The sequence below is a fragment of the Emys orbicularis genome, chromosome 22, assembly GCF_028017835.1.
Source record: "Emys orbicularis isolate rEmyOrb1 chromosome 22, rEmyOrb1.hap1, whole genome shotgun sequence".
NCBI classification, from domain to species: domain Eukaryota; kingdom Metazoa; phylum Chordata; order Testudines; family Emydidae; genus Emys; species Emys orbicularis.
Genome location: NC_088704.1, coordinates 15,936,330 through 16,153,489, shown reverse-complemented (window position 1 = coordinate 16,153,489; position 217,160 = coordinate 15,936,330). Strand labels below are relative to the sequence as shown.

Below are 217,160 nucleotides of genomic sequence, written 5' to 3'. Positions count from 1 at the left end.
CAAAACAGGGCTTGAGCAGAGCACACGCTTTGTGCTGGCCCACTACACAGGAGTGAGTATCACCCAAGCTGCGCAAGGGACATTGCTATGTATCCTGTCAGCTTCACTGAACCCCTTCCGCCCAGAGCCCCAGCAAAGGATGCTTCAACAGGGAGTAGAGTGGGGAGCAGACGTGTCATTCCCCTTGCCTGCTGGCACTCAGTCAGGGTCCCCTGTTAGCACCATTATATGCTGTGTCTAGATCTGCCACTGACCAGTGTCATCTCAACACGGAAGTGTAGCCTAGTGGTTAGAACAGTGTCGGAGAGTCAGATACACTCCTGGGTTCTGCTCCCAGCTCTGGGAAGGGTGCATGGTCTCTTGATTAGAGAAGGGGCTGACGGGTTCTATTCCTGTCACTGACAGACTGTATGGGTGGGCAAGTAATGTCAATGCAGTGCCTCAGTTTCCCCATTTGTAAAATGGAGATTATGCTCATTCCCAGCTCACAGCTGTGCTATTTGGGAAGCATGAGCTCCTCGGTAGAGAAGGGCAATATAGTGGTAATACTAATAAAAAATACAAGCTGGAAACACCAAGCTAAAGGGAGTCAGGCTTCACAGAGCTGTACACAATGGATTTGCAGCAGCATTTAGGTAAAATATATGATGTGAGTCTGCAGCCTTTATTCACAGAGGTATTCATGCAAGTAGTTCTATTAAGTTCAATGGAACAGCTCCTGTGAATAAGCACTACTCTACAGAGCAGAGCCTCAGCTGGGGTAAATTGTAATAGCAACTCAGTGGACTTCAGTGGAGCTTATAACAGTTTTACCAGCTGAGGATCCGCCTAAAGGTTGCAGAATCAGGCCCATAACGACCGCTCCGCTCTCAAACCAGCATCCATTTTAACTAGGGCTGTGGATTAATCTCCGTTAACTCACGCGATTAACCAAAAAATTAACTGCGATTAAAAAGAATTAATCGCACTGTTAAACAATAGAATACCAACTGAAATGTATTAAATATTTTGGATGTTTTTCTACACTTTCAAATATATTGATTTCTGTGACAACACAGAATACAAAGTGTACAGTGCTCACTTTATATTACTATTTTTTATTACAAATATTTGCCCTGTAAAAATGATAAACAAAATAAATAGTATTTTTCAATTCACCTCATACAAGTGCTGTAGTGCAATCTCTGTGTCGTGAAAGTGCAACTTACAAATGTAGATTTTTTTTGTTACATGACTGCACTCAAAACAAAATGTAAAACTTTAGAGCCTACAAGTCCACTCAGTCCTACATCTTGTTCAGCTAATTGCTAAGAGAAACACGTTTGTTTACATTTACAGGAGATAATGCTGACTGCTTCTTATTTACAATGTCACCTGAAAGTGAGAACAGGCGTTTGCATGGCATTGTTGTAGCCGGCGTTGCAAGGTATTTACGTGCCAGATAGGCTAAACATTCATATGCCCCTTCGTGCTTTGGCCACCATTCCAGAGGACATGCTGATGATGCTTGTTAAAAAAATAATGCATTAATTAAATTTGTGACAGAACTCCTTGGGGGAGAATTGTGTGTCTCCTGTTCTGTTTTACCTGCGTTCTGCCATATATTTCATGTTATAGCAGTCTCGGATGATAACCCAGCACATGTTCATTTTAAGAACACTTTCACTGCAGATTTGACAAAAGGCAAAGAAGTTACCCATGTGAGATTTCTGAGGATAGCTACAGCACTCGACCCAAGGTTTAAGAAGCTGAAGTGCCTTCCAAAATCTGAGAGGGACGAGGTGTGGAGAATACTTTCAGAAGTCTTAAAAGAGCAACATTCCGATGCGGAAACTACAGAACCCAAACCACCAAAAAAGAAAATCAACCTTCTGCTGGTGGCATCTGACTCAGATGACGAAAATGAACATGCGTCAGTCCGCACTGCTTTGGATTGTTATTGAACAGAACCCGTCATCAGCATGGATGCATGTCCTCTGGAATGGTGGTTGAAGCATGAAGGGACATATGAATCTTTAGCGCATCTTGCATGTAAATATCTTGCGATGCCAGCTACAACAGTGCCATGTGAATGCCGTTGTCACTTTCAGGTAACATTGTAAACAAGACGTGGGCAGCAGTATCTCCCGCAAATTGTAACCAAACTTGTTTGTCTGAGCTGAAGTAGGACTGAGCGGGCTTGTAGGTTCTAAAGTTTTACATTGTTTTATTTTTGAATGCAGATATTTTTTGTACATAATTCTACATTTGTAAGTTCAACTTTCATTATAAAGAGATTGCACTACAGTACTTGTATTAGGTTAATTGAAATATACTATTTCTTTTGTTTTTTACAGTGCAAATATTTGTAATAAAAAATAAATATAAAGTGAGCACTGTACACTTTGTATTCTGTGTTGTAACTGAAATCAGTATATTTGAAAATGTAGAAAATGAATATTTAAATAAATGGTATTCTATTAACAGTGCGATTAATTGCGATTAATTTTTTTAATTGCTTGACAGCCCTAATTTTAACATTACTTCAAAGCACATTTCTTTTTGTTCTAAGTGTCTCCAGAAATGAATGGCTGCTCCATTAACCCATTACATCACATATCTATTTTCCATAGTGATGCCTTCTGGTCAGGGTTACACAGATCAGCTATGATCTCCTCTGCTAGGCTCCCTAATGAATTAATCAAGGCTGAGGTTCTGTCATTTAGGCAATAGAACTTAATTACCAATATCCTCCTTTCTCCATGGAATGTAGGCCCTGCAATCCCTTCTAATTAGTGCAAACACATTTAGCACCTATTTTCAATTTAATATCTGTATAAGGATTACCATAGATTAACATACTATCAGATACAGCACTGCATGTATCACAATCCCCAATCACATGAGAGCAGCATTAGGGCTACCTATACTTCTGTTACCTTCCTCATAATAAACCCACAAAGCAAGGCAATTCATAGTTAAGGTACAAGCCTCAAAGCAGTGCTGCGGGCACAGTTGGCTGACATTAAAGAGACAGCCTGCAGTGCCAGTTTATGGAGGTGAAATCCTTAATTGCAAAGACCCAGATTGGTAGTAGGCTTATCCTTCTGTTTATATGTAGCATCGTTCTTCTGTGAACATCCTTGCATGTTTGGAATGGTGGTGGCATAGATGATCTTTTTCTTTTTTTAAAAAGTGTAATCGCTATAAATACAGAAAAGCCATCAGCAGAATATGCCATTGCGTTATTTAATTGCATCACTATGACATTGGAAAATATCTTATGAAACAAAATGTAATACACATGATCAGCTAAAGATTTTAACTTTTGTCCAATGGATAAAGGCACAGGGCTGAGAAACAGGAGACCTGGTTCCTATTCCTGTCTTTGCCATGGTGTGATTTTTTGGGAACATTACTTTTATTTTCAATGCCTCAATTTTCCCATCTGTTAAGTGGACATAATGATGCTTACCTGCCATTGTAAACATAATACTACTACTACCTAGATCTTGTCATCCATAGAGCTCAAAGTGTTTTACAAAGGAGGTCAGTATTGTTATCTCCATTTTACAGATGGGGGAAAGTGAGGCACAGAGAATCAAAATGATTTCCCCCAAAATCACACCTTGGCAGAGACAGGAATAGAATGCAGGTCTCCTGAGTTCCTGTCTATTGCTCTATCCACTAGGCCAGACTGCTGCTTTGCATATGACTGATGAGAATTCATAGAACACATAAGTGTTGTTATTATTTACTTTATGGGCATGATAATACCTCTGAGTTGGGCTTTTTACTTTGTTTCACTTGCAAGAGCAAGTAGTCCAATTTAGGGCTAACTCCTAACTCAGATGGGGCCTAATCCAATTCCCATTAAAATCAGATTAGTATGTCAAAACACCCCAATTCTTCAAACACCCAAACCTGAGTGTAACTTTACACAGGTAAGCAGCCTCGCAGAAAAGTTATTCATATGCATAAGAGTTTGTAGGATCAGGTGCTAAAGCAGCAATGCTTATAAATGTTGTTAGTCTTTAGTCACGTGAGTATTCCTGTTTATGTCAGTGAGGATACTCATGGGAGTAACAGACTATTTATATAAGTAAGGATTTGCAGAAAAAGGCTGTTTAGTTTTAGAATAATTTTTGGGGCGGGAGGGAGGGAAGCCAAGACCAAATTCTCAGCTGGTGTAAATTCTCCAGTGCTACGACAGTCTAGCTAAGAATCAGGCCCCAAGTAATGGATCCTGACTGCAGATCTGGGCCCAAAATCCCAGTTGAAATCAACAGAGGCATTTCAAGCAGGACTGGGTTAATAACATTTTAAACTTTCATTAAAAAAAAAAGATTGCTTCTGTGCCACCACTTGTTCATAATAAATAACTGTGGATAAAACTATAAGAAGATGGTGGTAATAAATATTAAATGCTAGTGTTCATTGTCCTCATGTTTTTGTTATTTTGTTTTTATTACACCTATTTCTAAAGTGCCAAACACTGGAATAACTAGGTGTATAATTAATGCACTAAAAACAGATGTAAAAATCACAGCCTGGGTCAGTAGTAACCAAGGACAGTATGTAGGAGAAATAAAACCACTTAAAATCCATTGCCCACCTATACATAACTGAGATTAGAGTTTTTAATGGACAAATCTGCCCAACTTTCAACTATTCTGGTAGCATCTGGACTCTGTTATAATGAAACTGATGAATCTCACTTTTAGAAAGGGGCCCCCAACAGCCCCGACCCCCACTCTCAACACTGGACGCACCAAAGACAATTTTTAAAATGTAAAAAGTCTTGATTTGTCTTATAACTTTCTGTGAGCTCTTAGCAATCATGCAATGTACAATGATCATGTTACATCAATCAGACCTTTGCTTACAGTACAAAAACAACAAGGAGTCCGGTGGCACCTTAAAGACTAACAGATTTATTTGGGCATAAGCTTTCGTGGGTAAATAACTCACTTCTTCAATGCTTACAGTACAGAATTCCTCCTCTGACCAATGCAGTCCTAGAGGCCTGTTAGAAACATGAGCATTGTCTAGAGTTAGGTTTTCACTGCAGTGTTTGCATACAGAACTGGGACTGAATTCCCTCCAGTTTTTGGTTTGGCCCATTACTGAGATAAAGTCTATTCATGAAGTTTTGATCTGGATCCAAATTTACCCAGCCCTTTGGGTCTTTTGGCTCTTGTTTTTTGGTTCAAGCCCACATTGTCTGTGATTCATTTGTTTATACTGTATAGGGAGATTTATACCTAAAAAAATGTAATTGTTTTAAAAATTTGAAATCAGGGTAATGTGACATGATGTGACAATGACGCAATCGGTACCGTTCGTTGCTTTGCTGTGTAGAAAAGGCTCCCCATGCTTCTGCTGTCTGTGCTGCTTAACTGGGGGAGGATAAAGATTAAGCACACCCCATTTATTCCAGTTTATCCATGCCAGATTAAATTAACTTGATCTGTGAAAAATTTCATCCATTCATATAGCCTCATGGGGCTGATTCTGCTCTCACGTTGGCTTTACGCCTGTGTAATTCCATTGATGTCATTGGAGTTAGTCCGGATTTACACCAGGATGGCCGAGAGCAGCATCAAACCCATAGAATTTTTTAAATGAGAGACTAGTTAGTAATTCTGAGCATCGTCCTGCTACCGTTGGCATCGGTAGTGCAGAAGTGGACCTTGTATACTGTACAGGGCCTGGCATATTTTATTGTGCAGATGAATAGTGGCAACTATATACGCAGATTGCTAGTTACATGTCCAGCTAGTCATTTAACCACCCTGTTACCATGATTACATGAACTGAGGGGTGATCATTGCATGAGCAAGTCTGCAAACACATCCCCTTTTCAAAAGGCAACCACAGTTTTCTGAAAATCTGGCCCTGCTTATTTTGAACCAGGAAACAGAAACCGTGTGGGAAAGTGTGGGTGGGCAGCAAGACATGTCTTGGGGGGGGGAGGGATAGCTCAGTGGTTTGAGCATTGGCCTGCTAAACCCAGGGTTGTGAGCTCAATCCTTGAGGGGGCCATTTAGGGAACTGGGGTAAAAATCTGTCTGGGGATTGGTCCTGCTTTGGACTAGATGACCTCCTGAGGTCCCTTCCAACACTGATATTCTATGATTCTCCTCAAACCCCCACCCCTCACTGTCCAGAAATAACAAATACATTAAACATGCCCTGGGCCATTCAATTCACATTTTCATTCCCCTGCAGCATTTTGAGAAGAGAAGGAAAACGCTAACCTGCCATAAACACAAAGGGGAAGAGTCTGATCTCAGTTATGCTGGTGTAAATCAGGAGTAACTCCACAGACGTGAATTAACAAGGAGGCTGATTATTTGATATTGACATGGCAGCCATGTCCTGGTTCCCCACTAGGGATCTATGGGCTGTTGTATTTGAGGGCTGACGAGGGGAGGAAAGTGGGGACAATGGTACTTGGGTCCAGAGCTCAGGAGGTCCCACAAACGGTCACACTGCTGTCTAGAGAAGCAGTGGGGCTCCAGGGGCCCCGCATTTCTCTGGAGGGGTCTGATTACAGCTCTCTCTGAAGCATGGGGTTCAGGCCGCTATCCAAGACATTGGACCAGTGGTGTCATCCATCAAGACAGTTGTTGTCAACCTGTGGTCTGTGAACTCCTGGGGGTCCGCAGACTATGCCTAAGGGGTCTGCGAAAAGGTTGTCATTACCACAGAACAATGGTTTTCAACCTGGGGTCCACGGACTCCCGGGGGTCCGCAGACTGTGCCTACGATTTCCAAAGGGGTCCGCATCTCCATTCGAAATTTTCTAGGGGGTCTGCAAATGAGAAAAGGTTGAGAACCACTGCACTGGGGCAGTTTTCTGGTGGTCCTGTACAGACAGACAGTCCCTGGCTGGATGCCTTTGCCGACTCTAAGAAGCCAAGTGGCATAGGAGCACCGGGAGGCAGAGGGATGCGATCAAGAGGCGAGGCCAGGGCGCAGCGCTCCCATGGGCTCAGCGTGCGCCCCAAAGGCTGTAGGATGTGGGTGGAGGGAGCGATGCGGAGGTAGCGTTGCCAGCCCTCCAGGATTGTCCTGGAGTCTCCAGGAAGGAAAGATTCATCTTTAAGTAAAGATTATGTCATGTGATGAAACCTCCAGGAATACGTCCAACCAAAACTGGCGACCCTGTGCGGAGGCTGGGGGAGGAAAGCTCGCAGCGGAGCAGTTTGGCGACGCTCCCTGAGCAGTGACAGGCCAGCAGGGCTGGAGCTGCCTAGCTCCCTCCTTCCCCAGCCAGTGACAGGCGAGTCCAGAGAAAGGAGCCTGCATGTGCCTGTTCGTGGCTCCACTCAGCCACTGGACTGCAGCGGAGGGGAGGAAACCGGGGGCCCCTGCCGCGCAGGGGGAAGGAAGCCAGGGGGCACAGCGGCTGGAAGGTGGATCCAGTGTGTTGGGGGGGTTGTTTTTCCTTGCGGGAGATGAACTTTCTCAATTAAAAGTGCCCGGAGCTGAGCTGTGAAAATGACGGTGGAATTTGAGGAGTGCATCAAGGATTCGCCCCGGTTCCGGTAAGGGATCACCCCCCGTGTGTGTGTGTATGGGGGGGAAGGTGATGGATGTAGGCTGACCAGATGTCCCGATTTTATAGGGACAGTCCCGATTTTTGGGTCGTTTTCTTATATAGGCTCCTATAACCCCCCGTCACGATTTTTCACATTTGCTGTCGAGTCACCCTAGATGGATGGAGGGGAGAGGAACAGCCCTCGACCCTGCTGGGCTCCGTCTCCAGCCGCTAGGTGCATGCAGATGCCAGGCACACACATGCTGCCCCACCTGGCCAAGCCATCATGGAAGGGCAGAAATGAGAGATGGGAAAAGAACCCATTGGATCATCCGTAGAATCGCCAGTGCTCCTGCAGAAACACTGCAAAGAGGATGGGGGGGGGGCGGGGGGAATAGGGTCCTGTCATTCATAGTCCCTGATTTCCACCCTGATAAGGACCGTGTGTTTCCCTCGGACTGCATCCTGCCTTGGCACAGCCCCTGCAAATGAGCAGCCGGCGGAGGAGAGGGGAGATGAGGCGCGGAAAGGCTGCCAGAGGGGCGCCGCAAAGCTCCGCTCTTTCTAATCGCATTAGGGGGAGAGGGGGCGAAAGTGGCCTGTGTAATCCGGGAAGGGTGTGTGCGTGTCTGGGTATCTGCACATGGAGGGGGAGAAGGGGCAAGACTCGAGCGCGAGGCAGATTGTTGGCTTCATTGTCAGGATGGTGCCTTCTGGGTTAGAGCATGGGAGGCTGGGGGCAGAGGTGCCGGAATAATTGTTCTGGTGGGGGGTTGTAAACCCTGTATATGACAGAAACCACTTCAAACCAGGGGGTGCAGCCGCACCTCCAGCACTGCTAGTTCCAGCACTATGGCTGGGGGGTGGGGATGAGAAAGCCCTAAGGGATGCAGGGATGCCAGCGTGCCTCGGGACCCCAGTCCCCTCTGCATGCCCTGCAGATCAGTGTCAGCTGCATTGTGATCAAAGGCAAGGCAGGGCTCTGATTCCTTGTGGCTAGATGTTGCCTTGTGATCATCCACCCGCCAACGATACAGACAAGTTCTGTGATTGACCACAGGCTAAATCCAGGCAGAGAGACCCTAACCGAGGCTGGATTGAAGTCTTGGGCCATGGAAATCCAGTTTTGTCAGACAAAGAACCGCTCGCATGATTAGCCTTGTAACTCCCATGGGAGGTAATTAATCAGAGTTCAGACCCAAAACCAAAAACGTTTCCGTTCATTTTTTTCTTAATGATTTTTTGTTTTTACTGTCAAGGTCATCTGCTCTGTGTGTCTGAGAGAGAGAAGGGGGTGGGAGGTTACAAAGAGAAGGCACATAAAGGATTCAATTACTATAACTCTATTCCGAGCTTTGATCCAGACAGTTCACAATTGATAAATGATTCTGTCAATCAAAAGAAAAAATAAGAAGTCAGCCCTTCTCCCCAAGGTTCTGGAAGGACGTGAAAGTAAGCGGCAGTATTTATACTAACAGAATCCAACCGAACAATCTGCAATAGGGAGCCCCATTTAATCAGGCAACGGCTGGGCTGATGGATGAGATTTTTCAATTAGTTATAAGCTTTGCCCCCAGGTCTCGGTGATAAATGGCCAAATACTATTGGCATGGCAGGTTTAGGCTCTGAATTACATGGCGATGACTTTTGTTCTGTACATTCTGCCCTGTTCATTTTGCTTCCCAGTGCTGTTAAAAATCTTCAGCTCCCTCCTGCATGCATCATTCAAAGAAAGGCTCAAAGCCGCAGCTGGTGTAAATTGGTGTCAGTGGAGCAATGCAGATGTATCTCTGCTGAGGATCTATCCTAATGACATGGAATAATTTTCTATACTATCAAATTCATTCCCTTTGGGGATTCTTACAAGGAATCCCAGGCTCTCAGAACAAAAGACTCCATCCTAGTCCTACTGTAATTCAATCAGGCTATTGTACAAATGCAAGAAGCTGGGGAAAGGATTCCAGGGTTATGGATGCTGATGCCCCATTGCACCAGAAGCTTGCTATCCTGGATAGATGCTGTAATAGAAAGATCAGACCCTCCAAGGCTAATAACCTTCTGCTGCTTCTCATACTGTACTTCAGTGCTGACAGAAGCCAGGAAAGACAATAGACGGCGAAAATGTGATGGGTGGGACACTAGTGCAGAAATAAGCCTGCAAATAGCAAGGTTCTCAAGGGGTTAGGATGGACAGTCACTGTAGTTGCTTCTCAGTTATCCCATTCTGCAAGGGCTTTTTGTTTATTAAAATGAGTGTTTCCCTTTAAATGCATTTTAAAAAAACCCAGTGGAATGTGCGATTCATTAGAATGGCTGCAATAGTCCATTGGTGTGGATGCTCAGAATGCCTGTGTTTGTATGTGTAAATGTATATAGGGGGGTGTGTGTGAATTTCCCTGTGTCTGTGGTGTGCTTGTGTTCAAGGGGATTACAAAGCGGTTTCTTCCCCCCCCCCCCCCCCCCAATACAGTTTAAATGTAGCTGAGAGTTTAGGCCCCGTTCTCAGTTGTTCCAAACCCTGTTACTAACATGCAATGTCAGGTCATACAGTGTAATAGTCTGAGCCAATGTGAGATGACGGGGCAGCGCTGTTCCCTCCCCCGCTTTGCATTTGACTCTCAGAAGTTTTTCCAGCAGCTAGAAGCGCGGAAAGGTTTTGCAGAGTGTGTGGGAGACTTGTTCCTCACACCTGAACGTACCTAGCATCAAACAATCAACCCCAGCGGACTCCCCCCTCTCCCCCTTCATCGGGTCCCATTGTGCTGCAGAGCCTGCGAACTGTTCCATGGCATCTTTCCAGGGCAGTGACTTCATGGGCCAGATGTCTTGTTCCACATGGCAGTGACCCTTTCCAGCGTGACGTCAAACTTGATTGATGTGTTTATTTATTTATTTAGCATGTAGCGTGCGTGGGCTGTCGGCCAGGTTTCTTAGTATGCAGGCAGCATCCTTGCTGCCCGCTCTCCTCTGTCTGTAAAAACAAAATGGCTCTCAGAATACCCTGCTGGACCTTTATCAAGAGCCAGTGGTTTAAGCATGGAATTACGAAGTCTTTTCCCACATGGCTGGATGCAGTCTGCTTGTTGCAGTGAGAAGGTGAGAGAGAGATGGTCGAAGAGGGAAGGGAGCTGTGGCAGTTCCAGAAGGGAATAACTGACGGATGTAAACTTCTAGTCACCCTTAGTAAATCAAAAGGACAGTGACATACTCAAGCTTGGGGTAAAAAGAAACAAACCCTCTCGAAACCCAGTTAGGGTTTACACTATAGTCCCTGCTTGACACTTTTCCTCCTCCTTCCATCTATCTAACCAGGTCCTTAGATTACTAGTATGCGTTATTTGTATTACAATAGTGCCCAATGAGGATCAGGGCCCCATTATGCTAGGCACTTCACCAACACATCCTAAGAAACAGCTCCTGTGCCAAAGGGCTTACAGTCCAAATAGACAAGGGGTGGGCAAAAACTAGGCTTATTATTTCCATTTTACAGAGAGGGAAACAGAGATTACGTGACTTGCCCAAGGTCACACAGGGGCTCTGTGGCAGAGAGAGGAATTTAACACAGATTTCCTGTCTCCCACTCCAGTGTCTGAACCAAACGACCATCATTCTGTTCCTATTGGACACCATCACCACAGTATCTGAGTGTTAACCCCATAAGCACTTTTCTGCTCCCCAGTTCTGTTGACAATTGTACTCTATTTTATAACTGGTTTATGGCCCTCAACACTGATCCCTAAATCATTGCAAATCTTTTTCACGGTCATACATGAGGGGAAGAAACAACAGCTGCTTGGAAGATCTATGTATGCGGAACAGACCCTCATCATGAGGCATCCTATAATAAGGCTTCTAACAATACACTGCTTCTAGCCTCCTTTGGCAATCAAATCCAATTATACTTCACAATGCTCCACACCACCAACTCAATGCAACATTCGTCCGGCACCTCACGCTTGATAGGGACCATCTGCTGAGAGGAAAATCCTTTTTTTTTTTTTGCTGCTTTTTCCCCACTTAAATATGTACAGATCTATAGATTGGTGGGTAAACCTTGTTCCTGTTATGCATCTTGTGGAGACATGCACAGTCTCAAGTTCCAGTAAACAAACATAATTACCTTGAAAGACCAGTTTTTAGAGCATTTGCATGCAATCCCCAATAGATACTAATGCTTTCATCTATCTGGCATGCAGAGCCTTTTATTGCTTAACTAATACCTTCGCCTGTGAAATACAGGAAGAGATTTCTGACTTGTTACTGTCAATAATGGAACCTCAAAAGGAAATGGGGCCCGGGTTGAGATTATATGAATGAAGGCCCCATTACCTCCCTCATCCATGCGGATTTATAAAGTAACCATCTCAGATCAGTTCTGTCCTTGCTGTGACTCAGCGGGTTCACATCTCAGGGGCAGATCTGGCCCCTTTTTTAGGATTGATACCCACAGATCTATTGCCAAATCTTGAGGCTCATACCAAGTCTTTATTCAGGCAAGACTCCCGCTAGAGTATTAAGGGCCAGATTCTGCCACTCTTACTCATGCTGAGTAGTACCTTACTCTGGGAGCAATCCCATCCAGGTCAATGGGGCTACTTGCTGAGCCAGGTGCTATTCAGTGTGAATAAAGGTGTCAAAGTATGGCCTTAATTTTGGGAGGCCCAGAGAAGAACCAAGGGGCAGGATCACTCCTTCCTGGGGCAAAAACCCATGAGGGGTCAGGGAAGGAAAGAACCACAAGGCATCTAAGGCTCCCTGATGGAGGCTTCCTGTAGTTTCTAGCCACGGGGTCAGGGTTTGCCCCTTGTAGACTAGGCTGTGGGACGGTGAGAATCTGCTGGAGGTGTCGTGCTTCCTCGGCAGCTCTGGACATTGGGTGCTCACATGGTACACATTGGAGTCCTGCTGACAGGTAATTCCTCTGACTACAGTTACCCCAGAGACCCCCTAAAAAGAGAATCTCACCCCCAGGGAATAGGCACCCACTCCTCCCCAAACCTACCCAGTCCCTGGACCAGCACTGGGGAGAAAGGGAAAACAAATTCCATGAAGGCAGCAGTGCTCTCTTTCAGGACAGGATACACAAGACCCACATGCCATGCCATGCACACAGATCCGAGGAACGCCATTCCCCACCTCCCTGAAGCTTTGCAATCCCATGGCAGGCTTTGCAGGTGTGGCTTCTAAACCAACGCATTCCCCAGAGTAGCGCTGTCATCAGGCAGTGGCACTGGGGCACAAGCTAAAGTGTTTCCTTTGGTGGTATACAGCTACGGTTGGGTGTTATTGCTGATCTCTTTAGAAAAAAGGACTCATCCGTCTCACTCCAACTCCATGCAAATACAGGAGAAACACCACCGTTATTGCAAAAAGTACCTGATAGGTTGTTCCAAACAAAGGAGAGTTAAAATCAATCAGTCAAAAGATGCTGTCAGATATTTCAGTCTTGGGCAAGTGCACTGATCATTTTCAGCTCCCGCTGTAACAAGCTATTTCAGATTAATGGCTGGTCTACACCTGGGTCTTTTTGTACCAGAGCACACTGGTTTAAACTGCACTTACACTTATCTCGCTTATTGTTGTAATTTACTAAATTAAACCAGTTTGGAGTAAGTGGGATAAGTATAGATTAAATCGATTTAAGTGTGCCCATGTTAGGAGTTTGCACTGGTATAAATGGTGCAGCCTTTAACTCAAGATATGATTTTTACCCAGTTTAGTTAAACCGTCGCAAAAACCTGCATGGACGCTCTTATTTCAGTTTAAATTGACTTAGTTTAAACTGAGTCGTTGAAACCAAAATAAGAGGGGCCACAAAGCGGGTTTGAAACCTGCTTAACTCAAGCAGTTCAAATGTGCATGTAGACAAGACCTGCATTGACTTGAAATTAATTGAGTTACACCAGTGCAAGGTTTCATATACAGACAAGCCCTCCGATGGCACAACGACCTCATGCTTGCAAAGAGATCCAACCGCATAGAGCTCAATGCGGAATCGGGGCATAATTTGTAAAGTTTTCATTATTGGCTGGCGTATTCGCAGGAAGGAGGAGATTTCATCACACAAGCAGCATGAGGCTATCTGTCTATCATTGCATTTCTAAAGCAGTGATCCCCTTAGCATGTACATGGACAAAGGGGAAGCCAAGGTCCAATCCTATGGCTGCTGCAGGTGCTGAACTCTCAGCAGAAATGATTAAAATCTAAAATATCACAGTATCAGCTACAGAAATTCTCTTTCCTCCCAACTTTCAGGAGACTCGACTTTTCCCTTTCCACCCATCAGGCCAGAAAGCCTATGTAAATAGCATGGCCAGTCAGTCAATAAATGTCTGTTGGACCAAATTCCAGAGTCAACAGCCTTCCTTGGGGAGCAGCACGCATTTCAAATCCAGGGATTGTAACTTGAGTGCCCCAGGTGATCTCAACTGCTGGGATAAGGTACAGAGAGGTGGGTCTCTGGTAGCCAGACCATGAACCCAAACCATGTAGCTTAAAGCCAGCACTTTGAAACTTCATTACTAAATTAACTGGCAGCTGGTGCAGTGGCTGGGGCACGGGCGAGTGCGCCCCCTCTGGGAAGCCCAGCCTCCTTAGCGGGGCATCCCGCACTAGCTGAGTTTCCGCACAGTCTTTGGTGTTTATGGTGTCGTGGAGGACAAAAGTACTCTACAGGCTCAAGCAATCGCTGCAAACCTTTGAGAGGCTCCTTTCAAGGCAATGAGCTTCGCAGCGCATCGGGAGCAGTGTTGCGTCTGACCCTTGTGTTCTCGTGTTGATGCCTGGGCAGGACTCTCGTTCCCCTAATGGGAATTGTGTATGTGCATGGCGAGTCTGCAGTGACTGCTTCAGGATCTGAACTACTTTTGCCATGTAAGAGACAATCCTGGGCTTTAGGTAGCCCTGACTTCTAGGTATGTATCAATGCTTGTTACTGTATCTATAGGTTATAGGTTATGGGATAGATTCTGCCCCCAAATACATACACCTATTTCTTAACAAGTTCAGTGAGCATGCCAGGCATATAGAATTTGGCCCTACATAAGTATGAGATGAAGTATTGTCCAGTGCTTAGGGCACTAATCTGGGACTTGGGAGAACCCTGCCCCAGCACAGGCTTCCTGTGTGACCATGGGGAACTCATGGAACCTCTCCGTGCCTCAGTTTCCCCTCTGTACATTGGGGATATTAGCACTGCCCTGCCTCACAGGGGCATTGTGCTGATAAATACATTAAAGATTGTTGTGGACTCATACTATGGGACCGTATAAGTACCATAGATAGCATGTATACTTGATGTTTCCAGGGGGTTAGTGGAAGCCCCAGGGTGATAATTCCTGTGGATTGGGGCTCTGTTGCACCTTGGAGGCGCAGTCCAGCAGCCTCATGACTCGCAACCTTAGAGAGAGTTTTTCTAGGAGATCTTTTACAAATGAGTCAGAATCAGACTAACCTGGGTCATAAAATTCAGGCCTGGATCTGGCCTTTACCAGTGTTGTTCTAGGGCCTGGGGAATCTGGATCCAGCATTCATGTTTGGGTCCATCTCTAGTCAAAATGGTGTATTCTCCCTCCACCTGCCACCTTCGAGGGCAGCTACAATGTTTGTGCTGGTTATGTGATGCGTGGAACGTAAATGTAACATCACCACCCTCAGGGTTTCCTCTCCAAGGGAGGTGGATTCGCAGCTCAGCTGTTCCCATGGCAGGTGAATTGTATTCACAATAGATCAGACTGGGACTCTCATCTGATGCAGTCAGGTGGTCCCCGCCCCCCATTGGGCTGCCATAGAAGGTGGCACATGGGGGTAGCATTCGTTTCTGCTGAGGTTCACTATCCTCAGAGCTGCCATTTGCATCCTGCAATGCACTGGAAAAGCAAAGGCCTTCAGTCTATATTATCATGGGCCAGATCCTGAGGTCCTTATTCAGTGTTTACTCAAGCAAAATCCCATTGACATTAGAGTGAGGACTGGGTGAAAACTCAGCAGGGAGCTTTGGATTTGGCCCTACAAATGGAGATTCACCCTGAGTACTCTGTAAGCTGTTCCCTCTGTAGGTCCCTGAAATTTTAAGTGCCCAAACATGCTAGACCTAAGGGTTTGGGACCTGTATAACCTAAGAACCCCATGATCCATCCCAACACTCCAGATCCACATGGGGAGCTTCTGTTCCCAGTTCCTGAGCTTAAACGCTCTAGGCCTGGGAACAGGGCATTTGCCATGCAAGGTCTTTAACTATGAAACTCACTGCTTCTCACAGGAGCCTGCGCTTGTGGGTTTAATGTTGCCTGTGTACCACACCATTAATTGTGGTATTTCCTAACTTCGGAACATTTGACTTTGCAATCTGAATCATGTTCTTTTAATGTAAAGTGTTTGTGTGCAATAGCACATACGTTGATGGAGACATCAGCTAGGTTTAAAGTGTGAACTGGACTTAATTCTAGGGTGTTGCCTTCTGGATCAGCTTGTTAGCTGGAGCTGGGTGGTTTTGTTTTTAGTAGCTGTCCCTCTCAGTTATATCTTTCTGTGGGTTGGGATGTACGTGGTGAATTTAATTGATCACTTGGGCTATGTAGCAAGCGAAGACAAAGTCTCTCGTGGCAGGGATATTCTTCTCTCCTTAGTTTTCCCTGGAACCAAGTCCCACCAGATGGTGTAATGTACGTGCAAGGAGGGAGCCGCACAGTTTGAATGATTTCACAGGAGGAGGTTTTATAAAGCACAAGCTTTGGCTATTGCCTGCTGAGGGCGTGAGGCTGGGTTGCTTTCCCAGAAAGCCAGAGACTGACAGAGCTGGGAACTGTCAACTTTGTTTTATGGGGTGGCCAAAAGCCACAGAGCAAGCAAAGATCAGGATGGGGGCTAGTTTGCAAGTAGCCAATTTCCTAACTGCAACAAGGAAACGTAAGTAGGTTGCAAGTTTGAAGATGGAGGTTGCTAAAAGGAAAAAAAAAAAGAACAGTAAAAACCAGAGCTGATGAGGTTAATCAGACCCAGAGGTGATGAGTTTGGGAGGCTCTGAAGTTAACTTATCTCTGCTATTGAAACCATGTGTGTTTCAGTGATCCCTCTTTAGAGGCTGCTACATGGCTTGATAATTACACTTTACACATTATCCTGGCACCACGCAAGGGCGCCGAGTTCCAGTCTTTGTCCCTCGAAGGACTGCAGAAAGCCAAGTGTGTACAGAGAGCAACAGTTCAATGAAACGTCATTTTGCAGAACATCACTCATGCGTAGCTTGGGCTCCTTCTTGCTCCCACTGAACTCAGAGCCTCTTTGTAGCCCAATGGGCTTTGTGGGGTTAAATAACACTGTGGGTCTGACGCTGCTGTCAGTCACACCAGCGAAAGGCTGGAATAATTCCCTGGAAGCTAGTGGAGTGCCAGAGGCTGATTCCAGCCAGTGGTTCCAGTGACGTAGCTGCCGTTAAGCTGGGCACTTGACGCAGTTTGGTGCTGTTGGCAGGGCAGTTTGGGTTTGCAGAATCATCGCAGGGCAAAGAACCGAAGCTCTGCCTCCTCTGGGTGAGCACCGAGCACGGCTCCCAGCAGGGGGCTGGCTAAACTCCACGGGGGCTGCTATTCGTGCTGGTCGGTGAAGCGCCAACAGCCCAGGCCGCGTTCTAGGGTGAGCCACACCAGCAACGAGTTGAGGCGGCCCAGTCTCTCCACCTTGGAAAGCAGACGAAAAGCGCCGGCGCTGTAACGCGGCTGCAGCTGCTGGAGCTCAAGATGGGTGTTAATGGGGTAGCTGGTGAACCCAAAGGAGGGGCTGGGTTGTTGGGGATGCAAGGACAGCGTCAAGGCTGAGAGGTGTCATCAGAGCTACAAGCTGAACATTGGGTCCCGGCGACGTGGGCTTTATTAAACACACGGCCCAATCGCTGCTTGCTACGGCATGACCGGCCTCCCCTGCTCTCAAGAGGTGGAATAGCAAAGGGGGAGGGGGACTGTTACAAGGCCAGGACGGTGAACCTGTGCAGGGGCAGTGTCTGCCCATGCCATGCCTGGCTCTATAGCCGATGCTAGCTCTCTGTCTTCTACACCCTGGCGTTCACCCATTTTCCTTAATAATAAATAATATCTGTCTTTCCTTTTCCTTCACACGTGCCTGCTCCCCCAAACCAATGAAAAGGGAGTGACAATTTTCTGGAGCCCTACAGTTTTACTAAAAAGTGCCCTTTAAACGCTGGTTTCGCAACGCTACGACATGTCAGCTGTTGAATTCTTTTTATGAAGAAGGGAGGCTGGCGGAACCATCGGTTTTCTCGTTCCCGGGCGCTGCCTGTGCTTAGACCTCCAGGCTGCAGCTGCCTTTGTGGGGCTGAAATGTGATTATTCTGCGGCTGGGTGGGTAATGTTAAGGGGCTGGATATCGGAGACAAAGAAACAAGGACTCAGAAACTTCACTGAGCTTCAAGAGGAGAAAAAGCAACAGGGGTGTGTTTCAGGGAGAGGCCCAGGGTGCTTGATTCCTTGCTGGTTTTTGCTGCATCCCTGGTGCTATATTCAGAGTCTGATTGTCATCAGCCCTGTCACTGAGCGGTTTGTTGCATACTCAGTGGCGGTTGGCTCCTGGTGCGGTTAATGTGGTTTCCCTGGTGTCTGAGGTTGGGTTCCTCTCTTTGCAAGGCTTGTTTGAAATACGGGGTGGGTGGGAGGGGTGTTCTTGCTAGACTACAATGGTCAAATGCAGCCATCTGCTACCGCATTCTAGCCCGCTCACTGCAGTAGAGTTGCCCTGGAGTAACAGAGAGCAGAATTTGGTCCTTTACACCCAAAGTGATCTGCAGTTCCCAACTTTGGGGAGGGCATAAACCACCACCAATGTAATGGACAGAGGGCTTGGCTTGCCAGCCCCCTTCTAACCAGTCCTTCCCCCACTGTGGAGCAGTGCAGCTTGCCTGGTTCCAAACTGGTCTATCCATTGCACGGCCGGGAGTTGGGGCGGCAAAGCTCCATGGCAGGGGAGGGCACGTGTGACTGACTGGGCAGCTGTAGTGCACCAGGACCCAGCGCAGAGAGCTGGATTGCAGCCCTTAGCCGCAGCCCCGAGCCAAGATGCACCCCCCCAGGGCAAGCTTGGGGATGGATTGTGCAAGCTGCAATAGCCAAAGGGGCAATGCAGGCTGCCTCCCTCTCTGTGGGCCACATAGGGGTATGCCTTCACCTCGCCTCTGGTCCCTTTCTGGTGATTTGGGGGCACATGAACGGAGAGAACAAGGGTAGTGATGGCCCCTGAGGTCTACAAGGAGGGTGGGGGCAGGCTCCCTTTTCCTCAGTGCATCCCATCCAAACAGAAGGCTGGAGTGGCCCTGGGTCCAGACCGGGCTGTCCACAACAGCAGCCACCCCACCCGTCACAAACCAGTGAGGGGAAAGCACCTGGGTAGATGCTGCACCCAACGTGAGCTGCTCGGGAGAGGAAATCACGGCTGCTCTTCCTGTCCGGACTGAGGAGAAGAGGGGTGTGAACGCCGATGTCCCTGTGCTCCCAGTGTTGGACTCAGCATGTGGTCTGTTATAGGGTTACACGCCCGTTGGCTTCCACTCACTGTAGTTTTTACATGGGCTGAGAATTGAGGTGAAAGTGGATCTGGCCCCAATTCACAGTGACCGTGCCTCTGAGCAGGTGGCTGCCAGGGCAGAGAAGAGGGGAAACTGCAGGACTTCCGAGTGGTAACCTCCCATGCTCCTGCAAGAGCCGATTGCTCCTCGGAGCCGCTGTCCCCGAAAGGAGGCAGGATCATTGTTCCTACCTCGACCTCCTGGCCAAATGTTCCCTTCTGCTGGCGTAGCAAGTTCTGACGTACGGGGGAGCTTTTGTTTGCTGTAAAGCTGCCGAGTCCCCTTTTATCTTTTCCCTGGTTGTCTCCTCCAGCCTCCTATTTCATGCTGGAAGGAAGAGGTTTTGATTTGTTTTTAGTGCAGGGAGAAGGACCTGGGGGAAATAATTGAAAGGGGCTGTGCTCTAGGGAGTTCCACCGGAAACGGGACAACATGGGCTCATGCAGCCGGTTTCTGTAGCCCAGGCACCACAACTACCACCCACACCCTTGTTGACAGTCTCAGCAGCGGGCCCACACTGCACGGAGTCTCAGCTCCAGAGGTGGGTCATATCCGCTCCAAGCTGAGCCTCATTAGAGGGTTATCTCATCCCTACTTCCGGCCATGACACTCAAGTCCAAGCCAGAACTCAGGGGGAAGTTTGGGTGTTGACACTAGACAGCACAGTATGTTAACCAGCCAGAGAGAACAAGAGGGTGTGTCACTTGAGTCCTGCCTCTTCTTAACTGCAAGAGATGCTAGCTGGGGAAGCGTACTCTGCTGCTGTGTCTAATCTGGGGGTAAGTGGAGACCTATGACCATCTGTCTGGCATATTTAACCAGCACTTAATTTACTAAGGGGGGGACACACCCATACACCCTCCCCTCGGACCCCCCCACTAATCACTCTAGTATAGTTAATGGATGGTGTGTAGAATGAGAGCAAGGAACAGCTAAGAGGCAAAGCTGGGATAATACAGTATATTTATTACAATGGATTAAAGGAGTGATGTCAGAATTCATGGGTGGCACCATCCCAGAGTGAAATGCTCATTCATTCCCCAAATAAGCATCGAACGACACAGTCTAAACAGATTATATAATAGAGTGAGATAATCCCCTCCCAGCATACACACAGTCTGCCACATCGTACTAGTGCGTGACTTGATAGTTTCTAATAAAAAATATGGTAATTATCACTCATGGAAACAGCATGTGCCTATGTGCAGGAGACTGGGCGATCCCAGCTCTCTGTGTGTACGCATATAGGAGAGTAGTTCTTCTAGCTCTGTGTGGAGTTTCTGAAAACAAAGACAAGACAGCTGTAGGTAGGTATGTGTGAGTGTACACAGCCCCATGATATATACATACTGGTACAAACAGACTGTAGTGTCTTTCAACATCCAGCATCCATAGAGTGTAGACACATGTACTGAAAAATAGGCAGGTGTAGTAGGAAATATTGGCAGCACTGACTGTAGGAAGGTACCCGATAGAAACTGACGATCAGGCTGAAAATACATTTCACTGCCTGTGGACATTTTATGTGCAGGTGTTCTTTGTAAAATTAAGATTATATTACATGTCCGGTATAATTTCTCTACGCACCTGGAGAGCTGCTGTGATCACTTCTTTGCCTCTAGGGCACAGGTAAAACCTTAAGCTGTTCACACACACACGTCCTGCTTTGGGGCCCCTTTATAGCCCTGTGCTCTACAGTGCTACTTTTTTTAAAGCCCAACCCCTTTCCGCGGCCCTAGCTCTGCTGGGGTAGCACAGCCCTGTGTGTAATTGCTTTAGCAGAAACCAGCCATCTAAGCATGTCGGAGTTGTTCCAGCATCAGTGAACCAGAGCTCTTTCCCACAGCTTGCTCTCTGTCTGCCAACATTGCCCCTCTTTGTCCGCCCTGTTAAACCCTCTTTTGGCAGGAAGTACGGGTTTGTCCCTGCACTGTGACCCAGCCGGAGGATGCAGGAAACAACCTATGTGATAGCCCTGAGAGAGCAGGAGGCCCCCAGTCTCCCCTCCTTGCCACTTCCCCCCGGTTCTCCTTGCACTGCCTGAGTGCTAGAAGTTTGGAGGGGGCTTCAAGAGTTGAAGAGAAGGGGGTTGCATCTGTGTTTTGGGGAAGAGGCATCAAACAGATTCAGGGAAAGGCCTCTGCTTTAACTATTCAAAGCTTCCGACAAACAGGTCTGCTAGAGCAAGCTAGGGCTCACATCCCCAGCCAATTCTCTTAGTGGAGTGCTGGTCCCAGCTGCTGGAAATGTTAAGAAATAGAAGGAGGATCAAACAAGCATCTAGCTTGTACCAACTGCTACTCAAGACTGGTTCCATATATCTGGGATATTGTTCAAAGTAGCTCGATGGATGCAGGAATCCTTACTCATTGATCTAATAGAAGTTTTGCCTGGGTAAGGCTAGAGTAAAAACCTTGGTAAGGATTTGACTCTGGGTGATTTGTGGGGCAGCCAGTTGTCCTGATATTTAAGAAGAACAATGTCATTTGAAGACACTAATCTCTCAAGGGCTATCCTTCATAAAGGTAATAGAGTTGATGTAATATACTTAGACATCTGTAAGTTGTTTGACTTAGTACCGCATGACATTTAGATTAAAAACTGGAATGATATAAAGTTAATGGCACACATGGAATGGATTAAAACCTGGCTAACTGATAGGTCTTCACAATGTAAATGTAGAATTGTCAGCTAGAGGGGTCTGTTTCCAGTGGGTCCCGTAGGGATCGGTTCTTGGCCCTACACTATTTAGCGTCTTTATCAATTACCTGGAAGAAAATATATAATCACTGATAAAGTTTGCAGATGACAGGAAAAGGGGGGGAGTGGCAAATAGTGAAGACGACAGGTTACAGATTCAGAGCGATCTAGATTGCTCGGTAAACTGGGTGCCAGCAAACAATGCATCTAGAACCAAAGAATGTAGGCCATACTTATAGGATGGAGGGCTATCTTGGGAAGCAGTGACACTGAAGATTTAGGGGTGTGGTGGATAGTCAACTGAACAGCAACTCCCAGTGTGATACTGGCCAAGACACAATGTGATCCTGGGATGCATAAATGGGAGAATCCCAAGTAAGAGCACAGAGGTTATTGGGCACTGTGATACCAGTGCTGGAATCCTGTGTCCAGTTCTGGTGCCTACAATTCCAGAAGGATGTTGATAAATTGGAGAGGGTTCAGAGAAGAGCCCTGAGACTAAATAAAGGATTAGAAAACACCTGCCTTATAAATGATAGACTCAAGGAGTTCTGTTTATTTGGTTTAACAAAAAAGGTTAAGGGGTGACTTGATTACAGTTTGTAAATACCTGTAAGGGGGAACAGGTATTTAATAGTGGTCTCTTCAATTTAGCAGAGAAATGGCTGGAAGTTGAAGCTAGACAAATAGATTAAAAAAAATTACATCTTATTGCCAAACAGTGAGTGATTAACCATTGGAACAATTTACCCAGGGCCCCAGTGGATTCTCCATCACGGACCATTTTTAATCAAGAAGGGTTTTTTTTTTTTTCTAAAAGTTCTGCTCTAAGGATTGTTTTGTGGAAGTTCTCTGGCCTGTGCTCTGCAGGAAGTCAGACGACATGATCACAATGGTCCCTTCTGTCCTTAGACTATGAACAACAATGATAGCAAGATGTCCATTTCGTGGATGGACGCAAGTGTAAGGTCTCGACTGTGCAGATGGCCTTTGGGAACATATGTACTACAGCAAGCTTAGGACCTGATCCAAAGTCAATGGGAAGATTGTCGGGGTCTGGCTCAGGCCCTTATTTGTTAGAGGGAAAGGGATTTGGACTGCCTGGCTGCAGAACGCAGGAGCTTTCCCTTCTAGATCACCAAGACGCACAAACAACTACACACCCAAGCCTGTGTGTTATCTCCAGGCTGCAACAGGCCCACAATCCCCCAAGACCATTGCCTACTACTTAGCATATGTTCATTAGCCCAAAGGGAGGAGGTAGACGGAGAGACCGGACAAGGCCCAAAGAACAAAGGATCTGCCTCTTGCCATGGGAATGTTGTTCCCAGGCATTTCCCCCCCCCCCCCCCCAACATGCATGGCATGGGTCCACAGCACCCCTTCCCCCCCCCCCCCCCGAGCGACACTGGAAAAGGACAGCACATCAGAGCGCTATAAGCCCTCAACCCAGCCCGAGGAGAAAAGCACAAGCTAGAATCTGGCAGAGAGAAGTGGGGGGAGGGATGGGAAATGGAAGTTGGGTTAAACAAATAAACTGGGGAAGCAGCAGTGAAACGCCAGCCTGGCTCTGGCCTGATGGAGATAGGAATGGAGGAAGTGCCCTGTGAGAAGGGTCCCGACCTCTCCCCACTGCTGAGGGAGCAGAGTTTGGAGTTCAACCGCCCCCAGCCCTCCCGCACCTGCAAACCACTGAGGGGGCTGCTCCGAACCCAGCTCGGAGACAGGGCGCAGGTGACGGCCACTTCAGGAGGAACGCGGGCAACTAGCCAAGTTCCAGTAGCCAAATGGGAAGCGAGAGAGGGCGGAGTATCAATGAGCCCCTCGGAATTGAGCCCTGTGGTTGTGACCCTTGACTGCAGGCACAAAGTTCTTCTTCGCATGCCGAGGCCTTACCACTACAATGCCGGCTTTATTCCCCTGTGCCTGGGAAGCGCCTGGGCCACATCCTCTGGCATAGAAAACCCATTCATTTTCACGTCAGCCAGCCTTCGTCCAAACTTCCTGCCCCGGGATTTCCTGGATGGTTTTATTGTCTGGCCCGGCTTGGGAGCTTAAGCCCACGTCTGCCCCCATTTCATAAGGCAGGCCGTCCCCTTCCCTGAGCAAGGCCCAGGTACATAAATGTTCAGAGTTGGAGTGTAACAAACTGGCTTTGAGTGATGCTGCCTGTTAGCGGATGGCCCCACAACTAGGGTGAGGGGTCATTTACTGGTACCAGCCAGAGTGATGTCCTTTAGCCGGATGGGTAGAGATGCGAGTTTCTGAAGCCGAAGGATGGCGGTTCTAATCCTGGCTCCCTGCCTGTACCCGAGAGCGACGTTCACCAAGCAGCTTGTGCCTAGCATGTCATCTGAAGCCCAGGGCTTGGGTACAAGGGCAGGAATTGCTGAGTGCTGTTTTGCATTTCCCTCACTCAGTCACATCACAGAGCCAGGGCTTTGGGGACCTGGGGAAAAGCACAGAACTAGACAATGGGAAGTAGCGAGCTTCCCTACTCAGTAGCCCTGTGAGAGTTAAAATAAAAAAAATCAGATGGTTGGTGTCCGGCTGCCAGGGCAATCAGCGTCTCCCCCTCCTCTGCAACAAGCTCATCTGTGTTTCACCTAGTAGGCGATCGCCCATCCTCCCTTCAGTGGCAGCCGTGGAGCTATCAGAAGATGCGGCTGCAGCCTGTTGGAAAGGGCCCTGTGCATTACTCTGTCGTGTTGCTAGAGCTTTGAGAGCATCATTCCCAGGGGGTTAGTCGGCCCGTCTCCTGCCGCAGAGGGCGAGACGGGGGCTGTGCTTAGCAGCCAGCAACGCAGGACCAGCCTTTCACAAAGAGACAAACGGAGCAGAGAGGCTGGGCGGGCAGCGCTGTCAGAGAGATTGGGGCAGCTTGGCGCAAGGCTTTTGTTAAATCCATTCTGCTTTTCAAAGAAGGGCCGTCTAGCCTCCTCCGAGGAGAGGCACGACCAGGGAGCATTTCCTGCTGGAGCTCCGTGAACAGAGTCTGCTATTTTCATGGATCCAAATGTTCCCTGTACTTCCTGTGATCCACATGCCACGGCACAAGCCTCTGTGCACGAGACCCGGGGCGTGAAACAGATTCTGTAGAGAACTAGGACCAGTTGGGCCAGTTGCACTCTCCAAGCTAAATTGAAGTGTAAAGAATAAAGAAACCGCCCCAGTGGTGGGGAGAATGCACAGAGAGGCCTTACGACAAACTCCTGCTGATGGGAATCGATGGGCCTGTCTGTGGGTATGTTTCGGCTGGCCCCAGTGAGATCATTGCTGTGGAATTTGTCAGAGGGATGAGCTAGCGCCAAGGGCTTGAATTAGGCAGGTTCATTCTCTCACTTCCTGCTCTATGGGGGTTCCCCTAGTTAGGCCTGGCTCAGCAAAAAGGAACAGCCAGAAACGATATTTGCACATGGGGAAAAAGCCATCCTTGTATCTGTCTCCACATCATGGGCAGCTTCAAGGAGCTTCTACCAGACTCCTCCTCAGGCATAGGGAGGGTGTGGCCACCACAACTGCCTCTTCACACTGAACCGGCTTCACCTTATGACTGGTGTCTGGGGATTTCTCCTTCCAGCGGTCAGCACCTGGGGGCAAGAGGCATAGGCCATCCTTAAGCTAAGCAGCAGCAGTCTCAGGTTGCCTTAGTTCCATGAACTGCACTGGATTAGGCTGCCAGAACTGGAAAGTACTCGGCTACCCTTGTGAGTACAAACCCGCCCTGTAGATTTCAGACTCTAGAGCTGCTGACCTGCCTTGTAATCTTTTCCTAGGAGATTGGAGGACAGGACCTGGTGCACATTAACAACAGGGATGAACAGCATTAGATGTTAACCACATAGTTGCAACGCTGCGCTGTTTAACAGCATTGCAACGGTGCACAAGGATTTTAGGACAGAAGTACAGGAGAATATTGCCTCCAACTGGGAGCATCTGAGGGTGGTATATATGTAATTACCAGAAATGGAAACTGGCAGCTCTGCAGCAGAGGCTGCTAGGTCGGTGCTGGAAGTGTTTGGATCTTGCTAGTGATTTTTTGGCTCTCAACCCATTTGGGACCTAAATAGAGTTATAGCACCTAGAACTCTAGTAGTGAGCAGTTAGTTCAGTAACCTGCGGTGCCAGCCAGCGCTCCTCTCTCTTTGTCTATCCCCTGCCGCTGTACCGATTTATCAGCATCAGTGCTCTCAGCTGGCCTTTGAAGGGCGCAGTGAGAGAAATCAGGCACCAGCATGCTAGCAGATAGAGGACTTCTAAGTTAATTGAAGGCAGGACAAGATCAATGTTGAACAAGAGTGACACCCTTGCTGCTTCGGTGAGCAGAGAAGCCTTTCTGGGGATAGCTCCCCCCTCCTGCGCAAAGCTAACCTGGATAAAAGCTATGACCATGACTGCACACACACGAGCCAATTGAACATCAGAGCTCTTGAAGGCACTCGGTGGATTTCTGCAACAGAAGCACACGGTAATGGAGATTTCACCAGTAATTTACATTGGCATCCGGATACTGCTCATCGGACACCACTGAAAGGTCTGCTGACCTGGACTGGACTTCAACCAGTAGCCTCGCAGGGAAGAGTGCTCTCTATTTTATTACCAGTCCCCCAAGTTTAATTTGTCAAATGGGCCATTCTCTCCCCCACACAAGCTGGTTTTTAGGGAAATCAGAGGATTAAAGCGACCATGGCATTGTTGAGCATCTTTCTTTTTCTTTCAAGCTCTCGGAAGCTGCTTGTATTCGGAGGGAGAAGGGGGAAATGGGTTGGGTTTATTGTGCCAGAAGCTGCAGCGAGTTTCGTCCCAGAGTCAGGAAGATGAGTGGACAAAACTAAAGTGACTCAGAATCCTCCTCGACAGGGTTTCCTCTTCGCTTTGTGTAGGTGTTGTGATCTGCAGCTTGGTCAGGGTTTGAAGGCGAGACCCCCAGCTGTTAGAAAGGATGCTAGTCTAGCTCCACCGGAGTTTGGCTGGGGGTAGGGATGGAAAGATGAAGCGGGGAGGGGGAAGAGAGAGGGGGGGAGAAGAGAGGAGGGGGAACACACACACACACACACACACACACACACACACACACACCAAGAGATCAAACTTTCATCTTTAAGCTTCTAAAGATAAGACCTGCGTTTTCAAACTTGTAGCAGTAGGAATCGCAACAAGCCAGGATTTATCTACATAATAATGCTCCACATTTACATTCCCAAAGCACTTTACAAAACATCAGTGAGTTAGGGGCTAACTGTAGAAGGCAATTAACGTGTCCTCAATGCCCACTGACTATAGTGAGAGCTGAGGATGCTCATTGCCCCTCAGAACCAGCCCAGCAATCCTCACCCTAACCCTGGGAGGTAGGTAGGAGAGTGTTTTCATCCCTATTTTACTAGCTGAGGTCAAGTGAAATGGTGAAAGGGGCAGGGCTCGGCACGGAGCCCCAGGCACAAGCCCAGACCTTGCTGTCTCTCTGTAAAGAGTTGGCTGGTTGGTTCAGGGTGAAAGATTTGGCTACAGGATACAAGCAGCAGTGACCCTCTCCCCAGGTCAAATGCCCCTTTCTTATCGGAGCTCATAGGATGCTCAAGTTGGATTGAACTCCCTCTGCATTTTAGAGCCTCTCCAGACAGGGGTTTCTGCTCAAGGGGAAAAACATCCCTTCCCATTTCAAGGTACCTGAGCATCTCTTTCAGCACTTGGTAGTGTCTAATGCACACAGATGAACAGTGCTAAAGAACCCAGCCCTCTCCGCTTGCTGGGTGGTTTTAGGTCACTTGGATTCATTTGCATGCACTATCGTTGCTGATTTGAGACTAACAAGACATTTTACAGGCCTCCAGCCAGTTCTGCTGGCCCCTTTATGACTTGAGGCCAGTTTCAGCTTCCTGCCTTTCCGCCAGACCCTCTCAATCTGCAGTAACAGGTGCAAGGAGTTTCCTGAAGCAGAGTATACATGATTCAGCTACCTTCATTCCAACAGTCTGGTTACCATTGGGATAGGAGTCTCCTCTCTAGGCTACTGGCTCTAATCAAGCCCAGGTGGATTGTGATCAAAAGCGGCTGCCACCTGACGTCAGTCTGGTGACCTGGGTGGGGTGAGATGAGGCAGGCCTAGTCCAGATTCTAGGGGATGGGGATCCACATGACAACAGCACCATCACTACTGGCTCTATGGAGCTCTCAGAAGGTAGGCTCAGGATTGAATGGATGGAGTAATTCAGGCTCTTCCTTCTGCTGTCACAGTTGGGCTTTAGCAGTGAAATAAGCGCTGGGCAGTGGACTAGAACTTATTAGATTAGAAGTTGACACCCGTGGTGCTCTCTGTAAGGGGCTGTGGAGGGGAAGGGGGTGTTTCTCATGTAACTGCCATCTGATAAATGCTCAAGACCATCAGGCAAGCACTTGCCCATTAGCTGCAAGTGGAGCATTTCTTGTTGGCCAGGACAGGCGGAGCGGAGCAGAGATGATAGAGATCACCAGGCCAGCTAGTGAGCAGAAGGAATTGCTACACCAACAGGCCACACCCACTCCACTTATTCACCCATGTGCTGGAATCAAAGGGAAGCGGCTTCCCTCCTAGGCTCTCAGACAATGAGATTTTTTTTTCAGGTCAATAAATAGATACCTAAAAATAACTGTTAATCACTCCAGCCCTTGCACCACTGTTCACAAGCTATGTGAGCTCTCTGCAATTTTCCTCCGAGAAAGCACTGCTGAGACCTTGAGGCACATTTAAAGAGCCTGCAGTCCCCAGCAAGAGGAGAACTTCTTGCTTCCAGAGATGTGAGTGTTTGCCATGTTTCTGGGTTTACGGTGTGCTCCCAGGTTCTGCATGGCTTAGATTTGGGATAGCAATCCCGAAGGACTTGTTCCGGCCATTCTAGAGCAGCATTACTTCTTTCGCATGGTAGCAGCACGCTATAGGTCTTAAAAAAAATTGTGGGCAAATTTTTAGTCCTCTAAGAAGGAAGATTCTGGCCAGAGCATGGACTGAAGTAGTGTGTGCCTGGCAGCCCGGATATTGGTCTTGGCCCTCCCCTAGCTCTGCGAATATGCCACATTATTAGCTTGAGCAGCCCCCACTGATCTAGTCACTCTGGGCTCCTGCTGGTGCCACAGGGAAGTGTTTTGGAATGGCCCATTGAGGCTTGGGGGAGGCCAACCACTAAACCAATTTTTGCTTGAGTTTTTAAAAAAAAAAAAAAAAAAAAAAAGGCAGAATTTGAGCCCATGTTTCCAGAGGTGAGAGGCAGGTGAAATGACCCTCTAAAGCAGGGGTTCTCAAATTGGGGGTCAGGACCCCTTAGGGGGTCATGAGGTTATTACATGGGGGGGTCCGCGAGCTGCCAGCCTCCACTGCAAACCCTGCTTTGCCTCCAGCATTTATAATAGTGTTAAATATATATATAAAAAAGTGTTTTTAATTTATATGTGAAAGGGGTCACCAGTACAGAAGTTTGAGAGCCACTGGTCTAAAGTCTGGTTAGCCAGTCTATTTGCTTATCTTATTCATGCAGTAGCTTCCCAAAATATATCTATCTATCAGGTCAAGTGCTGCTCTTGCCCAGCCTTCAGAGTGAGACATACGCTCACCCTTCGAAAGCAGGAAGGGTCACGTGGCTTGGAGGAGGAAGCCTCCTGAGAAGTTGAGTGATTAAGTTGCCCCAGTCACAGATGCACTAGACCCTCGTTTGTTCCCTTTGGGATGGAGGCTGAGAGTCAAGCTGCTCTTCTTCCGTCTCCAACCCCTTTGACTGTTCCCGTAATGAGTAGGTTCTGTTAGGTGGGCAGGCATTTCATCTGAGCGCCTCCCAAGGGGCTTGTGTGCACAGGTAATCCACAAATTAATTGCTACAGGCAAATACCGTGGTTAGGTTTTTAAGGAAGCTTGATCATTTTCTGACCGACACATCTGAGTATTCAGACTGATGCAAGGCCAGTCTGACGACTCTTCTCTTCCCCCCCTCCCCCCCACTCCCACCCTCCTGTGTCAAGTTACACAACTAGCTGGTTGCATTCGGAGGACGGTGGGCTACCAGCCCTGGTGGAGCCAGGCTAGGATAAACCCTACGAAGCAAGTTCAGGTATTTTACTGAATGCTGCAAAAGCCTTTACATGCTTTGAATGCGAGGAGGAGTGTAAGTCTGGCAGAAATGGTCAGTGATTGTGTGCATGACACATGTCACGCATGCGTCACGTGGGTGTGGGTGTGCATAAGAGTGAATGCATGAGAGGGCATGTGTTCAATGAGTGAGTAGGCATATGAGAAAATGTATATGCATGCGAGTGGCTGGCTGGTTCCTGGGGGAAGATGCCATTTTTAAACCACTGAAAATGCTGTTTTAATGTCAGCTGAATGTTAAATACCATGCTGCAAGAAAAGAGTTATTCAGGATGCTTCAGGTTTTCCCACCCTAAACACACACGCGTCTCCTCTCTGGAGGGCTATAAAGCGAACTGCCACGTCAGTGCACGTGTCCCAAGGATGTGCCCGTATACACAGGAACCTGTTTATGTGCAAAGCATTGTGGGCATTTTCACACCAGCTGAAGCTGCACAGAGAGTTGCTGCAGGGTTTCTTCACCTGTGGAAATATTTACTGGCAGGCCTGTGTTTTGGGGTTGGTTACCTAGATACAGTTTGACAAAAGTGGTGGCTAAGCAGAACACCAGGCACAGCAAAAGTGCTCGAACACATGAGAACCAGAGGAGGCAAAGGGATACATTTCCCTAGCAATGAATCCCAAGAAGCAGCGATGCTATTAAGGGGAAAAGGCACAAGTGTCACAATACTTATCTGATCAGTGCATCAAAGGAAAAGGAAGAACAGGGAGCACACAGGTGGTAGATGCTTTGCTACTTATCGATAATGGTATTTTGCCCTTCTATAGCATCTTGCATCCAAGATCTGACAACTCTACAGACACTCATTAGCCTTCGCAACAACATGCTGGGAGATAATGAAGTACTATTATCCCCATTTTAAGATGAGGAAAGACAGATTATGGGCCTAATTCTTCAATACTTTCGTTAAGTAGTACATCATGTGAGTAGTATCATTGACATCAATGAGCCAATGTATGTTCTAGTCAATGCGAGTATAGGTTGCAGAATTAGGCTGTTTGTGACATGCCTCCGGTCATACAGAGCTAAGACTAAATTTCAGTTCTACCCACTTCAATACCCTCTGTTCTAAAATGACCACACTCCCTGTCAGAGCCAGGAACAGAGAGCCCAGGGGACCTGCCTTCAAGCCATCTGTTCTAGCTACTAGATGAAGATCCACCTCACCAATGAAGGATTATGGCTGACGATGCTCCTATGTAGCATTGCCTCTCTATGTCCAGAATAGGGAGTTAAAACATCCAAGAAGAGACAGCCCTCTTTGGATCAGTTCTTGGTTTTCCAAGAGGTCCAGTGTATGTTGAGAAAGGATTTGGGGAGGGTTTCATCCATTCCACGTTAACTTTCAGCCAGGCAAGATGTAGCCAGTGAATGCAAATAATTCTTTACCTGCATACCGACTCCATGTATGCAGAGGTGGACAAAAAGCATTGATGCATTTTGCTTCAAAAATCAAAATTAGGCCTGTTTTCCAGGCTAAAATTGAACTATTCCTTTACAAGAGTTTTATCAGTGTGGAAATGTGCAAACTGTCAGGAAGTTACTGCGCTCACAAGATTTTCTACAACAGATGTGAAATTTCAAGGCAGGAAAACAGAAGACAAAAAATGTTCCTAAAACAACATTAAAAGCCTTAAGTCAGAGCTTATTAACTCCACGTTCCCAGAGATTGTGGACAATGTTTATCTCCGCTGGTGTGTGGAATCTAACTGGGGAAAGTGCCATGGTTCTTGGGTGGCTGGAATGGAGGCAGGGGTAGTACCTCTTTCTAGCCTTTGAGACTCACTTCACCTATTACATTCAGGAGCTGGAAAATACAAAAACCAGATTCCCAGTTGAGGTTCATCTCCCCAGATTCCCATGTGCTGCAATATGTGGCTATTGAGATTTGGGAAGTGATCTTCAGCTGCCTTATGGGATGTTCTGCCATTCTTGCTAACCCCTAGCATCCCACGAAGGAGCAATTGTATAGAGCACTGTTTATTGTCCATCCTCAGGGGGAGATCCCTAACAACACTTTGCACTTGAGTAATCAAAATACCTAGGGTCCAAAGAATTAAGAAGAAAGCTATACCTTCCCATAAAGCTGTTTTAATACACCTTTAGCCCTGACCTGCAGCACCTCTTTCTAGTTCAGTACTAGGCCCTCCCCTGACTTCTTTCAATGCACTTCAATCCTGACCTGTACAAAAAACCCCCAAACCCTCCTGTATTTCAGATATAGGCTACTCCAAGGCTTTAGCGATGCACCTCAACCCTGACTTGAAGCACACCCTGTTATTGCAGTCCTATGCCTCCTACTGAGCTCTGCCAGCGCACCTCAGTCTCCTGTGATTCCAGTCCTGGATCTCACCCAATAGCTCTTTCCTTCCAACTCTCTCTCTCTCTCAATTTACATCATGGGAGGGGGAAGGGAAGCCATGTGGCTTTTCAGTGTATGACTAATAGCATCATCGGACTTCCACCTAACTGAAGAGCTCAGTGCACAGATAGGTTTCGTGACTCAGAAGAAGGCGGATTTCTCAACTCTAAGGATCCTAGGAATTCTCTGAAGAGAAGAGTCCCCAGCTCTGCCTTTAATTCATATTTAATAATCCAACTATTTGTGTTCAAAGCCTATGCACACCTTGATTGAGCCTATGACTGTTACTTTGATGGGCACATCCAAAATGCCTCAAGACAAATAGATGGGAAAGGCAGAATGCTCACCATCCTGAGGAGGACTTCCAACTTTCTCTTAAACTGTTTCAGCCACCTGTGGGCTCTTAAAGATACCCACAAGTTACTGAGCTTGGTGCAGGACCTCCTGGGTGAATTTCTACAGATTAGGTTACGCAGGAGGTCAGACTAGGTGATCACAATGATCCCATCTAGCTTTAAGCTACATGAACTGATTAAATCTACTTCTTGTGAAGTGGGGTTGGGGGATGATTACACTCTTGAACGTACAGGTAAATTGTGCATTAGCGTGCACACACACACACAAAGTGGAAATGCATCCCTGGCTGAGGAGTTAGAATCAGGGAATAGATAGGAGGTTTGGGAAGAGGAAAGGTTGCCAGGACGCTCTTCCCCTGCCCAAGAGCGACTAGTGATTTTTGGTTGCCCAACTTGAGATCCCTTTTAAAGAGGCTCAAATTTCAGAGGGCAGGTGCTCAGCACTGGCTGAAATCCAGGGGTCTCAGTTTAGGCACTGAGAAAAATTACTAGTCCTTTTTAGAAAGCTTGGCCTTCATCCGTGACCCTTAGAACATAAGGACGGTCATACTGGGTCAGACCAAAGGTCCATCTAGCCCAGTATCCTGTCTGCCGACAGTGGCCAATGCCAGGTGCCCCAGAGGGAATGAACAGAACAGGGAATCATCAAGTGATCCATCCTCTGTCGCCCATTCCCAGCTTCCGGCAAACAGAGGCTAGGGACACCATCCCTGCCCATCCTGGCTACTAGCCATTGATGGACCTAGCTTGCATGATGCTTACAGCAGAATTGGAGGTCTCTTGGGGAAGTTGAAGCTAAAGATGGTTGGATTTCACATGGAGAGGTACATGGGCTAGGCCATGGGGATCTTGAACCCTCTGTGACAGCTATAGCTGGTTTGTGCCTCGATCCTTATTAAAGCAAGATGTGATTGTGGGTTTAGCAGCAAATTGGATTGGGTCACCCAGATCTAAGCTTCTTGCTTTTAATCACCCCCATCCTGGCTGCCATTAAGGTTCCTCCCCCTTTGAAATTATTATTTCCTGTATTCCCCAGGACACAAATCTGATGAAGTGCAGGCTGAGGCAATGCCTCGTGGGACGGGATGCCTGGTTCAAGTTTCTGGAGGGCTTTTAACCCATTAATTCCTGGATAGCTTTGGAGGTGCCTCATGCCCTCGCTGTGGCGTGTCATACCAGCCTGACAACGCACAACAATGGCCTAACTATGCGCGAGGTCAGTGCCTTGTTCTGATCTCACTGACGCTGATGAGAGTCTGGAGTGACCCCAGAGAGGCCATCAGACTTGTGGTTGGTACAGAGACCTGCAGATTTGGATTTATACTGAGTAATGACCCAAGTGGCGCCCCCATCCAACCGCCCACTACCACCAAAGGAAGATCACTCTCACCCACAAGCCAAGAAGATCTTGATGAAAAGGGAATAAATACAGTCCATGGATAAATATGGAGAGCCTTCATAAAGGACTCCCTCGCCCTCCAAAACTATAATCCCTTGTGCCCTCTACCACTCTTATTCGCAGCAGTACTGTTGTATACGCCTTCCTGAAACTCTCCATACAGAGATAATGTAGTCTACATGCCACAGTGGTTTGTGGCATTAAGTTGGCCATGGCTTCAGTCATCGGTGTAGGAAGACTATATTGTTCCAATGGGGGGGGGGGTCGTCTCATCTTTTCCCCAATTAAAATACAATAGCCTATTACAGCAACAATCCAAAACAAAATAATCACCCTCTGCTTCTGCCCTTTTAGATTGGAACACACCGACCCTGCCTCAAACATATTATAGGTCAGTGCCGTGCCTAGCACATACTGGATGCTACTGTAATATAGGCACACAGCCGACTGGGGGTTAATTACACCATTATCACAGCTTTTTCCCCTTCCAAGAGTTGCCACCAGGACATTTGTTGGAGCTGCATGTAGGCAGTAGTGATGTGTTGGTTAGTGTTCCCCTCCCTAAGCCCCATTTTCAATGTTAAATTATTTCCAGGAACAGGAAATTGAATAAAAATCAGAGCTGACGTATTTGGTTCTCTTCTCCATTTGTTAATGAGGGTACTGTCCAGTCTAATTTTTAAGTGTTCCAAGTGATGAGCTTCCATTAGGAAACAGTTCCACAGCCGAAAGTTGCCACTAGATGTCACACAGCTGTCTCTGGCAGGGAGCACGGCAGGTATTTCAGACTGATTGCCGTTTAGAAGGCCAGAAAGCAGCATGCAGGAGGTTCTGATTGCTTGGTCACTTAAGGCTTCCCCCGACACATTGACATGCGGGACACCCTTGTAATGAACATGGCATTGCAGCAAAATCAAACTCCCCTCACCTCTGCTCCCTGTGCAGCTTCCAATCTGGTTTGTTTCCCTTTCTGACGCAGCGTCTGTCAGTCTGTATTTTCTCATATAGATGATGCAGTCTCTCAGTTGGTGCTAAGAATGCTAAGTGTTCTCTCGCTGGATACAGCAAGCGGCACCATTACCGAGTCACCAGCGCTGTGTTGCAGTAGCATTGTCCATCAGCATGGAATCGGTGGGCAAGAACTGTCTACATGTGGGGTGTGGTGGGAAAAAATGTTTCACCCCTCAATACTAGCAGGTGATTGACAGATTGTACTCCCATATGGCCCACGAGGGCTATACTGACCAGGTTGCTATGGCTACCATCAGTAAATGCTGGGGATGGTTTTTTAGTTTTTAAAAAATTTCAGAGTTGGGGGAATTTTTTTTTTTTTTTTTTTTAAGAAAAAATTCAAAGAGGGAGGGATTGTGTGTTTAACCAGCTCCGTTTGCTCTTTATATTATGGTAGCACTGTTGTGGTAGGTGCTGTACGGAGGTAGACATATGCCTTGCCCTGAAGAGCGGACAGTATAAGGAGTCAGAGTTCCTCATTGTCTATTCCAACGGGGCTGCACTTGGAGCAGGTCCCAGGCATGCATAGGGGAGGCAGAGCCAGGAGGACAAGGGCAGTTTTATTCCACTTGTGCAGCTCCTCAAATTCAGCACGGGTCAGGGGGTTAGCCCCTTTTGTAAGTTACAGCAGCCTTGTACCAAGCTGCTTGTGGAGGTGTTGGGTCATTCCAGTAGCCAGGACTAGCCAGAGCAGAGACGTTCTAGTCACACGTCCTACTCAGGGGCACGCTGGGTTGAGAGGGGCAGATCCACTGGATGTACATTCCCATTACGCTGGCAGAGCAGCACAAAGGAGCTATCAGGGGACCTCAGAATTGGGCCCAGCGAATCTTAGGAGACAATTGATGAGAAGGTCACTGACTCCCAAGGTTTTTCACATGCTACTATTCGCTAGGCCTCTTCAGCGTCTCTTTCCTCAAGCAGTTGGGCTTCTTCCAAGGAAGAATCACTACATGCTTGAGAAGGCTCTTGCCAGAACCAGGTCAGACTTTGGAGACCGAGTCTACAGCAAATAAGGCCTGTGCCACACAGCGGTATTTCCCAAACGGCAGAGCTCTGCCGTGGATTGCCAAGCTTGGGAAGTCTGCAGCAATGCAGAACATCCCACCATTAGACAAGCATTTCCTTTCAAATGAAACCCTCCCCTCATGGTGGTGAGCGGCAGCGGAATGGAGACAGGGGTCGCTGGGGGGTGGGGAAGCGGATGAGAGCAGCGAGGATGGGGTGGCAGGATGCAGATGTGACCGCCTGCTCAGCTGCGCATTAGGAGGAGAGGGCTAAAAGGATTGACCGTCCCCTCCCCCTGCACATAAGCTACTCCGAGGGATCTTAGGAACAGACTCTTACACACGTGTCACTTACATCAGCATCAAACAAGGCAAGGCAAGCGGTGACAGCCTGCCACATGCTTCACTTGTCCTGCGCTTAAAGAGTCCCTAGAGCTGTGACATCCTACAGAAGCCCTTCAGAGCTACAGACTCCTGTCTGAGGGGTGATTTGAATCCACGTACCAGTAGCTAAGCAAAAGGCACTAGAGAAATTACACTGGGGGCATTTATGCCCCTACATAGAAGTGCAAAGTTTAATTACCTCCAGCACCTTCCATCCAAGGCTCTGAAAGTGCAGGGCATTCATCTGCCGAGTTTCATCCCTGCCTGGCTAGTGTTATTAACCCCTCTTTACAGATGGGGAATCGAAAGCCCAGGTGGAGTGGATCAATGACTTGATCGTGGCCACACAACTGGTTTGTGGCAGACATGGAATGAGAACCCAGGAGTCCTGTCCTCCAGCTTGCCACAGCCAGGAATAGATGCCTGATCTGACACCAAGTCTACTGCTCTAAACACCAGACAGTATTTCTCCAACCTCAGTACTAACATGGAGCCTACTCAGTCACCCAACACTGTGGACCTGTTCATAAAGGGTTGTATTGAGGTGCAAGAAGCCATTAGCTAACGAGCACTGGGATTGTGGTGAGGTAGAGGGCAATGAGTGATGTACTGCGGTCCTTATCTGCATCCAAATACACAAGCTTCTACCTAGTCATATCTGACTGTGTGAGGTGTTGATGTAGTTGACTCGGGAGACACCACCAGGATATTGCAATCTAGATGTTCTTCCCACTGTTGATGTAAAAACAACCCTCCCCCCAAAACAAAACAAAACAAAAACAAACAAAAAAATTCATCATCACTTTCATCCACCCTTTTGAAAGCCTCCAAATGCCACCCAGAAGTTGACAGCAGGCTGCCTCTAATGGTTTTTAGCTGCAGGATCTCCAAGTTCCCTTCTGGTGGTCCATCTAAGCCTGGCCCACCTGGGAAAACTATCCCAAACCCTGCCTTGGAGCAACCCAGGTGTGCAGGATGCTGGCTGTGCAATCCAGTGAGACTTCTGTGCAGGATACATAGCTCAGCTTGTTGGCTACCTACACTTGCATGGCGGGAGAAGGGAGCTAGAACTGAAAAATCTGGTGATGTGCTGAAGTGTTTGAGTAAATGTTGGGTCTCAAATAGAGAAAAAAATCAATCTTTTGAGGGAGCTTTTGAGCCAGCAAACTACGGAAAAACAAGAGGCAGAGGGAGCACATAACCCAGAATAGTTTGTTTGCTGGCAGTACTTACATTTGCGGAAGATCATCTGCCTTCCTAGCCCAGTTGCTCCACAGACTCCCGCAGCGTGCTCGCCATCTTGTGCTGCCGACACCACAGGGCCTTTGCCCTGTCACAACTTCGTCAGCTTGTCTCCAAGATAAACTGTAAAGATATTTTACCCAAGATGAGAAATAAGGCTTATTCCTTTACCCTGCAGCAGACATGGAGACTCAGCAAACACCCCAACTAGCACTGCTCTTGCCACACTGCTGAGCAGATGGTGTGCTTCCCCAGAGGTGGCTGCAGTGTAATGAAGAGCGAGAGCCCATGTGGCTCAGAAGAGTGTTAGGAGATTAATTAATATTTGAAAAACATGTTGAGATCCTCAGATGAGGAGAATAGTGCAAAGTATTTTTAGTTATGTGAATCATGTTATCTGTGGCTTTAAGACTCACTTCACATTCTCTTTTAAAGAAGTTCTCCAATTATTTAAACAACAAAACTCAGCTCTGGGTTTGAGCTGGAGATTTCCATAAAGAACACACAACAGGAGATCAGCAGGACTCCAAGAGATAGAGTATGTGATTTAGTAAAAAAAAAAAAAAAGGGAGAGAGCACAGCATGCATGTCTCCCTCTAACAGGCTGCAACAATCTGAGAACAGAGTGGTGGATGTCTGTACATAACATCATAGAAATATAGGGCTGGAAGGGACCTCGAGAGGTCATCTGGTCCATACTCCCCTCCCCATTAAGGCAGGATTAAGTATACCTGGGAAGTTTAAAGAAAATTTGATCACTTCCTTTGTTAGTCAGCATGGAAGTGATCAGAGGAGCATGGAATTAGCATGACCTTCATCATAAGTAAATTATAACCTGGCCAAACTAAACATCACCCCATCATATATTGGCCAGAATCATGATTCATCGCTCAACAATGCAGGTCCATGCTGTGTTCAGATTGCTGGAGGAAACACTTCAACCCAAGCAATAGCCAGCTCAGGCAATAGAAGGAAAATAAAGCAGGTATTAGAACCACAAAATGCCAGGGCTACTAGCCAGGCATTTTACATCCAATTACCTGGCTGCAGACCAGGCTGACTGCGTCAAGTTTGCAGAGCTGTCGTGATCTCTTTGCAAAATGAAGCCAAACCAAACAATTTCCAGGGCAGCTCAAATTCTAGCAACATACAAGCTAGAGATGTCAAGGACTGCATTGTTTTGTGATGTTTTAGAAGGGGTCATTGCTGACTCAGCAGTGCCGGAGGACACAAGGAAAGTACAACAGCACCAGCACAGTTCCCCCCACCCTACCCTTGTGTGCCAACAGGAGCAGATTCCTCAGATGGTGAGCCCACCTAGTGCTTTACTGCCCTAGCTGCTAGCAAACCAGCCCTATGAGGGAAGGATCTGGGTAGCAGGTCAGCATGTGGCTTATGCCCTTTAGCCAGGTCAGATGAGCCAAAGCCAGGTGCAGAAGAAACCTCTCCAGATTTGTGGACAAGGGCAACTAGTAGGCTGAAAGCAACCAGTTCCAAACCCCTCAAAGGTTATTCCTACCAGCTCTTTCCAGATAACACTGGTCCCAGGGTCTGTCCCCCATGAGAGAAAACAGCTTGCTGTGTCCCTCCCCTTTTTTATGGTCCCTGGATTTCCTCCCTAATGGGGCCATTAGCTACAGCTGAGCCCAGCCTGCATTCCACTCCTCCCCCAGCTGGGTCCCCTGGCAAACTCTGCAGTGAGGGTAGACACCTGTGGTAGGTGTTTTTTTAACTCTTGCCCTGCCAAACACAAACTGGGGGTTTTATGCTCCCCTTTAGAGAGCCAGTAGGGGGGAAGATTTTGTGAGCAGATCCATCTCTTAGCTTCCCCTGCCCCATCTCCCTGGAGCTGCTCTCAGCCTGGATGTAGACACTATTTAGGTCTGATCCCTGTAGAAATGCAGCCAGTTTTGACAGGTTCTCTGATCCCTTCCCTTTCCCCCTGGCCCTAGGCTGAATGAAACTCACAGCGCTGCCCATCAGTTTCCAGTTCTCTCTGGATGTTATTATTTTATTTGGATTTATGGTTTCCTGTGGGACGGGGAGGAATGTAAAGCAGCAGCAGCAGCATTCCTGCTTTGTCACTTGTCGAGAAGAAGAGGAAACAAAGGTACCATTAGCAGAAGCAAGACTGGATTGTAATAGATGTTTGCAGGCTGGCCAAGAAATGTTAGGAAAGAGCAGAGCTGCTCTGTGGCTTTACACTGGGGATCTTCAACCTTGCAGCGCTGCGTGAAGGGCCCAGAGCCACAGCGAAACAGGGCAGCCTCCCAACTCAGCCACCTCACGCACGGTTCCACACGCACCTTTTCAGTCTCAAGTGACTTTTATTTTAACCGAAAGAAAAACCACAAAATCAAGAAGGAACCACAGTAAAGTCTCGGTGAGAGAGCGCAGCGGGCGTGTCCCTTCTGAAACAGGCTGCAGCAGCTCAGAGAACAAAATGGCCACTGGTCTCACCACAGGAGGAAAGTGCTTAGAAAAGTAAAGATGCAGGATGTAGAAAACAAAGGCACCCCAGTCTGATAGCCTCGACGGCAGGGCGTTTTATAGCCTTTGCTAATTAACTTTACTTACTGCAGGGGCTCTGAGTTCTAATTATAGAAGAGCAGAGCATGGGGCACCAGACCAGGAGTCAGAAGGTCTGTTCCCAGGTTAGCCACTCACTTGCTGGGTGCAGGGCCGGCTCTAACTTTTTTGCTGCCCCAGGCAAAAAAGAAGAGCGCCGCCCCGCCGTAACACCCCCCTGCGAGCGCCGCCGAAATCCCCGCCCCCCCAGCGCCGCGCCGCCCGAAGCCCCGCCCCCTCCAAGTGCCGCGCCGCCCGAAGCCCCGCCCCTCCAAGCGCCGCGCCGCCCGAAGCCCCGCCCCCCTCCGAGCACCATGCCGCCCGAAGCCCCACCCCCCCAAGCACCGCCCGAAGCCCCCGCCCCCCCTCCGAGCACCGCGCCGCCCGAGGCCCCGCCCCCCCTCCGAGCACCACACCGCCTGAAGCCCCCGCCCTCCCTCTGAGTGCCGCCCGAAGCCCCCGCCCCCCCTCCGAGCACCACGCCGCCCAAAGCCCCTGCCCCCCTCTGAGCACCACGCCGCCCGAAGCCCCGCCCTCCCTCCGAGCACCACGCCGCCCGAAGCCCCGCCACCCCTCCGAGCACCACGCCGCCCGAAGCCCCGCCCCCCCAGCACCACGCTGCCCGAAGCCCCGGCCCCCCCTCCGAGCGCCACGCCGCCGAATCAAAAATAAATAAATAAATAAATAAAAAATCGAGCGCCGCCCTGCCCCAAGGTGCTGCCCCAAGCACGTGCTTGGTCGGCTGGTGCCTGGAGCCGGCCCTGGCTGGGTGATCTTGACTGAATCACTTCCTCTGTCTGTGCCTCTATCTCCCATTGTGTCTATTTAGAATCTAAATTCTTTGGGGCACAGACTAGGTGTCTGTCTGCACAGCACCATGGGGCTCTGATCTCCTTTGAGGTCTCTACCAAATACAAATCACAACAGTAATTTTTTCTTCTTTTGTTCCTCTTTAACTTTGGGAAACCAGCTTATTTTTTTGTCCTGGATGTGTCACATATAGAGATATATTGTAAAAACTTAAATCACGGCTCAAACCAGTATAGGAAAAACATAGCCCGTGGCTTGATGAGTCATGCAAAGATATTAATAACCACACACAAAGGAGATAATTAACGCATAGGCAGTGCTCCTAATTAAATGCTTCATCCTCGTTCATGTGAGCGCGGGTGTGAAATCCTTCTCTTCCGCTTGCCAGTTCTTATTATGGGAATCAGTAGCATTTGACTAACCTGTAGCGCAGATGGGGCTTCAAACTAGTGCCAATTCATAAGCAAGAGCTGCAGTTTAAATACAGCTGGGTGGGAACAGTATCTTCCATTTTAAAGGAAATTCCACAGTTTTGAAATGTTTCCGTTTTCAAAACAGAATGAAAACCAAAAATAAATAAATAAATAAATAAAAAATGTGGACAGTTCCCATGAAATGAAATAAAAAAAATGATCATTTTGTGTGGATCGAAATGTTCCACATGGATAAAATAAAAATGTTGTGCTCCGATTTTGACCTTTTTAAAATGTTATGTTATATTATATAATATAAAGTTTAAAAAAACCCATCAAAAGTTATTTCAAAATGGAAAAAGAAATTGTCCATTCCAAAGCGGTCGAAAAGGAACACTCCGTTCTGTTTGTTTTTTCCTAAATGATTTTGTTGTTGTTGAAATTGTCACATTTCCACAAAGTGTTTTGCTTTTGACGAGTCGACAGTTTTTGACGGCAAAACGTTCCTTCGGAAAATTCCTGACCAGCTCTAGGTTGAATAGAGAAGCTTATGAAATCAGTGTTAACCCAGAGCAAGCTGCAATGCAGCGAGTGAGATGCTGGCAGTGCAAGGACTGCGTAGGCAAACACAGCAGCCTTTGAGGTGTAATCACTCTTGCTCAGCCTTGGGCAGGAGAACCTGTTTCCCGGGGTTGGGGGGGGGAGAGGGCTAGAAGGGGAGAATGGGGGTTGTCAGGACACATCCGTTATTCCCAATGCTTTCCAAAAGTTGCCATGGGCCCTTCTGACTTGGTACCCCCATCTTTGCAGTAGATGAGCCTCACACACATTAATGAAGTTCTCCTCACAATCCCTTGGGAAGTAGGGAAGAATTATTAGCCCCATTTTACTAGCACAGAGGGCCAGATTTTGAAAGGTATTTAGATACCCAATGAGGCAGAGAGGGGGCCTGGTATTCAAAAGCACCTCGGGACCTATCTCCCATTGAAATCAAAGGGAGTTAGGCACTTTTGAAAATCCCACTGGGCACCTATCTCCATCTTTAGGTGCCCTAACTACTTTTAAGAACCTGGCCCAGGGAGATGACTGAGATTTACAAAAGGTCCTAAGGCTGTTAGGCACCCAACTTCTATTGAATTCCAAGGGGAGGTGGGTACCTAACTCCCTTAGACCTCCTTTGAAAATCCCAGCCTGAGCAGCTTGCCTAGAGCAGGGCCAGGAATTGAACCCAGACTTCCAGCATCCCAGTGACTTAACCCCTAGCCCATCTTTAACCACCTCCTTCTCCTCTGCTTGGACCACACCAAGGGCCCTTGGCTGAATCTCTCATCTGAAGGACAGCTCCTCCCGTCATACTGGGTCACAATGTCAGTAGTGGGGTAATCATCAATCGAAGCCATGACTCTTCAGCACAGGGGTGAGAATGCTACCAGCTGGATTGCTCTTCTATGACCTATATTATATTGGGCTTTAATAAGTGCTAGATGCTGAAGAGGGTAATGTCTTTATTATTATTATTATTATTATTATTATTATTATTAATTAAAAAACAATTAAATGAAAGAATCCAAAAATAGCTAGTAGGCCTGTCTCAAACCTACCCAGCCCTAAAATTCACATGGAAAGCTTTACATTCCAGCCTTATCTTACCCATCTGTTGCAACACAAATAACACACACTATAGGAATATGTATCCTAGTTATGTTGATGACTGGTTCTCTGGGAACATGTAGTTAGGCCCAATAGGCAAACACACACTTCATGGACATCACAAATCGATAAGCACTGAATGTATCTTGGCTTCTGTATGTGTCCATCAGAGCCTTAGCATGCAACATAGCGCGGTTGGTTAGAGTTTGAAAAGTAAAACAAACCGAATGGGACTGCTTTCAAAGTAGAGCGTGAAAACTTCCCCTCTTCCCTCTACATGCAAACTCCCACCAGCTTTGGCTATAGTAATTAGTTCCCAGGCCAGTTTCGGCCTGTGTTTACAACACTGTGAAACCTCGGGGAAGCCTCTGGGCTCAGGTTGGGTGTAAACGAAGGGAGAGACTGTAGCCCGACTGGCGGGGGTGGATGTCAATGTCCTGAAAGGAAACCAGAACTCTCACAAAGACCAATCTAATGCAGTCACGAGTCGGTTCGTGGTTTTTCCTTGTGAATCAGATAAGAGTAAAAGAGTGGGAGGGGAAGAGAGAGAGAGGACATTGAGAACCCAGCCTTACTCCAGCCCCCTCCTGGAGAAGACATTTGTTTCTCCTGGCAAGAGGAAGAAACCTTTCCAGACGTCCTCTGAGAACAACTCGGTAATTGAAGTAAAGAGGCTGAATGCTTGTTTCTTTACATTTCTGAAGAAAAATAACTGTTATTTTACCACAAAGGAAACTTTCTTTTTCTTTTTTGGCTTCAAGCATTCAGGTTGAGTCAGGTGCTTTGGATTTAATAGTGTAGGTTGTTGTCCTCGGGGGGCTGGTATCGAAAATAGGAATACACGTGTGTATGTGGTTGTGTGTCTATGCACGAGAGCTGGTCAGGAGGTTTTCGGTGAAACAGGTTTGCCATTCAAAAATGACGATTCATCGAAACTGAAATTCATCACAGGATGAATTTCTTGACTTGAAAAAAATGTTGAAAAAAAGTTTGGAAAACTTTGAAAATTCCCATTCTGACATTATTAAACAACATTTTGGTTTTCTGGTTCAAGCTGACCTTTCATTTAGAAATTCAGGCCAATTATAGTATAATGTTTTTTTTAAAATGGTCACAAGTGAAACAAAACATTTCAGTTGACCCGAACAGGAATTTTTTCCCCGAACATCTTCAAGATTTTGACTTTTTGTTGCACTTCAGGAGAGGAAAATTTTTATGGAACAGGAAAACATTTTCCTACTCAGCCCTAGTGTGTACATGTGCGTGTGTGTACCTTGTCTGATGATCAATGGCACCCAAATAATTTGCCTGCTTCCTCCTGTTCAATCGTATTTGCTTGGAGCTGGTGCTTTCTGTGTTTTTAGGTTACATGGCAGGTACTAACAGGCCTTCCCCTGTCTAAGCCTATTGGGCCTAACTACATGTTCCCAGAGAACCAGTCATCAACATAACTAGGATACATATTCCTATAGTGTGTATTATTTGTGTTGCAACAGCTGGTGCATTCATAATGTGCATACACGAGGTAACACTCCTTGTACTTCCCATGGTATCCCCAGATATATGATGCCAAGTAGAGCCATGGGCAATGAGGCTCTGTGACCATCTGCATGGGGGCACAGAGACTAGGCATACAGAACACATTCCTGTAGGCAGCCTTCCTTCACACTTCCTTCACACTTCCCTTAGATGTCACTTGATTGCAATGAACCCAGTAGATATTAATAGCGGCAAAGGAATCCTATGGAAAGGTAGGATAGGCTAACAAGAGACAACCAGAGCTGGAAGGCAGGGAGTGGGATAGAGACCAACTACACTGAGTGGCCTTGGGCATGTCCCATAACCTCTCCGGGCTGAACTGATGTCACTGCCCCCTCCATGTCCCAGGGTGGGCTGGTGGTGGGATCCCACAACAGAAAGAAGACACAGGTGCAGTCAGCAGTGGGCTGTTCAACAAGGAAAAGAATGTCACAGACAGCTCCCCGAGTCCAGTCCGGTGACCCCATAGGTGCAGGATGCAGCTTCCCATCCGCATGCTCCCTTCTGCCTAATTCTCCCCTTCAGCGCCTGTGTATGGCAAGAGGGAGGATGAGATGAGGTTAACCCTTTGTCCACCAGGGACCAGCTAGTGGCTCTGTAACACTCTGTGCCTGATTCTCCTCTCACACCGCTTTTACACCAATGTAACCGCATTGACTTCAGTGGAGTCCCTCCGGTTTGCACTGGCGTAAGTGGATGGAGAATACGCCTCCCTCGGGCTATCCCTCAACAACACTAACTTTCCTGCCTCCCAGGGGCATCAGGATGATTTATTAAGTCTGCAGAGTGCTTGGGAGATCCAGTGCCCCAGGGCTGTACTGGCATCACTGGGTCCAGAAAGCGCTAAAGGCGTGCCAAGTACGTACTGTTTACCACCCTGTAAGTGCTGGGAGCAAAAACATCTCTCCACCTCCTGCCCGGGGATTCCAACCTAATTCCTCATTCCTCACACTACCTCTCCAGGCTGGACTCTCCTGCTTGCGGGAGCCAGATCTATTGGCACTCAGAAGTGATTTTTTTCCCCATGCAAGGGACTGAATTTTGCCGTATTTCTATGAAGGGTGTTGGCTGTGAGCCGTCATTAGGTGCCAGCTTGGGTCACGGCCAGGGAATACCATGCCCTGTTATGGAGTATGCATTGCACCCATGGTGAGATCTCACGCTGGTCTGATCATTCTGAGTGGAGAAGGCTGATCTCAGTGCGGGGGCGGCGGGGGAGGGGCGATGGGGCTGTAGGCTGAGCATGATCTGGAAACGGGGCAGGGCCAACACACAAAGTCTCATATCAGTGGTTAAAAAAAAGGTTTAGGAAAGGCGGGATTGGATTGGAGCCGCTGGAGAGCTAGCTTCAGTACAGTGTATAAGTACCTTCGCAGGGAGAAAATACCAGGGACTAAAAGGCTCTTTAATGTAGTAGAGTAAGCAGAAGAACCAATGGCTGGAAGCTGAAGGCAGGCAAATTCAGATTAAAAATAAGGCAGCGAGGGCGATTAACCACCGGAACAAGCTACCGAGGGAAGTGGTGGAGTCTCTCTCTCTCTCGATGTTTCTAATGCAGGCTGGCAGCCTTTCTGGAAGATGCTGGAACCAAACACAAGTTACTGGGCTCAACACAGAGACAACTGGGTGAAATGTAATGGCTTGTGTTATACTGGAGATCAGACTAGACAATCCAATGCTCCCTTCTGGCCTTAACACCTCTGACTCTATGGCTCCATCGTGTATTAACCGAAGGGTCCATTAGCATTGCACAGTGGGGTTAGATTCATCTCAGCAGATTCATAGATAAATCATAGACTTTAAGGTCAGAAGGGACCATTATGATCATCTAGTCTGACCTCCTGCACAACGCAGGCCACAGAATCTCACCCACCCACTCCTGTATCAAACCCCTAATCTATGTCTGAGCTATTGAAATTCTCAAATCGTGGTTTAAAGACTTCAAGGTGCAGAGAATCCTCCAGCAAGTGACCCGTGCCCCACGCTGCAGAGGAAGGTGAAAAAACCCCAGGGCCTCTGACAGGAAGCTGGTCAAGGGATATGAAGCAAAGATAGCTGAGAACCACATACTGCCTATTACCTTGTTATTTGCTGCGGGGCTTATTTTAAACAATGAGCTTTGTCTAAACCTTTCATTGGGATTATTTTGGGTGCCTTGCTAATTAGGGGATTAGCCAATCACAGTGGTAGACTACCTCACTGGCTTTGTCCATGGGACATCTCTCTTTGTGCGGCTGGGGGGGGAGGGGGTTCGGTGGGCTGGGCCTCTGCTTTGATACCGGCAACTACATTTCATGCCCATTGAACTGTGGGGACTGATGATTCTGGCCTGCGTCAGACTGGGAGGCAGGGGGGCACTCCCTAAGGGTCCCCTCTCCCTTTCGTGAGTGGCTACAGCCAAAGCCCACTGAAGTCAATGGGAGGCTTTACACTAACCTCAATGGGCTTTGGATCAAGCCTGCCGCTCCTTTCGGTCCGGACCTGCCGCACCCCCCCAGTTATTCCAGTTCTGAGCCCCTCCCTTAGCTGTATCGACGGCCTTCAGTTCTGACCCGTCTGCTGCTGTTCTAGTGCTGTGCCACGCAGCCTGACTGCTCCCCCCATCCTCAGCTGCAGCACTCGCTACTCTTCCTTTTCTCCCCGGCCCGCCGCCAGCAGGGTGGTTAATGCCCTCTGATACTTGACTGGAGGCACCGTCGGCTAGCAGTAATCCAGTCCTGCTCTCCACTCTCGGCTCTGCTGATTCATCTCACTTCTGACCAGCAACCCTCATCTGTTTCAGTGCTTGCTCGGGCACCAGATGCTGCCAGTTCACCTAAAGCCTGATCCAAAGTACCTATTGCGATTCCAGGCCTGGGAGAGCCATGCACCTCTGCATTGCCGCTGCATTAGGACCTGCCGCACCGCTGCCCGGTCCGCTCTCCATCATGCTTGTAAAGTCTGATTTACTACCAGCTTCAGTGCTGCATGTGCCACTTCCGTCTCTGTCTGCTCAGGCAGGCCTGAAATTCAGTTTTTCTGCAAAGGGGCAGGAGATATCACAGTGGTGGGTTATGAGAGCATGGGCATCAGGGACCCCAAGGTTTGTTCCCAGACAGATGCAGAAGTGGCCCTACCCATTCTGAAGAATCACTGCTCTGAGAAGACAGATGGATTCCTTCCTCTTGCAAACCAGGAAACGTTGGCACTTGACAGACATAGGCCAGGCTGAATCGTTAGACTGTATATAACATAATTACTCATCCAGCATTCATGGTAGCTGCCGCATCGACATCCCTGGAGGAGGAAAGGGGAATTCGTTCTCCATCTCCCATTCAATCCTTGACCTCTCTGCTGATGGATCTGCAAATGTGTTGATGGGTTTGATGATCCACTGAGGATTAGAACGCAGCCCCCAAAGTCATTTCACATGGGCTTCTGAACAGCCATTAGAATAAATGTTGAAAACCTTTGGCCACTTGTTCTGACCTGGGCTGGATTTGAACAGGTGAGCTGAAAGCAAAAGAAACCATCGCCCATTAATACCCTGAGCCACCCAGTCCTCCTTGTAAAAGTCATACCATTTGTACTAAGGAGATTGAGACCTCACGATGTTGCTGAAGAGGGAAAAAATGGTGGCAAAATAGCAAGGTGGGTTTAAAATAAAACATTAAAGGGTCAGCATATTAGGCTAAGGGGCTTTTTCTCATCTTCTTAAAATTCCTTGTGTTCTTATGAAAGGCCACATAGCAGGGAATACATTTTTAGGGTATGGATGGATTGATGGATGGACGAAAAGGTGCTGTCGCATGGTTGGATGGGTAGAAGGCTGTTGAGTGGATCAATGAACGATTAGATGGATGGAGCTGAAGCATGACACTTTTCAGCTTTGCAGACAGGGAGTCTTTGTGTCTGTACCTTTCACCCGTTCCAAGGCGTTTTCCTGCTGCATGCTGACTAAGGAAGTTTACCCTCTTGGGAGGTGAAAGGTGTGGATTTTGAAAAACAAATGGCAGAGCTTAAAGTTGGAGGGTTGCATCCACTCATTTATCTTCTAATGAACAGAGCAGAACTCTGCAAAAGCATTTCAGAGCATGAGAGCTAAGCCAGACAAGTTCTTTATGACTCTGAGGAATCTCTTTAGAAAGGAAAGCTATAGCAGACCGCACAACAGTGAATGTTTAAGATTACAGTCAGTGGGGAGGATCTTAGCTGATACTGGGATAGCTTCTAGGAGAGATGCAAATTGGGATGAATGAAACATACTGCTTTCCTGCTGAGAGGTTTAATCTGGCTAAATCTATAGCACCATTATGCTGGCAGGAAACCAGGCAGAAATCCATCAGGAGTCTGCCTGGTTTAGTTGAAAGTTTTGTCGAAATCAATATGTTCCCACAAGACATTTTGATTGAGATGAATCCATTTTCAGCTGGAAAAACCTTCTGTTGGAAAATTTCTGACCAGCTCAATGTGTTGGCTAAATATGGGTCCCCTTGGATGTCTTTCTGAACGAGCTGCTCTAGCTTAGCTAGAAGATATGGGCTTGATCTAGGAATCAGCTGGTGAAGTTCTGTGGCCTGTGTCATGCAAGAGGTCAGACTAGATGATCATCTGGCCCCAGTGCCTATGAATTTATGAAGTCACTCAGTTTTGCCACCAATTTCAATGGTTGCATCTATGTTGATTTTCTCTTTAAGACCTTCCACTGTTTCATTAGCAGTGATATAACCCCCCGTTGATGGGAGCATTCATGTAGCCTGGCCAAAGGCACTTTAAGAACCATGGGCCAGATTTTCTAAAGCGCAGCACAGCCTGCTGGGTTCTGAGCGGTTTTGAAAATCTAGCCACGTGCATCCCAACAGGAGCTGCCAGTGGCTGAGCACGGTTGAAAATCTAACCTTTAGGTGAGTGCCTAACTGGGAACTGAGCTCATCATGTTAAAATCTGCCCCTTTGTTTGTCTTCTAAACATGCTCAGAGCAGGTCTAGATGACACGGGGGTTCCGCTGCAGGTGAGCGCGTCTGACTTTGCTCTCGCCAGTGAAGCCAGGCTGGCAACAGTACAAAGCAAAACACTAGCCCAGCCATGGCCAGCGAGGCCAGGACAGGGCTCAGGGCAAGGAACACAGCAGGGTGAACAGGGGAAGCCTAGCTGAGCAGAACACTGCTCTAGTGTTGTGGCTCACAACTGAATTCCTGTGGCGGGGGGGTCACAAGAGAGAAGATTGTCTGGGGGTCTCTCAAGCACTTCAGTGTTCCACGCGCAGTTATGAGCTTAAAAATTCACAGTCACGGCTGGGGACGAGTAGCAATCGGTGCAAGTGGATATTGTCCATAGAATGGACCAGTGTAGTTGCCTCTCCCGTACTTAATGGGAACAAGGAGTGAAGTGTGTTTGTTTGTGATGGTTATGGGGACGGGGTGATATTTATCACTGTAATTACAGTCAGAGGGACACCTGTGATCGGCCTTCTGGCAGGGTATCGCTGGAAGATTTATCATCGGCCTAGCCACAAAACTAGTCATGGGCTATAGTCTCTCTTTCTCACTCTTCCAGCACTGCCGAAAACGCCAGCTGCCAGGCGAGCTTGGGTACCAGGCTGGGGATGTCACAAAAGGCTGCAGTTTTGAAAGAAAAAGGGGGGGGGGAAATCAAATTAAAGGCGCCATCTTGCACACGTTGGAGTAAATGGCAAAACTCCCATTACAAGGAAAAGGTGAAGGATGACTGCCTAAGGGCCAGATCTTTTACTGATGTAAATTGGCACAGCTTCATTAAAGTTACTGCTGATTTACATCAGCTGAGGATCTGGCTCTCAGAGGGGAAAAGAAGGAATTGCTTGCAGATGCGCTGCTGCCCCTTGCTTTGCTAAGGCAGCTCACTCCTCATGCACTGTCCTCCCCCGCTGTTCTAGAACTGGGCTCCCTCCATAGCGGTGACAACTCACCCTACTTCAGAATCTGCTGGTCATGCCAGACTGTGTGTGTGATAGAAGAAGGGGGGGTTGGGAGGAAAAGAACATTTGCTTTGCAGCAATATCCATAATAGACTAAACAAAATAGTATATACATCTGCAGTACAGCTAACCCAGCTTCTCGGGATGGAAGGCTAGTGGAATGTAGTGTTGTCTGCCTAATACAGCATGGTGACATTTTTTCCCAAGATGACAAGTTTTCTGTCCATCTCTGGTGAGTCTTTAGCACAGAAACTGCCTGAAATTTAGCATACAGGCCAGCAGTGCTACATAATAGAGTGGAGGGCTGGGAATTGTTTGGTAAAGAGGGGTCTGTTCTTCACTCACAGAGCTGTTTATTTCCTATTATGTCAGTAGAAATTACACCCTGTCGTGGAGAGAAGAGATTCCACAGTGTGTATTTCCGTGCGAAGATATTTGTTACCAAAAACGGAGGCCAAAAATTTAAAGGGACAGCGTCAGGTTAAAAAACCATTGTTAAAAGAATGCCCTTCCCTCTGTTAGTGCTGAAACTGTGAAAACAGAAAGAATTTTAGAAATCTGATTTGCTTTTTACCCTTTACTTTTTGCATTTTGCTCAGGTTAGTGAATCAAGATTGGGCAGTTTCAGTTTCACATCTTGCTCAGCCCCCAGTGTAGCTTCATTATTGGATGCTTAACGCTCTATTTTGCAATGTATCACTTGGCTATCACCACCACATATGTGAGATACTGTAAATGACCCCCCTTTTCCGTGCTTAGCTTTGACAAATCTGCCGTGGGACTACTATAATTGACTACTGAATCTAGGCTGGTCAGTTTCACGGCTTGGGCCAAATTCATCCTTAGCGTAACTCCACTGAGGTTGATGGGAGTCACTCCCGCAGGAGTTGCTGACTCTAAGGATCTTATCACCAGTCTCGGGATATTGGGTGTTTTTCTTAAAGTCCCAGCTCCCACAGGCAGGAGATGACTTGAGAATCTCAACTTTCATTAAAAAAAAAAAGTAAATTTCATGCCCGGGTGGTTTCAGAGAAAACCTTGAACCCCAAAGGCTCAAAACCCAGAAGGCAAATTAAAAAAAATAAATCCAAATTTATTATTTTTAAATATCTCGTGAGTTTTAAACTAATCTCATGGTTGTTGGGTTGTTTTTTGGGGGGGGGGGCGAAGGGGAGTCTGGTTCCCGGTTTCTGAATGTTTGGGATTGGCATTGCTGCTCCAAGGGCAAATCCAGAGATCTTGTCTCTAGTCAGTTTCACATTCAATTTCCCATGCATTAGCCCAATGTTGCTGCATTTGGGTTTCTAAAATTTCTGGGGAGTGTTTAACACCTTCCCCTCCCACCAACAAACAACCAAACAAACAAACACGCCTTTCTTCCCATATTTGTACTGACATTTAAAAACAAAAAGAATTGTGAGAATATTTCTATTCATAGTAACGTAGCAAAGCTGCAGTTTGACCTACTGCCACTGCTGAGGAATCAGCATTTTCCCCACATTGTCTAGGTCTGGTCTTAGATGCTCAGATCTGATTAATAGGCTTGCTCAGTGTCTGACTTTTATGTTGGGCTCCGATTTGTTAGCAAACACACCTCTTGAACATCGTGCACCAAATTGCTCTTTAATTCTAACCAAGGCACATGGAGCCAGCCTGTGGAAAACTTTCAATGCTTTACTGCCTTGCTTCTGTCTTAGCCAGATGTGCTTTGGCCTGCTGATCTCGGAGAATCTGGTCGACTAGACACCCACGGGTGCATGCCTAGCAGCACCTGCCAGTAACTCCCCGCTCTGCTTCTCTTCAGACATGTCGCTGGATCTCATTCCTGCTGCAGATGGTTTCACACCGAATTTTTTTTGCTGTGGCCACTTAGCAATCCATCTTTACTCCGCAAAATATATAATTATGGGCTTAACGTTAGGTGTGTCCTTAAACCTGCTGACTTCAATGTGACCGAGGCATATTTTTAAAGCTGAGTATGTGCTTAAGGGCTTTGCTGAATACAGATGGGCTTAGGCAAGTAATTAACTGCTTTGCTGAATCGGGGCCTCTTTCCTTTCATGTCCTTTATGAAAGGGCATAAAAGTCATCTGAGTGGCATCTTTGCTAGGCCTTTAACTTAACCTCCCTTTGTTAGTTTTCTCATTGAGCAGCTCTTGTATCAAAAGAGAAAGCAGGGAACTGGGAGTTAGGAGTTCTGGGTTCTTTTTTTCATGTCTGTCACTGACTTACTATATGAACATGTGCAAACGGCTTAAGTTCTCTGCCTCAGTTTCCCCAGCTGTAGCATGGGGACAATAATGCTTTCCCTACTTAACAGGAGGCCATGTGATATAAGGCCTAATTAATGTCTGTGATGTGCTTTGCCCTTATCAGTCTCTTTCATTTGAGGACCTCATACATATCACAGCATTACCTTAAAGATCCAGCCAAGTGGTGTTTAAAAAAAATATTATTGTTGCGGCTAATCCAGGCTGCAATGCTCAACCAAAACAAACCAAGCGCCAGCTTGCTGGGTGTCCCATGCACACACACACACACACACAAACACACACGCTATGGTGGGAACCAGCATGCACTAGGGTTGGATAGAGTATGTGTGTTAAGACATGCAGCAAGCTGGGGCTGCAGTAATGACTCATGAAAAATCTCTCTCTCTATCTCCATACATATCCATCCCTCTATCTTTCTATCTTTGGGCTTATAATCACCAGGATATCTGTCGGGGGCTGGAATCTTTAAGGTAAGATCTACTAAATGAGATGACTGCAGAAAAGTGGGCTCGTTTCCAGACCTAACAAGTGTGAGAGCAACCCAATTTTGCATCCCTAAAGGGTAGCTAGCGTATTTCATCCGAGCATCTCAAAGAGCTTCGCAACCATTCAGGAAGCCTTCCCAACCCCACTGTGGGCTGGATAAGCATTGTGATCCCTGTTTCACAGAAAGGATAAAACAGGCAGGAGAACATAAGTGAGCTGGCCATATTCACCCAACAAATCCAGGGATCCTGAGCCCAATCCTATAACCACTAGCCACACGTGCAAGTTTGGGGTTAGGTTTTTAAAGCCATATGCACATATCTGTAGGTGACAGTCATGCCATGCACCATTTGAGCCCTTCTTTAAAGACTTGCGTGGTGCTTGGTCCTTGTGCTGACCTCCTGCACGGGGGTGACTTGCATCCTGATGTGCACACACTGGTATGTAGCTAATTTATGCATTGGAAAGCCCCACTGTACATGACCATATAGGCGCTTAACTAGACTTGTGAATATACAGTACCCAACGATTAGCCCCAAGTGAGCCAGTAAATACTGAAAGGGCCCCGGCTGCATTCCTCACAGGCTCTACGTACTGTATGGGACAGTTTCCCAAAATCCTCGGCACTGCTCTGCTCCTCTGCCCATTGGACCCCCCCTCTGCTCTTTGTCTGGAGCTAAACCCAAAAAGCATCTCTCCCATTTCCTTTGGCTACTCAGCCCTCTAGTGAAGTGAGATCCGTGACCAAAGGGCCTACAGCAGCTGCTCGTCTCTGAATAGCAGGAAACATTGAGGTGGTGGCAGGCCTCAGGGACACAGAGCCAAGTCCAGAGCTAATGCAAGCAGGTGCAACTCTGCTGAGGAAAATAAACCCACCACTCTAGGTCAGATCCAGGCCTGCTGAACATCAGCACAAGTCCACTGAGGCCACTCTAGCGGCAATCATTTACCCCATGGCCCAGAGAGGAATGAATTTGGCCCGTAGAGACATTTTCAGAACCTAAAGTGTGATGTTTTTTAAAAAAAAAAACTTTTACTTAAAAAAAACACCCCTTGTTTGAATTTGGGCGTTAACGTTTCTCTGTTAATCCCTTTTCCGCTGCCCTCCGGCCGCTGCAACTTTTTGGCATTTTACAATGATGAAGCTGGCGCTTAGGGCAGCACCTAACATGCTTGCTCCCCCAGGCACCAGGCCTGCCGGTGAAAAGCCAGTCAGAGGAGCTGGGCTAAGGCAGAAGGTGCATCTAGAAAGGTTCTGTCTCCAGCAGATGTCGCCACCATTAAGGCCATTTGCCCGGGGTGACCATCTGTGCCCTGAGCATTTCCATCGTCATATTCCTCAGCCAGGTCCATTTCATGCCAGGCCTTAAAGGCTGATATTTTCTCTCTCTCTACCAATCAGCCTCTGACGGGGCACCCAAGTCTCCATGTAAAGGTTAATGAGCTACTGAAGGCCCAGTTAGGTCAAATTCGGACACGTGGAGCAGGAAGCAGGCTGCCAGGGTGGGGCTTAAACAAAAGAGCCCTGGTCAGTGGGAGAGGAGCAGGCAAAGAGAGCAGAGGTAGAGCTCTGTGTGGGTGAGAAGGCGAGGCAGGGCTAAGGCTCAGACCAGAGAGCAGGAAAGGCCGGTGCCTAGCAGACCCAACGGGAAGAGTTTATGTTTATGTTGCTTCTGACTGATTTAGGACTTTGAGTGACCCAGCAGGAACCTAGCTGGAGAGGCTAGCCCGAGGGACCAAGCTGGAAGGTGGGCAGAGCTGTGGAAGAGCAGCTGGGAAACTGGCTGAGTGCCTGCTGCACTACGCAATGTCTCTGGGCCGTACACCTCTGTATGTGCCTTCCCGACACAATTTGCTCTTGGGCTTGTCTCCTCATTCGGGTTTGTGTTTCCCGTCACACCTCTGGCTGCGCCGACCCAGGAGACGTGGTAACTGGCGCAACGTGCAGCACAGCTCAGCACTCAGTGCAGACGGGGACGGTCACCTTCAACACTGCCTCACTTGGCTATGGGTTAGATGGCACCATGTTAAGCAAAACAGTCTCCGTCTAGGCGGACTATTTAACACTGCGTCGCTTGCCGCGACTCCTCAAGGTGACGTTCTGTCCCAATATGATTGCCCAGTGCCCCTGAGCCTTGTCTATTTGCCCTTATTGTCATAAGTGCTCAATGGTTTATTTCACAGAGGGGACAGCTGCCGTCTTGGCAAACGTACCTGGAATAGAACTGGGGAGCTTCAGAGGTAAAAGCATGAGCTGCTTCAGCTACAGAACTAGGTGCTGCAGGGGGGGGACAGACTGTGACAGACCCAGATCCTGTGTGGATTGGGGATACACAGCACACACTGAGCAATGGGTTACACTGCCCCCGATGGGGGGCCCTGTTACACGGGTATAGCACTTTGTACAGTAACAGATAAAAGGGTGGGTGGGTGGGTGGGTAGAAAGGGAGGCCATACCCAATGGTGCAGCCTGATATAATAAGGGTTTTATTGGCATGAGTCTGGAATGGCCAGATTATTCAGTAGTGTTGAGCGTATGCAGGTCATGCCCGAGGAGTGGATGATCTGGTCAGAAATCGATTAGTGGGCAGAGGGAAGCTTAGGTGGCCGGTTAGCATCTGGTTCTGCAATTCATCACACGGTATTCACCGCTGCGTACGTGGGATACCATGAATAAATCCTGTCCCCTTGCCGAGTCTGCTGTAGAGCTCTGCTCTTGCCAGCGAAAGGAGTTCTGACCTCAGTCAGTTAAACTAAACCATGGTAAAACTCTGAGGAGTTCATTCTTGAAAGGCTTCTCATTCTTTCCTGGTCTGGAGGGAGCCACTTTCATCCCTAAACCCTTTCCTTTCCAGCCCCCGACCCTCGCTCTAGTGATGCACATGGGCAGTACTGCTGCCAGGATGGGAAGCTTTGGTGGGTCTGTACGTAGTCAACCCCCATGGGGTTATTTTTTTAGGATGTGCTTTTGTTGAAACATCAATTTGTAATTTACTTCCGTCCCTTGGACTCTAGTGTTTCCAGTTCTGAGGATGGCCGTTGAGGTCACTGCAGATAGCATTCCCAGACTGCTTGCAAAGGCTGCACTGGGCTGTCTCGCTCTGGGTCAGCGAGGTTAAGGGCCCACAATTAATTTGCCAGGACACTTCTTTCCAAGTGAGGAGTGTGAGGGATCCCAGCGTACATGCTGCCTGCACAGAGGCAGTGTGAGGAGTAGGGTGAGCAGATGCTAACCAGGGAGAGGGAAATTGCAGGGTCCTTCAAATCTGTGCAGTCCCGTGCATTTCACAGGAGGCGGTGAGGTGGTGAGGGTACCTTTCTGATTTGCAGGTGCTGGAAGCTGGCTTCCAAGTCATGTTGGTGGTGGCAACACTATACAGTCTTGGTTGATTTACCACTCAGCAGCTTGTAAAAACAGGAGAATGATGCAGTTTTCTGCAGACCTCTCTTCCAATGAATGGATTTAGCAAGCTTCATCGCCTATGTCTAATGACTGGAATCACTTCCTCCTCCTCCTTGTTTGAATTTGCTGGGCTTCCTCTTTATCTCTCTGGACCCGGATATCTCCACTCCTGTGTGTCTGGTCCATCCAAGGCCAGCTGAGACAAGGTGCTGAGAATCCCTCCTAATCCATTCAGGAAAATCATCATCAGGTAAACCACAGCCTCTATTTGGCAGCAAATCACGTGACTCAGAAATTTATTATCCACAATCTGGAGAGAGTAACATGTCAGCGATGGGCATGTGTTGTAGGTGGGGTTGGTCCTGCTTTGAGCAGGGGGTTGGACTAGATGACCTCCTGAGGTCTCTTCCAGCCCTAATCTTCTATGATTCTATGTGTACCAAGCTGCAGATTCTTTCCTCTGGCAGACATTGTTTGCCTGAACATAAGAATGGCCATACTGGGTCAGACCAATGGTCCATCTAGCTCAGTAACCTGGCTTCTGACAGTGGCCAGTGCCAGGTGCTTCAAAGGGAATAAACAGAACAAGGAAATTATTATGTGATCCATAGCCTGTCCTCCAGTCCCAGCATCTGGCAGTCAGAGGCTTAGGGACACACAGAGGAGGGGGTTGCATCCCTGCCCATCTTGGCTAATAGCCAGTGATGGACCCATCCTCCATGAACTTATCCAATTCCTTTTTAACCCAGTTATACTTTTAAATATTCTTACCAATTCTGTTCTGCTTTTGCTGTGAGGATCAGATACTGATCTAACGAGTGTTCATCTGTGATCAAATATTACTCCTAACCTACTTGCCAATATTCTCTGAAGACTCCATATGTCTGAGCCTTTGACTTTCTAGTTTTTCCTCGGGGAACCACCAGCCCAGAATAAATGGAACAATTGTTCATGTGTACAGCCCTGAAAGCTGCCCTGGCACCTTGGTCCAGCCGGGTTTCTTTGGAACTTGATTCAGCACTGAATATAGCAAGTCCTGGACCTCCATCCAGTTAAAGTTTCAATCCCTCTTATTTTCTCCAAGCCAGTGGACTCATCCCCACTCAGCGCTCGAAAGAGCACAAGGCTAGCAATCCTGTTGCCTCAGTTAAATATAGTCCATCTCCACATGCCATTGTGTTTGAGCCCGGTCCTTTACAGTTTATTCGTGTGTAGGCCATTCAGAGCAGGGTTATAACTCTGTGTATCTTGGCTGTGAGAGGAGCCCGTAATTAGCTCTCCGCTGGTCTGTTGTGTCTGCTGTTTGGTGCCTTTGTAACCGGAGTGCGAGGAACTGACAGGCCCCTGCAGTGTCATGCGTTTAGCAGCAGCTGGTAGGAAATGTTCTAATCCTTATTTAATAAAGGGGAGGGAAATAGGTAAAAAAAATCATGGCTTCAGGCTCATTTGGGATGATAATCAGGTGCCCCTTGTGGAGCTGAGGAGTTTGAATGGGAGGGGAGGTACCAGTTATAAAGAGGATGTTGGTATAAGATTCCCACCACCTTACACACATACCAACATATATGCAATAAGCCCGGGTAAGCACGTCTTATGCTTCAAGGCATCAGCTGATCATCATAGGGACCAGGAAGGAATCTCCCTTACCCCATGGACAGCCAGCATTACACCATTGGCCATTATGAGAGTTTTACCTTCACTTAAAGGTCAGGTCATGCCAGCATCCCAAGACTGGACTTTGCCACAGGGTGTGGAGAAGTCCGTGTTTGTATGTATTGCAATCAACTGCCCAGTGGTCACAGCTCTGGTCACTGTGGGTCAGGGGGTTTTTCTGTTCACAGCTAACAAAGATTCTGCTTTAGCTCAAATGTCAGGGGCCCGAGCTTGGGAAGCTACAGAATCTGGTTGTTGCTGTGAAGTTCTGAGCTGCCATGGCATGGAACAGCTGTGTGGCTGTGTGGTTGTTCCCGTGACCGTTTGCAGTAATTCCATGCACTTAAGAACTAGTGGGTAAAAGGTTTATATTGGCCTGTTTCACGCACGATTGCTTAAAAGCCATGTCAGTGTTTGGAGCTGGGGCTTTGATGCTCAGGAAAACGGTTGATTCGTCACCAGTGAGAGTATGTCAGTCATCATAGTAACAAATAATAACAACTGCCTTCAAATAGCCTCTTCGGTCTGAGGCTCTCGAAACACTGTAGATGTTAAGCCTCACAACACAGCCCTGCGAAGCAGGTGTTATTTCCCCCATTTTACAGATGGAGAAACTGCTGCAGGGGAGGGGTTAAATGAGTTACCCAGGATCACAGTGCGAGCCAGATGACCAAACGCAACAGTCCTGTCTCCCAGGCTCCTACTCTAAGCTACCAGACAATACTGTCTCCAGCGTCTTCAGACCCCACTCCTGGAATAAGTTAGCAAGGTCTGGTCACTGCAGCTGAAAGGAGACGCTTCTTCGGGACTGTAAGCTCAGCAGTCACGTACCTTGCCAAAGCGTCGGATAAACATTTACATTTCCTGCATGCGTGTACGCTGCAGCTGGCAGTGACTGGAGAAATACCCCTTCCCTCTGCACTAGCATTTGGCTGGGAGCAATCAGAGAGGGGCAGGGGAAAGCTGAATTCCCAACAGTTCCTGAGGTTCCCACACTGAGATCTCACAGAAGTCCTAAATACATTGGCATGGGCTGCTGGCAGCAGCTTTGTGTTGTGGGGGGACAGGCGAGGGCACGTGTGGAAGCGAGGTGGCGGGAGGGATGAGAGGGGAAGGGTGGAGGAATCTGTGTCTGATCTCCCTGCAGCGGACAGATGGTCTTCGGAGAGGATCCAAGGAGGAAATCTAGATCAGACAGGCAAAAGTTCAGGGCGAGCTGGCTGGCTGCCAGGCAGGGTTCAGAGTGTGCTGTTGTATCAGGGCGTTAGAGGAGATAAATGCTTCGCGCAGGGGGAGGGAAATCCTGAGGCGTAACTAAGCATTGCAGGGGCTGAGATGCTCTCCAGGGGCACTGCTCCCAATTTGAGGGATCAGGGGATATTTCCATAGGCACGATCTCAGCATTAACTCTCCAGCTATCACTAACTTGCATGCAGAAGTGCTCCCTCCATCCTTTGCGTTGAGGAGCCATCCATTCCCGAAGCCTTCTTGAGTCTAGCATGAAATATGATAACGGGTGACATTTGCCCTCTGTCTTGGCTCAAGATCCTGGCACAGCCCAGATGTATCTCCCCAGATTGTCTCGTGCAGTGTCTGTTTGTAGCCATCAGCCATGGGCAAATGCTTAGCGACAAGAAGACACAGCGGTGGCATTACGAGCCACAGGGTGGAAGGACGAGTGACTTTAATCATCTGAGAAGGGCAGTAATCTCCTTGGAACACATGGGTCCTCATTTTCCTCTCATTTACCCCATGTGATCTGACCTCACTGCCAGTGTATTGCCAGTGACTTCAGAGATTAACACCCGGGTGAATGAAACGAGAACAAGGACTTCACGGGTGGGATTTTCCAAGGCACTTAGCGTTGTCTTGACCCTGCTGCCTCTGAACGCAATGGGAGTTTTACCATTGATATCAATGGGAGAAGAGTTAGGCTAATCTCGCACGGTTGGGCAAATTCCACCCCACAGCCTTATCACTGCTATGAAGTGGAATTTACCAATGGAGGCACTGGAGTTATTTAACCACTTCCCCAGGTCAGGTCCATCTGGGACTGAGCTACTGTCTGATGTCAATTCAGTGACCCCTGGAGCTAGCTGAACATTTTCTACATATGAAATTTCAACCATTTTTTTACATTTCTACACACACACACACACACACACACGTGGGTTGGTGGGTGAAGGTGTGATATAGTGCAGAGTTTTCATGACATTATTTTCTTATTTGTCCGTCAACTACTAAGACGGCTGAAATGTTTCCAAATTTGAAATTTTGATGAAAAAAATGGGGGTGGGAGTTCATGAAAACTGCACGATTTCTCCCCCTGCCCCTTGTTTTCTGATCAGCTTGAGTGGCCAAAGTGGAGTGAATTTGATGGGTCTTTGTCCAGTTCCCTAAAAAATGTCAAATGGCGGTGTGGATCCCTTTGGAAATTCAACCTGTGCTCTGTGGACTCCTAACATAGAAGTCTTAGGCTTGGTCTACACTAAACCCCCAAATCGAATTAAGGTACGCAACTTCAGCTACGTGAATAACGTAGCTGAAGTTCGAAGTACCTTAGTTCGAACTTACCTCGGTCCACACGCGGCAGGCAGGCTCCCCCGTCGACTCCGCGGTACTCCTCTCGTGTAGCTGGAGTACCGCAGTCGACAGCGAGCACTTCCTGGTTCGACTTATCGCGTCCAGACAAGACGCGATAAGTTGAACCCAGAACTTCTATTGCCAGCCGCCGAACTAGCGGCTGGGTGTAGACATACCCTTAGACTGAAAACTGACTGAACAGAATTACAAATGTTGCCCAAATGCTTGGCCTGGCATTTGATGCAGCCTGAGAAAGGCCCCTAAACTGTGGGCTGCTATGGCAACGACAACACTTCTAGGTTTCGACCTGTAGGTGGGGCTATTCACATACTTTTGATTGATCAGAAAACCGGAATGCCTTTTCTGGGATCTGAAACTTTATTTTCATAGTCACCTTTTGCGGACCCCTTAGACATAGTCTGTGGTCCCCCAGGGGTCCACGGACCATATGTTGAAAACCACTGCCCTAGTTGGTACTAAATAGCCTTCTTAGCAATGTCATTACAGAGGCCAACGGTCTGATTCTCCTCTCACCTAAGCTAGTTTTACGCTGGTCTAACTCCATTGATTGCATTGGAGTTTGTCCTGATTTACCGTGATGAGAGAGGAGAAGCAGACCCCAATGGCCATGGAAACTTACTTAAATCACTGGAGTTGGTTCCTCTACTGAGAAATGAACCAGTGGGATAGAATTTGCATGGTTGAGACCAATGCTGTCCCTGTGCTGTGAGTCCGCTGGGGATATCAGACTCCCGGGCAGACTAGCTGGCTCCTTTCAGCAGCACTAAATCCCTGCAACAAATTATTATTAATAATAATTAATCATTACCCCCCTGCCTCTGGAGTGTGTAGAGTTTCCATTTACCCAGGCTGCCCTTTGTGCGTTGTTCCCAAGTCATTTAAAGAGCTGTGTCTTTAAGAAGGTATGAATGGAGGTGCAGAAAGGCAGCGGTAGAGGCTGGCAGGAGAACTAAAAGGAAGTCTTGATTATAAATTGTTATTATGCGACAGAGCTTAAAAGCCATCAGCTCTTGCTGACTGTTAAGGAAGCAGCTCAATGGGGCTGTGGCTGGCCCATGCCCAGGCAGTTCAGAGAGGCGAGCTAATAGGAAGAAGGCAAACGGGACGCAGATGGCAACAGACTTCATTGACCCCGACCCTCAGCTGGGGAGCAGGGAAAGCCTCAGGTGCATCTTAATCCCAAATTAACACTCTGCCTTCAGGCCTCCCATCTTTGCTGTGTGTAATTAGGAAATGTGAGTGCTTGGCGTCCGTGTCTGGCTCCTGGCACACATGGGGGTGACGGTTTAAGGATGGATAGAAGAGATCATCCTGGTCTGAATAGACATAGCATATTAGACTCCCTGGGGGGGCTGCCGCTGAGGGTGGGTTCCTGCAGCCCATTTCTCCTGTTCCAGGTTCTGTTGACACACTGCAGGCCCCTCCAGTTCTGGGTTAAATCCTCAGACGGGAGTGGATGTGATGTCTAGTGACCAGAGCTGGGGGCTGGGGCTCAGGACTCTTGGGTTTTACTCGTGGCTCTGTTGTGTGATGTTGGATGAGTCACTTTCCCTCTCTGTGCCTCAGTTTCACCATCTGTGAAACAGGGCTGACAACACTGCTTCCTGCCTAGCAGCGCGTGGCGTCATTACAGTTTGCAAAGGGCTTTCAGTTCCTCTGGCCAAAGGTGTTAGCGTAAGTGTAAAGTATTATTACTAGCAGCAGCTAATAGGGGAAACCCTTTCTGCAGCTCCCTGGTAGGTCTGGAAAGGGGAAACCCTGCAGTTCCATTACATCATGCGTCACTAACCCACAACGTACCAGATGTGTCAGAGGGATACCAGTGTGGCATTGTGCTTGCAGAGCCTGGAAGATTCAGCCCCAGGAAAGTGGTTAAGATCTCGGAGTGGGTGACAGCTCTGCTGCCTGGGATTCCGATGGCCATAATACTCGTGTATAACATAGTGTGGACAGACAGACAGATGCTGATGTTGTTCCCCTCTTCCCCCCGTATGAGAACTGCAAACTCACTGCAGCTGTGGCCTCGAGAAGCAATCTAACCTAGACCTTCCTTGCCCCCGAAAGTAGGATGTTCAGACGGTATTTTATTACACTGGCTGTCATTTCATTATCCTGGGAGCCCTCCCATCTCCAAACGCCACCCCGTGGCTTCTGCTAATCTTCCTCAGGGCCCCTTATCGCCTCCTGTCTCCTGAGCATCATGCCACTGGCCCCATGCCATTTCCACTAGGAAATGCGAAAAGCCACACAAATCAAGTCCTAGCTTTGAACTGGAAGCCACAGCAATTACTGGATCTGTTCGCCATGGAGATAGTCACCATGGAGCTGTTGCCAGAGTGGTGTTTGCTCATAGTGAGAGAGAGAGAGATGCAAAATAATGTTTTAAAAAAAGAGGTTTAAAAAAACCTGTGTTGGGTTTTTTTTAATCAGCCAGGTATTAGTGAGGTCAGCAATTGCTCCATCAAAGTTTTCCCCAGCCTCTACTTTCCATTTTCCTAAGGATCCTTATTTAAAAATCTGTTTAAATGTCGGTGTTTCATGGTAACAGCTAACAAAGGGGAATTACAGAACAGCTCGGTGACGATGTCCCCCACCCCAGGCCAATGAACTCAGCTCCCCCATCTCTTGCAGAAATGTCCCACGGGATTTCTCGTGACCCCGGAAGGTCAGCGCCTTCGTTTCAAACCTCCAGCAGCACAGCACCCCCTAGCAGCATGTGGGGACATCAGAATGTTCTCCTTTGAGGAACCTGTGTGCTGTTTTTTCAACACAGAAAGTCTCTGCTCCTTTGGATGGGAGCTTGGCAGCTGCTAGTGATCAGGATGTTGGTGTTTCAGGGGGGAGGGAACTGAGGGAGAAGCAGCCATGTCTGTGCCAAACTTCCTCCCCTGGTTTGATCTAGGGAAGAGAGGAGCTAATTCCCCCTGGCTGGCTCTCTGAAGGCAGGGATCAGTTGCAGTCTATTTCCAATAAACCACAGTCAGATTTCATAAATAATAATCATCCTCATCATGCTTTGCCCACCTAAGCTCTTGGCTCTCAGAGCACTAGACCAGCATGATTTAATCACTCCTCCCAGCACCACTGGGAGGTTGCGAGGGATTCGTTTCCCACTTTTAAAAATGAGAATGAGTCACAGAGACGTGTGGTAAGTGGCTCCCCCAGGGTCGCACAGCAAGTCTGTGACAGAGTCAAGAAGACAACCTGGGAGTGCTGGCTCCCAGTCCTATACTCTAGACCAGTGGTTCTCAACCTTTCCAGACGACTGTACCCCTTTCAGGAGTCTGATTTGTCTTGCATACCCCAAGTTTCACCTCACTTAAAAACTCTAGCTTTGGCTTCAGCCCCATGCAGATTTCTGCCCTGGGCCCCAACGAGTTTAATGCTGGCCCTGGTGACCCCATTAAAACGAACTCGCCCACAGTTTGAGAACTGGTGATAGCATATAGACCAGTATAACAAGTCATTTTCTGTATGAAATTGTAATTTGTACTGACTTTGCTAGTGCTTTTTATGTCGCCTGTTGTAAACTGGGCAAATATCTAGCTGAGTTGATGTCCCCCCTGGAAAACCTGCATACCCCCAGGGGTACACATACCCCTGGTTGAGAACCACCTCGACAACTTTCACTCCTTATTGATCCAAGGCAGTAAGCTAAAGGGGGAAGCCCGAATATGAATTTAAAGGGACGCTTACTCCCCCTTCTCCCCCGTGGCTTGTCATAGAGCATCGGAGCTCTCAGGTGGGCTGAAAGGCTTTACAAATGTATAGATCAGGTATCTTTGGAATCTTAGTTGTGATCAAAAAGGGGGATTTAGACCACACTATGCAGAGATGTGACTCTCATGGGTGGTTAAACAATCTTTGCTGAAGCCAGAGCAGCTACTGGATTGCTTCCAACCATCTCAGATGTATGTCAGCCTCTTTTCCTGGCCACAAAAAATATTCTTGTGTGTATTGTCATGGCAATGGCTAATTCTCCTGTTCGCCTGACTCTCCTTTTGCCTGGTGGTGTTAGAGAAATGGGTTGCACGCAGACACATGGCTGTGACTGATGTGGTGCAGAAAGAAGTGGGTTTTCCAGGCATTACAAAGCAGTTCCTCTGCCACTCAGCATGCTGATCATGTACAGCATGAGGTGCAAAATCACAGCTCCAGATGCTAGGTTGCTGGGAGCACAGACCTATTACATGTGCCGTTTGTCGAGAGCTGAGATACTCGAGACCCCAACAAGTCTATCTGAGTCCGGGCCCAACAAGCAATTGGGAACAGCTGGACTACAGGAGGGGCCCCATTCAGAGTCTCCAGGGAAACCAGTTGTCATCAGTGCAAGCCGGGGAAATTTGACATGCAACAATGCAAACGGATGGTGAGGAACATCCTGGCAATATGGTCTAGGGGTTAGTGCACACGACTGGGAGTCAGGAGGCATGAATTGATGTCAGTTGGAATTAGAATTGGCACTAGTGAAAAATCAGGCCCTAGAGGAACTGCTCTCGCTCCTACTGAAGTCAGTGGAAGTCATTATGTTGAGTTTACTGGGAGCTGGATTCGGCTCTAAGGTCCAGATCCTCAGTGGAAGTTAGGAGCCTACATGCCTTGGAGGATCTGGGCCTAGGTGCCTCCTACTGGCATCCATGAGCAGGAGCAGTCCCTGAGAATGCAGAGTTGGCCGTCCAAAAGAGAAACTCCTGAAATTAACGACCACTTTTGGAAATGTGAGACTCAGGGGCAGTTTTTCAGATGCAGGAGGTACACAATTGCACGGCGAATGTGAACAACTATCGAGATAGTGGTTGCAAATAAAGTAGCTTTGCATGGAAATGTGCCTTAATTAGCCATTTGCTTGGGCAGTCGCACAGTTTTCATGCATTTGTGCATCTAGCTAGCTAGGGAAAATCTGGCCCTTCATCTCTCTGTACCTTGGTTTCTCGGTCTGTAAAACGAAGAATAAAGATCAAATAGACGTCCCAGTGGGATGCGAGGTTTAACTGAGCATTGCTTGTGAAATGCTTTGACAGCCTCAGATGAAAATGATTGTTATTAAAGCAACGTAATTTTGTAGAGTATTTTATGCCATTTCAAATCTCTTGCTCTTGTAAGTCCCAGAGGTAACCAAGCATTTTTTAAACGTGGTTTTACTTCTTATTATATACCATTTCCTCCAGTCTTCACTGCATGCAATATGTGGGGCACGTGTGTCTAAGACACCCAATTAACAGGGGAACGTCAATCCAAACGATGATCATTATTCCACCATGAACTAAAAAGGTGCTGACATGGCACTCTAGGAAATGTATGTTGATCCCTTCATGCCTAAACTGTTGAATAATATTGTAATACTTAATGCTAAGACTTATTCATCTAATACTGATTATACCATACAACCTTGCTTTCCTGTAGTGCCTGTTACCTGAGGATCTCCAAGAACTTTACAAACATGAATCATTTAGTTCATTAACTTATTAGTTACGTCTCACGCTACTCCTGTGACGCGGATGTCTATCATTTTAGCAATGGGGAAGCTAAGGCTCAGAGATGATTGTTGGTGATTGCCATTGTTATGACAGGTTCTTTAGTTCTGGCTCATTGGTCCTGGCTGGCATGCATCTCCCTACATTTGTAAGCCTGCCACTTCAGCCTGCACACTCGGACAAGTTGCAGGCAAATTGTGACTAATTCTAATCACTGCATGTAGCTAAATGAGGTCCAGTTGGGTCATGATGCCTTCTGATACATAATGAAAGAACTTGAATGTTGTTTCACATCACCGCTGTATAATCCTATTATCATCCTCCATTTGTATTGCCCCACTGCGTCAATCCAATCCAAGCTCCAATGTGCTGGCCATTGTACTAACATGTGGAAAAACACAGTATTTGCCTTAAAGAGTTTCCAGTCTAACACAAGACACAAGTGAAGTAGGATTAGCCCCATGTTCTTTGAAAAGGTTTAATTCCACTATCTGAAGATAAGGAACGTAGATTAAGAGCCAAGACCATTCAATTATATTTCCAAACAGCAGCTCTGCTTCCCGCACCAACAGAATATTAGTGAGCTAGTGGTTTTGTTTTCCTTTTACCTCACCAAGAATGGCTGACGGGATGGTTCTGGAGACTTTGGCCTGATGACACGAGCAGTGGAAGTAGCACTGGTATCTGCTTTACAGACTTCTTGCTATGGGGAGGGACCAAACTCTACTACTCAACAAATTCCTTTTGATTTCAGAACCATTTGGTCATGGTGGGAATAAAAAGTTTTCCTTTCCCATGCTATTAAGCAAAGGATCTATAATGTATGGAGGGTCCACCAAAGGGTTAATGAGTTTGCATTAGATGCTACCTGATGGTGACTCACCTTTGGGTTTACCAACCAGTCCCAGGAGTGTGTGCTTGGGTGAGGTCACCTCTGGAATTTAGTGTCAAGACTGTAGCAATTTTCAGACCTTTTGTGGCCCTTATTTTGTTTTCAGTTTTGTTTTGCCTCTTTTCACGCCCCCCCACCCCCAACCCGAAATGTCATGTTTTTAAGCGATTTGGTCATGAAGACCCGCAGAACTACATGATTTTGCATGTTACAGCCAAGGCGCCAGTTTAGATCCAAAAAATGGATTATTTGGCTTGAAGGAGCATTTTGAATTTCATTAGGGATGTTTTACCCACCTTGCTTTGGTCTTCTTGGTAGAGAGTTTGTGTGGGTGGAATCTGCGAAGCCAGCTCTGCATCGGAGCTCTTCAGCATAGATCATCCCTTGGCTATTCCTCCAGAATTCATTCGCTTAATCAAAACAAGTAGTTATTGTTCTCATTTGCCTCTGCACCCTGAAATATAATTGATACAAACACAACAGAAGATTAGAAATCCCAGCAATCCAAGGGTAGCAGCCAAGTCAAGTAACATCAGCCCATCCTTGAGGTGCTGCAGGATAAATGACAAGCTGTGGTGTTTATTTCTGAGGCTCAGTAATTATAATGGAGCTGGGATGCTAGTTTAGAGAAACTCCGGTGGCCTTTCAGAAGTTGCTGCCTTGTCAGTCAATGGTCAGAGTCCAAGGGCCGCAGAGTGAGTGAGAGGGTGAGCAATGCTTAGCGTAGGTTGGGATCCCACTCAGTCAGCTGCCCCAGAATGGTGCTTGAAATGCATCCCGGGGCACGTTGACTACCATATAGCTCAGGTAATGACTGCTAACTTTTCATTACTCACGGGGTTACCCTACCGGTGTGCTCCCATCCATGCCATGCAATGGTTTGGCTCTTTTACTGCTCTTACCAGTGCAATCAGGTCAGAAACAGTAAGGGCTGAAGGATGAAGCTACCAACCCCGCTGGGTTTCAGGGATAGCTCATTAGGCACAGCACAAGCCAGACATAGCATCGTACAACTCTACCAAGGCACCTCAGCGCTGACTCACAGTACCCCCTGCCAGCCAAATCCTACGTCCACCCGCTTTGCCCGTGTACCCCCAATGCTTCCATGCAACACCACTTGAAAATCCAGTCTCAGGCTCACCTACGTAGCTCTGCTGATTGACCTCAATGTGGCCCTGTGGCACCTCCTGCTGCTCTAGTCTTGGGTTCATCTGCTGATGCACCTTAACACTGACCTGGTGCAGCCTGTCAGTCCTGGCAAACTTTTCTAGTTTCTTATTCTTTTGTGCCATGGAGAAGTGTCTACTCAGCACCTTGCTAAAACCACCTAACTGCAGTAAAACCAAGTCCCCAGAGAGGAAAAGGCCAGTGCATTCACTCCATCCCCCAGATCTACACGGTTTAATGTTATTCCTCTTCTGCCTGGGATTTTAAAATGCTTGTGGGGACCACAACTTTCTCAGAGGCGGGGGATGCTTCTCCCTGGCTTCCCCTAGGCCTCAGCCTGAAGCAAAATCCAGATTCCGAACACCCTTGGAGTTGGGGACAGTTCTAGTTTCGCTGAATGAAACTGCATCTCTTCTCTCTATTCGGGAGGCCTGTATGTCGCACTGCGCAAGCTGCCGCTGGACGGGCTATTTTCTCTTCTCTCATGACGGAAATAGCCTGAGGCCTGGAAGAGCTTTAGGAGGAGCATGGCATTGGGAAGCAAGCAGGGCACCTCGCCAGGAGATGACTGAACAGCTCTTAGCCGCTGGATAATTAGGACCTTGCTTTTTGGGTCTCAGTGAAACAATTCACCTCCTCCTGTCCCGGTCACTTGTCTCTCTAGTTAGGTTCCTCCGACCACGTGAATGTGCAGGATTCTTTTTGACACACGACAGCTGCCACTGATGTCTGAGGACACCTGGCTGTGCTCAGAAGTATGGCACGCTCCCTCTGCATGGCAAGCACATAGGTGCCCCACAGATCATAGGAATGGCATGTGCTGCCTTTCTGTCTCACTTTCTAACCGGTCAGGGCCAGATTCTGATCTCAGCAGCGCTGCAGTGACGCCGTTGATCTCAGTGGCGTTATCCCAGTGCTCACAGTACATTTGTATAACTGAGATCAGAATCTCACTTACGGTCTATAATGTGCCGGATTCTCTGCTCTTGTCACTCTATTGATATCAACAGAGAGGATGAAATCAGCAGAGAATTTGCCCCACGGCCTTTATTACTCACGAGGAGGGGGCCAAACAAACGTTCAGTCAAAACGTATTGTTTCCCCTCAAGCTATGGGCACAGCAAGCTGTGACACCGCCACTGTGAGGATGGTAAAGCTATTCCAAGAGGAGAAGGCTGAAGGGTAGCTTGGAAGTTCCTAGTTTCTAGTATGTGGTTAAAATCCTTCAAGTTGAGGTCTGCCGTTTAACAGCTGCTGCTGTTTCTTCGCTGCAGAGATAAACCCCTTCTTTCAGCTGGCTATTCTATCCATCTCTCACAGATGAGAAGAAACCGCGTGGAAAAATTGAATCCGGATGGGCAATAAGGGGATGATGCATGAAGGCATGTGACTTCCAAGTCCAGAGAATAAAAATAGCAGAAAAATCTGCCGGAGAGCAGCCCTTTCATTATTTCTGTTTCTTGCACAGGCTTCTGCCGTTGGCACAGACTGGCAGGCTGGCATTCCTACTGGGCTTCCATATGCACTGCCTGAAAGAGCCTGGCACCACATCGTTAAAGGAGGAAATAAGCCTCTTTTTTGGAAGCCGTTTCAAAGGCCTGGGTGACGGATCAATTATGGTCAGACCCCCGTGGCACCCTGTGGGGAGTGAAGAATCTGGGCTGGGGTTGTGAGTCACCAGGACTTTGTTTCCTGCCCACTCATTGTGGGGGGAAGGGAGTCTTGATTCCCATCCTGATGTTAGAGCTGCTTCCAGGGGCCTGCTCAAGTTAGCTGTTGGGAGAACAAGCTTTGGAAAAGGACAGCCCAGCGCTTACCTCTAAGTCTGCTTGATGTCCTTGCGGTGCTGTGGTTGCCATGGCTCAGGAGACTGAAATCTCCATGACGATGCATTGGTACCACGGCAACCAGGCAAACTGATGTAACAGTATTTGATTTGGGTTAAAGAGCAGCCCATCCGAAGGCAGAAAGTACAGCCAGGTGAAATGTGGTACTTAGGCGCACTCATCCATCCTCCATTCTAATACACCTCTACCCCGATATAACGCGACCCGATATAACACGAATTTGGATAGAACGCGGTAAAGCAGTGCTCCGGGGGCGGGCGGGGCTGCGCGCTCCGGCGGATCAAAGCAAGTTCGATATAACGCGATTTCACCTATAACAGGGTAAGATTTTTTGGCTCCCAAGGACAGCGTTATATCGGGGTAGAGGTGTATAACCTACCCATTCCCTTTCATAGCATATGGGAATAATTAATTATTTAATTATTATTTTGTTTCCCAAGGCATTCGTATGGGAAGTATTTGTGCTGGTGAAAAAGTCTGTGGATAGTGAAAGGAGCAGATATAATAAGCCTACGGGGGCCAGTCTCTGATCCGGAAGAGTAGCTAGCCGATGCCAATTGTCTGCAAACACCCTCCTGGCTGAGATGAGGATTGGGACACATTGAAGAAGTAGTATGGGGAAACTGGCACCACTACTGTCCGCTATGTATTATCTGTTTTGTGGCTAAACAGAGAACTTCATTCTCCAGCAGCACTAAATTCACTCTTGCCAATAACCCATCCATCCAACGCTTCCTTTAAAACTCAGAAGACCACCTCAGCAGCATTCTTCGAGCTAGCCGTCTGGGGCATGCAGGAAGGGTTTGTATCTGGTCCTCGCTGGCTAGCAGGACCCTAGCCAAGATCTATCAATAGCAGCACACCAGCTATGACACTGCAGGAAGCCCAGGGTTATTGTGGATGTGGTCAGAATTCCAAAGAGGCACCAAGATGGTAATTGACAAGTTTAGTTCAAATAAAACAGTGGGCTGGATTCAAATCTTCTTCAATGACTTTCCAAATTGGACACAGCTCACTTTCCTCTTCCAACACAGCCTGGGCAACGCAGGCAGAGCAGAGCTGTATTTGCGGGAAGCAAAGGCCGATATTACAGCACTGTTTCGAGATCTTATTCTGAAAAAAATAAAATAGATTTACTATTCTTGGGCCCTTTGCTGGCATCAAAGAAAATTACACTTGCCTGAAAACCGGCGGCAGCCAACTCCCTTGCTTCGCTTGGGGGTGAATGGCCTTCCAGGGAGATGGCTCCATCTGCCGAACTAAGTCAAGTCCCCAGGAGACCCTCTGAGCAAAGAATGGCTCCAGCAGGGAGAGTTTAACAAGCTCCTCAGGGAATAGGACCTGCACATAAAGGCCCGCTCTTTTCCGATTGGAGCCAGTGGGAGTTGAGGGAGCTCATACATGGCAGGGCTGGGCTGGATGTTTGGAGAGGCACCTCTGTGCAATGCTGATGCGACACAGATTTGTTCTGTGGACATATCTAGACCAGTGTGTGTCTCTGTACCATACATGATCTTACATCCAGAATCCCTTTTATTTACATTAATATAGACGATATTCGTACTTCCTTGGCTCTTAGATAGTGCGTTACAGCCATAGATCTCAGAGCCCTTTGCAAAGGATGATAAGATTCATTAACCTTTTTTTTGCAGAGGGGGGAGCTGAGGCACATCACAGGTCAGTGGTAGGTGCAGGGAGAGAACCTGTGCCTAGAAGTGGTCTGGAGCGTGGAAATAACATTTGAGGAAGCAACCAGACCTTTGGCGTTGTATCTGCCGGGCACCTTTTGAGGTTCACCTATTACTACAAAGGCTGCTCAAGTTTGATTAGACATAGGACTGTGCTGTTAAATTCTGGATTCAGATTTCAAATCCCCCCCCCAAGTTTAGGGAGTTCAGATACAGGATCTTGAGTGGGCCCATTATAGGGATGGAGGCCAGCTGTGAAATCCAGATCTTGAGCCAAGTAATGATTATGAACCTGCCAACTCCTTCTAAATTGGGATACTTAGCTTTGGGTTCCTCTCTGTGATGGCAGGAAGAGGTCTATCTAGCTACCAAGGATGCAGGGAGAGACTCTGAAGCTGGGGGTGGAGGAGCTGGAGGGAGTCTGGGCGAGGTATAGTAGTATCTGAAGTGCCCGGCAGGTAGAATCCCTCATTTTGTCTGTCAGTACATATTTCCTCCTGCATTGTGGGAGCCAGCAGGACCTAGCCAACTGCATCTCAACTGCTAGGGGCACTTACATTGTCTCTATCCAACTTTGCTGGATGAAAACTAGATCCCTGTAGCACATAATGGTGATGAATAACTCAGGGCACTTCCTCTGTGTTTGAAGTTTGGCTTGTGTCAGGAAGTAGATTTGTTTCGGGGGAGTGTCATTTTCTCTAAGCGATCAGTGACCAAGTACTCTCTGCGCAGCGCATCAGGGGAACTTCAATACCTCTTGCTGTTGCAGGGAGTCTGAGCACACCATGGCCCATGTAGGAATGCCAGGCACCCTGCTAAAAGAAACTAGACAAGGAAGGGAAAGCAGATACTGGGCTCAGTACAATTCTGGTGCAAGAAGATGCAATGCCCTTGACTTCCATGGATTTATACCGGTTTATCCTAGGCCAGCATATGCCCCATCATGTCCAAAATGGCCAGGAAGGATATAGTCAAACCACAAGACAGAAACAGTTTTGCATGAAAAGAGAGGATGCTGATAATATATGAGACTTTCTCTTGCTCGTAAGTAACAGCATGTGGTTTGGTGGGAGGATAATAAACTCAAATAAGGATAGTTATAAACATCAGGGGGGAGGGATAGCTCAGTGGTTTGAGCATTGGCCTGCTAAACCCAGATTGTGAGTTCAGTCCTTGAAGGGGCCACTTAGGGATCTGGGGCAAAATCAGTACTTGGTCCTGCTAGTGAAGGCAGGGGGCTGGACTCACTGACCTTTCAGGGTCCCTTCCAGTTCTATGAGATAGGTATATCTGTACATATTTTTTATATATTTTATTACATCACAGTTCCCAAATATGCAGCTAATTTAGATTTAACAAGCCGGTTATGAGACGTTAAGTAACTAGACTCCTTAATTCTTAAAACAAATACGCATATTCTTTGAGGCTTCACAGCTATGCGAAAGATTTCTTTATGAAAACCACATTTATGGCAGATGGGGAAGGGCTGTATGTAACGGATTGAAAAATCTGGTTAAAAAACAACTATGTAAAAGATAAACAATCTGCCCCATAGTTGTCAAACCTCAGGAAATAAAGGCCAGCTCTTTGGCTAGTATAAGTCAGCTGAGCTCCGTGGAGTGAGGAACTGGATCTATTTTAAGGGAGGGATAGTTGTCTATCATTTAAAAGAGGTGGTTAGAAATCAAGGACTGTATTATCAGCTGGCGTAGAGGGGACATAGCTCTGCTGAAGCTGGTAGCGCTGCATTAATTTACACAACCAGAGGATTCCTTAGTTCTGTTGATTTCAGTAGACGTTCAGAGCCTAAGTAGATGTTAGGTGTGTAAGCTGCTTCATTGATTCCACTCTGAGTTTTTTTTAAAGACAGTCGTGCTACGCTGATTTACACCAATTGAAAATTGGGCCCCAGGACTCCTGGGTTCATTTCCTGGCTCCACCCTAAATTCTCAAGTCACGTAATCCAACGTTTTCCAGTTTGCCCTCTGCATTGGAATGGTTCAAGGGCTGGGGAGAGAAGGGGTCAAGGCAGGGAGGGTCCGACCGATCCAAGGCCCGAGAAGTTGGATGCAATAGCAACGGGGGAGTGACTGGAGGGCTTCAAAGAAAGGGGTGATGTGAACAGAAGGACGGACGAGGCAAATGAGCTTGGCGGCTGTATTTTGTATCGACTGGCGCGGGAGCAATGTGGGTGTGAAGGGGGCCCGGAGAGGAGAGTGTTCCCATAAGCAAGAAGGGAGGAGATGAGAGGTGAGAACAGAGAGTGAAGGTTGCATCTTAGAAATGTTGCGAAGGAAGAAACAGTGAGATTTGGACACCCCCCAGAGCAGAAGGGGAAGGGGAATTCTCACTGGGTATTTAGCAAGCTTAACACAGAGCATAGCAGGACCCTCTGAGATGCTAGTTCAAATCCAACCCCGGTCAGAGGAGACTGAAAAAGTCATTACTATATGCTAGCCGTTTAGTGGCCTATGTGACCAAGCTGACGGTCTCAGCCCCATTCTGAGCAACTTCATAGGGAGGTAGTATTGCTCAGTGAGTAGGGCACTTAGTCAGGAAAGCTGGATTCTATTGCCACTGGCCTACAGTGTGACCTTGGTCAAGTCACTTCCACTCTCTGTGCCCCTCTTTCCCCTCCCACTCTTTTCCCTTGCCTAGACTGTAAACTCTTCAAGGCAGGGACTGCCTCTTATCAAGTGTCAGTACAATGCTTATCACATGGGGCCCCCAATCTCATCTGGTGCTCTCTAAGTGCTACCATTATCGAAATAATAACCACGTGTACAAATGCCCTACCACGGCTAGCACCTCAGCTGGCAAGCTGACCGCTCATTGTGCCTGGAGAATGAACTCCCAGTCCTTGCTGGGGTCTTTCCAGAACAGGTCTGAGGTGGACTGGCGGGAGGGGGGGAGATGTGGGAAGCATTCATTGATGCTGCCCTTGCTGCTCCTCTTCTAGTGATGAATAGAAGCCTCTTATCTGAGTCTGTCACCGCAGAGCCTTCTGTCAGCACCTAAACCCCTTGAAAAGAAAGGCAGGCATTCCCAGAATGCCTAGGGGGACCCAGATTGCTGGAGAGATGAGATGAGGCAACGTTATTTTCCTGCTTGTAGATTTGTGAAGTGGAAGCTGGGGCAGAGCACAGCCTCAGCATTCAGAGCCAGGGCGTCAACGCCCCAAACTCTCAGGCTGTTCAGATCCAGGGTGTCGGTTCAGCCCCTTGTGAGGCAATGACGGGATCTTGGATTCTGGGACGCGGCTGGGAGCTGCAGAGCAATTCTGCTGACTCATGTGGCACCCAAATCAGGTGGGTCTCATTAGCTCCCCCTCAAGAAGGCAAAAAATGGGGGAAAGAAAGAAAATAGGGGGTGAGACAAGAGGTCTTGCGCAGAAAAATCCCTACAATCAGCGAGCTCCAGAGTGAGCCCAGGCTAAGCCTCCCTCAGCATGTGAGGAACCAGGTGATTCAGACATCTGACGACATGCACTTAATATTCAGTCACAACAGGTCATGTGGTATGTCCCATGACTGTGGGAACTCCTCATGCGCTGAATACCCTAAGGCAATTAAAAACCTTTCACAAACCCTTCTAAAAGCACTGGTACATTGATTACAAGGAGATTACATTAAATAAACTAGTTTTTCCTCTCCCCCCAGGGAAACAGCCCCACCACTTCCCATGACCCCTATGAAACTCAACAAAGCAGCCACATAACCTGAAAGCCCAGGAATGGCAGATGGGACCTCCCCTGCCCCTCCCAGCATTGAGCAATAACATCATTGTAATTATATATGTCAGTAGCACCCAGAGGCTCCAATTGTGGATCAGGGCCCTGTACCCATCATTAAAAAAAGACAGTTCTTGCCACAAAGATCTTACTGTGTTGGCATACAATGGGTGTGAACCCTCCTTCAAAGCAACTTTCTATGTAACATTCATTTTTTTAAATTGCTTGCTCTTGGAGGATGGGTTTGGGGATTGCAATGACCTTACAGGATAGCTAAGAAATAGGGTTGGGATTTTCAAGCGGCCTAAGGGATTTATACACCCAGTCCCCCAGTAAAAATCAATGGGAATTCCCTATTTAAAAAAATCAACGGGAAATGGGATCCTGCCCCTCCCCCTGCCCTTGAAAATCTTAGCTCAGACTTGGAGATAAATAAACGCTGTTTTGTTGGCTGTCATAAAGGATAGAAACTAACTGGGGTGGGGGAAGGGACACAGCACAACAGACCTCGACTGGCTCATGTAGTCTCCTCTTACGGTTAATAGAGAGGAAGGATGGTCCAGGGGTAAGGGTGCTCCCCAGGAACTTGGGAAACTGCGTTCAGTTCCTTGCTCCGCCACAGACTTCCTGGGTGACCTTGGGCAAGTCACTAAGGCTATATCTGCACTGCAAAGGGAAAAACATAGCGCTGAGTCTTCAAGCCTGTGTCAACCAACTCAGGCTGCGTGGCTAAAACCAGCAGTGTAGCCGTTCCCGCGTGGGTCAAAACCTGCTCAGGGTTTTTAGCCCCACATGGTGAGCCCAAGTCAATTGACCCGGGCTCTGAGACTTGCTGCTGCGGGTTTTTCTTTGCAGTGTAGATGTCCCCTCAGTGTCTCGGCCCCCGATCTCTAAAATAGGGATATCAGTACCCATGCATACGCACACCTTCCAGGGATTTTAGCAGAATTTGAGGGTGCTCAGCACCTGTCAGAATTGGGCCCAATTATGTAATGTGACAGGACTGTGATAGGGACAGGCATAATGTGCCGGGAGGAGAGTTCACACAGTCACATGCTACATCACATGGCCGGTGTTGTCACTGAATATTAGGTTTACACTGTAAGTTGTCTGAATCATCTGGCTCCTCACAGCACTCCAAGGGAGATTTCTGGTAGCTGTTGGGAGAGGTGCTCTCTCCTGAAGCCTGACAGAACTGACATGCTTGAGATCAGCGCCTGGCCTTCTATTTGATTTATTTCCTTTGTGGGGAGGGAGTCTCCGATCTCTGTTCCATTTGGATTACCCGGCGGGATGTCGGCCGACTTGTAGCAGTGTCAGATGGGGACTGCGTTCACCTGTAGAAGGTACTGTTCGTTTATTTCTCCTGGAAGAATGGTGAATGTGGAGAAGTGCTGAGTTTGCTCTGCTAGTTGTATTTCCTCTGAGAGAGAGAGAGATGGGCTGAATCACAACATCACATGACCTCTCAAGGTCCCTTCTAGCCCAATGTTTCTGTGACTCTATGATCAGAGCGAAACTCCCTTCCCAAACTCGGTGGAAGTTTGGATCTGGATCCAAATTTTATGACTTTGCCCTATCAATCATTTTTTATTTGTCCTTCCTGTTGTTAGCAATGTGTCCCTGGGCGGCTGTTCATCCGTTTAAAACAACAAGAGCCTTTAGAGAATAGATTTTGTTGCCTGATCTACTGAGGCCCTGGGGGTTTTCTCCTGGTTCCTTTTGGATTGTATGCGTAACGTCCTTTGCTGTTTTAAAGCCACATGAATCGGTGCTTCACCGGCACATCCTTCCTCCACAGACCTTATACTTGGCACATGCCCATGGCTGGAATTTTTAAAAAGCCGAGCGTTAATACTTCATTCTGTACACAGCAAACCCACAAGCGTGAGAGGGTTCATGCAATGGACTCTGGATTGCATGCGTTGGGACACAAAATTGCAGTGAGGTTTACCACATTTCCAGGTGCTTGTTGAAGGGAATGGCTGCCCAGTTGTGGACAGGCTATCCCAGCAAGTTGCTCTCCATGGGAAGGTTTCTGCCTTACTGCTCTTGCAGTTGGAGTTTTGCCTAAGAGAAAAGTGGATTTATCCCAAAGGTCTTGAGCTGGAAATGTCTTTTGCCAATGGGCTGGGCTGATGTCATTGGAATGTGTCCCACAGTTGGGGGAAGCTAGAATCCTACTGGCCTCTTACTGTCACCAGCACCCAAGAACTGGAAAGAAAACAGACCCAATGGATCTCTCCTCCAGACACAGCCAAGGCACTAAGGGTAACACTCAGAGGTGTGTGAGAGTGAGTAGAATGAGATGGTAACAGGACCAAGATATGCCCACATTGGGCTAAAGGCTTGCTGGGGTTTAGAAGACGCAAGCCAACGTGTGGGTGTTCTTGAGAAATCATTACCGCCTCAGGTCTAGTTTCACAAGGGCTCTACGCCGGAACAGTGAATGCTAGTTGCTAGTGGGCGGTGCGCCCGTTTACCCCAGCCATGTCATTCATGCTGGTGTAACTTAACAGTTGCTCCCGATTTACATGGGTGTAAATGAGATCAGAATAAGACCCCGCGGGTGGTGGCTTTGCTGTACATTGCCCTGGCACAAGACAGCCCAGCGACTTGCCAGTGACACGTATGGGGGGTTGGCAGCAATTTCCTCCTCCCCCCCCTCCAATATTTTTCATCAGCCCAGGAGCAAAACCCATCCCAGATAATGTAGGATCCTCAGAATGGAATTCTCCCAAAATGTGGATCCTCCGCTTATACGACAGCCTCTGCGCAAGAAACCCCAGACTGGGTGGTGTGAACTTCCACCTCTCTCTTCTGCCTTTTGGAGTTCTTCTGGCCTTTGCCTTTCAAGGACTGTTCGGTTTCTCTGCCCATCATCCGTGTTTAGGCAACCAGCTGATTTCCCCTTTTTGCTCTTCTGATTACAGGGCGACCATAGATGAAGTGGAAACAGATGTGGTGGAGATAGAAGCAAAGCTTGACAAGGTAAGATGGGGAAGCTGAGGGAGTGGCTTTGGGGGAGATGGCTGGGGTGAGTCTTTGGTTTAGGAACGTGGCCCTGCCAGCCTGTTCTGGGCACAGGGCCCCTGCTCAGGAAATCATTGGTTGATATGCTGGTTTAGTGTGTATGATCATGTCTTCCTGTACTGCCTGGCCCCAGACACTGCTGCTCAGCCATAGACGAGTGAGTTGGTTGCTCCTTTTAGCACAAGTAGCTGGGGCTTGTTTCTGAAGAGCGGTCAGGAGAGTTCCACTTCTTTGTGCCTCTGTTTCCCCTTCCACTCTGTCTTTGGCTTGTCAACTTGGGCGGTAAAGCTCCGTGGGGCAGGGGCGTTTCTCACTAGGTGTCTGCACAGCAACTAACACAACGTGGCTGTAGCCTCAGTTAAGACCTCTAGGCACCACAGTACAGTAATAGAAATAAAGGGGCAGTGGTCACTCTGTGATTGTGATGTCTGTAGGTATACAGCCTGGGTTGGTTTCAATAGCGCTCAGTATCTCAGAGCTGGGGTTCACAGAGGGGAGGGTGTATGTGGAATTCAACTGGGAACGGTTTTAACAATATCGTGTCGAATCTGTTTCTATTGTGATAAGGTCTTAAAAACCATTTCCTATCGTAACAAGCACCTTAAATAGTTCTCCTTTGGGGAGGATGTCTAGCCCATTGGTTAGATGAGGGTCAGGACTCCTGGGTTCTACTCCAGTCTCTGCCAGAGTATCCCTGTGCAACTATAGCTTCGCTGCTCCACCTTTCCTCGAGCAGCAAAATAAAGATAACACCTACCACACAGCGACTTTCTGAAGCTTAATTAATGTTTTTAAAGTGCTTTGAAGTTCTTGGATGAAAGGTGCTATAGACATGCAAACTATTATTATACTATAATGAAAATTGAGTGTGTGTACACCACTGGCCTCTGCCGGATAGAATTAGAACTGAATTGAAGCCAGACTTCCTGAGTCCCAGGATGGTATCTTAGCCCTGGTCTACACTGGGGGTGGGGGGGTGGGGAGGGGAATCGATCTAAGTGAATAACGTAGCTGAAGTCGACATACTTAGATCGACTTACTGTAGGGTGACCAGACAGCAAATGTGAAAAATTGGGACGGGGTGGCGGGTAATAGGAGCCTATATAAGAAAAAGACTCAGAAATTGGGACGTCTGGTCACCCTAACTTACCATGGTGTCTTCACCGCGGTGAGTCAACTGCTGCCGCTCCCCTGTCGACTCTGCTTGCGCCTCTCGTGGCGCTGGAGTACAGGAGTCGACGGGAGAGGTCTCGGGGAGCTATTGATCCTGTCTAGACTAGACATGATCAATCGATCCCCGCTGGATTGATCGCTGCCCACCGATCCGGCGGGTAGTGTAGACGAACCCTTAATCATAAGACTATCTTTCCCCATTGGAAGTGTGAACCTGAAACTTGCTACCTTACCGATTTTCATCTCTCCTATTGTGTGCACATGCTTGTCCGCTATTGGAAGGTTGTGAACGAGTGCCAGGCTTAACAGGGCTGATCTGTTTAGTGTAGGGTTTCTCCTGAGGGCTGGGCAGTGCCCATTGACTGTTTTTTTCTGTATGTTTTTCTGGGTGCTGGGACTCTAATTTTAGACAACATAGCATTGAATCAAGTGCTAAACAAACAAAAAACATACATTCAAAATACAAAACATTCCAAGGATGTTGCAAAAAGATGTAGAAAAAGCAACAAGGCAGGTCAAATTTCCTGTTTTTTGATATCGATTGTGCCCTTTTCAAGTTTCCAAATATCCATCTGGTTGTGCTACTGCATGATTTGATGAGGTCTCTATCAGCAGCTACGGAGGCAAAAGCCTCCATCAGCAAGAAAAGTTTGTAATAGCCAGGAGTTTTAGAGTGGGGGTGGTTGGGAAAAGAGTTGAAACAGTCTTGGATCCAAGTCAAGAGACGTACTGACAGAAAGTCATGTTGTGCCCCTCCAAATGTCGGAAACATCTGCCCAGTTGTTTCTGAACTGAGCAGACAGGTGGAGGAACCAGCGATGCTGCTAGAGTTTAGCAGGGAAATTGTGTGTTGCTAGAAGGGGAGAGTCCTTTACTTGCATCTGAAGAAGTGAGGTTCTTACCCACGAAAGCTTATGCTCCCAATACTTCTGTTAGTCTTAAAGGTGCCACAGGATCCTCTGTTGCTTTTTAGAAGGAGAGAGAACGTCTGCATCAGACTAAGAGATTGTCTTTGTTGAAGCCACAGGCCCCAAGAAATGGGTGGCCTGGGGGAAACAAATAGGTGGTGTTAGCTGAGTTCCTAGTGGGCAGGTGCCTGCAGAAGATAACTAGCCTCCTTATTAGAAGTTGAAAAGAACCCTGAACTCTCTGTTGGCCCTTAGAGCTGGTCCCTTGGAGGTAGGACTGGGGCACTTTAACTGTACAGTATCAGGGAAGCTTGTTCTGATGATTTTGTTAGTGCCATTATTGTGGCTAAAGGCCATTGGTTTCTAGGCCTGTCAATCTGGAATCCTTCATAGGATATCAGGGTTGGAAGGGACCTCAGGAGGTTCTGGTCCAACAGGACCAATCCCCAGACAGATTTTTGCCCCAAATCCCTAAATGGCCTACCTCAAGGATTGAACTCACAACCCTATGTTTAGCAGGCCAATGCTCAAACCACTGAGCTATCCCTCCCCGAGTTGTTAGCTCTAGAATTCTATAAACAATTATTCAGGACTCACAATTTCATTGCATAGAGGAATGCCCCATAAATACATTTCCAATAGACTTAACAAGAGAGCTAATTAGGTAGAGCACCTTTGGGCAGGGACTGTCTTAAAGCTACGGACTCATGTAATTTGGGCCCTCTCAAGTTGGTAGCAATGGGCTGATCTTGAAGCTTCTTCCATTTTGAATGACAGATCTCATGAGATCGGTTTCGTTTTCACATTGTTTCCACCGGCTTGCACCAAAATCTCCTGGCATGGCTGATCATGTGAAATTGTGGCTGTGTCAGAATCAGAAATAGGGCCACGCAGCCTGGAACCGAAACAAGTAAAGGTGAGTTTGGAGCCAGGAATTTGAAGCTGAAGGCCGCCGTTGAAATTCAAAGCAGTTATGCTTTGAGGGTTCATTCTGGGCAAAATTCTGTTAGTTTTGCTCAGATTAAATAGGAATGTTTGTATGGCCCTTATCACCATAGTGTTTGAGTGTTTCACTGTCCTTAGTGGATTTATTGTCAACTTATCTGTATAGAACAGTGGCACAGGCAAATTAAGCAACTTTGCCCAAGGTAACACCAGAAATCTATGTCTGAACTAGGAGCTAACCCCAGTTCTTCTCAGCCCTTGTCCAGTGCTCTATCCACTAGGTAATCCTTCCTCCTTGGGAATACTAGTGGAATAAAGTGCTATTCAGTGCAAGTAAGGGTGTCAGGATCTGTCTCATAAGACTCAACTCTCTGCCCTTCCTGTGATTTGGTGGGTTTCTCAGTCTTTAATTGCTTTCTACAGTTAGAGGTAGAAACAGCTGTTTCTAAACTGTGCAAATACGGCTGCTGCCTTCACTCTGACCTCAAGTTTGCCTCCAGCTGTTGCAGACTGCTTTCCTACCAATGGTGCCCAAGCCTTCTAATATTTCAGGAGTCTTTCTGAAGCTAGGGAACATGATTTCAGAGTGCTCTCGTGCTGAATGGCCCTCAGCTACTAGGAACACAGCCTTGGCCGTGTGTGTGAGGAGGTATTTTAAAAACCGCCACGTTGCAGAATAAGCTGGATTTCCTTTCCAAAGGATCTGTCCAAAGCCCCTGGTGTCCGTCTGGGCTCCAGATGCTACAGGAGCTACATCGGTTTGTTTTCTTTCTTTGGGGTGGGATGGAATAGCACAAATGTTCCTCTAGCACCCGGTTCTGTTCTGCCAGATTATGTGAACAAGAGAGAAAGGAGGCGTGTGAGAATTGTGTTCAGATAATACTCTGCTAACACAGCTGGAGGCCATCGACTCACCCCATGGGCTGGTCACATTTATCAAAAATGGCTTTACAGTCATTAAAATGGATGATTTTGGTTTCTCCCCCCAGTGAAAAATTGCTAGAAAAAACTCAGTTTCCAAAAATGTTTGGTTGTCAAAAACCAACATTTTTCATTTTGTCAAAAAAATAAATGAAACATTCAGTGACAAGTTTTGAACAAAAACATTTTTTGTTTGTTTCTTTTGGAGTGTGTGGATAAGACAGTATTTTTTTAAACCAGCCTTAACTGTGGGTGGTGTGGTGGTTCCCTCGGGCAGGGGTTTTATAGTGATCAAGAAGAGAGATTTTTGAGTCCTTGCTCTCCCCCATCCTTTCTAAAAGGAGAAATTAGATAACCAAGGGATTGTGAGTTCTGACTCACTGCAATCAGTGGACGGACTGTTTCTAGGGCCGCTCAGGAGCTCACATGTGTGTATCTGGAAGTCTCTTGTTTCTGAACACTTTCCATGCAGTTGTGACTAAATTAGTGATCACAGTCCATTAATGGACCCTGAGAGGGCTGCGGTGGGAAGCGGCCTCGCCAAGCTCTAGAGCGTTACAAGAGTTGCTGTGCACCCATCTTTAAAACAAAGGAGTTGGTCTTACTCCGCTGTCAGACTGGTGGCAGCTTGGACTAACTTCAGTGGTGTGGTAACAGTCTGTAATGTCAGTAAGAGGAGAATCAGACGCCCTGTGTGTAGTACTGTTGCTAACACATCCCTCACTAGAGCTAGGACCTTCCACATCCACTGAGTGAAAACAACTGTGCTGTCTAGCACCACGAGCCGCTCAGTGAGGAATACCATCATTCCCTTCAGATCTCTAGTCCTCAGAGGTACTATTTCCCTGGGCTGCAGGACCAACTGAGACAGTGTTTAACAGTTAGCTAGAGTCCCTCTGATTTTACAGGGATCTGGTCATTGGCCCTACGCATATTACACAGCTTAAAAAAATACAAAGCCCTCGGATCCATTATATCAGATAAATGTTTGTCAGGCTGCTAAATGTCACAGCCTCTGCCCTTGCTTTCCTTTTCCCCACACCCAACCCCCCGCCTGGCCAGGAAAATCCAGAGAGAACATATGGAGCGAATCGTCCACAAAACAACTCTCAAACCTGCAGTTGAGTTCAGAAATCTCCACTGAATAGTTTTAACAAATCATTTTGAGCACACAAGTGGGCTGCAAACCATTCACTTCAGCTACTCATTCCCTCCTTCCCCACTGCCAGCCCCACCCCAGGCCAGTGTGAAGGTGCGTTTCACCGCTCCACAATTAGGCACGCAGTTGTGCCTACCAAGGACAGTCTTCCCCAGGCTGATAGTTTGATCTGGCCAGACCAAAAATCCTCTCCTTCCAGAGCAACGAAAGTGCAAACTCCTTTCATCCTCCTTGGGCACAACCCTCTGCTAGGGTCTGTGCAGTCATTAAATCCACCCCCCTTGGTTGCAGAGGGCTTCCTCCCCCCTTCAACCAGGGGTCAAGACCTCACTGGGCTACAACTTCCCATTCAATGCTTCCCCTCAGCTGCAGGGTTTCCATATCACCTCTCTAGGTAGCATCATACTGGGGCCTTCCGTTAGGTAAGCTCCAGCCTTCGCATGCTAATACTTGGAGCAGCTTTCCTGCTGCCCAGGGCCATGTCCTCCAAAGCCTGCTTCCCACGAGGCCTTCCTCTGGCCTCTTGAGCCAAGCACCTGTCTGCAGGGAACGCTCCCCACCTTAGCTCAGGCCCCAGCACATCACCATCCTCGCCCAGGACTCTAACTGGCAGCAAGCTTTTCTCTCCGGCTCCCTCCTTCCCGGCAGGTCTTGCTGTAGCTTGCAATCAGCTGATCTGGGAGGCAAACCAGGCATAGGTGAGAGCTGTGGCCTGAGCCCCTGTGATAGCTGGCATACGGCCATCCAGCGATTTGGCCACGCCCTCACCTGGGGGCTGCCCCATGGCCACCACCCGAGCAGAGAGGAGACTGGGAGGGGATGCTCCCTCCCTTCCTGACAGTGGTGTTAGCAGCAACAGGATTCTCCTTCCCCTCCTGGGCAGCAGCAGTGTGGCCCCAACATGGTGCCTTGATTCCCCCCCCCCCCCCGTGGGGCCCCAGGTGGCTCTATTCGCTGCTGCTCCTGCCGGCAGACATCATTGCTTTACACCCAGGCCACGTTCCCAAGCTTTTCTTTGCCATCACGAGAGCTAGAAATGTCAGGGCCAGATCCTCAGCTGTTGCACATCCACTGAAGATAATGGTGCGACACCTATTTACCCCAGCTCAGGCTTTGGCCTCTAACTGTTTTCTTAAATGGCAGCAGGGGGAGGGTTGACCTCACTTCCTGATTCTGTCCTGTGTGGATTCTTTCGGTTTGGATTCACATGTTCAGACTAATAATCCTCTGGGATCATGGCATTTCACAACTGGTGGCTGTCTGTCGGCAACCCATACTGGGAGAGAGAGTGTCTGTCGCCCGCTAGTGGCCGATCAGTAAACTAGAGCAGGGGTCCCCAATGCGGTGCCCGCGGGCGCCATGGCGCCCACCGGGGCGTCTAAGTGCACCCACGCACTGGCCGGCGGACGAGCATCTGCCGAAATGGATGACGAATTTCGGCGGATGCTCGTCCGCCGCCAAGGTCCTCCGTGGCTCGTTGTCTGGTGCCCGCCAGACAAAAAAGGTTGGGGACCACTGAACGAGAGTAATGCAGTAATGAAGTTACTAAGCTAGGCCAACAAGTAGCAATGCAGGGTTTTAACTCTGAAGGTTATGAGTTCAAACCATGGCATTAGCCCCGCAGATCAGACTGAACCTAACTCGGTGAATTTTATTTGCAAGTCAGGTTTCTTTTCAAAACTCTTTGGCCAGCCCTATAGGACATTCCCCACTCACGTCTCTTCCTCTCTCTGCAGCTGGTGAAGCTATGCAGTGGGATGATTGAGGCTGGGAAAGCCTACATCACCACCAACAAGCACTTCGTCAGCGGGGTCCGAGACCTGTCGCAGCAATGCAAGAAGGACGAAATGATTTCGGTGAGTTGCCTTGGGGGGAGGGGGAGCGAGCATCAGAAAGGGTTAAACTTCCCAACAAGAGACTGGGGCATTATGTATGGGAGGAGGACTGCTGGGGATTCTCTCTAAACTGAGCAAATAAAAATGTTTCCCAGGAGTAGGCAGACGCCCGTGATGCTAGGTGTGTGCTTTGCAATATGCAGTGTTGCACTGGGTTTCTACATGGTGCTTCTTTTGACTTCCTATCGGAGGTCCTTTACGCTAGTATCTTTTACTTATATATGTACATCTCTATAGAGAGGCAAGTGAGGGGACCAGGAATCAGGACTTTGGGCTCCCTGCCCAGTTTTGCCACTGCCTCAGCGGACAAGAAAGACACATGATCTCTGCGTGACTCAGTTTACCCTCCTGTGACATGGGTTCAGTTTACCTGTCTCACTAAAGGAAGGGTGGAGAGCAGATGGTTGTGAGGCATAATATCTGCAATGCACACTGAGATCTTTGCAGCCACGTGCTGCTATTATCAGCTGTGGCAGGGAGGGGCAGTGATATCCAGTGAACGCCATCAAAGGCAAGGAAATCCTGCCAACTCTCATTCCAGCTGGGGTCAGAATTTTAACAGAAATCTCCCCGGGATCCCTGAGAGTCTGTCCAGCGCATTGGTGGATCTTTACATGTAAGCTGTGCTATAGACGTGCAGAATATTGATCCCTTTGGGTGAAATTTGTCCCCGTAGAGAGGATCAGCCCGAGGCCTATTCATCATTGAAGTCTCACATAGAGACAGATTTCACCTCGGTGTCTGAAAGAATCCCCAGATAATGCAACGTTGCAAAGGTTGAAGAATAGGATCCTTGTTTGCAAGAGGCACTATGGTTTTAAGAAGCCAGAATGCAAACAGGATCCTTGGAATCTAGGTCAGTGAGCATTGGTGATTTGGGAAACGTGGATAACCATCGTGCAAGAGAAACAGCCCGGCGGTGCTGGTTTCAGTACTAAACCGGAAAGGACGGGCGGCCTCTGGCTTCAGTGCCAGCCATTTATTTCAATGCACAGTTGCCAGCTGACAGAGCGAGCTCCTCAGTGGCTTAAAGAGTATCCTTCCCCCTCCTGCCAGTGCTGGAGGAAGGTCAGCTGCCCCCATTCATTGCCTGTCCTCTTCTCCTTTCACAGGAGTGCCTCGACAAATTTGGAGACAGCCTGCAGGAAATGATTAACTATCACATGGTAAGGTGCCACCTCCCTCTTGTTTTGTTTGTGTGCTGGCGGCCAGCCCTTAATAGTCTCGCCTCCCTCTCTAGATGCTCCTTAATGATCTGTTGGTTTTGGATCAGGCAGCAGTCGTATGGCACTGGCCAAAGGCTGCGTCTATGAAGGAATCCTCTTAAGAATCCCTTTCCCTGGACACTAGGCAGCAATTACAAAAGTGAAGGGGTGTGGGATTGGGGGGATGTTGTACAAGGTTCTTCCCTCTTTAATGAGTCAAGTTCTGCCTCAGTTGCTCTGGTGCAACATCTAGTAGTTGTGTACTTTGTGCAGTGATCAGTGGGGTTGCATGGGTGCATTAATCAATGGGTTTGTACTGGTCTGCATGGGTGCATTGCACCAGTTTGCACATGTGCATTGATCAGGGAGGTTGCACCAGGTTACACATGTCCATTGGTCTGTGGTAGTGCACTAGATGCATTGGTCAGTGCGGTGGCATGAGTGCGTAGATCCATGGTGGTGCAGTGGGTGCACTGATCCATAGGGTGCATGAGTGGCATTGGTTAATGGGGCTGCATGAGTGTAGCTGAAGGTGGGATTTGCCCCGCTGTCTTTAACCAAACATGCAGGACACTGGATGGGAATGTGGGGCAATGCTCTGCCCAGCAAGGTGAAGATGAGACTTTCAGCACCCTTACGGGTACCACGTGTGCAGGGTTGCTATCCCCACTCTCTTCTGTTGGAAGGGTAAGGCCCCAAAGGAGGATGCACTCTCTGAAGAATGTGCTGCATGTTGCCCATCCCAGGCACCAAAGGAATCTTCTCTGCATCTAAAAGTTAGGCAGAGAGAGATACACAATCAGAGGACAGTTCAAAGCAGCTGCGACTTTCTGGTGTCTGGGCCAACTGGAAAGAAAGCCATAGACTTTGCAGTCAGCCGCAGGTTGGGGAGGGGAGGGGAGAGGACAGGGCATCTCTCCTCTTTACTTGCACTGTGGACTCACGGCAGCCAAAGTGTCAGGGACATGCAACCAGTGTCAGAGGGAGAGGAGTTAGAATGCTCATCCCCCAAATGGAAAAAGCAAACCCACACTGTGGATGATTCATTCTTCTTTGGTGATTATGGTGGGAGCTGTGTGTGAGGCCAGGGCAGGACTAGATGGGGTCCTGAGGAACTCCAATACTCAGCACGTTCACCGTGAATGCCTCACTTGCATAGCCTGCATGTATTCCAGACTGGGGGGCAGAGGGAGGCCAGGATCCTCTTGGAAGCCACTCAGCATTGATCTCTGCCCTACCAGCAGGAGTGGCTTGAAGGTCACCTTGCTGCTCCTGCTTTGGAGTTTTGCATTGGCTTGATACGTCCGTGTGAAGCCAGAACCCAAAGCAATATTCCAGGGGGTGTGAGCCACAGGTGGATTGGAACCAAAGGACCCGTTGGAGTGAGCAATCCACTGTGAACACAGTCTTCTGGGTTGTGTGCAGCTTCGGGGTTAAGGACAAACTGGAGTATATTAATGCCACAATAGATTAAAGGAAGAAAGTGGCCAGATAAAGGCTGATTCTGGACTTCAATGCGTCTCGAAACCAGAGCACCTGGGGTGGGAGAATCTGTCCTGTGAACGCCCAGGCACAAGATTTATGAGCCTTGCAGAGGAGAAAGGTGGTTCTCACTCTGTGGCCCTGAGCCAGCCATGCAGTATGTGACTCAGTAGGAGACGAGAGCGCTTCAGACCAAAGGAGACTTCAGGGTGTCGGTGCTGGAGTGACCCAGTTTTATCCCCCATTGTCCCTGTCACTGTGCATGAGGGATGACGCGTGCTTTTGGGACACAAGCTGATTGTATGCGATTGGAGGCAAAGCGGCAGCGAGTCCATTTCGTTATCTGGGAAGCAGGTAGGGAGATCACGTTTCCGAATGGGAAATGACACAGGGGAAGAGGTAAAAATACACCCAGGCTTTCTGGGCGCGTTAGCGTCTGAGAGCAAAGTCGACCAGTGATATAGAAACCCAACAGCAGGAGGACTGTACCAAACCTGAGTGTGTGTCAGAGAAGGGTGTGCGTGTGGGAGAGATAGGGCTGTAAGCCCAGTCTACACTAGGAGTGCTTTGCTGGTATAGCTAGACCGGTATACTGTACCGGCAAAGCGCTCCTAGTGTAGACACAGCTTTACCCGCAAAGCTTTTGCTGGTATAGTTCATTCCATCCCCACCCCTGTGTGAAAGAAGCAATACTGGTAAAAGCAAAGCGTTGCTAGTAGAACTGTGTCCACACTAGGGGCTTCTGGTGGTACAGCTCTGTCCGTTGGAAATCACACCTCTTCACGCCCCTGATCCATGTAGATATGCCTGCAAAACTCTGACGTGTAGACCAGGGCGGTCTACACGCAGGGGGGTGGTGGTGGTGGTGAGGGAGAGAACGAATGAAGGCATGAGAAGAGAAGACAGAGCCCTATATCCCCAGCCTTAGCTCTGTCTGCCAGAGGTTGCGACATGCTATTAATGTTTAACGACATGCAGTTTGCTGAACTGGAAGTGCCGAATGTGCCAATTAAACCACCGTTGCTACCGTGGAGGATGTGGCGAGAGAGGGGAAGTCCAGAGCTGGCTGCAAGTGCAGTATTTATCCCAGCAGACTGACGGCATGGGCTAAGCTCCTATTTGGTACGCATGGGCCAGGCCGTGGGTCTCTCACTCTCCTTTTGCCCCTCACACCAACCCTTGGGCCTAGTTTTTCCCTCGGGTCCCCACTGATTTCACTGAGTGTTACCCTCCCCCACCACACACACATTGATGGTAGAATCCTTGTGGTGGAGTATGGCTAGACCCTGGGTGAGGACTTATCTCCAACCCCTCCCTGCTGTAATGGGCTCATACCAGCCTGGTGGATCTTGTGGCCAGCAGAGCTTTGCAAGCTGTCTTCCGCCCAGCGGCTGTGTTGCAAGAGTCAGCAAACTCTGGGACACAGCAGCCCTCCTCCTGGTTGCCGCCCTGTCCTGTGACAAACTCTTCCTTTTAAATTTACTTCTCCCAAGCAGACTGGGTTCTGCAGCTGTGCTTATTTAGTACCAGCTGAGCCCTGAAGAGCTTGCTAGCCTTTTCCTGAGTGGGATGGGGGTATGTCCCATCACACCCCACCTTTTCCAAAAGTGACTCTTCTGGGAACACCAATAAGCAGTGACAACGTTCCCAGAGCCAAAACCATAGTGGCGCTGCCAATGGTATAACCCCTCCTGCCCTCATCCCGTTCCATCCTGTCCTGTCAGGAGAGTTCCCCACTGTTCATAAGTACCCAATTTTAAAGAGATGGCATCTCATTTTTTGCTAGCTGTATGCCCAAAGCAAGACATATGCTGGAAGACTCGCTCCTAAGTGGTTTTGGGTGCAATCGCTCATCCCCAGGAAATGTCTTTGGAGTGACTGTAACATCCTTGAGCCAGCTATGATGCCTGTGCCATTAGCCAAGTTATTTTTAGTGGTTCTTCTGCTGTCTCCTCTCTTGTGTATGTGTGTGTGAACATCTTAGCTCATCCAGGCGCAAAGATGTCAGCTACGAAGCAGTGACCAGTGCTTAGTCCAGGCATGTGTCCAGTACAGTATGTACGACTGGAACAAATTAGAAAGAAGGAAGAATGCCCTAAAATTCAGTTGGAGGAAGCTAAAGTCACTTGTTCTTTAACTTTATTGCTGGAGCATTGGCCTGGGAAACATCCCTGCTTCTAGTCCTGCTAGGACCATTCCCTGCAAAATCCATGTATGAGATGCATTGTTGAATGGAAAAAACTAATGTGCTAAAGCATCCCCAACTTTTACACGAGACACAAGCAGGAAAAGAGAATAGTTTATCTGAAGCAAAATCCACTGCAAAGAAAGGATGATCTTGTGGTTAAAGCAGTAAGCAAGGACTCGGCAGCCCTGGTAGTACCCCCCATCCACCACCACCTAATCTCTTTGTGCCTCAGTTTCCATATCCATAAAATGGAATTAATAATACTTTCCTACCTCAGAGTGAGTGTTGTGCAGATAATTACATTAGTGATTGTAAGGAACTCAGATAAAGGCCACAGCAACATTTTAATTAGGTACCTTTTGCCCTAGTAAGGGTGAAAGGCGGGGGAGGGGGAAGTAGAGGGGTGAGGGCAAGGACAATAGGTTTAGTACTGAAATGAAAAATGCTAGGAGCTAAACATCAGTTATGTCAGTGCAAGCATGCTGACTTCAGTGGGATTGCACTAGTTCATTTGAAAACAGAAATGGGCCCTGGGCTACTAGCGGAAATTCAAGAGAGACACAGTGTGAGAAAACAAGATTGTGCCATGGAAAAATCCCACTCTGGAGGAATTCCAAATACTCTACCACAGTCAACAGACTGCTTAGCAGAGCACTAGAAAATACAGTGCCGAGGGGAGTCTTGTATTGGCTAAAGGAACTCATTAGCTGGGACATGACATGCTCAGGGTGGAACTGATCCCCATGGTTGGGGTCAGGAAGGAATTTTCTCCCGGGTCAGATTGGAGGTCAATTGCCAGGATCCAGGGCTGCCCAGAGGATTCAGGGGGCCTGGGGCAAAGCGGGGGAGCTGCGGCGTTTGTACTCACCCGGCGGCGGTCTGGGTCTTCGGCGGCGGGGGGCCCTTCAGTCGCTCCGCGTCTTCGGCAGCACTGAAGGGCCCCCCGCCGCCGAAATGCCGCTGAAGACCCGGAGAGACTGAAGGGCCCCCCACCGCTGAAATGCTGCCGAAGACCCGGACCGCCGCCGGGCCAGGGCTCGCGGGGCCCCTGTGGGGCCCGGGGCCTGGGGCAAATTGCCCCCCCCCCCCCCGGGCGGCCCTGCCAGGATCATCTGGGTTTATCTCACTCACTCAATTCCTTGCCATTGCATGGAGCCTCCGGCATTGACACCCCTGTTCTCTGCCGATGACACATAATAGTTTTGTCTCCGAAGGGCTGTAATGCTTTGGTCTGATTCTGGTTGTTAGCTCTGGTGTGCGGGTGCTGGGTGGTGGTGGTGGTTTCCATTTCTAATTTTTTGCGAATCTGTGATTTGATTTGCAAGTGGAGGCAGCAAGAGGCAAATGCTATTGTGCGTTTGCCCTGCTTGAGTCCAAATCTGCTTCTGCAGCGGGTATGTTGGGATCAGTAATGCTGTGCAGGCCGGCGGGAGGGGGGTCCCGTCATGGGTCCCGTCATGCCCTGACAACGTAGCGTGGCTCCTGGATGTGGTTAGTTTATTGAAATATATATTTTTATACCACGAAAGAAAAGAAGGAGAGACAAGGAGACATTGTGATGATAATGATGATGGTGAAGCAGAAGGTCAAGGTCCAAGATACCTTGAACTTCTCACTCTTCAATGGGGCTTGTTTGTTTTGGTTAATGTTACGGGGAACAGTGGTTACTCTCGGAAGCCCAGGGGAAGTGTTTCTGTCACATGCCAGTTATATGGCAGGGAGACTAATTTCACCGGCTGCTCTGGAAAAAATAGCCCTCCAGAATCTGAAACAATAGGCTTTCCAGGACATTCCTTTTGGTAGTGTACACTTAAAGGCTTGAAACACGGAGCTGGAATGCATTGTAGACCATACCACTGCTCCCACCAGTGCGGCAATGCTGACCTCTTGAGGCAGTTGGCATTGGTATTGTCCATGCGCCTCGACAGCTTGCAATTAGGCCAGGCTTCCCATTGTATCCGGCCTGTGGGGAGCTGTCTGAGCACGATCTCCTTCTTCACTGCGCTTCCCCTCTGCAAACACACTCCAGAAACAACCCAGGCAGGGTCCACAGCTCTCTCCTGTCTCTTTGTGATGTTCATTAGATCCCAACAGGGCTAATCCACTCGGAGAAGCTGCTCGGTAGTGGTAGCACTGATCCTGAGCCAGTTCGAGTTATTCCATCGTTGCCTCTATCATCTTTTGCAATGGTCGAGTGTGTTCTCACTCAGGGTGTGTGAAGCCATCCCAGCATGGGCTAGCCCCTAAATACATATCCAGGGTCCCATGTGGGCTTATGCAACCCAGGCTGCCTGCTGTGTTGCTGCAGCTTCACTGCTGTTGTTACTGCAGCTAGCTAGGTCAAAACCAGCTTGGGTATGTCTGCATATGCTGCAGTCACACCTCTGATTGCCATGTAGACCTGCCCTCACTGTCATGCTGGGAGCGTTTGGGTGGAGTTTTTCTGGATCAGCTCTCAACTGGTCTCTCCTGCTCCAGCGCCTGAACCTGGCTTGTGCAACTGAATTCAGATTCAGAACAAAGAAACTGGAAAAAATATGTTTGGAGTAATGACATGGAGGGGGAAGTGAAAAAAACCAACCCCCCATCAAACATGTCTTTATTATTACTCATAATAGGGCGTAAGAATAACATGGATCCTTCTCTCTTTGTCCCACCAGTGCTGCCCCATGAGCTGCCCAGTAGGGGGTGCTGGATCAGTGCCTCTTACTTACAGTGGTTCTCAAACTTTTGTACTGGTGACCCCTTTCACATAGCAAGCCTCTGAGTGCAACCCCCCTTATAAATTAAAACCACATTTTTATATATTTAAACACCATTATAAATGCTGGAGGCAAAGCAGGGTTTGGAGTGGTGGCTGGCAGCTCGAGACCCCCCATGTAATAACCTCACGACCCCCCCCCAGTTTGAGAACCCCTGCATTACAACCTCTTCCTTCGTCCCAAATGCGTCTCAGCTTAGTCTGCTCGCTGAGCCAAGGTACCAAGTATCAGAGGGGTAGCCGTGTTAGACTGTATCCACAAAACCAACGAGGAGTCCATGCATCTGAAGAAGTGGGTTTTTTACCCACGAAAGCTTATGCCCAAATAAATCTGTTAGTCTTTAAGGTGCCACCAGACTCCTCGTTGGTTTTGAGTCAAGGTAGTTGATCAGTGGCTGCTTTCCCTAAAGCTGAGACACTGAGCACCCCTTCTTTTCTCTGTTGCCAGCACCTGCCCCAAAATACACACAAGCTTAGAGCCATTAACAATCTGCCGGGCCATTAAATATGAGAAAACAACTTTTGCCTCTTTTTATAGAATCTGGTGAATGTAATTAAATGTGAGAGTAACAAGATCTGCCCGTAGCTAAAGGCGAGAAAGGCCTTTGCCAGTCCTGGATCAATAGTTCTCAGCTTCATGGGCGGCTGGACTGAGAGTAATGAGGCAATACGACGGCGTGTGGAATGATGGCAGTGCAGAAGCTCACGTATGTTTCCTGTGGCCATTAAACCACACTCTTGAACGGGAGACTGGTCCCCAGCAACTGCTGATTGGGAATCCCAGCTCCCTGCACGGCTGCGAAGGGCCATTGTTCTGCCCAGTGGAGTCACTTGTCTAATCAGAATACAGAGCTGCTGCAGGAGTAGCGTAATCCTCCCCATAGATGTCTAGAGCAGAGGCTGTCCTTTATGGCAACCCCTTCATGCGGACTGGCTGCCCAGAGTAAAGTGTGTTCGAGCTCTCAGCATCCCACTTTAACCAGCTAGTGAAAGGGAGAGTGTGATGGGACACCCCCCATGCTTCTGGTGGAAAGGCTAAGGAGCATTCCCACACACAGGCATCTGTAGCCTAAAGTGACTATCCCCTCACCCTAGCCGTGTCTCTCATGTGGTCTCTGGTGAAATTTTGTTCAGGCTTGAAGCTACAGGTCAGCCTTGCTAGCAATCCATTCCAGCCAGTCCCTTGGGTAGATACTTACTGCAAGGTTTGTTGGGCACGCAAAGGATAACAGAGACACGACCTAGTAATACACAGCTATCCATCCACACAGGGAATTTCCAGCCAGGACTCAACGCCCAAGAGCAAAACTCGTGCCATCAGGACCCCTGAGAGGAAATAAATGTCAGGGCGACACAGGGCAAAAAACCCATGAAAGGGGAGTTTCTAGTGACATTATAATCCACAAGAGTAAGCTGAGTCATAGAACCAGCCAGGGGAGTTTCTGTCCATTGCAATGGTATTTTAAAGCATTTTATGTTTATATTCCACTCACCAACAGTACTAGCATCAAGGGGGTGCCACAGTAGGGCTGACTGAGCTGAATGTGGTCTGCTGGTCTATCGGAATGCTCCAAAAATACTACTGTTATACATATGAAATAATAAATAATCCAGCTCTCCCTCTCTCTCGATCTGATTTATCTCTGTATCAGAACTGGTGGAAAAACAGGATGTATGTTTCAAGGAATTTTTTATGGAAAGTTCATCCTGTTTTTTTGTTGTTGAGAAATTTCATTGACAAAATCAAAAGGCAGAAAATTTCCAACAAGGTTTATTTCCCCTCCCCCCGTTTTCTGTCTTTGTATCCATCCATCCATCCATCTCCATGTCTCCTATGTATCCATCTATCCACCCCCTGAATGTTCCCCTCTAGCTACCTCGTCTATCAGGAATCACTGAGATAAGAAGGAAAAAGCATGCAAGTGAAAATGCAGGGGCAATAAAATTATTCAGGTGGAGCCCATAAAGCCCACGTATGGCCCTTTAGCAGCACCAGGCTGTTTTCAGAATCCGAAGTTGTGACATTATAGTTGCTCTCCAGCACGGTTCCAACCAGCCCAGTCAGTTCTACTCTGTGCCTCATCCCCATCTGGCCTTAAACCGCGCGGTCCATCCCTAGCTGCTATGGCTACGTCACAGTATCTAGCAGCAGCAGCCTGCAGAGGAGATGTAGCTTCACTGAATGGGCTGAGAAGCATTTCCTGCTGTCAAGGAAAAAGCCACCCAAGCTGTGAGGAGTCAGTGAGGCAGATGCCAGATGTCTTGGGGCTGATTGTGTTGTGTTTTAGGCGAAGAGAGAGAACTATCTAAAGGATGGAAAAGGAGAATTCCTCCAAGCTGCTTGCTCCCCACAGAGCTGGTGGGGCTCTGAGTAGTTTCCTACAGCGCACGGTGATGGGCCAGACGCATCAGGCTGCTTTAGTGGGAAACGTTTAAATGGATGCAGAATTGTCAGCTGACAAACTGAGTCCTGTAGGATAGTGTCACCGTATCATGACATTGGTGTCATCATGTCACCTCGCAATGACATTTCACCAGCCTCCCCTCCCCCAAATACTTTGGGATATTTTAATGTCTGGTGGGCTATGATACAGCACCACCAAAATCAGGACCTGGATCTCCCAGCCAAAGCAAACGCTCAGAACCCAGTGAAATTCCAGTAGTGTAGTGAACCACCAAAAGTTTGGTGGTTGGGTTCAGAGAAATCCCCACAGATCTGGGTTTTTCTGTGAACTACTTGAATCACTTGGATCTGAGAACAAGTTTCCTGGTCATGTTTAGGTACTTCCTACTCCTGGATGAGAGGCTTTTACAGTATTACAGGAACTTCTCTTTCCAAAGCCAGAAATGCAGAAGCAGTGGTAATAATGTGTGAGGGGCAGGAGCATCTGATCTGGACTTTTTCAAGTTTTAGGTGCCCTTTACATTTTAGATGTATGATCTGTTTGATTCTTCTTTCAGCCAAACGCTACGTGTAATCCCTGCTAACTCACTGGCCTGGAATAAGTCTCTTCCCCTCCTTCTGACTCAGTTAACACAGCTTGAATGAGAAGGACCTTGCTGAAAAGCAGCTGGGGAGATTGTGATGGGGCGTACCATCAGTCACACACTGTAGATGAAGCAGCTCACTAGGTGCCTTGCTCGACCTCTTATTGTCCCTCCAGGAACAGCTACTGGGCCTCAGCCTGGGCCTGCTGTTGTTGTGTAAGATGTCTCAACAAATATACCCTTCTCCCCTTTGCTAGGAAGGCAGGCTCGGTCATCCCACTTCTCCCACCACGGTTTGTAGCATGCACTCACTACTAGCGTGCCCCCGTCTCTCAGGACATGGCACTGCTGGAGTTCTTCTCTAGTGCCCCCTTGTGTCCTGATTCAGCAATGGTCTGCCCCTTCCGTGGGCTAGCCTTCCAACTAGGTCAGCTCTCAGTCTGGTCCCCTTTTGGGGTTAACAGAACACAAATTAAATCTGAACTCAGAATACTCCATGATATAAACACTGCCCTTCACAGAGATCCAAGGCCAGTGTTGTCAAGGGTAGGCCCCTGACTGGGTCAGGTTACTTGGGTTAGGGCAGAGAGAGCCCTGTTCTGGCTTCCCCCACAACTGGGCCCTAGTGAAAACAGCCAGCCCTTTTTATCTGGCCTGCTGGGCTCTCATTGGCCTCTGCCCGCTCCAGGCCCTTCAACTCTTGCTGGTTCTGCCTGCAGCTGATCATGGGAGGTCTCTCTCTAGGCAACCTCTGGATGTCTGAACTTGCTGCTCTTCCTATCCACCTTCTTAGGGCGAGGTGTGCCAAGGTGGTGGGGCCTCTGGCAGGGGGCAGTGAATGCTTGGTACATCCTGTCACACCAGTGAACAATATTCTTTAAACACTAGGCTGGAGTCACTGTAGCCCAGAGACTCCATCTGGGTCCATCTAGCCAAGACCCCTCCTGTCAGCTGGCTTATTAGGTTCTGTTGCCAGAAACTTGAATAGCCAGGAAGTAAACTGCGGGAAGAGTAAGACATCAGGGAAAAATGCCCCATATGTTGTAATTGTCTAATCTTGTTGCTTTGTTGGAACAGCCTCAGTCGTATTTGCATGCTCTGTCCACGGCCCTGTCGGCCACACCCTTGCTCAGCGTGGAGAGATCAGATACCACTAAGCCAGCAGTCGCGGAGTGCATGTGTGCAGGGAAGAGGTTTGGATGCCAGGAACAACCTCTGCTGAGCTAACTACAGTCCTAGCTCTGGCCTGTGGAATAATTCAGAGCTGCCTAGACCGCAGAGTAGGCCATTCTTGTGGAAAATGTGGTAGTTACCTTGACAGAGTAGCATGGATTAATCTCCGGGTTGGTAGGGCATCTATTCCAATTCCCACTGAAGTCAGTGGGAATCTTTCTATTGACCCCAGTGGCAGCTGGCTCAGACTCGGGAAGTGCTGTGCTGCAGGACGTGCTGTCTTTTCGACAGAACATAAAACTAAACTTCGGATCGCTTTTGGACACTAAAGATCACAGGACACTTTGAGCAGGGATGGTCAACCCAATGCACTGCCCCAATTCCTACTCAGATATTCCATTGTGCCTCCGTAAATACCCCGGTCTCTTCTGTTAGATGCATTACTTTTCAGTTCCTGTCATGTAGGTAGTGCAGCGTTACTATGTGCTCTTAAACAGCTATAATGTTCCACCCCAGAAGTGGCTGCATTTTAGGGATGAGCGGAGTGATTCTCTTGACTGATTGGCAGACACTTACTTCTGCTCAACTTCTGCTTTGCCTAAAAATCAGTGTTAGTTTCCCTTTCTCAGTACAGAACAATCCTTCCAGCTAGTGTACTGGCAGGGCAATATCTTAGCAACAGGGATCCTTTCCATGGAGGCTGTAGGCCTCCAAGTAACCATGCATTCTGTGTTTGCTGATCCAGTCTTGCTGCTTCCAGGGTGAAATCCTGGTCGCACTGAAGTCAATGACAAAACTCCCATTGACGCCAATGCAGGATTTCACCCCAGGTTCATGGGGCTTGTTCGTTTCAATACAATTTGCATTTATGTAGCATACAAAGAACACTGCCTAAGTTAGTCCATTTTGTGATATTTAGGATCTACTCCTGAAGGGTAAGAAACATATTTGCTCCCCTTCCCCTTCTCTTGCTGACCCTCGTCACTCATGCAACACTAGAGCACGTGAGTCAGGCTGAAATCCCAGTGGCTAGGAGAAAGGGTGGGTAACACAGAATCTGGAAAATCTTAGCCCGAATGATGCGTTCCAAGCATGCCGGCGGAAGCCAGAACAAGGCAGGGAACAATTCCATATTCAAAAATCAAGCTCATAATATCCCTTTTGATTTAATCTGTTTATTTGATTTTGAAAATTAAATGGAGGAGCCATTTAGACAGCTTCTGGCAGATGGTCTCAGCTGGCAAAATTAATAAAAGAGCAATACAAGAAGAGCTGGTGTCAAAGCAGGCGTCTCTTGTTGCTCAGCTGAGATTTGGCAGGCTTGAAATGCCCATCTATCATCAGGTGTCCCACGGAGAAGGTTGAAAGTAGAGCTGTCTCCGTACAGACCTTCTACCTGATCACTGCGTCTTACAGAGGAGACATGAACCAATCCTCCTCACTACATGTGCTCATGTAGGTTCCCAAGCAATAGTGGCCGAGATGCTCATCCCAGTGCCATGGCGTGAATTCCAACACGGGATTTGGGATGAGGTGAGTGCAGTAACTTCTCATCATCAGAGCTCAGGGTGCAACCCCCTGTCTTAATTAGAAAAGGGTTTAGTGGTCAATCCACGTCACAAATTCATGGAGGATAGGGTCCATCAATGGCTATTAGCCAGGATGGGCAGGGATGGTGTCCCTAGACTCTGTTTGCCAGAAGCTGGGAATGGTCGACAGGGGATGGATCACTTGATGATGACCTGTTCTGTTCATTCCCTCTGGGGCACCTGGCACTGGCCACTGATGGAAGACAGGCTACTGGGCTAGATGGACCTTTGGTCTGACCCATTTGGGCCATTCTTATGTAAACCCACCGAAACAACTGGCAGTCTCTGCTCAGGCCAGGAGTGAGGGGCATTGGCAGGGCTGTGTGGGGCTCAGGACTGGAATAGTGGGTGGGAGGGAGCAGGCTGCAGGTCAGGAGTGAAGGTCTGAGCAGAGGTGGGTGTGCCCGTTGCATTATGCCAGCCTGCCCTTATTTCCACTTAAGCCTACCCATGAAAAGTGTTAATCTTGGATTAAATTATATATAAGAAAAAGAAAAGACCCCCACTCTCCCTCCCCACATACACCTGGGCTGTTCTCTTGGGTGATCACTGCATGAAGAGAGAGAAATATCTAAACGATGGAAAAGGAGAATTCCTCCAAGCTGCTTGCTCCCCACAGAGCTGATGGGGCTCTGAGTAGTTTCCTACAGCACATGGTGATGGGCCAGATGCATCAGGCTGCTCTAGTGGGAAACAACAAGTATCCATTTCCCAGAATCCATCCCAGAGCGATGCCATAACAGCAGAGGGACATTTCTCTTCCCAGTGGCAGAGGCCATCTCCCTAACCAGGCCTCAGCGTGCACAGCAATCCTAGTCACTACCTAAATGCAGGGGCAGGACACCCAAACCAAAACCGTGAGGACAGCCTAGGATCCCATTCTGTTGGCCGGAACTCTAAGCCCTGGTCTACACTACAAAATTACTTCGGTATATGTCATTCTGGGGTGTGAACAGTCCACTCCACTGAGCGACCTAGTGCTACTGGTCTGAGCGCTGGTGTAGACAGCGCTGCGTTGGCGGGAGAGCGCTGGTCTCTCGCCGAGGTGGACGAGCTACGCCGACGGGAGAAGCGCTCTCCCATTGGCTTAGAGCGTCTTCATTAAAACGCGACAGCAGCACAGCTATGCCAATGCAGCGCTTTTAAGTGTAGATCTGCCCTGAGTAACCCTCATTAGACACACGCTTGCTTCTTTTAATGCACTGCCCAGGGGTTAGTCCTGTTCATCAGTCTAGACGCTCCATCCCTCAGCCACCAAGTCTGATGCTATCCACTCAAATCTGCCCCATGCTGGAACTCGAGCCGCTTGTCCCTCCAGGCTGCCTGGGGCCAGCCGAATGAAGTGGCCTTTCCCTTCCCTTGACTTAAGCAAACATGTCCTCACGGTGGAAGCCAATAATGGAAACACTCCAGATGTGGGTGCAGGTGGAAACCAGATGGCTTTGTTGCTCTTTGCCTTCCGCTGGACAGCGTTACAAGCCTAGGGAGGCACGGTCAACATGTAAACATCACTCAGGGAGCAGCTTTTTGGAAAAAGTTGTAGGCCAGTGGCTTTTGGAGAGTGTTCCAAGAGGGCAGACCGATGCCAAAAGCAGCAAATAATTTACACTGGTGAGCTGGGTGGTCTGGGTCCCCCCTCCCCCCCTCCGCCACCCTCGTTTGCATCTGTTCATATTTAGAGGCCATTCTTGACCGTTTGTATTCAGCTAGACTCTGGCATTCCTCTTGCTTTGTCCTTGGCCGCAGTCATCTGCGTAATGAATATATTTGAGGATCCAGCCAACGCTGCTGCTGAAATCTATCACCCATAATGCTTTAGGCCTTCCAGTAGCAGGCCACGCCGTAGTCAAGGGCACAATTCACTTCACTCCCAATGGGCACCGAGCTGCAGTGGAGATGTTCCACCGTGATCACCTCTGCCTGTCGTCGGCAGCTTCCGGTAAAATCCCACGGCACTGTCAAAAAGTGTAAGGGACGTCTCCCCCAGTGCCCTGGCCGTCATTCCCTCTCTTAGTATTATAGGGAGGGAGGGAGAGAAATAGACAGATGGCTAGATGTTGGAAACTGCTGCTGTTGCTTCCACAGTCACTGTGCTGCATGTATCTAACCAAAAACTTTGGAGATACTGGTTTGTGAGTCTAATACTGTGTAGTGTAATGAATTCAAATTCCATTTCAATGGGCTGACATGGTAAAAACGATTCCCTTAAGCAATCCTATCAGAGTTGGCGCAGTGTTTTGTCTGTTTTTCACTGACAGACTAAGGGAATTAGGAGCACAAACCCCACTTTAAAATATCATTGAGCTGTATGTTCCTAAACCCATTAGGCCCCTTTTGAAAACCTCTCCCTTCATCTCTAACTGGCCCTTTGGAGAGGTTTTACAGGCGATTACTTGACTCAGTATAGCCTCTGAAATAGGACACTGGGCTAGTACTCAGGATACCTGGGTTCAAATGCTGGCTCTGCTGCTGGGTGACCATGGGCAAGTCACATCATCTCTCTGTGCCTCCGTCTCCCCATCTATAATATGGGGATAATGATACTGACCTCCGCTGCAAAGCACTTTCAGATCGGAAGCTGCTAAGAGCGAGGTATTATTGTCTTGTATATTATTATTTTCATGTAGGTAGCATCACTCATCTCAAACAGTTTGCAGAGAGCATCAGGGTGACTCAGAGTGGATAGGTCCTGAGTTCTATCCATTTGCATAGGTATTTATCTTGGCACCTGTCATGGGCTTTCTGAAGGTCCCACTGTATTGAACTCAATTTATTTGCCTAAAAAGGATGAAAGTGTGCCCCCCCCCCCACCCCCGGCCGGGCTTTGAAGCGGCATTTCTGAAGGATGGAGGCATATCAGAGCTGGTGATTAGATCCCTAAGGACCATGATCTTATCCTCCAGCCAAGCTGCTACCTTCTGCAGTGCCATCTGTGTTGGGTGTGAATGTGGCTATGGGTGGCCTAAGTTAGAAGGACTGCTCCATCCTCTCAGAGCTGGGTTCCTGAGTGGACAAGCCAGAGACCAGCCCGTTGCGTCTGCCCTACCAGTTCTTCTGGTGATTTGTACAGCAAGGTGTGAAAGGCCATCTGATAAGGAAGGGAGAAATGGCCATTGCAGGGGCAGGATATGATGCCCCGGAGCATCATGCTTGAAACCCAGGTGGGCAGGGCAGCCGCAAGGGGCAAAAAACCAAACCAAATCAGGAAAAGGTGCTTTTACAAGCGGTGAGTTAAAAACATGATTAGCCCGAGCCAGCTGCCCTGCCAGAGCCTTGTGGGAGCTTCACATAGGCAATGGCTGAGAACATTCCTCTGAACTTACTCTTGGGGCTGAATCAGACCCCAGTGAAAATGGTGTGGATCTTTTGGAAATCACTTACACGGCCAAAGGAAAGTATTTAAAATGCAGCCTCTGGTGACTGTCTCCTCAGAAGGAAATAAGCATGAACGGCCTGTATGCTTCCAGGAACCGGGGGTGAATCAGCAGCTTAGGGCAGAAAGTAAAGACAGAACCGGAGGGTTCCCAGTCCATGTATGATTAGTATGGCAGTAGCATCTTGGCTCCCCAGTCATGGACCAGGCCCCTGTGGTGCTAGGCGCTGTACAAACACAGAACGGAAAGACAGCCCCCGCCCCAAAGAGTTGACAATCTAAGGATAAGGCAAAAGGCAGCACATGGATAGAGACAGAGGCTGATTACAAGAAACAAAGAGACATTGACGTGCTCTGGTCTGTTTACCAAGCTGGTTGAAGTAAGGGGCCCTTGTCTCACTTCTCCTCAATGGCAGCTCTACGCAAGGCGTTTTACAGTTAGATCTTAACAGGGTCCAGTGCACAGCCCTTGAGCAGGACGGCAGGATTCTTAAGGAAGGAATCCACATCATAGAGAAGGGCCATAGGTAACCACACCTGGAAAGGCTCAGGCACAGGATCAGTGGGCTGATGGCAAATGGCACGGCACGAGTTTAGTGGGTCTCAGCCCAGTTCCCAGGGCACAGATGTCCCTGGCACAAAAACCACCTCCACAATTGGCAGAGTCAGCAGAAAGTCCAAGGGCTGAATGGGACGTAGATACCGAATTCCCCCTTTGCCATAGAGTGAGTCTCTTTCCAGGGCAGGATCCAGGCCTCTGGGTGGGGGTGCAGACAGTAAGTGAAACAAGCTTTCCTCTGTCTGCAGATTCCCACAGTGGGCATGGTTTGGAGGGGGAGAGCCAGGGTCCCAGCAAGAACCAATGAACAATGTCATATCGTGGGATCATTTGCTGTTGGGCCCATCTCCACTCTGCAAGCCCTGCCCGTCTCCACATCTGCAGGGCCTCTGGGTGTCACCAGGGAGCCTCTGACCATCTGGCCTCAATTAGTCAAAGTGCTGCATCATCGAAAGGCATGTCTGAAATGCAAAGGCTTATTCATCGTCATGGCAGTGTTTCCATGGGGCCAGGGGAGCAGACAGGCGGACCTCGCCCTGCTGGGACAGTATCGCTTGGAGAAAAGAGAGCAGAACAAGGAGGGGAGATTTTGGATGCACAAGAGATATGATGGGTGTGTAGCAGCCGCTGGAAAAGTGGTTGGGGGCCTGGGACCAGTGTTGGGGAGTGAGGTTTAAATGATTGATAGGAGCAAGTTCTTCCTTTCTCCTTCTATACTTGTGGCTATGCTGCTTCCAGGGGCTCTCTCCTGGCCAGCACAGTCGGCTTGTGCTTAAAGAAGAAGCGAGGGGTGACATGTGGTTTACTGCACGTGCCTTACTTCAGAGACCAGAACCCCTTTCCCATTGCTGAAATTGAAACCACTGGGTGCAGTTGGAGGGGACAGTGCTCCCTGCTGACACAGCGAGGAACTCGACAAATGGGAGAGGCACAGTCGGAAATACAAGCTAGGGAGGCACAGGCTGTTACAAGGCACACTCTCTTGGGAGCTTGTAGTGACCCTCTGCAGATCATGGGAGCTACCATCCAGGAGCCTTTTATGCTGACGGCCGCATGGGTGGAAAAAACGTATGACGTAAACCAGAATTGATTGTGGTAGCACCAAGTAATGGGCACTTTGCCAGTCCACGGGAGTAATGCCCGCTCCCCCCCCTCCACACACACACACTTAGGATCCCTGAAATGTGAATCAACTTTCTTCATCTAAAATCTATTTCCATGTTCATGGTCAGCCCTGTTGTCTTTTCTGGTGAGGATGCCACCTGCCCATCTCACTACCCAGGCACGGCAGCACAGGGTCTGATGGAGATATATATATGTGTCTGTGCAGTGCAACCCCGCTTCCCCAAAGGTTACATTGGACATCCAGAACCTTGGGATAAACAGGGGAGTCGGCCAGACAGCTTTGGGAAGGACGTGTTCTCACATTCCACATTAGCATCAGTCGCTGTAAAGCACTCACTCCCGCGCCAGCCACCTCTGCATTGTTCTTAGGGTGGGGAGTGTGCACAGATCCCTTGCATGGAGCACCGGGTCAGTGGAGCAGGGCTGGGAATCAAACCCACCTCCCCCATAGGACAGAGGAGATCCCTAAGCCTTTGGGCTCGGCCTGGATTCCAAGAGGAGTTGAGCTCAGATCTTCCCCATAGCTTTGTAAAGTATGACATTGTCAGGCCAGGCCAGGTAACCCTCCCAGCGTTGCGCTTCGGCCTCGCCTTGGGGAAAGTTTCACGTTTTCATCTTTTCTTGTTATTTTTTCCTTTTATCTTAGATCCTTTTTGACCAAGCCCAGAGGTCGGTCCGGCAACAGCTGCACAACTTTGTGAAAGAGTGAGTACTAGTCGATTGGGTCCCCGCTGGGGCTCCCTGATGAACTACGGACCCTCTTGTGTCTGTGGTGAAAACAGGATTGCAGTGCACTGGCTATGTATATATTCAAGGCGCTGATTGGAGTGAAGGACACATCCAAGGGAAGGGAACCATGAATCCAGCAGTGGGATGGGGTGACCCCCGCTGCTGTTGTCCTGTCATCTCCACATTCTGTCATGGGGGAGCTCCTAGTTCTGGGTGCAATCCAGGCCCTCCTGAGTTTAAAATTTAAAGCTGGACATGAAACAAACCCCCAGATCTGAGCATCCCCAAACCGTGTGAAAGTTCAGTTCCATATACACACTTTACAAGCTGACTCCTATCACCACACTGGAGCACACCAAACCCCCCCCAGCTCAAACACCCCCCAAAAATCCAGATCCGTGCAGCACGGGTCCGACACCCCCCCGGTAGGAAGCCCTTTGAGCCAAGTCTGGTTTGATCACTGCTGCCACCCCGACTGGATGAGGTACAGAATCTGCTTAGTCCGTCATTTAGATTGATATGGCTTTTAAAGCATAGGTCAGTGTCCAGCTGTCTGTCAAAATCCAGGCACTTCTTCCCCCAAGGGCTTCACTTCAGCATCCTGCAGCCTCATTAAATTCTAAGCTTCTCACCGGGCACCCGTATCCCCCCAAATCAAACCCCACCTCCCAGGACACCTTTGGTGTGTCTGAGGCAGTAAACGGAGCCTGTAGACGTCTGTTGCACATAAACTTTGCAGGTAGGGGGGAAGGGCTCTTTCTGCCTGCGGAGGAAGCAGGCTTCTCGTGGGAGAGATCAGCCAGCCATGCAATCCTTGCACCAGTATCGTTGGAAATCTTGTGAGGACACTGGCACCGTCGAATCCAAGCCTGACTCCTAGCCCCAAACTGGGTAAGATTTGGAGTCAGCCATCCCCCGGCCCTTATAAAATGGAACGTAACCCCCCCCTATCCCCCCCCCGATGCCACATGGCCACGTGTTCTTATTCGTCAGTCTGAGGCCCGGCTGCCTCGTTCCTTTACACCTGTGCAAAGCGGGTGTAAAACACCCCGTGTGCGTGACAGAGGATACGCTGTTGTTCGGCCACACAGCCGGTGCGAAGTGGAGGAGAATCAGGGCTGGGAATGATCAGGATGTGGAGAGCCCGCATCTTAGCTCAGGTCTATCTCAACGTGCTCTTTCCCTTGGGTGGGGGAAACAGAATCTCTTCTGCCCGTGTAGGCTGTTTCCCCCTCCCCCCCCCCCCCCCCCCGAGTGCCCGCGCAGCCCATGGGCAGGTACCAAGTGCAGCGTGAGATCTCAAATCAGCTGAATATAGGTCAGCGAGGCAATGGCGGCCTTCAGCTAAGCGGGAGCTGGTTTCCATGGGAACGGGTAATTGAGTGCGAATCCATCAGCAGCTGTGGGTGGTTGGGTGTGGGGGACGACCCACAGTTGCCCCCCCCCAAGCACTCCCCCTCCCCCATCTCCATCTAATCATTTCTCTGATGAGCTCAGATTTAATCTGCTTAAATCCTGGCAGCCGGAAGGGGGAATTTCACCTACATTTTGGGGCTGTCACCGCATCAGCGTATTTGCGTTTTATTCTCCCTTTGTCGTGCCCATCAGACCCCCCCCCCCACCGTCACAGTCTTCGGTGCTTTGATCTTCAAATTGCTATTGTTTATCTGAAATTGGTTCTGTGGTTGGGATCATTTTAAAGAACCCCCCAGGACCACGTCGGCAGTTTCCTGGCTGTGAAAAGGAAGCGACAGCCACTCTGCAATGTAGAGTTTTATACACAGTCTGCAGCTAGCCCTTCTCACCCCTTGACATTGCTGTGTGATTGCACTCGGGGCTGGCTTGACAGCCATGGAGCCTCTGTTTATCCAGGGGTCAGGCCCAGCACGGACAGTGGCAGAGCAAGTCCTGCCCCACTCATGTGCCTCTGTCTCCACATGGAGGGGCCAGCCCTTGGGACGAGAGGAGAGTTTTTTAGTACTGCTGGCCCTGCACTTGCGACCCCCCCTCCCCAAACCTGTCCCGTGACTCCTGGGTTCAGAAACACTAAACTAGGCAAATATCTAGATGAGTTCATGTCCCCCCAGGAAGACCTCTGCGTACCCCCAGGGGTGCACGTACCCCTGGTTGAGAACCACCGACCTAGGGTATGTTTACATTGCAGCAGGGAGCGTGCCTCCCAACCCAGGTAGACAGACACGGGCCAGCTCAAGCAGAGCTAAAAATAGCCGTGTGGACATTGTGACATGGGCTAACCACCTGAGTATGCTCCGGCCCACCGCCCTGCATCTGTACTCGGGTGGTGAGCCCAGGCTGCAACGTCCACACTGCCAATTTTAGCACTCTAGCTCAAGCGGCGCTCGAGCTTGTCTGTGTCCATGGGCTGGAAGGCTTGCTCCAGCTGCGGTGCAGCCGTGTACCGAGAGGTGAAATGCTTTCAGTCCCGTCACCCAAACCTTAGCCTGTCTCATCTCCCCACACGCCATGTCCCCCGGAGAGACCTTGCTAAGTTGGACTTAGCCTTAGTTTGTCAGAAGCCTTGTGATGTGCTAGGAAAGGGAATGACCTTCTGTGGCCCTCCACCATCCCCAACCTAATATTTTGGCTCTGCAGGCCAGAGATTTCACCCTTCTCTCCTCATCAATAGCCTCCCAGCGGGAGCGGAGTGGATCCAGCCTCGTATGTGATCTGATGCTGGGAAGGAAGCAGTGGAAGGGGCGCACTGTTAAGTAGTCAGGGGCTGCAAGAAGCCTCAGCTGAACAGAAATATTGTCCCAAGACAGGGTGAACAAGAGAATCAGGGGTTTCTTGGAGGTAAATAAGAGGGGAAAACACCAGCCATCTGTGAGCTCTCCAGCTGAAAGACCATCTCCGGTTCCACTTCTCTGTCAAGGCTTGGGCCATCCCCACAGAACCCCTTACCTGCCTGGGGTGGTGCTGAGGATGTGCCACATCTTAATTCCCCCCAGTTGGGGCAGCAGTAAGTTCGCTTTAACAGCCTGGGTCAAGGAGAAGCCAACACACACTCACCAAAGAGCATGTCCCCTTTTAATAAGGTTTCAGGACACGAGTGATGACAATAGATAGTTCATCAGGATCCTGGTTCAGAGCTCCCCAACTTAAAGTCCACCAAAGCACGTCGCTGGCTGGTTTTCTTCAGCCTGAGCAAGACACCCTGCCCATTGCAGCCTGCAGAGCTTCTGCTCCTCTCTCCTGCTCTGCTTCCTGTTCCTCTTTAAATAGCCCAGCCCTGGGGTGGGGTGGGGCAAGGCAAGGCCTCCTTGATTACCTACAGGCTCTAGGCTCTAGCGTGCCCCTCCTGTACACCCTCCCATGGATTCCTACCCCTTTCTAATGTGCATAGACGTTGAAGGGCCAGTAGCTCTTCAGAAGGCCGGCTATGGGTTGCCTGGCAGGTGACACCTTTGCTGCAAATTAGGAAAAATCACCTGATTTCCCCACTCCCGACTCAAAAAGCACCGAGAAATGCTTCCTCTCCTGCCAGGCCCCGCTCCGTGCAATGCCAGCAGCCCTTCTCCGGCTGCCACAGCTCTCATGTCAAATGGGTCCAATTCCTCCACTCTCTGCCGGGCCACTTGGAAGTCTGTAGCTGGAACCTCAGAGTCCATGTGGCTTATTACCTGTTCAGGTGGCTGAGGGCGGGGTAAAGAGACAGCGGCCACTCTCCCCTCCCTCTCTCCTTTGCTAAGCATCCTGGGGAGGGGGGGGGGGGAAGTGGAAGCCACGCCATTCATTTTTAGCATTGGCTCAGGAGGGAGCTTGTTGGCAGCCATAATAATAGCTGAGTAGAAAGCCTGACGCCAGCTGTTGGGCTGGTGAGATCCCGTGCCACTTGGCCACGCCAAGCCCACTGGCCAGAGCCCAGCAGGGGTAATAATAGAGGCCGAGGGGATATTTTTAAGCTCAGGAAGGGATTGTTTTCATGGTGAAGTTTGTGGCACTTGAAATTCAACAGATGAGCGTGCGCGCGCGTGTTTATGTGTCACAGAGCGAGAGGGGACGGGCGCAGGCCGTGTTTGTGCGTGGGTGTCATAGTGAGCCCTTCCAACGTGAGGGGAAGAGAAGAGTGAAGTTGAGGCCCTGTTGTTGTCCATCCTTGGAGTTTGAAGATGACTGTGACCTCACTGATTGGTTTGGTTTCTGTGAACACGTGCGTGGCTGCTCAGGCCAGTTTGAGCTTTGAACAGTCTGTGGCGCTATGGGTTACTTGATTAACAGCGGACATGCTGCTGTTGCGAGATTTATGCTGCTGGCGCTTCTGCTCTGCCTCAGCAGTTCTCCTCTGTTCATGGACTGTAGCTCCAGTCTGGAGGAGACTTCCATGTTTCCTCTGTATATGCAGTCAGTTTCTCCTGGTTTTTATGTCTGTCTTTCTTAAAGCAATGGGGGGGGGACGACTTTTCAAGAATTAGGAAAAGCTTATAAATGTTGTCGGGGTGGGGGTGGGGCTGCAGGGGCAAGGGTGGTCACTATGTAACTATTTTTATTTAATTGACTAGATTTCAAGTTGAAGGTGTTTTTAAGGCCCCTTGGTACTTTTGGCAGGAACCAAAATCCAAATGAGGGCAGTTTCTGCTGGTTATAGTATTTTCCTTCCCCTCCTGCCCTAAAGGCTTGTGTTGCTGAGCAGTGTGGAACAGGGGCCGTTTCCCATCCCAGAAGTGACTGTATTTCAGCGATGGGTAAAGTGATTCCTGTGTTTGCAGAGCATTGAAACACAAATGCATTTGTGTAAGCATCTAAAGTGGTGTAATTATTGTAAACAAGCCAGCATTTCAACGTGAACTATGCTGGGTAATGCCATACCTGAGATGTGTCAGGACACGGAAGTACTTGAACACAAGGTAGTGAGCTTGCCCTGTGCCCAGCAGGAGGCAGGGTGGTCCAGTACAAAGGGTACTGGACTGGAACAGAACTTAGAAAACTTGGGTGCTAATTACTGGCTCTGCCACTGATTTGCTGTGTGACCTTGGGTGAGTCACTTTGTTTCCTCTCCACCCTTTATGGATCCAATATCTCCCATCTGGCACACTAAACAAACAAATGTGCCGGTTACAAGAGTACAAAAAAGATGGAAAAAAATGAAACTTCTAATTCTAACACTTCAAATCAACAAACCCGACTTGCAGGCAGGTCAGAAGAGACATGACAATGGGCAAAGTGCACTTGGCTGGGCAGTGAATTTTAAACATGAGAACCGGCTGATTTGTGGTATTTTCATAGGCTCCAGTACAGTATGTTTGGTGACATGTAATTTGACTGTTTCTGATAGTGCCTGTTATGAAACATCCCAGTCTCATTGCAAGGCAGCTGGAGAGCATCGTTAGGATTGTGCGGGTTGCTGGAGGACGCCTTGGGGACGCCTCTAACTGTTTTGAAGGGACCACTTTAAAGTGCAGTTATTCTTTGCATCCAGAGGGAGATGTTTTGTGTCAGAATCTGATTCATCATTTCATGGAGCTTTAAGGCCAGACGGGACCATGAGTGAGACCTCCTGTCTATCACTGGCCATTACATTTCATCCAGATACTCCTATATGAAGCGCAAAGACTTTAGTTAGACCTCAACATTTCAGTCCTCAGGAGACTAAACTGTGTGCCACAGGCACAGAACAGGAGACCCCTTCAGTGCCAAGGAATGGATTAGAAGAGAGATTCCCAGATAATCCTAGCAGGCAAACCAGGCCCCATGCCACAGAGCCCCTCCTCCCTCCAGGTCCCTGCCAATCTGAGCTAGGGGGAAATTCCTTCCAGCCCCAGATTTGGCAGAGCTGAGTGGGGTCACTGAATACGGTGTGAGGTCAGGGTCTGGCCATTAGAGAGATCATACGCCACCGGGATCCCTGCTGCGTTCCAATGCTGATTCCCTGGTGGTCCTGGCTGCCCTGTAATGGTGGTCGTCCCCTTTGGGTTCCAGTGACGTCCGGAAGTTCAAGGAGACGAAGAAACAGTTTGACAAGGTGCGCGAGGACATGGAGATCTCTCTGGTGAAGAACGCGCAGGCCCCGCGGCACAAGCCCCACGAGGTGGAGGAAGCGACGGGCACTTTGACCATCACCAGGAAGTGCTTCCGACACCTGGCCCTGGACTACGTGTTACAGGTGAGGTTCTGGCCTACCAGCTCCATCCAGTCGTCCTGTCATAGAAACAGGTGAGCCCAGGATAAATGCTGATTATCCATCAGCCGAGAGTAGAGGAGCCAGTGGGTGGGTGGAGGTGAGAAAGGAGGATCTGACATCTGGGTTTTAAATGGTATCTGACTGTGAAATTATCCAGCACTTAACCTGCTGCCTCACATGGCAGAGAATCCCTGGGAAGTTCTTAAAAGCCAATGCATAGTCTGGCGAGACCCGGTCAAAGGTGTTTGGAGCAGACCTGGAACGAAAGGCCATTTCTGTACTGAACGTTTGCCCCAATTTCAGCTGTGGGGTAGCCAGGCTGCTGAAACCCCAAGGATAACCAGGAAAGCCACAATTTGCCCTAGATCCCAGATCTGCCTGACTACTCTTTACTTGGCATACCCCAGCCTGTCCATATCAAATGCCTACTTTACCCCTGCTTGAAGATGGGGTAAGTTCCACTGGTGGGGTTGCTATCTCTCTAACTGACATCGATTGCTTGGCAAATTCCCAGGATAGACAATGCCTAAGGGAGAGCCGGTTTCTCTCAGAAGTCTCTGCCTCTCTGATCTGCAGATCTCTCCAGTAGGGCTTAGAAGATGGCATTGTGCAATCAGCCAAAGTAAGAAAGCGAGATAATGCCTCTGAGTGCTTTTCTCCCCCATGTTCTGATTGTGAGTCACAGCCCATTCCTCCTACAGAGAGTTTCCTTAAGGAAAACCTCTGGGCACATGTGTGCGTGTTTGCATATACCTTTGTGCATGCACACACATGTGTGTATACACATTGCTTGAAAAACCACACCCTAGCTGAAATGGTAAATGTCACAATCATTTCTCATAAAGAAAAATTAAACTAATTCCCTTGATTGAAGCTCCTTTTAGCATTACAGTCTCCTCAAAGAACATGGTTTTTGCCCCCATAATTACCCCTTGCCCTCCGCCAAAGCTTTTGTTGTCTCATTTGCAGATTTTATTAGCTGACTTCAGGTTCCTCCTTCCAGGCAATGGGTTTAATAACTGAACAAATTCAGTGCAAATATTGATCCATGTGTCACTCCACTAGCCCTCGTTCCCTGCAGCACCAAATTGGGACCATCTGCCAGCACCTTCTGTCTTATCACGAGATAGTCTATGATGTCACATCCTACTGATTGCTGAGAATCAGCAGTGGGTGGAAAGGGGACGCTGTCCCTTTAATTTGTAAGTCATGGGTGCTTTGCTAACCTTGAGGGATTGTAGCTCTTTGGCTTCTGGGATTTAAAGATAAATTCAGCTGTGGTTGCTGGCAAGGTCACTAGGGAAAGAAGTTCCTGTGTTGTAGGCCAATATCCAATGCTGACAAAGGTAGAAAGCTCCACTAATGCCATAGGCCGATCCAGTGGGATTTCTCTGCTAGCCCTGCTGGGGGGGACGATCTAAAGCCATGCACCCAAAAAGACACAGACAGAAGAACTGGGGCAGGATCTCTTTGCATCCCTTTAGGCTCAGAGATGTTAGAGATGGGAAAGGCTTGGTATTTTATTTATTTATATGAACACGTTAGGGGCCCTTGACACAACTTAAATCTGCATCCTAAGTGCAGCAGTTTTACAAATCTCTGTCCCCTTCACACAATTCCCCTTCCCTATTTCAAACGTCTCGGAAACAAGAGGAGTCTTGCTCAGATGACATAAAGGGGTTGGCCTATAATGCAGACTCTGGCCCAGCATTTTTTTGCTAATGTGCCTCTCACCTTGCCCAAGGATGCGATGAGCCTTGGGGAAAAGCAGATTCCAGCCTCTCAGCTCTCTGACTTAGCACAGCAGCCAAATATCTGTCAGTGAGATGATCAAGGAAAGTTGGAGTTATATCTGTCAGTGAGATGATCAAGGAAAGTTGGAGTTATATCTGTCAGTGAGATGATCAAGGAAAGTTGGAGTTAAATTAGTTAACTACTGTGCAAATCTGCCAAAGTCCCTCCCCCTCACCCCCCCCCCCCCCCAAATTGGATTGCACGAATCAGTTACTTGAAGTAACTGGGCATTTTTTAACTGCCAGATTAATTTGTTTTTACCAGTATGCATTTGTGTGGCCTAGGCATGCCATCTAGTGGCTGGTTGTCTAGATAAGACCAAACAATTAACAGAAGCTTCCATGGTGAGAGAAAGAGTTCTGGCAAAAAGACACCTTTTGGCCTCATGCAGATGCCAGGAAACTGTCCTAGCAAGGCCATGATTGGCATATCTTCCTCACCAGACCAGAGCTGCAAAGACACAGTGCTCATTTCCTGGACCGGCAGCCTTGGAAAAGCAGGAAGCCTGTCCCTCCCGCTTCCACCCAAAACTAATTTCCATTCATCACGAAACAGACTTTGGTCACAGGCCCGAAATTTGCATGAAGGAACGTTGCTTTTATGAATATTTGCAACAACAACAACAAAAGAGTCCAAAAAGGGCTCAGACCCAGAGAATTGCAATTTAGGACCAGATTCTCCCATGTGATCCGGCACCTTTGCATTCCTCAGGCGGTGCATAGAGGCTGGATTCTGATTGTAAATGGCCATGGAGTTCCCCTTGTGGAGTGGAACCCCCTATTTGACTCCCATCCATCCGCTATCCCCATCCTGGCTGTGGAAGGGAGGAGGGGGAAGGTTGTGGGGCAGGCTGGGGATGTTTCTGAGCTGAGTTCCTCTACATGATACTCGCTGGTATAAAGCCCTCTGGATAGCTGTAGCAGAAGATGGGACATGGCTGAGGAAGAATCGGGAGGCAGGTTCTGCCAAACACAGACACACGCCATCCGTGTCCCAGCACAGCTCGGACCTGGGGGAGAACAGAGCCCTCGGTCCCTGATCCAGGAAAGCGTTTGCTGTAACTTTCTCTCAACTCTAGTCTCAGCTACTCCAAGTGCAGCATCGTTGGAGCTAATTGGTGCCACATTTATAAAAGAGATATTAACACACCGGGACCTGTTTTGCAGCTGTCATGGTAACATATTGTTCGTGACACTGACAGCTGAAGCCCCATAGAAATCTTCTGCTACATTTGACAGGCTCTTTAGTGCTAATTACAGCACTTGTAAAGCTTGCCAGACTTGCTCATGGGATCCATGGAAAGGTATTATGTAACTGCATGCTATTCATTTTTTATTTTTAAGGCATCACTCTCTCTTCTGCAGCCTCTTACTTTTCATTTCCCTTTAATGTTTTATAAATCTCAGAAGCATTTTTCATCTCCTGACTGTGGTCCATGACCTGAGCTGACAAGAATTTACTGGTCCTGAGCGCGGTTGCACTGGTTCACCAACCAAACAGCTTTGCAACAGTCTCGCCCACCTGATTTTGGCATCCATTATCTCGTGAACCACTAGTGCTCACTAATAGAGCTAGACACAGCTGCTAGGCTGGCTTTACCTTGCAGCCGGTTCACCAAGCATCCTCTACTATTCTGGTCCTTGTGCCTTTCCTGGGCAAAAGCTGCTTATTGCTTCAAAAGGTGCTGTGATTTTGCAATTCAATTAATTAGGGATTAAGATGAGAGCCCACCAAACTCTCTGTATTGGTGACATATGGCAGGTCTCCAGAAATAAAAGGACAGCACAGGGACCTGCTGCATCATGCCCTGTCTTTTATAACGGGGATTAAAGCTGGGATTTTCCTGGTCCGAGTAGCACGTAGCAGGCTGAGAGATGTTGGAATGTGCTTTCCAACCGCACTGCTCAGCACCTGCGGAAGGAGCACAAGAACCGAGGTGCTTTAGCACCAACACTGCCTGTGTTTTGCAGAGAGGCATTACAACAGCTGCAGAATATATTTCAGAGCAAGACCCTCCCAGCCTCACTAGATGGTGCTGTCGTGCTTCTCTGACCATGGAAATGTGGTGCTAGTCTAAGGACTGAATGTGACTGAAGGCCCCCTCTTTCGTCCTTCGAGGTGACCACACATCACAGGAGATCAGAGGCAGACTGGGGGCCGCGCAGGGGAAGTTTGCACAGCAGCTGCCTGTGCTCTGAAGATAACTTCGGTTTCCAGGGCTGTCAGCCCTTCCTGAGCGCTAAAGTCACTGATCTGGTTTCCTTTGTCAATCACAATGTGTTATTTTAGGAACAAGGTCCCAGTGCAGGCACCGTGGGTGCTGGTTACTTGGCCAGCTGAGCGATGGCGAACGCGTAGCCCTGAGCCAACACATGCTGCACTGACACCACTCGATCTAGCTGCTAGGAGGAAGCAAAGCAGTGGCCCACCAGATTTTAAAGGTGCATCGACATCATGGGCACCAAGTACTGAACAGTCTCCTGGGGCCAGCCTAGCTAGTCCGATGATCTGCAGTAACACCAAGGGGGCAGCATCTTCAAATGCACCTATGTCCCTTAGGAGCCTACGTCTGAAAATTTTACCCAGGGACTTTAATTTGTACACACTGGCCCTTACCCAGAAATCTCTACATCTCCGAGTGGGCCCGTCAGACGCCAACTGCCGCTGCCTGCTTAGGGTTGTTGCAATGGGTGCTGCTTGCTATGTCTAGCCCATGGGCTGCCGCTGCTGAGTTTCTTGTCTTGATTCCCTTACAGATCAATGTCCTCCAAGCCAAGAAGAAGTTTGAAATATTGGACGCGGTAAGGGCGCCATTCAATTTTCCCTGCTGTCCCCAGACTTAGTACACTGCAGTGCTGCATGCTCCATTTTGCCCAGGCGGATACACACGTCCCCAGCACTGAGACGCAGGCAGGAAGGCCAGTGTGGGCTGCGGGGTTCTGGAACAATAGTGCACCACAAAGAACCAAACAATCCCTCGGTGCTCTGGAAGGGCGAGGGCTGTCAGAGAGGAGTGACAGTGACACGGTGGAAAAGACAGTCACTATGTGGGGAGGGATGGGGGGGGGGGATACCTGCAAGCTTAGTAAGATTAGAGGCAGGAGGAATGGAGGGGGGGCACAGAGGAAGAGAGAGAAAAGGTGGGAAAAGAGGATGTGTTGATGTCTGCAGAGAGAGGTGATGTAGCTGAGCCTGAGAAGGAGATATGCACGGTCTAGAAACGATATGCTCTACCTAGGTACATATATGGCCACCATCCCCATAGCATATGAGCACCTAGATGGTGCGTGTGGCCTCAGAGCACCCCTCAGAGGTAGAGCCGTATTCTTATTCCCATTTTACAGAGGCAGAGAGAAATCGAGTGACTTGTCCAGGGTCAGACAAGGAGCCAGTGGCAGAGCCAGAAATAGAACCTAGCTCTCCCGAGTCCCAACCCAGGGCCTGGTCAGTCACAAGAGCATGTTGTTCTGTGAGGTGGGTCGCTCCTTCGCCATCATCAGCATGGAGGAGAGCTCCCCCAGGCTAGCGCTGTCCGCGGTGTCACCCAACAGAAGGGATTGGAGTGACGCGGGGGATTCATTTGGCCCTGGCAGAAGGAGGGGCTCCGAGAGAGCTCTTTTAGAGAGGATTGTGTCTGCTCAGGCTGTTTTCTTAGGCCAGCACTGAGGCTGATATTCTACTGGGGTGTATGAGTGCCCTGCATAATCTCCCCTCCCCTCCCAATGGCTCCGCTCCTGTTCTGACCGTGTGCCTTGTTTCCCATCCCCAGATGCTGTCCTTCATGCACGCCCAGTACACCTTTTTCCAGCAGGGCTACAGCCTCCTTCATGAACTTGATCCCTACATGAAGAAGCTGGCCACTGAGGTGAGGGGTTGGGGTGAGGGGATGCTTGGTTCTGTTTGCCATTTCCCTGTGGTGATCCCTTTGCCAGGAAAGCCTTGAGCATCAGGACGGGAATGTTCCAGAACCTGCCTTTGCCAGGAACATGGCCGGCCTGGGGATTCGGGAACTCAGCCATAATTAGACAAGTTGGCTCTTCCTGGGCATCTCCTGCTCACTGGACCAAGCAGGAACTCCTACGGTCCATCTGGGGCTGGGCAGCCCTCCCAGACACAAGGCATCCTGGGTTGTTTGTTTTTTGTATTGCATCTTCCTTGCCGAAGTTTAGGGCCTGGGCGGGAGACATTCCCTCCAGATTCCTGACCAGATTCTAGCCCTGGTCTTATACTGAGCCCAGTGCATGCTGGGGAAGGAGTTGGGAGTTCACAGGGTGGTGGACATGCCCAGGCCATGCAGACAGGAGCGCGAAAGCTCATAGCGATGTGCCTCAGGATAGTCTCTGTGCTTTGGTCTAAGGAGCTCCCCGTAACCAGGGCGGTGACAAAGCATCACCCCAAATCCCAAGCTCTGGGAGGAGGTCCCAGCGGTGGAAAGCTAGCTGCCGTACCAGCCCGCAGCGCCCACCCAAACGCAGCCTCACTGGACCCGGGGAAACTCGCATCCCTCCCCAGGACGTAGGCCCTTGGCAAGACTGGTGTGAGCCCAGAGAATGGCAAGCAGGAGAGATGGCTGGGGGCACAGTAATGGGAACCATCTCACTGAATTTTCCCTCGGGTTTTCTCCTCCCTGTCTTCAGCTGGACCAGCTGGTGATCGACTCGGCCGTGGAGAAGAGGGAGATGGAGCACAAGCATGCCCTGATACAGCAGAGGGTGAGTCCCCGGGGGCTGCGGGCTGGCATGAGAGGACATCACTCTCCATTAGCCAGGAGAGCTGAGTGGTTAGCAGCACCTCAGCCTCCCAGGAAAGGGACTGCTGCGGGAGAAGCTAGCGGTGGGACTGTAATGGCCCTGCAGCTGGGTTACACGCCATGCGGCAGTGAAACCTTTCCGCCGTCGTTTGCCGGAGCTGGGTTTGGATGCAGCTGCAGGGGAGTCCCTTCCCAGCTAGCACTATTCTGGTTTACAGAATGGGAGTGCCGTCTAGTGTCTAGAGCCGGAGTGATCAGGAGTCAGGACTCCTGGGTTCTGGGCCCACTCTACCCCTGGGCAAATATTAAACCTCCTCGGACCTCAGTTTCCCCCTCTGTGTGATGCTTTTCTGCCTCCCTAGGTGGTTGTGAGGCTTAATTCGTTAATGCCTGTGAAGCCCTTTGAGGTTCTCGCACATAGGGGGCTGTTCCCAGAGCATGTTATTGTCATGAGTCCATACATGAAAACAGTGTCATGTAAGGCCGGGACATTACTCTGGGAAGCCAGGTTTGGCTTGGGAAGCAGTTAGAGCAGCCCAGCGGCTCTCCCATTCTCCCTCCCTCGTCTCATCCATTCCCTCTCTTTTCCCTTCTCCCATCCCTGCCCTCACAAGCCGGACAAAGCGTCTGGCGAGCCCCAGCGTCTGCAGCTGCTATGGTGGCAGCACATCCCTCCCGAAACTTGTCTGTCTGCTCTCACATCTGTCCAGCCAGCTTCCCCTCCACCTTTCCCCAGGAGGCGGCAGCAGCACGCCTGACTGCCCAGCTCCACCAGATGGTCAGCGCCCCCTTTTAACTCAGCCAGCAGACGGATGGAGCCATTTGTTCCCTGGGGGCTGGGCTGGCTGAAGGGCCGTTTCTTCATTCACATGGAGATCACCCCCCCCCCACCCCGAGTTAGGTTAATGGGTTGTGAGGAGAAGTGGAGGGAGCTGGGAAATGCGCCTGTCTTCCCCACATCTCTCTTCCCTCCCACAGAATGAATTCCCAGCTACCAGGGTACAAGAGGCCCTGCCTGCTTTCTGATCAGAGAGCCCTGCGGCCCTCCCCGCAGGGGCAGAGCAAAGCTATTTAAACTGAGCTCCAATAGATAGGTACAGGTGGTGGAGAGACCAAACTGCCTTTCGCTACATGATTAGATAGATAGATAGATAATGTCTGGGGATGGGTAGGTGAGCAGACTGAGGGGTACATATGGGGATCGATGGATGTCCCTTCAACATGGGCATTATTAGATATAAAGAAGGATCCTCTTTCTTCTTTAAGGAGTCACATTCTGCCCTTTCCTAGCACCCTCTGTCTGAGGATCTCCAAGGACTTCACAAACATTAATAAGTTACTCCTGACAAAGCCTCTCTGAGACATCAGTACTAGTTATCCAATTCTGAAGCTAGGAAACCTGAAATACAGAGAGGTGAAGTGACTTCCCCAAGGTCATGCACCGAGGGTGCGTCTACACGGCAAGCAGAAACCCGGAGCGAGTCTCAGAGCCCCGGTCTCCAGTCTTGGGCTCGCACTGTGTATACGTCTGGGCTTGGGCTGGCGCTATGTTAACATGAACTTGGTACATTTTAGTTCACACTAGCACCGTCTACGGGCAGGGAGGGGAGTTACAACGCAGCCCTTTGGTGTGCGCAGCAGTTCACACCCTGCAGTCTGAACTACAGGGCTGTTAGACAAGCCTTGAGCCTCAGCCCCCAAGAGTTTATCCAAGGAATTTTATCCCTTCCTTGTCGAATCACTTATTCGTAAATAAATTTTCCCCGTTCTATAGGTGGTCAAAGAATATCCATCAAATAAATTAGGCCTGATTTCTTTTTCACCATGATTTATTCACAAACACTTTTTCCCTTGTCTGCAAGTTGTTTGCCCGTAACAAAGGAATTGTTAATAGTGTTTTCACTTGATTGTCTCCTGCCTGGTTTATATTCGCAATAATGACCATGGCCCATGGTGCTCCTGAAGAGATGTCTACTTCCCAGGCTATCAAGTCTCTTGATCCCTCTGGCTCTAAACACTAGATGGCACCAGCCAGTTACTAACCCCTGGAATATGCCCTGTGCCGTGACCATTATTACTTAAAGGAAGCCTCCTCTCCGATGAGCCCAAAGAATAGATTTTCCTTCTCCATCAAGAAGGCAGCTGTGGGGTGGGTAATTTCACCAGTGAAAGAAGAATCTTTTGGGGGAAATTTTGGTGCTCCAGTAGAACCTTGATTTTACGGCCACTAATCTTACGCATGACCAGTTATACGAACCATTTTTCCCAATGGAAAAGAAAAAAAATTCACATAACAAAAGCGATGTCGATGATGAGTAAGTTGACATCCCTTCATCTACTAACAAGCCAAAGGAAAGAATGCCTGTGGCTGGGTCAACGGCCCATGTCATGCAGTGTAGATCCCCTTAGATCTCTGTGGGAGCAGTGGTTCAGTACTGATGAACAGGGAAGAGTGAATTACCAACACCACTTCCTGTGTTTTCCTTGGACATCTCCCTCGGATGATCCTTCTTTAGCTTCTAAGCTATGCTAAGAGCACAGTCCTACAGGGCATGGCTTCAGAAACAATTATGCCACCTGTGTTACCTGTGTCAAAAGTACCTCAGTGCGGGGAGCATGAGAAACAGGGCAGATATGGAGTTTGGGCCCATCCCCAGCTAGCAGGGCTACTGGATCCTTGTAGAAACACCTTAGGATCTTTTTGTATGACAAAGCTGCAGTTTCCCATGGAATATTAACACTAAGAATCTTGCTGAGTTGCGGGAGGGAGGTCAGTGGAGTCTGCTTAAATCTCTCCTCCCTGGGGTCTAAGTAGGTTGCTTAGCTTGCATGTCCTGTGGATGTCTGAAAGGAAGTACCCAGCTGAGACCCAGGCAAAGCCCAATATTGATTTTGTACTCATGGGCGAGGAAGTGGATTGACAGGCCGGGACGGGAGAGGGCAGTTTGGTCGTCTGACGGCGGCCGCTGGGGAGGAGGAGATGGATTCCAGCATTTCGCTGCCAAAGCAGAGTCCAGGCTCTGCATAGAGAGGCATGTTGCGTTTCTCACCGTCCCAGAGCAGGACTGACTGGAAAGGATTCACGTGCACCATGCACTTAAAAAGATGCGGAGCCCAAATCTGCTCCACTGGAGTCAATGCATTCGGCCAGTGAAGCCAGTATGTCACTACCCCGCCTTGGCATGACACCTAGTGACAAAGGTGTGCCACATTCTGCTTCCGTTGACACCAAATCCAGAGTTTCACAACTGGAGTCTTGGGGATAGGGGGCAAACCCTCTGCTGGTTAAATTGACATACCTCTATTTGCTTCAGGGGAGCTGTCCAGCAGCTGAGGGTGGGGCTCTGGGTGTTGCAGTTGAATGAGTTCTTGACTCTGGGCCCACAAACTGATTCAAAGCTAACCCCCAGAGCTGGATAACGAACTCCCAGTGCAGTAGTAGGGGAAGGGTGTAGGTCTGCATGATCAGAGATGAGATGCTAAACTGAGGTCTTCTTTGGCAGAAATTAAAGATCCCATTGCAATGCTTGTAAATGGTAAGGGATAACCCAGGTGTCCGGCCCCGACGTGCCCTCCTTTGCTGACACAGATTCTAACATGGCCTGTTGCAGAGTATATACCAGTTGCCGCACTGACAGCAACTAACTCGTCACTCTGTACAGCGGTGGAAGACCAAATAAAATGCTGTTCCCTTGTGCTATTGCTGGACGTTCAGGAACAAGTTTAGAAAGCAGCCACAGGGCTGTCTTCTCAGTTTGAAAACCCAGAACTACACACACACATTCCCACGAGCCCACAGTGTCAGATTTGCCATGCACATCAGGCATTGAGATGTTTGGCTAGCTGACCCCAGTATGCAGCTACTGCTTGCATGCAGAAATGCAAGATTTGGAGGGGCACAGAAATTGCATGGATAATTCTGAGCCTGCCGGTGGATCTGGAAAACATGGTTGCTAAGCCTTGCGAAGCTTCGCTGGGGATTGATTTTGCACTTGATCATTAGGGGAATGTTAAGTAATGTGCCTTTTTTTCTTCTTTTCTCTCTTGTCACCCATCGTTGACGTACCCCCTCCAGACTCTCCTGCAGGTGAGTACAGCCACATTGCTGTGTGGTGTCTTTTGAGAGATTGGTTCTTCCCTTTTGTGAGCTAAGTTTCTTCGAAGGAGTTGCACTTGACTACACTTGAACTCCAGTGAGCCCTGCTTTTAGATCTACACTGGCAATGGGATTAGATCCTGGCTGGATCCTTTAGTGCTCTAGCCTGTCCTCTCTGGAGAACTAATTCCCAAACACAATTGCAAGTAAGTTTGGTGGTTTCATCCTAATCCCTAGTAGATTTTCCTTCACATAACAAAACTGCCATGCAATATCCTAGATGACTGGCAGTCTTGACTCAAGAGAGGCCCAGTTCTGGAACTGCAGGGGTTCCGTGGATTGGGACTGAAGAGTGTTGACCGAGCAGTGGAAGTAGAATAGCAAGAAATTCTGCAATTGAAGATGGATGGGCCAGATTTTTGAAAGTATCCATGTGCCCGAAGATGCAAGTAGGCACCTAGTGGGGTTTTCAATAGGTCCTTGGTGCCTAACTCCCATTGAAATCCTACATGCTTTTGAAAACCTCTCTAGGTGCCTGTCCCCATCTGCAGGCACCTAAGTACTTTACAAAATTCTGGCAAAAGGTGCATTGGCAGAGCCATGAAAGGACCCAGGACATCAGAAGAGGGAGTGCTGCAGGTCAGGAATAAGCTGTGGGTCTGGAATAACAGGGGCTTTTATAACTGAGCAATGAGGTGCATTGCCAGAGCTGCAAGGCGCCTTAGGACTGGAATGGTGGGTGGTGGGTCTGAGGACTGGGGTGGAGCTGCGTGGGCAAAGCTTGCCCAGCGCATACCCACGCTCTTCTTGGGTCCAACCAACGCTCCTCTGTCCCTGGCTTCGGTGAGCATGGAATGTTAGGCGCATGGAATAAAGGAGCAAGTAGACCGGGCCATGCGCTGCTAACGCTGGCTTGGGTTGGTGTTTCTCAGCACCATGGACACTTCCTCCTGTGCATTTCACCTTGCCATGTGTTTCTGGGTGGCAAACCGGAGGCTAAGCAGGCGCTGGATTTGTCAGCTGAAGTGCAGCCATGGCTATATGTGTTATTCCCACCGAGTAGAACACTCTCAGGCGTGGAATTCAACAGATTGCTGAATCGACTGTGAATTGACAGAATGATAAACAGAGTCTTTCCCCCTTCTCCCTGCTCCACTGATCACTTAGCCACAGCTGCTGCACTGTAGCTCCATTGCATAAACCTGTTTACTTTAGCTTTATTGACACGGGTCAGGAACTGTTCTGCAAACCGCCAGATGGGACAGCCTGGGAGACAGGAGCTAGTTAATCTGCTGCCTGTCTTCTTGGAGCACAGAAGTTCTTCAATACCTGCTCCCTTTCCCTTCAACCAAGCATTAAGGTACTTGGGGAGGATGTCTGATGGGATCCTCTTTGGTTTGTTACCAGTGTGTGTCCATATGTTATAGGGGTTTAATTATGCACTGCCAGGGCACAGCTCAGCTTGCTAGCCAGGAAGGACATGAAGGTACAAGCCCTACATCTCAATCAGATCCGCGTAAGCTAAGCCGTGGGATCCCTACCTCTGCTGTACGGAGCTGAGAGTGAAAGTCCACTGCTGTGCGGAGGCTGCTCAGTCCTAGACGCTGTGTCTCCTGTTGCTCAGGCTTCACTCATGGCAGAGAGTGTGTCCTGCTGTCTGCAGTCTGAGGTGTCCAGTCCATTTGACAGCCGCTCATTCTATCTCCTGGGTGTAGACAGATGAGCTATTGAGGCTTTTCTATTCTGATCCATTTAGGTCCTTCCCCGCAGGAGATGACAACAGTGAGGCCATGGAATTAGGACCCTTTTCTGATGAGATTAGGTAAATGGCTTCAAAGCGAGATAATCTCCAATTGAACTGCTGAATAGCAAAGCAAAGGCAAAATCCTGAGAGAGGGAGAGAGTCTGAGAACTCGATTTAATCCACTGTGCGGTTTCCAACTTGTGTAGGCTTTCACTGGGACGCTTGTTGGCTGATGGCCTATGAGAGCTTGTCATTCTCTCCAGGCCGATAGCTAAGAACCCCACAAGCTACATCCCACCAGGAGTCCTTTAGCACCAGCAGAAGATAGGACAACAGGTAACACAAACCACTAGGAGAAAAACCAGGTCATGCACAGATAAAATTTAGAAGCATCCAAATTAGAACCCTCAGATCCAGGCACTCAGCGGAGCCCTTCACTCTAATGGGCTGAACCAAAACCCCAGATCCAAACATGTCCCGACTCCCAGGAAAGTTGGGGACTGGATTTAAAATGTGCAGCTCCAGCTTCTGTCTCATTTCAACCTGAAACCAGGCAAAGCTCAGGTTTGGGGGGTTGCTGAAACCTGACTCTGAAATTAGACCTGCAAAGGTGTGAAACTCCCACCCAAATCCACACCATAGAGATGGATTTGCCTGGGTGAAATATGTTTAATTCCATGTTGTTGTGTGATGAAATCCGGCTGTGCCTGCCTTTTAATTGTGATTGGTCCAATCTACAACTCCAGATCCTGAACTCCCCCAGATGTTAGGAGGTTTCAAAATTCCAGTCTGGATCCAGACGCCAATTTTGCTTTCTTTATAAAGAGCCAGACTGATTCTCAGCAGCACTCCTGAAGGCTGGGGTGTTGGAATGCCAGGCCTGAGGATTATAACCTTAGTCCAGCCCTGCTTTGTTTTTCTTTTTAAAAAACGCGACATGAGAAAAACATGCCAGGGATATTCGTCCCATCTGGGCCACTCCTCAGAATCGCTGACAAGCCGCACTGTACAGTTTAGAGTTGGACCCGGAATCCACTTAGCATCCCATGTGCTGTGGCGAAATAAGAGGCGATGTGCAAGAGCCATGGACAAAACAGACATTCAGGAGCTAAGTGAAGAAACACAGGAGGCAGAGAGAAAGCAGCTGTGCTGGGCACAGAATTCATTGATAAGTTCACATGTATCTAGGCTCTCATGCAGATCAACGTTCCTCTGCAGGGAAAAATTGAGCAGTGCTTTCATGGCACTTTCTTTTTTTAATGCTCTCTCAGGGGAATGTCATGCCTCATGAAATGAAAGTGTAACCGAATTGGAAGGCTACTGACAAGCGTTTCCTGTGTGTGCAGATGCTCTCTTAGCCTGATTGCCCTGCGGGGAGGGAAAGAAATCCATTTGTGAGCCTCCTGGCCCCTGGAGGGATTAAACGGGAGTGATGACTTCATCGGAGAGAGCAGGGAAGGGTCTTTCTAATGCAATGCATTTAAAACCAGCCATTTCACACAAAGCTGCTCTACTAACCAGACTGGCCGGGAAGAGCTGAGGAATGACTCGGGATCAGATGCAGAGAAAGCAAAGGAGCAATTATACCAGACGGGGATCCTTATGAACAGAGCGCCCCATGGCCTTGGCTCCCCATGTATATGACCAGTGGCCTTGGGAAAGTTAGACAGCCATAGTCGAGTGCAGGGCTGGAAGCATTTCGCTTCCAGCTGCAGTAGGGTCAAATCAAAGCCCTGGATCCAGTGACCCCCAGACCATTGCTTGTTAGAGCCAGACAGGAATTTTGTTTTCAAAGTCAGCAGTGCCTGGAGAGCGTGTGCCCTGGCTGGCTAAAGGAGCCAGTGTCTCTCTGGAGGCAGCAGGGAGGCTGCAGATAAGCAGGTTGAATTGGCTTTGTGAGGGGGTGGGGAATAGGGGATGTCCAGATGACAGGGTCGGGTGAGATTAGTCTGCTCCATATTATGTGCTCTGTGATCTCTGTGGAGTAGAGCAGGAAACAGCATGGTCCAGCAAATAGAGTGTGGGACCAGGACTTCAAGAGAAAGGGGTTTGACTCCCAGTTCTGCCGCTCATTGCTGTATCCTGGGCAAATCACTTGGCCAGATCGGTGCCTCAGTTTCTCTGTGAAATGGAGACGATGATACCCACATTTGTAGAGAGCTCTGATATTGCTGGATGAAAACTGGTATCATTAGAGGAGGTTGTTACTTCTTTGTGTCTCAGCATATCCTACTGGACACTGCATTCGCGGGTTAGGCATGGAATCAAGGGGAAATACGATCGCATACATAACAGCCTCTGACACTGCAGCAATGCCACTGGACCATAGTCATTGTAAGATAAAGATTTCACCCCACTTCATCCCCACTCTCCTGCTGAGTTACAGGGACCCACAACTGCCTTTTCCCTGGGAGAAGATAGGCAGGAATATATTTTGCCCCATCACAGTGTCTCCCCAAACAACATGGCACTGACTCCAATTTGAAATAATGCTTTGTGGGTCCTGCCCTGATGATGACTCTTATGATGCTGTCTTGCTAATTGAATTCCCCCTTGTCAGGTTTGCGAGGGGTGGAACGCAGGCAGGCCCTTCGGAACCCGTTAGCTAGGAGAAGCTGCGATTTGGATTGAGGGTTGGTTGGTTGCTTGTTTGTTTGTTTTTTAAATAAAGCAGAAAAAATTCTGCAAGGGAGAAAAACTTGAAGTGTAGCTGGATTATTTTCCTTCACACTGTTATTGAAGTGTCCTTTTCTCATCCCTCCCTCGGCCCCTGCTGTCTTAGGGGCATCTGTCACCTTTTGTGCGTATTCCCAGCGTAGCAATCATTTCAAGCTGCCTTTGTTATCTTAACCACTGCCCCCTTTGTCCTCCTTGCCCGCTAGCCCTACAACTCTGAGGAGTTCCATTTGCTGTTTCACACTCTACATGAAAACAAGTAGTGCTTAAACAGAGGGCACGCCAATAAAATTGGAGCGGGGTGGGAGGAGGCTGAATTGTTATGGTTTGGAGCAAACCTTTCTAAACTCTCCTGCCAGCTGGGAAAAGCGAGAGGACACGATTTTAACATGAAGCTGCTGGATCAATCTGCATTTACTGTGTGCACAGCCATGTACGTGTGGGGGAAAGTTACGTGGTATTTAAAAGGTGACTGCAGAGACACATTGTGTTCCTGCTATGGCATGGCTCCTCTGGAGATGTGAGTTCAAATTTGTCTTAAGCCACAAGTGAAATGAGTTTGTGGGTTTCCTGCTAGCCCCAACAACGCAGAATTGACACACACACTGGCTGACATTTGAAAGGTGCAGAAAGGGACAGTTAGGGGAGAAAAATAAAGGGATGCCTCTTGAAACGCCATTGAAATGCATGGGTCTGTGACAGCTTTCTGGAGGACAGAGGAGAAAAGGGGTAACATTTAAGCTAATAATCAGGGACTGCCCCTGCTAAATAGGAAAGCTTGGCACACTGGCCCTTGCTTTGACGTGATGAGCAGTCTATACGCAGGAGAGGCCTAGGGTATAGACTAAGGTGCACTGGCTGAGCTGATTGAGGGGAGGCTGCAAGTCATATCTGGCCACAGCTGGAGTTAATAAATAATAATAATAATGATTAAGTAATACCTGGCCCTTCTCTAGTGCCCTCCAGGGGATCTCAAACCACCCTGCAGCCTTGCCACCCCCCTGTGTAGCAGGGAAGAGTTATTGCCATCTCCAATTTACCACCGGGGAAACTGAGGCACAGATTGACCTGCCTGAAGTACAGTGAGTCTGAGGCTGAGTGATGAATAGATCCCAGGATTCTTGACTCGTTATGTGCTTTAACTGGGAGTTCGTCCTCTCTCCCACTTCCTGGCCTTGCCGAGCCCTTCCATTGCACCCAAATTTACCAGCCAATTGAAGAAAAGGAGAAGTTCCTTTGGAGCCCATTGATTCTTCTCCAGGCCTGGCGCACGGCTTTGTGCACGTGTGTGGGAAGAGAGCGGTGAATGTTAGGGCAGCGTCGTCTGCCTGATTTAGTAGCAACGGTAACTAATAAACCAGTCGGCCATATGGCTCTTAGATCACGCCGACACGCAGCAGCCCCAACGGAGCATGTGTGGCTTTGTCAGCCAATGGGGGGCTCCGTTTTCCTTAGGCGGGGGTCCCATGTATGAGACGGTCTCAATAGGAAGTAGCTCCTGCCAAAAGCATGCCAATCTCTTGAAGATCCACTCGGCTGGGGTCAAGGGGCTTCAGCGGAGCATCCTCCTGTCAACTTTGCTCTGGCTTTGCTTGCTGCCCCCACGCCCCTCTGTCCTATGGTGACAGCTGTATGATAATTAGCCCTTGCTCTAAGCTGATTGATGGTGAATGGGAGGCAGGAGGAGGGGGCAGGCAGGTGGTCCCTAGAGTCTGGCGCGCTTCCTTCGCACAGCGTCCCTGCTTTGACAGGAGCAAACGGCGGTGCTCGCAGCCACCCAAAAAGGAGTGGGAGGGGTGAGGAGGAGTAGGGGGGGGAGAAAGATCTTGCCTTCCCTCCCATCCCACGGCGCCTCGCAGAGATGCTGCTCTAGAGAGCAATTGAGAGGAGAGGCGTGCACAGAAGCTCCCTGCTCGCTTGACTAGCAGAACTCGTTCCCGCAACGGGCAGCATGAAGATTTTTGGCAGACTTGAGTACCTTCTGGTAAGGAGCTTTTCTTATGGGGGTGCTTGGCTGGGGTAGGAAGTTTAGGGGGCACGCTCCATTTGGGTGCAGGAGAACTTAGAGGGTCATGCAGGACCAGGTCTCCCTCCTTGCTGATGTGACGGACAAGTTCGTTCTGGTTTATTATTTGATAGGGCGGATTTGTTGAGTTCTGTTGCTGTGACATAAAAGCGGAGAACGGTCCCTGAGCATCTTCTCCCTGGCAAGCCGAGAGCAGGGCCATCAGTTATCATAAGACAATGAGAGAAACAAAAGGGCTGTAAATAGGATTCTTCCGGATCTAGCCATCAAATGTGTGTTTGTGCACAATGTATGGGAATGTGTGTGTAGAACCTGTGTGTGCACATGGGGTCACAGTGTATACACAGTCTACACACAGAGATGTGTAAGTCATGTATAGAAAGTGCTTTAATATTCACATGCACTAGTAGAGTATGTACTTATATTCTTCTGTTCATATATAAAATGTGAGTGCATTTATATGCAAAATATATGTATCTGAACAGTCCATATGCATATATCCACACACACATTATAGATAGATAGATAGATAGATAGATAGATAGATAGATAGATAGATAGATACACGCACACACACACACACACACACACACAAAGTACATAGACAGACTGGTCTCATGTAGTATTTATTTTAATATGGTATATATTATATACACACGTTTTTGTGTGTGCATTACAGTCTATATAATTGTTAAATAGTGACGATTGATATAAGAGAATAACTGAATGCTTTGCTAAAACCATGTTGTCCCTTCTGAGGCAATGCACGCGCAGACTGTACATATACCTGCATGCATTTTCTATTATTCTAATTGCTATTCATCAGAAATAGCATAAGCAAAGGGATTTGCTAATAAACAGGATGTATACGAAACCATAGCAGTATATTGTCAGCTGTGCAATACAAAGCAGGAAAGCATATTGGTTATTAGAATTGATCTGAGAAGGGCCATACGTAGCAGCTTGGATACCATGGCCTTAGTGGGGAATGTAGTTGCAGCAGAGTGCAGTACTTTAATGAAGATTCCAGCCTACACATCTCCACTCTTGCATGTGTCGCCCCCTTCAGGACAGTGTTAGACCTATGTTAAGGGGATAGACGCAAGAGTCCCCAACTACACAGGGCACGGAGTTTCCAAAGGCTAGTGGGCAGGGCTCTGTCCTTTGAAGAAAACCTTCCAATGGTCCTGGGGACTGGGGCGCGTCTCCGCTTTTCCTGTTACAGCTGTTCACTTTATCGGGAAGTTTATTTAATTTGATCAGTCTCCTTCCCTGCATGCATGGCTGGCGCTGCGTAAGAAATTGGACAAGCTCCTCGGCCACAGCCAACGCCAAGAGTCGCCGTGGCTGTCTCGTGGAGATAGACAAGCGGCTTCTTAAAGGGCCAGTCCTTGAAAGAACCTTTGACATTTTTTTTTCAATGCCCCTTTGTACGAGATAGTGTCTGTGCTGGTTTTTTCCTCCTTTCCATTCGCCAGTTTGAAAGTATCCATGTCTAGGCCTTTTTCACATCCCTCTCTTGGAATTTGTTACCTCATTGTCGTTGCTTCAGTGGCATTCAATGCGTTCCCATGGAAACCATTGTGATGTCATTTCTAAAAGGCTCTCCGTTCCCAGGCAGCCTTGGGTGTAAATTCAAAGCCATGGGGCAGGAAGAAGGGGCACAAAGGGGTAGGATCGATGTGATTTATCGAAACTGCATGAAAGAAAAGAGAACAGATGATGGAGGGATTGCCGGACTTTTGGCAGATCTTATTTCTTGTTTCAGAGGGTGGCTCGTTTATTTTAACATTGTGTGCGCCAACGCGTCACCGCTGTGGCTAGCTCACTGTTGCGTGGACAGTTGTAGCCAGATGCCATTCAGAACACAATCCCAGCATGCATTTGTCATTTCATAATGGTGGTAGGCACCCATTCTCCAGTGATGAATATGGTGTAAAACACATGGATGGCTAGATTAATAATAGTAGCGAGCGCTTAATCAGTAGATCTCAAAGCATTTACAAAGGAGCTCAGAATCATTATTCTCCTTTTACATATGGAGAAACTGAGGCACAGAGCGGCAAAGTGATTTGCCCAAGGTCCCCCAGCTGGCCTATGGCAGAGTCAGGACTAGAGTCCAGCTGTCCTGAGCCCTAGGCCAGTGTTCGCTCCACAAGGCCACGAGATAGATTGATAGAGCTAAATGGAACTAAAAACAAAACCAGCTTTACCCTGCGCTCTTACACTGCAGTGATGCTAAGGGTCTGACAAAAGGCAGTTTATTAAAATCGAAGCCGAGTCTCCGACCATAACGTGCAGTTACGTGTAAGAGATGACACAACAGCAGGAGCCTGAGCGAGAGCGGGAGCCCCTTGTCTTGTTCCATCAAGCCTTGATGAGTGTGAGTAGACCCAGGACAGTTACTCGGCTTACAAGGCAGAAAGGTGATTTTTTTCTCACTCCACCTGCGGTTGGAGAGTCCGGCTGGGTTCATGGCATCCTTTCTAATAAAGCGTCAGCCGCAGGGACTTAACTGAGGCTCGGCTGATGATGGGGATGTGTGTGGGGCAGGCACAGAATTGTGCTTGGTCTCCCTGGGCTCTTTGGACCGCTCTGCAGGGCTAACAGGATTAAGAGCTTCCTTGAGTCCGTGAAGTGAGCAGATGTGAGCCAGACACGTGCAGAAAGGGGGCAGGTATGTCGGGTGAGACAGTACTGTTTTCGCACGTTCGCTGTATCTATCAGTGGCCGCACCCTGATGTTATTTGAACATAGGTTGCAGCACTATTTCTTCAGATGCTTGGAAGAGCTTCCAATGCCAGTGGCTATAACGAATCAAGAATCAGAGGGCAGGGGTCTGGGAATGACATTTCGCCAGATGGCTGGTATTCCAGCAGCTCCCCGTCCCGAACACCCTTCTTTGCTCCCTCTCTTTTCAGTGGCCAACATGCCAGGGGAGGAAACATCTTTATGTGGGCTGGGAATGTGGAGATACGTGCCCAGGAATCAGTTTTGTAAGCCACAGCATCCTGGCTGATTTTAACTGTAGGGTTTTTAATTTTAATTAACTCTGCGGTGATTAGTATTTATTAAGAAAGGAGTGCGGAGCAGAGACCTGGCCCTGCAGATTTACACAGGGCTTAGACACTGCAGCATTGCCCAGGCCACGCTTCTCAGTCTGGAACCAGAAGAGTTAAATCTCTCCTAAAGACAAAGGGTAATGCTGCCTCTGTGCATCTCTCTGAATGGACCTGAGCATTTAGTCTCCCCAGGCCCATAGCAGTCAATCCTCTAGGATGCAAGCTGTGAATGGCAGGGACATGAAACTGACTTGAATCCTGCCTTATTTGCTGTTCAGCCTCAAGCCATCTCCATACATTTCTTATTTGGTCTCAGTGGGAAAGGGGAAACAAATCTCATTTTTCGGTGGAGGGAGGGGGAATGCTGGATTTTTCCCTTATCTCCCCTTTCTCTGATTTCATTTGTTTTTAGATACTGCAGTATTCTGTAGTGACGGCCCCAACCACCTCCCTCTAGTCCACTGTGATTGAACAAAATGCATTCCCCCTCTAAGTATCTGCATGGGTACGTTCCCAAGGATAAGACACACCCAGGATCTTCCCATACTTGGACCTACTTCACAAATCCAGCTTAGAGCTCTAGGGCCCACATTTTGCTCTCTGTTACCCGAGCATAATTCTTTTGACGTCAAAGGAGTTACTTGGGAATTACACCGGAGTAACTGAGACCACAGTTTGCTCCAGGGACTTTTTCTGACACCCCCCCCCAAAAGGTGGTGGATTAGAAAAGAGAAAGTATTGTTCAAGTAATGCACCCAAATATCATTTTTTCCAGCTGTGTGCTTTTTAGAGGAGCCAGCTTCCAACACCAATCAAGGTGGATCTCAATTTCCTATTAGTAATATATGTAGGTTGGGTGTGTATATAGTAATAGTATTTATTTATACTGTGGTATCACCTAGGAACCTCTACCATGGACCAGAACCCCATTGTGCTAGGCACTATCTATCTCTCTATCTACACACACTCTCTCTTTTTAAAGATGAGATTGGCCAAATAGAGGTTTTTGAAAGGCCAGGAAGTTCTCCAGGTGCTGTCGCCCTTGTTTTTGAAGTCTCAATACAGTTCACTTGTCACCTGATTTTTTTCCAGACAATCCTGTGAAATTATAATGGGGAGAAGGGGAATCACATGAACCATGTTTAGCCAATCAAAATTGGGAAAAGTGTAATAAAATACAAACATGCAGGGCTGAATTCACTCCATTGATGTCACTCCATTGATTTTTAATGGATGCATATGGTCCATCTGTCCTTCTTGCATTCCTCAGCAAAATTCTCTCCTTGCTGTAATAAACGTGTTTTTGTTTTGGGACAGCTGAAGAAGCCTGATTAACATATTTAGATCCCAAATTATACCTCTTCCCTAAAGTCGGGTACAATACAGTTGTCAAAGTTAAAGCGTATTTATCAGTAGTTTCCACTCTGTGGAACCTGAGAGCCCCCAGATCCCCCTTTAACTAAAACAGGAAATACCTGCGGTAGCTGTATGGTATCAGTTGGCAAATGTTGACTTTAAATGTTGACCACTGGAAATCTCATGCCCTAGCCTTGTCATGCATTTTTGAAAGAAGACATTGTTTGGTGGCTCACAGTGTTTACACTAAAACAAACAGGCCAGATTCTGACTTCATTTACACAAGTGTCTTTCCGGAGTAATTCCACTGCAGCCAAAAGATTTGGCTGTGGATGGAAGTGGGATCAGAATCCCTTCTGTCTTTTTTTGTAATGCTACATCAAAAGCATCCACAAAGGGGACCACATGGGCTTCACCCCCCCCTTTATGGCAAGTAAATTTGGGGCCGAGTGGACCCCCTTTAAGTGGGAGCTTTACAGCGTAGCCTCTCCTGGCTAATTGGGCGTCACGCTGCCTTTTCAAGAAATGACTCAGTCTTCTCCCATTATATCTCCTCCTTCTCTACTAGTATTATTCTTATTATGATATCTCCCTGGCAAGCTGGCATCTCCGAACATGGAAATAACTCATCCTAATGAGACTGAAGTGCGTGTTGCCTAGCAACACAGCATCACTAGAGTCTCCATGTGCTGGGCTGGTAAAGGCACTTAAGTTAATGATGATGCTTTTTACTGTGGTGCGGCTAGGCCTCTGAATCTAGCAGAGTGGAGAGAAATATTTATGCTCAAGAGCATAAATTCACAGATCCCAAGGCTAGGGGGGACCATTGTGATCATCTAGTCTGACCCCCTGTATAACACAGGCCAGAGAGCTTCCCCCAAATAATTCCTAGAGCAGAGCTTTTAGAAAAAATCCCATCTTGATTTAAAAATAGCCAGTGATGGAGAATCCACCATGGCCCTTGGCAAATTGTTCCAATGGTTAATTACTCTCACCATTAAAAATGTATGCCTTATGCCTAGTCTGAATTTGTCTAGCTTTAACTTCCAGCCAATGGATTGTGTTTTGCCTTTCTCGGGATCAGGTTATACCAGCAGGAGCTGGCTGCAGAGTACTATATAATGGTGAAGGCAGCTTGCGGAAAGAACAGACTTCCTAGTACTGCCGGTTAGGTTGGAAAGTAATTCAGGCTCCGTGACCTGGTTTCCATCGGGCAGGAGATACTGCCCTCCACTGGTAGCAGAATTCCATGAGGATTTTCTGGGAACAGTTACTGGAGCCCTTTGCCCTGCTCACGTGCTACCACAATCCATGGAATCTGTCGGGCACAGCAATGCCAAACTCAGTAAGTCAGCTACCAGGGTGATAGATAGGTAAAGATGTGACTGGCAGTCTGTTTGCCAGGTGAATAAGTAAAGATCGGGGCTGGTGTGTGGAATGCACTAACTGGAAACGGGATTGGTGATTTCCTTCCTCCCTCCTGGAAACACCATCCATTGACCCTGTCCCCAGCTACATGGTGACGAGCTCATGTTTGCTCTGATCATGGGCTCATCCAGGGCAGGCAATTCCCAGTTACACAGAATAACTTAACCTCTGAACAGCACTTCACTGTCTGTTCACTGCCAATTGTAGATTGCACTTGAGGTTGGACATTTTCAACCATCAAGATACCAAGCCACCCACACTTTCTCTTCTTAGCTGCTAGGGTAGCCACGGCTTTCATTGGAGGAGGAGCAGTGGTTAACTGCATGCGCATTACTAACACCTAACAATAGAAACAGCTAAGGATACTGGAGTGAGACTAATTAATGGCTCCCAGTTATTGCAGTAATGTGAGTGAGAGGATTCTGCTGGCATTGTTTTTCAGGGGTGCTGTGTGAAAATATGCCCAGCAGGAGACAGTGGTTTGTGGGTGAACTTTTAATACAAAAAATAATGACGTAAAACTGTCTTCAAAAAAGGGCTTATTTTGCCTAAACCTGGCTGATAAAACCCTAAGCCAGGAAACTGGAGTAATTTGGCACTGCAGTGAACAATCCCTCTGATTTAAGCACCACACCTCCCCCCACAAAAAAAAAATCATTAGGGTGGGAAATACTCGAACTAACTGAATTTGTGAACACTTTCTCAGGCCATAAGACAACCCCAAAAATTGTGGAGAAGACTGTGAATAGCCATGACAGTGAGAGACAGGGAGCACTAAATGCAACCAGATAGAGCAAGCTTCTCATGGGCAGAGATCTGCCTCGACAGCTGTCCTGCACCACCTCCGCTATTTCAGCGCTAATTCTTAACCCAGCTCCACCCATGCACCCCACTTCTGAGCTCCAGCTCTTTCTGCTACGGTCATTTCACCTGTTCTGGATCTGCCGGTATTCCTCCAGCCTGAGGAGTATCACCTCAGCTATGCCAGTCCTGGAACGCCACTCTGCCACCACACCTGAGTCCTGACCAAACCTCTGGGCCGGAGTCTGGCCATCATGAGGATTACTTCCGAAAGAGGAAGTACTCTCAAGATGCAAACCAGCCTCCACTGAAAACACAGGCTGAGACCAGCAAACTTATTTTCTCTTGCAACCTAATCAAGGATTGGTGCATAGGCCTCCATTGAGGGAAAGGCTGCTTTAAATAACCCCTGCAGCCACAGAACCTTCTTACACGTGTTCACATGTTTCCCGGTTGGATATCCTCATGGTCCTAACACCGATGTGCTGTTTGGTGTCACCGTTTCCCATTTATCTGGGTGTTTTTACCGTGCCCCTCGCCCTAGTTCTTGTGGCGCTGAGCAGCACCAGCATGCCCTGATGTGTTTTCTCAACATGTTTCGACCTGCAGGACTTCTCCTACGATGACTCCAAGGTGGAATTTAATGTTGATGCCCCCAATGGAGTGGTGATGGAAGGGTACCTCTTCAAGAGAGCAAGCAATGCTTTCAAAACATGGAATCGGTAAGTAACGTGTATCCCAACTGATAACTGGATGAGGGCTCTGAATGCATCTCCAGCCTGGCAGCGCACACTTGGCTACAACTCAGCAGGTATTTTCCTTTGTTTAAGTGGCTTCATCAGCTCCAGGCCCACACAGAGAAGTGATGTTGGGTTGATGCAGAGTTGTCTGTCAGTGCAGCATCCCTTAACTCTTTGTGTGCTGAACTTGTGAAGTCACTTAATATAAGAAGGGTCCTGTGATGCTGGCATGTTCTAAACAGAAAGGTTTAGGCTCAGTAAAAGGAGCTGGATGTTATGTATTTTATAGGTAGTGAAGATCGTCTGCAAAATAAACTGGCTTCTCCTGGCCCTGCAAATGTTTGTGGGACCATTCAGCTCTCCCACTGAAAGTCAGTGGATCTTTCTTTTGTTATCACTTCTTTATTTTACCAGCTACCTGCAGTCTGGTCCATCAGGGCCCAAGGTCACCATGGAAATAGTACAGTGGGAGACCTTACATGCATTGGCATTAGCCTAGTTCTTTCTTTGCTAAGAACTGGTATAATCCTAAAGGGTGAACCAGTGCAGTCAGCCTGCCTGCAGTTTGCCGCCTCTTGGTAAGTGACAGCGAAAACCTTCCATCTTAAGACAACCACCAGGCTTCATGCAGGGAGCGTAGGACACAAAGCAGCTGGAGCCTTGCCCCAGGAAAGCTGTATGCTTGTAACCATCAAGAGAAACATCTAACACAGCAGGACAAGCCTGGATTTCAAGAGCTGCTAGTATCCAACCTCCCTGGGAGGTGGGAGCCTGGAAATGTCAGGATCTGGCTCCTCTGGGCACTGCCCCTTCTCTCGGTCACTTATAAATATTTCAGATGACGGGTCATTGGGGATGCAGTTAAATAAATGCCTCCTGAGCTGAGCAGCTCCCCAGCTCCCCAGCTCCCAGGTGAATTGCAAGCAAAGCGGGTTTCAGGTTCTCTCCTCAATCAATATTTGTGTGTGTCTAGGAACCCTTGTGATAGTCAATGGGCCGGATTTACGCTGGTGCAGTTAAGAGCAGAATTCAAACCATCGGATTCTATTATTAGTACATCAGATCAATGCCCCCCTTGACCCACTCATGCTTTCCCCTCTCACCTGGCAGTGCAGTGATATAATACCTAGAGGTCACCTGTCTGTCCAAGTTCAGGGTAATTTCTGCAGCTAGGTAGAAGTTTGAAACAAACAAGTAGTTCACCACGTCCCTGTATTTTTGTGCAGAAACTGTTGGTTTTATGCCTAGAGACTGGTAAGCTGGGGTAAGCCCCTCCCTCCCGAAACCTTCACCCCCAACTCAAGCTGGGCCTTTCTTGCCGTTCCAAACCAGTTTGTCTGATGTTCTTAGCCCCAGTGTTGCCATCTGCATGGCATTCAAGTGCATTCTCTGCACTTCAAGGTTTCCTGAGGCACCAGAAGCCAAAGTGCCAGATTGTGAAAAGAACAGCCGTTCTTGTGAGATTTCCAGCCCCCGGCTACAGAGATTTGGATTTGGTGATTGCTAACCTGTGAACTACAGGGCACTCCTCTGAGCTGAATTTATGAACCATTTACGGTTTTCCCCGCAGTATTTCCAATGCAGAGCTTTGCCTCCATTCTCAGCCTTTCATTCAGCAGAGCCAGGCTTCCTGATGCAAAAGGCCACCACCCCATTCCACTATGTGTCAGATTAATGATGAGCTCCTACACTGCAGGATAAGTGAGTCCCCATCTCACCCTTGCTGACGATCCATGGGAGTTCTGAGCAAGGTACCCCATTCCCCTCAAGGCAGCTATTCACAGCTGTACATATCCCCATACAGCCCAACTATTCATAGTCATCCATATACCCCCACAGCCCAACTATTCACAGCCATCCGTATCTTCCCACAGCCCAGCTATTCACAGCCATCCATATCTCCCCACAGCCCAGCTATTCACAGCCATCCATATCTCCCCACAGCCCAGCTATTCACAACCATCCATATCTCCCCACAGCCCAACTATTCACAGTAATCCATATACCCCCACAGCCCAGCTATTCACAGTCATCCATATACCCCCACAGCCCAGCTATTCACAGCCATCCATATCTCCCCACAGCCCAGCTATTCACAGTCATCCATATACCCCCACAGCCCAGCTATTCACAGTCATCCATATACCCCCACAGCCCAGCTATTCACAGTCATCCATATATCCTCACAGCCCAGCTATTCACAGCCATCCATATCTCCCCACAGCCCAGCTATTCACAGTCATCCATATACCCCCACAGCCCGGCTATTCACAGCCATCCGTATCTTCCCACAGCCCAACTATTTACAGTCATCCATATACCCCCACAGCCCAGCTATTCACAGCTGTACATACCCCCCACAGCCCAGCTATTCACAGCCATCCGTATCCCCCCACCCCAGCTATTCACAGTCATCTGTATCCCCCCACAGCCCAGCTATTCACAGCCATGCATATCCCCCTCACCGTGGGTGGGAAGATACTATGGTGATTTTAAGGGCCCTGGGAGGAAGTCCCTGTTGGAAACTTACACAGAAGGATACTGGATGAAGAAGACCCCTGAGGTCAGAATGAGATCCAGCACCATAGTCCAGAGCATTCCTGGATGCTAATGCCCCAGCTAAGAAACCAAACAGGAGGAGATACAGCGCTGTGAGGAGCAGCATCCAGGATCAAACAGCTGGGAAGGGAGCTTTCCACTTGGCTTCATGTGACAGCAAAGCTGCTTGAGAATATGTCGTTGCCACTGCCAGAGAGAATGGCTGTCACCAAGTGGAGCTCAAAGTGCTGCAGCTCCAAACACGCTCAGGAGCTGATCAAAAGGGGCTTTCAAGCAGGCAGAATGGCCTCAGGTCTCCTGCGTTGCTCTGTTTTCTGGCAGACGCATCAAGCAGTGGCGGATTAATAATTTTGCCGCCCCTAGGCCGGGAAATAATTGCCGCCCTGGCCCCGCCCCGACTCCGCCCTTTTCCCGCCCCCATTCCAACCCCCTCCCCAAAGTCCCCGCCCCCGCCTCTTCCCCCAGCGCGCGGTGTTCCCCCTCCTCTCCCGCGAAACAGCTGTTTCGTGGCTCAAGCGCTGGGAGGGGAGAGAAACCGGACGCGGCGGCGGCGCGCTTGCAGAGGAGGCGGAGGTGAGCTGGAGCAGGGGGGCAGGGCGCGGAGGGGAGCTTCCGCCCCTGCAAATTTGCCGCCCTAGGCCTAGGCCTTGTCGGCCTAGGCAATAATACGGCGCTGGCATCAAGTCCTTTACAATCGGCACCTTTTATCTCTGAGCAATGTCTCAAGCAAGGAGCTGAAAACAGAATCCTCTCTTGCCTCATTTTCCCAGGGTACCGAATTCCTTTGCGTGTCGAGCGTGTGGTAGATGCTTTAAATAATCCACTGTCTATAGCATAGCTGCAGCATGGCTTCTTCCCCCAAACTGTCCAAGCCCTGTAGGAGTTTCAGACTGACTCGAGTGCCCCTACTTAACGAGTAACCCTAGAAACATTATGCAGAGAGTTTGCGATAAATGCAGGGTTTTTGTTTGCTCAAACAGAAGGGCCACACATTTTGTAGACACGATTTAGGAGGCTTCTTTGAAAATCGGGCCCATATAGTTCATATTAAACACCAGCGACCCAAAACAATGGGAGAGTTTGACTTATTCTCACACCAGCCAAAACATCCAGATTCAAGGGCTTTGAGCTCTTCCCTCACCCTGGTGTGCGCCCAGATATTTCAACACAGCCTCCATGGGATGTAACAATATGGATTGCTGTCAATTCCCTCAGCTCCCCCGTGACAAAAGAGGCTCTTTGTGGCTAAATCACAGGAATGAAGTGAGAACACCCCGGTTATAATCCCAACTCTGACACTGACTCTTTGTGACCTTGGGCAAAGCACTTAATCTGGGTGTGCGCATGCCTTCGTTTCTTCAGCTGTAAAGTGCTCTTCAGTGCTATGGTGATACGTGCTATAGGAGAACCGTGGAGTGGGGGACGGATGGCTAGGCCTCACAACGCCCCTTCGGATTTTGGTGAAAGTCAGAAAACCGGAAAGGCCGGATTTCCACTAATCAAATTGTTAGGATTCGAAAGGCTCTAGATACAGGGGTGGGGCAGAGCTCTCCCATAGGACAGTGGCTGGCGAGCAAAGTCGCTCTGGAGACATGGTTGAGGCAGTGACCTCACAGATGCCTGTGGCTGGGGAGCAGAGTCACTGTGGATACAGGGGAAAGCCAGTGATCTTAGGGTTAGGGGTTAAAGGTTGGGGTTAGGGCTCAGGCATCACAGAGCATCCTCTGCCTGCAGCATCAAATGGGTCCACTGTGATTTTAGTCAAAATCAGGCTGCTGGAAGCCTTTTGCCCTCCCCTCTGCTCCCTGGCCTGCTCCTTCTCCCCAAGGCGGCCCTGTCATCCCCACTTCTCTCAGCCAGGCTTCTCCCTCCCGCCCCAAACTCCCAAGTGGGGGGTAAGAGGTCTGGCCTACTTAAGAAACAAAGTGTACAACTCTGATGTTATCCCTCCCCATCTTTCTGTCTTTCTTCCCATATGTCAATGTTTCTATAGAAGTTTCGAGGACACTTGTCACCCCAGTGTCTCGATGCCAAATACAATAATCCATTAACATTGCAAAGCACTTCTTTAGTCTCAGAAGGAAGATAAGTCTTATTCCCACCCTGGTCTTTCCCACAATCCCTAAAATCAATGGCACATGTTGTAAGTGCAGAGGCGATGTCCTGTTCTGCAGGGAAAAGGAGATTGCATCTCCCCCCGCCCCCTAGCTTTGGCACTGTTCACTTGCTCTGATGCCTCTTTCTTTCCTCTCTCTCCTCAGGAGGTGGTTCTCCATACAGAACAGCCAGCTGGTCTACCAGAAGAAGCTAAAGGTCAGTGAGCATATCTCAGATGACATTAGCAGATTAGCCAACTTGTCTGATGTCCTGCTGTTCTGGGGACTTGGGCACTATGGGGGAAAGAAGAATTGGATCAGATGAAGATCTGACAGCAAACCCGGTCTGAAATTTCCAATCTGATAATATTACACTCAGAACCCAAGCTGCTCTGACAACCAAAGGACAGCGGCTGGTGTTTATAATGACCCCAGCCTTGCTGCCTGACAGAGTAACGGAGAGGTGATGTGCTGAGTAACTCCGTTCCTGCCCGGGTTTGATATGCCACGTTTGGACGGTGGGTGCTCCATGGGGCAATCTCCGTTCCCGTCAGGAGGTAGTGTGCTCAATCGGCAGGGCTCAGAAAGTGGGCTTGGTTACGCCTTTGTCTGTTTGAAAGGAAAAGGGGCAGGAGACAGCACTGTTGTACACTGAAATCCAGCACAATGGCACGGTCTGTGGGGCTTCCCTCTGAGCTGGTAACTCCCAGGCTGTGGTATTATTGTTATTAATTTGTATAACTGTAGCACCTGGAGCCCCAGTCATGGACCACACTCCATAGTGCTAGGCACTGTACACACACAGAATACAAAGACGGCCTTTGCCCCAAAGAGTTTGCAATCTCACTATAAGACAGGAGGCAACAAATGGATTCAGACAGACAGACAAACGGGGGGAGTACTGGGAAACAATGAGACAGCATTGATCAGCATGATAGTCCGTGGTCGCCTGACACCTACTGAAGATAAATCTGCAGTTGTGTTGATTGTGTTCTCCTGGATTTGGTAGGGAATGAGCTCCAGGGATGGGCCCTCTGGCTTGGATACACAATGATCTCCCCACCAACACACACACACACACACACACACAATCTCCCTCCTCTCCCCCACCCCCAAGACCCTTTGTCCACAACTCAAGACAAATTGTAGCTGAGTTTTGAAAAGCTTGTTCCTCCTGTTAGTTATCAGGTCCCTGCTCTTCGGGGTTCCTGCTGGTTTGGCATGTGCTAAAATACCATGAGATCGTCGGTCCTCAAAGTATTTCCAGCCTGGTCCTAAGCTGGAAGCACCAGAAATGTCAGGAGAGAATCGTTATGGGATTTGCCTGCCCAGTCTTGCAGACCAAAGAAGGTTGGCTGGGTCAGCAAAAGTGCTGACTAGGATGGGGATTCAGAGAGGAGTGTAAAGTCACCCGCTCTCCTCCTTTCAGGATGTCCTCACGGTGGTGGTGGAAGATCTGCGGCTCTGTACTGTCAAGCCCTGCGAAGACATAGAGAGAAGGTTTTGCTTTGAGGTCGTCTCACCTAGCAAGTAAGTTTTGTGGCTCTTCTAAGCTGCAGAATGCAAGGCTGGGACCGTATATGGGGTTGTAAGATACCCAGCAAGTAGATTCTGACCTGGGGACCTCCTTGCCTGCACTCAGAGTTGCAGTCCTATCAGTGGGCGATTTTTTTCAACCAGACGCTGAGCGGTGTTTGGAGACGGCCTGTCGGGATGGGGAGCTGCCAAAGCTGCTGAATAATACATGAAGGGAATGTAGAAGGGTCTGGGCCTGCCTCACAAAGTGCTGAGTCACCAGCATGGCTCCCCAAGAAGCAGCCGGCTGCTGGTGGCATTAAAAGCATCAGAGTGGAGGGAGCAGGTGTGTGAGGGGAAGGAGCGTATAAGTGGGAGGATGCCGGCGGGGGCGGGGAAGGGGGAAGTGTGTGTGTTGGGAGGAAAGGAGGGATTTTCTGTGTGGGTGGAGGAGGAGGAAGACGGAGTAGGTGGTGTGAGGGGGAGGGAGTAGGGGGCTGATGAGGGAGGGAACTTGTGAGGGGAGGGTTGCAAGTGTGTGGTGAGGGGAAGCCGAGATGTGTGTGTGGTTGGCGGCATCCATAATGCATTTCCCCCCCCCAGCTGTGAGTGTCCTATCAGGAGGCCGTGGTGCTGTCACCCCTTAATGGGCGGGCTGAGCCCCAGGAGTGGGGGCATTGCTCAGGCTGCGTGGGGATGCGAGGAGCACTCGAGCCTCACTGCTCTGCTGGGGCTGGAGAGGGGGATTCATTCCGCTGTTTACTCTGAAACCTAATGAGAGCAGCACTGTGGGCAGTGAACAGCTGGTGTGAGGGAAACAGAGGCACCCACTGAGGAGAGGAATGGTCACATTCCTGTTTTCCACCCACCCTCTATGTATCTGGGAGTGGTGGGGGTGAAAGCAGGGCTGCTTTAATGAACTGGGGCGGGGTGAGAAGTGAGGGCTTCTCTGAGGTTAATTTTGCCCCAAGCCACGCCTGGTAACTTCACGTCCTTACCACGCATCTCCAAACCATACCATCGTCACCCTTGGTGAAGCTAGGCTGTGAGGCTGGTTATAAACTCAGGCACCTCGCCGTGTTGCAGCTTCCCAGGTCCCATACCCCAAGCCCTTTTTCTCATGCCAACCAGCGTCTCTTATGCCTCTCCCCTACCCAGGAGCTGCATGCTGCAGGCTGACTCGGAGAAGCTGCGCCAGGCCTGGATCCAAGCGGTTCAAGCCAGCATCGCCTCCGCTTACAGAGAGAGCCCAGACAGCTACTCCATCGAAGTGAGTCCGGGGGCAGGGACAGGCGCTCGCAAGCTGTCGCAGCGCCACTCCCGGGCATGGGCTCTTGTTAGCACGTATGGGTGTGCAAATGATGACAGCGCTGGCCCAAAGGCAACAGTAGTTTAGCAAACAAAAGGCAAGCTTACAAAGCAGCGGGCGGGGGGGGGGGGGGAGGCGTGACGGAGTGCAGTCCTGAAGCCCCCACCTTCCTCCTGTCCTCCAGAGAGTCCCTGCAGAGCAGGATGTACTCCCCCGGGGAACACTGAGGGGAATTCACTCTCTGGTAAGATGAGACAACACAAGGCAGCGGTCTGTTACACACCATGCAATCATTTGTGTGCTGCCAGCCTTGGTGTGTATTAATGGGGGGAAGAGAGGGGTGTGCTGTGTAGCGCCATCTGCTGACAGAAGTCACTAGTACAGGTGGAAGATTCACGCTTCCCTTCATTCACATGCCCAAACTCCGATTCAAAGGGAGTGAACAGATCGGGGTATCCTCAACCCTCCCTTCCCTTGGCTGACACCAGCTCAGGTTTGTCTAGCTGACTTTTTTCACCTGTGACGGTTACATAAAAAGCCCACACTGGGATTTTAATGCCCCCCCCCCCACCCCAGTGCTTCTCAGTATGATTCTATAATGTCTCCCTGGAATGGCAGAGCAAGTCCTAACGAACCCATCGGCCCGCCTCTCTGCCTGCACCACACGGAACTCCTCCGCATCTGTCTGCCGGCAGAGTACACAGCGACTCCCCTTCTCTCTCTGCAGAGACTGGACCGGACCGCCTCCCCTTCCACCAGCAGCATCGACTCTGCCACTGACTCCCGGGAGCGGAGTCTGAAGGGGGAGAGCATCCTGCAGAGGGTCCAGAGCATCCCTGGAAATGACCAGTGCTGTGACTGTGGCCAGGCAGATCCCCGCTGGGCCAGTATCAACCTGGGCATTCTGCTGTGCATCGAGTGCTCTGGGATCCACAGGTACTGTGCGTGTGCGTGTGTGTGCGCTGCTCGCCCAGCCTGAGGGCCTGGCGGCTTTGCCTGCCTGCCGCTGAGGGATCTCTGGTTGGAGCTGGTCTATCATGTGTATACAGTCAGGTTCAAAGGTCATAGAACACTCCTGAGTGTGAGTGTGTGTGTGTGTGTGTGGGAGGGAGGGAGGGAGGGAGAAAGAGTGAGGGACACAGAACAGGATGTGTGTGTGTGATACACTCACTCTACGGGTACTATATACTGCTGTGTACCCACACACGTATTAGGCCTTGGCTACACTGGCGCTGTACAGCGCTGCAACTTGCTGCGCTCAGGGGTGTGAAAACGCCCCCCTCTGAGCACAGCAAGTACAGCGCTGTGAAGCGCCAGTGTAATCAGCGCCTGCAGCGCTGCACACTCCCTCGCAGCGCTGCAAGCTATTCCCCTCGGAGAGGTGGAGTACTTACAGCGCTGCGAGAGCTCTCTCGCAGCGCTGGCGGCGCGACTACACTCGTGCTTCACAGCGCTGTCGCGGCAGCGCTGTGAAGTCCCGAGTGTAGCCAAGGCCTGAGTCTCTATCTACATCATATGCAGCGTTGATATATATAGATAGGGCAACCAGATAGCAACTGTGAAAAAATGAGATGGGGGGGGGGTAATAGGCGCCTATATAAGAAAAAGTCCCAAAAAACGGGACTGTCCCTTTAAAAATGGGACATCTGGTCACCCTCTATATAGAGGATCCAGCACAACCTCGTTCCATTCCAGGTTTCCTAGGACGGACTGTAAGTAAGGAGAATAAAAATAAAAATAATTCAGTGCCAAATAACTCAACCGGGCGCCTCTTTCGTTTGAGGAATTCACTGGGAACCCCTCCAGGAGAGGGGGCAGTTCTGTGTGTGTGGAATTCTCTCCCTCTCTAAATCGATTCCTTTTGCTGCATACGTAAGACCTGGGTTTGCCCTCATTCACCCTGTGATTCGCTCCCCGTTCTGCCTTGTTGTATAGAGTCTGTTTGGCAGCCTATAACCCGTCTCTGTCTCCCCTTTGGTTCTCTAGGAGTCTGGGCGTTCACTGTTCCAAAGTCCGCTCTCTCACGCTGGATTCCTGGGAGCCGGAGTTACTGAAAGTGAGTGCTGATTTTCAGGCTGAGGAAGTGGGGAGGGAGTCCTTGGTGGGGGGCTGAGGGGGAGCCGGAAGGCGGCTGCTCTCCTGACTGCTTTGTCCCTCACTTGGTGTATCGCAGCTAATGTGCGAGCTGGGGAACAGCACCATGAACCAGATTTACGAGGCACAGTGCGAAGCACTGGGACTTAAGAAGCCCACACCGGGGAGCTCCAGGTAAGTCGGAGCCCACCCAGCCCTCAGTCCGGTTTGGGAATGACTCCCCCCAGATCTGTCTTTGAGGTGCAGGCCAGCAGGGAGTCAGCAGATCTGTATGGAAGTGTTGTAGCAAATGGAAAGGGAGATCAGCTTTGCCCTACCCCAGCCAGCTACACAGCATGGCCTGCTGCTGACTGACCCAGAAAATGAGCGGCTCTGATCCGTTCTCACCTCCTGTTAGTTTTGCTTCTTGGAAAGAAGGCCTATTTTTAGGTCTTTATGACAGATCCTGTTCTCCCATCCCCCTCAGCTTTTGCTCCCTCCACAGTTCTGGCCTCCTTGAAGGCACTCCCGTTGGCCCAGCCATGCCCTGGCCTCGGCCTTCAGCCCCTTTCAGAGCACTGCTGCTCCAGAGCATGTCCTTCAGCCTAGACCTGCAAGTCACTGGGAGCTGCGGCTGCTCAGCGTCTCTGAAAACCAGGCCATTTGTTTAGAAGCCTGACTTTCGTCCCCTAGGTTGGAGGATTCTGCCTTTAGTGAAAAGAACAGGAGTACTTGTGGCACCCGAGACTAACAAATTTATTTCAGCATAAGCTTTCGTGGGCTACAGCCCACTTCTTCAGATGCATAGAGTGGAACACACAAACAGAAGATATTTATACATACAGAGAACATGAAAAGGTGGAAGTACGCATACCAATTGTAGATTGGCCTCTTACAATTGGTATGCGTACTTCCACCTTTTCATGTTCTCTGTATGTATAAATATCTTCTGTTTGTGTGTTTCACTCTATGCATCTGAAGAAGTGGGCTGTAGCCCACGAAAGCTTATGCTGAAATAAATTTGTTAGTCTCTAAGGTGCCACAAGTACTCCTGTTCTTTTTGCGGCTACAGACTAACACGGCTGCTACTTTGAAACCTGCCTTTAGTAGGGTGACCAGATGTCCCGATTTTATAGGGACAGTCCTGATTTTTGGGTCTTTTTCTTATATAGGCTCCCCCACCCCCGTCCTGATTTTTCACATTTGCTGTCTGGTCACCCTAGCCTTTAGTGACACGCCCAAGGCTACAGAGTGAGTCAGTGGCAGAGCTAGCAACAGAACCCCGGTATCCTGACTCTTCGCGCCTGGTTCTTCCTGGCCTCACCTCTCCCGTAGTCATTTACAAAGTGGGTGTAAAATCCGGCCTCACAAGGTCCAAGGCACTGGGGAGCCGGGCCCAGGATGCTCTGCCCTGATCACCCGAGCTTAGCAGCATCCCTGCTGTGCCCCACCCTAGGAAACAAGCCTGGTGTTACATTTTTCACTGGCCTGAGCATCAGGGGCATGAACTGTCCCAGCGCCGTGGGAGGCCAGCCCCTCCCCATGTGCTCTCAGGGTTCGCGGTGTGAGAAGAGCCTGCAGTTGCCAGGCTCTCTCGTTGGTAGGTTTAAATGAGCCACCTGTGGCACAGTAAATGCCTTTTCCTGCACTGCCCCTCAGGCAAGACAAGGAAGCCTGGATCAAGGTCAAGTACGTGGAGAAGAAGTTCCTCAAGAAGTTGCCTACTGGGGAGGCCCTGGCGGAGAACGAGAGGAAACCCCGGCGCTGGAGCGTGAAGAAATGCCAGCGGCACAACAGCACCACAAAAGCACCTACGGCTCGTCGGAAGTACCGGCATGAGGCAGGAAATGCATCGCCGGCCCCGCTCTCATCAGGTGGGAACCCATTCCCCTCCTTTCTTTCCTATATACTGTGCTGCAGCTGCCTTTCCACCCCCACCTTTGTGTGTGTGTTTGTGTGTGTGTGTGTGTGTGTGTGTGTGTGGGCACAACGCCATCCTCTACTGTAAAAACAACAAGGAGTCTGGTGGCACCTTAAAGACTTAACAGATTTATTCCTCTACTGTAGGTAGATTTGATAAAGTGTCTGTGCTCCTGTCTCCCCCTAGTGGCTGCAGCCTGCAGAGGCTATAAGACCTAATGCTACTGCACAAGCATGTCCTTTGCACAGGTTACCCATGGAATTTCCTAACAAGCTGTATCTTCCTAACATACCTTCTTAATAGTAGAGGATGGGACCATTGCACTGAGGTGACCAGCAGGCCCCTTATTCTGCTTCCTTTATACCACAACTTTCTGTTCATTCATTAGGTTCAAGCCTCCTTTATTGTTTTTACTCAGCTAGCCCAGAATACAGTCCTAGGGTTACCAACTGCCCAAAATGTCATGGGATGGTGGTGATTTTACCACCTCTTCCATGCTCCCTGTTTGTTATCTGGATAGATTTGCACACTTCTGAAGCACGCTCAACGTGCAGGCTCATATTGTACAAATGTGACCATGGGATTGTCTTTTTTCCTCCACCATATTTAAAAATCCCTCCTTGCAAACAGCTGCCACTCTGGAGAGGAAATTCCGGCGGGACTCTCTCTTCTGCCCCGACGAGCTGGATTCCCTCTTCTCGTACTTTGACACCGGCGCTGGCTCAGGACCCCGCAGTAAGTACAAATAACACAGCTCTCCTCTTGGCACGTCTTTGCCTCCCACCTCTTCTAGGGCATGTGCATTGCACCCGACCAACGGCCAGGTATCTGTCTCACCGGAGAAGTGACCAAATCACACACACACTGGGGGAAATGTTTCAAGAGAGTGATGGGGAGTTACTTGCACAAACCCCGACCCACTGCCCTTTTTATTCCACTGGTTGTTTTTTTTAATCTCTTTCCAGTCAATCCCAGGCGTTTGTATTTTGGTGAATGGGATTTTTTTCGCGCTCTTTACCCCCAACCTGTGCATTTCACCAGCTGTTTCTTTTTTTTTTTTTTTTTTTTAGCAAGTCTTACTGCTAACTTTTTTGTGTGTGTTTGTGACGATTAACTCCCCTCACATTCCGTCCACCTTCCTCTTAGGTGCCAGCTACATCTCTATGCAGCACCCGCTGGCAGCTGGCCCCTGGAGTGGCATTGGTCCCGGTGGGAGCGGTATGCCGTTCCTCCTGGACGGAGGTAAGGTGACACCATAGCAGCTAGCAGCAAAAGAGCCCCAAAGATATGACTTGTTCCAACCAAAACTTAGATGTATTTTTCGCAATCCCATCACTGGAACTCAGATAGCACTGTGATAGATACCTTAGGAAGATCAGAGATAGATAGGTAGACATTCTACTAAGACAAAAAGCTGAAGTTTTTTAGGTTCTGATTCAGCAAAGCACACGCTTAATTTAAAGTACACGTTAAGTCTCACTGACATCAGTTAAGCACCAGCTTTAGTGCTTTGCTGAGTCCGGGCTTTAAAGATGCCAGAGCAACTAGCAGGAAAAGCTACTTTTCAGAGAACTCCTGGCTTCAGAATTTTTAGCTAAACTGAAACGATCCTTTTACCAGCATGGTTAGCGCTGGTCTCTTCCAAAGCACTCACCGTTGTCCTAACATTGCTCCCGTTGAAGGCAATGGGAGTTTTACCACTGGCTTCCGGGGGAGCCGAGTCAGGTTAGTGCTGAGAGCTTTGGCAGATTCTGTGCACATGCCATAGGCCGCTCACTCCGTTGGGGTAAATCTGGAGTAATTCCATTGTCCTCGTTGGAGTTGCACTTTATTTGCACTGATGTTATTGAGAACGAAGTCCACCCCTTAGTGCACATGGTCCTAATCCCCCACTCATATCTATGGAGGCAGACCTCTGCCCCGGCACATATCCAGAATCCTGCTGAAGCCAAAGAGATTGCACACGGGCACAGGTGTGTATCCGATTGCAGAACCTGGGATTTTATTGGCCAGAGCTGGCGAATACTGTAAACAGTTTTCCTCAAATATTGGTTCACATTTTTAATAAACTAGCCTAGGTTGGCTGCATTCGCTTCTCTTTTGCGTTCGCTTTCTACAAAACACGGCGAGGAGTTTGCTGGCAGGAACATTTGTCAAAGCAGCACATTGAAAATGACACATTGCAGAATATTCACACAAGGTGACATTTTAATTCTTACACTGGAGACCTGATCCAAAGAGTAAAGAGACAGAAACAGCCTCTGGGACCTAATCCAATCCAAACAGCTTGCCTTTTGGATATCCATTACCTGCAGGGAACTAATCCAAAGCAATCCAGGGACCAAGGATTAGTCACTGACATTTTTCAAGAAATTATTTTGAATAATGAAGAAATTTGAGAAACTTGGGGCCTATTCAGGGACAGTTTGGAAAAAAAAGGAAAAGAAGCAAAATTCACCAAATAAACTATATGCTAAGAATTTCCCTCCCTGCTGTAGTTATGGCCCAGGAGTTCCCAGGCCTTTGGGCACCTCTGACAACTAGGACTCAAATCCTGCTTCAAGGTCACAAGTGAAATGAATCTGATGTTCTCGCTCTTGTGTCTAAGGGTGCATTGTCCCTATAACAAATCTGCCATGCAGCACTATTCAACCTAAGTGGCACCCTGTGCTCAGGGGAGCGCCAGCACTGGAATATTTTTGTGTGTGTCATGGCAAGATCTTGCCCCTGTCGTTCCTGGCTCTGGATGATGCTATTACACCATCACTTTTATGAGTACGTCATTTTTTTATACAGGAAAAGGACTTGGGACTTGATCCTGCAAGATGCAAAGTGCCCTGTGGGAAGCGCTTAGCAGCTCTTACAGCCTTCCACCATTAGTGTACAAGAAAGTGACAGTGGATTGACAATCAATCAGCCACCCCTGTAAATACTTGTTCTTTATGTTAAACAAGTACGAAATCAAACCTTACTCTTCTGCTGTGCATACTAAACAGAAACGCTTGACAAAATTGTTCATCTCTCCATGAAAAATATATGTGTCACTCTTAAAAGCGATTTATTACTAATTTCCCAGTGGCATATCAAGAGCACTGACGAAGAATAAAGTGCCTGATGTCTACGGATTTGGACTAGATTCTGTTCCGTTACCCCAGTTTAAGTTTGGAGTGATTCCACTTACATCATTGGTTTTACACTGATGTAACAGGTCAACAGCTGGAACAAAATGTTTAACACAAGATGACTTCATTTATAAATTAACGGTGGTTGATTTTTCTCTTTATTTTTCTTGCAATTGTTTTTTATTGGTTACACTGCCAAGTCTTAGTATAATTTTCTATTGAAAGGGAATTGCAAGATCAGAAGCCTGCTTTTAAACTGGCCAATTCTTTATTCAGAATGAAAAATTGCTTATGCAGTTGCATTTAAAGGGAAGCCAAGCCAGCAGCAGGACATCACTGAGAGGTCTCTGTGTCCTGTTTGCATCTTTAAACAGTTGTTCCAACCCCCAAATCCTGAAGTGAGAGGTTGTGGGTTAACTCAGTGGAAGTAACTGACTCCTATCATTGGAAGTCACGATGGGCCCAAGTTGCCCAGTTTGCATCTTGATTTGGATCTGGATCCTAAATTCAGGTATATCCAAGCCCTGGAGATTTTGGTTTGGGCCCATATCTCCACGGGACCATCCCATTCTGCTAGCGATTCACAAAGGGATGGGATGTTTTTGTGTCTATCACAAGAATATAATTAATGACAACAAATTTTTGGACGGGATATTAAACCTCATATTTCAGGGATTATTTGCAATGAGGATGAGACCTAATGTGAGGGGCAGATTATCCCACATCTTTTTACACCTCCCTCTGCTGCGTCTGGTGCTGGCCGCTGGATTAGATGGGCCTCAGATCTGATCCAGTCTGGCGGGTTCCTATGTTGCTGGAAGGTTCTCCTTTGGTTTGGCTGCAGCTGTAACTCCAGTAGGGCCTGGAGCGGAAGGTTCTACCCTTTCCAGGAGGGGAGGAGAGCACTTACTACAAACATAAAAAGAACAGGAGTACTTGTGGCACCTTAGAGACTAACACATTTATTTGAGTGTAAGCTTTCGTGGGCTACAGCCCACTTCATCGGATGCATAGAATGGAACATATAGTAAGAAGATATATATACACACAGAGAACATGAAAAGGTGGAAGTAGCCATACCAACTGTAAGAGGCTAATTAATTAAGATGAGCTATTATCAGCAAATCTGACATCAGGAATCATAACATTCAAAAACCAGTAGGAGAACATTTCAACCTCTCTGGTCACTCAGTAACAGACTTAAAGGTGGCAATTTTGCAACAGAAAAGCTTCAAAAACAGACTCCAACGAGAAACTGCTGAGCTTGAATTAATATGCAAACTAGATACCATTAACTTGGGTTTGAATAGAGACTGGGAGTGGCTGGGTCATTACACATATTGAATCTATTTCCCCATGTTAAGTATCCTCACACCTTCTTGTCAACTGTCTGAAATGGGCCATCTTGATTATCACTACAAAAGTTTTGGTTTTTTTTCTCCTGCTGATAATAGCTCATCTTAATGAATTAGCCTCTTACAGGTGGTATGGCTACTTCCACCTTTTCATGTTCTCAGTATGTATATATATCTTCTTACTGTATGTTCCATTCTATGCATCCGATGAAGTGGGCTGTAGCCCACGAAAGCTTACGCTCAAATCAATTGGTTAGTCTCTAAGGTGCCACAAGTACTCCTGTTCTTTTTGCGGATACAGACTAACACAGACTAACTACTCTGAAACCAGTCATTATACAAGGCACTACAAACATAGACTTCAGTGCGCTCGAAGACAGGGATTCTTCTCCTTAAAAGTCGAGTGCCTCGCTCTGCCCTGGCATTCCATGCTAGCTGGTGTCTCCTTCGTACATTAGCCATGGTCCTTGCGGGGTTCGCTGGATATTGTTTTGGGGGCTGTGTGTAAGGGGTAAAGTGTCGGAGACTGTCTGATTGAATCCTGTCTAAACACAAGAGATTGGGCTTGGCTTAGTGGGGAGGGTCAGGCTGACTGGCATGTGACCCTTCGGGGGCTGCAGCAGTGCCCCCGCCAGCTGGGTTAGGCCCCTGAGCTGCGAGTTTCATGACAAACTCGGGGAGGCGATTCTTCTTTACCACTGTACACGCCTGGAGCCAGTAATGGGCGAGTGAAGGGGTATGGGGTTTGGAGGGGGAAGGGAGCCTTGCAGGGGTCATGATGAGTTCTGAGGTGTGGATGGGGATGAGGGGAGTCTTTCTTGGGGACCTGCACCTTAGTTCCAGCCCCTGCTGCTGCTCTTCCTCCCAGCGCTGGAGGGGGATGTACAGCTTTTGCAGAGGTAGATTCCCCTCTCTGTGACCAGCAGGGGGTGCTAGTTCAGACCCCCACCCCCACCCCCACCCCCAGCAAAGCAACAAGCAGAAACCATTCATTGTAATATTGAATCATTGTAATGATATGATAATGAAATTCGGCTGGAGCCTGGTGTGGGTTCCTGACGGGGTGCAGTGCGCTACAGAACAAGTGCAACATGCCAATGTTTGCTCAGTCCCACCCTGGTGGGGACAGCATCCCTTTGGAGACCTTTCTTCCCGGCCACGGTGGTTGCCCCCTTGGCATTTTCTCAGCTGCCACCTCTGCAGAAGTGGGGGCAGGGTGCAAAAGGGCTCTTCCATGGAGGTGCTGTGTGTCCTTGGTCAAGTCGCTTCATCTCGTTGCACCTCAGTTTCTGTGACGTGTTTGCCCACCCTGGGATATTTAGCAGCCCCAGGGGTTCATTAGCGGAGGGGCGGCTCCTGGCAGATGTGAAGCACAATATAAACTAATGGCCCGGGGAGCTGGCCAATGAACCCACCACAGGCAGTGACGGGTCAGCACATGCCAGTGACTCCTGCAGGGTGGTGGGAAAGCACGCAGGAGGGCGACGCTGGGGCAGCTAAGGGTAAAAGCAGAGCATTGTCATTATTGGCTTCTGACACCGCATGTCCTGCTGTAAAGCGCTTTCTGCTGCTGCTCCTTGCCTGCCATTCTCCTCACAGCCTCCAGGCCCCCCTCCTGGGGCTCCTGCCTGAAGGAGATGCAACGGAGAAGGCTGGAGCATTCCGTGAACGCGGGGCAGCCCGGGGAGATGGGTGCCCTGCTACACCACGAGCAGGCTTTGCAGTTTGCCCTCATATTAAAACGATCTTGGTTTGTCTTCTGTTGGCCCCGCAGGTCTGAGTAGCGACAGCGGGCTGGGCGGCAGCACGGACGGAAGCACCGATGTCCTGGTGTTCGGCTCGGTGGTGGACAGCGTCACGGAGGAAGGTGAGTGTGACACGCAGCCAGCGACAGTGACGCAGCAGGCCTGGCGCCATGGCAGACAGGCCTCAGCATCGCCTCGTCGGCACACGCCGCATTGCATCATGCTAAGGGACGCCTGACCAGAACGTTGGGGTGTGGGCACTTGCGTGAACGGGTTCGCCAAGCAACGCACCTCCATAACAATCCCTGAGGGGCCGTCAGCTCTCCAGGGGGGTGGTAATCTCCCCACAGCGTGGCCAAGGGGAGTGGCCCCGTGTGTCATGCCCTGAGCCCCAGAGCAAGGAGCAGTTCCCACCCTTTATACCCGGGCTCTCTAGAGAGGGAAGATGTTACCCCCTAGTCCTCCCGGAGGTTCTCCAAAGAGTTGCCCACGCCTTGCCCGGGTTCTTCCCTGGTGGGGGCAGTTGCTCCATTCCTGCCAGGGGTCCCCAGGAGGGGAAGAGATCATCCCTTCACCCAGTGCACTTGGGGCATGAGCCCCATCAGTAAACATGGCACTAAGGCCAGGAGGGAGCATAAGAAATGGGAAAGTGGGAGCCCCCTTGGCAAAGCTCAACATGGTGTCTGTGTCGCTGGCTCATCCCTCCTCTCTCTCCGTCCCCTCCCTGCCCCCCCACCAGAGTGCGAAGTGTCGGAGGAGTCCAGCGGTGAGGCGGAGATAGAGCAGGAGGCCTCGGACCTGGAGGACCTGCGGGAGCTGCACCCTGGCCTGCTGATTTACAAGGCCGCACAGGCCAGGAACTTGCCTGTCATGGCAGAGGCTCTGGCACATGGGGCTGAGGTCAACTGGGTGAATGATGAAGATGAAAACAAAACTCCTCTGATTCAAGCTGTGATGGGGGTAGGTAGGATTGGCAGCACTGACTACGCAGACCTTGGGGGAGGCTGGGGGGCTGGTTCAGCAAAGCTGATAATACAGCTGGTTAATGCCCTAGAGTCCTATGTTTAAATCGGTCTCAGATGCCAAGTGCCTTGTTTGGGGGCACTAGAGGCTGTTTGTTCACACTGCAAAGCGGCTAGTGCTGGGACTGGAATCAAAGCGGGTGCTGCAGCCCAGGACTCAGGTGCACTGGCAGAGTGGCAGGTGAGGGCCAGCACTGGGATAGCAGGGGGGTGCAGAAGTCCAGATCAAGGTGCATTGGCAGAGGGAGGCCTGCACATCACCTGTGTGCACGTCACCCGGTACCAACCCCAGTGCTGGCTGTTTCTAATTAGAAACTCCCCCCTCTGAAATGAAGCTTTTCCTTCTCGGGGAAGGGATCAGATGAGGATTCAGAGAGTCTGGCCTGCTTAGACAAGGAGGGAGACCCTTCTGGAGCTCCTTTGGGGACATTGATTCTTGTGTGTCTCTCTCTCCGATTGTAATGGATTATTCTGGGGTTTTCCCTTTCTTGCTATGCCTGACATTGGTGGGGCAGCCCCGGGATGGGATTGACTCTTCCCCGGAGCAGCCTGGGCTTTTATCAGCAATCCAGCAGTGCAACGGGACCTAACAAAACTCTCTCCCTCTTCTAAACAGGGCTCCTTGATAGCCTGCGAATTCTTACTCCAGAACGGAGCAGATGTTAACCAAAGAGATATCCGGGGCCGGGCTCCCCTGCACCACGCCACGTACCTGGGACACACTGGGTAAGTCCCTCCCTCACTCTCCAAACACACCCCTGAGCCCACAGGTTGGGTCGACCCAAGAGTCCCGGTGGGATGGTGGGTTTTGGTGAATCAGTTATTTGAAAATCACCCGTTTTTCTAGCTACTGGATAACAACCTGTTTGGTGTGTTGAGGATAGAAGAACCCAATTCCCCTGTATAAAGCCAGGCTGGCATAAATGGAGCCCTATATGCTGTAGGTCTGACTCTGATCTGTCTCTCTCCATTGACTTCAGTGGAGTTACTTCTGATTTACACCAGTATAAATGAAAGGAGAGCCAGGCCCAGCATAGATTTATTTTTATTAGACTATTTCTTTCTCCTCTTTCTGCTCTTAATAGCTGCTCGGTGCATTTATTATTATTATTGTTTGTGTAGGAGCCCTAGTCATGGACCCCAGTTGTGCAAGGTGCTGTACAAATAGAGACAGTCCCTGCCCCAAATTCTCTCCAGTCTCAGCTCTGTTTTTCACCCTGTGGATTGTCCTCTTCCCGCTTCTCTGCTCCCATTTCCCTGCTCCCCCGAGTGCTCTATGAGCGTGTCCTGGACGAATCCTCTAATGTTAAAGTTCGAGTTGAACGTTCGGTTCGGTCATGCAGTGATTGGGTGGGTTTGAAGTCAGGTAAAAAGTGTGATCACCACCCCTGCTTCTGAGGACGCATCCCTTTGGGGTGAAATTCACCCCTGTGCCGAGGGCCAGCACGGGGCATAACGGCCATACCGCATATGATCTGGTGTCACTAGCCACTAGAGCCATCTGAGTGGGCGATGGAGTTTGGGTCCCCCATTCACTCACTGTCACTTGTGCAGAGACCCACACGGGCTGCCGCTCTGACCCCCTTGGCTACTGTGCACTGGCCTGAGCGGGAGCTCTTCCCCGTCAGGAGAGCAGGCTAGCCATGAGAAGCACAGCGCCCCCCAGTGCCGCTGTTGTGGTTCGGACCCCGGCCCAGGAGCCTGTATTCCTGCTCTGACGTCTTTCATTTCCCGTTTTCAGCCAGGTCTGCTTGTTCCTAAAGCGAGGCGCCAACCAGCACGCAGTGGACGAGGATGGCCAAGACCCCCTCAGCATTGCAGTCCAGGCAGCCAATGCAGACATAGTCACCTTGTAAGTGTGGTCTACCTTCGGGGATATTGCGGCTGGAGCTAGGCCTTGCTTTGCGAGCAATCTCCAGGCTAGTCAGGAAAGGATAATAAAACCTCTTCTCTATTTTTCCCTCTTTCTCCCTCTAGGCTGCGTCTGGCTCGAATGAACGAGGAGATGCGAGAAGCCGAGGGCCCCTTCGGACAACCAGGTCAATATCCCAGCAACAGCCCCACTGAGCTCCAGTACAGGAAGTGTATACAGGAGTTCATCAGCCTTAATATAGATGAGTGTTAGTGACAACTCCCCACCTGCCTCTCCTTTGCTGTCTTGAGTGGGCTGAATTCAAGAATGCCGCCTGAGCCCCACCTTTGGTGTATATTGGTGTTTCTTGCAGATTGGCCTGATTCTGATGCCTACGGCAGATAGGCCAAGAGCCACAGAGGAAGGAGAGGGACTTTCCTGTTAGTGTGTAATTCTCATGCTTGACTAGAGACGGTCAATTTCACACAGGAGGAGATTCAGGGCACACCACAGACCGTGGCTCGTGGGTTTGAGTGTGCGGGGAGCGCACGAGTTTAGTGTAAAAAAGAAAAGAAAACCCTTTATCGGCAGAAGAAAATCACCAACGATACAGCTGGATGATATGCTTGGAAGCTGCTGTGTATTTGTAGCGCTATAGATCGGCCCTACACCGAATTATCGTCTGAACAAAGTTGGTTTGGACGGCGTGCTGTTGCTGGAGCACTCTCTTATCAACGGTGCTCAGCAACTTGAAGTACTCATTAGCAAATGGGGTGACTGCAAGGTTTGGAAGTTGTCAGATCTGGTTTCAAATGCTAACGCGGGGGCCTCTTAAGTCTGGAGGAGGCAAGCTGCAGGTCGAGATCCTCTGCTGCAAAAGGCACACGGGACGGGGTAGGAAGGAGAGACATGGCCGCCCACCTTACATGCTCTCAGGTTTAAACCAGCAAAGCTCCCTTTTTTAAGCCAACAGTAGCTAGCTGGTCAAAGCCATAGCTTAGCTGCTTCCCGGACTAGGGTGCGATGTGTTTAGTGTTACTGACGCAGTGAGGCTAATTTTTTGTGGCCAGGAGAGGCTCGTCGCCGGCGATGGGCTTTGTGCCAGGGAAGAAAACTAAAATCAGACGCCCACAGCCTGAGTGGCTAACTCAAGCAGCTGGGTTTTTTCCCTGCTCAGATTTCCTACTTCGCCCCTTTCTGGGAAGGGGATTTCTATTTGTATGCGTGTCCCTAAATGCTGTCGTCCCTCATGCTGATGCATGCGAGCAGGGCGTTTCTGCAGCAGGTCCAGGGAATCCGGATTGCTCCATTTCCATTTACTGGCAAGACTATTTTGGTTTTTCTTTTTTTGCGGGAGTGTGGGGGGACCTGTTTTTACTCAGAGCCACTTTGGATTTTATGGTCTGTGTTTCTGACGTGCTCCCGGTGTCTCGGCAGAGATACCATCACCGTGCTGTCATTTCTGCAGAGGGCTTGGAGATCATGTATAAAATTGGAAGCCCAACCTGTGACTGTGCATGACCATGGAAAGCCTCACTGGGCTCCTTTAAGAGTCCAGTCCCACTGAGTGCTGAACCCCCCAAATGCCATTCAAGTCAATGGGATTTGGGGGCGCTCGGTGCCTAACAGGAGAAGCTCAGGATCTTGAAGGATGAAATTCTTAATCAGGAACACAAGAGACCAGGAAGACTTCCCCATGCCCTATCCCCTCTGTTAAGCTAGCAGTGATACAACGTAATATTTCTTTCCATCAAATACTTGTCCGATTCCTTTAATAAAAGTTCTGCTCCGCATACCAGCTGCTGCCCTTGGTAAGTTATACATCTGCTGGTTGCGCTCTGGGGGCATATTTCTGTCCTTAGGTGCAGCACGAGCAAGCAGGTTCCACTCAAATCTGTGCACTCATCCAGGGCTAGAACAGTAAAGAAACGCCACTCAATTCCTTTAGTTCCTTTCTCAGCTAAAGGGCCAGATCCTGCTCCTTTGGAAGTCAAGGAAAGCGTTGCCACTGACGTCAGTAGGGCAGAGTATGTCCTGAAGGTGTGCCACCCACTTCCTGTCTTCCCTTATGGTTTCTTTCCTGTCTGCTCCCTTCGAAACTGTGGGACGGCCACTCCCGGAACGCCAAGATCCCATCTCAGTTACACCCATGTGCTGTAAATCTGGAATAACCCTACTGAGTTTGCTGGAGTTGCTCCAGATTACCACTGGAGCAGACTCTGGATGGCTTCCCCGCTCCACCCCCCAGTATAAAAACCTATTCTCTCCAGCCCTTCACTGTCCCTTCTCCATCTACACTCCCTCCTGTTGAGTACAGAGATCACGCCAGTGCTCTTTATATAACATGCCATTACCAAAGCTGGATTATGTGAGTCTTCAGCATTTACGTAGTCGTGCTGTCTTCCTGCCCTGTACACTTGGTGGGGCCCACAGTAAACCTCAGGCCACCTGCACTATCCCCTTTAAGCACACAGCACCTGGTTCAGACACCGTTATGCAATCCATACTCAGGCAGTCCTCCCTCCTCTGAGTGAGTGCTGAGGAAAGGCTTTAGGATGCCTATGGTGGTACTTACTAGAGGCTAAACACTGCAGTCTTTGCTCGTGCCATACTCAGGCAAAACGCCCATAGACTTCATGAATAAAGCCTGCAGAATTGTGCCCTTTGTAGTGAAATGGTCACTTGTTACCTTTTAAGTACAGAGAATGGACATTGATATTTAGTCCCTGTAATTCAGGGGATAACTTCCTGGTGACTAGATTCTGATCTTAGTGTAAATCTGGAGTCACTTCATTTGAAGTCAGTGGAGTGATGCCAGATTTACACCAGTATCAATCATGTCTTCTGTAGCTAGAAGTGCACACAGTATGGCAGAGGTGGCCTCCTGTGGAGTTGGAATGTTTCCCTTTGATTTGCACGTACAGTGCCCTCCGTTAAGGTTCTTGTTTTCTGTTAAGCGGGGTGCTGAAGGCTATCGGGTTTGATCCAGCACTTCTCCACTTCCCTCATCCACTTCAGCTTCGGCGTTTTCAGCATAGAACCACTAACAGTATATGGTTCTCTTGGTGCCTGACCTCGTAACCTTTCATTTCGCTGCACTCCACACTGTTGCCTTCTCACCTGTCCAAATCACGTTAGGTGTAAACAGCTTCCTCCTGAAAACTGACTGGCCTCTTCTATGCATCACCTTTTCCTTTGACACCTCCGATTGAGTTACAGCCTGAGCGTGCTCCCACTGAGGTCAATGGGAATTTTGCTGTTGACTTCAGTGTGAGTAAGATCAGAAACCTGTTGAGCAAAACCCTGGACTCACAACTCCTTGGTGTGAAATTTTCTGCTTGATGGTATTGCCATCTGCGCAGATCTGTGATGGTTTAAGAAGCTGCCTGACAGTGAAACTCCCTTGCCCTCCTCAATTTACCGTGAAACTATTATATATATATATATAGTGCTGAGCACTCTGCCTTCAGTCCAGCGACACAGGAATACTCACCTGCTTAAACTTCAGCCTGTACTTCTGTGCTTTGCTAGATTGGGCTCAGGACTACGCAGGAACCAACCAACGTGCAGCTGAATATCTGCTGCTTATCTTGGCTTAGGAACGAGGCGGCTTCTCTGTAATTAAGACTCGTTGATTATCCCAGCCTGTCCCATTTTATATAGAAAGGCTAATCTGCACAAAACATTTGCTCTCCCGCGTGTGGTTCCCTTCAAGCCATGTCCTCCTCTAGAAAAAGACAAGATTGAATTAAAACTAGAAAATTTCAGGACACTCCAAAGAGAAAAAGCAACATGTTGATCATTAAACATCCTGCTCTTACTCTGCATTAACGATACCCAGCCTGGTGGTTGCTGGAAACGTTTTTCCTCATGCGTTGCCTGTTAATCGGCTCCAATCAGTTTTCTGACTCTGAAGAGGAGTTAGAAATTTGACTGATCTTTTCTATAAACCAGTGAGATCTGAAGGCGTAGCTTGTCCACTCCAGGCCATTTTATTTCACAGTCGACATTAGTGACTCATGAGAACAATACAAAACAACAGTGTACGGTTTGGCACATACAAGCTTGGAACCACTCACTGCCCCAGTAAACGTAGTGAAAGAATATGTAAATACTGACACAAAAAGCAGTATGTCTGGCAAGACAATTTATCTATTTAAAATGTATCGGTACTTTATTTAGAGTCAATGTATAAAGCAACTTTGTGCACTTTTCCTACTTACAGTATTGGGTTTTTTATGTTCTTTTGTTATGGATTTTGTGCTGTCTTTTTTAATCGGTGAAATTGTTAAGTATTTAATTTATTATTGAGATGCCCCAAGGACTAGTGCAATTTTCATTCAATACAGTTTGGCTGTATTTAATGTCAGGATTTTTTTGTAACATTACTAGGGCCTATTTTTTTAAACTTGACTTTTTTTTCCCCGTCTCCCCGCTTCCCTTTCTTTTTTGCTTTTCCTCTTCTTTTTGTGTGTAAAGAGACTGCAAGGCATCCGATGCCTCACAGCTTGAGATAGAACACTTCACAAATCCGGCAGGTTCTAAAACAAAATGTTTTTCTCCAGGGAAAAAACTATGCCTCAGAGGCATTGATCAATGTTTTCTCTGTTTTTCTTTTTTTTTGGAATGAGAAATGTGTGTGCGCGCGTGTTTTGGGGCTTGGGAGGGAGGGATATTGGGGAAATTGTACATAAAGTTTGTTTTCGGCAAAGCAAAGAGCCAGTACGTCTACAGGGGAGTCTAGACATAAAGTCGCTGGGTTATTTTTTTTCTCTTTAAATATGGTTACATTTCTCTGAGTGTTGTACAATCCTCGCTGAAATTTCTAATGCCAAAATTTCTGTCATTCCTCCTTTATAACTCTTCTTTTCAAAGAGTTTGTACATTACATACATGACAGTAACTTGGTTGCAACTGCGATTAACATTAACAGATTTGCCTTTGTCTAGAAAGCAACACCCTGGGTATTACCTCAACATAGATGGGCCCAAAAGATGATCTCCAAATTGAAGATTCTCATGCTTTTGGGGTGCTTGAGATCTGGGCCAAGCTTTGAATATTTGTTCCAACTATATTATGGGCCAACCCAACATCCAGGATCCAAATACTTGAATTGGAGGATCCGAATTTTGCATTTTAAGCACATCTTCAATTCTAGATTGGATGGGTACAAAAGACTTGCAGATTGAGATTATACTCCCTGTTCAACATGTGTACAAACTAGCAAATTGCCATCTAACTACCCCCCTCCGCACGCACACACATTATTTTAATATTATTAATCATGATAATCTGAGTCTGTGTGCCTTGCTATTCCTTCCAATAATTCTGTCAAGGGGAGAAATATTGATGCTTGTAAAGCATGAGATTCGACAAACGGAGACTGCGCTGAGCATGAATTTCTCTGACATTTGCAACATCTCAGACTGGCAAATTTGAGTGTTATTTACACACGATGAAAAATGGATACTCCTAAAGAAATGCACTGAGAGGCCTCCAATAGCCTCAGATTAATGGACACAGCTATTGCTGTCTCCTTCCAGACTGCCAGGAATGCTGTGTGGTGCCATTCTGCTGCGGTCCTGTCTGTTAAACCCCGGGGTATCACTGCTTTCATCCAAAGGCAAAAAAGCATGAACAGACTAAATGTTATATTAAACAACTGATCAGCTGATGACAAACTTGTGCGTGTGTGTGTGTGTGTGTGAGTGTGTGTGCACGCGGAGTGATGTGATGATGAAGGTGTGTGAGGGGAAGGGCACTGGGTGAGAAGGGAGAGGGGGAATGGGTGTTTGAAAGGACAAGAGAAAAAATAATAAAGATACCAAATACCGAGTGCTGTTTCCATAGGAATGTGATGTGTAACAGTCCAAGCCCTGAAGTCTGCAGTCGCTGAGTATGGGAATAAGGCTCTCAAGCTGAAAGACAAGGAGTCGGTGGGAAGATGGGGCTTTCAGGCAGCCAGATATGTGTGGGAGGGGAAAGGGTGGGGGGCAGTCACACGGTTCCTAAATGTATCCGAGTCATGAATGTCAGTTTGCAGGGCGCAAATAGAGCCCATCGGTTTCTAGTGCAGGAGTAAGATGGCAGAGAAGGGTCAGCCAGGCAAGGAGCACGGGGCTCCCTAGATGCGGTCTCAGCTCTTAGCACCTCCCCAATAGCTCGGGAATTGTTTAGTTTGTACATCCGTGTGCTCCAGTAAGGTGCATTTTCGGAAGAACCAGGCAGCTCCCTTCCGCTGCACCGACCCCCGTTTGTATAAAACCATCTCAGCGTCCATCAAACAGCACATGAATGTCAGGGTGTGTCAGTCCTGTGACATGTGACCCCTCTGGGTCAGACCCACGGCTGGAGCCGAGGAAGGATAGATCCCAGAGGGAGAAGCTTGGCTCAGTGCAAGGTTATGTTAACTGGCCGCCCTGAATGAAGGCCTTCGAGCCATTGGGGAGCAAAGCCCAACCGGCTTCTTGCCTGACCTGAAACTCCATCACTTCCTACCTAGACAGCACGGAAAGAAAGAGGATCTTTCAGCCAAGTCAAAGCTGCCAGGTGTGGTTTGTTGAATAGGCTCCGGACGCACTAATGGCTGGGTACAAGGGACTTGCTGTAAATACGCTAGCGCATATTAACCTCCTTCACTTGCCTGCTTTCAGTACAACTTTGTGACACTTTTTTTTTATTTCCCCTTTGCCTCTACAATCTGTACTGAGTATAACTATGGAACTGACTATTCTATATGTTAGTATCTTTGTACAATTTTACAGCAGTTGCCATGGTGTCAGCTTTTCCCTCCCCCCTTCCACCCTCTATTGTCTCTTGAAACACTGTTAATAAAAATCTAGATAAACTCCTTACCTCCTTCTGCTTTGGCTTGTTTTATTTACGGAGGGTCTCTTGCCTTGTTTTCTGTATTAACTGTAGCTAAGATATTATCCCCTTTTGACCTGTTATTCTTCCACTGCAACCCACGTGCTGAACTGTGTCCGCAAACAGAGTGGAATGGCACATAAATATTCTGCATTTTTTGAGTGGCTGGTTAGGTGTCCATCGCACTATCCTGTGATAACATGATTTCAAACAACTTGAAAGGAACACCGGGTCAAAGGTGGCAGGTTCAAAATATCTCCTACTGTGTCTTTTAAAAATACTTATTTAACGTATCCAGCATACGATCAGTCTTGGAAAAGAAGGCCTTGCAACACAGCTAAAATCCTACATTCCCACCCTCAGGCTGAGCACTTTAAAACCACTTCAGTTGCAAGGTAGCTGTCCTTTGCTTACCATCAGATAATCTAAGCGCAGGTGCCTTTCTAACTGCAGGTGCCTTTTGGAAGATGTCTCCTACCTCAAGGTTTCCATCACTCTCAGAGCGGCAGAGAAACGCAGAAACTAAGTTGAATTATTAGCTCCACTTTTCTATTTTTTAAATCAGGTTGGGTTTGTGGAGTTATGAGGAGGGATTGGACAGTCAGAACAGTTTAATATGGGAAAGATCTTACAATTATCTCCCCTGTCCTCATCCTTGGTTGTGTCCCCCTTCCTCCCCCCGAAAAAATGGCAAGGCCATTGCATATAGAAAGGAAAGATTAGGGGCACTAGCCTAGGACTTTGGAGACCTGCAGGCAAATCCCTGCTCTGCCACAGATTTCTTTTGTGACCTTGGTCAAATCACTTGATCTCACTAGGCCTCAGTTCCCCATCTGTGCAATGGGGATAACAGCACAGCCCTGCCCTCAAAGGGGTATTGTGAGGATAAATACATTAAAGATTGTGAGATACTCAGGTAATGACTAAGACATTTCTACAATAATGGGGGCCAGGTAGCTGAGATAAAATTAATCTGTGGAACTGGATGCCGCAGGATATTACTGAAACAGATAACTGAGCAATTTTCAAAAGTATTAGCTATCTATCTGAATAAGATTACATCAGGGCTTGTGGGCATGATTCAGCTACTACTGGGGTCAATAGGAGTGTTTCTAGTGACTTCACTGGGAGTTGAATGGGGCTTTATGTGAACAATAACAAAACCTATGAGTTTTCGAGCTTCTTGTTTGATTATATGAGTTGATCACCAACGGAGTGCAATTTCCTACCATGGTATATCAAATTGCATTATGGCAGCTTCACGCCTTCTTCTGATCATTTTATCATTAGCTGTTGGAGACAGGATACTGGAATAGATGGACCACTGGGGCGGGGTCTTTTCCAATGTGGCAGCACCTGTGAGCTTAGTGACAGGATGTCTTGACATAGACCTAAATGTGCTGGAAATCTCCACTGCATGATTCACTTGCCAGGATCTAGAAGAAATGTGCTCCGATGATGTAAAAACCTGCAAACTCAAGTGCATTATGGCAGTTCCGTGCCTCCTGCAGATGAATCCAGTTTGGGCTACTGTCAGAGACAGGTTTCAGAGTAGCAGCCGTGTTAGTCTGTATCCGCAAAAAGAACAGGAGTACTTGTGGCACCTTAGAGACTAACAAATTTGTTAGTCTCTAAGGTGCCACAAGTACTCCTGTCAGAGACAGGATCCCAACCCCTCCAGCAACCCCTACGTTAGAAATCACAGCACGTTCTCTTTCTAAGCTATGTACCAGAGGGTGCTCTGATGTGAAGTCACCCTCCTAGCCTTGCAGCTCGTGTTGCCGTTTACAGCTGTGCAAAATGGGTTTGAAAAGCTACCCTCGTCAGCTGGCAGCATTTTTACACGTACTTTGCACAAGTGTAAATGGTGCGACACAAAGGTGCACGGCAGAAGAAAATCTGGCCCAACACTGCACTTGTGAGCGCCAAAAATAGGCAGCGTCAGCTAGTGAAACTCACCCTAAGTGAGTTAAGGAGACCGGACGCTCCTCAGCCAGCTCAGGATTTGCGAGAGTGAATGAACTGTTGCTTTGGGGGGATTTCGATCTGATTATTTTGGGCTCCACGTGGGTTGTAGGATTACTTGCTCATATTCAGTTACCCCTGGACATTGCAAAGAAAGGGGCCTTTCAGTGAGATAGTTATGATTCCCAGGGAGGGCCTGCACTCTTCTGAGCCCTGGCAGAGGTAAGGACAGCCTGGGAGCTGTTCTAACTTACACCAGCTGGCTATGATCCCTCAGGGACCATAGGCCAGCTGAGCGTAGCCTGAGAAGTGTGTACTCCAGCCATATCTTCTCCCCATGCCAGTGCAGAGTGGGGCTTGGCGAGGTGGTGAAGGAGCCAGTTACAATGGCTCTGTGTCAGCTGAGAACGCCCCACGCTGGGGGACTCTCAGCACGTGAAATCGGGCTGCTCAGGTACTAGTGTTAGTCAGATCTAGTGCTGCTCAGGCGGTGCAAAGGAACTGGAAGGGACCTGGGAAACTGGCTCGTTGCATCAGCTACTAACGTGTTCGAATCTCTTGTGTTCAGTGTCTCTGTGCATTTGCTGCAGTGCTGCCCTTTTCTTAACCTGACAAATAAAGAATAAACGTGAATGCTAGAAAGAGACAGAGAGAGAGAGAGGAGCCTGAATCGGATTCCGGTGCCTTTCTGGAATGAACTCTTCATACAGTCCTGCCGAAGGGGTGATACTCTGCAACCCATCCCATCCCTGGCAATACCCTGATCCTGAGGCATTACATCTGGCCAGATGTCTCTCCCCCCATATCTATCTATCTATCTATCTATCTATCTATCTATCTATCTATCTATCTATCTATCTATCTATCGGCCATCGCAACCATCACCATAATATTGAGGCGCTGGGCCCTTCCGAGTAACTGATGGATATTCTGAATGCAAGTGGATTTGTCCGTGAGCGTTATGATTCCCCTGAAGTTGCTTCCGTCCATTTTAGCTGCAAGGGCTCAATCAATCCAAAGCCTCCCCTGTTGTGGTCACCTGTGCACAGTGCATTAGCACATTCGTTCTGAACACCGTGACTCCAGCCTCTAAAGAGTTAATCTTTTCTTTTCTTCGCTCGCTCTTCTATGTACTCTATAAGAAAGGAGGGTGACATCTTTCATTCAGAGAGGGAGCAGGCAGGCACAAAAGCAAACTCTTCTCCAAGGGTGGGATATACGTAAAAGGCTATTGGTTTGGGGGTCGTCCTAGCCACAATTGGTGCTCACCCAGCTGTTCAAGCCAGTGGAGCCACTGCAGCTGGGTCTGGGGACAGTAGTCCTGGAGAATTGAGGGTAGAAGAGAATGCAGCCCACTCTGTTACCTGGACATCTAGGGCAGCACTGGAGTGACTTCAAGGGGGCTATGCCGAGTTACACCAGCGATGGATCTGGCCCCTAGATTGTTTCGAGATTTAGTGCAGCCCACGCGGCTGGTTGGGAACCAGGCACACGAATACAGGCATTCCCACTTGCACCTGTCAATCAGTGTGAGCGCAAGCCCAGCGAAGGCTTGGTTGGAACAAGCTCCATATTGTTATTATATTTGTATGGCAGGAGCAGCAGGAGTCCATTGTGCTAGGGGATGTACGGACGCATGACGTAACCCCCTACCCCAGAGAGCTTACGAGCTAAGTCCAGAACGTTAAAAGAAGAAACTCCATTTGTGGAGTAATGAGTGGGGACTTCATGTTCACATAAGGATTCAGTTTACTCACTGCTGGCCGTGGCATATGCTCATGCCCGTATCTCCAGCCATCTCTGGGAGAGCAATTCAGATTACATTGAAAAAGGCCAGAAACCTTGCCACAGGGAACAAAGCTCCATGGGAGAAAGACACAACCCGGGACCAAGGCTATATTGAGCTATCAGATGGTGTCACTCCCGACCTACCAGCACTCAGTGGGAACAGGTCAGCAGATGGCTGCTCCTTGCACGGACTGGGAGGGGAACAGACCCGGGTCCTTGACACCTCAGGGCTTCGGTAACATGCGCTGGTTTTAAATCCTGCCTAGAACTGGAGTGCCTACTCAGATGAAAAGGGCACCTTCAGTTTGGGCTTTACCTAAATACAAGCCAAGAGACTGTCCCCCAAGACACTGCGCAGGTGCACAAGGGAGCAGCCTGGAAGCAGGACACCTCCTGCCTCCATTTACCTCCTGTACAATGGCTGTCTGTGTGCTCTCCCAAGTGCTCGTGCAGGCAGTGGTGCATGCGCCCCTCAGGGGGCCGAGAGGAGCTGATGACCCACCCACTGGCCAGTGGACTGGCCTGGCAAGGAGCGGAGTGCAGCATGACACCGCTGCCCAATGCAGCCCAGTGGCTGGAAGGCACAAGTGAGCCGTGCATTAAATAAATACAATTAAACACACCTTGCAGGGAGAACGTTGCTCGTGACAAACCAGACCGAGTGCACACAGCTCCCTGGCATGGTGACCATGTCTGGTGGTCCCACCGGGGGCCTGGGGAGGAGGAAATGAAGACGCACTGGATGCTTCCATCTCGCTGTCTTGGTGAGAGTAGGCTTCCGGTCAGGCAGGTCGCACCAAGCCCTCTTGACTCTGTCTCTGGCACCACCACCCCAGGAAGGAGACGGCGAGGTGGGGCCCCCTGCCCTTGAGTGTTCACATGCTGATGTGGTCACAAGAGGAATTTAGCTTAGAGGCCTCGTCCTAAACTGAAATAGTCCCCCCCTCCCACCCACCCGCAGCGACAGCTATGCAAGCACTGGGATTATGAATGGGATGCAGGCGTCTAGTGATCTCTGCGGGGCTCTGCACTGAAGCCTTGCACACGCCAAGGGAGGTGTGATGGCTCTGGGCATTGGTGCCGGGACACCAGGCCTTTCATGCCTAGGTCAGACATTTCAAGCCAGCCCCAGCGTGGCGGTAGCAGAAAGTTGTTGCTGTTTGAAGGCTGTTCTGTGGTCTATGTGCAATGAGACGTTGTTTCCCTCCAGCATGGGTGGACAGGTGCCCCCCTCCTGATCCTCTGTCACTACCCATCATCCGGCCTGGCAGCCAGCAGAAAGGGCAGGGACTACAAACCAACTACCATCTTATCCGTGGTCCTTGCAGGTCACAGGGAGGTGCAGTGACAGGGCCCATTGGGGGAAGCTTTCATGGCTGGCTGTGCTGGGCTGGGGAGAAGTATAGGGGTACAGGACTGCCAGGTTGGCTCCTTAACAAACCTTGCTGGCTCATGTGCCTGGATACGTAATGAGAAAGCAACGATCAGAGATGGATGGGGGGGGGGGGGGAATGATCACAAATCGGGATCCCAAAGCAAGAGTCGTGATAAAGGGTAGGTCTATCAAAGTTTAGAAACAAACCAATTCACATGTACAAGGAGTTCAAAGTCAGAACATGATCTCGTGGCTAAATAACAGTGCAGGGCTCCTGGGCTCTATTCATGTCTCTGTCAGGGACTTTCCTGTGTGGCTTTGAGCAAGTCACTCAGGCCAAAACTTTCAAGTGTCCTCTAATCCTGGGTGCCTTTTTTGGGAGGGGGTGCATAGAGCTGGGTTTTCCGAGATGCTGAGCACCTGTTCCATGGAAGGAGAATGTTGGGATTAACTTGTCTTGCCCTGTATTTCTGCAGGAGATGCGACATACCTCGACATCTTCCGGGAGTTTTCCCACATGGCGTCGAACAACCCTGAAAAACTCAACCGGCGGAGCCTGCACTTCAGCCACTCCTGCAGATAGCCCCGTCCTGCCTCTTCTGAGGCCTTCTGCTGGAGCGGCTTGGCAAGGCGGAATGGATCCGCTGGGCTCATCTACTGGAGGAAGACCCAGCGATCTGTTCCCTGACCAAACACACACTTACGGAGCACACCGTGTTTATTCCAGGGCCTGCTTTCGTATCCACATCCCAGACCAATGACCCGTGGTGACATGACTAACCAGCCAGTGTATCCACACAGGGCTGAACCAACTGCGAAAAGAGATCCCTGCTTCTTTGCAATTCACTCCCTCAGCCCCCGGGCCTCCCTCGGGCCAAACGCCTGCTTAAATCAATGAGATTTGACCTTCGATGTGTTAATTACTAAAAGGTTGGGGCCACACATCCCATCACTAAAAATATGGGGTAGCAAAGGGGGAACCAAGCACTGTTTCTGCAGATTATGTTAATCCCTGCAATGCTGATTTTTGCTGCACCAGGTGTATGGTACAGGTGTATGGGGCAGGAATGGAGAAACGTTTCGACACAGACACCAGCAAAATGGTTTGCCCGGGGCAGCAGCATAATGGTTCATCTTTTACGTCAATCCGGGGCAAATGCCAGAGGAAGAGAAGTGACTTTCTGCGTTACAGAGGGACGCATTCCAGGGATGATATTCCTGCTGATTTGTGGTTAGTATTTGGATAGGTTCATTCTCAGATTTTATCCTTTTTGGTTTAGAAACCCAAAGGACGCAGAATAACCCATCGAGGACAAAAGTCTAAACATCCCAAAGTTGATAGAGTCTGGCAGCCACCTCGGAAACATGGAATATCGGCTGTGAGGCCGCAGCAGACCCCAGCCGCAAAGAGTTTAAAGCCACGCCAAGCGACTTTCTGTTGAGGTTGCGCCTGTTCTGGGGACCTGGAGTGTCTCACTTGTGCTGCTTGTGTATTTGGTTTCTGCACAGAGGGATTTTGGGACGTTCCCTTGGAGAATAGGGTGTGAAGATCCTCTGAGCTCCTTCCTGCCAAATGTAGGAGTGAATGTAGCTTCTGAGCCCTTCCCCCTTGGGAACAGTTCGTGTTAGACTCTATGAAAACCGTAAGGGTTTGACTTAAATTGCTACCCTTAGTGTGAACGTTTCTGGCCAGCAACACAAGTTATCGGAGAGGCAGTAACAAGTACAACCAGCAAAGGATGCTGGGTAATATTATCAGCTGACTGAGGTGTAGCCATGTGTGGCTAAGGGGTTCGTTTGTCACGGTACCAAACCCAAATCAGAAGATAAACATTTGTGAACTCCACGGGCAGTGTGTTGTTGGGGCATATTCCACCCTCCATTATAGAGGGGTAACCCAGGGCACAGGAGAAACCAAAGAGGGGTTCATGATGGATTATTCAGCTGTGCATTTGGTTTCAAACACCTGAATATTGAGGGGTGTGTGCGGTGTTTGGATCCGGGTTGTCAGTACCGGCCTGTCTGGAGTAAAAACTTCAGCATGCAGGGACCTCACTGGAAAAAACCACAACTTTTCCAACTGAGCTTGAACGTTCCTGGGCCAACACACTGCCAAAGACGCTGATGTCTTATGCTGCTGAACCAGATTTGCAAATGAAGTGAGTTTAGTCAGCTCCACTAGGCTAAGAATCGCACAGCACCAATGGCCTGTTGCACTACTTCACACGGCTGGTTTTCCATCACACCCACAAACTATAATTCACTTTAGGCTGAATGCCACCCACATGCAGCTTCCCAGGCCTTTAGTGGCCATGTGGTTCAATGGATAGAGACCCAGACTCGGATTTAACAGACCTGGATTCTGTTCCTGGCCTGCGGGGTGGCCAATGGCAAATCACTTCAGTTCTGTGTGTGCCTCATATGTTAAGTGCCTTGAGACTCTTGGGTGAAAAGTCCTGTGTACTATTATTATAATTATACCATGGGAGCTATGCATGCAGATCTGAAACCAGAACCTGGCCCTTTCCCCCTTGAAGAGTTTTGTAACTCATGCTTACTGTGCGGCTCAACACTAGGAGAGCAGAACTCTTTTTGTAAGGCATGGCTTTCGTTCCTATTTTTTTACCTGTAATATTATTTCATAGCTATAAAAAGGGTTATGAGTGGACTATACAGGTATAGGCACCATGACATATTAAAGTGTATTGTCAGAATGATGTATATAAACCATGTTTACATGCTGAAATGTAATATATCATATGGCAGAAGAAATGTATTTTTTAAATAAGGGGGAATGGAAAAGTGTCACATGCAAGTGATGCCTATTAATTGAAAGTAAAATATGAGATTTTTTGTTTCGAAAACCAGGTGCATTTCCTCATTCTTTCCAGTCTAGGCCTCTGCAAACCAACGGAGCATTTCAGTTGGAACCAACGGAGCATTTCAGTTGGAGACAGTTTATATAACGTGAGATTTATTAGGCACTCGTTTATGGCTGGAAGTCAGGGGGCCAAATGAATTTTCCTCCGAGGAGATGCGGGGCACCCAACTGTTTCGGGTAGCTGGCACGTTTGATTCAGATTCAGGCAAAACCTAGATAGATAGATAGATGTCTACTAAGAACTAAGACTATAAGCTCTCTTGGGACTGTCCGTTTGCTCTGAGTTTGTTCAGTGTCTAGCACAATGTGGTCCTGGGCCATGGTTGAGGTTACTCAGTGCTGTTGCAATAACATCAATGACTGGACAAAGACCACAAGCTCATTTAATGTAGGTTACCAAACAGGCAACAAATGGGTAACAACTTTATGTGCCTCCTGACCTGGGCTATTGCTGAACTATTCAGTACCATTTTCTCTTATCTAGTGTAATGACAGAAACAAGGGTGAGAGAGGCAAGGTGGGTGAGGCAATATCTGTGAGCGGAACAACTTCTGTTGGTGGAAGGGACACTTTTTTGAGTTTGACAGAGCTCTTCCTCAGGTCTGGAGAAAGTCACCAGAGTGTCCAGGCTAAATATGAGATGAAAGAGATTGTTAATCATAAGGGGTATTTTCATTTTAAGTGGTCTCCTACTCCATGTGTGAGCCCCTTCTGTCTGCCCCACCTCAGATTTAGCGTGGACACTCTGGTTCCTCCAGACCTCGGCTCGAAAGCTTGTCCCTTCCTCCAACACAAGTTGGTCCAATCAAGACGTTGCCTCACCTATCTTGTCTCTCTCATATATGGAGACCAACACAGTTACAACAACACTGCAAGAAACAAATGTGGCATTTAAGCAGCACTAAAGCAACCAAAAGACACTAGCAATGTAGCTGTTTATTAGATACACACTCAGCAATATAAACAATTCCCCCATAATAACACCCCGCTCCATCCCACCCCATATATACATCTTACTCTTTTCTGGCCTTAAATCTCAGTCAGTGTGTCAAAAGTGAAGGGAGGCCTGAGGTGTGAAATTTGGGGCTATCTAGATCCTGGCTACTGGACCTCTCCATTTCTCCAGGACTATTTCTAATGAGTCTTTTCCCTGCACTCCTTCTATTGCTTTAGCAGAATTGCATAAAGGCACAAATTCCTTCTAAAGAAAAGGTCACTGTAGGCTTTTAACTCCTGCATCAAATGGATATCTCTCTCTCTCCCCCATGACAGGTCACACTAACAGTGACTTTGGTTTTGAGGGGATAGTGGGACAATTATTATACATAGGCTGATGATAGGCCTGCTTCTACCTGCCTCTTATTCCATTTTGTCTGATTGGTGACCACAGTCTGGAAGGTAAATAAATGACAATGGAAAATGAGCAACTTGCCATGTATTTATCTGATGCGATCATTAGCTTTTGTGGGCTTGAGACCTAAAGAAAAAGCACCCACGAGGAAATTCCAAGCTGTAAAGTCCTGACAGGCTGGAGGGTGAATGTAGGTAATCAAGCACTATGGAGCAAGAGTCCCTTAAGCAAATGGGTTCATCTTCTCTAGTCAATTACAGAGATCAATTATAACTGAGATTTGGAAACAGGGGAAAACCCCTATAAGCAGAGACCGGGTACTAGTCGCCGCATTCAGATACACATCTGGATTCTGAACACTGCTGAAGTTCCGGGTGTTTGGATCTGAGATTTTGATTGGGCCATGTGGTGTACTCCTGATATATACTAGACACATTTCTAGGTATCATTTCTACCGTGCCCACCATCTTGGTGTCAAGCCATCCTCTGTATGCTCTCATGCTGCTTGCCTCTCACAGGGCTATATGTCCTTTGCAAGCCATTTCACCTCCTGTTTCCATCAGAAAAACACTAATATCTGCAGCAGAGAGAGCGGGGGTGAGGTTTAATTCATTTGTTTTTGTAAACGACTTTAAGACTGTGAGATGGAAGGTAGTGTAGAAACGCAAAGCAGCGTCACTAAACATGCAGCGTACCTGCAGGGTCAATGTATGGTCATTTCTGTCTCCTAATCTAAAGTGCAGGTTACGAGGTAATTACATTAGGGCCTACCCTGTGTGATTACTGATAACCTTCAGCAGTAATGACAGGCAGCACTGCCTGGTGTCCAGCTCAGAAGTCTGAGATCTGATCCCAGCTCTGAGTTGCTGTGGGCGGCTCTAAGCAAGTCAGTTTCCATCTCTGCAAAAGGAGGAGGAGAAGGGGTTAGATCGTCGTTGCTCCTAACACAGGGGTTCTCAAACGTCATTGCACCAGGCCCCCCCTTCTGCCAACAAAAATTACTACACGACCCCAGGCGGGGGGACCGAAGCCTGAGTCCTCCTGATTCCCACTGCCCTGGGTCGGGGAGCCCGAGCCCCACTGCCCTGGGCAGGGAAGGGGTCAAAGCTGAGGAGAATCTTTACTACTGTTCCTGCCAGGTACATTGTGAAGATTCAGTATGAGTGCTATGACAACGCAATGTGCTGTAGAAGTATGGTTATTATTATTGGAATATGTCCTTAGAGGGAATTTCACCAAAGACCACACCAGGGAAGAATACGGTATTTGTGGTCTGGGAGCTCCAGTCCTTACGCTGTTAAGTCAGCAGTCAGATCCTCCTCCTTCCCCCCAACTCATTATTGTGTCATTCCCCAGCGTGCTGCTAGGGGGATCTGTGCTGTGGGAGGTGCAGCTTTTCAGATGAGACGTCAGTCGAAGGCTCCTGACCAACTACGGTGATGATAGTTGGTCACTGCAATTGACAAGAGAAGATGAACCCGGTTTGCTTCAGGGAGTCTTGCTCCATAGTGCTTAATCGCCTACATTCAGCCTCCAGCCAGTCAGCACTTTAAGGCTTGGAAGTTGTGCAAGCACGTGCTTTTCTTCTGCAGACCTTTAGCCCACACGGGCCATTATGGACGTGAAGGAGCCTGACTTAGGAATCCAGTGATTAAAGGAATGAACTTTCCTATTACAAGGAGAGGCATGACAGACAACTCCTGAAGGGGAAAGAGGCCCCCATGCTCCAGCGGTGCGCTGGATTCCAAGCCAGTGAAGTTAAGCTTTAAGGAGATCCCTAATGACTATTTAATGCAATTAATGTAGCCTCTACTGAAGCTAAACTTCACAGGGAGCAGCCCTGGGCCACCAGCCCTTTGAAGCAACGTGCGTGGGTTTGACAGCACCTGAGGGAACAAAAGAGGCCGGGCTGCCAAGGCTCTGACAAAAGAGCGTTTTAATGATTGGGTAACTTGTTGGATGCTTCTTGCTATCAATTGCAGCAGCTCCAGTGGGAGGAGGAGGCATCTGGGACATTCCCAACTGGCTCCCTCGGGAGTTCTGAGCTAACCATTGGCACCGGCGCAGCTGGGATGCGAGATGGCAAGGCCTGGGGTGACCGTGCCCCTGTGGCTGATAGGCAGAAGCAAAGCGCAGCCACCACCACGCAGCACAGATGCTCCGGGAGTGGCTGCTCCTCGCAGAGGTGGTGTTAGGTACAGCAGTTCTCAAACTGTGGATCATGACCCCATTTTAACGAGGTCGCCAGGGCTGGCTTAGACTTACTGGGGCTCAGGGCTGAAGCTCAAGCCCCACCCCCCTGAGCCAAAGCCTGAGGGATTCAGCCCTAGGCGGCAGGGCTCAGATAACAAGTCCCCTGGCTGGGCCCGAAGCTCTTGGGCTTCAGCTTTGACCCCTTCCCTGCCCAGGGCAGTGGGGCTCGGGCTTTGGCTCGGGCTCCTCGACCCGGGGCAGTGGGAATCAGGCGGACTCAGGCTTCGGTCCCCCGTCCTGGGGTCGTGTAGTAATTTTGTTGTCAGAAGGGGGTCCTGGTGCAATGACGTTTGAGAACCCCTCTGTTAGGAGCAACGACGATCTAACCCCGTCTGTTGTTTTGGGGCAGCATGAAAAATGTGTTTCCCTCCCAGCCATTCCACCTCCGGGCAGCAAGGAAATAACCTGCCTCCTATTTTCACTCCCTAACAGCACCCTGTCCAGCCTACGCCTGGCTTCCTCAGGCTCCCACTGCCCTCCCTCCCACTGCCTTCCCGTCTGTTTATATAGTCCCAGCTGCTGGGACTACCTCCACGCAGTTAGCCCCTCAGCTGTATCCCCACCAGACATGCCAAAACCGCAGAAATTGGGCTTGGTTTTGGCTGAATTGGTTTGTGAGTTGCTTGTTGGCTAGTTTTTGGCTTGCAGCTTGTTGCTTGTTTGGCTTGTAGCTTGTTGCTTCTTTTTTTTGATTGGCTGCTGGCAAGCAGGGGCAAGGGGGGGGGAGAGTCAGGGTGCTCAGCGGGCCCACCCCAGTCCCAGATGCACGCCGGGGGGATCGAGTCACATAGAGTGTTGGGGTTCTTAGGGATTGGCTTATTTTGGCCTTGTTTTGAAATGGGATCAGCTTGATTTTTGGCTTATTGTGAAAGTCGGGGGGCTTATTTACCACGTGAAAGTTGGCAACTCTGAGCCCCACTCAGTTAATTGGCCCCCTCTGTCTTTCGCCCTGGTCCCAATTAGTGTATCCTGGTGGGGATGGGCGTGCCAGGGCACCGCATCAGATCCTGACTCAGCACACCCTGTTTCACAGGCTCATGCTAGAGGTAGGGTTGCCAACATGCTACCAGGGACGCCTCTTATTTAAATAGGAAATTGCCTGCCCTGTACTAAATCAGCCCGGGACGCCTTTTATCCCGTATTTCAACAGATTAAAAATATTATTATGATGCAAAGCCAGTTTTATTATTCCCTTCCTGTCCCATGATGGAAAGTTTGTAAAATTGGACAATGTAGTACTGCAGAATCAGCCCCATTATTTACTGAATCAATTTACCTCTAGCGCAGAGGTTCCCAAACTATCTGGGGGCACGAAGGCCTCATGGGGCCTTGCTGGAGTCGTGGGGGGGCTCTGTCTGGCAGGGGAAGTGGACGGGACTCTGTGCAGGTGGTCTTGGCTGCCAGGACAGGCTCCCTGCCTGCCTTGCTCCCCCACTGCTGCAGCTGCAGCAGCCACCGGCCAGCAGTGATTCTCCTCTGCTGGGGACGTTGGCAGAAACTCTGCGAGCAGGGAATAGAAGGCGACCCCCTGAGAGTACTGACCCCCCTGCCAGACAGAGCCCCTTCCAGACCCTGGCCCTTCTGTGCAGCTCCAGGGCACCCCCCTGCCAGACAGAGCCTTCGCGGGGAAAGCAGGCGGGGTTAGTACCCCTTGCTCCCTGGGGTACACTAGGCACCCCACCCTTGGCCCCCAGTGGCACAGGGTGCTCCTCACCCCTAGGGGTGCTAAGAAAACAGTCCCGTATTTTAAACACAACGTTGGCAGCCCTAGCCGGAGGTGACAGAACGCCCACCTGAATCGTAAACCTGGGTTTACATTTGCTGGACCCAAGTCTCACAGCTACGCTAATGGGTCCATAGTGCACCATGAAGACTTTCTGACTTGGGCCTGTGACTTGCCCTGCGTGCACACTGCAGAATGACAGGGCTTGGGCCCCAGTCACAGGGAGACCTGGGCTCTGACCAACCCCCTCACAGCATGGCTCTAGAACCTGGGCCCCAAGTGCTTGTGTAACCCACCCACCTCCTGGGTGTGGTGCTCTGTCCCCTCTAGTGGCACTGAGACCACTTAGAGATGAATGAGTCTGCTACAGCCTTAGCTAAGGGCCATGTGGCTTTTCGCTCATGCAGTAGAGGCTCATGCATTTCGCACCAGAGGTTCCCAGGTTTGATCCTGCCCGCCGACGACTGGGGTCTGTCGGCGTTACACTTGCTGACTCGAGTTGGACAGAGTTGTGTGTGGACAGAAGGTGGGTTCAGGCTCAGATCTGAATCAGAGCCCAGGCTTAGTGTGCAGTGTAGACATACCCCAAGAGTAGCCAAACACCTGATGCTTCAGGAGAACTCAGTGAAAAGCCCCCTGCACTTGAAATTCACTATTAATCACATAGCATGTTTCCAGCGGCCATGTAATGGACAAAGGAACTCGGCATGGTGCGGATGGTCTAATGATGATATCAGAGGCGTGTAAACATGACTGATTTCTCAACTACAGCTGATTAAGAGAACATTCTGTAATGAGGTGGCAGCTGCTTAGCCCAACAGTAGGCCGCGCCTCATAGACGGCTGCTGTTCTTTGGCTGGAATACAGGTTACGCAAACATTGGGACTAGGACCAAACCACTCAACTAAGTTTCACTTCTGATCTAATCCAGTATCCCAATCAGGGTCCCCAGAGGGGAAAAACCAGGGCATGAACCTACTGGTCCCACACAACCCCTATACGTAGGGTTGGGAGAATTCAATTGTTTTATAGAATTTTGCCCAAATTTTATCATGTTAAATTTCAACAGTTGTGCAAAATTCTGCATTTTAAGCTTTTTTTCCTTCAACTTTTACCTATTTAAATGTTCTCAGTTGTGGGAAACGATGGCGGGAAGCAGACAATTGGGGATGAGACAGTAACTCAAGGATAACAGATGCTGAGATTCAAAGAGGCAAAGCTTTCTCCCCCTTAAAACACAAATTGTCCACATATTAAAATATACAAGGGCAATATCCTTAATTTAAACTCTAAGAAGTTCTCAAGCAGCATTTTTCTTACTTTGCCTGTCTGTAACTTTTGATTATTATCAATAGACCTATTTTTGTTGCTTTGTGGGTGTACCGTGAAATCGACATTTACCAATAAAAAAACCCCATAATCCTTCCAAACCTCGCTCTACAGGGTTAGGAGTTCACATTAATGGACAGCAATGCACTGCCACACCTATTGCAAATAATATTGGCACTAACACAACATTTTATATGTCAATGTTCTGTACACACAGTAACTAATTAATCCTCCCAGCATCCCGGTGAGGCAACTAGAGGTTCATTTTCCCCATTCTTACAGACGGAGGGAAATGATGACGCAGCGTGATTAAGCGACTTGCCACGCAATGAGGCAATGTCAGAACTCCGGAGCTCCCGATGCCCAGCCCTCTGTTCACGTTATTGTTCGGATCTAGCAGAGTCACGGGCTCACGCTGCTCTTCAGTGCTCTAGTTAATTACTAGAGGGGGGCCCCCCGACTAAAGGCTGGGATCCGAACACCCTTGACTTGGTGGCTTGGGGCCATCTTTAGTTATTTCAAAGCCCCACGATCCTGTCACAGAAGCTGGGATCACAGCCAGGGCTTTCTTCTTCACTGCAGAGCCTCCCGGGCTGTGGCTTCCCAAGGACTGTAGCATCTGCTCTGCCTCATGGTCCATCAAAGCCTGAGTTTAGCAGCCTGGGTTTTCCACTGCGGGTAGGGTATATAAGAGTATCTGTGTATACGCACGTGGTGCTATATAATGCTAGGGCAGTGGTAGCAAACACACGATACAGACACACATTCCAATGTCCTCTGCAGTTTGCCGTACTCTGGATGTATTGGGTAGCTCTGCTTAGGAGTCTCCTTTCTTCCTCTCCTCTCATGTCCCTGAGGCGCTACGTCACGGCAACCCTTCTCTGGCTCAGCGTGCCAGTTGCACACGAACAGTGCAAGTCGCATCTCTCCAGGCCCAGCTCAGCACGCTGCCTCTGCAGTACTCTCTGCCCTTGGCAACCTGGCAAGTAAACTCAGCAGACCCTATAGACTGCTAAATCCACAGCCTGTTTGGTTAGCAGAGAGAGGGGTGTGCTCTAGTGGACTAAGAGGGGCTGGGAGCTGGGGTTCTGTGCCAAGATCTCACACTGATTTGCTGTATAGCCTTGGCCAATTCACATAAACTCCCTGCCTCTCTTTCCCCACCTATAAAACACAGATAATAACTTTACCCTGTCCTCTCTCCAGGGTGTTGGGAGGATTAACTAGATACTGTTTGCACAGTGCTAGCATTGGGATTAAATAACTCCACTGTGTATGCTGCAGCACTAACAAAAGAAACCAGTGCACATCAATCTGAGGATTAGAAAGATCTGTGGTCATAGTCATTAGGAAGGAGAATCCGGTGTTTGTGCTTAGATTTTCCTTTGGTGCATTAGACTTGCTCCTGGAGCAAGGGACCTGCAGGTATTAATAACACCATCATCTGTGCCACTAAAGGAAGAGGAAGATACCTACGGCTGGTATATACAGTGTGTATCTATTACGAACTGTCACCACACTTCCAAATGGAGGCACTCCTCTGCCCTGCTGCAGAGGGCAGCCGCCATTTTGGGCCTGTGATAAATGAAAGGGGGAGGGTTGCTCCCTTTTACGCACACCCAGCCAGCCAGTTAGCTTTAAAACCCTCTTAGTAGTTGTTCTCTACTTGCTTTACCTGTAAAGGGTTAAAAAGTCTCCCTGCATAGGTAAAAGGAAGGGAGTGGGCACCTGACCAAAAGAGCCAATGGAAAGGCTAGAACCTTTTAAAATTGGGAAAAAAATTTCCCCTTGTCTGTCTGTTGTTCACGGGGGAGAAGCAGAGACAAGCCTGGAACTATGCTGTCAGAAGCTTGGGGCCAGGTATGAAAAATCATCTGAATCATACCTAGAAACTACTCACTTGAAACCCCCCAGATATGTAGGTAGTTCAGGAAATGTCTAGGAAGATGCAATTAGGTTTATTTCTGTTTATTTCTTTATGGCTTGTGGACTCCTCTGTGCTAACCCCAAATGCTTTTGTTTTGCTTGTAACTTTTAAGCTAGACCTCAAGAAGGTTATTCTTGATGCTTAATTTTTGTAAGTGGGTTTTTTTAAATCTAGCAATAGCCTGAGTTTTCAAATGTATTTCCTTTCTTTTTGTTTTTAATAAAATTTACCTTTTTTAAAGAACAGGATTGGATTTTGTGTCCTAAGAGGTTGTGCACATGTTGTTCAATTAGTTGGTGGCAACAGCTGATTTCCTTTGTTTTCTTTCTCAGCTCTTCCCCGGAGGGGGGTGAAAGGGCTTGAGGGTACCCCACGGGAAGGAATTCCCAAGTGTGCCTTACTGGACTCTCAAAGGGGTTTTTCCACTTGGGTGATGGCAGCAGCTACCCATCCAAGGTTAGAAAAAAGCTGTAACCTTGGGAGTTTAATACAAGTCTGGAGTGGCCAGTATTAATTTTTAGAATCCTTGTGGGCCCACCCACTTCTGCACTCAAAGTGCCAGAGGGGGGAATCAGCCTTGACAGGGCCCTAATGCCACCAGCTGTGGAGGAGAGGCATACACTGTGCTCTCTCTGTGGATGCTCCTTGTTGATGGAAAAAACACAACATCCTGCCATTTTCTGGGGTAGGTCTGGGGAGAGGTGCTGCGGGGAGTGAGCGCCAAGGTTTTCAAATGGTATCTAGGCACCGCTAGGGGCTTAAATACATTTACGAATATGGTCCGAATTGCCTGGATCAGGCCCTAACATTTCAGGTGAGGATAAAGATGCACTTACAGAAGCGTCAGTGAAACCAATTTTCAGTTTTACTTCAGAGGCAGGGGAAGATGAAACATTGATTTGAAGGCACAAGGTGGTCACAGTCTGAATTCAGAACATTTTATTTATTTAAAAAGTTACAAAAAACATCAGTGCATGACTCATTAGTTCCTTGTTAATTCTCGTTTTCAGTAGAAATCAAGGCTAACAACTGGAGCTGAATGAAATATATTCTTCCAAACATCAACGTTAAAAATAAGTCTGTATATTCCTTTGTATAGACACATAAATAACTGTCAAATATTAACATTAAGATTGTATAAATATCTCTTAATAATATAAACATGCTGCAGCAAAAATGCAGCATGTTTTAAAGTTCTAAGCAACTCAGACACCAGTTATGAGAAAAAATGTTATTCCCTCATTTGTTCCAATCCCTCCCCAAAAAATTGAACGTCACATGAAAGAATCTAGGTTCAGCACAATTGTGGCCCCACCATGGATTCCCGTGTATCATGCTCACAGTGAAACAGCAGGATTACTAAGAAGAGAAGCGCTGCCTTGGAAGTGATGTTAGGATTACAGCAGCCTCGTGTTATCACATCCTTTGCTGTCCCAAAGTGGTGTTAACTGATAGAACATATGCTTGTAAAATGCTGACTGGAGATGTTTTTATTTATGGCTAGGTTAACTTTTAACTCAAGTACAGTTATGAAATGCAGATGGGCCTGTCTGAAGCCAGGAGATGTCCAGTCAGATCTGGTTTCCTCAGGAGAGTTTAATCTAGAAGTTATGATAAGCTTTTATGAGGACTGGGCAACTGCCAGGGATACTCAGAATATAGTCCAAAGAAAAACACTTCTGAATTACATCAGGGCATTGCACGATTCCTGAGACCACTGCACAGGTCAGATACCTAGATGCCACTAGAGAAGTAGCAGACAGAAATGCCAACTGCATCCAGTGTGTCGGTGAGCTCCTAAAGCCATGTCTGTGGAATAGATCTCAGAATCTTTACATATGTCTCTCAGTTCCACACACACGGTATTAGCTGTTTAGGTCTATCTTTATGCTGTGATCCTTGATATGCCGGAATCCATTAAGCACAACGTCTGGGTTCAGCTCTGGTCTCGGGGTCTTGTTACAAATTGAGTGGAAAGGTAAGTCGCCGTTCTTGGTTTTGGCTACGGTCCCAACATTCTGGTTAGTCCAGATGGAATTCCAATCGGCAGCGAGGTCCTCATGCACGGCTCTATAATTCTCTAGGGTCAAAGTTACACTGGAGATGGCAAGGGGTTGGGCCATCTTCAGCGTCTTCTTTGCCTTGAACCGTCGATAGCAGAATATGAGAGACAAGACCATTATATCCAAGAGCAACTCAAACATTTCAACCACGGACAACACCGAGGACCCAAACCACAGACTCCACTGACTTCCCATGTTGGACAAGAGCAAATTCACCTGTGAATGGGACATATAAGGATTGAATGGTTATATTGACAGGATACATGGTGCAACTCATGAAATATGAACTTATTGCATTTCCCCAGCAGGTGAATTAGCTAGGGGTGGGACAACTCAGCGCTTCATGTGTTCTCTAGCTCGAAATCTTGGCTCCTTAGAGGTTTTTTTAATTTGGGGGAAGAGAGAGAAAGAGATTATTTGATTTTGCTTTTATTAGAAGTTTAGTTGCTTAGTGCAGTCCATGCCAATAACATAGGTACCAAATCAACAGCCCCAGGGAATGAAATCCAAAGGGCAAATACAGCACTGGCAGCAGAGATGCAGGCTTCCCAAGCTGCACTGTCATTTTTTTTCAGGAGGGAGTCCCCGGACATGGGGCTGGACGGAGAACACTAACCCATTTCACCTGGGATGAAACACCAGCAGACGCTAAGAGGTTCCAGTCTCTGACAACCCAGGTCAGCTTCAGACCAGTGAGCTAGAGGTAGAAGACTCCGCCCCTGATTACTGATCACCTTGGTTCGCTGCAGTACTTTGCTTTTAATCCTAACCGTTTTCCAAAACTTTTCCAAACGCAGCGGGAATTGTGACACCCAGCGCTCTGCAGGGTTCTTTCCCCCAGACAATTAAACCTATTGCAATGCCTGTGCCTGTCCTCAGTGCAAACCCTCTGGCCTGGATCCTGAAAGTCCATGCACAAGGCACAGCAGAGTGTGACAGATTTTTCCACCCCAGCCCGAGTGCATGGCAACATCTGCTCTGTGTCATACCAATTCCTTGGTAGCAAAAGCCTTATTAAACAAGATTTTCCCTATAAAGATTAATCTCAGGGTAGATGTTGGTAGGGGACAAAGTTAGTGTGGCACTGTGTATTTGATAATATCTTGTGATTTTATTTAACCCCATGCTTCAGGGCATAATCTGATCCCATGTTAGGGTCAGGAAGGAAATTCTCCCCATCCATTTGCATCTTCCCTCAGAAGCATCAGATGTTGGCCATTATGAGAGTCAGGAATGAAGACTAAAGCAATGAGCTGATCCAGTACAACTTACTGTGTACACTGGAGATTCATCCACAGACTGGTAGTTCAATTGCTGGTAGAAGATATTCACCTTGGCGATGTCTCTCCTTCAATGGAAAATGGGGAACAGTCAGAGATAGGTTCCCTGCACGGCATTCCACCAAGTCTAAGTTTTGCTTCCAAGTTCGATTTTTTTAAAACAGAGAAACCCTACAAGTAGGCCTTTAAACTGGGCCAAAGGGTGTCTAACAACAGATTTAAATGGCTAAACAAAAGGAGGATAAAAAGCCTGATTCAAACCCCGGTCAAATCAGTGGGAGTCTTTCCAATCAATTTCAATGGGCTCTGGAGCATGTCCAGAAAGCCTACCAATGCAATGTTTTGTTGCTAAACCATTAGCCTGCGTAACTGGGATGTCAGATTGAACCCCTATATCATTGAGGTCGTTGTGCTAATGGTCTGGCTGGCAGGCTGCAGCCCACAGGTTCTGGGGACAAGGTTTGCTCTGCATTGGCATAGTTGTTTTCTTTGCATGCTGTTAGGCTCTGGAACTGTCTCAAGGGAAGTGAAGGAAACTTCACCACCTGGGACATAGTGAAGTGGGGAGAAGGGATGGGATGTCCTCACAGGTCTTTTTCCATCTTTGACTTCTACAATTCCATGAGGACAAATAGTTCAGGATCTGTTCCTAGTTCAGGTACCTCTGGGTGAAAAATCATGCTCCGATACCTTCTCTTGGTGACTAACCTGTTGTGGGTAGAATTATATCCCTTCTGCCGACTCAGAATCTGGCGGATCCAGTCCTGCAACAAGGTATTTCTATGTTACTGGCATGTTGCTGCTTGGAACAGGCACCAGGTAACCACCGTTGTCATTTTTATGCCTCAGGTTCAGTAATTTTCCATATTCCTTCTGCCTTGTGGGGTTAGCCACTGTGCTTCCCTCCTGAGGCATACTGAACATAAGGCACATTTCACCTCTGATAACACAAGTATGGTTAGATCCCCAAAGAGATCTAGTAGGACATTTGAAGGCATGGGATTTAAATATAGTGATCACCAGTAAAACAAGCCAACAGCACAGGAGTATCATGGATCATTGCCCCCTCTAAGGACGGGGAAATAGCCACATGGTAGTATCTCAGATATGTGTGGACAGCGTTCTTAGAGGGCAACCACTCAACTAATTGAGTCTTTCGAAAACACACGGATATCAGCTATTGTGTAATGCATTTGTACCTACATATGCCTCCATTTCACATACACTTATCACCAGGAGATATGTCTCTAGTGGCCGGTTGACGTTAGATGATGAGAAATAGGAAGACGTCATCTATATACATCACGAAATCTGAGCATCTCACAAACAGTAACGGATTTACCACCACAACATCCCTGTGAGTTAGACTATCATTAACCCCATTTTATAGGGCACCGGGGCCCAGAGAGGTTTAGTGATATGTCCAAGATCACACAAGGAGTCTGGAGTGGAACTGGAATTGAATCTAGACCTCTTGAGCCCCAGTAGAGTTCCTTAACTACAAGACAATCTACCCAAACACATTGGCCATTTTGGTTTATTGCAATCCCAACGTTCTGTCTTGTCTTTCCCCCAGAGCTCTCAATATCTCCCAGGTCCTGAGGCATGGGTCTGCAGAACCCACTTATATCCTTGACTCCAACAACCTATATAGCAGGGGTGGCCAACCTGGGGCTCCGGAGCCACATGCGGCTCCTTGTATAGGCAATGACTCTGGGGCTGGAGCTACAGGCGCCAACTTTCCAATGTGCCGGGGGGTGCTCACTGATCAACCCCTGGCTCTGCCACAGGCCCTGCCCCCTCCCCATAGCCTGTAGTGCCCTCGCTCCTCCCCCCTCCCCCGCAGAGCCTCCTGCACGCCATGAAACAGCTGATCAGGAGGTGCGGGGAGGGAGGGGGAGGTGCTGATCGGTGGGGCTGCTGGTGGGTGGGAGGCGCTGGGAACGGCGGGGACGGGGGAGCTGATGAGGGGCTGCTGATGTATTACTGATGTATTACTGTGGCTCTTTGGCAATGTCCATTGGTAAATTCTGGCTCCTCTCAGGCTCAGGTTGGCCACCTCTGCTATATAGTAAATATGGCAAACGTTTCCAAACACGGTGTATCCATATTCGCTCTGTACTCTACCTGAGACTTTGTCGAGGGCCATTTCGCAGTCCCCACAGACAGCTTGTACCACGACTCCCTGGGAAGGCACAAGGGAAATTACAGTCACTGCGATAGAAACGTGGATGTGTGCAAGCCCAGTGAACTCTTTCGCCACATGCGGTTTTGGTGGCTTGCACTTGACACTCCCAGGGCATGAGCAAGTGTTTGCTACGTGCACCATAATGCAGGGAATTGTGTTTCCCCGCGGCATCAGCAGCATCTCTCATGGCAGGCCCCTGTATCTTACTGTACTAAGGCTCGATCCTGCATAGTGCTGAGTGCTCTCAACTCCAACTGATGCCAGTCAGAGCTGGGGGCCCCCACTTGACAGGAGATACAGGCCTGGACTCTGCTCAGATCATGAGTGACAGTCTCTGATTCTAGGGATAGCACAGAGTGCACAGGGCCCGCCAACTAGCTCCACCCTTATCAGAATCCTTCCCCTCTGGCCAGTGACTCACCAGCACGGTTTGGGACACTTGGCGAAACAGCTGAGGTGGTGATCAGCCAGCCTGTTGTACAGCTGATAGAAGCAGTGCCCTGGAGGAGGAGATGGGAAGGAACAGACTCAGACAGAGCTCCCCCAGGAAATATGCTATCCCAACCCCGGGATGGTCCGGCACACCATGTTCTCTCGTGCTCTGCTCTGTCCTGCCCCCACTTCATAGAATCATAGAATATCAGGGTTGGGAGGGACCTCAGGAGGTCATCTAGTCCAACCCCCTGCTCAAAGCAGGACCAATCCCCAGACAGATTTTTGCCCCGATCCCTAAATGGCCCCCTCAAGGATTGAACTCGCAACCCTGGGTTTAGCAGGCCAATGCTCAAACCACTGAGCTATCCCTCCCCCTTACAAACGGCTGCAGATGGCTTGGTTAATTTCCTGCCTGAGTGCCAGGGTCTCTCTCCACTGAGGGCTTAGACTTTAATTTGAGGACTACTGCATGAGTTACTTGGAGAGACATCAACCAGAAAAAGGAGAAAGAGATCGATTGCCCTTCTATGAATGGAAACTGCATAGACAACCCGTATTACTTGGACTAGTTAGGTAAAATAGCTCGGCTGCAGGGTTGGCTTTGGCAACGCATGTCCTTTTTTGTTTTGCGCTGCTAATCTCTGGGGAAGGTGATGCTTACTGGCATTAGGATACTTAAATAGCCTGCCATCCGTGTACAGCTGGAGCTGCCCCTGGCAGAAGAATAGGTGGCAGGATACAGCCCTTTAAGTCTCTTTGGGAAGGAAACACCCCTCCAACCCCCCGAACCTTTTGAAAGATAGACAAATGTCAGGTAAAGTTCCAGACTAGAACTAAACGCTTCCCCAGCCCCATTTGTAATTTAAGCAGCAACATTTTTCTATGGCAAAAGGCCAGCGAATTATCTCATTGGGCTGCCAATTACCAGCTGACTCTAGGCAGCATCAGTCCAAGTACATGGTAGTCCAGCAATAATCTGAGAGGCCCCCTGTTCTAGCAAGAACTATTCCTACCAGGCCCAGCCTGAGATTACAGGCCTTGCGCCATTACCCCAGGCAGGATGCTTGTTGTAGTTACAGTATTCGGCGCCAGGAGGCAGTGGGTAGTAATAGTAGCCACAGCCACATCTTTCAACCATTTTGTCCTGGAAGCAGGAATGCAAACAAGCCTGGAAAAACAGAACGCTGGGTAAGTCTGAGGTCCTTTGGGTCCTAAACTTTGCCCATTAACATAGGGTGACTAGACAGCAAGTGTGAAAAATCGGGACGGGGATGGGGGGTAATAGGAGCCTATATAAGAAAAAGACCCCAAAATCAGGACTGTCCCTATAAAATCGGGACATCTAGTCACCCTACACTAACAGTGTGTGGTCGCTGGAGAAGAGCTGCCGCTCTTTGCCTTGCAAGAATACACAGCGTATTGCCATGGCCGGATGGGGCAAAAGGGTTTCAAATACATTCACCCCGTGGGTGTGCTCTTGAGAACTTTGCAGGGCCTATAATAAATATTGCAGACTTCCAACGGATGGGGGTCTAACAAACATCATAACCACACAACCTATTTGAGGGCACAAGAATAACCACAGCGGTCCATCTAGCTTAGTATCCGGCTTCCGGTGCAGTGCTACAAGGAGGTGACAACTCCAGTGTTCTGGGTACAACCTCCACCACTCAATAAAAGAAGTTGTCATGTCCCACAGTGTGCAAGTTACTTCTGGAAGTTGTCATGTCCCACAGTGTGCAAGCTACTGCACTGCCAGCCTCTAACTCATTGCTTTGTCAAGCAAGGTCTGAACGGTGCTACAAGTCCAACCATCTGCTCGGACAGTACCTGCAGTGTGTAGGAACTGTTGTACAGGAGTTTTACATCCACATCTTCTCCGTCGACTGTGCATTTTCCATAATTCCCACCCAAGCGATGCACCTCGTCCTGTGGACACAGAAAAGAGGCGTATACAATTATGGAGCATTAATACGGAGCTCCAAACGCAGCTGCCACTTTACATAGAATAGTGCAGAATAACGCCCAGTCCCTGCCCTGACGAGCTTCAAACCTAACACACACAAGACAGACAGCAAAGCAAGCGTTCAGGTAAAGGAGACTGTGGAGCAGTGGTAAGCAATTATTTTTTGTCAAGGTCCAAATTTCTTGGTCAAGGTCCAGACTCCAGAGAAAATACTACAAAACCAATAAATAAAATAATAATAAATAATAAATAAAAAGATTCCACAGTCCATTCAAACGCATCTGGTGGTCTGGATTTGGACCGCAGTCTGCCTACTGCCTACCCCTGGCGTGGAGGGATCAGTGATCAGCAGACCAGGGATTCCAGGGAGGAGTGGGTTTGAAGAAGGAGAGCAGAGGGATGTTCCAAGTGCAGGTGTGAAGCTAAGGGCAGAAGACAAAGGGGCAGCAAGGAGAAAGAACTGGGTGGAGCAGAGGCCATGAGAGGAGAGGAGGAGGAGAGCATAAGACTGGAGGTGTAGGTGAGACACGACTGACATTCAAGGTGAAGTGGGGAGCTACCCTCTTACACGCTGACAGCAGGTGACGGGATTTTCTCTGCCGGGCCAGCGAATGTCATGGGCTTACCACAGTTCTCAGCCTTGACGCTATGCCGTGGGTTACCAGCGGCGGCAGGCTCAGAGCCAGCTCATAGCTCGATCGCGGTCCGAGTCACAGCAGGGAAAGCGGAGGCAGGCCCGGCTCCACTGACAGGACATCACAGCTGAGGGGGGGGGTGAAAACGGTGTCTTCTTCCCATCCCCCATGCCCTCTAGCACATTTTGTGTCAGTGATGTGCATTTCTAATAGGGCTCTTATTTATTATGTCATCAAGTGGAGGACCCTCCCGTCCCACAGGTTGAACTGCCAAAGGGAAGCAAATGGCTGCACACCCTGATTCAGAAGGTTTGGCTACAATACTAATACTTTGCCCTCCCTTAGTAACTTCCACCTGACACTCTCAAAGCACCTTACAAACATGAATGGAAGAGTCAGGCCTAGAACCCAGGAGTCCTAGCGTTCAGTCCTGTGCTCCCACCACAAGGCCATCCTTCCCCTCGGGCCCGCCCAGCACCGGCCGAAAAGGAAAACGCACGGAGGAGAAACAGTGCCGCTGTGCCTGGCCTGCCCACCTGTCTGATTCCGATGTTAGTCGCGATCCCCGGTCTGATGTCGAACCACTCATGCTCGAGGAATGGCGTCTGATTGTGGTTGTGGATCATCACTTGCACGCCTGCCACCGTAGACAACAGCGGGAGGCGATCGTTCTGCTCGGCTTTCAGGATCAGGGAGAGTCCTGGAGACACAAGGAAAGGAAAGCATCTCTTTAAACTGCAACTCAGCAGGGCAAGCCCTAGGAAGTGACGTCATTTCTTCCATCCCCCGTGTGCCTGTAGGTGTTGGAAGGGAGCATCGTTAGAGGTGTTTACAAACTGGATGTGTGGACTGGTATTTTCTTTGTCTCCTTCCCCTGGTCCTGGCCAAATAACGTACCATAGGAAATTCCAGGTTTCGTTGCTTTCCAGAAGAGGTCTGTCCCCTCGCTGTTGAAAGTGTAGCAGCTTCCATAGACCTGGTGGTGAAAGTGAATGTAGTCGCTGGAAGCAAAAGAGTTCAAATATTATTTGTTATGGCTGAACCTCCCTGCCACGTTAGTATTGTTATGTGGCCGCGGGATCCCATTGTGCCAGATACTGCACAAACATAGAATGAAAAGACAGGCCCTGCCCCAAAGAGTTTACAATCTAAGAAGAGCTACGGTCTCCTAACAAACTCTTCCTAGGATACTTTCATACAACCCAAAACAAAAGAATACACTAATTAGCGGCCAGCCAACAGATAGCTACCAAGTAACAGGCACACGTCAATCCCCATCTTATGCTTAACTAGCTCAGTGTTGTTTACACTAATAACAACTAATCAAATATATTTGTACTTATATCATGCTTGCCATCTGAGGATCTCTGAGTCTTCGCAAAGCTGGGAAAGCATTATCTCCATTATACAGACAGGAAAACCAAGGCATGGAGTGATTAATTGAATAGCAAGTGAGCGTTAAAGGCAGGAGTAGAACCAGGAGTTCTGACTGCCTTTTCCCTGCTGTAACCACTGTCTCCAAGGTCCAGGGTGCAGGCTAGGCATTTTTAGCTCAGATTTAAAGCAAAGATTTGGCTTCTCCAACCGCCTTCCTTCATTTCTCTTATGCTATAATAGTGCATCAGGTGATGGGACCCCACACAATGCCTTGAATACCAGTGCCAGTCAGACTCAGATCTCACACCGTGTAACTTTACGAGACATATTTTTCATATACACAAAGAAGTTTGAGGTGGACTGCCTTTGTTAATTTCATCTCTCTCATTGCCTGGGACCTAATTCCGGTCAATGTATTAACTCCAAGACTGAATTTAGCCCTTGAGACTTCCCTCCAGTGATTTATTGGGTACACAAGACTTTCTCTGAGAGCACTTAGGCAAACATTTCCTTGCTGGTTTTTTTTTTTTGTGTATGAGCATTTAATATGCTTTATTGTTAGGACACAACTGGATCCAAGCACACGCTGGCATCTACAGCCTTGGCTATGCAACAGGAACAGCCAGCGCAGTAGCACTTAATTACAGAGACCGCAATCAGCTGCAAAGGGAATGGTGATAACCCTGCATAGCTTCTTCAGTGTCACAGAGTTTATGGCCAGAACGGACTATTAGATCATGCAGTCCTGACCTCCTGTCTATCACAGGCCATTACATTTCACTCCGATAGCCCTGTACTGAGCCAAATGACTGTAGTCTCCTGAGGACTCGAATGTCTTGGTCTAAGGCAAAGAACAAGAGCGACCAAGCTGCCCTGATTAATACCCTAGCAGGGAATTGCTTAGGGGAAATACATCCAGATGATCCCAGCAGGCGTAGCACACCCCACGCTGCAGATGAAGGGTGGAAGGCCTTCTGCTGAGGCATCCCTTTGTCAACAGGGAGCTGGTGGGTGGGTTTCCAGTAACCAATATCCTCCTCGATTTGATCTCATTCAGTTACAGTAGGCTGCCCTGTGTGGGTAACTACCCAAGAGCTGGCTTGGTGGTGTGGCAGAAGTGTCAGCTTCTGAAGGGCAGGACTGTCCAGAGCAAAGCCAACAGAGCGACAGTCAGCATGCTTGACATTGTGGCAATTATCCTCATACTCCCCTGGCCACTGGAGAAGTTTAGTTAGGTTAGATCATTCATAATGAGCTGTCTGTTTGCAATTCAGTCATCTGTATTTCAGGGAGGCAGTGCCGGCTGCTGGTAACACCCCAGAACGGAGATTCAGGAGACTGGGGTCCTTTTCATGATGGCCATCACCTTGCTAGGCGACCTTGGCCAAGTCAGTTCACCTCTCTGTGCTCACTTTCCCCCTCTGTAAAGCAGGGGCAATAGTCCCTTCCCACCTTTGGAAAGCACTTTGAGAGCCTGGCATGAATGGTACTATATATAAAGCACAAAGTAGTATTACTAGACAACAGCCAGAGCCACACAGGCCTTTGTTCAAAACTGTTCGCTGCTTTACAGAAATAACCCTGGATCAACACTTTCCATGAAAGTGCTGGGGCTCATTTGTTTTGGGGGCATGTTTGCAGCTGAGTGGTAGGGGATTTGCTTCCCTAGCTCAGACTTGAGAGTTGGTGCTTTCCATGCTCTGGGATTTACCACCCCACTGGTTTGTACGTTCCTGCACAGGGCAATGCTGGAGAGCTCATGGGCAGCTCAATGAAGTTATTTACTGGACTTGGGCAGGTTTGCTTTGGGTTTATTGGACTGTTCTTGCATTGTGGTGCAGCCTCTGGGTGGCACCGTGGGTTGGTTTACTTTAGCTTTTACCCCTGCAGACACAGGGATCAATACGTCACACAAGGGACATTTTGCAATGAGTCCAATGGTAAAACCACCACCCAGCCTGGGGACCACCCCCTGCTCTCTGCTGGGGCAGAGTTTCGAATTGGTTGGTCATCCTTCCGAAGACCACATCTCAGTGGTGTTGTTCAGAGATGTTCTGACCCATCTCCATCAAAAATTCCTGCAATTCATGGAAATACCGACATGGACGGTTCAACTCAGACTAATGCCTGAGCACCCTCATTTCGCGTCTTGTTTAAGCCCCAAATAAAAGAGAACTGGATATAAAAGAGAACTGGATAAATTCATGGTGGTTAAGTCCATTAATGGCTATTAGCCAGGATGGGTAAGGAATGGTGTCCCTAGCCTCTGTCTGTCAGAGGGTGGAGATGGATGGCAGGAGAGAGATCACTTGATCATTGCCTGTTAGGTTCACTCCCTCTGGGGCACCTGGCATTGGCCACTGTCGGTAGACAGGATACTGGGCTAGATGGACCTTTGGTCTGACCCGGTACGGCCTTTCTTATGTTCTTATGTTCTTAAGCCCCAGTGGACTGGTTTCCTCAGGCACAAGGGCACAGTTTCAGACACCCGCTGTTGATTTCACCTGGCGCTTATGCTTGTCACTGGACCAGTCTGGCTGAACAAAATGCTGCCCCACTCTTCCGGCTCTGCTGAAGCAGAGCTTTTTATGCTGTTCTCTTGCCTCTCCTGTTATATCTCAGTCCTGGGGGCGGTCAGGCTTTGAGCTTTGTTGTGCCAGCTTTTGGAACATGTGATATTTTCCTCCCTCCAGCAGAAAATAGATCTTCTCTGACTCCAACGGCCTTTGAAGGCAGGAGCCAAACTTGTCTCTAATAAAAAGCTGCAAAACCACAGGCATTTGCTGCTGTTTTGGATGTCTGTGGTTTTTGTTTTGAGGTCAGCCCAGTTGTCCCTCAGATGCACGGTGGGAGGACATTTAAATTCTTGTGTCTAAGCTTGTTTTACTACAAGCCATGAGAAACTACCGCAAAGCCAGACACCAAACAAGGACAGGTCTGGAGAATCCCCTCAACACTAACAAAAGGGGAAAATCCACAATTGCTGTTTTCTACGTCAAATATGATCCTTTATCTTGTCCCCCTTGCTCCATTAGTCTGTTCAGCGACTGCAGTACAAATAACTATTCATCTGAGACCTGTCCTATTCAAAGGGGTGGGGGAAGGGGGGGCGTATCGATAAATCAGAGTTCCCCAAGCATGCACACAAAGCAGTTTCCAATCAAAAAGATGAATTTCCAATATTTAATAACAGCAACAACAGGTGGCATTTCTGCAACTCTTGCTAAAGGGTGGCAGACATGAGGCCCTTGCACAGGGTTCTTCTGTTGAGGTATCCCATCCCTTAGCCATGCATGAAGGTGCAGTGGAATTCCACTAGCTCCTGCCAGGTTGATCAAAGGGGTTGGGAGCCTTTCCCCGGGGCAGAAGAAACTCTGAACTGTGACAGAGAAGGTTCTGCCAGGAAAACTCCAGGATGTGCCAAACTTGGGAGAAAACTCAAGCCGAGGTTGATATTTTGGTTGTTATGAATTATCAATAAAGCCAACCCTGGACTATATCCGGAGGGTCAGATGCTCAGCTGGGGTCAACTGTCATAGCTCTGTTGAAGTCAAGCTACATCAGCTTGCTCCAGCTGAAGATCTGTTCCAAAGATCGGTGCATTCTTAGGAGCAAAGAGGCAACTCCCAGGGTCTTTTGTTTTACTACAAGCCATGAGAAACTACCGCAAAGCCAGACACCAAACAAGGACAGGTCTGGAGAATCCCCTCCGAAGAATCTTCGGCTTACCAGGGTCTATTAGCCATTCACTCCCCTAGCCTCAAACCCCCTCTGCGAGGCAGGTGTATATTGGTATCCCCTTTGTAAATGGAGCTACAGAGAAGTTAAGCGACTTGCCCAAAGATCACATAGCAAGGTGGTGGACGAATTGGGAATAGAAGCCAGGAACTGGCTCCCAACCCTGTGCTCCAGCCACTAGGCCAGTTAAACTATGAGACCAGTCCACTGCTCTAACCACGAGACCAATTATCATCCTGAGAAAAGATTACACCTTTTATTATAATTATGTGAAACTTCTCTAGTCAAATCAGCCTCCATATCCTTCCTCCCTAGTGAGGTTCTTACTCATGCTAGGAGCTGGCTGATCACACAAGCATCAAAGCAGCTGATTCCTGCAGTTAATTGCAGCAGGTGTGCCAGGCAGAAGTGTCAGCAAGGCATTAAATCAACTTCAAAGAGAACAAGCAGCTACTGCTTCTGGTGGGGGGAGAAGAGAGGAAACTGTCCTCTTTAGTTTGACCCCTAACAAGGGCTCTCACATTTCGTCCGTCTGCCCATCATGAGAGGTGCTGAACTTCCTCCACTCAGCTTTCTCCTCGCAAGCTCTGGCATAATTCCAAGGTGGATGGGAACGGATCCCTTTGTCCTTTGCTAACCCACAATTACCCCCTTGGCAGGTATTTACCTCTCTCTGCAGGGCTCCCCGTCATACTGGCAAGAGTAGACCAAGTTTTGTATGTGCTCTTCATGAGAAGAAATGTTGATTATAACGGGTAGCTGGGACATGATATTCATATAGTGAAACCTGTACCACTCTTGAATGGTGTCTACCCCAGACGAGTAGGCCTTGTAGAAACAATTCCCACCTGTGGCATTGCACTGGGGAGAAAAGAAAAGGAGAGAGGAAATCAGAGCCCACGTACAGGAGCAGTCTAAGGGACTCCGGCTATAGAAGATGCAAGATGGTGTCGTTAAGAGCAACGGAGGTGAGGTGTGAGGTGGATTTCTGTCCTGGCAGTACATGAGCCGCGGGGGCAGTCTAATGTGTGGGGAGTGAGAATACAGCTCAGCCACACAAGACCGTGTTAGACGTGTCCCCAGGACTCTTGCTGGGGTCACTCCTTGGACAGGAGAAGGAAGAGAAGCATTGTTTTTAAATTACCTTGCCAGAAGAAAGGGTAAAGTTGGTGGAGGCACTCTTACAACTAATGAATTTTGGGCCAAACTCTGAAGTGCTCTCACTTCTTACTGAGTCCTTAGCCGGGGGAACACCCACTGTCGGCAATGAACGTCAGCCTGAGTAAGGACCTCAAGATATGGCATGGTGATAATAAATAAGTCAAAATAAAATTGTTTGGGCATCTCACGCCTTGTCAGCTTCACTTCCTCGTTGGTTTTGAATTCCATGTCTACTATATCCCCATGTTATAGATGAAGAAACCGAGGCACAGTGAGATTAACTGACTTTTCCAAGGTCACAGATCTTTTCTATCTATGTGTTGAGTTGATCATTTTTAACACACCCATTCTCTCTCTCCTTCCCTGTACACACACACACATTTACAGTTGTTTGTTCTCTCATTTCTGGTATTGCTGGAAGGATCTTGCAAAAACATGGACTATGAAAGGCTGCAAAACAATGTGGGATGTAACCCAGTTGCTAGCTAATTATACAAGCTCTATCTATTGACATTCCTTGAATGTTGGTTGTTGTTGAGGAACCCCTATTATCCCCTCTCTCTACAAGAGTCTCAGAAGATAGGATAACAAGTAAAGGATTATGGTAGGGCTGGGATCTCCCCAGAGATCCTCAGACCCTTCATTAGGCTCTATTGTTTAAATGCACCTATGTTCTATTTAATCTTTCGCGCAGAACAGGTTCAGTTAAACTTGTCGCATGGATTGGATGGATTACCTAACAAGCTGCAGTTGCTTGGTTACACTTACCAATTTAAAGCCCACTTTGAAATGTTTCTTCTTGGACCCGGTATCAGGTTCCTTCAGCATCACCAGTGAAATGTGGCGGTTCAGTTGGAAGCTGGAGCTACTCAGATTGGCAGACCCTCCCTTCACGCTGATATCCTTTTTATAACGGGAGGAAAAGATTGAAGTTTTGTAGCCATACAAATTAGCTATTGCTTCCTCTGCCATTTGGTCCAACTGGGCCAGTCTCTCACTGACTAGGTCAAACCTATAGGGGACAGAAATAATAGGAGTGCATAATTGTCTATTTGTACACACACGTGGTTTCTTTTAACATTGGTAAAAGTTCAACCTCTAGTCCACTTCAGTTCCTGGCATCTCTGTTGGAAAGGCCAATCATGGTGGTGAGTAGAATGCATCCAAAATGTTCAGACATTATGACAGATATTGCAATTTCCTGCAAGATCTTTACAAATCCTTACTGTATTAAGTTTAATTATCCTAATGCAAAGTTTATGTATTATTCTGGGCCAGGATTGTATATAGCTTCTCTAGGGGGGAGAGGTGATGTAAGACCTGGATGATCAAAGGACTATATGGAACAATGTGCTAGACAAAAATAGACTTTTGGGATAATCCGTGTGAAGCGGATTTTCTGGGAAATATCCACAGGGAGGTGAATGCAAAATTCCCCACCTCCGGTTATGCAAAACCCAGCCATTTGAAACTATGCCCTGAAGAATGGGCCTTTGTCAGCTGATCACCTGTCACATGAGGGCAAGATCAAAGGCCCAGGCTTATAAACAAAAGACTGAGCTATTCATGGCTGTTCTGGTTCTGAATCTGAAACAGTTGTGAACTTGTAACCATGGGGAAAACCAAGCTGTGGATTTTGAAGGGCTAACACCTTCCAGAGCCCGAAGCTGACGTCGGGGTGTATTCATGTGTTCTTTTATTGTTTTTAATATGTTTTCTCTGTAATACTTTCACCTTAAGAATAAAGGTGCTTGCTTATAAAGAGCTGGATGGGGATTTGTAACTGCTGGTAATTACAGCTGTTCATAGCCTTCGAAGAGAAAGCAAAGCTTGGACACTGGTCTGTTTCGGCAGTCTGGCTTGCTGGGAATATCACAGCATAAGCCGGGAACTGTGCAGCCTGGAAAAACCCTGGTCTGGAGGGAAAGAGTCACAGGTCTCTGCACAAGAGAGGTGATGGCTGAGGATCTGTGAGCCTAGAGTGGGTGCTCTGGGTGGACCACAGAGAGGGAAATACAGATGGAACGGTGACAGAAATAGTCTGATGTTGCTATCAGTGGCTGAAGTTCCAAATCTTAGCCCTCAGATTGAATGTTCAGATTTGCAGCCATCCTGCTCTTGCTTGCAGAAATGCCAATTTATGCAGCCAAGTTAGGTAACGGCTGCAGGCAAATTAGGTAATTGCACATTACGTAATTTGAATTTAATTGAATGAATATTTGGCCCTGAAAGTCTGGGCCCCAGACGGTATGTGAACAGTCCCAGGGATGTCAATAGGACTATCCCTACACAGAGTTACTTGCATACATAAGTGGTCTTGCAGGAGCAGGTTTTAACTAGCAATTAGATATCACTATGTGTCCAGCGGCAGTGATCTGTTGATTAGATACGAAAGACTTTACAGAAGCTACATATTTCAGGGGAAAAGTACTTCTACTGGTACAGAAAATCAATTAGTGAAGTCAAAGCAGCCCCAGGGACCCAGCTCCTCTACTCTTGAATCTGGACTTAAAGTAAGTAAGTAAGTTTCTATGCACCATCCTTCATGACAAACTAAGGTCTGACTCCAAATCCACACCGAAAATAAAGTTGGTGCACCCCAATTCAATCCGGGGTTCAATCCCCACCCACATCTGCACTGATAAAGTTTCTCATCCTAACTCAATCAAGGTCCAACCCCAAATCTGTGACGAAACCATGGCAGCCCTCCCCAAATGCTGCTCTACCTGTATGGGTCCAGATTGCAGAGAGTAATGGCTGGAAACATCTTGGGCTCTGAGTGCACGGACATGGTCATGATGACGGGATAGGTCCAGTATTGGCTGAAGAGAAGAGCAAACTGCCAATAGAGCATCCCGAAGCTGGCAAGGAAGAGCAGGGTCCAGAAAGCCGTCTTCATCCGGTTGCTGCTCGAACACACTAGGCGGACAGTCCCATGGATGGTAGTGTTCTTGCAGAAGAACTCAAACATGTCCTTGAAGGAGCTGTAGAACTCAATGAGGCCTTCGTCCCCCCTCTCCTCATTCACCCACTCTTGCTCCATCCTCTAAGTCTGTTTCAATTCAAAAAGAAAACAAAAGGCTCTTGTCAGCCCATCAGAACCAACAGGTGCAGGCTAGCTCCCCATCGCTCCATGCCATGCAGAAAATGGGTTTCACCACCGCCACATAGGTGAAAGGGCTTGGCGCTCACACAGGTAACACCCAAAGTGCTCTTTGTTCCCAGAACTTGGACACTGGGAACTACTTAGCTGAGAGGTCAAGTGTTCTGGGGAGCGCCACGCAGATGAATAAAAACCCAGATGGCCTCAGCTGGATACTGACATTCCCGCAAGGACATTGGGAACTGTTACAAAGCTCTCAGGATGGGTGTGTGCAAATACATCTGGTGCTGCAGACAGAACTAAACGAGAACTTTTCCTCTTTCTCAATAAAACTCAAGCCTCCGATATACATAAAGCAATGTTAACACTAAAGGGTGGGGAGAATCCCCGTTGTCCCAGTACATATTAGAGGGTCGGGGTTAATCCTGACGTGCCATGCACATCGATGGAGCGACATAAATAAATGAATAATAATTAATACAGACTTTGAGGCATTGGGTGGTTTAGGGTCACACATGACCTTGAGCTTGCTCAATTCTCATGCTTTGTATTATTCTGGAAGTGGTGCTGAGCTGGTCCCCTGAAGAATTAGCAGTGGGAAGAGGCCTGCCCCAGCGAACGACTTTGGATGTGTTCGCAGAGGACTGGGTGGTATCCCATTGGAACTCTTTCCCCCCCCCGCAACTGTTTCTTTATTAAAGTAAATTTTAAAGTGACGAGAATGCTGGTGAACGGCCCTGGAGAACAACATGCTCCATTTATACACAGGCCAGGGACAGCGTGGCTCCACCCCAGACCTGAAGGCACCACTCCCAGTGGGAAGAGAGAAAGTTCGGTCTCTGGGGCTGATTCAGTCCTAGGTTTTGCTGCTGAGATTGCCCACGCAGGGCCCCAGTCAGGGCTAGCTGTAACAGTAGCTTCTGACCATTCATTGGGAACTTATTCCACGCAAGCCACCAAATCACCATAAAATGGAAGCAACTTTTGATCCCTAGTACCAAGGGCTGGATTGATTTGCAGCCCATTATCAATCCCCTAAGCCAGCCAATAGCCTATAACGCTTTTTCTGCCAAATATATTTTAAGCCCTCTCCCCCAAAAGAAGCCCCGTGCCCTTTAGGATTGGCAATAGAAAAAATGGACAAGGTGGGCTCCGGAACAGGGCAACTGTTTCACAGCATGCAGCAGCGGAACCCAGCAGTCTAGAAAAGGCAGTGAAGCAAAGCACCCGCACCTTGCACAACACCACAGAGGGAATTTCCCTTGTTAAAACGCAATTATGCAAACTGGAGTTTGGCTACAACACTAAGGCTAACAACCTGCTCATAACAAAAGTGCCTTGGAATCTTGAAATGTCCACAGATGGACATCAGGCTTCATGCTCATGAGCACGTCACTAATATCTCCGCTTGTAGGTGTCCTCCAAGAGATAGTCCCTTAATGGACACTCATCCTCACCTCTAGGTTGCCCCCTCCTGCACAGACATGGCATTGCAGGGGACTTTGCTCAGATCCCCTCTGGACTTTTACAGCTCCAGTGACCACTCCTGACTCCTCCTCGGGGTAATCTGTGGCCTAACCTGCCGATCATGTAAAAGTCTAACCCCTTCTGGTGTAGCATGACCAAGTCCAAATAAAGATTCACGCAGGTCTTCCAATTAAAAGCCCTTCCATCCCTTCAGGCTTCACTAAAGCTCCCTTATTGGAGTCTACGTGTTCAGCCCTAATCCAGGGCTTCCATCCCTCAGCGACCTGTCTCCTTTGCAGTCTACAACTGAGTTCCCCCTCAGTCTACTGATACAGCTTAGCTCCTCCTCCTCTGGCCAGGAGACAATTAGCTACTCACCCTCCAGGTGCAGAGCGTGATTAATTGGGTGCTTTCCACTGCCTTGGAGGTTAAGCCTCATCACACCCCTCCACCACTTTTAACACCAAGCTGGGGCACTGGCCTAATACCAACCTAGTGGAATGAGTGCCATCTACTGAACCAACATCAGCATCACTTTCTGTAGGAGCCAGCGTTCCCAATGTTACATCCCCTCCTGGAATCAGTATCTATTATGCTAGTAAGATAAGAGGTTGCTGGAGGTGATACTACAAGTGTCACTTTATTTACAAATACAAACATTACAGCAATTTTGACGTTGACACACCAAGCACACAAAAACGAGGGGTGTTTTTTTTATTAAAAAAGGACGGTTGGAAGCACTTTCATGTTGATCAGTTCTCCCAAGTCTCTTTAAAACAACCAGAGCACTACAAAATACATTTAGAAGCACATCCTTATCTGGGGTACCCTTTGCTCAGAAGGCTTCAAGTGAGGTGGTCTTAAGTACATTGACCTTCACTCCAGAAGCCAGAAGGGGTTACTGCTGCCTCAAAGTACTTCAGTTGATTTCAGTAGGAACAGGAGCACACATACACACACCCTCAAGCAGTTCAGAGCACACACACTGTGACGGTGTACCCCATAAGGCTTTATGGGGAGGGGGTGCTTATAAATGTATGTATGACATAACTGGAATATGTTTTGTGCTGCCTGTGCCAGGTAACATATCTCCGTAAAGGTTATGGTCTACTATATCTATTCATCCTATTTGTACATATATATATCATTTTCTACTTGAGGTTAAGAATATGGGCTGTATGCTTGCTTGGTTTCTAAGTAAGCTTTGGGAGGCATTTGGTCAGCTTCTTTAGGAAAGAATTCGCCAGGTTAAGTACCTGATCAGGAAACACTTGGGGAGCCCAAGTGTTTCCTGATCAGGTACTTAACCTGGCGAATTCTTTCCTAAAGAAGCTGACCAAATGCCTCCCAAAGCTTACTTAGAAACCAAGCAAGCATACAGCCCATATTTTTAACCTCAAGTAGAAAATCCCCAAGTGTTTCCTGATCAGGTACTTAACCTGGCGAATTCTTTCCTAAAGAAGCTGACCAAATGCCTCCCAAAGCTTACTTAGAAACCAAGCAAGCATACAGCCCATATTCTTAACCTCGAGTAGAAAATGATATATATATATGTACAAATAGGATGAATAGATATAGTAGACCATAACCTTTACGGAGATATGTTACCTGGCACAGGCAGCACAAAACATATTCCAGTTATGTCATACATACATTTATAAGCACCCCCTCCCCATAAAGCCTTATGGGGTACACCGTCACACACACCATCTAAAGGGGCTTAGTTTTAGGGCAGCAAGAAAAAACAAAGAGAAATTGATCTAAGAGGCATGTCTGAACACTCTATTATTAAACAACTTTAAAGATACCAGGTCTCTTTTTTTCCAACTTGGATTACTTTTCCTATCTCCACAAAGCCTGTAACACAAGCCAAGTTTGACATTTCTGGCTGTTGAGGTATACAAGCAAAACATTCAATTGGTACAGAAAGGGAAACCCGAATTTTTTAAAAAATGACTGAAATGACTTTGCTCAAACTTCCTAAACAAATTCACCTTTGGACTTAGGGCAAGCAAAAGTCTGAATGTTCCAGTCTAGAAGGAATTTATTAAAGAAAAGTATGAGCCTCTGAAAAAAGGGGGTGGGGGAGGGATTAGCACAAAAATTGAAATTTCACCTTTAACAACGTTTGCTACTGACACATACCTCATTCTGTGTGTATAGTATATCTGTTATCTCTGGAGATATACAAGCATACCCAATTGCAGCACTGTCAGCTAAAGAATGCTAGTGGCTACAAAGCTTTATCTCTTGACATTACTGCAGAAGTCTTAATCATTACATGTTGCTGTTTACGCTTGAATGCTTTTCAAGACAAAAAATATTGCACATGACAAGACTCTAGAAATAAATCAGCATTAGCACTGTTGTGCATTGCTACTTGTTCTGGTTAAACAGTGAGCTTTTGCATTTCATCTTATTGTTCCCCCTCCTCAGATTCAATCCTTTATTTCCCTGTATTTTTAAACATGATGTTTTCTCCGGAATGTGGAAAAAATACAAAGAGAGGCTGCATAGCATATTGAAAATAACATGGAATTATTCCAGTAAACATTAATGGTCGTTTAAGAAAGTCTTGCTCATGATGGTTACTTTCAGTAAAGCAACAGTCTATTATTTGCTCAAGTGTCAGAAAATTCTCATGCATGTTATACAGTCAACTTGAGTTTAAAATAGAACAGAGAAACACATAATACACAGCAGAGACAAGAGATCATTCAAGTGCCCCTGTGTTAAACACACTCATTTCACATACGCAGCTATGCATATGAAACACAAGTATGAAGCTTCAGAATAATGAATTTCACGGTTGTCACTGACAAGTTATAAAAGATTCTTACTTTGCTTTCTGAGAAATGGCTGATGATTTCATATAATTAGTTTTTAAATAACTAATGAAAAAACACAAATAAAGCTATATAGGGATTATTCCATATATATATATATACACACACATGCGCTTAGCTACTATGGTGATGAATGTGGTATAAGAACCTATATAGAATAGAATCTGTTGCCTGTTGTATTTTCTTAATGTTCCCAGGTTGTCTTGCCTTGTTATTAACATAGCAGTTACAGTTAGACAGAGACCTAGCAGCGTGTTTAATAAGAATGATGAAGAGCTGTCAATCTTTGCAATAGCAATCATCAAAAGTGACAAGTTGGGAAGAAGATGCCAGTTCCCAGAAGAAATAACGTTCCTTGTAAATTAAAAAAAAATGTACAGTGATATGTGCCCATGTATTGTCATGACTGCCAAAATATATTAATTCAATGTTCAAACATATACCTTGAAAACATATACAGTCATATATATAGAGAGAGTAATAGATATAGCTGTACATATTTCAATTATTATATGATATATTTAGACATTTAAAAAATTAAGACTCACTGGCAAAGACTTCATTACTGTACCTTGGTCGTAGCTATGTCTTTGTAGAGCAGTATTTGCAGTAGACACTAGACGGCCTTCAGCTTTGTCCTGAGCAGAAGGCAAATCTTAGTCCAAAGCTTTCAGTTTTTCCTTTATAACTGAACATAAACTGGGAGCTGTCTGGCCTATGTAGATAAAGGTGATGACATCAAAAGGGGCTGGGACTTCTTAGGGCACAGAGATGTGGGAAATTATTCAACTCATTTTCCAAGGAAATAGGGAGTGAATGAACTGGATGAACAAGTTAACACCCACGGTTATACTGGGCTTAAATAAAACGATACGTGTTTCTTAGGGCTACACTGATTTTTTTCAGACACGTGTTTTTACAAAGTCATCGATGTATTTGTAATAGGAGCCTAGAAAATCCCTTCCTATTCCCCGCAAAGCTGAACAAAACTCTAAACAATCAATAATGTCCCACCCCAGACATGTCCTTTTCGCCTGTCTATTATTTTCTGTGGCTTGCTTTATCACTGATTATTAAATCTGTTATGGCCTTCGTGGGACATACCCATGGCTGTGCTTGAGAAGTTTCACACGCGATAACCATTTGGAAGTTTGAAATTGTGCTCTGCGTATTTTTCCTCCAAGACACTGGGTTGATTTTGTAGGGTTGCTCATTAGGGTACTGAGAGGCTGCGGGGAGGGGGAGGGGAGAAGAGGGGAGTATTTATTTACTTAAAGGCTAGTGAATCATTCCTCATCTGTGCGAGCAAAAACCCTCACTTGGCAAGAATTCTACTAACTTTAGGAACAGATCTTTAGGGGAGTGGGGGCATGGTAGCTGAGCTTGTGAGCCTGCTAACTTTGGATTGCCTCCTTCAACCAATTAGAGCACCTGCTTTTGTGACCCTCCCCTTTTAGCTCCCTTTCCAAGATCAAGAGCCTTTTATAGGATGAATAATGCAGAAACAGCTTCGACCATCCTGATTATGCCTTCATGCCTTGGCCTGCTCACAAAGGTCTTTCAGCCCTTGAGGCTAGATGGAGCGTAGTAGCTCTGCAAAGCGTTGCCAAGGAAGCTTATTAAAGCACAGAGTGCTGCATATGAAAAGGTTTGGTTCTCTGGATGCGAAGAATACACTGGTCCACTTGAGGAGCCGCAGGTTTGGCCAGCAGAGCATCATCCCCCTACAGTCGCTTGCAGCAGCTACAGGGCTGCAGCCATTCTGCCATGGACCAAAAGGTGATCGACTTGTTAAATTCCCAGGAAATAAAATCTAATTCCATCCCATTTGTGCATTTGTTTTTGTAAGGTTGTTCCTGAGCGCTGGGGCCTTGGTAGCAGTGTTATAGAAAATAGAAATGGAAGCTTTTGTTCTGGAACAAAGATCTAGAATTTACATGGCTCTCTGGGCCAGTTCCTCTGCTAACAGTCAACTTGTGGAACTCCTTGCCTGAGGAGGTTGTGAAGGCTAGGACTATAACAATGTTTAAAAGGGGACTGGATAAATTCATGGTGGCTAAGTCCATAAATGGCTATTAGCCAGGACGGGTAAGAATGGTGTCCCTAGCCTCTGTTCGTCAGAGGATGGAGATGGATGGCAGGAGAGAGATCACTTGATCATTGCCTGTTAGGTTCACTCCCTCTGGGGCACCTGGCATTGGCCACTGTCGGTAGACAGATACTGGGCTAGATGGACCTTTGGTCTGACCCAGTACGGCCTTTCTTATGTTCTTATGTTCTTATCAATCAGCACAATCCCATTGAAGTCAGTGGTATTACGCCAATTTACACCATCTGAAGACCTGGTCCCCTCTCTCCATGATACGTGCATTGTGCAATAGAAAAGGACAACAATAAATCCTGGACGATGCAAAAATTGCACAATGACTATGCATGAGACACACTTTGTGTTGCTTCACTCTGGCTGCAGGCCTTGCCATTGTGAGGCTCCGTCTCTGGCAAGACATCAGAGCGAAAACTTCTGAACTGGCTAAGAACATTTCCTGTAGGAAGCAAATGAGTGGAACAGGATATGCAAGCAATGCTGCCCCTTGAGCAAGGTGTCATCATGCAAGAGGGTGATGTCTCTCCATTTGCGCACAGCTCACATGGCACGCCATGTCTCGGGGAAATCCAAACCGCTTGGACGGTTCAAACAAGTTACAGCCTGTTTGAACGTTGGAGACAAACTATGGGTGCAGCCCACATGAACGTGCCATCAAGGAAGGCTTGTTAGAGCTGCTGGTAGTGCTTCAATCCTCAAAGAGGGACTGGACTGGACAAGGCCTCACCTTCCCTGCATACTAGCTATTGCACTGGGAAAAGCAGGTTGTACATCCCGAACAGATGCAGTAAGAGCCGCCACCCACTGCTGCTTGCAGTGGCACTCCAATACATGTTTCCTCTATACTATTCTTTAGCGGGGGGGGGGGGGCTCCATTGGACAGAATTTAGCCCCCAGTTTGGCTGGATGCAAACAGATCCCACATTTAACTGAACAGGACAATGCCCACTAGCAAAACAAAGGGAATCTCTGACCTTTGGCCTTTAAAATATTCAAGCCTTTGCATTACTACCAAATATTGAAGGGATCCGTCCATACCCCACCTCTGCCCCTTGCTGATCACTAGCCTTGAGCATTGCATGGGCTCAGCACTGGCTTGCTTATTAACATAATTCAGCCTTATGAAAGCGAGCTAAAGCATAATGATTTGGTAAAATTATACCACAAGAAGAACACAGAGCTGAATACACATCTATGTTAATATCGGTGCAGACTCAGATCTGGAACTGACACTAGTCCCGTACTAAGATCACTGCCTGGCTACAGAGACTAAAACTGTAAGCTGCGGGTCCCTAAGCTCCTTGCAGGTGGCCATGTAGGTTAAAGTGAATCATAGAATCATAGGACTGGAAGGAACCTCGAGAGGTCATCTAGTCTAGAGCCCTACACTCATGGCAGGACTAAGTATTATCTAGACCATTCTTGACAGGTGTTTGTCTAACCTGCTCTTAAAAATCTCCAATGATGGAGATTCTACAACCTCCCTAGGCAATTTATTCCAGTGCTTAACCACCCTGACAGTTAGGAAGTTTTTCCCAATGTCCAACCTAAACCTCCCTTGCTGCAATTTAAGCCCATTGCTTCTTGTCCTATCCTCAGAGGTTAAGAAAAATAATTTTTCTCCCTCCTCCTTGTAACAACCTTTTATGTACTTGAAAACTGTTATCATGTCCCCTCTCAGTCTTCTCTTCTCCAGACTAAACAAACCCAATTTTTTTCAATCTTCCCTCATAGGTCATGTTTTCTAGACCTTTAATCATTTTTGTTGCTCTTCTCTGGACTTTCTCCAATTTGTCCACATCTTTCCTGAAATGTGGAGCCCAGAACTGGATACAATACAATACAAGGCCTAATCAGCGCGGAGTAGAGCAGAAGAATTACTTCTCGTGTCTTGCTTACAACACTCCTGATAATACATCCCAGAATGACGTTCGCTTTTTTTGCAACAGCGTTACACTGTTGACGCATATTTAGCTTGTGGTCCACTATGACCCCCAGATCCCTTTCCGCAGTACTCCTTCCTAGGCAGTCATTTCCCATTTTGTACGTGTGCAACTGATTGTTCCTTCCTAAATGGAGTACTTTGCATTTGTCCTTATTGAATTACATCCTATTTACTTCAGACCATTTCTCCAGTTTGTCCAGATCATTTCGAATTTTAATCCTATCCTTTGCAATCAATGCTCTTTCCAAGGGGCTCAGGCACTTAGGGAAAGCAGCCCTCAAATGATCATTTTTCATTCTCTAACTTTCCTTTCTAGACGGTGCATGTCAGATGGAAATTGGCTACGTCCTTGTGATGGGGTGTCTACCCCCGCACAGGACTGGAAAGGGTGAAAGTGGCCAGGTAGGCCTATTAACTCCACAGGCTGAACCTGGAAAGGAGAACTGGGGAGCAGGGAATTGATTGCAAGCTGGTTCAGCTATGCAGGAACAGGTAGGGCCTATAAAGCCAGGAAGCCGAGAACAGACAGGGGCTGCAGGGAAAAGGGCAGTCACGCCCTGGGAAGGAGGAGGAGGGTTTGGGTTGGTACTAAGGAGGAGAATCAGGAGGGGTAGGAAGCAGTCCAGGGAAGGAGTTTGGGCTGGTACTAAGGAGGAGAATCAGGAGGGGTAGGAAGCAGTCCAGGGAAGGAGTAGTGAGGACTGGGAGAGGAAAGCCCAGAATTTTGGGAGAAGTGGGCGGAACCCAGAGCAGTGGCCGGGTCTGGATTTCCCTAGCAGCCAGCGATGGTGTGGAAGAGACTGGCGTGGCAGTGAACAGGAAAACTGCCTGGGAGTGGCAGAGAATTGAAAGACTGTACCCCAGAAGGGCGGGGGACTCTGAGTGACCTGGCCGGAGGGCTGAGTCATGAAGAGGATGCTGCGGTTCCTGGAGTGAGAGGCTGAGAAAGACAGAGTGATGGCGTGCAACCACGGGAAGGGGCGTCAACCTGATGAGCGAATCCCCAGAGCGGCCAGGAGGAGGTGCCCAACTAGCAGTGAGTGGAGCCCACCCCCCGTCACAGCCCTCCAGAGAGGAAATTACCCTCATATTCAGCCATATTAGCTCCAACTCAGCTAAACAATACCAGACAATAGTCAGCATATTGAATATTTTGCTTGCCTAGTCCTAATAACCGTTTGCTATCAGCAGCAGGCTGGAGCTGAGAGAACCCAGCATAGAATTGTGCATCTGTAATGTCATTTAGCCCATCCCGCTGGCCAAGACTGGAGGGTTCTCTACAGCTCATTTACTAATGTTTCATCCAGTCTAGTTTTAAAATATACAGAACAAGAGATGCCACAAAGAACAGAGAAAGTAAAGTTGATGTAGAGCAGATCAGATTGGGTTTTTTCCCCACCTAAATCAATCCCTCTTGCCCACAAAGCATTTTGGGCTTAATCTTGCAGCTCCGTAGGGAATTTTGCTGTTGACTTCAGTATAGACTGGGCCCCTTTAGTAACCCTTTTTCTGCTCACCCTCCAGTTCCAAGATCTTCCTTGCATTGAGGAGCCCAGTGCAAGGTATCAGACTGAACTTGCATTATCCAAGATCACATTCATTGGCTTTTTTTTGCTGCCATGTCACATTGAAAACTCCTATCTAGTTTGCTGCAAATTACCCCCAAAAGTTCTGACATGTCCTCCCTCCCGCTTGTGGGCCCATGAAATAATCCTTGATTTTACCATGACTTGCTTTACTTACGTCGCTCGATTCCATGCGGTGGACATTACTGAGTGGTTATTCCTCAGAATGCTCCAAGCTACTTTCCACCCTTCTCCCCACATCTTTGCTCCTAGATTGTGGAAGGCAGCATACCAACATGGTTGTCTGGAGCCAGGTTTCCTCACAGTGAAATCAGCATGAATTGCCTCTTCTGTTTTTGCAGATACTCCCTTTACAGTGCTGGCTTCTTGGTCACTGGTTGCGCCGGTGTGTTCCCCCTCCTCCTCAGCCAAAGACCTTCCCTGGGCAGCTAGGATGAAAGCCTCCATGGATATTTCCTCTCGGCTCTTGCTGATTGGCTATCCCATGCTTGGACGCCGTCTGTCACCCGCTAAGCCTTGCTTGATGTGTTGTCTCCCAGTGAGTACTACTGCCATTGGAACCCCTCCACCTTCTTTTCCAGAGAGGAAACAGACTTGCGCTTCATACGCCTGCTCCTCCATTGGACAGAGGAGCCTTATTCACACGTACATCTTACTGAGGTGCTCACAGCAAGCTCAGTGCTGGGCGTGAGACAAAATGAAGACAGTCCCTGTCCTGATGAGCTTTCAGACATTGTCCAACTTCCACAGGGCTGCCTTTGATCCTTCCGCAGCCCTTCCCTATCCTGGCTGATGTATTTCGCGTGCCTTCCTCCGATGCTGGAATCTCTCAGGGTTCCAGACTGTCTGCTTCCCAGAATTTCCTTTGGGAACTCCAGCGATTGTTGCGCCTGTGCTGGTTTGGTGCTCTGAGAACACAAGGTGTTTGAACCTGCCTTGCTTCCACTCCCTTATGATCAACAGGTCACAATCCCTTCCCTTCACTCAGCCCCCACACAGAAGTTTCCAGTGGAGAAACACAGCCATAGACAAACAAACCCCAGCTCACCTGACACTCATCTGCACACACTCACCTGTCTGAATAAGATCTCGGCAGTTGCTCCTCTCATCCCTTCAGGGCAACAGCTGTTATTTCCCCTCTTCCTGTTCTCTGCACCCTATGTTCCTTTCTCACAGGCCTTTATACCTGCCTCACCTCCACCCAGTCATTACAAGTATTGGGTCACCACCCCAACCAGATATCCTCTCCAGCCATGCTCAAGTACAGTATCTGCAGCAGTTACTGTAATCTTTGTTACCTGGTCTGGCAGAGCGAGAAGAATGCTGATCAGTGCTCCCAGCCTGCAAGACCCAGCCAGCAGCCTTTCAGTCATCAACTCTGTCTCCCTCCTACTGAACTAATTATCCCAGCAGCAACCTTCTCCTAGCCTCCAGGGGAAGGAATTGAGATGTCCTATGGCTCTCTCTGCGGGGGACAGGAGTGAAAGACTCTCCTCATGGCTGCCCCATCTCCAAGCTGGGGGAACAAACATCAGACACATATAGGAGAGGAACCTGAGTGTCACAAGTGATAAGGAGTCACTGGAATTATTCAAGCATGTGATACCAGCAACCTACAGCTCATTCCTTAGGAACTACAGGTGGCAAAATTTGCAGATGATACAAAACTACTCAAGATAATTAAGTCCCAGGCAGACTGTGAAGAACTACAAAAGGAGCTCACAAAACTGGGTGACTGGGAAACAAAATGGCAGATGAAATTCAATGTTGATAAATGGGAAGTAATGCACATTGGAAAACATAATCCCAACTATACATATACAATGAGGGGGTCTAAATTAGCTGTTACCACTCAAGAAAGAGAACTTGGAGTCATTGTGGACAGTTCTCTGAAAACATCCACTCAATGTGCAGCGGCAGTCAAAAAAGTGAACACAGTGTTGGGAGTCATTAAGAAAGGGATAGATAATAAGACAGAAAATATCATATAAATCCATGGTACGCTCACATCTTGCGTGCAGATGTGGTCACCCCAGCTCAAAAAAGATATATTGGAAGGTTCAGAAAAGGGCAACAAAAATTATTAGGGGTTTGGAACGTCTGCCATATGAGGAGAGATTAATAAGACTAGGACTTTTCAGCTTGGAAAATTGATGACTCAGGGAGGATATTTTAGAGGTCTATAAAATCATGACTGGAGTGGAGAAAGCAAATAAGGAAGTGTTATTTACTCCTTTTCATAACACACGAACTAGGGGTCACCAAATGAAATTAATAGGCAGCAGGTTTAAAACAAACAAAAGGAAGTATTTTTCACACACTGTACAGTCAACCTGTGGAACTGTTTGCCAGAGGATGTTGTGAAGGCCAAGATTATAACAGGGTTCAAAAAAGAACACGATAAATTCATGGAGGATAGGTCCATCAATGACTATTAGCCAGGATGGGCAGAGATGGTCTCCCTGGTCTCTGTTTGCCAAAAGCTGGGAATGGGTGACAGGGATGGATCACTTGATGATTACCTGTTCTGTTCATTTCCTCTGGGGCATCTAGCATTGGCCACTGTCAGAAGACAGGATACTGGGCTAGATGGACCTTTGGTCTCACCCATTATGGCCATGATTATGTTCTTACAGCAGATGTCAATAAGAGGAAGAGATTCTACAGTGCAGCTACCATGGAGGAGGAGAATGAGGAAACTAGGTACTAAGGGTGTAGGGGAAAAACACAGTAATTAGCAAAGCACTAAAGGGACTAACTATTACATAAAGGGTTGTGTCGTGTGCACAGACACCACAGACTAATGCTTTTGATTCACAGGGTGACCTGTTTATGTTCAATGGGGACATTCAACTTTCATCAATGACCTTCACAAGATTCCAGCAGCACCATCCCCGAACTTTCCCCATCACAAGATGCCCTATATGCATCTATAATTTGTAAAGTCCTGGAGTCTGGAACCATACTGTCCTATATGTTTGGACAGCACTGGGCACACTTTGGCACTCAAACCTTTTCAAGCATACTAATAATAATCCTCTTAATTAGGACATCCCCAAAAGAGAGCATCCTGGTTTAGCAAATGTCTTGAATCGGAGGAGGTCATTCTGTACCCTGGATCTCTCTGTTTAAAAAAACAATCAATTCAATCCAAAACCTTATATGTACAAAACTTATATGACCCAAAACTCTAGAGCTGTGTGAATACCGCACAGAGTGTTTGCCAAGGTTTATTCAAATCCCGAAGGTGTTTGGGTTAGTCATGAGTGGTTGTCCACATGAGGTTTGTTCTCAGGGATGTCTGGGGAATGCTTGTTCACATGTAAAGCAGGGTGTTCATGAGTAAACAAGAGGATTTGCTCTTAGTCATTTGCTGGTCATTATTCTCATGCTTGAAAAGTGTTAACCAATCAAGAAACAAAAACAACACCATGTGACTTCATTGACTAATCCCACGCCATGAGTAAGGCGCATTGAATATTCCATGTGAACAGTTCATGAGCAACTTTAATTTTTTTTAATATCCTAGTTGATGAGTGCTAGCAAACAAAAAAATCAGGAGTGGTTTTTAATCCAACAGGGCTATATTGGTCTGGTGATGTTTTCACATCAAATTCATTCAACCAGCTCAATACAAAACCAAGCAAAGGCAGGAAATTTAAAGCTCTCTAAAATTGTGAATTTAAGGGCTAAGCATCTGTTGTCCAAAAAGTATCTTGATGCTCTGCAGAAATGACTCTGCTTCGAAAAACATTTCATCTGAGCTGGAGTAGGAAGGAAGGTCTGGTGGTTAGGGCACTGGCTTTGGGCTTGGAAGACCTGGCTTCCATTCCTTACTTTGCCACGGACTTCCTGGGAAAGTCACTTAGGGTAGGTCTACACTTACCCGTTAGTTCAGCGGCAAGCAAATCAAACTTCTGGGTTCGACTTATCGCGTCTTGTCTGGACGCGATAAGTCGAACCCGGAAGTGCTCGCCGTCGACTGCGGTACTCCAGCTCGGCGAGAGGAGTACGCGAAGTCGACGGGGGAGCCTGCCTGCCGCGTCTGGACGGAGGTAAGTTCGAACTAAGGTACTTCGAACTTCAGCTACGTTATTCACGTAGCTGAAGTTGCGTACCTTAGTTCGAATTGGGGGGTTAGTGTAGACCTGCCCTTAGTCTCTCTGGGTCTCAGTTCCTCACCTGCAAAATGGGCATAATAGCACTGTGCTGCCTCATAGGGTGTTGTGAGGATAAATACATTAAAAACTGTGAGGTGCACAGATACTATGGTGATGGGGGGCATATACGTACTTGAGAGAGATAAAGTCTATTACAATAATGAGCAAAGTGTTTTCCCTGTCCGCCAGAGTTGCATGAGAAGAAGCAATGAGGAGGGGGAAAAAAAACACTTGAAAATATACACACAGGGGGACACGGGCAGAGTCTGCGGCATGACTGGCAGCATAGTCAAACGAACTAAACAAAGGCCTGAGAACGAATCAATTCTTATATTCGCTCGCTGTGAAATCTTGAGCAAGTCATTTCATCTCTTTTTATCTCTTTTTCTCCATCACTAACATAGGATAATGACACCTACTTTGCAGGAGTGTTGTTGTGAAGATTAATTAGTCAATATTTGTACAGTGCTTTGCAGATGTAAGGTGCTATGTAAGTATTGTTATTATTGCTGTTTCGGTGTTGCTGGTTAATTGCTTCAATGTGAATAACTGCCACTGTAAAACATTGAAATAAATATAAGGCTGGTTTTTTTTAAAAGATATACCCAGCAATTCATCTCTATTAACTCCTGTGCTAAAGGCCCGGTGCTTAGAATTCTGCATACATTCAAACAGCTGGTTAAACACTACTGAACCCTTCACCATCACACCGCTGTTGGCTTCTTCCACCACCTGCAAGAGTCCCCGGGACAAATCCTTAGCTGGTGTAAATCTCTCAGTCTCATGGACACTCAACCTCTTTCCACGTGTCATTGTCCTTGTACTGGTGTAAATCAAGATCAGTGTGATCCTCAGCCTGATTCCACACGAGGGCCCTTTTACACTGCTCCAGCTGCAGTGCTTCTGCTCGGACGCCTTAAAATTGGTGCAACTGTAACTTACCCTCCCTTTACATTGCCAGAGGGGTGCAAAGAAGCCTGTGTGTAAATAAGACTCAAGGGTCTTTTCTCCCTTACCTGTGCCTTCTAATTTCCCCCTCGCCATTGGCAGGAGGCTGTCATTCCCTCCTCACACCAAGGCATTACGCTGCTGTGTGCTGTCACTTATGCCACATCTTGTGTTCTTTCATTCTGAAAAGTGTCTTGGGATAAACGGCACGTGGGTGATGCCATGCACGATACAGCTGCATGGATCTTGGAGCACTCTGTTTCCCCCCGCCCCCCACCCCGGGTATTCCTCATCAGAGCCTTCCAGTTAATTTTGGCAGCAATTAGTTATATGCAATTACCAAGCACACGTTGCCTCTGACTTAAAGCGTGGGTATTATCTAATATTATTATTGTCTTTGACATAATGCCACAATGCCAACCGCACAAGGGCCTCAGCCCATGAGAATCAATAACACTCTGTGACCTGGACTGGCTACACATCTTGTACTGGTAGCATTTAACCCCCCCTCCCCAAAATAATATAGGACTTCTCTGTTTGAGGGATTCTCCACTGCCCTATAACCAGCGATGCCCAAAGAGGTCAACACCAGATTGATCCGCTCACTGTGCCAAAGACCGGTCCCGAAGGGGACAGATGGTTCTTTGCTGTTAGGAGCAACAGCTCCAGAATTCTCTTCCCCATGTGAGACACCACCATATGCTACGGGCATCAGACTCTTCATTACATGTTGTTGTGTCTGTTTAATGCAAGTTGGAGGATGGGACACAGTTTTCATTATGTGATTTCGGATGCTATGGCAAGGTTTTAGGGCATACTGGCCTGTTTTTCGTCATTTGTGCTGCATACATTTATTTTTAAGATGCCCAGAAGCCTTGTGAGCATCAACAAGTTCAAAGTATTATTCATAGGCTAGCTCCAAACAATCTCCCTCTCTTCCACCATGACGTCTGCAAGGTTTCAGCACCTTTTAGGGCCTGTGCCATCATCTGGGGTGTTATATGTCTCGGCAATGTTTTGCCTATGTCTATACTGGATCGTCATCTTCTTGGGAGCAAGGACTGTGTGAACGTCTATATTCCTATAAAATCAAGCACCCTATTAGCACTCAGTCCATATTAAATAGTCAGTTATTTTTTGTCTTAGCAGCGGCAAAGACCATGGTGGCTGAAAGAGTGCAGTGGAACAGGAAGGTGTCATAGTTCAGGGCCACTGCACCCGTATTCACCTCTCTGTGGTCCAGTAAGGGCACCACTAAGCTCAAACTCCTCAGCCATCACCTCTCTTGGGCGGAGACCCATGTCTCTTTCCCTCCTGACTGGGGTTCTCCCAAGCTGCACAGTTCCCTGTCTGCACAGTGAGTGCCCCAGCAAGCCAGACTGCCTAAACAGGCCTGTGTCTGTGCTTTGCTTTCTCCTCAGAGGCTATGAACAGTTGTAATTGCCCACAGTTATGAGTTACCACACAGCTCTTTCTAAGCAAGCCCATTTCTGCTTAAAATGAAAGCATTACAGAGAAAACGTATTAAAAACAATAAAAGAACCTGTGCTAATAAGCCTACCAGGGATCAACCCAACTCCAACCTTGGACTCTTGTAGGTTTCAGTCCTTCCAAGGATTGTCCCCCACCCCCACCCTTGAACAGAAGGTTCTGTCCATTTGCTGGATCACAAAGAAGGCCCTGAGTCAGTTTAAACCGAGGCTATTCATTAAAAAATCCTTTCTTTGTTGGTCTCTGAAGAATCCAGTGTGAACCAATATGTGCGAGCCTCTCCAGGCGGCAATACCTCTCCAGAGGTGTTACAACTTGAGTGAATGTAACTAATCACCTCACATTGTTCTTAGCTCATGATGGGCTGAGGTCATCCTCCCCCATGGAATCACAGACCAATCCCGACCCAGAATGATACCTAAACGTGATACAGTGAGATCTCCCAAAGATATTGCAGGAAATTGCCACATCTGTCACAGAAGGATTCACAACTCAAGCCAGAGCTCAGTGTACCCTCTGCATTGCTCAGTGTCAAGTCAGTAAAGCAAGAAGTCGTTCATCACTGAAAGATTATACTTCTGAAACTGCTTGTCAGCAAGTGAAATCTGAGCAGCAGTTTTGCTTCACGTGCTAATGATCAGAAGTATGAATAAAATTCATTAGGAAGCCAGAGCCTCAAATTGTTTAGGAACTGATCCTGATTTCTGTAAACATGGTCATTGTTTGTAAGTGCCCAATAGTTTGGAATCAACCATTTCTAGCCTACAGATCATTCAGAAACTGTTTGCTTTGACTAATTGCTAGTCATATGGTGTGGCTGACCACTTGTGTCACATGGTATGGTTTCTTCTCCCCTAGCTGGATTACTTCATCTTTAAAAATAAAGAATAACAAATAATGGGAACTGCTGGTTTGTTCTGTTTGTACTGCACCTAGCACATTGGGGTCCTGGTCCATGACGAGGGTCCCTCGGCGCTACAGTGATATAAATAATGAATAATAATAATGAGCTTCAGGTACAAATTTTTGGATGAACCACTATGTCAAAACTGATAGTAATTTTCAGGATTCACAGTCATTTCTATGACCACCTACCAGTTGACTGAATACTTATCAATCATAAATGATAATTAATAAATCATAAATATGTAATAGCTAATACTCATTTTAATTAAACACATGTATTAATATTTAATGCATTGCACTGTATTTCTGGCAAATTGTGTTGTTTGTCTGTTTCTATGGGTCTGTCTTGTCTTTTAGATGGTAACTCTTCAGGATAGGGGCCTGTCTCCTGGTCTGTGGGTGTGCAGAGCTCTGGTACCATGGTGATGGGTGACAGTATACAACACTACAATAGATGGATAGATACAGTGCTTAGCACAATGCGGCCCAACCCTGGTTTGGGCCTTCAGGTGCTACCATAATATAAATAAGAAATAATAAAAAAAAGATATGACCCCATACATTTGAGCTAACCAAACATAGTGCTTTTATTTCTAAAAATATTTATTAATTGCGGGTTTTATTTATTTATTTAAATTATGTGACCAGCTCTACTAATGTTATTAGTGAAGTAAATGGCCCTAGGACAAAGAGTTACGGCGACTCAGTACGTATTGTATACGTGTTGTGTATGTATATGTAGCGTCAAACTCCACAAACTTAAGTTAGGAAAAGTAGAAATCGAGGATAGGAATAACAAGGTGGCTCGGGGCATTGGTAATAGGATAAAACAGCTTTCTACTTATTTCACCAGTTCAGATCTATGCAAGGCACATAATAATTGTAAGTTGGGACCAGCTGATGGTTGCTCCGCGGTCCTTGTGAAGTGAATTTAGTGGTCTTAGTGCAGTTCTTAGTGAACACGTGTCCACATCATAAAATCAAACACCACTTCAATTAACACTGTTGAAATCTTAGCAGAGACTGAAAGGGCCATGAAAACTGAACTCCTCTTCCATCACTCAAGACAGTTCCCCCTGGTTAGGGTTGAGACACATTTGTGGGGCAATGTAGCTACATGGCCCGTATTTATTTTGTCTCTCAATAGAGGTCTGGAAGTCGGCAGGATTGTCAATCCAACACCTTCCACCAGTACTAAATTAATGCTAAACAGAGCAATTAGAGAAAAAAGATGTACACATAAAACTTCATTACAAAATGCAAATAATTTTCTTTCCAGTGATCATTTGTGGAGCTCCATACAGAAATAACCTAATTTTGCAGGCGTTACGCTGTAATGAAATCAGAGACATTATAATGCTCTGCGTGGCATACACCTATCTGGTAAGCCAGTAGAGTTTAATAACGTTCTACCACACTGTACTATGGATGTCAACAGAAATGTAATCATGGAAATATTAAATACCAAAGAGGAGCATGTCGAGGCAGTGATGGAAATATTAAATAGCAGACAGGAATGTGTTTTAGTAAATTATTCCAATTATTAATTACTCAAAGACTAATGGTGTGTGTGATCTGGTAGGACCAACTCTGTGTTCCTGTTTTGTAGGGTGCTACCATACTTCTGAGGCGCTCTGTAGTCAGCAATTTACCAAGGATTGGGGTGCATTCTCCATCACTGGCAATTTTTCAATCAAGATTGGATGTTTTTCTAAACAATATGGTCTAGTTCAAACAAATTATTTCAGATAAGTTCTCTGGCCTATGTTATACAAGAGGTCAGCTTAGATGATCACAGCTGTCCCTTCCAGCCAGAGGTGACACGTGTGGGGGGCATGCGGGGTCACATGCCCCTCCACACACACACACACATCCCAGATTTGCTACTTGGCTTGTACTGAGCATGTTCAGTAACACTGCTGAAGCTGGTTGCCCTCGCTCGGCTTTCCCACTATTGGGTTGTCTCTGCGTCTGGCCTTAGAATCTATTTTATCTTCTCTTCTGTCTGCAGTGAAAAGCTGGTAATTCAGAGAAAGGTGAGGAAAGAAAACATAGCAACACAAGCCAATTGTGTTCAGTGCTTTCTTGATCCAGGCAGGTGTCAGCTAATA

General features: G+C 48.2%; 2 protein-coding genes across 2 annotated transcripts; one reads left to right on the top strand and one right to left on the bottom strand.

The window, feature by feature from the left end:
- Positions 1-7,485: 7,485 nt before the first annotated feature.
- On the top strand, positions 7,486-168,769 carry ACAP3 (ArfGAP with coiled-coil, ankyrin repeat and PH domains 3). The gene is made up of 26 exons (XM_065421141.1): positions 7,486-7,532; positions 78,738-78,795; positions 85,680-85,799; positions 86,951-87,004; positions 104,928-104,986; positions 110,948-111,131; positions 115,700-115,744; positions 116,713-116,808; positions 117,581-117,655; positions 121,769-121,780; positions 135,492-135,604; positions 140,443-140,494; positions 141,707-141,807; positions 142,951-143,062; positions 143,829-144,037; positions 145,088-145,157; positions 145,275-145,369; positions 146,834-147,048; positions 147,726-147,830; positions 148,242-148,337; positions 153,347-153,439; positions 154,057-154,277; positions 154,956-155,065; positions 156,081-156,191; positions 156,317-156,378; positions 168,663-168,769. The coding sequence occupies exons 1-26, from the start codon at positions 7,486-7,488 to the stop codon at positions 168,767-168,769; spliced, it is 2,622 nt and encodes an 873-aa protein (XP_065277213.1).
- Positions 168,770-181,515: 12,746 nt separating this feature from the next.
- SCNN1D (sodium channel epithelial 1 subunit delta) lies at positions 181,516-197,536 on the bottom strand. Its single transcript, XM_065421356.1, has 12 exons — positions 197,220-197,536; positions 195,262-195,505; positions 194,000-194,193; positions 189,115-189,218; positions 188,754-188,917; positions 187,447-187,545; positions 186,667-186,784; positions 185,603-185,681; positions 185,121-185,178; positions 183,702-183,757; positions 182,986-183,061; positions 181,516-181,929 (listed from the first exon to the last, which is right to left on the bottom strand). Exons 1-12 carry the CDS (start codon positions 197,534-197,536, stop codon positions 181,516-181,518), a joined length of 1,923 nt encoding a protein of 640 aa, XP_065277428.1.
- Between the last annotated feature and the right edge of the window lie 19,624 nt (positions 197,537-217,160).

What these genes read in the sequence shown, in the direction of transcription:
- ACAP3 (XM_065421141.1), top strand. Translation starts at nt 7,486, where the DNA reads ATGACGGTGGAATTTGAGGAGTGCATCAAGGATTCGCCCCGGTTCCG. An exon ending in GCTTTCAAAACATGGAATCG is followed by an intron (nt 135,605 to 140,442) that starts GTAAGTAACGTG and finishes CTCTCTCCTCAG; the next exon opens with GAGGTGGTTCTCCATACAGA. An exon ending in GCCGTTCCTCCTGGACGGAG is followed by an intron (nt 148,338 to 153,346) that starts GTAAGGTGACAC and finishes TTGGCCCCGCAG; the next exon opens with GTCTGAGTAGCGACAGCGGG.
- SCNN1D (XM_065421356.1), bottom strand. Translation starts at nt 197,536, where the DNA reads ATGGAGCAAGAGTGGGTGAATGAGGAGAGGGGGGACGAAGGCCTCATT. An exon ending in CAACAAGCATCCTGCCTGGG is followed by an intron (nt 185,682 to 186,666) that starts GTAATGGCGCAA and finishes CTCCTCCTCCAG; the next exon opens with GGCACTGCTTCTATCAGCTG. An exon ending in TATAATTCTACCCACAACAG is followed by an intron (nt 183,062 to 183,701) that starts GTTAGTCACCAA and finishes TTTCCATTGAAG; the next exon opens with GAGAGACATCGCCAAGGTGA.